Below are 268,945 nucleotides of genomic sequence, written 5' to 3'. Positions count from 1 at the left end.
GGTTTAGGTTTACATGGACAAAGAACAACAGCATGGGCAAGAGGTTTGAGTGACTCAACATCCTGGTCAGGGTATAGTCTGGCCTGGTTCCGCTAGGGACCGTGATGAGCAGTGCATCACATGAGGAGATCCACCGGGTTTCAGAAGAGGATGGTTTCTGCTCCAGGTGCAGCCATGCCCTCACGTGGTGTTGGAGAGGGGCTTGTTTCTCAAGGTTCTGCTGTCCCAGGAATCCAAGGGGACTGGCTCTGCGCCCACAGCCTCCAAGTAGGGATAAGGTAGGTTAGACAGGCACTTCTCGAGCAGCTAACGTGCCTATGTGCAAAGGCGAGCAGGTGGTCCACTGCCCAGGAGACACAGACTGGAACAAGGCAGAGGTAGCAGGATAAAAGCCTGCATTTTGTTACCTTGTTGGTGCAGGCAGGGAGAGAATGCTCCTAATACAGTGGTTCTCAACCTTCCTAACACTGAGATCCTTTAATACAGCTCCTCCTGTTGTGGTGACCCCCAACCATGAGATTATTTTTGTTGCTGTCTCGTAACTGTGATTTTGCTGCTGTTAAGAATTGTGATGTAAAAATAAATAAATAAATAAATAATTTTTTTTTTTTTTGGAGACAGAGGTTTGCCAAAGGAGTTGCAATGCACAGGTTGAGAAGGGCTATTCTAATGAACCATAGCATCAGTGGAGCTCAGTGGAGAAAGCTCTTGCCTTACAAACCTGGAGAACTGAGTTCCAATTCCCAGAACACACGTAAGTCTGGAAGGAGAGGACTGATTCTGCAAAGTTGTCCTCTGACCTAAACACACACACACATACACATACACACACACAGAGGCATGGTTACATGCACAGGCACACACACATGCACACACAAATGCACAGGCACACACACACAAACACACACCAGCATGCACATGCACACACATGCACACACACACATACACGCACATGCACGCATGCACACACACACACACACCAGCATGCACAGGCACACACACATACATACACACCAGCATGCACATGCACACACACAAACACACATACACACCAGCATGCACATACACACACACACATACAAACACACACACACACCAGCATGCACAGGCACACACACACATATACACAAACACACACCAGCATGCACAGGCACACACACACACACACACACACACACACACAGCATCTGCCTAGCCTGCTTTTGGATCTGCTCCATCACACCGTCACAATACATCAATCCACTACATCTTAGGGAGACGATGGTAAAAGCCTGAAAGACCAATAAACCTGAGGCCATTTGCAGCGTTCCTTATGGAAGCACAAAGTTTAAGTGAAGCTGAATGCCAGCTTATGGCAGATTCCCCTTTTGCGGTTCATTTGAATGAGACCTGGGACCTAAACTCAGTTTCTTGCTCTAATCTTCTACAGGCTGAGCTCGGGTCGGCCTCCTGAATATTTCTGGCCCGTTTCCAAGTCTACACAAATGTGATTTCTCGTGATCAGTCTTCATAACTCTTAACTGTGATCTGAGATTCTTTATTCCTTGGGCTGTGTGTTGTGTGGGGAGCCTGGCAGGGCTGTGGTTTCTCTTTGTGACTACTTCTTCACTTTCATAAATAAGAAATCAACTATGCAGTCCTCTTAGGCAGCGGGTAATGAAAGCCATCTATCTTTCCTTTAATCAGAGGCTGGATGGATGCCTGCAATGAAGCAGGCACTGGGCTTGATCCCAGACACTGAATAATGACTATCAGAGCTACAGGACAGCTGATGACAGCTGGCCCCAGGAGCCTCACTGCCCAGCAGATGTCTCATAAAGAGTGCTAACTAGCCAGGCACGGTGACACCTAGAATCCCAAGACTTGGGAGGCAGAGGCAGGAAAATGAGACTTTTGAGATCAACCACAGCTATGTAGTAAGATCCTGTCTCAAAAAACAAAACAAAACAAAACAACAGTGCTGACTGTAGAGAGAGGTGGTTGACGTCATTGTTACCTTAGCAGGATTTAGAGGGACCATGGAGACAAATCACCAGACATGTCTGGAAGAGAGCTTCTAGCTTAAACATAATTGGGAAGAAAGATCCATCATGAGTGAAGGCAATACCATTCACTGGTTGGGGTCCGGATTGAATAAAAGAGTGAGAAGGAAGCTTTGATGGTTTCCATAGTTATGGCGCCCATAGACTCACGTGTGTGAATGCTTGGCCCATCGGGAGTGGCACTATTGGGAAGTGTGGCCTTGTTGGAGGAAGTGTGCCACGGTTGGGGCAGGGCTTTGGGGTCTCAGATGCTCAAGCTACACCCAGTGTGGCACACAGGCTCCTTCTGCTGCCTGTGGATCCAGATGTAGAACTCTCAGCTCCTTCTCTAGCACCATGTCTGCCTGAACTGTAAGCTAGTTGTTTTCCTTTGTAAGAGTAGCTGTGGTCATGGTGCCTCTTCACAGCAGTGAAACCTTTAGGCAGAAGCTCAGCCCTAACCTTCCTCTTTCTCCCTCTCTCTCCCCCTCTCTCTCCCCCTCTCTTTCTCCCTCTCTCTCTCCCTCTCTCTCCCTCTCCTTGCCCCCACCTCCACACTTCCTCCCACCCCCCCACCCCCTCCACCGCAACACTCCCCCCCCCCATACAGATACAATGTGACCACAATCCTTTGCTGTGGTAACTCCCCCCACCCCCATGACTGACAGCACCCTTGAACTCTGAGCCAAAACAAAACCTTCCTTCTTTTCTTCCTTCCTTCTTTCCTTCAAGTTGCTTTGTCAAGTATTTCGTCTGAGCAACAGGACCCATAACTAAGACGTGAGTCCAGCTGGACACAATCTTCAAGAAAAGGTTTGCATTATCCTCAGACTCATGTAAAAAAAATGTCTTAATACATCTTCCCAGAGGTCACCCTTGACATTCTTGTTAAATACAAAAACGTTTCCTCTCATTCTCAGCAATGAAGAAGTCCTTTTGCTTAGCATCTTCCTAACGAGAACACTAAAAGTATCTCAGTGGACCAAGAGCCAGTTGACCTAGCCTATTTTTCCATTAAGCCATTTATGGTATATCCTGAAGGGTTTATGCTTCCAGAGCCCTGGTGCATCTCCTGTGTACCCTCCTGTGCATCTCCAGGAGACATCATTACTCTTGAGAGAATGGAGCGTCAGAATATACGCGAAATACAAATGGAAAGGACCTGAAAGGGGGGAGGGGTTCCATTTTCAATATTCCAGTGTGGAATAAAAATTATACTCTGTACGCATGACATTTACATATTTTGGGGAAACATATTAAAACCTCTGGATTAGGGCTAGAGAGATGGCTTAGAGGATAAGAGCACTGGCTGCTCTTGCAGAGGTCCTGAGTTCAATTCCCAGCAACCGCATGGTGGCTCACAACCATCTATAATGAGATCTAGTGCCCTCTTCTGGCCTGCAGGTGTACATGCAGGCTGAAAACTGTACAAGGTAAATAAATAAATTAAAAAAAAACAAAACTCTGGATTAAAGAGGGTAATAGGTCTTTTGCCTCAGTAATTTCTAGAGCAGCCTAAACTGGGCTCAGCCTTGAGTAGCTTCAAAATCAGGCCAGTATGTGAGCTTATACAAGTGAAGGGTGTCATTGCTTGGGTCCTGCTGCTGTTACAGGTCTGTGCTGGTGCTTACTCATTGCCGAGGCTCAACTCTGCTCACTGGGACCCCCTCCACATTGCGCTTTAGCCTCCAAGGCCTGTGAATACCCATCTCCCACGCTTCTTGGGGAAGTCTATCAATATGGGCAATGACTCTAATGCTTTTACCTTGTCATGGCCTTCGGGTCTTTGGAAACAGCTGCTCCACCATTTGTAGATCAAAACCCAGGTTCTGAGGAGAAGGTAGATGGGAAAGGGTAGTGTGGAAAGAGAATGTATAAGAACAAACTATAACAACATGTGTGAGATGCCATAGGTAAGCCCATCACTCAAAAGTTAACTTAAAAATGATAAAGCATTGGAAAAAATCAGGAATTCCTTACATACTTCTTGGGTGCCTGCTTCTCCATCCAAGTGAGCAAATGTTCTTCCATTTTTTTCCTTTGCTATGTCTCATACATTGATCTCTTCTTTCAATGGTATATGCAAATCTACGAAAAGCCCTTCTCCATAGATTCAGTTAAGTAGTCAAAGCCTTGAAAGACAAAATACCAAACTAATCCTGTGATATCTCTCAGAGGTTGTGGGCTCAGCGCTGAGAGTACTCACTGCCAGCCATTCTGGGACAGGATTCAAGAACGACCCAATCTTTGCATGTCACCTGCCGTTTAGACAGGAAAGCAATGCCCTTCCTCCCATCACAAGAGAGGCAGCTGGTGTCGGCTACTGAAAAGCTTATATATCTCACAGAACGTCTGCCCTCTTCAAAAGACCACCAGCGGCTCCCCGTTGTAGACAGTATAAACGGAGCCGCGGGGCTGCCTTTCCGGTGTGCACACACATGACAGAAAACCACGCTATTTCCTCGCGGTCCTCAGAGTTGAGCTCTTTGCTTCCTGTCTCTCTTCTATGGTTGTAGCTGTTTCTCCTTCCGAAATGCCTTTCTTCTCTCTGCCTAGTGCTATCATTAAAAACAAACATATGATATGGAGAGATTTATTTGGGGGAAGGAAAGAGAAGTTTAGGGCCTGAGTGGGCCAAGAGAGGAGAGAGAAACAGACAGAGAGACAGTGGGAGAGAGAGTGAGGGGAAGGTGGACTTAGGAGGACAGACAAAGGGCGGGGGAAGCGGAGGAAGTGAGAATGCAAGAGAGACAAGGTGGCAGGTTGGCCCTTTTGTATCTGCTGAGCAGCTGAAAGTCATCTGACACACACCAGGAGGGGTCAGTCCTTAATATCATAGGTTGCTAAGCAACCTAGAGGCAGGCTAGCAGAGCTGCTTACTTATATGCTGACACCTAGCCCAGACCAGAATGTCTAATCATATAACTCAACTCAGTCACCCATGATATCTTAAAAAAAGAGAACGATGAGAAGGTGACAAAATGCCCAGTAACTACTCCCCATCCTAGGCTAGGGAGCCTGCCTCTAGGGATATAGGGATACGCTACCAGCAAAGGTGAGCTGCACGAGGGGCAGAGCCAACTTTAAAGGTATATGTCTTCCCAACTAGACATGCTTAAAGAGTCTTGTCTCCTAGGTGATTGATTCTACATCCTGTCAAGGTGACGATATTGTGACAAATACAAAGGACTTGAAAAAGATTTTTAGTTTTCAGGGGTGTGGGGGAAGATCATATTCCATAAATTATATATATATATATATATATATATATATATATATATATATATGGAAACATACTCACTAGGGCCAGTAGTTTGAAAATGATGATGGTTCCTTTTCATCAGCAACTCCTGGAGCCCAAACTGTATTCAGTCTTGAATGACATCCAAAGCAAGTTAATGCCTGGCCTTATGCAGATGAAAAGGTTTTGGTATTTAAGCATTATAGTTTTGTGTCGTTGGTAGCCTATTACTGAGAGTAGTGGCCAACTCAACTCTACTTGCTCACACACTTACTAGGACCACAACTCCCAAATCCACTGCAAGAGTTTTGATGGGATGACTTTGACCAGAAAAAGAGGCTGCCTTTGGTCCAGGAAGTAAGTCTAGTCTCCAGGGACCAAGAATACTCCAGGAGCGTCTCCAGACATAGACAGTTTGGCCAGAAGAGGCAAAAAATAAAGGGGTGCTGTTCAAGATGAAGCTGAATGGCGGGTTGGAAGAATGGAGGGGAAGGCAGGCTGGCCTGCCTCACAGATGGGTGAACTTCTGGAATGATTTTTTAAATCATTCATGCGTTGAGTATTGGACTTGCATATTAATTAATTCCCTTTATTCCTATACTGAACTCCCAGGGTCACTGGACACTTTGCAAGGGCCAAGCTCCTCTGCGAGGAAAAGGTCAAGAGTAGGGCTGACTGCCAGGGGCCTCATCTGTCCTCCCAAGTTAAGTCCTGCACTCTCAGGGTTGACCTAGGGCTGGCCGGCCAGGCAGGAACTGCTAAAGAAAACCCTGTAAAGCAGCCTTATGTTTGGGAACCACCTGGGGTGCCTGTTCCATCAGCAATTCTCAGGTTTCGGTGACTCAAGTGATAGATATTTTGCAAACAGAGGAACCAGATCTCCCTGATACAACATCCACCGAACCCGTTCCCACCCTACACGCAGCAGGAAGAGCCCTCCAGGCAGAACAGTTGATTAGAAACAAATGAAAATAGTGAACATTCTAACAGCCTGCCGGGTGGTGTGGTCCTTTTCTCCCTGATGGGTCTGGGTATGCTAGGTATGTCCTGGAAGCCACTCTACTCAGTGGATCCCTACAGTTGGTTCTCCTTGCTTCCCCTGAAGGCCCTCAGGCTTCTCCAACTAGGTTACTCTGTGAGGCCAAGCTAGAGGGCTGAGGCCGGGCAGTGGTGGCACACGCCTTTAGTCCCAGCACTCGGGAGGCAGAGACAGGCAGATCGCTGTGAGTTCGAGGCCAGCCTGGTCTACAAAGCGAGTCTGGGACAGCTAAGGCTACACAGAGAAACTGTGTCTTGGAAAACCAAAAAGAAAAACAAAACAAAACAAATAAAAACAAACAAACAAACAAGTTAGAGGGCTGTAAGAGAACTCTAAGTGGCAACACCTATGTGCTGTTAGTGTTACAGCGCTAATGTTACTGCGCTCAGAACCCACTCAAAAGCAATCCTTGCTGGGCAAGGTGACATGTGCCTGTCATTCCAGCCCTTGGGAAGCTGAAGCAGGAGGATTACAAGTTTGAGCGATATGAATCCTGGAGCAGACAGGCTTTTGCTAACATGAAGAGCTGTGTCAGGGGTAAGTGGATAGACCCGTATTGCTATCTGTCTGCACACGAGCCCACTGGTAGAAAAAAGACACAGATGCAGAAAAGGTGAAAGAAATTGTAGGCTTTAAAAAGAGCTTTTGATTTTTTTTTTAACATTATCATGTGTGTGTGTGTGTGTGTGTGTGTGTGTGTGTGTGTGTGTTGATGTACTTCACGTGTGCATGTTTGTGCCTCTGCATGTGGAGGCCCAAGGACAACCTTGGGTGTCTCAGTAGCTATCTGCCTTCGTTTCTTTGGCTTCTGTTATTTTGAGACTCTCTCATTGGCTTGGAGCCCACTGATTACAGCAGACCAGTGGGTCTCAACCTGTAGGTCGTGACTCGTTCGGAGGTCAAATGGCCCTTCTATAGGGGTCCCCTAAGACCATCGGAAAACACAGATATTTACATTACAATTCATAATGGAAGCAAAATTACAGTTATGAAGTAGCAACAAAAATAATTTTATGGTTGGGGTTCACCACAGCATGAGGAGCTGTATTGAAGGGTCGCAGCACTGGGAAGGTTGAGAACCACTGCTCTAGACTGGCTTGTCAATAGCCCCTGCCCCAAGCATCTACCTGTCTGTGCCTCCCCAGCATTGGGATTGCAAGTGTGGGTACTCTGCCTAACTTTTTTCTGAGGGTTTTTTTCTGGGCATTGAACTTGGGTCTTACTGCTCGGGAGGCAAGTGACCTACTGCCTGAGCCATCTCGTAAATGGCTCCTCCAGTCAGGCAACAGCAAAGAGAAATCTTTTGCAGTGTTTACAGTGTTTTCCCAATTTAGCCTAGTTCATAGTTTGGTTTTGTTGTTTTGAGGCAGTCTTCAGCACAGGCTGCTTAAAAATCACTTTGTAGCACAAGATGAGCTTGAACTTTCAATCTTCCTGCATCTACCTCCTAAATACAGGTTTGTGCCACCATTCCTAATTTACAGGGTACTGGGGGAGCAAACCAAGGCCTCATGTTAAGAAAACACTTTTCATCCTCAGCCACCAAAGACATTAAAAAAAAAAATCTCCCATGCCTGGAACTCAGTGACATTAGTGTCCTAGAATTGTCTTCAGAAGTCTGTATTCTGCTGGTGGCAGGCTGTGAAGTCTTCTCTGTACCGCTGGCATGGTCCTAGAAAAGCCATAGCCCTGTCTTCACCTGGCCAAATTGCATCCTGTGTGAGGAAACTTACTGTTTGTGAACTAAAGTGATCTCTGTAGCAGGGTGTGGTGGCACACGCCTTTAATCCCAGCACCCGGGAGGCAGAGCCATGTGGATCAATGTGAGTTCAAGGCTAGCCTGGTCTACAAAGCAAGTCTATGACAGCCAAGGCTACACAGAGAAATCTGGTCTTGGGGGAAAAAAAAAAGGAATCTCTGTGATACTGCTTAAGCAGAACAATTCTATTGCTGCCTATGTACCAATGCTAGTGATACCTAGCTTTTCCCACATTTTCACGTTTTGTGCATAGCATTGTGCGTTATGTGCACACAAAAAGCTTTGTTGCCTTTCAGTCTTGCTCTGTCACAATTGACTTCTGATCCCACGCTGCAACCAACCTCTAAAAATGACCACTTACAGTGTCTATGATTATCCAGAGAGGATATTAAGTGTATGCCTCTCTCCAAGCACAAAGCTGCGTGCAACAGATCTTTATCATGTACATCAAGGAGACAACACTCTAACAGCAAATATTACACAGCGCTCGTCTAAGTCATACATAAAGGTGATTTGCAAAATTATATGGCAAACCAGGCATGGTGGTACCTAGTCTTGGCATTCAGGAGGCTGAGACGAGTGAAAAGCCAAATACGGGTACATAGTTCCTGATTCACACACACACACACACACACACACACACACACACACAAACACATATGTATGCATGTATGTATGTATGTATGTATGTATGTATGTATATCACACATATACACACCCATATATATGCATATGGGTGTGTGTATGTGTATGTATGTGTGTATATGTATGTTTTATATGTGTGTAATATATATACATATAACTTTTAGAGTTTTATATATACTCTTCTCATTATTTTTTAATCTTTATAATTTTATAACTTTTATTTTTTCAGATTATTATATATTTATAACATTCCTCACTTTTCTTTTCTCCCTCTAAACCTTCCCATATGCCCCCTCCTTGCTCTCTTTTAAATTCCTGACCTCTTTTCTCATGAATGGTTGTTACATGTACATATGTATATTTGTACACATATATATTCCTAAATACATACAAACAACCTGTTCAGCCTGTATAGTGTTACTTGTATGTAGGTTTTCAGGGCTGGCCATTTGGTGTCAGATATCCAGTTGGTGTGCTCCTCCCTGGAGAAGACTTTCTTTTTTTCCCCATGCTCTCAGCCCTCCTTAGTTGCCAGCAGTTCCTTGTGCAGGGTTGAGGCCTTGTGGGACTTCCTCCTCCCACGTTAGCGTGTCCACTGGTGTCTTCCTCAGGCAGCTCGTGTTTGAGGATACGGGTGCAGCTTCTGCCCTTACTAGAAGACACAATCTCACAGCACACTCCCCGGTCCTCTGGCCCTCACAGTCTTTCTGCCCGCTCTCCGCCAGTGGCTCTCCGCCAGTGTTCCCCAAGCCTTAGGTGTGGAGGGTGTATTGTAGGCATATCCGTTGCGACTGGGCTCCACCACTCTGCGTTTCGGTTCGTTGTGGCTTCCTGTAATGGCCTCCATCTGTTGCAAAGAGGAGTTTCCTTGATGAGGGGGGAGGACTACACGTGTCTGTGGGTATGATGGACAAATATTTAGCATGTAGTTGGGAATTGTGTTGGTTTAGTAAAGTAGTGGCTGGAGGCTCTCTTCCAAGATCTGTGACTTCAGGAGCCCTGGGTAGCTGGCTAGGCTCCACTGCCACACACGATCTCCCTCTTGTTCAGGGGTCATAAATGCAATTAGAGAGCTGTTGGTTACTGCTAAGATATGCATGCCACTACTGCACCCTTAGGGCTATCGTGCCCTCCTGCTCATTGTATTGGGTTCATAGGCGTCATAGCTGGGCTGGATTGCTCACTGCTTCCCTCATTTGGAAGCTAGCACGGCACCTTGTAGTACCATGAAGGCTAGTCCTCAGGGAGGAGCTAGTCAGGTCAGTTCTAGCTCAGGGGGCCTCTAAGGCCTGAGTCTGAAGTACGTGGTGTCTTAAACCATAGGGGCTTGCTTTCTACTTCTTGGGGGGACAGCCAAGGTCAATAGCAATAGTCTATGGTGTTGTGGAAGTCTCGTGGACAACTTTAACCAGAAAACTCTAAGAGAACTCTTCATACCTGGTGTTGAAGTTTATGTTAGATAGTCTCTGGCTCTTGGAGGGACATTTGTTAGCCTAGATGAGAAATGCTGATGTGTGTGTGTGTGTGTGTCTGTGTGTGTGTGTGTGTGTGTAATGTGTTTACACACAGACTTATGTATATTGTAGTTCTTTTCGGTAGGTAGTTAATAATGACTTTTTCAGAATCCTTCCTGCTATTTTTTTTTTTTTTTTTGGTTTTTTGAGACAGGGTTTCTCTGTGTAGCCTTGGCTGTCCTAGACTCACTTTGTAGACCAGGCTGGCTTTGAACTCACAGTGATCCACCTGCCTCTATCTCCCGAGTGCTGGGATTAAAGGCATGCACCACCACGCCCGGCCCTTCCTGCTATTTTGCCCCCCTCTCTTCTTCTATATTTACCTTCCTTCCCCTCCCTAACTAGAGCCCTCCTTCCTTATTTCCCATCAGATCATTTGTACCTTGCGAACCCTGTCTCTATTGCCTTCTCATCCCTGTATCCCAGCAACGGTTCCCTTTTACTTTCCTCGTTTCTGCAGTAACCCCAAAATAGGTACTCACATCAGAAGATTTTGAACTCGGAACCTCTGATAAGAGAGAGGTGTGGCATTTGTCCTTCTGGGTCTGAGTTACCTTATTCAATAAACCCCTTTCCAGTTCTGATTGCCTGCAACATTCATGATTCTGTTTTCTTTACATCTGAATATCCCACAGTGTATATGTACTACATTTTTGTTATCCACTCATTGGTTGAAGGTCGTTTAGGTTGTCTCTATGTCCTGGCTACAGAGCAACAGAGAACATGGATGAGCAAGAGTGGTGGAGTAGGATGTTGCGTCCTTTAAGAATATGTACGTTAAGGACTGGTATAGCTGGGTCAGGTGGTAGATTTACTTTAAGCTTTTTGAAAATTCTCTACACTGACTTCTATATTGGCTGCACCATTTGCTAGCCCACCAACAGTGGATAAGGGTCCCTTTTTCCCAACACCTGATCCAGTATTTGTTCTTAGTCATTTGTTTGTCTTCTTTTGAGAATTCTCAAAGATTGGTCCTGGGCTCATTTTCTTTCTTTGCTCATTTTTTAAAAAGTGGATTATTTGCTTGCTTGCATGTGTGACTATGTGAGTGCATTTGTGTATGTGGGCTTGTGTATGTGCACATATGTGTGGGTTGGGTACATGTGTGCATGTACGTGTGTGTGTGTGTGTGTGTGTGTGTGTGTGTGTGTGTGTGTATGTGCATTTGTGCATGTGTGTGTTTATCCTTTAGTTTTTTCAGTTCTTTATATATTCTGGCCATTCGTCCTCTGTCAGATATTGTCTTAGTTAGGGTTTTTACTGCTGGGACAGAATACATGAGCAAAGCAAGTTGGGGAGTAAATGGTTCATTTCACACCTCCATATAACAGTTCATCATCAAAAGCAGTTAAGGCAGGACCCTGGAGGCAAGAGCTGATGCAGAGCCCATGAAGGAGTGCTGCTTACGAGTTTGCTCCTCATGGCTGCCTGGCTTGCTTTTCTTGTAGAACTCAAGACCACAAGCTCATGGGTGTCCTCACTCACAACGGGCTAGACCTTTTCCCAAAAATCACTAAGAAAATGACCCCCAGAAGCCTGCTTTCCTACAGTGTGATCATATGGAGACATTTTCTCAATCCTTCCTGTCAGATGACTCTAGCTTGTGTCAAGTTGATATAAAGCTAGCTGGGACCAATGCTTAGCTATCAAAGATTATCTCTCATTCTCTAGGCTTTCTTTTTGCCTGGGTAATTTTTCATTCAGCTGTGTAGAAGCATTTTAGTTTTATGAAGTCCCCAGTCCCGTGACACCATGTCTGGCTTGCTAAGTAGGTGATGGGAGTAGATGAAGAAGTGGATCAGCAGTTTGTCAGTTGTTGGCCTTAACTCTTAGGTAAATAAGGTCCTATTCAAAAAGTCCCTTTCTATATCTTTCCTATAGGGTAGTGCTTATGTTTTCTTCTAGCAGTTTTGATGTCTCAAGTTTCACGTTTGGGTCTATGATTCATTTTGAAATACTTTTTGTGCAAGGGTCTAATTTCATTCTTCTGCGCGTGGGCATCCAGTGTTCCCAGGACCATTTATTGAAGATGCTGCCATTCCTAGCTTATGTTTTTGGCATCCTTGTCAAATACAAAGTGGATGAAATTATGTGTATTCACACTCAGGTCTTTGATGTTCTATTGGTCTACTATTGCAGGATATTTGATCCCACTGTGATCCCTGAGATTGTGAACTGTAAAAACCTGTCTTTCGTTTGGTGTGGTTGAGCCCTAGCACACACCTTTAACCTAAGAGCTATCTGTACACAGGATTTAATAAAGTTAATGCTAGGTCAAGCAGTGGAACAAGAAAGCAGCTGACAGGGATTGAAGAGTAGGAGAGACTTTGAGTGGAGGGTATTTAAGACATCGTGGAGAGGTAGAACGGGTCTTTAGACTTGGTCTTTTGGCTTTAAGTCTTTAGCTCTTAGCTTTTGGCATTTTAGCTTTAAGCTCTTTAGCTTTTAGTTCTTTAGCTCTTTAGCTTTTAGCTCTTTAGCTCTTTAGCTTTTAGCTCTCCAGCTCATGGCTCTCTAGCTCTCTAGCTCCCCAGCTCCTTGGCCTTTGGCTTTCTGAGCTTTGAGCTTGCTAGCCTGTAGTCTTCGGTGTTTTGGCCTTTTCCTCCTGGGCTGTCAGCTGAGCTAGTGAGCCTTTTGGATCTTCTCCATTGGGATGTGAGCTGAGTAGGAAGCTCAGCTGGGTGCTTTCTCGGCCTCTCTGAGCTAGCAGGGTTTTTACCCCAACATCTGGCTCCGGAGTCTTTATTGGCAAAATAGTGTGATCTGGGATTTTTCAATTAAAGCAACAGTCTACATATTTCTTTTTCCAAGACAGGCTTTGTCTGTGTAGTCCTGGCTGTCCTGGAATTCACTCTGTAGGACTTGACTAGCCTCAAACTCAGAGATCCTGCCTGCCTTTGTCCCCCAGAGACGTGCACTGCCATGCCAGGCTTTGTTTTCTTATTTGTTGTTGTTGTTTACATATTTTTGAAAGGCTATCATTCTTTATCAGGCTATAAAGGCTTGAGTAGTGATTCAGTGATTATGCGCTTACTGTATAAGAATAAGGACCTGGCTTTTGATCCTGCCACCTACTTATCAATCCAGGCATAATGACAGGGGAATGGGGGAGGGAAAAGATATGGGCAGATCCTAAGAGCTTGCTAGCTAACCAGCCTAGCCAAAACAGTCAACTCCATGCTTAATGAGAGAGACTCTGTTTCAAATAGTAAGATGGAGAGCAATAGAGGAAGACACCTACATTGACCTCTGACCTCTACACATGCACACATGGTTCAGCTCACCTGCGTACATACACACAGGAGGGGGGGACGTGTGGGGGTAGGGTATGTCAGGACAGAGATATAATTTGTGGTAAGCTATTATGTATGAGGTCCTAGTTTCGATCCCTAGTACAGCCAAAACAGAATTCAGGTATGTGTGTGTGTGTGTGTGTGTGTGTGTGTGTGTGTGTGTGTAAGACAGAGTGGCCTGGAATTTACTATATAATTAACGCCCCTGACTCGGCTTTCAGAGTGTCAACGTCAAAGCCTGTACAACTATGACTGATAAATGTTTTTTCTTGCTATTGAAATTCATCCATGTTAGGGCAAGTTCTGCATTATAACTACATTCCTAACTTCTTACATATATTTGTTTGTTTATTTTGCTTTTCCATTGGAGACACAAGCTCTTACTAACTCTCCCAGGCTAACCGTGCACCCACTCTGTAGTTTGGGCTTTAAATTTGCAAGCCTCCTGCCTCAGCCTCTCAAATAGCCTGAACTATAGGCCTGCACCCCAGATTCTGGCGCAGCCATATTTTAGTTTATAGTTCTGTGGCATCTGGCACATTCGAGGGGCTATGTCATCATCACCGCTATCTAAGTTCAGACTATTTTAACATCCAAATAAAAACCTCATACTCATTCATCCTTGACCCTGACAACCAATAATTTGCTCTCTGTATCTATGGATCTGCTCATGCTAGGCACACCATGTAAAACTGACACAGGCCATGGATGGGAATGTATACTTGAAATCCCAGCACATGGTTGTGCAGACCAAGGCAGGAGAAGTATCACAAATTCAAGCCAGCCTGGGTTATATCACAAGTTCCATGCTAGCCAGAGCTATATAGCAAGACCCTGTCTCAAAATACAAAACAAAACTGTTCTCATACAGTTGTAGCTACGTGTAACTGGCTTTTTTGTTACTTTTCTGTTACCATGAGAAGACCCCATGATCAAGGCGACTTGTAATAGAGAGAGCTTATTGGAGCTCATGATGCCAGGGGGCTAGAGTCCATGATCATGTGGCAAGGATCATGGTGTCAGTAGGCTGGCAGGCGTGGTGTTGGCAGTGTAGCTGAGCGCTTACATCCTCATCTACAGGCATGAGACAGAGACAAAGACAGAGACAGACAGACAGATAGACAGACACACACACACACACACACACACACACACACACACACACACAGAGAGAGAGGCAGAGAGAGAGAGAGAGAGGGAGGAGAAAGAGAGAGAGAAGTGAGAGACAGAGAGGAGAAAGAGAGGGAGAGGAGAGAGAGAGAGAGAGAGAGAGAGAGAGAGAGAGAGAGAGAGAGCGCCAATGGGGAATGGAGTGGGCTTTAAAACCTCAAAGCCTACCCTCAGACCACACCCCCCAATCCTTCCCAAACAGTTCCACCAACTAGGGACCCAAGTGTTGAGATATGTAAGCCTACAGTGGCCATTCTCACACACCCGAAGTTTTGCAACGTTGTCTAGAACGGCCTCGAACTCACAGAGACCCACGTGCTTCTGCCTCCAGAGTGTAGGTGTGCACCACCTCGCCGGGCTTTGGTTCACTTTTTACGTGGTAGGACGCAGAGAGCCAACTTATTCTTCATCTTTAGAGACTTTTTAAAGTTTAATCATGAGCTATTGGCTATCGATATCAATATTGATATTGAACAATATTTGGTTCAGATCCCTTGGTCTCTGCTGGAACTTTTTACTCGACAAATCTATTTCATAACCATGTTTCTTCAAGATATAAATAAACTTATAAATAAAGAAAAACAAGGGGCTGGAGAGATGGCTCAGTGGTTAAGAGCACCGCCTGCTCTTCCAGAGGTCCTGAGTTCAATTCCCAGCAACCACATGGTGGCTCACAACCATCTATAATGTGAATGAATAAGTCTTTAAAAAAAAAAAAAGAAAATGAAAATGAATCTCTCTCTCTCTCTCTCTCTCTCTCTCTCTCTCTCTCTCTCTCTCTGTGTGTGTGTGTGTGTGTGTGTGTGTGTGTGTGTGTGTGTGCGCGCGCACGCGCGTGTGTTCAAACATGTAGTGGCCAGAGATCAATCCTGGGCATTGTTCCTCAGGAGCCATCCACTTGGTTTCCTGAGAAAAGGTCTTTCGTTGGTGTGGTACTTGGCTTGAATGGCTGGCCAGCAAGTCCTGGGGCTCCACTTGTGTCTGCCTCCCCAGCACCAGGATTATAAGGAAGTGTCCTCACAACCTGGATTTTTTTAATAGTTTCTGAGGTTCAAGCTCAGGTCTTCCTGCTTGCAAGGCAGGACATTATCAACTGAACTATTTTCTTTTTTTGTTTGTTTTTGTTTTTGTTTTTCTACACAGGGTTTCTCTGTGTAGCCTTGGCTGTCCTGGACTCGCTTTGTTGACCAAGCTGGCCTCGAACTCACAGCGATCCGCCTACCTCTGCCTCCCGAGTGCTGGTTGAGCTATTTTCTTACTGTCTCAAAACAAATCTTATAAAAACACTTTCTTGACACCCACTTGGTACATGGAATCTTTGAGGTTACTTTCTTAGAACAATGGCCTATCATTAATTCACGGGCCTGTGCAGAGCAGGAACAAAAGTCTATGAGGTAAGAAGTCTGTGCTTTTCCCTCATAGCTCAAGGTAATAACAGAACCGCTGCTTGTACTTTCCCAAGTGCTATAAACCACTGCTAGTTTTGCAAAGATTGTGAGATATAATAAAGCTAAATTCATTAAACTCATATACATAAAATGAATATGCATAACACTGAATTTATTAGCATTTACAAGCATTATTAAATGGCTTCATTTTATTGTATTAGGGAAGTGAAGGAAATGAATACATTCTCTATAAGTCACTTCATGAGCTTGTTCCTTGAAAAATACAGCATGGTTTACCTACCATCTCTTCCTTCCAGTGTTGGCCAGATGTTGCCATTGCTACCACAAAACACAGGAAAGCTTCCTTGCTTGACAGTACTGGGAGCCTGGGAGTTTGGAAAGTGCTGTGGCCTGAGAGAAAGAAGTGTCACTTCTGAGTCACTGCCACCATCAAACAAAGAGTAAAAAAGACCAAACAGAGTGTTTTCCGAGTTTGCAGTATTTCCCCTGAATTGCTCTCGTGTCATCAGTAAACACCAAGTTGTTTTTTCTTGTGAGGTCTCTGGGGTAGAAAGGCACTTTCATCACTTGCTTATTTTTGAACAGGCATCTCATATTGTTTTTCATCCCAGGCTGAAGTGCCTGCTTTCTATCAGGTCAAAGAAAGTTCAAGTTTCTAAAGGAACTCTGAGCACACACAGAATCCTGCATTAAAAGTCAGAGATGCTTTCTGATGACTTTATTTTTAAGGCATGTTTATTGATTGTTTTCATGTTAATTTTTATCTCATCAGCAATCCATAAATGCATTAAAACTTTAGGTTGGCATGGGAATCAATACTTCTATTAGGGTTTGATGGCGTCTTCTCATTTATAAAGCTACAAAGGTTTCTAAAGTACCTTGGGGCCAGGAAGAGAGGATCATCAGGTAAAGGTACTTGTGGACAAGCCTGACGACCTGATTTCCACTCCCCAGACACAGGTGGTGGAAGAGGAAAGCCAACATCCTGAAGTTGTCTTCCAACACACACACACACACACACACACACACACACACACACACGCATGAGGTGGTGGGCACGAGGTGGTGAGCACGAGGTGGTGGGCATGAGGTGGTGGGCACGAGGTGGTGAGCACGAGGTGGTGGGCATGAGGTGGTGGGCACGAGGTGGTGAGCACGAGGTGGTGGGCATGAGGTGGTGGGCACGAGGTGGTGAGCACGAAGTGGTGGGCACGAGGTGGTGAGCACGAAGTGGTGTGCACAAGGTGGTGAGCACGAGGTGGTGGGCATGAGGTGGTGAGCACGAGGTGGTGGGCACGAGGTGGTGAGCACGAGGTGGTGAGCACGAGGTGGTGGGCACGAGGCGGTGGGCATGAAGGGGTGGGCATGAGGTGGTGGGCATGAAGGGGTGGGCACGAGGTGGTGGGCACGAGGTGGTGGGCACGAGGTGGTGGGCACGAGGTGGTGGGCACGAGGTGGTGGGCACGAGGTGGTGTGCACGAGGTGGTGAGCACGAGGTGGTGAGCACGAGGTGGTGGGCACGAGGTGGTGAGCACGAGGTGGTGGGCACGAGGTGGTGAGCACGAGGTGGTGGGCACGAGGTGGTGAGCACGAGGTGGTGGGCACGAGGTGGTGAGCACGAGGTGGTGTGCACGAGGTGGTGAGCACGAGGTGGTGAGCACGAGGTGGTGGGCACGAGGTGGTGGGCATGAGGTGGTGGGCACGAGGCGGTGGGCACGAGGCGGTGGGCATGAGGTGGTGGGCATGAGGTGGTGGGCATGAGGTGGTGGGCATGAGGTGGTGGGCACGAGGTGGTGAGCACGAGGTGGTGGGCACGAGGTGGTGGGCATGAGGTGGTGGGCATGAGGTGGTGGGCACGAGGTGGTGGGCACGAGGTGGTGTGCATGAGGTGGCGAGCATGAGGTGGGCAGATCTAGACTCTACCAGTGCTTCCATGTCTCCATGACACTGGGCTGTAAGGCTTGACCTCTGACCTCTCCTAGCTTCTGTCAGAGCCTGGATTTTATGTGCCCTGGGAGAATCTTTCCCTTCTTGTAATTAGCCAACACACTTCATTTGACTATAAAGCGCCAGTGTCATGTGACGTCACTGCAGTCTGGAGTTTTGAGGCATCTGTTGGTTTCCTCCAGTGCTGAAGGCTTGTCCTTGGCGTGGATAGCAAGGAGAGGAGAGCTGGGCCCGATTCTCCAATCTGACAGCAAAGAGGAGTGCCTGACACCTGAACTCCCCGAGGGAAGTTCTGCATGTCCCAGGGCCTATAACCTGTTCTGCTGGTGTTCAGTTAGGGGACAGCTAGGTCCCAGTCACCAAGACCCTGCAAGAACTGAGTCACTCTCTGTGTTTGTTGTCCCCATAGCTGGCACAGCCTGCCATACATGCATTGCTTGGCTGAAAACCTGATGCTATCACCCTGGACATCTTTTCCCCTCACACCGTCCATCCAGGCACTACTGTCATTACTGATCACTTTGGCGTCACCTCATGCATCAGAAAGAAAGGCCTCCATTCCTGGGCTTGTTCCCTGTCATCTGCCTCTCTCATAGCAGCTGGGGCAGTCTTTCTAAACAAGCTCCGATTCTTCCTGCAATTTAACACTTATTTTTTTAAAAAAGAATATTTATTATTTATACAGTATTCTGTCTCCATGTACACCTGCACGCCAGAAGAGGGCATCAGATCACATTACAGATGGTTCTGAGCCACCATATGGTTGCTGGGAATTGAACTCAGGACCTCTGGAAGAGCAGTGCTCTTAACCTCTGAGCCATCTCTTCAGCACATCCCCTGCCCCCCCCCTCCTTTAAAAAATTTTTTTTTTAATTTAACACTTTCAAAAGCTCCCTAGGACTCTCTTTTCAAATCTCTTCTTGAAGCAATGCTTGGGAGCTCATGCCTGGAAATCTGCAGAAGACTTGCTGTGAGTTTGAGGCCAGCGTGAGCTTCAAAGTGAAATCTGGGTCAGCCTGGGCTATGAAGTAAAACCCGTCTCAAAAAGCAAAATCAAGAAAATCAGCAACAACCCCTACCCCTATACACATACACACAAAGAAAAAAACCTCATGTTACTCACAGGGTTTTAGTTTATCTACATCGTCACCAACACTTGTCATTATTCACCCTTCTTTATTTGAGCCATTCTAACTCTGTTAGTGTGTTGTTTCTTTGTAGATCTGGTTACGTTTCCCTGATAGTTAGAGAAACGCCTTTTCCAATGTTCTTATTGGCCATTTTCATATCTTCTTGTGGAAATATCTATTCCTATCCTTAGTTAACTGACTTGTCTTTTTTATTTGTTTGCTTGTTTGTTTGTCTGAGACAGGGTCTCACTCTGTAGACCTTGCTGTTCTAGACTCACTTTGTAGACCAGGCTGGTCTTGAACTCACAGAGATCAGCCTGCCTCTGCCACCAGAGTGCTGGCATTAAAGACATGCCCCACCACACCCAGCCTGACTTGTCTTTTTTATTATTGATTTGTGAGAGTTCTTTCTCTGTTCTGCATTCAAGTCCTTTGCCAGAGAGACAGGTAAAATATTGATGTCCATCCTGCGGGTTCTTTTCAGTCTCTTGATGATGTCACTTTGTTTTACAAACATCAGTTTTGGGTAAGTTTGGATAGGCTGCACAGTATCTTTTTTCCTTTGGTCATTTATTTTTCTGGCCATCTCTAAGAAATTAAAGCTTTATCCAAGTCATAAATGTGTGCTTTTGTATGTTCTTCTGTGAGTTTTGCAATAGTTTGAGCCTCCGCATCTCAGGGTTGAGATACATTTTGAGCTACCTGGGGGTGGAGTAAGAGGCAGGGGTCTCTATTCTTTCTTTGGCCTGTGTCTTCCAAGTCATCAGTTCCACTTGTTGGATAGGCTGTCCCTTCCTCACCAAAATGCCCTAATGCCCTTGGAACCGTTGACCTGAATCCAAGTGTCTACTTCTGGTCGCTCACTTCTCTCTCGCTGACTTGCGCGTCTGTTCGTATTATCTGTGGCACAGAGTCAGTGCCTTCACAGTCATTGCCTTTGCAAGACCGGAAGGATGAACTGCTTGAACTCTGAGAAGGGAGAGAGCTGGAATGTCGAAGGGAGAGCACAACCCAGCTGCCCTAAGGTACTATCCTCCAAACAAAACTGCCCCCTCCTCATGATTGGATGTGTCTCCTAGTGAGTCACCATTGGCCTTGGGGACTATTGATATCCCCTCATAGAGGGATAGTCCTAGGACCCTCACCAGACTATCCATCCATTTCTCCCAGCCCTTTGTTTTTGTTTGTTTGTTTGTTTTTGAGACAGGCTCTCTCTGTATAGCCTTGGCTGTCCTGGACTCGCTTTGTAGGCCAGGCTGGCCTCGAACTCACAGCGATCCGCCTGCCTCTGCCTCCTAAGCGCTGGGATTAAAGGCATGTGCCACCACACCCAGCTCTCCCAGCCTTTTGTATGATTGGGCAGGGGTGGGGGCTGTCCCTGGAAGGGCTGTCACCTATGCTGGACACAGACTTTCCAGTGAGTTGGCCTTAGGTCACCCACACCCCTATCCAGACCCCCTCACTAATTTGCTGTAAGTAAGCCTACCAAACTCATTAATTCGCTGTAAATAAGCGTAATCATTGGTTCCTCAGGGTGAACTTTATAAGGTGGACTCTATAAGGAGGACGGTCATTCATTAAATCTCCCAGGGAAGAAAAAATCTTTGTAATAGGCACATCCATACACCTTGTAGTAATAACATGAGAATAATCCCATGCAGAAAGTAATATTATCCTTATTTTAAAGTGAGGGAACTGCCAGGTATGGTGGCGCACGCCTTTAGTCTCAGTGCTCAGGCAGAGACAGGCAGGTCTACATAGTGAGACCCTATCTCAAAACAAAACAAAATTGCCAGGTATGGTGGCACACGCCTTTAATCCCAGCACTCAGGGAGGCAAAGGCAGGTGACTCACTGTGAGTTCAAGGCCAGCCTGGTCTACAAAGTGAGTTCAAGACAGCCAAGACTTCACAGAGAAACCTTGTCTCGAAAAAACAAAAACAAAAACAAACACACAACAAAAATATCAAAACAAAATTAAGAAAACTAAGGTTTGGAACGGTTAACAAATGAACTTAAAATCATTTGGTAAGTGGTACAGGAAGTGACATGGGTTTATAGTCATTCCCAAGACTCCAAAGTCCAGGATTTTTTCTTATCAACGACATTTTCTTTTCTTTTCTTTTTTTCTTTTTTTGGTTTTTTTTCTGGGTTTTTTTTGTTTTTTGTTTTTGAGACAGGGTCTCTCTGTGTTTGCCTTGGCTATCCTGGTCTCGCTTTATAGACCAGGGTGGCCTTGAACTCACAGCGATCCACCTGCCTCTGTCTCCTGAGTGCTGGGACTAAAGGCATGTGCCACCACGCCGGGCTCAAGGACATTTTCTTCCTGTCCATCTATAAAGCACCTGTGACTTGAATTCATGACACTCTAGAAAACAGAAGAGGGACTTTAATTTGAGGGGGGGGTAAGGGGTGGGGATTGGCCAAATAGACTTCACATGACATTTGAAAGAGACCCTCCAACAACAACAACAAAATTTGCTTTCTTTCTGTTACTCCACGGTCACTGGTTTTCTAGATCCTAATTTTGTGGCTTCCATGGTCTCATTTATAGGACCTCAGAAGACATTGAGCGTTATCTGGTGTAATGATTTATCTCCTCCTTAGCTCTTTCTCTGACTGCCACCTCCCCAAGGTTGTTTAGAAGTGGACCTAAGCTGTGCTTGATGACTGAGATCCTGGCGTCACTGTGGCCTTAAGCGTGAAAGTCGTCTGTGAAATGAATGAATAATAGCACCGTCTTGTATAATTGCTGCAAGACTCACTGGTCTTTGCAGCGTTCTCTCCTCTGAGGATGCCAGAGTCTGGGTGGAAGTTAAGTGCAGACGACGCAACTTCAGCCTTCTCAGCTGGGTCAGAGAGGCAGTCTAGACCATCTGTCATCCCTGCTAATTCCTGCTTTCCCTTCTAGGAGGAAGGGCAGCCTGTTGCTTCCCCTGAGGAAAGGTTCTGCACCTATGGTGCTTAGATTGCCCATTTCGCTAAAGATGTGAGGATTTGCATGATTCAGCGACTTTTACAAAGTCCCGCTTGAAAATATTTGTCTGGCCTGAGGAACAGCCGGCGTTCTTCGCTGGACCCCAGAACTACACTGTTGCTTGTATAGTGTACTCATGTTAACGCTGGGAAATGTTTGGCTGTGGTAAACTAGGACAGTGACAACAGGGTCCCTTATGTTCTTCTGTCACTTCAAGTAAGAAGGAAATCACCTGGGTCCATTTGGAAACATACAAAGTGCATGCAGCGATCTGTGTTATTCAGTATTTTTCTCATTAGCAGAAGCTGATGTATTTTCTAACTCCAGCACTAGCTAAAATAAAATGTTTGAGCTAGTAATTACTACAAATGTATCAGTCGATTTTATAGATATGTCAGTCTGCTTTTTGTTGCAAGGTAGAATAGCGTTAGTTTTCTCACTGTCTCATCTTCAGCCTTGCTGCTGAATCATGTGGAGTATGCTTCCAAATTTCACTGTAGGTACCAGTGAGGGTAAGAGCAAAGCCTTCCCTCGTAGAAGTTTTGAAAGCAGCACACGCTTCATTATAGTTGGGATAAAGTGCTGCTGGGAAGCATAAGTCACAGACCAGGCGATCACAATGCTGTCAGAAAGGTGACAACCTGCTTCCCTGGGTGGTTTCGTGCCCTGCCATAAGCACAGCTGGACAGCTAACCGCCACCCTACCCCACCCCATTGCTGCTTATATTTTTGTACTCTTCTGAGAAAGATTTTACAATCCAGAGAAATGTCTAAAGGTGACGATTAGGAGTGACTAAGGAGTTGGTTATTTGACCTTGCTGGTGACATGCGATTGAGCAGTTAAGAATTCTATGGGTTTTGGGTTGGGCGTGGTGGCACACACCTTTAATCCCAGCACTTGGGAGGCAGAGGCAAGCAGATTGCTGTGAGTTTGAGGCCAGCCTGGTCTACAAAGCGAGTCCAGGACAGCCAAGGCTACACAGGGAAACTCTGTCTCGGAAGAAAAAAAAGCTATGGGTTTTTATGTAAGTTATAATGTAATACTGCATAGGGGGTGGGAGTAGGAGAAGGAAAGTTCACAGGCTGTGGAAATTTCCACCTCATTTCCAGGGTAAGGTCAGCGGAGTTGGGACCAGATGGGTCTGTTCATGCAGCGGTGCTTTAATGGGAGGAGATTAATAGAGCCCCTTCCAGGCTTGAGTTTTGTCAGTCACGTGTCATCTCGCTTGGGAACTGGAGTCAGAAGTGAAGACTCTTACTAGGAAGAGTGAAGGAACAAATAAAAGCGGTTTTGTGTTCAGGAAAGAGTAGTAGAGACTGGCTGGATGGTGAGCGTGCCCACCAGCCTTTATTTCTTCAGGAGGAGTGCAAATGTCCAAAGTCTGGGTTTTTCTTTGGCTGGAGTGTGGCCTATGTCCTTAAGATGTCTATGAGGAATACAGGAGTTTGTCACAGAGACTTCAGTCTACATGGAGAGTTTTTTTTTTGGTTTTTTGTTTTTGTTTTTTTCTAAGGATCTGTTGTTCTTCCTGTCTGATGTGCTGCTATTTCCTGGACTTCCATGTGTCTGTCCAAACTTGTGGTGTTTGTGCCCACTGCAGACATTTTTGTCAGCTTTTTTTTTAAAAAGAGGATTTATTTATTTATTAAGTATACAGCGTTTTGCCTGAATGTAGGTCTGCATGCCAGAAGAGGGCACCAGATCTCATTATAGATGGTTGTGAGCCACCATGTGGTTGCTGGGAATTGAACTCAGGACCTTTGGAAGAGCAGCCAGTGCTCTTAACCTCTGAGCCATCTCTCTAGGCCCCTTGTCAGCTTTCTTTAACTGACAGCTACACACCTTGACGGTGGAACTTCTGGAAAAATAGAAAAAGCTCCTTTTGTATGTATAGACTTAATTTTTTATCATTGTCTTAAAACCTGCAACACCAGAAAGGAAATTCAGGGGAGGTATTTCCATGTCTTTCGATGCCTTTGAGTGTGCCGTTTCCATGGTCACAAAGGAGACCTCTGTGTCTGGGAGTGCTGATTCTGTTCCAAAGTAGAAGAGCCCTTTAGGTCTTGGTGTTTAAACTTGCCTTTTCTCAATGCTTATTTGTAGAAGAAAATGATAGATGTGTAAAGTTTCAGATAGCTTATTCATATAATTATATCCATGAGACGAAAGAGCAGCACGGTCAGCTTTTCAGCCAGTGACTTCCAGCAGAGCCCGCAGCAGACCTCTAACTCTGCCTGACCCTCTGAAGGGATTTGCAGCTTAAATCCACTAAGTTCTTCCACTTAAGATCTTCAAAAGGAATCGATTTCAAACTTACGCCTCTGTAATTACATACTTTTAGGAACTATCAGTCTTTCTCAGTTGTGTGTGTTTGGGGTCAATGTAAGAAGTCGATTTTTCTTTTTTAACAATGATCGGGAAAATTAAAGTTAATCGATATCCAATATGCTGGCGATCAGGGAAATAGATTGCCCTTTCTGAGATAAATGTGTGCTTTCTTTAAATCCCATACCGACTCACACCCTGAAAGATAATGGTGCAAAGAGTTCACACATGAAAAACTTCCTTAGCCTTGCTGATGGGGTGTCGTCCTGTCCAGATGTTCAGGGAGCAGTCACATCTGCTCAGGCAAGTCAGTTTGCAGCCGTGCTCTTAGCTAGGCTCCGCTGTAATTTTACCTTATGACCTATCCAAGTGGCTCATAATCATTTTCTTCCAAGGCCTCCTTGTCATTTGACTTGACTTTGTAGATGCTCTTTAATTTCCTCCTCCCTCATGCCTTCCAGTGTTGTTTTTTTGTTTTTCCAGTTTGACCTGGGCTTATGGTAGGAACAGCACTGACGACATCCCAGGGTTCTTCCCCTTGGGTGTCTTTCTATGGAGTTTCCTTTCCACAGGCCTTAGCAGGTACTTTGTGTTGTCTTGCACTGTGTTGTCACTCCCTTAAGGTCCCATTAAGTGTAATTTTATCTGACCTTCAGACCCATATCACCCTATCTGAAAATACTGGCTTTGAGGTTAGCCCAAGTGGCTACATACACATGGTTGTGAGAAGAAAAACAAAGTTAATGTTTTATTTCCCGGGTGGTTTTTCTGTGAATTCAACACAGAGTATCAACTGGGTATAAACACCCTAATTGATATGTCCCAGTAGGTATTTACTGTGCCAGCGTTGTACGACATGCAAAGGTCTGTAGGCTACAGGCTGTGCCCTTCAAAGAGACTGAAACAGAGGTGAGGCACCAATTCAAGCTAAATACAGATGAAACATATAAAACCACCAGAGGACAGAGACAATCAGTGATGTGTTGGTCAAGTACCTACGATTCACAAGGAAAACTGTTTTAATTTGTTTTTGTTTTTGTTTTGCATTTCTTCTTGTTTACTGATTCATGCCCAGTGTCTGACATAAGCCACGGAAAAAAGGATGTGTGAGCTGGGCGGTGGTGGCGCACGCATTTAATCCTAGCACTCAGGAGGCAGAGGCAGGCGGATCGCTGTGAGTTTGAGGACAGCCTGCTCTACAAAGTGAGTCCATGACAGCCAGGGCTACACAGAGAAACCTTGTCTCGAAAAACAAAAAATAAACAATATGTGGAGCACAGTGTAGTCTACTCGGTAAGCAAAGGGCAACTGTCGACTCTTACAAGGATGTCTCTGCAATGCATAACTAGTGGCCTCACTCATGACTGCTTCTGCGTAGGGAGAGCTACTAATAACGTGGAGGTATTGATGCTACTTCACATTCAAACGTTCCTGGCACATATGGTACCACAACAGACAGCAGCTGCCTGGGAGGGGGTGGAGGTGAAGTCTTAGTGTGAATACATGGCACAGTGATGTTTCTAGTCTGTTCTCTTTGATTTAGTCATGAGCTAGAGGGTTTATAGAAAGATGGCACAAGGCAAAAGGTTTCTCTTTAAAATTTGTCTTGTGTTTCTTCTCAACTCATCAACCTCAAACAACTCTCCCACGACTACCTCCATCTTTTCATAAACAGAAAGCCTTATACTTACTGCAGTATTTATTAGGAATTTAACACCGTTCATAAACTCCGTTAGTCTGTTCTTTCGAATGGCCACAGTTTTGTTTTGTTTTGTTTTGTTTTGTTTTTTGCTAGTTCTCTGACTGCAGTGCTACGCAGATTTTTGAAGGCTTTATTCCTAACCCATCAAGTCCTCTTGTTATTTCTAGCACCTGATTGTGCAAAATAGAGACAACACTTAACACTCTTCTGTAGTAGGACGTCTTCCTGAAAGCTGCTTTTTCAGTGGAGGTACATGGGACTCATCCCTGGGAGAAGTCCTGGGAACAGCATCAGCAACTTCATCAGGGTTACAGGACCCCACCTGAACTGAGGACCAGCATCAAGAAGCAGTCATGCTTGGCAGCTGTTGTTAATTGGTGATGATCTTTGTACCATCACAACTACCTCCGTTTTATTTGTATGCTCCCCTGCCCCCTAACTCAGCAGTTACAGATGACTTAACTTAATGCTATCTACAATACAGTGTGTGGGCCAGCTATGAGGTATGTTTTCAACAGTTGAATTTAAAAAAAAAAACCTCAGGATTTAAAATTTATTATTATTATTATTATTATTATTATTATTATTATTATTATTATTATTATTATTCCTGGCAAAATGCCTCAGGTACCTTCGCACACAGGAAGTAGCCTGCAGAGAGGTGTTCTAAAGCCATTAGCCTGAGCCATTAGCCTGTAAGGTTGTGTTCAGATTAGGTGCAAGTACGCACAGCCAGAGACTGATAGCAAGGTGGGGGGTGGGGGGGTGGCAGGGGAGGAGACACCGAAATGGACAAACCCAAGTGGATTTGGAAAGAGCCAGCCAAGTGCAAAGACTTCAAGAGCAAAAGAGCCCATGCAAGCTGCTCCTGGTGGGGAGAAGAGGAACCCAGATTGACAACTGTCTGAGAGTTTGCCCCCCCCCCCCAAGCAAATTTGACCGGAGAGGGGAGACAAAGGAAGGTGGTGTTCTTGGCTAAGCCCTGTCCTTACACAATGAAAGCAGACTCCTGGCAGTTTGACTCTGGCCTTTGCTCCTATCCTTGGGAACAGTGGTGAGAGGAGTTGGTGGGTCTCCTTTCTGGATCTCCTTTCACGCTGGCTAAAACGCCGCTGATGTGCATTGGAAACTGCATCTTGAGTGCGGGGAGGATGTGTCTGACCCTAGCATCCACGCTGTGAAAACTCTGCAGTTTCCCTGGACCTGGAAACTTGTGCCTTTAGCCTTTAGCGGAGAAGGCACGGCTGCCCATTCTCCAGCTTGCCGTTCTTCAGGGCTGCAGACCGACGTTCTGTTCGCTTCGCGGAGCGGACCCTGCAGGGCTTCAGGACCCCTTCGTGGGGCTGTTGCCTACACCCTCCCGGCCCCTGCAGCACCCTCCCCCTCCGGAGGCCGGGCCTCGCCGACCCCTCCCCGCGCGGCGGCCGGAGGCGGGGATGCTGAGTAGCAGCGGCCGGCCTGGGCTGCGAGGTTCGGCCGCCTCCTCCCGCTGCGCCCGCCCCTCGGCCTCCGCCCCGGCGCCGCCGACCCTCGTCTGCTCCCGCCCTCGCCCCTGCAGGTCCTCCCGGACAGACCGAGGCTGCAGCGAGGAGGCGGCGCGGAGAGCCCGGCGGGAGAAGGCTGCACGCGCCCGGCCCAGAGCGGGACTTTAGGAGCCGGCTGCCCGGGCCAGGTAGGCGCCGTGCGGAGAGCTCTGGACAGGACCGGTCCCCGACAGCGCACGGGGTGGGTGGGTGGGGGGCGCGGTGGGACGGGCGGTGGGTCCGGGACGGGAAGAATCCGTTGAGTTGAGCCTGGAACCGCTTTTTTTTCCCTCGGGGTAGCCGCAGCGGTCCCCGCCTGCCCTGGCTCGTGCCGCGTGGGTCTCATCGGCTACAGCTGCATCTCAGACCTGGGCTACATTTTTTTTTTCTTTTTTGTGCCCAGCGCAAAGATTGGGGGGAGAGGGCTGGAGAGGAGGTGGGCGGGGAGTGGGAGAACACCACATCTGGGGTGAGTGAAGGACTTGGGGGAGACGGGTTTTTATGCAGTCCCTACCCCCCCCCCGGCCCGCTCTTCCCTCCCGGTCTCTTCGCGGTCTCGTGCTCTCTGAACGGAGAAAAGCGACAAGATTTTCTCCAAGCAAGCCGGCTCAACTTTTCTGTTACTTCGGGAGTTTCTATGGAAGTCCGTGGGGAGTGAGTGAATGGCGAAGGCTAACTCCCATCCTCGCTCCCTACCTCACTCCCGCCCAGGCAGTTTCCTGTATTTCTGTGATTGTGTTTGAGCTTGTAGATTACAACGGGTGACCCATATGGAAAAGTGGAACCACTGCGGGGAGAGTGTGTTGGAGCCAGAGGGCGGCAAGGTGTGGGAGACTAACCCAGAGTTCCTTCCAAGGGACTTTTATTCTCTGTGCGCCCCGCCCAGGTTGAAGAGAGAATGGGATAACTTAGTTTACTCTTTCCAATGCTCTCCTAAGCATCTTTTTAAAACTTTTTTTTTTTTTTTTTTTTTGCTTTTTGCCTTTTCAAGACAGGGTTTCCCTGCGTAGCCCTGGCTGTCCTGGACTCGCTTTGTAGACCAAGCTGGCCTCATCAAACTCCTTTTCAAGTCAAGAGATAGAGATCACGCATGCGACGATTAAATATTTCAAAGATAGGGATGAAATCTCTCTCGCTGCAGACTGATAGGGTTAGCCTATGTTGGAAATACGGTTCTGATAAAAACGTATTTGAAAGGCTTAAAGCAATACAAAACAATATCTTATCTTATAATAGAGTTACCCTCAAATGGTCGCACAGAGCAATGTGGCCCGTGGTCTGTGGCAGGGCAGCATTTTATGGCGGGAGGTGGTGCGGTGTGAGTTTTGGGAGAGGAGGATGGAGAGGGGGCTGCTCGTTTGTCTTGGAACTAGTCTACTTAGGAAGAGAGATTACACTGCAAATGAGCATTTGTGAATATAATTTGAGTCATGATACACGAACCAGTCATTTGTCTGATTGGAAAAAAAAAAGGATCTTTGTAGATGAGAGCAAAGCAGTGCCTTATGGGAAAACAATAATGCATACTGTTTATCCATGTGCATGGCTCAGAAGTGACTGAACCTGCTAACAATAGAAGACTTGAATTTAGGGGTTTTGTTGCGTTCAGGGGTTGAATAAGGCAGAGAGGAAAATCTGTAGCAGGAGATGATCATAAAGCAATGGATTGAAAACTTCAAGAGACAGACAGAGAGAGACAGAGGGAAAGAGAATGTGACGCACACAAAAGTGTCCGTTTTCTGTATAGCTTTACTTCAAAGATTTGCTAAAATAGGATTAAAATTTCGGAGACTCATGGGGCTGGAGAGCTGGCGCAGTGGTTAAGAGCACTTGCTGCTCTTCCAGAGGACCTGAGTTCACTTCCCAGCACCCAAGTCAGATAGCCCACAACTGTCTGCAGCATTAGCTCCTGGGGGGATCCAGTGCCTCTGGCTTCCACAGGTACGTACACTCATGTGCACACACCCAGACTCAGACACACACCTAGACATGGTGAAACATAAATCTTAAAAGAAAAAAAAAAAAAGAAAAAGACGGTTTTAAGAGACTTGGATTCAGTCTGTTGAGTCTCCACTGTGTAAAGTCCTATGTGACCTGCTGGTTTTTTGGGATTCCCCCCCCCCCCCAGCCTTGGTCTCTGTGTGTATATAGTGGGGGGCGAGGCTGGAACAATGATTCTGGTGTTAAGAACCCTTATTGCTCTGTCATGAGGACTCTCGTCCTGATCCCAGCACTGGCATCAGGTGGCTCACAAATGCCTGTAACTCCAGCTCCATGGGATTCCATGTCCTCATCCGGCCTCCAAAGGCACCTGCACACACGTGTGTGTACACTGAGATGCACATACAAATGACAATAATAAATATAAATCTCAGAGATGGCTCTGCATACTGCTTTTCTAGGGGACTGGAGTTTGGTTCCCACCACCAGTGTCAGGTAGCTCATAATTGCCAGCTCTTAGGGATCAGATGCCCTCTTCTGGCCTCTGCGGGAACTGCATTCATATGCGCACACCCACGCACTGACATAATATATAAAAAAAATGATGGTGGCAAGATTCAAGCCAGAGGCCCTTGCAGACTAGCTGGTGTCTTTGTACCAGTTTGGGATGGTTCCCATGTACAAGAAATTCTCAGAAAATGCTAACTATTGTCAGCAGTCTAAACCCCCAAGGTAAAAGGGAATGCAAGGGTACCTGATTTTCAGATAAGTGACTGAGTTGAGCCTTGCCCCTGAGAGTCCGTATCTAGAAACATCCACTCTGAGTAGAGCTTTCAGGCTGTATCCTATTGGCCTCTTCCGGTGAGCCTTTTCTGGGCCATCTCTTCTAGGGAGTTTGTAGTGTATGTAAGTGAGTGTCAGTGTGTCTCTGAGTGCCGGGCTGCAGAGGTGGCTGGCTCATCATTCTGACCTGTGCTCCTACAGACCTTCAGGCCCCATGTCCCATCAATCCGTCAATAGCCCCATTCTATTTGGAAAGTAAAAAGCCCGTGGACATGCCAAACACTGTCCAAGAATGCTAAAATCAATGTTACATCCAATGCTTTCTGGCTTTAGAAAGATACAAGTGATCTGTAAATGCTTAATTTCCAGAATTCACTCAAAAACAAACAAGAAAACAGCCTAAATTATGCCGTGAGGTGATAGCCCCTGAGAGCCGAGTGAACAAAGGCACCCTCAACTAAACAGTATTTCTTGAGCCAGAGGAGCTGCGTTGTGGGTTCTCCTAATTTAGGGATGGGGGTGATGGGCCTAATGTCAGTTTGCTCATTTGTCCACTCATTCATCCTGTCATTCAGCAGATGTCTGTAAAGCTTCTTCCACGGGGGCAGGCTCTGAGGTGACACTGTGCTTTCCAAGAGCTCCATGGCCCCAGCCCTGGCGGGAGGGGTGTTGGCGGGGAAAGGGGGTACGGGAGGGGAGTGGGGGTGCAGGGACAAGGCAGCCAGTGCCATAGTGCAGGAACCCTGGCAGCAAGGGAGTGGGGTGGAGAGAACCTTGGAGCCGTTGATCCCATTAGTTCATCTCCTGGGACGGGCTTTCCCTAGCTAGAGTCCTTGCGGGTTGGGTACCTTCTGGGCGGGAACACTTGTGAAAGACCCCATTTGGAAGCAGATGGCAAAAGGTAGTTGAGTTCGGCTGAAATAAAAACTGAACTTGAGCCTTCCAGAGAGATGTACTACGTAGTCCTGGCTGCAAAGACAGGAAGAGAAATTGGATTTCTAGATAGTGGATGAAAGAGGGCTCTTGACACGGTAGTGCCACACAGCTATAGGGCTGCTGCCTGGTCAATTGGGAGCAAAGTGAATAAAGGCATTCATAACAAAACAGTCTTCCTTGGTCAGGTGACTGTGTCGCTTCTTCTAATTTTGGGGGTGTGCGTCAGTTTGTTCATTCGTCCATCGTTTATCCCGTCATTCAGCAAATACCTTTTTCGTGCTGCAGGTGAGAGTCATTTGTGTCCTTGTGACTGAAGCTTTGGAAATTTTGCTTAAAAACAAACAAACAAACAAACAGACCCAAGTGGGAATAATTAAGCTCCTGACCCTTGGCCTCAGTGGCCAAGCACGTCCTGATGCCAGCCTGCAGATTTGATGGGCTCTGACACTCTGACCCGGGATCCCTGAGATACACATAGAGTGATTCGGAGCACGTTTGGTAGGGGTTGTGTAACTGATGACGTGGATTCTGTGCCTGCATGCGCCTGCAGATGTCTGCATTTCCCTATACTCAGATGCTGAAGCCAGACACCCTAGAAGGAGGGCCTTCGAGACGGGTTTAGGTTTTCAAGTGAGGTACTGAGAGTGGGGTTTCCCATTCTGAGAGCTCGGGCTCTTCTTTCATTCTGAGGACACAATGAAGAAACAGTGTTTCTCTTTAGATACTTAGTATATGGTATTTGCTAATAGCAGCCTGAACGGCCTTTCACACCACTCGCGCGTGCAAGTGTACACACATACACATACACTGACCTTCATTGGCTAAGAACATGAGTCAGTTTTGTGCACATCTGCATTACCCTGAACATAACTTAGAGGGCATGTTATCTATATGTTTTCTTAGTTTATCCTTAAACCATGAGCTAGGTCAAGGGAAACAGCCAGCTTTGACTTTGAGGCCTGGCTGGCCAGAAAGGAGAATGTTGGTGCGCTTTTACTATTCACGTGGGTTTATTCTGACTTTGATTTAATACCACATCGTATTGACTAGGTAGTTCTTAGGGACACTGAGAAAATACTACTTCAGAGCTGCTTACTTGGGGCTTGAACTTGTGGCGCTTAGCCACATTTTAAAACCTTCACATGGTTTATAAAGCAATAGGCGTATACTGGGTTATGGGTATAACACTTAAACAAAGAGCATCGGGTATTTTATATCATACCCAAGGAATATTAAGGTAATAGTAGCAGTTACAGACAGTTCTTATACTAAGGAGAACTTCAGCTAGGCATGAGCAGGCTGTGGCTTCGTAGCCCTGGCTAATACATGGAAGACACGTGTCAAGGTGCTTTGACTCCCTGTCAGTGGGATGGCTAAGGCTTGCCGGCAGGCACCTGCTAGAGATGTGCCTTTCCATACCCCAGCGCCACCTGCTCTGCACACCTATTCTCCTCAACGTTTTCTCCCTTTCCTTATGGGCAGTGTTGGGGTTCTTCATGTGTCATAAAGGGGAGGGGAACCAGCTTGGCAACTGTTTCTGTTTATTTGTTTTTTGGTGGGGGTTGCTTCTTGGCCTGGGAGGGTTGTCGCTGTTCATTTAAATCTCATCCATTTCTGGGCTCATTCAAGGTGTGCCAAGTTGACCCACGAGTGCTTGCAGGATCGCAAGCAATGCTGGAGGACTTGTGCACGGCCATGACTCCTGACAGCTGTGGAGTTAGGGTACGTTCTGTGGGCCTGATGAATCATCGCCTGTGTAACCAGTTTGGCACCTGCCCTCTCTCGCTCCATGGGGTTGGAAGGATATAGGCTAGAGATTTAACTGGTTACCTTGGTATTTCTGTCTAATTGATTTTTAAAAATCCCTGACTTAAGGACTTTTGGGGCAAGTTAGGGGTTGTGAGGGGTTTGCAATTGTTACAGTTTTCAGTAGAACCCGAAGCAGCAGAGGGGGTCTGAAATACTTCTGTAACAACCTTCCCGCGTGCCTGGAAAGTTTAGAGGGGTTCCTTTTCCTCTGCTGGTGCTATTGTTCCGTGTTTTCTCTCTTTCCTGCAGAGCTGTGTTGTCAGGGGCGCCCGGAGTTCAGGCTTCCTTTCTTCTGGGCAGGCAGCATCGGGCCGAATGTGCGTGTTGTTTTCCAGCGTTGGGGCAGCGAGCCAGGTGTTTAAGGAAGGCCCTGAGTGCATGGACGGTAGCCCCTCCTATCTGCAGATAAGGGGCACCTGGTACACACTTACTAAGACCAAAAACCAACTTCTTTTTCTTTCTTTCTTTTTTTTTTTTCAAAAATCAACTTAAAAAGTTGACCCATAGTGATCAAATTTTAGGAACTGAAGAAGCATGCATTGGCACTGGCAGCAGTGTTTTGTATTTATAAAGGTATTAAGCACACGCTTTGGAAAAAACAGTGGCAGAAAGCTTTGGAAATCCGTCCTCCAAGATGATTCCACACAGTGAGGCCCATCAGTGGATGTGCCTGACGTCACATTTTCTCAGTCATCCTAATGTGCTGACTATGTGAATCCACACTGTGTTGGGGCACGGCACACCACTTCACTGGGATCTGTAATTCAGTTTTCATCCAAAACCTCATTGGTAGGCGGATATGCTTAGGGTGTGTCTGGTCATGTGGTTTTTTCCCAGCTTATGCATAGGTCCGTAGCTCTCCTTTTAATTAGTGGAGGAAGGGCATTACCAACAGAAACAAAATGGGTGTGTGGAATACGTAATCTGTGATACAAAGGCACACTATAGGTGGGGACAGTGTGGGCAAAGAGGCCACACTCAGTAATAATGCAGGTGATGATTTTTATGTTTAATATAAGAATATGATACAAGATAATTAGGTACCAGATGTTAGATGTTAGACTATAGAGGAGTTTATTAAATGAGCACGGGCGGAGAAGGAGAGGCGGAGGAGTACCCCAGAGAGAGACAAAGACAGAGAGAGATTGAGAAGAAGAGACAGTAGAGAAAGAGAGGGAGGAGAGAGAGAGAGAGAGAGAGAGAGAGAGAGAGAGAGAGAGAGAGAGAGAGAGAGAGAAGAAAGAAAATAGAGGGGGCCACGGGGAGGGTCTGTCCTTTTATATAGCCCTGGGCAGGGCCACACCCCCGTGGCAGATAGGCAGTGACATCACAGGTAGGCAGACTGGAGCAGAGTCCTAACAGTGGTGGTGGTGGTGGGTTCCATGCATGCCTTGTGTGACTGGCTGGCCTGGGCTGTTCAGGGCGGCTGATCGTCTGAGCCACACTGCTGTGGCAGGACAGCTTTGGCAAGGAGACTCACACCGGCTCTAAGAAAATGCTGACCTTGTCGCCAGCTACCTCCTATGATTTGAAACATCAAGAAGAAAACAATTCAGTTGCCACCAGGTTAGCTTTCTTTAAGTTTAGATACATATATTTTATCTTTTAAAAACAAATCCTGCCAGTGGATTATAGCCTAAATACGTTGTACTCATGGTATGAAGTTACTAAAAGATAAAATCAAGTTTAAAAAACCTTGGCCACCAGACTTCCTGTTTCTTCTGGTAAATTTTCAGCTTTCTTAGTTCTGGTGTGTCCAGCCTCTGCTGATAATTGGTCTGACCGGGTCAACTTTCAAGTCATTCTTCCCTCAGGGCTGTGTGTGTTTCCTCAGTGAGTTTTGCTCATTGGTAGTTGAGGTCTTTTGAGGCCTTCATTGGTGCTGCCCTGCCTAGCCTCTGCTTGTCATTCCTTTAGTCCTCTTAGTCACCCAGGAGCCATCAGCCTCGGCAAGGCAGCCTGAGGGCAGAGGCCTGAAGTCGGTGCCAAGATCCCGAGGAAGCTAATCATACCCCTGACCTCGACCTCATTAACTTTGTGCTGGGGACCAGGCGACCCAGCATTCCATGGCATTGTTTGACTTTGGATTGTCTCTGCTGATTTACGGTCATTGGGCCTCCTAAGGGAGGCAGATGTAGAGCCAGATGATGCGAGCGTGTGACTTGACAGGCGGTACTTCCTGCCTCCTTTTTACTCCCCAACAATCGGACTCTGGAGGGGTCATCTAGTCATTGGGCCCTGCTGATGGTAATTTGGCCCCCAGACAAAGCTGGACTGACAGGCCCGTAGTGAGAGAGGCATAGAGCTAGGAGAGCTGACGGGGATGATGGAGTGGGAGAGTGAGGGGAATAGATTGACCTCACACCATGGCGCTCCCATCCCTTCAAGCAGGGCTTCTTGGCATCACTGGTATCTGTTGAAATATAGTGTGGGCCAGCAGGGCCAGTAAGCCTGGGGTTCCCTGCATCTCTAGCAAACTTTCTTGGTGCTGCAGCTGTTGCCTACCTGGTGGGGCAAAGCCAAGGCCCGGAAGGCTGAACCTGAACCTGCCAGGAGCCTGTGGAGTGTGGCTGAAAGCTGCCTGCTCTTAAGGCTGGCTTTTGCAGGGATGGGATTGAGCTTTCTTTGGGGCCCTGGAGGCTGTGTGGGAACTGTTCTTAAGGTAGGGCACGAGAGTAACGGAGTCTTTTTGGTATAATATAGCCATTGGGGTAGCTTGGTTCTGGCTAACTCTGCGTTGCATGCTGGTTGGGCCCTAAGTTCAGATAAAGAAGACTCCAGCTTCCTTGCATTAAACCTGCGTTTTCCCCACACACCCTGTAACTTTGAAGTTATGTGCTTACAAAGCATTTACAAAGTTGCCAATTGTTTCTCTGGAGCTTTATTCTAAATCTTGCTGAGCTCTCTGCTGGGTGCTGGCTAGGTATTTGCATTCCCGGGCCTGTCCCCTGGGGCTCTGACCTACAGTTTCGGACTGGGTCCTGAGAATGCCACTGTTTGTAAACAAGGTTTCTAAAGGCTTTTATAATCTGGCAGAAGCTGTGATGTTGGCCAGGCAGAGATTGGGCAAGCCTCACCTGCTCCTCTGCAGGTTGTTGAAGAGGTGCCCTGTGGCAATGGATCTGCTTCTGGTATTTCTTCCGGTGCAATCGTTCTTATGAAGAGAGCCCTTTGTCAGCAGTGTTAGAAGTCACTTCCCCAAAGCCTTTTAGGAACCTTTAGGAATGGATGCTGATTGCTAAGTGCTTCTAGCGCTGGGAGTGGAAGCCATTCCTGATGATAACTGGGTTGTGAGCACAGGGCCTCTGCTGGCTTTAAAGGCTGTCTCATTGCTGAATTCCCCCTTCCTTCCCCTTCGTTGGCTCAGACTCCCAAAATAATGAGCATCTCCATCTGAAACAATGGGTGGACAGAAATGGACATCAAAGGACCCCATCCTCCTTCCGTGGACCAGCTAGGATCCGATCTAAGGGATCTGAGCAATCAAAGTAGCGACTTTGCCTATCCTTATAACAATGCCAGCCTCCATTTCTACAGATGCAAGATCCACTGCACCCTAGGGGGCCACACCAGCCTAGGAAACATCTGAAGTGGGGAGTAGTCGGCGTGGTGGGATCAGGGTGGATGTAGCAGGAAGACTGGGTACCACAGCGCTGGGGCCAGAGCAAGACCTCTGAGCTGCACTATGGTAGGGGATCTGGACTTTAAAGTATCCTCACTGCTCTTACTGTACCTTCGGATCTGTGGCACATAATGAGGTCCTTCAGGGCTGTCACCCAAGTGGCCCACGATGGGAGGGCCATTCCCCAGAAACTGAATAACTGTCTTCATGGTCAGTGTTGATCTAAGTATTGTGTCTGTGTTCTGGATCCTACGTTCCCACTTGTAATGAAGAAGAGCAAGAGCTGTAGAAAATAAATAAGGGTGTGAGAAATTGCATCCATGTTAGAGGGACACGCTTTTGTCGTGGGTGAGAAGTAGTAGAAGTTCATAGAGCTAGATGAGGCTCTTCATGGTCCTGGATTATTTGGTAGCTCTTGGGCTTTGGTGTCTTTGGTAAGTTAATGGGGGAAAAAGAAAAAAAGAAAAGAAAGAAAACATGACTGCTCCTAGGTATGGTGTAGAAGGCTCATTATAGATAAAAGGGAGAGCGAGGCCAGAGCCGACATCATCAGTCCGAGCTGTGCCATGTGTGGAGGGGGAGGGAAAGGGAGAGAAAGGGTGCAGCAGCCAGGGAGCCCAAAGGTAACCAAAAAGGGAAAGGCAGCCCAGCCCCTGAGCTAGAGGGCTCACGGTTTTTGGGATGGGGTATGCTAGCTAGGAGGACCCTGTCCCAGGCAAGGGACTGGGGAATGCTGGGAGAACCTGGCAGCCAGGTCCGCTTTGATATGTTAAATAGGCAACTCAGCTATCTGTCCCACTCTTAAGACCAAGTGTTTCCTTGCCTGGAGTGCTCAGATTCTGGGATGAGGTAAAAGGAGAACCATCACGAGAGAGAAGCCTGTTCACTCGGCTCAAAATGCAAAGTGAAGGCCATGTCGCCTCAGAATATGAGGTCCCTGCAGAATTCCTTCTCCATACTAGGGGTGAACTGGGCTTTTCTGTGCAGTTTTTCCGCAGACCTCCTCAAAATCGGTTCTGTGTGTTTTGGGTTTCAAAGACCGTTAAGAGTGTGACATCTTGCCCGCAATGTCTGTGCTGGGTTATAGACTAGGCCATCTTAATGTCTCTCATTTAAGATACCATGCCACTTTTTATGATTAATAAATAAGATAATAAGATACCAGATGCCAGATATTAGATTATACGAGATTTATTAAATGAGCATGGGGGGGGGAGAGAAGGAAAAGGAGGAGGGGTACCCCAGAGAGACAGAGACAGAGACAGAGACAGAGGAAGAGAGAAATGGGGGTAGAGGTAAGAGACAGCCATGAGGAGGATCTGTCCTTTTATATGGCCCTGGGCAGGGCCATGCACCCCCGCCCCCATGGCAGGTAAGCAGTGACATCACAGGTAGGCAGACTGAAGCAGAATCCTAAAATTCCTGCCTTTTCCTATAATTAAAAAATGAGGGGGGGGGGGCTGGAGAGATGGCTCAGAGGTTAAGAGCACTGGCTGCTCTTCCAAAGGTCCTGAGTTCAATTCCCAGCACCCACATGGTGGCTCACAGCCATCTATAATGGGATCTGGTGCCCTCTTCTGGCATTTAGGTGTACATGCAGACAGGACTCTGTACCCATAATAAATAAATAAATAAATGTTTTTTTAAAAAATGAGGAACTGTGTCGTGTCCCCCCCCCATCAAGCAGGTAGGCAGTGATGACATCACAGGTAGGCAAACTGAAGCAGAATCCTAACACCACCTCTCCTAAAAATAGCTGCAAGGGTGTTTGTTTGTTGTTTGTTTTGCATTTGCAAAATTGCAAGAGTCCCTGCTCCTTCGGTTTGTGCCCCATGATTGTCACTTCCAGGGATCATTTTGCACCTTTTTGCTAGCGTGCTCTTGGCTTGTCCTCTAGTTGCCCAGTTGTTTGCTTGTCACACTGCGCTTGGCTGTCCCATTCTCTGGAGAGGTTCCTGTGGCCTCCGTGCGTCAGGTCTACAAAGAGACCCATGTCAGCTTGTCCTTTCTTCACTTTGGCTTCTGCCCACTGCATCCAGGGCCTCAACTGCTCCCTGTTCACGTCTCAGTCAGTGTGGTCCGTGAGCTCCCTCAGGCCAGGAAAGCTGACATATATGTCTTCAGTCACAATAAAAGTGAAAGTGCAGATCATAGAGGAGGCCTTAATCCCTATTACTTCAGGGGATGAAACCGAGGCACAGCGAGCCTGCATGCTAGACATCAAGCTACCATTAGGACTCTTACCTTGGTCTCTTTGATCCAACCCTTGGCTGAGTCACACCAGCCAGGTTTTCTTCTCAAAGGAGAAGAAGCCATAGCCATGATGTGCAGGTCCCTACTGGGGCTGTTAAATGGGATGCTCCAAGTTAACACGCACAGCCTTTTCCATTGGTACCCAGGGAAATGAGGCGGCTGACTCTTGAGTTTGCAGCTGGCCTGGAATTTCTGCATGCCCTTAAGAGGCACTTCTTATAAGTAAGGGTAAGAGTTGGTCCTTCACTCTTGAGTAGGCAAGTTGCCCCAGAATAGCACGACAGTGTATCTTGATAGCCACCAGAAGTTCTCATTTACTGCAAAGAAATTAAGGAGGGGGTAACATACCATCGAAGAAAGCTGGAAAATGGTCCTCAGCTCCCCCAGCCCCCCCCCCATTGCATTGTAAATTCCCCGGTGATACTTACCTGACTGTTATGACTTGACTGTGAAATCTCCCCCTCAGGCTCCTGTATTGAACAGTTGGTCTTTTAACTGGTGGGTCTTGGTAGGTTCTAGAAACATTAGGAGGCAGGGCTTAGTTGGAGGAAATAGGTCATTGGGGCGTGTCCTCAAGGTGAGATCTTGTCATAGACTCTTGTGTGTTCCTTTCTTTCTGCTCTCTGTCTGGCGTGGGCACACAGCTTCCTCTCCTGCCGCCATGACGTTCTGCCTCATCTTGGGGTCCAGAGCCAGTGGAAGCCAAGGAGTGTGCACTGGCAAATCTGAGAGTGTGCACCCAAGAACGTCTTTCTCTCTCTTCAGTTGTGTCTGCGGCATCAGCCTCACAGCATCAGACATCTCTATTTAACCCACTGACTGTTTCCTCCCTCGGCGTTGCCACCTTCTCATTCCTCTCTCCTCTTTGGTTGACCTAATGCTTTCATTTCTTCACTGAAGACCCCATCAAAATCCTGCCCACTGTTACTCAGACTCTCTCGAGAGAAAAGCTCTTTGGTGAATGGGCTTCCCCTAGCTGCTGAGCAGGGTGAGTCAGTGTTATGCCACATGACTCCATGCCCTTTTTGTGTTGAACTCAATGCCCCTCTTCCCTGTCACCCTCCACCTACTCTGGTTCCTGACATGGAACAGGTGTTCAGTAAATGAATACGTGATAGAAGAAGAAGAAGAAAAAAAAAACATGAAGGTACGGCACCTCACCCTTCCAGCCTCAAAAAAATAATGTGTTTCTAAACTCAATCATTTGTAGAGTGTCTTGTAGATGAGTTACTTGGCTGCTTGTCGACATTTCCCTTAATTGAAAACTTACCATAATCTAGTGAAATCAGGAGTTTTGCTTCTTTATCTTTAGTGGAAAAGATGAGAAGTTAGGACTTTGTGTACTTCTTGAATAGTGTGACATGAGGCCATGGGGTGACATGTGGCCCTAAGCAGCCACCCCTCTTTGTGACTGCCCTTGGAGAATCAATCCCTGTCAATCAAGACCCTTGAAGACCTGTCAAGCCTAGGCATGCAGAGCATCCTTTACTCCTGTATCTGAATGTGTAGGCACGTGGGAACAAACGCTAGGCTTTCCTATTGGCTGGCCAGGAACAAATAAAAGCCCTTCAGTGGCTCAAGCATTTATTTTAAACCATAATTAATACTTTAGTTGTTGTAATAAGAAGCTTTGGGACAGAGCTTGTCAGGTCCCCCCCTCCCTGCCCTCCCCCCCCCTCCCCCGCCACCATGCTTCTCAGTGTGTTGAATGCTCTAACACACGCTGGTTACTTTGGGTTAAGACAGCTTTGTCCTTTGAAATGGGAGCAGAGACTTCCAAAGTGGTTCTCCTGATTGTTGGAATCAGAATGAGTCCAGCATCCCTGCAGGAGCTGGGAGGGGGGGGACTGAATTCACTGAGTCATGGGGGTGGTATTTAGGTCTAACCGAAGACTGTTGCTCTGAAGGGGAGCGTGACTTTGAGGGTTTTGGTTCATGCTTCTGTCTTCTCATCCGCTCCTGCAGTAGCTCAGCTCTTCCCCATGCTTTAGTGGCTGTGTGCTGTGTGGAAGCAAAGCGAAGGGACTTGTGTGCCTGCATCTGTGGGTGCTTCACCCCACCTGCTGAGCTGCCTGGCCAGTGAGTGACTGCTGTGACAGAGCGGCCATGGACCCGTGGCCTCCTCTACTGCCCACACCCCAAAGAGAAGTTAGTGAAAGACCAGACAGCAACAGAACTTTGACTCCCAGCTCTCCTCTTCATGGCTTTAATGTTTTCTAAGCCCTGAAAGGAACGAGGATTTCACCGTTGCCCAGAAATTTCCAGTCTCTGTACAGTATTTGTCTATTACATTTGAAAATATACCCAAAAAATAAACTGAAGGTCCAGGGGTTAAGTGGGACTTGGGCATCTTTGCAGATATTGTTAAATGTCTGTGCTGTCCCTGTGCTGTCCCTAAAGAAGCTCTGTGAAGGGCATTTTGTGGTGCCTGACCCTTCGTGGCACAATTTAGAATGAGTAGTGAACGTCTTTGTGGGGCCTGACTTTCAGGGAATCTTGTTTTGTTTGTTAAGACTCTTAGTAAGAAAAGAAAACCAACCAACCAAGGCTGGAGAGATGGCTCAGGAGTTAAGTGTGTGAATGCGGCTCTTCCAGAGGATTGAAGTTTGGTTCTAGTACCTACCTTGGGCAGCTCACAGCTGCCTGTAACTTTGGCTCCAGGGGATCTGATGCCGTCTTCTGGCCTTCAAAGGCACTGCACTCACATGCACATACACATGGTTAAAAAAATTAACATCTTAAAAACGAGATAGGTCACACCCTCATGTGATTGGGCTTACAGAACTGGTCATATAGTGTACCTTGGGGCATAATTAATAGACATCACTAGTTGAATCTTGACCACCTCATGTTATCCTAATTAGAGAGTTCAAGTAATGTATCTAGTTTCTTAATTTCCTTAGAGTTTCTGAGTTCGTCCTGTGTGGTTTGGACTTGTATGTAAGGTGGTACTGTTCTTTCATTCAGCAAAAGCGTTCTGTAGATGGATCTGCAGGTGCCTAGCCAGTCAAGCACACAGTGTCCCAGTACATTGATTCGATGACACTGTAGTGTGGACCCTTTACTTCCACAAAAAGAGTTTGGAAACATCAAAGCCACAGTAGCCAGTGGCTGCAACAACTAGCCTACTAGTATTGGGCTCCAGTGTTACTAATGTATGGGCTTTGATTGACAGTTTCATTTAATGCTGCAGTGGTGCCTGGGAGATACCAACAGGCACATAGATCCATGCACACAGATGTATATACATACCTAAACTGTGCCCCTTTCCACAATCAGGTGTCATAAATGTTTTTATGTTGTGTGTGCGCATGTGATAAAGAAAGCATGTGTGTATGAGAATATGAGAGAGAGTGTGTGTGTGTGTGTGTGTGTGTGTGTGTGTGTGTGAGTGTGAGTGTGTGTGTGTGAGAGAGAGAGAGGGAGAGAGGGAGGGAGAGAGAGAGAATATGAAAATGAACTTTTAAAAGTCTCCTTCCTGGGTCTTGAGAATCAAACTCAGGTGGTCAGACATGAAAGCAAGTACCTTTACTCGCTGAGTCATCTTGCTGGCCTTCTTTTAGTTTTTGGGTGTTTTTTTGTTTTTGTTTGTTTTTTGTTTTTTAAAGATGTAGTCCCTTACAGAGGAAGCTCCCAAATAGCCTTTCAAGTAGCAGGGTGGACCTGGCTCACTGATTGTTATCTCTGGGAACGTCTGTTAGCCTCCATTTCCAGATAACAATCGATGCATAATTTAGGAGCACTTTTCCTTGGATCAGGCAGCTCGTCAGCTGTAATTTTTGGCTGGTGTCTTACCCACTGTTGGGTTTTGCTGTTGATTGGAAAGATTTGCAGAGCCTTGCTTCCAGGAAAGGTCCAGTGCGCGATGTTGCGCATAGAGGTTGCTCGCATCACTCTGTGGCCTCTTGCGGTTAAGAAATGGTGCTTCCCTCTTCTTTGGGGTCTTTTAAGATTGTGGACCTGAGTTGGAAAGAGGCCCTGTGTCTAAATAGCTTATAGTTTTTCTCATGGAGAGTTTTCTCATGGAGAGTTTAAGGAAACCTGGGTTATATAGCAAAACTCCCCCACTCCTCCCAAAAAAAAAAAAAAACAAACCTTAAAATAATAGCTTCTCCCTGTCTTCTTCAATGATAAGGAGTAAATTCCTTGCATTTTGTATACTTATTTTTCCTTGTAGAGTAGATCTTGGGTGATTCTTCAAAGCGTGGAATCCTCGGGCAGTCCCAGGAGCCTTGCTGGTACTTGCAGCACCTACTCCTGGTTCCCCGATGGGGCGGCTCTGGTGTCCACAGCCACCAACAAGGTCCTTTCGGCTTGCGGCTGCCATCTGACAACGAGAAAGAGACTGGGGAGTTGAAAAGTCCCAGCAGGCTGTGGAAAATATTTCTCTTTGTCCTTGTCTCTAGGTTCAAAGTACACTTGCAGTTTATGGGGGGCGATAGGCTCCCCTGAGGTGCTGGCTCTATGGGGCCTGTGCTGTTCTTGCCTGGTGGACAATTAACCACACTGACCCTCCTCTTGCTTTGGCCTTTCTGGCTGAGTTAACGCCTATGCTCTGAGTTGAGAAGGGGCTGCTGTGCTGGTGGTAGGCAGAACACCAGGCTGGGGTGGGGAAACATTTGATTGTGTTCAAAGAGGCTGTCTCCGAGGCATGAAGGTTGAACTGGCGGTGACCCCACCCGAGGGGGGGTGGGGAAGGAGAGGCTCCCTGTGGAGAGCCACTGAGAGGACAGAGCCGTAGGCTCCTAATCCCATTGGCCTGTGGGTCTTCAGGGTCTCAGACCCGTGTAAAGGATAGAGAATTGGGGTTGAAAGCAATAAAGAAAGCTTAAGAGAGAGAAGCAGGGGTCATTTCATCTAATTTTGTGGCTATTACTGAAGAGTAAAAAGAGAGGTAATTTCATTAGGCCCTTTGAGGTCTCTATCATAGCAAGATGGCATTTGAGGAGGCCGCAGAGCCTCCCAGGGCCGCTGTGTTCCTCTTGTTAATCTAGAGCTGTTGTCCCCTTAGAGCTGTGGAGACCCTGGGCAACTATGGGGCCAGTCAGGGCAGAGCAGGCAGGACTGTCAGTCAGGGACAGGCTTATAGCTGTAATCCTGAAGGGTGAGTGCAGGACCCAGGCAGGTGTTGCCTTTTCCCTCCAGAGCACATTGATCGCCCACCGCAGCAGACCTTTGAACTAAGCATGTTTGAAGTCTTGACCCACACGGGTCGGGGGACCTCAGCTGACTAGCGAGCGCAGAGTATTCTGTCCCATCAGGGCCGCTTTGTTCACAGTGTTATGGTCTTATCTGTTGCTCCTAACGGGCCCTGGTAGGTTGGCAAGGGTGCCTCTCAGCATTTTGGAAGAATCGTGGGTGGGGGGCGGGGCTCACTACAAGTTATTCCTCCCAACCATCAGCAGAAGCAGAAGAGGAACAGAAAGAACGGTGGCCAGCAGACAGTTCTCTGTCCCAGCCACCAGCTGGCACCATTCCCCAAGGCAGCCTCGCTTCCTTCTGAGGAGGTTCACAGTGACCAAGGGGCAAGGAGAAGGCCGAGGAGATGAGCTAGCAGTGGCCAGAGAGGCTTTCTGTATGTCTGACCCAGTCCTGAGCAAAGGATGGGTATTTCCTAGCGGCTGCATCTGTGGTCAGGATAGACGGTTGTCGTCACTGTCCGCCTCACTTCAGCTACATTTTCACTGTCCTGGATCTGATTGTTTTTAGCATTTCAGCATGCCCTCCCGCGCCCGCCCCCGCCCCCCATCTCAGCTATGGCCACTTTTGATTAGTATTGTGGTGTTAGCTCTGAGAAAGTGAGGCATGTGCTACTGGAAGCCATGAGCCACTATGGATGGATTCAATTGGAGCTTTAGGCCTGCTTGGTCCTATCCGCTCCATTGACCCCGTTGATGCGGGAACTCTGTACGTTGGCAATGATGGATGTATACACCTTCCTGTCTGATGGACACAGTGTCCCTGGGAACCCCCAGAAGGGGAGACAATAGCCAGACTGTTTTCCTGATCGGAGGGACTTCTGGGGTGAGGGTAGAGAGGGCAAGTCCTCCGTGCCTTGTGAATTCTGAGTACCTGCCTTGGCTGCTCTGCAGTCCTTGGAGCTGCATGTCCTCTCGCCTTGTCTGTTGGCCTCTCTCTTCATGACTGTGGCTAATCAGAAGTTGGCTGTACTTTGGCGAGGAAGGCTCTTGAAAGCTTTTCTTTCTGAGCCCTGTTCAGAAAGTTGAGGTGGAGTATCAGAAACCATGTGCGTTGATGAAAGAGAAACAAACAGACCCAGGCAGCACTTGAGGAGAGCCTGGCAGCCCTGTTTCTCTTTAGCTGGGACCCGAAGGCCCCAGGCCAGGGTGCTGCTCTGTCTGGTAAACCCCTGGATGAAGACAGGCACTTCCTGGTTGGCAGGATGGAGATAAGTCACATGATGCCAGCCTGAGCTGTATATATGAATGTGGCATTAAAATACCATGTGTTCAAGGAAGCAAAAAAAAAATCCTAGAATGCTGTCATCCTTTGCTGCACTGGGGCTGAGAGTGTGTGTGGAGAGCCGGGAGGGCGTTGGGGGAAGGGGCTTCTTGTCCAAGCCATTAATTTTAGTGCAAGACGCCAGATGACTTGGCAGAAGCCCGTCAGGGGCAGCAGCGCTTGTCTCTCTTGCTTTCTCCCTTCGTTGCCTTTGCCCCTGGCCTATGTTAGGTGCGCACTGTGCTCTTTTAGGCGAGCAGTTGCTGTAAGCAAAGCTTCAGCTGCTGGTTGTCAGTCTGCTTTGTCAATACATTTAAAGTATGTAAGTGGTGCCAAGTGGCTCTTATACAGTGAGATGCTTTCTTGAGAGTATGTACAGATCGTAAAGCAGAGCCGCAATAAGATCAAACTTAGCCAGGCACAGTGGCGCACGCCTGTAATCCCAGCATTTAGAGAGGCAGAGGCAGACGGATCTCTGTGAGTTCGAGGCTAGCCTGGTCTAAAAAAGTGAGTCCAGGACAGAGAAACCCTGTCTCGAAACACACACACACACACACACACACACACACAGATCAAATTTGCTCCTTCAGGCTGGTTGTGATTTTGAGGGAGCTTGGGAGGCAGGAGGGCCACAGGGGTGTGTGCCTGAGTTCCTTTACATTGGTTTCTGTAGGAGTGGTCTCCTTAGGGTAAGGGCAATGGCCTCATGGCTCAGTGCCCGTGGAGGAGTCAGGATGATGTGGGAAAAGCAGGCTTAGAGTTTCCCTTTCTCCTTAAGTACACCTTTTGGGGCCCAGTCAGCTTATTTTCAGAGGGATGGACTACTTAAAGCATCAGACCTAGTCTTTAACAGTGTTGCACACAAAATGCTACAGGGTGATCAGGAGGTCGGTGTGTGCGTGCACAGGTGTGTAAAAACCAGACAGCATTGGATGCTTTCCTCAGTTGTTCTCTCCGCCTTATTTAATTGACACACAAGGCCTCTTACTGAGACGACAAGTTCAAAGGATTCCCCATCACTGCCTCCCTAGTGCTGGGATTGCAAGCAGGTGTTATTGTACCCAGCTTTTCACGTGGGCTCTGAGGATGTGAACTCAGGTCCTCCTGTTTGCATAGCAAGCACTTTACAGACTGACACGACACCTCAGCCTCCCAGGTGTGTTTGATCACTTCAATGACAGAACAGGGCTTGTGTTTTCCATAGGGTGTCCACTGCCGTCCAAACCCAGTTTGAGGACTGTACCATTGCTATTGTGGGTTGCTAACAAGGAAACGGGGTCTTGCAGTGACTATATACTTCAGAAACCACAGTGGTAAGGCTAGTGTGGTCAGAGGGCACACCGCTGCTCCCAGGCTGGCCACTCAAAGCCTGGCTGTGTGTTTCTCTCCATTGGTTAACTTGGTTAACCCACAAACCAGTACAAGGGAGTTGTAGGGTTTAGAATGGTTACGGGCAGTTAATTAAAGATCGAAGGTTGACAAAGAGAGCTTGTAAAGCCAAGAAACTCTCTTTCAGTTCCTGTTGGCGCAAGGGCACAGGTTTGTTTGATGCTCGGTAGGTTTCATCTGCTTGCTCTCATCCATCCTTCCAGCTAGGTTAGGGATGTCTTCCTGTAAGTTAACCTTTACGCTTCACCGCTTGGCTGTGGTGGTTCGGGGCCAGTTCTTCTTTGTAGCCTCTGTACTATGTGTCTAGACTATTTCCTCAATGCTCACCTGTTAAAGGCTTGGCCCTCAATTCATAGTGCTACTAAGACAAGGTGGACAGTTTAGTCCATCACATGGTACTCCCTGCCCCATTTTCATGCCGAGCATACATAGACCTCTGCTGGGTAGAGAGGTGTGCATGGCAGAAGACCTCTCGCTCAGAGAGCTGGTCTGGTCTCCACTTCCCAGTCCTAGACTCTGTGACGTCAGGCAGGAGGGTTTAGCTCCCTAATCTGGAAGGTACAGCTAGTCACGCCCACTCTGTAGACCCCTCAGGAGGGTTTGAGGAAGCAGAAGGCTTAGAGGTAAGAGTTGAAGTCTTGAGCAATGGTGTCCTTCACTGACGTTTCTCTGACTGTTCTGTCTCCTCTGCACAGCCCTCAGGGTGCATGTTAGCTGGTGCTGTTTTCAAGTGTGTACTGTGCATGCCCTGCTGCTCGGAACTGCCGAATGGCGTTCTGCCCTGCCGGGGAGCAGCATCCTGATGCTCCTGTGTTTATTCTTGTTCCAGAGAAGGCAGTGATTCTGGAACCTGGCATTTTCCAGGCCTTCCTTTGCCTTTGGGATCAAGAGACTTCTAGAGTGTGCATGTTACTGTGAATTAAGATTAGTGTGGCCACTTAACAGATTTGCCCTGTGGTCCGATTCATTAGTGAGTATGTGTTTCTTGGGAGAACTGCCTTCTGGGTGAGCACCAGTGTTGTGGGCTTACTTCCTGGGCTAACATGTAAGTTGGACAGGGTAAAACAGAGCCCCAAACCTGGATAAGAAGTGTTTACATTTGTCCTGGGAGACCCAACATACCACATGCCATACAGGCCTGGCCTGCTCACAGTCCTGCATGGCAACATGTACCAGCCTAGTAATGTAATTTATTTCCCTCAGGGAAATGTGGTTTTATGGGCTGTGTATTGGTGTCACTGAAACCTTGTTTTAAGAGGAAAACAGCAATTAATGTTTAGAAATAGGAAATAGCTTTACAAATTTGTGGTGGAAGAGACCCAATAAAAAGGGCTATCCGGCATTCGCCTGAAGGTGAACGTGAGAGTTTATAAATGGTGTTTTCTGTCCGGGAGCCTGACAGGGTCTGCTGTGTAAGCACCAGAGCAGGGTGTGGGAGATAGGGCTAGCGCTCCAAAGACAGTAATCACATAGTCACACAGGCGGGCCTCTGTGCCTTCTTAAGGACTGGTGGCAGAGGTGTGGGAGGGGCTGTGTGGTCAGATGAGGCCACACCTGTGCCTGTGTCATTGCTGCTATTGTTCCCCTGCTAAGAGATGCCACAGAAAGCCCACCCCACCCCGCCCCCCTAGTGCCTCCCCACCCCGTTAATTTGTAACTCTGGGCTTGCTCAGTGCGTGCATAAACATCTCAGTTCATTGTTTTAAGAGACAAAGGGCTGTGGGAACCTCCTTTAAAGATGCTTGCTTGTGTTTGTTTTTAGTATTATCGATGGGTCACCCAAGTAAAGTGTTTATGTGAAAGAATAGCTTCACCCGTGGGAATCTGGGGCTCTGCGCTTTTATAGGAGATCTCGTTCAAATGAAGCATTTCTGTGGACCTGTGTGCAACTAACTCAGGACTTTGGTTCAAAAATAGAGAAATCAAGATGAAACCTGCATGGCTGTCCTTAGCTGCCCTGGTTCAAGTACAGTATGTGCCTTGGAGGGGGAAATTTTTCACTGCTGGCACTATTGACATTTCTCATTGGGTCAGTCTTCGCTGTGGGTGCCCCCCTGTACACCCAGGATGTTTTAGCTGTATCCCTGGCCTCTATTCAGGGTAAGACCTTGTTCCCCCGAGCTGGGACACGTGACGTGTCTGCGGACATTGATGAGTGAGTTTGTCCTTGGGAGGGAAGGATAGCACACTGGCTTTCCAGGTTGAGAACCACAGTGCCAGCTTATGGAAACACAGATTAAGGATTCCTACCATATATGGATCTGCTTTTAGAAAACAATTTTACTTTAGTTGCTGGACCCTGAGGGCTTTGAAAAAAAAGATGGGAGGGGCTGTGTTAGTTACATTGCCCATTTGATCATACAGGATTTGCAGAAAGAAAAGTAAAGGAAGCCAGTATCTCTCCCTTTTCTTTGCCTTGCAACCTGCGATCTCTCCCCCCCCCCCACACCTCCTTCCATACTTTCCTTCCTCACAGAGTCTCCTGTAGTCTCATGAGTGCAAGGCACTCACTATGTGGCTGAGGATGACTTTGAACTTCTGACCTTCTTGCTGCTACTCTCCAAGCACTAGAATTTTAAGGGTGCACCACCATGCCTAGTTTATGCTGGAGATAGGACCCGGGGCTTCCTGTATGTTAGGCAAGCTTTCTCCCAACTGAGCCCTATCCTCAGCCCATAATTACGGATTTATAGCTTTAAATGTCTTGACGTTCCTCTGTTCTCCTTTGCCATTTGCTCTGGTGATTGGGACAGGGCTCTCTCTCCTCTCTGTCTTCCTGACGTCACTGCCCCCCCCCCCCCCAGAGCTTTGGGAAATAGAAGGGAGACTGTTGTGCCCACAGACCTATGGAGACGGGGTTCCAGGAACACCGACTACACACACACACACACACACACACACACACACACACACACACACACAGTCACACAGTGGTCCTGCAGCATTTATGCTGTCCTCACCCACAGCGGAGGGACGTCCAGATACTTCTGCAGCCATCTGGTGGAGAAGGCCTTGATCTTGATTTATAAACTGTGACTGGCTGAGATAAAACAAGTTGGTGGGATCAAGTGGCTAAAAATCCCAGGCTTAGGAGCCAGACTGTTGTAACACTTATCGGCTGGGAGATCTGTGGGAAGTTATGTGATGTCTCCCTGCGTCAGTCCCCTCCCCAGGGACTTACAGGCTTACTGTACCTCCTCGGCTTCTACGAAGATCACACTAGGTCTGCCTGGGGGTGCTTAGTGGTTACCATCTCTTTGGTCAGACACCACCCTAAATGGCATCTGTGCTTTTCTTCTCTCGCAATTCTAAATCTTTTCATCATCTCTCTTCCTCAGCATGAGCTACAGTGATGCCTATATTTGTGGAGTCAGCATGGGCTCCTTCATAAGGTCAGATGTAGCAATGTTACTTTACATCCTAATGACTTATAAGGAAATGGGTAGAGTTTTGGGGTTTTTTTTTTATGTCCATGGAGATGACAGGTTTGTATGCTAGAGACTGCTGGGAACTTCTGTGGATGTCTTAAAAGTTGCTTTTCCAATTCTGGACATGGAGCCTAGAAGTGGATTCCTTTATTTTTTATTTTTTCAAAATGAGCGAGCTTTTCCCAAAGGCTCAGGTGCTTAGGTGTGGGTGACATCTTCCCACTTTCCTGAGACCCACTGGAGGCTGGGGGAGGTAGGCGGAGCTCTTCTCCATTATGTCTAGGGCAGGCTTTGTAGAGACTGCCTGGAAATGACCTTGGTCAGTTTGCAGGTTCTCAGCAGACCAGGCCCAGTCAGGCTTCCCCAGGGCACTCAGATGATGACTGGTATGTTGGTTCAAGGCCAGCACTGTGCAGGTAAATGAAGCCTTTTAAAAACTTAGAGGTAAGCAACTGGGCATGGTGGCGCACGCCTTTAATCTCAGCACTCAGGAGGCTGAGGCAGGTGGATCACTGTGAGTTTGAGGCCAGCCTGGTCCACAAAGTGAGTTTAGGACAGCCAAGGCTCCACAGAGAAACCCTGTCTCGAAAAGCCAAAACAAACATAACAAAACAAATAAGCAAACAAAAAACCGTAGAGGTAAGCTCAGAGAATAAAGCCATGCGACACAAAGGCTGATGTCCCAAGTGTAGTGCTCAGAACCCACATAGTGCTGCAGGTCATTCCCCAATCGTCACATGTGTGCAGTGGGCACATACACACACACATGCATGCATACAAAATAAATTTTTAAAAAGTAATAAAATGTGGAGGTAAACCCCACCATCCACTGACCGCAGTGGCACTCCAATCAAACGTTATTTGTGAGGCCTGTTCCTCAGTACTGTGGGGACTCTCTCCGGAGACCAAAAAAGGAAAGCACCCTGAAGTACTAACTGCTGAGATGTTTTTAAAAAAGATGCTACTTACTGCTTTCCACTGTTCTCCCAGCATCCTTTGATGGAGATATTAGCTAGCCTCCACCCTCACCCTCATTTTTTAACCTTATAAATCTGAGTCACTGGGCTGGATAACTTTCCCAAGATTGGGAACTGCGTGGATCACAGCTCCGCCTGATTCAGAGCCTGTTTAAATCATCGGCCTGGCTGGCCCTTCTCTTAGTATGCCCTTGGATGGATAGTTCCTTTTTGAGCTGGTATAAAAGTTTGTGTCTGAGAATAATGCTTGGGAATGGGAGGGTCTGATGGCAGGAGGAGGCTGATTTCATGCAAACTGAAAAGAGTAACCATTGGCAGCATCTACCTTATGCCGCGCACAGTACATTCATTAACAGATTTCATCTCCCATCCACCCTACGTTAGCGCTAGCAGAGGCTCCATGAGTCTGAGTCGGCTGTGTAAATAGTGTGCCTAGCAGATGGCAGCGTGGGGGAAGGGAGGCCGTGCTGTGGAAAAACTGGGGAGGGCTTCCTTGCCTACACTCTTCCAGTTATCTCTAGGATACATGGGATAATCCTGGATTTACGAACCAGGGGAAAAAAAATGAGCTTAAGACATATTCCAAGTCTGCGAAGGCCTTACCGAACCAGCTTTAGTCATCTCTCATCCGGGATTCTCAGTGGCTTGAGAGAAGGAAGCTCACAAAAGAGTCAGAAGGCTGGGAAAGGAGGCGTGGCCTCCGCCCCTGGGGTATACCTAGGAAAGGCCGTAAGAACTGATGGTAGGCTACCAAGATGAGACTTGATAGCCTGTGACCATATAGTGGGAGAGCAGGTCCCCCTCGCTCATAGACCTAGGGGAGGGGAATAGGGTGAAAGCGGGAGGGAGGGGGAAACGGGAGGATACAAGTGATGGGATAACAATTGAGTTGTAATCTGGATAAATTAATTAAATTAAAAAGAAAAAAGAACTGATGTTATCTTTGGTGTGCAACTCCTGGCCCACAGAGTCCTTGGTCCCCTGTCGCTTCTTGTCTGTTGATGTGCATGCACATATTGGAAACCAGTGGGGAGAGGGGGCGGTGAGTCTCTGTCCACAGGCTTTTTGGTCCTTCTGCCCCAGGGAGCTATGAAGGATGGCCCTTGGTCTAGTCTTCGTTCATTAGACTCTCCCCAGTGCACTGGAGACAGCCTTAGGGCTCCTTAGGACCAAACTATACCACAGTTTGAAGTCCAGTGCACTCCAGACGGCTACAGGCACCAGACCCTGGGCTGTCATTCTTTTCCTGGGGCCAGTTTCTCAGGAGTCATTCTGAGTGTCAGGGCCAGGAGAGGCAGCCTTTGTGTGGAGGGGATGTGTCACAGGTCGGTAGCTGGCTGCCTATTAGTTTATTCTTTCGGTCAAGTTATTTTTGTTGCTGTTAAAAATTAATTTTAATAATTGCCTTTGGATCAGGCTGCCAAATAACTGCGCCAACTTTTCATGCCCAATGGGCTTTTATAGCAAACTCTTACCCTCTTTTTGGGGTTATTATGAGGATGATATTTGTAAAGCACTGTAACTGCTGACAGGAAGGCTCCGGATAAACAGCAGTCATATTTTCAGAGCTCTGCAGGGCTGATTACACAATGGCATTGCACACGTGAAAGATGCCAATCACAATCTCCTGTTGAGATTTGCTTTGGTGCCTAGTTTCCTACTTTGGATTTCTAAAGAGACTTTTTTTTTTTTGCAAGAGCTTGGGTGATTATTCATTTTCATAACATTGCCCAGCTGATTAGAAGAAACTCTTTACTATGTGAATAAGAGTATTCACAGTATTGAAGTTCACATAATAATAAATGGTTGGAAACTCACGACTGTGAATCAAGAGCTAAGTTTGCTTAACTTAGTAATGGGATGCTATTGTCTCCTATTCTAAAGTCAAATACTGCATGATCTCACTTCAAAACTATTTTTTGTTCTGTTCTCTTTTGTCTTTCAAGGGAAAAGACAAACACAGAAAGGTAAAAGAGAGTCACTTTGTCTTAATTTACTCCCCCCCCCCGAAAAGGCCCACCAAAGCATGGGCTGTAGCCTTTAAGCCAGTGAAGCCTGCTGCTTGCCTGTGTGTTCTCTGAAATCCTGCTCTGGTGCATGATGGGAAATGGAGTTCGGAAGACTCCCTTTGTGGCTCTGGCATACCCTGAGTTTCTGCAATGGGTTTTCAGTGATGCTTAGGGTTTGTCCCTTGAATACACAGCAACTGTCACTTTATTAAAAAGATAAGTTAGACCCTGAATTTTTACTCCCTTAACATCTTGAAGCTTCCCCCCCCCCCCAGCCCTTACACTAGGATGAAGTCCAAATTTACTGTCAAGACTCACTCACACAGAGTGACCTGGTTTTGCCAGCTTCTTCCCCAGCCTTAATCCTGACCATTTCTGGTCTCATTTTCTTCCAGCCTTGAGGGATCTTTTGCAGGTCCTCAGCCACCATGCTCTTGCCTCTCAGGGCCTTCACCTGACTCTGTTTTCCTGGTGAGCCTGTCTCTGGTGGGCTGTGAGAAGACTTGAGATCAACAGCTGGCATGCTGGCAAGTTTGGTTTGGCAGAAATTAGCCAGGAATGCTCACAGGCCAGGGTCAGGTGGTGCCTCAACCTCGCCAGAACTCAGAGACGGACGTGGATGGAGTGGAGGTCCAAGTGGAGTTCTGTGTTGGCAGTTCCTTTTCTTCCATCCCTCAACCAGTGTGGATCTTTCCTGCTCTGCTGTGTCCTCACAGCCCTGCCTCACAGCTCTCTGTACAAGCATGCTGCCTTGGGCTAGTGGGCTCTGCTTTTAGAAGGCAGGACAGATACTTGCTGAGAGAGCTCTGGCTTAAGTTTGATTTTAGACTAGTGTCTGAAAAGAATTAGTACTTCTTCCATTTGTTTGTGTGCTCATGGCAATTAGTGGGCTTTGCTTTTTTTTTTTTTTTTTTTTTTTTTTTTTTAAATAATGATTAGATAATGGGATCCTAACTGGATCAGAACTGTACCTCTGTGTTGTGTAACAGTTTCCTCTGCGGATCCAAACACTCCTTTTGCCAGAAGCTTCTTAAGCGGGAAGGTAAACAACTCAAAATAGCTTCCGGAAGTTCCTGAAACTGACTAGATTAACTAGCCCCGCACCCTCCCTGCCAGAGTAAACAATAAAAGCTGAGAGTGCCCCTCAGACAGAAGGAAGCTAAATTGCCAAGGCTGTTCAGTGTGCTTTGGGTTCAGTGTGAGCTGTCATCCCCCTGGGATGGTTCACATTACATTGAAAGTTTAGACTTAGTGTGCTTGAGAGACCCCTCCCCAAAAAATGCCTCTGTGACATAAGCCCCTAGCTTGTACAGGCTGCAGCACCCTAGCAGTCTACTCCCCCCATTCTCCCAGAGTCGAAGACTATTCTTAAATTGACTGATCTCTGTTCTAGCAAGGCAGTAGGTGGTAAGGCTAACTAGGACTTCTGCTTTTAAAAATCACTCTTGCTTTCTCTGCTCAACGCCTGGGAAAACTGCAAGGAGTGTATGTTAAAGCTAGATCCTGCCTACACACACACAGAATACATGTAACTTGTGGGATATGACTCCGTAAGTCATGAGTTACTTTATAAGCTGACATGGCTGGCAGCAGCACCTGGCCAGTGCTCTCAGTTGCAGTCTGGCCGCCATGAAGAACAGGCATCCCTGTTTAATAAAGCCTCTCCTATTAAAATGTATTCATGGTCCTGGAGACTCTCGAGTCTTGAAACAACCCATGCTAGGGTGGGTCTTGGGGACGCAGCTGCTTGGAGTCCCTTCTGCTCCTGTAAGTAACCCTGCCCCCATTTTTCTGGAAGTAACCCCAATAAACCTCATTGGTTCATCAGTCGGACTTTGGTGGTCTGGTGTAGGCTCTGTCTCTGGGGTAAGTAGATATGTGTGAATCATCTACCCTAAGAAATGTTGGGTCACGCAACACTTGGTTTCTGGCATTTGAGATATACTTAGCATTCTGTTAGTGTGCATATGGCGTGCCTGCCGATCTTTTCTTCACCACATATTTGTTAAGATATCTGTGTAATTTCTGTATGTGGCTTAAAACCGCGTTTTCAGCCTTTATAAAGAATTATTCAGAAAGAGCCAGATGTGGTAGCTTAAGCCTACCATCTCAGTACTCAGGAGGCAGAGACAGGTGCATCTCTGTGAGTTCAAGGCCAGCCTGGTCTACAGATCAAGTCCAGACAGCCAGGACTACACAGAGAAAACCCTGTCTTGAAAAAAAACAAAAAAAAGAGGAAGGAAAGAAAGAAAGAAAAGTTCAGGAATGTACAACAGGGCTGGGGAAGGAGGGAGGAGCTGCTGGGGGTGGTGTTTTTCTTTGCTACTTGACTGGAGCCTGGCTTTCCAGACTAGTCCACATCAAAGGATGTGTTGATGGTACATTGTGCCTGCAGTGCGTTTGTGTTCAGATTAACTGTCCCGTTTGCTTGGTGTCTTGTTTGCAGCTGCCCTTGTTCTTGGAACCCGTGGCAGGTAAACTGGAAGACCGTTCCCCACATCCTGTAGTGTAGACCAGCATTCTGGATCCGCACCACCTTGGCCACCATGCGCAGCTGTCCCAGTGTTTGGTGGGCACGTGTGCGGTCTCCAGACAGCCTCCCCTGCCTGCCTGCTGGCTAAGTCTGTAGAAGAGTGGAGCAGGCCAGGGTTTGCTTGGATTACTTGTTCTCTACTTTTCTGTGAGGTTTCATTCAATAACCATTGCCTACTTCAGGGCCATGTGTTGAGAGGGCTTGAGGTTGCCTTGTTGGCCCCCATAGAGTCCCAGTACTCATGCGAGGACATCTTGTGTGAGGTGGGGGAAGCAGGCAGGGGCTGATGTCCAGTGGGTACAGGTAAGGTAGAGATGTATGTTGCTTTGTTTTGATCTGCCTACTACAGCCTGGGTAGGTGACTCTGGTCATGTTAGGGATGGTCAGAGGTGCTTGACACAAGCCTCCTGCTTCCATTGGGAGTCCCCAAAGGACAGTAGTGACTTTTATTTCCTTAAAGAAAGACTGACCTGACCGTTGATGGATCAGCAACATGGCTCAGCAGGTAATGGAACAGGCTACACGGGATTGGGAGCTCATGGAAATCTGGACAGGCAGAACCAATTGTACCGGTTGTCCTCTCGTTTCTGTGGTACGCACCCCCATCATGTAACACGCGCGCACACACACACACACACCATGAATACTTGTGCTGGCACCCCCATCATGTAACAGACCTCCATAATGTCCAGCTATGCTGGCCGTCCCCCACCATGTAAACTTGCCCTAGCATCTCCCACCATCAAGTATATGAAACCTCTTAGGTATTACTTTTATCCTTTTGAAAAAGAGTTCAAGCCCAGGCCAATTTTGAAAGGTTTTATGGCTCCAGTATTTAAAAAACCAAAACTGTCTGTCCAGAATTCATTTTAACGTCGTCCTGGCATGCACTTATCTTTTTTACTTTGATTTTGACTAATTGTTGTATAAAGGTTATATAATTAAAACAGTGCCCCCTTTCAGCCTCTGCTTTGGACAGTCTCTGGAATTCCGTATTTTCACGTTGTTTCTGAACTTTAGAGAACTTTGTGTGGTGAAAGTACCCAATGCAGCCGGGTGTTGCGGCGCACACCTGTAATCTGAGCATTCAGGGAGGCAAAGGCAAGTAGATCTCTGTGAGTTTGAGGCCAGCCTGGTCTACAAAGTGAGTCCAGGACATCCAAGGCTACACAGAGAAACCCTGTCTCAACATCCCCCCCACCAAAGGACCCAATGCTGCCCTGTAATTAGATGGGGGTTGTAAAATAAATGCAGTGCTGAGTTCTTAGGAGAAATTTCTATGTTAGGTGTGTGAGGAAGCACTGTTTGTGGGGCCACCCCTGGCTTCTGCTAGAATGCTTTCTCTAGGCAATCCCAGGCTGCCGGGATCCGTGTGATTAATGACCCGTTGTCTCCCTCTTTGAACTTTATCTCCTTGATCTCATTTGTCCATCCCCTGGTGTCACCTGACACTTTTCACCAGTTCACTGGTTCACTGCTTAACTTTCTTTGACACGTTCATCCAATGATAAGGATATCATGTGTCTCCTTTAAAAGCTTTGTAACTGTGTGCTCTTTTACTGCCCAGAGTGATTTCATATTTAACATTTATTAACGTTCTGCTTTTGTCTGAAAGTTACATAGACGGGCCATGGATGGAGTTTGTCTGTTAAGATCATCCAGACAAGTAAAACTGGGGTGCCTGTAGCTTCGGGAGGAAAACAAAAAACAACAACAACAACAAAAAAACCAAAACAAAACAGTGCTATCTTGTTTTCATTTTAAGCTTATTTGGAATTTGAAGCAACAGAGTTTAAGGTAGTAGTGGATTTTTTTTTTTTTTTGGTTGCTTAGTTTTATCAGATAAAGCCACTTGGGGAAGTGGATTTTTGTTTGGTTGGTTTTTTGGTTTTTTGAAATAGGGTTTCTCTGTGTAGTCACTATGTAGACCAAGATGGCCTCACACTCTCATTGATCTGCCTGCTTCTGCCTTCCAAGGTATGCACCACCACACCTGGCTTGGATTTTTTTTTTTTTAGTGACTTTTGATTGACACCACTGGTCTTAATATCTGGAGGGAAGGGACACACAAGGCTACTGTAGAGGACTTTCTAGCATAGAATGGCAGCAAGGAAGTAGAAAATGATCAGATGGGGAGGAAGACACAAAAAAGACATGGCAATTTTTGTTTATTTCTCCTTTTGTTTATTGAGAACTTTTTTAAAAAAATAATTGATTCAGATGACATCCTGATTGTTATCCCCTCACTTATATCTTCCCGTTCCCACCCTCCCTCCCTCTTCCGCCCTCTTCCCCTCCCCTAGACCAATATGACAAATTTTAATCTCTCTCTCTATCTCTTTGTATGTGTATGTGTGCACGCGCGTGTGTTGCACACCGCAGGAATTCTAGGACTACAGATGTGTTCAGTGCTGTCTATCTTTTAACTAGGTTGTGATTTAGTTTTAAATGCCTTTTGCTCATACGTCAGAGTGTCAGAAACAATCTCAGGAGAGAGGGTACCCTGGAACTTTGGGTGTGATTGATAATCGAGGCAGCCCCGTGACGACCTTTGATGGGGCTGTTGCCTTGTGATACCTTGGAGTCGGGCAGCCCGGTGAGCCAGGACAACAGCGACTTCCAGGGAAGGTTCTTGCAGGAGATGTTTGCTCAGCTGCACAGCCAAAGACTATTCTGGAATGGTCCCCTGCAATGGCCTGATTTCCCCCAGGGTTTGTGTTTGCTCATGGTAGGCCACATGGAAATGCCCCTTTCAGGACACCAAGGTACCACTTAATGAACTGTTCCATTAGTGCTGTTTAATAACTAACAATCCTAGTGCAGTAAGTGGTATTTAATTACTGCCTTTTTGAGCCGCCAGGGAACCATTTAGTAATTACTGCCTCATTGTCATTTAATAAATTTCACTCTTGTACATTAAATAGCACCGGGCAGTAATTCACTGCCTGGTCCCCGGTGGCATAAATAAGTTAATGCGTCTTAAAGAGATGTGCCTGTGAGAGCAGATGGCCACTTACTCACTGATACAGTGAAGGTGCAATTTAATCATTGGGATCAGGGACCCCTAGACTTTCAAATTTCACAGAGCAGTTTAACAAAATGCTCATAGACTGACATAGAGGCATTGACTTACTTTCGTCAAGTTTTATTTCTCTTAAGAAGCCTAACTAGGGAACACTTGTCTGGGGACTTGTGGGCACCCAGTAGGCCTCCCCTGAATGTAACTGATCAGTGTGTGTTAGGGCAGAGTTTTTGCTGTTGACATATTAATTTTGTTATTTCACAAGACCTTGTCGTGGAGATGCTAATTCTGTAAAAAGTGTTTAGTGGGTGTGGCTGGTGAAGATATTTGACGTTGCGCTGGGATTCGGAGGATTAGATTGACAGCGTCTCTCAAACCTGCGGAAGAATTCTGGGCTAGATTGTACGGAGCCATGACTCATCTTTGGGTTATATGAAATTCTGAGGGATTTCAAGAGACAGAGATGATGAACTCAAAGGCAATCTGTCTGCAGGTGGTGGTGTCTTTGCTGCTGAGTTAAACATTGTGATGGGTCAAAGAGAACATGGGTCAGTAAAGAGTGATTAGTTCTAAATTGGCACATTAAAGGCCAAGTTATTGTGATATTGGCAGGTGTGTGTGAAGGGACTTGGAGGAGTCCCCTCCAGTTCAGGCATGTAGTGACTGTGGGTGATTATGACAACATTGATTATGATGACATCAATACCCTACAGCTCCTGGTATATCTTGAAGATCTATGAAGGAAGAGTTGACAGACCACGCTTGTAAGACAGACCCCTGGGCTGCCCGAGGCACCCCCCATGCCGCCTTTTCCAAGACATGGGCATCCAGCTGAGTCTCAGTAGTGCATCTGTGCTTGCCTCGCTCCTCACGCTCAGTAGCTTTTAGGCTGTCTTAGTCCAGGATGGTCCTATAGAATGCTTGCCGTTTAGTGTGCAAGGACAATGGAACATTACAGTTCACTGTAGTGCCTTTTTTCTTTTTCTTTCTTTTTGGTTTTTTTTTTCTTTCTTTCTTTTTTTCTTTTTGGTCTTTTCAAGACAGGGTTTCTCTATGAGCCTTGGCTGTCCTGGACTTGGCTTCATTGTAACACTTTTCATTTAACTGCTTTCTCTTAGGCTAGAAATATAGTTTATACCCTGATGCCTGGCTTCATTGTAACACTTTTCATTTAACTGCATTCTCTTACATTAGAAATATAGTTTATACCCTGATATCATGGTCTGCATGTCTGGACTTAGGAGCTCACATGACATACACCGTCTACAGTAGGACTGGACAGCCTCTTCTTAGGGAAGGGAGGAAATATCTCATTGTCTTCTCTGATGATGCAAAATTTAGTAAATGAAATTTCCAGGCATTCTGTGTGTGTGCGCGCATGCGCGCATGTGCGTGGAAGCCACCATTTGACATCAGGTGTCTTCCTCAGTGTTTCACCACCTTATTCTTTTGAGGAAGGATCTCCCTTTGTACCTGGAGCTCACTGGCCAGCAAGGGGGTCTGTTAGGCGTGTTCCTTGTCCAGGTTAACTTAGCACCGTGCTGAACTGCAAGACTGTAAACACATGGCTCAGACCTGAAGCTACGTTCATCCCCGTAGGAAGTAAAACACAGCTTTAATCCTAGTGGTTTCGTGAGATGGTTTAAGTTGGAGGAGGGATTTAGAGGGTTCCTAAATGCCGGGCATAGGACCAGTGAGTGTGGAGGATGAGGAGAGTGCCTCCTGAGCAGTGCTGACGCAGAGCTGTGCACCGTCTTCTCCCCCAGGAGGAAGCTGCCTTTACTTAAAGCCAGACTTCTCGAAGCTCAGAACAGCAGGTATCATTTCAGTTTTCAGGGTGTGCATGTGAAACTGTCTTAGTTTCCCCCATCTCCTAGAAAACCATGTTTATTTAGTCCATTTTGACTTTGCACCCCAGTTGTTTTCCTCTGGCAACAAAATTACAACTCAAACAACAGTGAACTGTGGCCATTTCCGTCATTGGCTGTGATGCAGTGTCTGCACCTCTGTGGAAATGGATGTTTTATCACTTTAAGCGGTGGGTGAAATACTGCTGTGTTTAAAATGCTTGCCACCGTTGTAGCTTGACATGCCATACATCTGCATTAACCACATTCTGTTCGTTCTGAACAGCTCATTTAGTATTTCCTATTTTATGTGTCATAAAATAGCCCCTCTCCGCCTTTGAACTCCTTCCAGATTGAGGCTGTCCTAGCATCTATAAGCCCCAAAGTCTCTCTTTGGGGACCCCTTCCTGGGAATGTATTTCTCCAAAGAGGAAGCTGATAAAAAGGTGTGGGTTCTTTGTCCCTTTTCTTTCTCCTTGCTGCTTCCGGGAGTCAGTCCTCTAAGGATATACCGTATTTTTCGGACTATAAGACGCACCTGACCATACGACGCACCGCACCCAGTTTTTAGAGCAGCAAAACAAGAAAAACAGTAAAAACAGCAATCAGACCATAAAGCACACCCTAATTCCTCCCCACCCCCAACTTTTTTTGGGAGGGCAATACATCTTATGATCGAAAAATACAGTAGAATGAGGAATCAAAAAACACCCGGAAGAAAAACAAGTTGTCCTTGAGGCTTGCAACCTTTTACTGGAAAGAAAATAGAGGGTGTTAGAGCTCAGAATCAAGGTTGTTTTTTTTTTCCCCTGTGAGCTAATCAATAATTTATGCAGTTCAATGTGGTGGTTAAGTGTCCAGGTTGTAGAGTTCAAATCCATCTTTAAATGCCCCTGAGCCTTGGTTTCCATCTTGCTTAGTGCACGTGCTGCCGCGGTCTGTGGGTGGTGGTGAGGTTTAAGTAAGTAAGATAGTGGGCTCTAAAGGAATCTATTGATTGGCCAGGAGCCGAGCTCATAATCCAAGCTCATAAATTAGAACTGAGAGAGCTGTTCTGGCTGGGGGCCTATGGCATTGGGTCTTAGCGTTTGGCTTCATATAGGAATAGCGGGTCTGTTCCTCAAGGCACCTCCTCATGGCCATGGCCTCTTGGAGTCCTCTTGATGTGTCCTCTGAATTTGGGATCTGAGTTGCTCTGTACAGGACAAATCCTCAGGCGTGCATGTGGATTAATACTGATGGTGGAGGGCCTTTCCAAGCTAGGCAGACTCCCCTACAAAGAAGGACGTTTTCTGTAAGAACAAAGAAATAAGGATAACATCTAGAAAGTGTTAATGAGGTCTGTAGCAAATGTACGCCGTTATCTCCTGACACCAGGTTGTTCTATGTGGGTAAAAAGAAAAGAGTTTGAAAAGAATGTTCCTTTCGACCACTTATTTCATTAGCTTGAACAAAATGTTTCTACAGGGAGCTGAAGAGCTGTCTCAGAGGTTAACAGTCTCTTGCTGATCTTCTAGAGGCATATGCTCACACAGATACACACATAGACACACAAATATGAAATCAAGATACAACTAAAAATGGCCTCCACATGGAAGGCATGAGTCGTCCGTGGCTTGGGCTTTGCAAACTCTGTTCCTTTTGCTTGCCTGTGCATGAGCAGAAAGCTTAGGAGCGGACAATTCTGGAAAGCCAACCAAGCCGTGATTCTTTTCCTTCCCTCACTGCCAACGTTCTCCCGTTTAGCTGTAGGTGTGCTTGTCTACACCAGTGATTGGATTTGTCACTCCTCAGAATGTACGTCAGATGTAGTTTTCTCTCTTCTGGAAACTTCAGTGGACCTTCTTCAATGTAGCATCCCATTTCAGGAGCATTTCCGAGTGAAAAGTCTCAAGTTCCGTCTTGTTTTCTCCCTGCATTCACATATATAGTATTTACTTTGCCTGCATGTGGGAAAGTGCACCACGCATATTTCTTGTATCTGGGAGGGCCCGAAGAGGGCGTCAGGCTCCCTGGATCTGGAGCTGCAGGTGTTTTGCGCCTTCCTGAGGGTGCTAGAAATGGAACCTCAGTCATCTGCAAGTACCAGCCAGTGCTCCTTACAACTCACACCCCGCTCAAGCCTCAATAGTAACGTATTTGAAAAATCAGTTTTTTAAATTAATTAATTAATTAATTTATTTATTTATTTTTGGCTTTCAGGAGCGTTTCTCCATATCCTTTTTACTGTACATGGTGCTAATGATGGTTGAACAGTGTTTAAGGTGACAGCTGAGTTTCCATTGATGGATGATGGGCTTACGATCCGGAGGGAATGGCTTTTCCGTGAGAAGATGGAAGGGCTGGCGTGAGTGTTCCCTCTGAACCTCCACTCCACATTGCCTCCAGTTCCTTGTCCCTCTCAGCCTGTTAGCTATTGGCTTGATGAGGATTCAGCAAACCCAGGGTTTCTTGTCGTCTCGTCCAGCCCTGCTGAATGTGTGTGAAGAGGGGTAAAGCGGGTCTCTCCTCATCCAGTGCCGTTGAATCCAGGGGTTGTGCAACTTTACCACGTGCGCTTGGTGATGTTACTGGATTTGTACCACAAAGCTTATATATCTTTCCTTTGAAAGTTCTGCCCAACTCATAGGAAGCTTCCCAGGGCAGGGGAATGCTGTCAGTACTCGGTGACGCTAAATTCTTGGTCCCAGCTGCCCCGAGCCCTGCCTTCTCATCTGTGGTTTGTGAACATGGTGGAGCCATCTCAGCTCAGTGCGTCCTTGAGGCAAGCCAGGTCACCTCCTGAAGAGCAGATGTTTGTCCTGTCACCTTACCGTCACAGAGAAGTCAGGGGCCCAGGTTTTCATCATTCTCCACGACACTTCACTTCTCCTTTCATCACTAGGCCAAATGGTCAGAGTCGTTTTACTTAATTGTGTTTTCACAGTTTCCCCTCTGAGGGTTCCCCACCTGCTGATCTCTCAGACTCCAGTGCCCTCTTGGCCTGCAGGGTCATTCTGATGCAAGCTTGGGACAGATGGCAATCTTGCTGGTTAAGTATTGGATGGATTTAAATGTGACCTCCTTTTATTTTACTTTCTAGTGTTCTCAGAGCTTCAGTTGACTCTTTTTTTTTTTAAATGGCTAATTTGAGTTCAGACATAGGCCAAAATAAAACCTTGGCCTCGTCATCTGTAATTTTTGTTCCATTGTGGAAAGCGTTTCCTCAGCTAGCACACACGCGCTTTAGTTAGCACCTTTCTATCCTAGTAACCCCTGGCAGGGTGAGTGTGTCAGTAGCGTTGGTTGGTTATGTGCCTCCCTGATAACCCGAGGATTTGAAGCCTGAAAGTCAGAAAGTAGAGGAATTGTCTTTTGACCTAGATTGTTCGCCACCCCTGTCTTCAAGCGGAGAGCTTTGGTTGTCCCCTACTCCGAAGCTTGGCTGTGGCTGTGCACTGGGAAGGGAGCATGACTTGTTTGATCATTTAATAAGAATGTGTTTGTATATGTTGTTGTTGTTGTTGTTTGTATTTAAAAGATCCAAGGTGGAAAATGAGCGGTACCACACTATCAACCTGAGTCTTCAGCAGTAACTTTCCTGAGTGGATGTCCTCCCGACCCGTGCTCCCTGGGGTGGCTTTTTGAAGAGTTTGTCAATTGCACCTTGTTCATCTGTGAGAAAAGATTGTGGTACAGAGACACAGCCCAGGATTGCTGTGGTCACCAGAAGATTTCTTTCCGTGTCTCTCAAGACAGTCGCTTCATCTTGTCTCTTCTGGTCCTCCACAGAGAACTCCTGAAATCACTAATAATTAGTGCAGAGTGTGAAAAGCCTTGGATCTCAGGGGACGGGGAACTTTTGTAGTGGCCGAAGTAGTTACACATGCAGACAACTGTGTCCCACTGTAGCCACGTTTGTCTTCTGTGTCATTTTCTGTGCCAGGCAACAACCAGGTAAAGTCCCGGAGCTAGGCAGGGAGCTTCCATCTTTGCTATTCATTTACTCTTTGAACGTGCAGGCAGGGCCCCTGAGGACGCATGGGAGTCCTTTTGGGATAAAGTTTACATGGCTTTTCTTTTTGAGATGGTATCTCACTATGTTGTAGAGGCTGGTCCCATGCTACTGAGTCTCCAGCAATCCTCCTGCCTCAGCTTCTTGAATAGTTGGGACTCCATATTGTATACTGCTGTAATCTCTGGACACATGGTATAGGGTCCCTGGTCTTTGTCTGTTTGTGTAACTAAGTCAGGGAATCCATGTCTTTGTCTGAATTATTCAAAAGTTGGCTTCCACTGGTGTTTAGTTTGTGGTTGTCAAGTTCTAGTGAGTAACTAACTCATTAGTAAGCCAGGCGTCCTGGAAGTTAGTTGATTCATTGTGTCTGGGATGAGGGGGTGGAACGTAGGTGTCTGTATTTTTTCTTTTTTCACAAGGTTGCCTGGTAACATGAATACACTGAAACCTAGAACCACTAAATTCTTTCACATATCTCTGGAGTTCGGGGCCCATGCCTGCTGTCCCCCGAACCCTTCCATGTGACACACCACAACGCCCATTTGCTACGTTGCCCTTGCTTTCCTGTCCCTCCTTCCCAGCTTCTCCTTTGCTCTGTGCATTTAGGGGAGGAGAAAAGGGGTGGAGGGGAGGGGAAAACTCTTTTCTAGAAGTTTCTTCTTTCCCAGGCTTCTTGCCCCTGCCTCCCCTGACCCACTGCAAACCTTGCATACTCTGGAGTCAATCTACTTGACAACACAATTGGATCCACTGTGTCCACAGAGAGAGAGAGAGACTGAATCTCCAGAGAATGTAACTAGGGATTGAGAGAAAATGAAAAAAAAAAAAAGATAAGATTTAGATTTTTATCCAATATCATCCCCCCCCCACCCCCCGTTATGAAGATCCATGGAAGGAAACAGAGACGTGTCATGGTGTCCTATGCTTGCACTGGCAGTGCAAAGCGCATGGGATTAGGGCTACTCTGTCTGCCTGCTGTCACCTCAGGCCCATCCAGCCTGACCTCCGGGTGACTGCTGAATCATCCTTGGATGATTGCCTTATGGAAACAACGGCTGAGAACCCAGGTTGGCAGTATACTCACACCGTAACGGTTCGTCAAAGATTCCTTTGTGGCTTATTTCACTAATGATTATGAATAAAAATTCTCTTTTGCGTGTTTCAATTCGTTTCATATGAACCGACAGGCTGGGGATCATGGACAGCTTAGGCTCTCCTAACTCTTGTAGTTCTGCAAGAAGACAGCCAACATGAGAGCCGAACTGTCAAGCCTTGTCTTAGGAGGAGGTACCCAGTTGCTGGGCCTCGTGTATTATAAATGGTGCCCAGCACGGGTGTTGCTGGGCACTGCCCCACGTTTACTTTCTAAGCTCTTTCAGCCGCTGAATTGCTATATAGGTTCAGGGATTATGGGAGGGAGGGATGCGGGAGGGACTCTTTGGACAGTTTTAGACTACATGTGACACTTTTACATTAGAGAGGAGTCACAGGACTATCTAAGAAATGTCCGTTAGGTTCCCCCACGTCTCACCTGGTTGTGCGTCCTGAGTATTTGCGAGTGGCTCCCTGCCCTCCTGAGGTGGCCTGGCTTGGATGGGCTCATGTTTCCCGCAAGCCCCCACCTTTCAGAGTCAGAACCTTCTGTGTCTTTCTTGAGAAGCAATCTATAGCTGCACAGATTCCAAATTCAATTTCAAGTGACTCCTGTCTGGCTCTTACTGGAGTCGTAATGATGTTTTGGAAGGAGAGATATACGATCAGATGTCATTGATCATTTATGGTAACTCCCATAATCCATTTCTTCTGTTTGGAGCAGCCACAGATAGCTGTTACATTAGATCTACAAATAAAAGAATTATTTCTCACTGTCCCCATTGCCCCTTTAAAGCCTCTTTCTCCCAGCTTCCTCTTTGCCAGAAGTGCTTGCAGTTTGAGTTTCTCCTCTTGTCAAGTGTCCCCTATTAAAGAAAGAATGGCACAGCTTTCCCTGGTACCATCCTGAACAGTCGGGACCGTCTGTTTATCTTGCTGCCTGTCCACCCACCCTGTTACGGTTGCTTCAAGCACTGACGTGGCGTCAACTGCATTTGACCTGGTACTTCGGATTCAAGCCAATAGGTGACTCACTATTTCAGATGGTCGGGTTTGTGGTGTTGTAGTTGAAGCATTCTGTAAGGAAAATAGGAAAGCCTGTTGTGAAAATATAATTCATCCCCAGGAAGGAGAGTCCTTGTGTCTTGCTGGGGGCTGGATGTCTGTTCATGGCTTTTTTTTTTCCTCCTCCTCTGCCTTAGATCCTGGTTTGAAGTATGTCTGGAAAATGTCCATCAGTTCATGCTTAGATGGCATTTCTGATTATTTGTATGTTTTGAATGTGAATTCAAAAGATACCTGGTAGGAAGTTTGAGAGAAAATGATTGGCTTGGGGGGGGTGGGGGTGGCGGGGGTGGGGGTGGGGTAGGTTAGGAGAGCCTTCCACTCTGCTCCAGGCTGAGGGAAAGAGCCCAGAGCTAGACCACACTCGGCAGGCCGACCTCATCCGCTGGCTGGGCTCTGCAGTTGAGATGTGACGTGCAGTTTCCATCCTTCCTTTGGTGGCTGTCTCTTCTACAGAGGATTTAGTGATTCTGGCATGTTTGGCTTTCTAGAATCAAACCAACTCTTATAAAATGTCAGGTTTTTTTGTTGGTGGTGGTGGTAGGGTTTTTTGTTGTTGTTGTTGGTTTTTTGTTTTGTTTTGTTTTGTCTTTAACTTTTGCGATGTGTTTTTAATTGAAACATTCTGCTAACTTTAAATATGTCCCCTTTGTCTTCCTTGGGGCTTGTTCTTACACATCCCAGAAGAACACTTAAATTATGGAATCTCATTCCCAAACAGTGAAGAGAAAGACCTCAGTATTGGCTGGGCATCTCTGAACTCACACTGTGCAAACCTATCACCATTATTGTGGGGTTAAAGAATTTTGGCTAATTTCTTAGATGGTGGTTGTACACCAGATACCTGGGTGAATAGTAGTGTCTATTTATATTTTTGTGTCAGAAGGAATTTTACTGGTTTGTGCACAGGTGTGTGTGCATGCATGTGTGTATGTGTGCGTGTGTGCGTTGTGTGTGTGTGTGTGTGTGTGTGTGTGTGTGTGTGTGTGTGTGTAATAGCTGTGAGGTGTCTTCCTCAATCTTTTACCTTCTTATTTTTGAGGCAGGGTCTCTCACTGAGCCTGGAGCTTAGTGAGTCAGCTCAACTGGCTGGTGCGTGAATTCCAGTCAGGGTTAGGGTTAGGGTTAGGGTTGGTTGGGCTGGGTCAGGGTTAGGGTTGGTTAGGCTGGGTCAGGGTTAGGGTTGGTTGGGCTGGGTTAGGGTTAGTGTTGGTTGGGTTGGGTTAGGGTTAGGGTTGGTTGGGTTGGGTTAGGGTTAGGGTTAGGGATCTCTTGTTTCTGCTTTCCTAGAGCTGGATCGTAAGTGCTCTCCACTGCACCTGACCTTTATGTAGGTGCGTGGGATCAATTTGAGTCCTTGTGTTTGCACAGTAAGCACTTTACTGAGCCATGCTTCATCCCCCAGTTGTATTTTATTCTCATGAATATAATAAACACAGGATATGCACACAATACACAGATGAACTAATACTTCATCTAATGGCTTTGTCATTAATAAGTGGCCAACTTAACCTGAGTGAAGACTTGAAGGGTATCTCTAAAGAGCTACACTGCCTTTCCTTAGGGGAGCAGAGCTGAACTGCTCATAGACCTCTGAAGGTCCCCATAGCTCTGTGCCATGTCTAGTGATAAATAAATATCCGTTCTCTCTGAGAAGGAGGGTTGCAAAATTGTTAAGAGCAGGACAAGTGTCTAGCTCTCGCACTGACTAGGTGTGAAGTGTTAGGCAACTTTCTTTAACCCTTTTATGTCTGGTCATGTCATCAGTGGGTAAGACTGTGCGTGTGAGGTTCAGGTGAGTTCCTGTGTCCACGGCATTACTAGATGGCTCATGAGAAAGTCTTTGCAAGCATTCGCTGCTTTTGTATACTCTCCTGGAAAGGAGTCGGAATGGGATCCACTCTCTAGCTTTTTGCTTCCTTGGGCCAGATGCCCTAAGTTTGCCTGTGGAAAGGGAAGGACTGAAACACCGCTATGACCAGTATTGGCCGATGAGCCTTTGTGGATCCTGGTCCAGCCTTCTACTCTGGGCTGTACATGGAGCTCCTGATTTCATACACACACATACACACACACACACACACACACACACACACACACACACTTACACTTGTATGTTCATCTCTGGTCCTCTTCTGCAGGTTGTGCGCTCTCTCTCTCTCTCTCTCTCTCTCTCTCTCTCTCTCTCTCTCTCACACACACACACACACACACACACACACACACTTGTATGTTCATCTCTGGTCCTCTTCTGCAGGTTGCGCTCTCTCTCTCTCTCTCTCTCTCTCTCTCTCTCTCTCTCTCTCTCTCTCGCACACACACACACACACACACACACACACACACACACACACACACACACACTGTCTTCACCTCTCCCCCATGTGCCATAATGACACCACTGTTCATTCAATCATTAATTTAATGTCTTAGACAGTTATCCATATGTTTGAACTGGTGTGGCCACCCCAGTGTACTACAAATTGTGGCCTTGTGGAAGCATGAACCAATTCTGAAGACCTCGCAGAGTGTTTTTAAAAAATGCTCTTTTAATCATGAGCAGTAGATTGGGGTGTGTGCCAAGTGTCTGAGGTGCCTTTCATGGCTAAGGTGAAGAAAGTATAGCTAGAGAAACAGCCGCAGGACTCTCGAGGGGCTTGGCTCTAAACCTTCACAATTCCTTTTCCATAGTTCCGGGGCCATGGATGGCTGACCCCTTGCCATACCTAGGGGTGGTGGGGTTTTTTTTTTTTAATTGCCATGAGGAAGACAAGTGAGTTAGTTCATCCTCCTCAACAGTCACCACACTCCCCTCCAAAGGACTTGCTGTGAGGAACAGTAAGGCATTTCCTTCAGTGTCCGTGGGACTGTCAGCCTGGCAGGGACCCGGCATGGCTGTATAACGATGCTTCCCGACTATCAACCCGCAGCAGCTAGACTAACTGTAGGTTAACAAAACCAGGTGTGGAAGCTCCCTGTTCTTCCTCCCTCTTTCCCGCCACTCTTTTTTTTCTCTCTCCCTCCCCCTCTTTCTTCCTCTGTCTCGTTATGTAACTCAGTCTTGCTTTGAATTCAAGATCCTCTCGTCTCAGCCTCCCAAGTGCTGGGACTGTTTTCATTTTCAACAGTGTGTGACATATGATGTGCAATAAATGCAGCACTCCAACATTTGGAGTGTGTGGAACAGAAGTCATTGTAGATGAAAGTAAAAGCGAAGAAAGCAGCCCCTGTCTAAAAAAAAAAAAAAAAAAAAAAGAGTTCCTAAAAAACACAGTTGAAGAACTTTGACAGAGGCAAGAGGCTTAAGAGCTCCGCTTCTCGAACAAAGTGGAGATTGAAGCAGTTTATTCTGATGAGTAGCCATCACGCAGGAGGCCAGCGTGGGTTGGCTTTTGGCCCTCCTGGTGTGCCTTCACTTACGGGAGGAGGGTGGGTGGCTGTGGGGGGCGGTGACTCCCTCAGTGGCTCTTGTGCTTGGATCTGCAGAGCTCTCTCCTTCTGTGGCTCTGAGAGGGGGTGGGGGGTGTCCTGTCTGTTCTACTTGAACTGTAGGGACATAGTGCCATTGCCATCTCTGGGACTTTCTAGACTTCCAGAATCCACCACTGAGATTCTCCGACTACCACACTTTCCTTTGGCCTGTAGCTGCAGGTCGGTGCTGCTTGTTGAAAGAATATTCCGTTCCTGGCTAATTCAGTAGTATGCCTGCTTGACCACTGGGAAAAGATCACCAATTGGCAGCGGCCCAAAGGGAGGCATGTCTTCTCAGATACGGTCCAGATGCTGTGGGGGTGCGCCCTTCACAGGCGCCTTGTGCAGGCTCTCCCTCTTGGGTTCACTTGGGAGTCAGCTCTCAACCCGCCAGCCATACATAGTTCATGGCAGTTGTGTGTGCCCAACAGAGCTGTGAGAAAATGCAATATCGCTCTACCTCTCTACCTTTCTTCTCTCTCTCTACCTCTCTATTTCTCTCTATCTCTCCTCTCAACTTCTCTCTCTCTCTCTCTCTCTCTCTCTCTCTCTCTCTCTCTCTCTCTCTCGTCTTGGGTATCCTTTCCCCCTTTCCTTCTCCCCCCCATGCTCATCTAATAAACTCTGTATAACATAAAGGAAAAAAAAAAGAAAGAAAATGCAATGTCTATGCATGCTGCTTTCTATTCTGTGTTCTGCACATGCCTCGATTTTGCTGCCTCAACTAACAAGTTTCCATTTTCCACTCCAGGTCCCTAGGCCTATCTTGCACAATGCTTGGTTTTAACAAGCCTAATTATTTCCAAGGAACATCTTGTTTAATAATCACCAGAAAGCCACTCCTCTGTAAGAGCGGGCAGGTAGTGGTGAAGATGCTAGGGACTGTGGTGCAAGCAGGGTTGCGAGCACACTTGCTTTGCCCCAGCCTTTGGATTTGTTAGCACTTTGATCTTCTACCCCAACCGCACTGCCTTGCTCTTCCCAGGTGATTTTATTGAAAGGCAATGGCAAATGGCGGCTCGTCTTCTCTACTAGGACTTTAACAGATAGTTTATTTCCCAACTGTAAACATCTTAGTGAGCCTTCTGTTTGGTGACTCATTAGTTTGATGAGGAAAATGTCCTAATAAAGATAAAGAGACTGTAAACAGTTTCAAAAGCTGAGAGGGGGAAAAATGTTGGGGCTCTTGAGGTCAACAGCTCCCTCCTGTCTTTTGGATTTCAGTTGGTGTTTGCTCGTGGGAACAGAGAGATTGGTCTTGGGGTGACCTGCGCCTTCCTCTTTCAAACTAACCCACAGTTCATGGATGCTTCATTTCCTGAGTTTCTCAGTATAGGCAGAGGCCATGTGTGAGCTTTCACAAAAACAGCAGTCAGATTTCCCTCTTCCTGAACAAACGGGCATGTCACGTGTCCCAAGGGTGGCAGTGAGCACAGCTTGATTTTTCTCAGGAGTGTCACAAGCCCTCAGGTGTCCAGGGTCAACAGTAGCTAAACAGACTCAGAGGCTCTTGAGTGGAGGAACTGCGTGGCCTGTGGTTACACAGGCAGAACCTAGATTATCCACTTGTACAAAGTCTCTTAGCACTAGCAGGATTTTTCTGATGCTCTGCCTAATTTTTGCAAAGGCCAAGTGTCCCAGCACAGTTGATGCAACTGCTCCCAGGCTTTGTCAGAGTGCTTGTCACATAGGAAATGCAAGGATCCAAATGTGACGGTCGTTGTAACATATCTTTAAAGTATTGCCCTTTTTTCTTCTTGTTGTTATTGGCTGGGTCTTGCTGGACTAGTGGGAGATAAAAAGGGTGTATAGAGTCATGATGAGCCATTAGCTGAGGTGAAACTGTGTGTGTGTGTGTGTGTGTGTGTGTGTGTGTAAGAGAGAGAGAGAGAGAGAGAGAGAGAGAGAGAGAGAGAGAGAGAGAGAGAGCGCATTTGCAGAGTGATGCAAGAATGTGTCATATTGGACAAGTTATTTCTTAGTGATACAAGTATATTTCAGTTAAGTGGATTTCTAATGACACCTACTAATGAAATGCTTTTTCTAAGATGTGATCTTGCTTATAATATAGATCCTGTTCTGAGCAATGGTCTACAAGGTCCAGATGGAATTCTGGGCCCTGTTAATTTGTAGTAATCAGCAAATGAGCCTGTCTTCAGGGCAGCAGGAAGGGTCTACCAGCAGCTAGCTACCTTGAGGCATCCGCGCATGGATTCAGCTAAAAGTCTCGTGTGTCCTGCCCAGGGCCCAGGAGGTGAGCCAGCACATGGTGTGGCTGCTGGAGATAGGCCAGTGCTGCTCAGGTCTGCACGGATTGGGAACAGAGAGGAGCCTGTCCATTGGTCCATGCCAAGGCAGGGAGATCAAATAGACCCCATCTGAGCTGAGCCATGATTGGGTCCAGTCCATGTCTGCTTTGGAACCATACACCTCTGTGTTGGTTGACTTTCTCACTTTGTAGCGAAGGTTAGTTCCCCCACTTGCTAATTAGGAGCTGCAGGTGAGTCCCTCAGACTGAGTTCTGGCAGCCATCTCCCAGCTACCTGATTTTCCTGAACAGTTACGTAAAAAAGATAATAAGATCTCTCGTATGTGACTGACAGGAATAAGCTAGCTGTAGCCGCATTTATCCAACCCCCACTAAAGGTGAATGGCTTGAAAGCCAAGGAAACACACCTTGAATAATGCTTGCTAAGACAGGAGACAGGGCTAATCGTGAACAGTGAGAAAGCACCATTTGCTAATAGTGCCAGCATTATTTTAAGCGCTCTCTCTGCATGTGATCGCTCACACAAACGGTGTTAGTATTTAATCCTCACCAGATAGTTGAGGACTCTAAGGCTGCAGCAAGGTTGCATAGCTTTTGTTAGTCCTGTCCTGTAATAGTGGATGACGGCAGTGGTACCTCAGCTCTCTACAGGCCCAATAGCCTCCTGGGATAGTGTGGTCCCTGTAGCTGGGAGTGCCTGTGCCTATGATACCCTTGGCAAACAGTCGTCAGGGAAATCAGTGAAATCCTCAAAGGCTGCAGAGGTGCGGATATGGAATTAAATTCCTCCAGTTGCCTGCAGTGGCTCACCTGTGAGCGGGGAACGTTTTGGACTCAGGCCTGAGTCCTTCCATTTTAGCACTGGGGGTATGGAGCACATAGGCAGTGGTAAAGATTAGAGGGGTCAGCTTTTTCAGTGGTTCTTTCTCTATTGTTTCTTTTATTCTTAGCCTACAAGCCCTTTAAGACGACGAAATTCTTTCCTAATGGTTTAGTGGCATCATTTGTCCTACTTCCTAAGAAGGATTTGGTGGGCTTCTCTGCCAACAAGCGTCGCCGGGCCAGCGGAAGAGCAAACGCAAGTCTCCGCGAATAGCTCTAACCGACTACGAAGAAGACAGTTTATTTCAATTTGGTGTGTTGCTCACGAAGTTCAAGATTTTTCAGGCTGGTCTTGTTTTATATGTTCTTCTTAAAATTCGTCTGTCAAGAGCGTGAGATGACGGAAATGCTTTCATTGCTGCTGAGGAAGAAGGTCAGGGTTTAACGGAGTGATTGCGGTCACCTAGAGTTGCTTGTTACTGAAGTGACAGCTGCCAGGTTTCTTTCCATCACAGCTAAAGAAATAAGCTGGGCAGTGGTGGCTCATGCCTTTAATCCTGTCAGTTTGAGGCCAGCCTGGTCTAGAAAGTGAGTCCAGGACAGCCAAAGCTATTATAGAGAAACTCTGTCTTGAAACCGCCCCCCCCCAAAAAAAACCCTGAAATAAACTTATTGAGTTTAAAAGCCATTCATCCTCATTAGGCAGGAAAAAAATAGCATATTCTAAGTGCTGGAATATAGAAAAAGAATGTTTTCCTTCTTGTCGCTATCAACATGCCCTTTTCCAGAGTTTTCTGAATATTTGCTAGGACGTCCGATGCATGCATATGAATGAGCAAGGGCCCCTGAGTGGGATGGTAATGATCACCCCATAAGACCTGGAAGTTCCTGATGCTGTACCTGCTAAATGGCACAATGTAATAGGGCTTCGTTCCGGCCTCTCATGGAACCACCATCAGGACACTTGTGCTATGTTGAGTGGACATACATGTCACCACAGACACGGGTCTCTGAGTTGTTGAGACTCTGTGGTAGTTGCAACAAAGGGCAGAGGAAAGAAGCCTGTGACCTATGAGCCGTGTGTGATGATGTTCTCATCGTCCGGGGCATCTGTTCCTGCCTGTGTGCTTCTGTTCAGATAACACCCCTGTAACATCAGATAGCAGCCATCATCAGCGTGTGTGGACTGCTGTGCCACTAGAGGTCACAGGTTAGAGCTTCCCCGTCCAGTGGCCACAGTGACCATCCCCAAGGGAAGTGAGGGTGACCTACTGTGGGACCTGGGCTTTGAGCTGGGTAGGGTCACGTGATTATACCCACACATCAAAGTGGAGAATTTGGTGCCTAAACCCAAGAATCTGAACTACAGGACCTGCTGCTGTTCTTCCTTCTCAAAGCCTCTTAAACGGTTTTGTATATTATGTATAAGACATGGCTTTCTCTCTCCTTCCACACTAAGCTCTGAGTGTCCTTAGCCTCTTGGACCACCAGGAGGTGTATAAGAACTACTCATATTGCTTCTTGGCTATATGATTTTGGCCAAGTTGCTCTCCAACCCATCCCCAGCCCCCAGTGCATCCTCCTATCAAACAGCACTTTATGATACCTCTGTTCAGGGTCCACAGAAAGAAGGTGCTGAGTAGGGCGCCTGGTACCTGGTAAGGGCTCAACCAGGGCACAGTGATGATGAAGGGGCGGAACCGGAAGGGGCAGGGCAGGAGGGGGCTGCATATGATGGTTAGTGCTGCGATGCTTTTCTGTGGAAGGCTCTGTCTCCCTAAAGTCACGTAGGCTGGATGGTTTCCCAGGTGACCACACCCTCATCAGCTGCCCCTATTACATACATACACACTCTATAGCGTCCTGAGCTATAGTTTCCAGGAAGAGGCAGCTTTTGGGCCTCTGTCACCATCTGTTTCCTATTTACTCCACATACTCCAGTTTACACTTCCAGGACCACTCTATCCGCTTGAACAGTGGAAGCAGCTGGGCCTAGGGCTCATGCTGACTCAATGTCTTCTGAAGGCCAGTGGTACCCAACAGCCTGCCTCTAAGTGAGCCTTTAAAAATCATCATTTAAAGATATATAAACATGCATATCCCCAGCAGAGCAAAGTACTGTCTGTGTGTGTGTGTATGTGTCTGTGTCTGTGTCTGTGTGTCTGTCTGTCTCTCTGTGCATACATGATCATTCCAAGCATGTGGGGATGACAACTTGTAGGAGTTCTCTTTTTCCATCACGTGAGTCCTGGGGACCCAACTCAAGTTGTTAGGCTCGGTGGCAAGTGCTTTTACCCACCAAGCACCTCAAATACATTTTCTTTTTTTATTGTGTGTGAGTGGGGGTGTGAGGGTGTGTGTTGGGGGGGAGGATCTCATATATCCCTGGATGGCCTTAAACTTACTACATAGCAGGAGTGACCTTGAACTTCTGATTATCCTACCGCAACCTCCCAAGTACCAGGCCTGTAGGTATTTGCCATGCCTGTTTATGTGGTCCGGATTGAAACCCGGACAGTGTGCATGCTAAGCGAGCACTCTGCCAACTGAACCGTGGCAGAACTGCGTGCTTTGTGTCCATCTATATCATTTGATACAGATGTGTCTCTCTGCCTAATGGGGAGAGGAAGGCCCACAGAGCACTCAATACTGAAAGCTGGTCCTTCACTTAATCGTGGGTAGGATGCGCACACACACACACACACACACACACACCTTGCCAGGAAATCGTGCCTGTTTCCTTTTTTCTCCCCTGAGGAGTTACTCATTTTAGCTCACTTTCTTCCTCTGGTACCTTGTGTGGGGTCCTGGGGAAAAGTCACAGGAGCCCTTCTGATCTTTCCATTTTCATCGAAAATTTGTGAAAACCACAAATCCTTCTCCCCGACTGACATTTGAAGTTTGAAGTTTAGGAACGCCGTTGAGTGGTCATCGACACCAGATGACTTCGTCCTGTGCTAAAGATCAAAGAGCTTAGAAGTAAAACCCTATTTACATACAAATCATTACCCCTCAGCCTGCAAGTACTTCGTTGCGTGTACCCGACAACCTGAGTTCGGTCTTCGGAGCCCACATGAAGATGGAAGGAGAGAGCCAACTCCATCGAGTTGCCCTCTGACCTCCACATGTGCACTGTGGCATATCTTTTCATCATGTGGGCATGAGCACACAACATTTTAAAAAGTCATTACTTCTTAGCCAATAAAGACTTTGAATGGGGACAAATTAGTTCCCTTATTATAGCCCTGGGCCCTGCTTTTACAAGTAGCTCAGGCTAAGGAAGAATCTAATCTGAAATGAGCTAATGGCTCTTTTGTTGATGTATGAATTTCATATTCCTGCTAATCTCCTGGTTTCCTCTACCAGAGCTGTCTCCCAACAGTTAGCTTCCGATTCCTGAAGCTGAGGAAACCCCAGTGACTTACTTGTTTTTTCTTTCTAAGGATCCCCAGACAGAGACTTATACGTCTTTGTGTTCAAATACTGAGCTAGAATATAAGTGAAAAGTTCTCTTAGTAAATGAGATTTCAAGGCACAGCTTTTCTGGGTTGTGAGGAGCCAGTCAGGCCCTTTGTCGGCTGTACTTAAGGAGCTGGTGGTGGGCAGTGCAGTACGAGAGCCTCTTTCTCATTTGTGCTGGACCTGTGCAGCCGCAGCCTGACGCTGTGCTAAATATAACGTGTAGCACTGAGAAAGGACAATGCTCTAACAAATAGTGAAACTACCAAACTCACTTTAGAGAGAGTGAGGTCATTTTGCTCTAGTTGAGGGCAGTCTTCCTCTTTTCTCTTTGCAGGATCAGATTCCAAACGGTGGAGGAAATTTTGTGAGGTTTGAATTAAGCAACTTTTCTGTTTACATTGAGTATACTTTCTCAGCAGGGTCTTCTCAATGACCATGTGGCCCCTCCGCCTCCTAGCTTCTAGGAGCAACAGTTAGGCTGGGGGTGTGAGTCCCTGAGGCGCTTGCAGGTGTTGGTAAGGCATATGCGACAGGACAGTCATTGGGAGCAAGCCCACTGCTGGGCACCCAGGCTTCCAGATAGAGAGGAATTGAATTGAACACACGTTCAGATTCCAGACAGACACTTCCGGGAGGAATATCCATCCATCTTTCTCCTTCATCTTTTGCCAGAGGAAAGTACATGTCTGTGGGCAGGGCTTTTTTTTTTTTTAGAAAGACTGGAGTGTTTGTCTAACTGTCTTTTTCTTTCTCCCCTTACTTACCCACTTCTCCCCTTCACACCTTGTCTCAAGAAAGTGTAGTTAGCATGACAAAGGTCATATTACACTGAGGGTTGTCACACAGGGTTCACACTCTAAATTCCTAACTATGGTCCTAAGCCTGTCTCTCCAAGGCTGCTCACCTGTGCAATGTATCTTGGCTGAAGGCCAGACCCAGTCTCTACAGAAGTCTCTGATTTTAGGGTCAGAATCCTGGGGTACACTGTCCAGCCACAAGGCAGGTCATGATGGCGTCTCTCCAGATGTACAGAACAGGGCATTGCTCTTGGTCTCTGCTTATAAATTGTCTAGTGGGTGTCATGGGCTTCTAGGGCTGTGTCTGCTTAGCTTGAATGAGTGACGTCACCCAGTTCTGGTTATCAGGTGCAACCCTGAGTGGAGTGGGGTTCCTGACTAAGCTATTTTTACATGCCCAAAAGGGAATTTTTTGCTATGCTCGTTACATTACACACATCCTCCCTCTCTGCCCTTCCTAAACATGGTTAAATTCAACCATTTTATTTTTAGTTTTTCAAGACAGGGTTTTTCTGTGTAGCCTTGACTGTCCTAGACTCACTTTGTAGACCAGGCTGGGCTGGCCTCAAACTCAGAGATCCACCTGCCTCTTCTTCCCGAGTGCTGGGATTAAAAAGCATGCACCACCACTGCCCAGCTAATTCAACCATTTTAAATGAAATTGAAAAACAAAATAAAACTCTCCTCAACAGAATGTTCCCTCTGGCAAGGAAAGGAAATTATGAACTAAACTTCCTCAAAGGTTCCCCTGGCAGGGAAAGCCTAAGCCAGCCTCGCGCAGACTCCTGTTGGCAGAGAACCATCCTCACTCCTCCTGGCTGCTTAGGAATGCCCTCCACCCCCACCCCCTAGTGTATCTGTGCTGTGGTGTTCCTGTGAAGGTCAGAGACATCCTTGGGAGCTTGTCCTTCTCTGAGGCAGAATCTCTCCTGGAACTCTGTAGCCCACAGCTTCTGAGGAGACCCCTCAGTGTCCCATCTCCCCACAGGAGCAGTGGGATTATTGAAATGTGGGCACCGGGGATCTGAACGCCATCCAGGACAAGATTCATTTATTCTTATTCTTCCTGTGATTGACATCTGTGGTTTTGTCTGTCAAGGGGAAAAAAAAAAAACGTGCTGGCATGACCCACCATTAAATTGATTCTTTCTGCAGGTGAGACGCAAGAGCCTTGCCGGAGAAAGGAGCATAATTAATACCTCTGTGATCCTGTCCAAGTTCTGAGAAAACTGTTCAAACTCCGTTACGCCGGTGTTTGCCAGCTGAGGTCCAGCCAAGCCCTGTACTTGTCTTTCATCCCAGAGGGCATGACGAGGAAAGAGGAGGAGAAGAGTTCAAAGAATTAAAAACAGAGATTTCATTAGGGTAGCATGTAGGGGTCAGGTAAACACCACTTTCGAGTTTCATTGAAAAATTCCAGAAAGCCGAGGGCAAAGTCTCCGGAAGACTCGTTCTGGGAGTGTAGCAAGGTGGGAAGTTCTTCTTTTTAAAAAATTTCAGAAAATGCAACATAATACCACATAGGGAGCTGATAAACAAAGCAGGAAAGGGTACGAAACCTCAGATTTTTAAAATTAATTTATTCATATTACATCTCAATTGTTATCCCATCCCTTGTATCCTCCCAAATCCTCCCATTTTTCTCTGACTCCCTTCCCCTATGACTGACTGAGGGGGACTTCCTCCCTGTTTATATGCTCATAGGGTATCAAGTCTCTTCTTGGTAGCCTGCTATCCTTCCTCTGAGTGCCACCAGGCCTCCCCGTCCAGGGGACGTGGTCAAATATGAACCTCATATTTCTTTATTTGAGAAACACGGAAGGCCCAGAGAGGAGCTTCCTTAGTGAGGAGATCACATCTCCTTACTGCTCACTCCACGTTCTCCATAGGAGCTGGGCTGTTGCTCACTGAGTTTGTGAGCCTCCTTAGCGGTTGTGGTGACCTGCCTTGGGGACAGCAGCATGCCTGCTCTTGAGAGGCTAGACCCTTTCCATGGGCCTGCTGCGAAGGCCGCCTCCTGGCTGTTCAGTTTTGTGGAGTTCCTTTCCCCAGCATCACCTGTAGAGAGCCAGGGTTCAAGACGATGTACACTTTCTCCGAGAAACAGTGTCAGAGAACCTTTTTAGGTGCACCGCTTCTGACATCGGTCCACGGCGCCCCATCTGGGACTCTTAATTTCCCATTTCACTTTAAAAGGAAGTTGAGCCAGGCATGGTGGCCCAAGCCTTTTAATCCCAGCACTCCGGAGGCAGAGGCAGGTGGATCGCTGTGAGTTCAAGGCCAGTCTGGTCTACAAAGTGAGTCTAGGACAGCCAAGGCTACACAGAGAAACCCTGTCTCAGGAAAAAAAAAAATTGAAACAGTCCCCATTGACGCCAAGAGAAATAAAACCACAAGTTAAGCCGCTTGTGGAAATTGTGGAATTTCTGTCCTGGGGATATTCAAAGTGGAACATAGCAGTGAGGTCACTGGAGTAAAGTCTGCTTGGAGGGTGAGCAAAATAGGCTCTTGCGGCGTTCCAAATGTATTAACCACTCAGGTTAACGTTAGCACACCACCAGATCAGAGGAAGCCAGGCCTTTGCTATGGTACCTGCTGACTTTAAATGCTGGGCTCTGCAGGTCTCCCGCCTTTTGTGGTCAGTACTGCTTTTGCAGATTGAGGGGTGGTTGGGAGGGAGAATGTAAGGGAAGTTTTGATTTTAGAAAACAGCTCGTGGTCTCTTTAGAGGATGGTGTGAAGAGGACAGTTGGCCGACTAGGTGAAACACAAGGGAGCTATCAACCAAGCATGCTTCAGGGTAGGGGCGCTGTTGTTGTACCCCCAGGATGCTTAGGTCTGCGGGAGGGGGGGGGCCCTATTCTTCAGTCTAAAGAGTTAAGCAGATTATCCCGCACAAGCCTTTGAAATCACCTGGCTCCAGTTTGAGCCTCGAATGCTAAAAACTGCAAAGTCAAAGAAAAGGTTCTTTGAGGGCCGCCAAACCACAGTGAACACAGTTGCTGGTGACTTGCAGGATTCCCACTGTCCCCAGAGCCCTTTCTTCCTTTTTCTGGCAGACTGCATCCACTTCTGCCTCCTACAGCACAGTGGCCAGCCCATCTGCCTCCCTCCCACTGGCCTTAAAGAGACAGACCTCCAGGGCTGGTGAGCACACACACCAAAAAACATGGAGGTTTTCTTAGCAGTGGAAACTGAAAGCGATGGAAGGTGCTGAGCAGAGAAGCATCTGGCAAAAATCCCAGGCCTTATTTTTATGTGTGTAGGTAGTTCTGAGAACTCCTAACTGGTCCAATGTTTTTAGGGTAAAGATTCTCAAATGTTATTAATTTGTTTGTTTTTAAATCTTTTTTTTTTTTAATGTATCTTATGTGCACAAGTGCTTTGCCTGAATGTCCGTATGTCACCATAGGAATGCCTGGTACCCACAAAGGTCAAAAGGGAGTGTTGGCTCCCCTGGAATTGGAGCTATGGATGCTGTGAGCCGCCACGTGGGTGCTGGGAGTGAAACCCAGGCCCTCTGCAGGAACAAGTGCTTTTAACCCCCAACATCTCTCCAGCCCCTTGTTTGTTGTTTCTGAGACTAGATTTCTCTATGTACTCAAGCTGGCCTGGGCCTTTGCATCCTCCTGTCCCAGATCCTGAGACAGGAGATTGCAGGTGTGTACCAGTCCACCCAGAAAGACTTAGCAACTTAAATTAGGGGGTTAAGTGTCAACCGCCATTCTCTTTTGGAAAGGATCCAAAGATGCAGTGTTGGGGGTGCTGGGGGGTGCAGGTGGGGGGTTGGGAGGAGTGGGGGGTTGGGGAGCTGGAGTGGGTGGTGGGGGATGGGGTGGGGGTGGAGTGGGGGGTTCTCTCTCAGGAATCTGCAAGCAATTTTGTGTTTTCTCTCTCTGTTGCCAAAGCTGGTCTTGAACTCCTGGTCGTAGCAAATCCGTCCAGCTTCTGAGTATTGGGGACTGTAGGCCTGTGTCTCTAGGCTCCACTTTGTCTGTCTTTCTTTTTCTTTTTTCCTAGGGCAGGCAAAAGTAAAGGTGAGAATTCTTGAGTACAACATTTGGTTTTAGTGCTGGCTTCTTTCTTTCTGTTTTTTAAAAGAGTTTATTCATTAAAATGAGGTCCTGAGGTGAGTGTTCCTTCTGTGAAGCCTTCCTTTTGTTTGAGGTTAGTTCTGCCATGAGGAGCCTCTCAGGATGTTTGTTGACTTGTGGCAGGCCCTTAATCTCTAAGGAAATGAATTATGCGACACCATTGTCTGCTTTGTTCTCAGGCCCCCCCACCCCCACCCCAGAGTTCCCAAGGCACATCTGAACACATCGGGCCCTCAGGAACCTGCCTGGTAAGATGTTACCAGGAACAGAATTAGGAGGGACGAGGTTACTATCCCAGATGGCGCCGAGCTGGGTTGCAGAGCTCAAGTCTCACTGTGGGGCCCAGGCTGGATTTGAACTCATGATATTTCTGTCTCAGTTGTTCTGGTTTTGGAATAGCAAGATGGTTTTGATCATCATCTTCCTTGGCTGGAGTTTGCTCTCTGAGGGAATGTTGTCCACAGCACCATCTCTCTGAGTATGTCCTTGCTGTGATGGGCAGCCTTGAGTTACGTAAAAAGTGCTGCACTGAGCTGCGTGGTGGCTATGTAGGTGGGGACAGGCTCAGGCTGGAGGAAGAATCATTCCATTTCAGGGTGAATGGCCTTGTTTCAGCTTAGCAAATGCCCTGGGGCAAAAACTGATGTGACCAGAATAGTCTCTAGGAAAGATGCCTCAGAGGCGACGGCAAGGCATCTGCAGCTCTCTGGCATTGGAGAAGCCTGTGGAGAAAGAGGCGTAGACCTTGTAGGTTGTTGTTTATCATTGACCATAGCTGACTTTGCTGTCAGTCGTTAGCTACTAAGTAGTAAAGTATTTTTTTTAATAGAAAAAAAAAAGTCATGGGCTATCACTCTGGCTATTGCTGGTGGCTGTGAAATGCATCTTAGACTTTCAAGGACGCATTTGAGAGTAGAGAGAATCAGGCCACCACGGTCAGGAGTCAGCCACCTGTGGACCAGTCAGCCAGGATGGGCTCTGTGACCAGACTGTCCTCAGAGCCCTGACCAGCTTGCCTGTGCCATGGGTTGGTCACAGAAGGGCTTAGAGCATGGAAAAGTGGTCCAACACAGCTGCTGTTCCTGGGACCACGGAAGGCCTTTGTGCCAGCAGAGGAGGGCATGGAGATTAGGAGGCAGCTGACAGTAAGCGACAACTGGTTCAGTTTTCAATTCACTGTGTTTTGTTGTTCTAGTCTCTCAGTTTGTTGAATGTCATTTCATAATTAAACTTTGAAACATCTGATTTTTATCTGATAGAAGCACACAATATTTTAATTTTGTAAAATTTAATTTTAATTAGATATTAATTTTCTTTTTATTGTTACTATTTTATTATATGTGTAAGGACGTTTTGTCTATGTGCTCCATATATCCCTGGTGTCTGTAGAGGCCAGAAGAGGGTATCTGAGCCCCTGGATCTGCAGTTACAGACAGTTGTGAGCTGCCATGTGTGTGGTGGGAATTGAACTCAGGTCCTCTGAAAAGGCAGCCAGTGCGTGCTTTTAACCACTGATCCCATCTCTCCAGCCCTAGCACAGAGGGATTTTATTAATTTTTTTTTTCCTGAGGGTGACAAAAAGTATGATTACAATGTTCAAACTCCCCTTAAAGAATGGCTCAGTGTGAGTGAGTGGATCTTTATTGCTAACCACAGGGCAATCCCCTGGGTCTGATCAGACCCTTAATTACTGTATGGGGGCCTCTGCAGGGCTCCACCCTTCCCCAGAAGTCATGTGGAGTCAGTTATTTATATTGTATTATATTAGTTTTTTTTTCTGTGAAAAATGAGAAGTGAATGATCTCAGGCACCTTTTAAATGAGAAGAGTGTTGGTTTCCTTTATATGGAATGCAAACCTAACGGAATTCTAAAGCTTGCCCAGCCCTGAGCCTCTCCTCCCCCTCCCCCACCAGGGCTATCTCTTACACAGTCCCCATCTAATATAAACGGAGCGCAGAAATTGGGATTTCATTGCATTAATTAACTCTAGGGGAGTGGCTTCCAAAGTGTTGAACTGTGAATATTTTGTTTAAAATTATAAGTGGAATTCTTATACTGGGAGTGTGTGGGGGGTGGGTAGGGGTGCAGTAAAAATCAAAACTGTCCTGGCTGTCACTTGGAAACAGTTCTGCTTATTCCAGGGCTGTCCACCGGTGACTCTCTGTGCACGGCACCCTCAGTGGTAGAGGGACATTGGGGGTGGCATTGACCAGTGTGGCTACTATTGTAAGTGGGGTTTCTCCTGTGTTCTCAACTCCCCATCGCTGGGGTTGGCTGTTTTGGTGGGTGTTGTTGTTGAGTTATATAGTTAGTTGCAAACTTCAGAGGTGGCACACACCTGTAATCCCAGCACTCAAGGGACACAGAGGCAAGCAGAGTTCAAGGCCAGCTTGGTATACAAAGCGAGTCCAGGATAGCCAACCCCTGGACTCTGTGTAGCCCTGGCTGTCCTGGACTTGCTTTGTAGACCAGGCTGGCCTCGAACTCCCAGAGATCCGCCTGCCTCTGCCACCCTGAGTGCTGGGGTTACAGGTGTGTGCCACCACACCTGCCTGAATTCTGTTTGTTTTCATTTCCCCACTAAGTAATAAAAAATACTGCTGGATTGTTTTATACTGCCAATAATCTTGAAGTATTGCTTAATTTTTGAACAGACTAGAGTAACGCAGAGCTCTACAAAAGAAGAACACCACCTTGGTAGGTGAAATGTCCCCACATATTCATGGTGTGGCACTAAGAGGAATGCTCCTCACTACAGAGAGTTGCTCATGCGTCCTGAAGCAGTTGGTGAATACCGGATAGGTATGAGTTATTTGGCTAAACTTGGAAGAGATGAGAACAGACCCCTCAACCATGCCCACGCCTTCAGCCAACACATCTATTGTGGTGGTGCTGTTTATTTCTGTATGGTAGACATCCCTTCCCTGACTTCTGTCACCCTTACTCAAGTCACCTCCTTTGTGCCGATACATTTTTGAACAAAATTGCCTTCTCTACGCTCTTAGCTAAATTTCAGACCAGCTGCCCTATAAAGGAAGGTCCCTTTGCCAACAACAACCATAAAAAGCTGCTCCTGTCCTGCTCACCTTATTTATTTATTTATTTATTTATTTATTTGATTTCCTGTATCATCTGCCTACACATTACACTTTGTTAGTTGATGTTTCCTGAGGACCTGGCCCTTCTCATATGTGCTGTTTCAGATGTGTTGGAGTCTGTGACTCACAGGCCAAGCACACATGAAAGATTGCATCTGAATGGAGCTGGCCTTCCAGAGGGTGGACAAAGTACCGACTCCTGCGGTGCTATCTGCATCTTGGATCTACCTGTCTAGACAGGTCAGGCGGTGGTGGCAGCAGCATCCAGGGAGGAAAAAGTAGCCTTGGAGGAGAGCAGATGTCAGAGACCCGTCCTCTTTCAGTTAGAGGGGGTTGGAGAAAGGAGGTGCTATTTGACTAAAAAGAGGGGAAATACATATGAATCTGGAATTGGGGGACTCCACTTGGTATATATGACTTTTGAAGGGTCTCCCTCAACCTTGGTTGGTCTTGACTCCTCCTAAGCTGATTTAGGATAGCTTTTATAGTGTTTGTTGGTGCCGCTCGTTAATGCTGGCCAAGAGATGGAAGGTTGGACTTGACAGAGGGAGTCGGGCAAGTGTATGGTGACTTCCTAGTATAGTCGTGACAGTGCCGCGCCCAGAGTGCGTACAAGCTCTTTGCTACTTCACAGGGTGTGTGGGAAGGTATAGGCCACCGGGCTGCATGAGCTCAGAGGAGGCCTAGGTGATTGACATATATGAAGACGGGCTGTGGAGGGGCTGAAAGGAGGCTTGCACGAGAGTGAATCCCAAGCCTGGACCCTCCATACTGAGGTCTGGAGAAGACAGTGCTAGATGCATTGTCAGAGCAGTAAAGAACAGAAGAGCAGTTCAAACAAAGACGGGGAACCTTGAAGAAGAGGGTAGAAAGGGCATGCTATGCTTCCATTAAGTGAAGGGATATGAATTTAGGGTGAGATTGTCACCCCAGTCTGGGTGGACACTGGTGTGGCGCAACAGTTTCCTCCCAGATTGGAACATTCCACCCAGCAGGAAGCTTCTTAAGCAGGAAGGTAAATAACTCAAAATAGCTTCAGGAAGTCCCTGAAACCGACCAGATTCACTAACCCCGTCTCCATCCTGCCAGAGGAAACAGTAAGAGCTGAGAGTCTTTCTCAGACCAAGAACTCTGAGCTTCAAAGAAGACAGAGGGGGAAAAAGCTGCAAAGATGACTCTGAGACCAGAACCACTTCCTGGGAGAAGCAGAAACATCCCTCTCCCCTACCCCCCCCCCAACCCCCCGAACTGCCTGGAAGAGGTTTAGACCAACTGAGGCACCTGGAAAGGGAAAGGACAGTCTCCCACCTGATGAGCTGCCTGCAGGCTGTGCTGTGTGCTCCAAGTTGCGGGCTTTGTGAGCTGTCATCTGTGCTAGGCAGGCTTTGGTGATGCAGTTGTCTTAGAGTCATTTCTGACCCTATAAGTAACTTCTCACCCATATTCCTGTAAATAACCCCCAAAGCATTCATTGGTTCCCCAAGTTGGTGGTATCTGGTATCTGTACTTTGGTCTGTCATGAGCTCCCTGTCTGGGGTGGGTAGACGTCTGCGTTGCATCTCCCTGGGACAAGTTTTGTCACACAACAGTTGGGGATGGAGAAAGTGTGCTAAGGGACGGACTCTCCAGGAAGTTCTGACACCTTCCATGTACCCGTTGGGTACAACTTTGATTTTAGTTTGCTTGCCTACTTTTTAATTTTTCTAATTTAACCCAGCATCATCCTCCCAACTTTTCCGTGGAAGACTGTAAATGCGGTGGTTCACTGGTGACAAATCTGTTATGTGTTATTATTTTGGGTTTTAAATAACAAACCCTTCTTTATGGCATGGTATTCCTGGTTGGGCTGGCAGAGTTGTTCCAGGGGATTTTCCGAGTAAGTCCTCTGTTGCATTGCGTCTTTTTTTTTTTGTTGTTTTGTTTTTTTGTTTTTTTTTTTTGGTTTTTCGAGACAGGGTTTCTCTGTGTAGCCTTGGCTGTCCTGGACTCCCTTTGTAGACCAGGCTGGCCTCGAACTCACAGTGATCCGCCTGCCTCTGCCTCCCGAGTGCTGGGATTAAAGGCGTGCGCCACCACCGCCCGGCCAGCATTGCGTCTTTTTAAAGGGTGACAGATGTGCTTTGTTTTCCGCTGTGGTGCGCCTGTTGCATGAAGTTACCTACTGTAAGAGATACATGGCTGAGATTGGTTTTTAGGATTTACTAATAAAGTATACTGAATGTTATTGATAAAAGCACTGCAATAGGCGTTTATAAACTGTTTAAAGGTTCAGAGGCCTCTCGTTCTGTTATGATGTAGGGTTTTGTACTTTGTTGGGGACAATGGTTTATGTATCACAGGGTGGCCTTTCCTTCACTGTGAGGCAGGGATGACCTTGAACTTCTGATGCTTCGTGCTTAACTCCCAAGGGTGTGATTACAGTTGCGTGTTGCCTTGCCCTGTTTGTGTGGTGCTCTGTGTATGCTAGGCAAGCCCTCTGCCGCTGAGCCATACCCCAAGCCCCCACCTTACGTATTTCCTGAGCCATGCGCTTCCCAAAGTGGCAGAAGCATAGTCAGAATGCTCTAGAACAAGCAATGTGCGAAGGGACTTTTATCCTTCCCGAGTGTCACGAGAGGTTGCTCCCCTCAATGTGTGCAGTCACTCCACTGTGTGATTTCACATCCCACACCTGTTTGTCGATGTCAGCTTTTCAGAAAAGCCTGCACTTGTTGATTGGGTAGGATGCTTATCAGTATAATTACACCCAGAAGAGACAACATGGACCTCTGTGCGTTGTCCTGCAGTAGCGACCCCCACATCTCTGTGCCCACAAGGTCCTCAGAGGGCGCCAGTGCAGAAGGCCCCAGAGTACAGAGGGATGATAGGGCTGAGCATCAAGAAGGAGAAGCCATTTCGTAGGCAGAACAAAATGTCTTGATGTCTTTGTGCCTGGCAGGGAATATGCCCTCTATTGATATTGTTAGGCTGAAAATGAATGAGCATAACGGGCAGATGAATGTGCCTGTGCGTATGGGTGACAGGCAATGCAAAATTAAAGTAGGTAACGGTTAGTGATCCGTGCACATCATCCTTGCCAGACACACCCACCCTCCTCACCATCACAGTCCGTCTTGCACAGATGCAGCGACCCCTTCCCCAGCCACCAGCCTAGGGTTCTTTCCGTTGGTTTCTTTTTTCTTTCTTTCTTTCTTTTTTCTTTTTTTGTTTTGTTTTTGTTTTTTGTTTTTGTATTGGTGGGTGGGTAGATGTCCAGTGTCTTCCTCAATTACCTTCTTTATTTTTGAGACAGGGTCTCTCTCGCTGACCCCTGGAGCTCAGCAGTTGGTTTCAACTGGCCGGCTAGCAAGCCCTAGATAGTTCTGGAATTACAGGCACATGGCACCCACTCCTGGCCTTTCTGTGGGGGTCCTGGGGACCAGACTCAGGTCCCCATGCTTGTATAGCAAGTCCTTACACAAACTGACCCATCTCTCCATCTGTGTTTGCTTTCTTTCCCGTATTTTCAGAAGACAGTCAAAGGATAAGGCATTTCCCAAGTGGAGTCTGGTGCGTCTGTCTCAATGGTGACACCCTTGAGTGAACTTTCCCAGGGGAAGAGCTTAGACATTGGGGGGGGGGAGCCCAAGAGGGGGAGCCCAAGAGGGAGCACACACTATTAGCAGCGTTAGAAACCCTTGGAGATGTACAAGGATCTCTGGACATCAGTTCTTAGATTAAATAGGTTATTTCCTGGACTCCAAGCGATTTAAACATGGTAGCCATCCTGGAAGTACCATCTCTCCTTGGGGAATCTATGCCTTGGCCTATGTGTGTGTCTGTAAGTACCTTGCTTGGAAATCTTTGTAATGAACAAATATTCTTTATTTCACTTTTAATCTCGGCATCTATTTTCGGAAATATTTGGTCGGTTATTGCGTAAGGTTTATGCCTAGGTTTGGAATGCAGTCTGCTGGAGTATAGAGGGCCCGTCATCACTTAGAGTCTGCGTTACTCACCACGGCCATGTCTGCCTTGGTGTGCGGCTGTCACCTGTCTGCCTGTAGCAACTTGTTGAAATCACCCACTTTGAACAAGGAGTTGGGGTGTTGGGTGAGGGGTACATTACTGCTGGTGCTGGACAATACACCAGGCTGCATTGTGAAAGGGTTATAATTTATAGTCGAGGCTACAAAAAAAGGCAGGGCTATCAAGTAAGTCATTGTCTCTGGAGGAATGAGCTCCGAATCGCTATGCAGGCTGGCCTCTGTCACTCTGTCACCGTCCTGACCCAAACTAAAACACTGTTGCAGGAGAGAAGGTGTCTGCGGAGGCTGGTGCAGACGGACACTGGCATTGGAGAGGCACACCACGTTAAGTATCTCCTTGTATTACGCAATGTATCCTTACCCCACTCCGACCCATTTGCCGCCTGCTGGCTCATGCCCTCCGGCTGTACTTTCTCTGTTTTACGATTCTTGCGGTCATCTTTGCTTCATTGGGTTTTCCCCACTCAGAGTCCAGTGTTTCTCTCTACCTCATGTCGGCTCTCTCTGCAGAGTCTGTAGGAGTTATCTGTTTTTTTTAAAAATTTCGTGTTTCTCATTCACAAATTTAAATATTTAAGACTTTTCTGCTGTGTCCCACCCGCTGTATCGTATGCAAGAGACAGAGAAAAGTAGATTAGAATTATCATGGTCACGTGTATGAACGTGATGCCACCTATATGCAAATAGCAACTGTAGTGTGACCCCCCCCAAACTTGAAGTGTTAAACCAGAGTGTCACTTGCTGCTGGCACATGGGCAGGCTGCCCTACCTACGGTACCCAGATACTGAGCGGTGGACACAGTCTAGCAGCTCCGTTGCTGACTTTACTGTGTTCGATCCGAGGAGTTTTCCAGTCCTTAAGAATAAAAGGAAGCGTGCACGATTTTCAGTTTCGACCTGGCGTCCACAAGGTCTGGAAATTGAAGTCATACAGCTCTGCGGCTGAGTGGCAGGGCAGCGCTGTGGAGGTTCAACTCCCCAGCATTTCGCAGGTGTGAGCGCAGCCAGCCCTTGGCAGCCTGCCAGCGGCTGTGTTTGGTAGACAGACAGGTTCCTGAAACTTGACACTTTCAGGTCTTTCCTTGAAAAATCCTGCAAGTTTCTTTTCTTTTCTTTTCTTTTTGAGCACCCCTTGTCAAACACAAGTGTGAGGTTGTTGTAGACTAGGCAGAAATCGGACTTCAGGCGACTTCCCCCACCTCCTCTCTTTTCTTTAATAACTACCAGGCTGATCTTTGAGCCACAGTTTATGCTTTGGACACAGAACTGGGGCACTGTTCTCTGTGTTTGTTATGCTGAGCTGCCCTTAAAACGTGGAGAAACTTCTCCAAGCATTTATTTTACCAACAAAGCCCAGTAAAGTAGACTTGGATAATTACCCCTTGAGTTGACTTGTGTAAACAGAATCTTAAAGAGCGGTCCCGCTGGGAATGTCATGGGCCTTTTTTAAGGAAGAACAGATCAGGTTGTCTGTGAGGATGGAGGAGCTGTTAGCCACTCTCCTTTACTGTTCACCTCCATGCTTTTAGCCTTCCAAGTACATTTGAATATGTATGTGGCTCAGAATATCGCATCCTGACTGTTGACAAATACAGCTCACTGAAAATTGACTAGGCTTGGAGTCAGAGAGTTCTGGATTGAGGGCTGGAGACATGGGTCAGTGGGCAAAGCTGATGCCATGCCTGTGAGAGAACCAGACTTCACACCCCTAGAGCCCATGGGAAGCCAGGCATGGCGCTGCACATCTGTATGTTCCTTTAGTGACATGGGAAGTGGAAGTTTGCAGGCTAGCCAATGGACAAGAGAGCCTGTGTCAAGACTTCCACATATGTGTTGTGGCGCACACACACACACACACACACACACACACACCCCGGGGCGGGGGGTGGGGGGAGATTGAGAAAGAGATTTGAGAGATTTTAATGTAAAGAGAATATTTTATTTTGAGGCACAGATAGATTATTGTGTGTGGTAATTTTGTGACTCGGTTTAAACCTCTCAACTTCCAATTCAGAAAAGCGGGAATGGTAAATGCCGTCCAGTCCCCTTTTACACATAGCCTGGCTCAGATGAGAAAGTGCACCGGACAGGGCTCTGAAGATCGGCTGTGGAGCGCCTGCCCTTGCCAGGGGTGGATGGAGGGAACTAGCTCAGGTTTCAGGAAAAGGCTCCCTGCTCAAGGACAGTTACTCAGACTCTCCTTCTCTGTGGCTTCTGTGATCACGAACAGCTGCGTCTTAACCGCCCCTGAGACAAACTGGACCGCTGTGGGCAGCTCTGTTTCTTGCCGAGTTCCTTTTTCATTTGGCTGAAATGTCTCCTTGTAACTTCCCCGGGCGGTTGAAAACCTCTTGTGGTTCTAGTTTTACAGAGTCACATGAAGCCGTTCAGATTTGGGAGCATTTCAAGTCCTAGCAATCTGCAACTGAGGAGAAGGGGGTCTTACAGCTCGGCTTCCTGTTTCTCACAATGGACTAGGGCCAGTGAGTGCCGGTGCCTGTCACGTGACTGCTGTGCAGGGTCACAAAGCACAGCTATTGTCTTCTCCCCCCCCCCCCCATGCCTGGAAGAGAAGCAGGGCACCATGCCACCCAGATGAAGATGAACGGAAGTACCAACTTTTTTTTTTTAACTCTAAACAAATAACCGCAATGGTTTTCATGTTACCTATGATGCATCTGAAATAAACACTGCCTATATCTGTTGGGCTGTAAATAGTTTAAATTGTCAACGAGACCAATCACATGTATACAATATAGGTGAGGCAGTCGTAACTAGTGAAGACAGATTTTTTTTTTTTTTTTGCTTTTTTTAATAGGAGCTTATATGTTTGTGGTTTCGTTGTTGTTGTTTTGATTTGTTTTGTTAGGAGCCTTTGTGTTTTAACATCCATTAAGTTCAAAGACATAGTTGCAAGTGGGATAATGAAAAAAGTGGTGACATGGCCTGGCGTCGATACCTGGGTGTGGCTGTAAGCTATGAGAGGGTTTCAGAGTGCCTTCCCAGGGAGCCAGGTGTCAAGCACTCACCACATGCGGGGGAGGCATTTTGATTCACAGAATCTATACCAAAGGCCAGCTGCTGGAGCGGCAGCACTGGCCACAGAGAGTCCAGTGGCCTGCTGTCTGCCCTTAATCTTGTTGCGGATCAGCACTGTGCCTTGGAGGACCGGACTGCACTACCCAGAACTGCATTTTTCCTCCACTCTAAAGCGAAGCTGAACTTTTCTCCTCTTGCCTGTGAGAGTTTTTAGGATTAAATGAGAAAGTTGGTTTGGACCTGACTCTTAACCCTGCTGCTTTGGAGTCGTGTGTAGCTTTTGGAAGGTTCTGTAAGCATCGCCATTGCGTTCCTCGTCTTGAAGAGGAGGGATGTTGTACCAGTGCCTCTCTCAGGGCTTTTGTGAAGAGTAAATGACTTAATTCCTATGTAGGGCATAGAACAGAGCCTGCCATGTAATGTCTAAGTAATCACTATCTTTTGTGGATTTTTGAAGGCAACACGACACTGTGTTTTTAGTGTCTCGTGTGTGTGTGTGTGTGTGTGTGTGTGTGTGTGTGTGTGTGTGTGTCTGTGTGTATGTTTGGTTTTTCAAGACATGGTTTCTCTGTGTATGGCCCTGGCTGTCCTTGAATTCGCTTTATGGACCAGGCTGGCCTCGAACTCAGAGATCCACCTGCCTCTGCCTCCCAAGTGCCCAGTTAAAAATACCGCCCCCCCCCCAGGCCCATAGGGGCCTACTAGGAATGGCACTACTAGGTGTGGTCTTTTTTGTTTTACATGTCTAAGTGTTGTATCTGCAGGTATGCCTGCAGGCTAGAAGAGGGCATGAGATCCCAGTATAGGTGGTTGTGAGTCACCAGTGTGGTTGCTAAGAATTGAACTCAGGACCTCTGGAAGAGCAGACAGTGCTCTTAACCACTGAGCCATCTCTCCAGCAAAAATTGCACCTTAAAAGGAGATGAAGCAATGGCTTGTCAGGTAAGAGAATGTGCATTCCTGCAGAGGAACTGATTTTAGGTCCCACACCCACAGCAGGCTCATAGCCTCCTTAATTCCAACTCCAGGACATCTGATATTCTCTTCTGGCCTCAAGAGGCACTGCATTCAGCGCACAGAAACTGCACACAGAAGTATACATGAACACACAAAACTTAAAATATGTTTAAAATGAGGGAGATACACTTACAAATGTGGCCATTAAATAGTCACACACGGCATACACTCACACTCTTTCTCTCTCTCTCTCTCACACACACACACACACACTTACACTAACACTTTAAATAATACCAGCATCTTATTTACCAAGTAAACCTAGAGATTTACTTGGCTTGACTGATATTTCTGAGCCTCTTGATTGTTTAAAAAAAAAAATATATATATATATATATATATATATATATATATAAAAGGAAGTTTAGTCATGACACTGAAGACTTGCTCCTAATTGCCAGTTTGCCTTCAAAGCTTTTGGGTTAAATGGACTTCTCTAGGAATGTGTCTTACCAGCCTTGTGGGTTCGGGAAGCTGTGAGTGGGGAGCAGTGTCCCACCTTCTCTAGCACTGTTGTAGTCTGAAAACTGTGTCCAGCGCTTGGCTGGTAGCACGTATAGAAAGAGGAAATTTTAAAAATGTATTTAACTTTCAGTGGCACTAAGATTGTAGTACTTTTGTGCCTCATTTAGATCTTAAGGAGTATAAAATGCTGGTGAAGGCTTCTATTTATCAAAGGCCCATTCATGAGAACCCCAGTGGTTTGTTTCACAGAAAGCCTATCCTGATAAACATGCTGGTGATGACTTACCATGACTTCCCCTAATAAAGTGCCGGGGAATGCTTAGAATGTGGCTTGCAATTAGCTTACAAAGAGCCATTGAGTAAAGAAAAAAAAAGTTAAGCCTATTATAGCTAAGGACTTTATAGATGTAAAATCCTTTTATGTATTTATTGTTTTAGTGTATGAAACCCAGGTTATTGTACAGCATTTTCAAATTCATTTCTTAGCTAAAATTAGTTGTTCCCTTTAAAAAGATTTGTATTTTTATGCACGTGGGTGTTGTGCTTACATGGGTGTATGTGCAGTACGTACCTGTAGATGCCTCTTTGGAGGGCACTGCGCCCACTGGATCTGGAGCTACAGGCATTTGTGAGCTGCCTTATGGGTGCTGGAAATCAATTCCTGATCCTCTAGAAGAGCGGCTTGTGCCCTTAACTATTGAATCATTGTTCTGGCCAACTAAAGTGATTTTTTTTTTCTTTTTAAGAGAAAGATGCCTTTGAGCCATTGCTGGCTCTTCAGTCTCAGGAACAGTTTGGATTACCATGCATCCTGCTGGTATTCATTTATATAAGAATATAAGCGTGGGTGTTTATATCTCACTATTACTGATTTTCATTGTCAATCCCATTTAAAAGTTTAGTTATAGACTATGGACATGTGGACTTACTGTCTCCCTGTTTAGTGGTACAACTGAGACTGTTGAATATTTTGTTTAATCAGTCTTACATGAAAGTTAGTATATTTTCTTCACTAGTGGTTATATATTAAATACTAATTGAACTCTTTGATTTCTAAATATTTACTTTTATACAATATTATAGTCCTTCATAACCTTTTTGTTTTCAGTGAAGAAATAACTTTTAGATATGCAAAGAGAAAAGATTAGTGTTACATTTGCTTTTTCAGAATTTTCCATTAAGGACTGCCACATTTCTATCTAGGAATGAAAATCTGTATTTTCTTTGCAGAGTTAGAAAGGAAACCTTCAAGAATAAAACTGCTATTGCCAGGGCATAATTCTTAACCCTGGGTTTGTGTGATCAGGAAGGTTCTATTCTTTAACAACAGATTCCTCATTTGTTAATGGGCATCATTGCCTGGGAAAGTTGTAATAATATGGTAACAGCATAAGAGGTATAATACATTTTCCAAGTACAGGATGTATGATACTTTTATTTTAAAAATTGTTCCATTTATATTTAATGTTTCAAAGCAGTGCTGAGCAGATATTTGGTGGTCTATGTTTTCTGAATGTATTTCTAGGCATACCGTTCTCTACAGGTTACTTAAAAAAAATACTGCAATGACCAGAAGGAGGAGGCCGTGGTGGCACAAGCCTTTAATCCCTGCACTTAGGTGGTAGAGGCAGGCGAATGTCTGAGTTTGAGGCCAGCCTGGTCTACAAAATGAGTTCCAGGACTGCCTTGTAATCCCATATAAATTGGTTTTATTTGCATATGCATTTTGAGGTTGGCCCCTTTATGAGGAGAAAGGAAGGCATGTGCATCAGTGCACGGTGGACTGCACACTCCTTCTCCACTAGCCCCCTCGCCACATGTCAGTTGGACCTTGGGTTAATGGTTTTTACAGTTTCCAGGATGAAGCAGCTGTGCTATTAATTCAGGTTGCACTGCTGATGTGGAGATCAGTGTTTTAAGAAGCATCACATTGCAATGAGATATAAAATCCCATGGTGGGTTTTCTTGGTACTTTAGACAAGTGTCTAATGTTTTATTCAATTTGTCCTGTTTGTCTCTCTAGGTGGTACTTTTCTGAAGTTGTTCATCCAGACTTCTCAGCAGTGCTGCAGAGATAAGTAGGTAAATCAAAGGTCTTCATCATTTGCTTCCCTTTGTTTCGTTTTGTTTTTCAAGACAGTGGTGGTGCGTGCCTGCCTTATAATCCCAGAACTCTGGGAGGCAGAGGCAGGCAGATCTCTTTGAGTTTGAGACTAGCCTGGTTTACAAAGTGAGTCTAAGACAGCCGAGGCTACACAAAGAAATCCTTTCAAAAAGACAGGGTTTAATTATATAGCCCGTGTAGTCTGGGAACTCGCAGCAATCTGGCTGCTAAGCCCTAGGTGTACTAGGATGACAAGTGGGGGCCATGGTGCCTGGCTTGATGCTGTTGTCAGAGGCCTTTTTGAGAAAGGGCTAGCTTTTTACATTTTCCGACTTTGCCTGGTATCTTAGTTACTTTCCTCTTGCTATGATAAAACACCACCGCCGCCGAGGTGACTTATAAAAGAAAGAATGCAATTAGCTTACTGTTTCAGAGGGTTAGAGTCCATGATGGTGCAGCAGACATGACATTGGCAGCAACTGAGAGCTCACATCCCTTATTTGCAAGTAGGAGGCAGAGAGAGACAACTGGGCCGGGTGTGAGCTTTTGAAACCTCAAAAGCGACCCCCCAGTGACATACTTTCTCCAACAAGATCAAACCCCTAATCCTTCCCAAACAGTTTCATCAACTAGGGACCAAGCTTTCAAAGATACGAGCCTTTGGGGATCAATTCTCATTCAAGCCACCACATTAGTGCTGAGCGCTAGTTTTCTAGGCTGGATGCACCACTTGGGTAGCATCAGTTATTACCATGAAGAACTCATCCTGACATTGAATAAATGCATTTAATACTCAGATTTCTTTTTATTCAGTTCTCATCTGCTTTGTTCTGCAGCCGCTCAGGAACAGGTTTCAGAGATCTGCATCGTAGGAATAGTCTTTTTTCCTTTTTAGCCTCTCTGTAGACCATTTCAACTCCTGTGTCATTTCTCTTAGAAAAAGGGAAGTAGACATGGCCAATTTAAATAACTGAGATTCATTGCTTGATGATCACTTCATATAGAGGGATTGCCAGAAAGAAAGCTGGAAATGATTCAGTCACAGGTGATTAATGGTTGAGTAGGTTTTAATTTACCGAGGTTACCTTTGGAAAGTGTTAGCAGTAGAGGTGTTGCATAGCCCTCTGCAGCATGCGTTCAGAAAAGTCAAGGCAGCGGGCAGTTGACCAATTGTCTCTAAAAACTGATTCAGTTGTGTTTCTCAGAAGAGAGAGGCCTGTTTACCTATGTTCTCTTTGGGTCCTATTAGTGCTATAACCTTGGCAGTGAGCTTCGATCAAAGGAGCCAGGGCCCGGTGTAGATGCCAGTCCGACTGATGACTGTGGAGTAGGGCCTGCCTCATGCAGAGGGTTAATACAGGGCATTGCTACAAGTCTCATCCCCTGTGTAGAAAAGCCATTACTTTGGTCTACAGGTTTTGAGAAAGGAAGTATTTCCCAGGTTCCATCTTGTACTACTGACTTTCTCAGGTGTTACTAGGTTCTAGTAACAGTGCCACTGGGAGACCCGGACTCCTTTTAATGAGAATGGCAAACACTTAGGAGTAATGAAGTGATTTGAGCACCAGACTTCTCATGGGAAAGCAAGGACGGCCTCGAGATAGGTGGTGTGTCCAGGTAGGGTAAATGTTTGCACCTTATCACACTGCTAGTCTTTACACATCTGTTTCATTTTTATTTAGTGGAGAGGGGATAAACTGATTTTTCCATTAGTGAAAAATTATTAAACCAGATGTGGTAGTATATATACTTGTAATCCTAAGAGGTGGAAGCAGGGAAGATGAGAAGTTCAAGGTCATCCTTGGCTACAATGAGAGGCTAGCCTAGGCTACTTGAGATTCTGTCTCAAAAATATGTATGTATGTATGTGTGTGTATATGTGCTTAAGTGGGTGTATATACATATATATATATGACACACACACACATATATATAACACCCATGCACACAATTTTTTGAACCAGATGTTCATAGCCCTTTCTTAGGATTTGACTAGTGACATCAGTCGGCCATGCCTCTTAGATCCAGAATGTCAGGTGCCTGTCAGCCAGTGATGGGGCGGGGCAGGGCGGGGCTGGGGTTGGCAGTGAAGTCTATGTTTGCTCATATCATCATTCTAGGGGGGTGGAGGGCTGGGGTAGGGGAATATGCTCAACAGGAGGGGGCCTTCTGCTGTGAGGAACCAGCGTATTTTCACCCTCTTCAGAGGGGCCGTCTGCTTGAGTTCCCAGGAATGAAAGCCAGACCCGTGCTGCCCACTACGCAAGGAGTCCTGTGACAACCCTGGCTAAGTGCCCCACATTTTCCATGTGTTCTGCTGGTGGCTTACTTACCCCCATTGTGGGATGTCACCCTGGATCGCTGCCGGCCTGTTTATTCCTGTTCTGGGGAAAAGCCAGTTCCATTTTGAAGTGCCTTGAGGAGCCAAGTCATGTTTGTCCTTGAGTTCCCCCCATAAAACCAGCCCCCCTCTGTGTCCATCATGGTAGTTTTAGTTGTGAATTCATCTGAGACCGATGGCGCAAACTGAATCAGGTCAGACGAGAAGAGCCATTCGGAACTTAGGACGTCTGAGTTGAAGTGTGGCCCTGTGTCCTATTACAGTCTGTACATGGTAGCAGGCTTCTCTTGAGCAGAAAGAAACAATTGCAGTTTGGGGAGACGCTGCGCTTCAGCTGTGCTCAGCATACATCCCCCGAACTGGACACATGTGGGCTGGGGTCCCAGTAGAGGGGCCATGTGGCTCTGTGCCAAAGGCAGGTTTCAGAACCCCCTGTATTCCACCTCTGACCTTGAGAAGGACTTCTCTCTTCTCACTGCTTTGGGAGGTTGATGGGCGGAGAGGGAGGCCTGTTTCTCAGTGTCCAGGCGTCCCTACCTGGCTGCTCCCTGACGCCAGGTACTGTGGACGTGGAGGCTGAGAAGCCATTCTCTCCGGCCCCTCACTGAGACTCTTTGGGCAAACATCTCACCTTCCACACCTCCTTGGTAGAGAGGCCAGGTGCCCCAGCTCTGCTCTGCTCTCTTATCCTATGGGAATTGTGGGGAAGTCTTTAAAGAGGGCAAGTTCAAGTATGTGGTTAACATCAGAGGACTTACATTGGCAGCCCTTTAAAAAAAAATTTCTGGGCTTGGCTCCCTGATTATAATTAGGTGTGTAACCTTGGCTGAGCTCTTGACATCTTGTCTGGCTCTCCCTGTGTCTCCAGCTGCTAGGAAGGCAGTTAGGAGGTATATGCGTGCCTAGCGGGGTATAGGGAACTAACACCTAGTCGGTCTTTAGAGCTGTGCTCTTAACTATGTCACAGGAAGAAGGAGTCAGCATTACTGAGACGTGCCCATGGCTTCAAGTCCCTTGAGTTTGAATCTGGCTTCCTGGGCTGCCTGTGGTACCAGGTTAGGCTTGTTTGATCCAAGGAAGATTATCTGAATAGGCAGAGGGGAAATCACACAGGGGCCACTATCTCTGGAGACGGCACAGTGAGAGGTGGTCTTTCTGGGTTTTCTTCCAGCTGGGTAAAAGTGCTCAGCCTGGTGCTGGTCCAAGTAAGTGGGGGTGAGTGGTAGCCACACCTTTTTCATAGACAGAAGGTGGCTGAGCCCTTGAAAATGGGCCTGTGCCACAGAGACACTGCATTTTTTTTTCAAGACAGGGTTTCTCTGTGTAGCCATGGCTGTCCTGCAACTTATTCTGTAGACCAGGCTGGCCTGGAACTCACCGAGATCCGCCTGCCTCTGCCTCCCGAGTGCTGGGATTAAAGCCACACCTGGCCTAGCATTGCATTTCTAACTAATCATTTCCCGTCATTTGAAAAGTTAGCACAGAGAATTCACTTACTGAGAAACCTTTCTTCGCCTTTAGCAGCTTGGGTAAGGGGACCTGGCTTCTCAGCTGTAAGTTGCATGACAAATATTTCCTTAGCTGGAAAGGTGCTTTTTCCTCGTGTACTTTAGCAGTTACACTACTGATGTTCTAAACTTGCAGTTGCACAGTGTAGAGGTCATTTGCATAATTGATCTGGAAATAGTTAAAGAGGGTAGAGGAGTGTTTCTTCGGTAAGTGAGACTGTGACAGACAGCTTCCTTCCTTTACCAAGTGTGAGCTGACCCAAACACATCCTTCCCACGATAATAATAACCATATTCACGGTATGAAGAAGAATATCAAAATCATGAAGCACAGAGACGTTTTAGAGTTCTCATTTCTCTTTTATTTCTTTTAATTATTTCATATGTTTGGGTGTTTGTTTTGTTTTTGACTGCATGTAGGTCTGTGAACCATGTGTGTGCTTGGTACCCAAGGAGGCTAGAAGTGGGCCCCAGAACTGGAATTACGACATTTTGAGCTACTGTGTGGGTGCTGAGAAGCAGACCTGTGTGCTCTGGAAGAGCAGCAGCCAGTGCTTTCAACTGCAAAGCCCTCTCCCCACTCCCCACCCCCCACCACTTTTTAAACTTTGAGGTAACAACTTGGTTTTTCTTTGATAAGGACCTCTGGCTACAAAAGCCTCCTGGGGACTCTCCCCTTAGGTCTATGAAAAGTAGCTTTTCTCAAGAAACTCTAACTTTTTCTTTTCTTTTTTTTGGTTTTTCAAGACAGGGTTTTTCTCTGTGTAGCTTTAGATGTCCTGGACTCACTTTGTAGACCAGGCTGGCCTCAAACTCAGAGATCCGCCTGCCTCTGCCTCCCGAGTGTTGGGATTAAAGGCCTGGCACCACCACGCCCAGCCTAATAAACTGTAACTTTTAAAAGAGGAAGGTTTAAACCTTTTAGGATGTGCTCAGTGTCAAGGTGCTTGGTGACTGGGGACTATCAACTGGATGGAGAGGTAGTGATTCTTATTCTTATTTTTGTGGCCTTGCACTGTAAAGATACAGTGTAGGGTGGTGTATCTATATACACTTAATTCCTTTTTCTTTAAAGAGATCCCTGCTCACCACTACAGAGGGCAAGCGCAAGCCTCTGAAGTTCCTAGACCCCTCCCAGCCCCCCACCCCCCCACCTCCCCCACCACCCCCCCACCTCCCCCACCCCCCCCACCCCCCCACCTCCCCCACCACCCCCCCACCTCCCCCACCCCCCCACCCCCCCCACCTCCCCCACCCCCCCCCACCCCCACCCCACAGATCTCCTCTCTGCTCTGAGAACTTGTCATGATTTCCTAAGTGAAACTGACTTCATCTGAATTAAGTATTGATCTCACCCACATCTCCATTTGAGCCAGTTCCATCACCTCGGAAATATTTTTATACTCTTTCCCTCTCTAGGGCTCCCTGCCGGGTTAACCACTCAGGTCGTTCAGTGGTACTGTCTGTCCAGATTTGCCCAACAAGCCACAGGCCAGCCACTCACCATATGCCACAAGCAAAGATGTCAGACCCTCTAGGAAAAGCTCCTCAGGTCGAGTGGCAATCTTGGTGCAATCATGGATGCGCTGTTAGCTTTACCTGATTTTGGTGCAGGTTGTTCTGGACGTAGCCATGTCGGGTCAGGTATCCGACACTTGTAGTTTTAACATGAACCCCAGCTCAGGTTGTCTCAGCTCCCCATGTTAGGAACCCAGTGTGATTCCTCTTGAGCGAGATGGTCCTCTTGTTGCTTGTGGAACACAGAGATAGTGTCTGTGCCCAGACTGTGTCAGTGACTCTAGAGAGTGAAGTCCAGTCCATTTTTCCCTTACTAGTAATGGAGCGCCTGTAGATTAGGAAGATTGTAGTGTAGCCGTTACATGGTTCCATAGGCTCCTCATTATTCAGTCACAGTCACCAGTTTGGGGGCATTCACAACCAGCATCAGGTATTTTGAAGGCTCTGGCTGGACGTTAGTAAGCATTGGGGTGAGGGGGCTTTGCCGAGAAAACTCTCACTGTGAACCCCCGCACAGATCCACTGTTCTCTAGCTCCTGTGATTTTCAGTGTCGTGTGTTTGTGTATTTATACAATTTCTACATCTCAAGGTAAAAGACAGATTTAGCCTGCCCAAGGGTCACACTTCAGCCTCCTTTGGAGCCACAGAACACTGAGGTACCTCCTAAAGGCAAGCAGCAACCTTGATGGTATTTCCTTTGTGGTTGGACTACAACTGGCAGGAAGTGTCTGTGTGTGTGTGTGTGTGTGTGTGTGTGTGTGTGTGTGTGTGTGTGTGTCCATCCCCAATTCTCCAGATAAGCCATGTTCATGCAGTAAAGCAGAAATAGGCCTCCTGAGGGCTGGTATTAAAGTTGTGTGCCACCACGCCCAGCTTGAATATCCTTTTTAAAACAGCATTGTTCAGTTATAAAAATGTTTCCAGGAAATGTAGGCCTTAGTTGGTAGTATGAAGGAAGATTTGTTGCCAGGTGGTGGTGGCACACGCCTATAATCCCCACGCTCGGGAGGCAGAGGCAGGCGGATCTCTGATTTCTGAGTTTGAGGCCAGCCTGGTCCACAGAGTGAGTTTCAGGACAGCTAAGGTTACCCAGAGAACCCCTGTCTTGAAAAACCAAAAAAAAAAAAAAGGGGGGGTGGTCTGTTTTATAAAGAAGACGTTGGATATAAGGGGAGTGTGCTATCTTATCTTAATTTTGGCATGTATGCGTTTTCAGTAAAATTATGTTCAAAATAGGCAGCAGCTCAGTCTGTCCCGTAAACTGTAATTGGCAAACTCCCATTGGGTGACAGGCGGAAGGGTGGGGAAGAATAGAGATGGTGGCCGTGGCCGCCATTAATAAGTCTTTTGTTTCTTCTCCTGGCTTAGTGGATTCTGACCTCCACCTTGTTTTCTTAATGAAGTTGAATGCGTTGTTTGTTTTTCATCGACTGAATAGCAACTTGTAACTTCTCTTTTGGAAGTGGCTCGTGTCCTTTCAACCACACGCAGTTGTCATTTGTGACAGTGGTAACTGTGACACTCATAACCTCATCACGTTTTCCTAGAATGTACAGCTTCATTTGTATCGTCTGCTCGGTAATTGCTAATTTCACACAAAACTGCCCTGTACTGGGGAGAACGCCAGTGTGGACAGGATAAAGAGACCAGAGAAGAACTTGTTGTTCTGTGAGCACCGGAAACCAGATTGGACTCAGGTCTTCACGCTAAGGGGAAAGTACTTCATAGACTGAGTCACCCTGCCCTGGGCCCTATTTGCAAAATCTTTATATGAAGTAAAAATTTTAACTACTAATTTACCATTTATAGAAACATTTTAAAAAGCAACTTGCTTAGTTTGAAACAGAAAACACTCTTGAGTTATATCTGGTGCACATTAGTGAGGTAAGAGCCCCTCACAGCACTCTCTGCTTAGGAGGCTTTTGCCTTGAGGCCTTAACATTTTTTTCTTTGAGTCTTAATTATTTCCATATTCCAGTATGTATTGTTTTGGTCATATTGGAATTATCCATTATTAGCTAGAGGTTTTTTTTTTTTTTTTTCAGTTTACCTCCCAGGGATCTCAAGCAAGAAATACAAATATTTTCCTAAGATTCTTTGAGGGAATAAAATTAATAGTTTTGAGAATGAAAATACGGCGACTTGTCTCCTAAGAATTGGAAGACTTTATTAAGATAGCAAAATATCCTTCCCCCAGGGTTTTTGTATTTTCTTTAAAGGGCTTATTGGAAATGTGGTGCTGGAAAGAATAAGGGGAAATTGAATACCATGAAGTTGGAAACAGCCCCTGAAATCCAATCTGCTTTAGAACACACATAACAAGTTAATTCGTAGAGATTCAAGACATCTCAGTTCTCTTCCCAAGGCTGTCAGGATCTTTGTAACGGTGACACAGAAAGGTCCCTCCATGGGGCCACAGCATGGCAGTTTTCACGAATGAGACTATTTTCTATGCCTCAAGGAAGCGTCCTGCAGGCTGCCTGCTTCGCTGTATCAAGTGGCTTGAGTTCCTTAATGCAAAGTCACTCGTCCTGAAGTGGTGAAGGATGCTTCAAGGAGACTCTCTGCGAGGTGTCCAAAGGATGCTCCGAAATGACAGACTGTACCCTGGTAGCACATGGAGGCACAGTCCGAGGCTAACACATATAACCGCTGGTCTGACAAGGCTGATCGGGGGCTGGCATTTCCTCAGCCCTAACTAGCCTTCAGAGACATAATGAGACCCACAAGGAAATTCCAACATTTCCCCCAAAGCACTCAGATCTGGAAGAAAACAAAAATCTGTCGGAAATGTGTGGCCAGCCAAATCTGAAAACAGCCTTGATGACTTGGGGAAATTCCTAGGGAAGCGGAGAAGGTAGGGTCCAGCGCGGCCGGTGGACCTTCAAAGGGATCCTCGGCGCCATATTTTTCTACTCCCTGCTGTTACACTAAAGTACAGGCCTTTCAGATCCATCTTAACATAGAAAGTGTCTCCCAGTAACCTGTTGGCTGATTTCCTTTCTGGCATGTAGAGGAAAAGGGTAAGACAGAGGGTATAGATATCTAGGTGGTGTAGCTTGTTGTGTAATGCTGGGGCAGCCAAAGAATGGGTCAGTATCCCTTAAAGATCAGGATCTCTTTAAGGACCAGGGCAGGTAAGCAGAGGTGTCACTGTGGTAAACCAATTACCTAAGGGATGGAGGCCAGAAGGACGAACTGTTAACCAGCTGAGGAAGGCATCCCAGACCTGTGGGATACAATTTGGGCCTTGAAGATTTTGCCAGAGGATGGCAAATAGAGGTGAGTGTGGGTGGAAGTTCAGAGTGTGTCCAGGAAGCGGTGGTTTGGAGGGACTTTGACGGGAGGTGTAGGGAGGCAGGTGAAGTCAGTTGTGTCCTCTGTGATTGTCCCCAGCACTGCACCCCCCGCTTCCACCCTCTGTCCTGTGCGGATGATCACATAAATAGGCATATTGCCTACGGCTGAACTGTTTGGGCTGCCTGATACCCACGTCTCTGACAAACATCCTGCCGTTGTGACAATGTGGGTACATGGTGAAGGCAGAGCCTTTGGTAGTGACACTCATATTTTGTACCTGGTGCCTGGTGAGCAATCTGTATGGCAGTGGGTACTTTCCTGAAGGCATATTCATGAGGGTGGTCAGTATTACTGTCACAGTCATATTGTTTATTAATTTACACTGTCACAGTGTACATTTTCCATCTGATTGTTGTCCCTCCAGAAAGGCTCAGCAGTTTGGTGTTTTGTTAGTATTCAGCTATATTTAAGAGATCTACATTTAAGAAAAAAACATGTGTATGTATATTAGCTTGCATGAATTTCCAAGTCCCACGTACATGAAGGCACCTGAAGAGACTGTTAGGTCCCCTGAAACTGGAATTCCAGGCTGCTGTAAGGCACGGGTGCTGAGCACTGAACAGGAGTCCTCCACAAGAGCAGTGTACTGTGCCCTTTTAATGGCTGAGCCATCTCTCCAGCCCCATGTTCAGCTGTATTTAGTGTTAATAGCACAGAGGATTAATTCCCGATTTTTCTTACCTCCTCAGCTGTAGTTGCCTCTCACTTACTCTTGATATTGGTGCTTTTGGTCACGCTTGTGTGGCACGCATGCTCTTAGAATCCCATAAGACACAGAAAGAGGAAAGGAACAAAATTCACTGCTGCCAGTGTCGCCTCCCTCGTATCCCGCTAACCAGCTCAGTCCATTTCCCTGAGCGTCACACCTTCGCATACCTGACAGGCTACCTAGCTGCCTTAGGGTTAGAGACTGAGTGTGTGCTATCTAGGATATGGGGCTTTGGCGCAGAGTGAATGGGGTGAGCAAAGAGTTGGGCCTCCAGATCCCTTTTCAGGACCCCTGAGGATAGCATGTCAAGTCTCATCACTCCCAACACTTGGGAAGACAGAACTCTCTTGGCTACTTAGATTAAAGAATTACCCAGAGGTCTGGGGATATAGCCCAGCAGCAGAGGACTTGCTTGGCATACCCTGGCCCCTGGGCTCCGCCCAAGAATGACAACAAACAAAACACTGCGCGGAAGATTTTCTGTTCATCCAGTCTCACAGAGGCTCCCAAGTGAATTCTGTGGAACAAGCCACCACTTTGTTTATTTCCTAGCCCGACGGTACACTCACAGGGCTTTTCCTCTTAGGACTCCGTACTTCCTCTTTTATCGTTTGTGGAGTGCTCCCCCCATGGAATTCCCCATTCCTCTTTAGATTCTCTTTTATTCCAGCTTTTGAAATTCCAGTTAGGCTTTCAGGATATGCCTCCATGGTGACTTCATAACACAGAAAGACTTAAAAATACTTCACCAAAAATAGATAAGTAAATAAGTAAGTAAATAAATAAACTTGAAAATGCCTTGAGTAATGTGACCACTGACGGCTGCGTCTTTGCGTGCGTCACTGTGGATGGGAGAATAGTTCGTTCTTCTGATCAGTTGCCCCGACAGCCAGATGAGGGGAGGACCTCCTCTGTGCCGTCCCCAGTCACTCTTGCCAGTGTAAGATTGAGTGCCAGAGTAAACTGGGGACTTCCTCACCCTTGGATTTGGCACCCAGTAAGTCAGTGTGCGCTTTGGCTGTGTACAGACAGCCTCCTCCGTGCACAGGGACATGGCCCTTGAATTTGAGGTGACTGCCCTTCGCTGTTCAGGTCTTATGTGTTCTTGGTGATAACAACCCAAATCATGATTTGGTTTAGCGTCGTCTACCATGGTCTCATGCCCCGAACAGTAATCATTCTTCCAACAGCATGGTGGCTGGTGAAGGGGACCAATCGAGAAACCTGCTTCTGAGGATGGACAAGAAGTTTTTTTTTTTTCAGTTGGGGGCAAAGTGTATGGGAGATACAGGCTGGCAAGCCAAGAGCCTGGTGAGAAATACAGTGGTCCTCTAATGGCTGATTAGCCCCTTTGGAAAATGTCACTGGGCTCCTGCTCAGCTGTGGGTTGTATGGTTGTCATTGGAGTTTTAAACTTAGGAAATTTAAACAGTGAATTTTGCTACTCATCCTATAAGAATCAATACTTTTAAAACATATTTATTTTGCATATGAGCACTGTATCTGCATGTACACCTACATGTCAGAAAAGGGCATAGATGGCTGTGAGCCACCATGTGGGTTATTGGGAATTGAACTCGGGACCTCTGGAAGAGCAGACAGTGTTCTTAACCTCTGAGCCATCTCTCCAGCCCAAGAATTAATCCTTCTTTTGGTATTCAGACATACTATAACCTTAAAAAAAAAAAAAAAGGCCTTGAATCTTTGTGAATACAAATCTGGGAACATTTTTCTTCATTTTTGAGTACCCGAGAGAGCTGTGGTGTGGCGATCTGTGTCGAGGATTTCAGTTGAGGACTTGCCAGGTTCTGGGGCCTCCTCCCTGAGGTGGAAGGTACCTGAGACACATGTGCTCATAAGAGAGCAAGACCACATCAGCTAACATAGACAGCTCTAAAAGGCTAGACTTCCTGACCAGGCTCTCCAAAAAAGTGTTCCAGGATAGTGACTCCCCTGTTTCTGTAAATGTGTCTGTTAATGGCTGAACGAAGCGGACAGGATTTTTATTTCAGCATGTGTGCATGGATCTTCCAAGATCAGATACGGGACTCAGTTTTGTCCTGAGATCCCTTTGCTCTCAGAGGGACAGACAGTGGCTACATCCCACAACTCATGTCATTGGGGCACAGTAGGGGAAGACTGACAAGGCTTTCATTTGTAAATGGTCACAGGTTCTTTTTTGGCTCTTCCCATCTCTGTGTGCCTGTCACATGAGTCTGGGCCTTGGCAACCTCTGCTCCTACCATCTTGAATGGCAGCTGAGACCTCAGTCTAACCAAGGAGCTGGGCTAGCCTTGGGATGGGGAGGACCAGCTAACAGGTATAGGATCGAGGCTTCCTTGGGCATTCTAGCACAGTCGGCCTTCCTGATGGTAAGGCCGACGCAAGTCTAGAGAAGAGCAGTAGCCAGTGCAGAGAGATGGTAAATCACTGCTGTCTGCATGCTGGAGGTACCTTGTTACACAAAAACAGTTAATAGATACCCTGACATAAGTGATAGCACCTGCCAAGAATTCTAAAGTCAGACAGGGGGAAAAATAAGTTTCAAAAATCTAATCTGATACTTTTCTAGACTTCTCTGACATTATAGTAAATTTCTAGACAGGGGTTTTCCAGAAACCCAAGTTTAGTGAATAGTTAACAAAAACATAATATGTTTGGCATGTAATGAACAGTGGGGGAAAAAAAGATGCTTATACCCAGAATGAGTGACCCAGCAAAGTTGAGCTCCTTCTGATTGGGAAAGGCGAGAGGGGACTTCCCAGGGGCAGCTACCTGACAGGGTGACTCGTGTCCTTGATAGCTCATTCACACAGCTTGATAAGCAGTTTTCATCGGACATCCGACCCATTGAAACCCACGCCGTCCGCTGTCCAGCTGTAGGATGTGAGACTTTCCCAGCGTTCCCTTCAAAGGCAGGCTTCATCATTTATGTCTCCAAAGGAGCTAAGCTGATTAGCAGATGCCTCCCGGAGGGCTGCTTTCAGTAGGCGCCTGATGAAACGGAGAGATAAGCAGGGGGCATGATGGGTAGCCAGGCCTGGCTAATGACAGTCTGGGCCAGCAGCACCAGGTCCTGGGACATGACCTCTGCTGGTTTTCTTGGTGCCTGAGGCCAGGTGGCCCTGGCTAACATGCAAGTCAGGCTATGGCTGAGTCTCCTCAGCCAGAGGAGGTCCACACGGTTATATCCAGGCCCTAACGCGGTCAGTCTAGAGGACCCCGGTGGCGGTTGGACTCAGACCAAGCTTGTCTGGGGTGAGCAAGAAAGATCCGGGAATCATGGGAGTTGGAACTGGAAAAGACCCACTTGGTCTTGAATCTTCGTCTTCTGTCATGGCCAGGCCAACCCCCCACCCCCACCCCCCACCCCTGGGATCCCTCCTGTTGCGCTTTGTAAAATCTGTTCTCCAAACGACTCTGGCTGGGAGTCTTCCAGCTGTCCCTGGGGAGGTAGAGCAGCCTTTTTTCAGAGAAGGAAATATTTTTCCTCACGATTGGTTGGGATTCTTTGTCAGTTTGGCTCCAGCCCCACCACTCCTGGCTGGTCTCCTTCAGACCACCCTGAACAAGTCTGCCTTCTGCCTCTTAGATTCCCACACTTAAACCCCTGTCATGCTTCCGCTGGGCTGCAATTAGGCCGAGGAGGAGGGGCCTGCTTCCTGGCCTTGTGTTTTCTGGAGTAATAATGACTTTCCCCAGCTGCTTCAGCTTTCTGCCCCCTATGCTGAACTGCTGTCTAGTTTTCTGTCCCTGTTACAGTTCACACACGTGGCTACTTCACATCATAAGGAATGGTTGTCCCACCAAGAAATGCATCTTTATTAAATATTGCTTGGATTTCTTTTGAAAGATTGGGTCGACCCTGGTCTATATGCCATTACCTAGTGGTGACAAGGAACTGTCATTGGAATATGGCTCCTTGAGAAGCCAGTAGTCATGACGTCGTAAGTCATACGCTGTGTGTAGGACTTTAATGGCATGGCCGTTAAACACTGATTCTAGGGTGCTTGGTGTGGGGGTTGACATGGCTCAGTTTGTAGTCAATGGAAGAAAAGAAGGGTTGTTGGTGTATGTGCCCCAAACACAGCCATATCAGGGATGTTAGGGAATACAATGGTGTGGTTTGGGGGGGACTCTAGCTTTGTGTCACTGACAAAGCAAGGACTCTTCCCAGTGCAGGCTGGGTGGAGTTTATAGGCCATGGGATTCAAGCTAGATTATAGATTTAAGTCAGTGGGGTTTTTTGAGCATGTTCTTTAGAATATTCCAGGTCCTAGAGGCATGTTTAGTTGTTGCAGGATACTTGACCACACTGAACCCCAAGATTGTGTACTGGAAGAACCTGGTTTTAGTTGTGGTGCAGCTCGGCCTTAGCACACACCTTTAATCCAAGAGCTTTCTGTAAACAGGATTAAATAAAGTCAACATAGGTCAAGAGGCAGGGCAAGCAATCAAGTGACAGGGAGTCAACATAGGAAAAAAAAAAACCATAGAGAGTGAGAGGAAGTCCAGAGGACAGATAGAGAGACACACAGGAAGTAGAAAGGAGGGACATTGTGTTGAAGGGTTTTAAAGACTTCATGGAGAAGGAGAAGGGCTTTTTCCTTCTGGGACGTGAGCTGAGCAGAGAAGTGAACTGGGTGCTTTCTTTGCCTCTCTGAGCTAACAAGCTCTCACCCCAGCATGGGCTCCTGAGTCTTTATTGGTGAAATCTAATGTTTGGGATTTGGTTTTTTAAAAAAAGACATTTAGGGGGTACATGGAAAGAAGGCTCTTTGCAGCCCCCTGCTTTTGAATTGGAGCAGCTCTGCTTTCATCCCTTCCACGTACAGAACTGGGCTTGCTCGTCAGATTCTGTTTGATGAATAGTCTTCCGTGCTTAGAAGGGAAGTTAGCAAACCACAGGTTCAGAGGCCTGACTTCTAGTAAAAACAAACAGAGAGAGAGAGAGACCTCTTCCGTCCGGCAGCTAACGATTACATTTCTGAGACCCACATAGATCAATCCACAGACATTTGGGAGCTGCAAATGCAAAGAACTAAACAAATACACGTTCCTGTGTCACCGCTCTGTCACCAGGAAACTTGCAGCCAGTGTAAACAGGACATGCAGACTGCCACCTTTCAGTGCCAAGAGAAACGGCTGCTCTGGTCATAAGGGTAGGTGACCCTTCTTGTCCTGCCTTACACAGGCACCAGCAGACACCGGTGTTGAGGTTTGTGATAATCTTGTGATAGACAGTGCCATTTACTGAGCACTTTCTGTCTTCTGGGCACCGTGCCTAGGATGCTTTGGGTATCCAAGGAAACAACGGTGCTGTTACAGGCAAGAAAACGGAGGCGCAGAGACTCCGAGGTTGAGTCATGTGCCCGAGGTCATACAGGCCATAGAGTGATGGGGGTGAGGGTGAGTTTGTTTGGCGTGATTTTATTCCCTTAAACAGTCTCCTGTATTGCAACTGTTAGTTTTCATGCTAAGAAGAACATTTCCATTAATTCTTTGATCATCTCGTGTCTGTACAGTGTGGTTTGGTCATATTCACCCTCTTAACTCTCTCTCCAAATCCTCTTTGACCCATGCCCTTCTTCCCTGTCCACTCCCAAGTCCGTGTCCTCTTTTTTTTTTTTTTTTTTTTTTTAAATAACTCGATAAGTCTGATTTGTACTGGCTCTATCCCCATGTGTGTGGGGCCACCCACTGGAACATGTTAACCTAAGGGCCACACCCGTAAAGAAAACTGACTCTCCTTACCTTATCCCAGAAGCCAATAGCTGTCAGTTTCTCCTCATCTAGGGTGTGGGCAAGGCCTCTTGAGTGCTACCCGCTCCATCATGCAGTGTTGACGGGCAGCCTTGCTCAGGCCTTGTGCAGGCAGCCACCGCTGCTCTGACTTCACGAGTGCAGCGGTCCTGTCGTGTCGTCCAGAAGGCACTGTTTCACCCACTGCAGGCCTCCCCAACCTTAGGCTCTTAAAATTTTCCCACTCCTTCTTCCTCCACGGTCCCTGAGCCTTGTGGGGAGGGGTGTGTTAGAAGCATCGCCTTTGTGGTAGCCAACTGCTCTACGAGGCCTACCTTGGAGTGGGGTTGATGGACACATGTTCCTCCGTGGAGAAGACTGAGTTCCCTTCCCACCAGACACCAGTTACCAGCAGCTTCCTGACTTGTTGTGTTTGGAAGACACTGTTTCCTTGGAGTTACTTTTCTTTCTTTCTTTTTCTTTTTTTCTTTTTTCCAAGACAGGGTTTCTCTGTGTTATCTTGGCTGTCCTGGACTCACTTTGTAGACCAGGCTGGCCTCCAACTCACAGCGATCCGCCTGCTTCTGCCTCCTGAGTGCTGGGATTAAAGGCGTGTGCCACTATGCCTGGCTTGGAGTTACTCTCCACAGTTGGTCCTTACAGTATTTCCAGCTCCTCCTCTGCGTAGATCTGAGCCTTGAGGAGAGAGTCTGAAGACTCCGAGTGCTCCAGGGTCTCTCACACTGTCAGGCTGTGGAACTCTGTTAAATACCATCTGCTGCAAGAGGCTCCTCTGAGGGGGGTCGAGTGATCCGGATGATACGCTTGACCTCAGTAGCGTAGGAGAAGACTTTAAGAACAGGACACTGGTAGCACCGGCATTCAGATCAACAATTAATTAAAAGGACTTCATGAACCTGGAAAGCTTCGTACAGCAAAGGACACCATCATTCATGCAAAGCAACACAAAATAAGAAGAAATCGTCACCAAGTATATATCGGACCGAGGGTCACTGGCTGCAGCGGCGGTTCCCAGCCTGTGCGTCTCAACCCTTTTGGTGATAGCATATCAGATGTTTACACTATGATTTGTAACAGTACAGTTATGAAGTAGCAACAAAATAATGTTATGGTCGTGAGTCACACTGTGTGAGGAACTGTATTAAAGGGTCTCAGCATTAGGGAAGTTGAAGACCACTGATGTAGAATATATAAAGAATTAAAAAAAAAACCCCTGAACATCAAGAAAACAACCCAAGAGCCAGGTGTAGAGGCACACGCCTGTAATCCCAGCACTCAGAGAGGTAGAGGCAAGCGGATCTCTGTGCATTGGAGGCCAGCCTGGTCTATAAAGTGAGTCCAGGACAGCCAAGGCTACACAGAGAAACCCTGTCTCCAAAACCAAAAACCAAAACCAAAACAAACAAAAAAGCCTGAGAAACATTTTTGTTCAACCTTCTTCGCCATCAGGGAAATGCAAATTTAAACTGCTTTGAGAGTTCATCTTACCTTTGTCAAAATGGCCGAGATTAATAAATGACAGTACTCAGGAAGCACTCCAGGAACACCCAGGGAGCACACAGGCATTGCTGGAATCAATGTAGAGTTTCTTCAGAAGCCTAAAGATCCATCTTTACCACTCTTGGACATGTACCCAAAAGGACTACATCGTACTACAGAGATGTAGCTCATCCATGTGGATTGCTGTACTAACCTCTACATTCCATATGCCACACACAAACACACACGCGTGTGAGCTCCTCTTTCTCTTATGAGCCCCTAAGGGTATCAAGTCTGAAACAGTGTCCTTCAAGCCATATCCCATACAGGCAAAGATGGCCTGTGCATAGCCGAGAGAGCTCATGCCGCATGCATGTGGTCTTCACCACTAGATAAGCCATGAGCATGAGAGGCAGTGGCGTAGCCTTGCAGTGTGTGCTAATGGCCTGTGTGTGTCTGTGAGGTGACATCAGTGGCCCTCAGCCACTCCGGAGCTTTTCCTGACGGAAGTTAGGACTTTTGATGCCTCAGTACCAGGTGATATTGTGGTTGAGGTAGATTAACAAAACCCATGTGTTAGGTTTTAGGAGTCCGCTCTTGATGGACTTCATGCCCTTCCGCTCTGCTGTGGCATTTTATGGGTCAGTTGTCTCTACTGAAGCGAAGTAGGTCTCTCAAGAAGTGAATTCAACAAGTGTCAGGGTCGTTTTTAATAGGTGTGTTTGGAAAAGTTGGGGTTGATTGAGAGTCTGTTTGACAGGATGCCCAGGTGGCTTGAGTGATCAGCCAGCACACACACCAGGCCACCATTTCCAACAAGGCGTAAGTGTGCAAGCATTTCTCTCAGGGAGTGAGAAGGCCCCGGGGAAATGTGAACTGATGTGGGCCCTCGGGAAGTGGCTGAGAAATAAATCGCTCCTTAAGCCACAAGGTCCTTTATTTGCCAGTCGGAAATGTCATGAATGGGAGCCTTGGTGACTTGAAAGTGTCCTTGTTCCTTCCGAAATGCCTGTCTCACTTCCTGCATGTGACATTTTCATTGAGAGGTTGACAAAATGGATTCTTTTTTTTTTCTTTAAGACTTATTTATTTATTATGTATACACTGTTCTGCCTGCATAGACACCTGCAGGCCAGAAGATGGCATCATATCACATTATAGATGGTGATGAGTCACCATGTGGCTGCTGGGAATTGAGCTCAGGGCCTCTGGAAGAACAGCCAGTGCTCATAACCTCTGAGCCATCTCTCCAGCCACAGAATGAATTCTTACAGAGAAACCCATGTGCAGGAGCACCCCTTCTGTTTCTGTAGTGGCCGATGGCATCTGCTGAGCTGGGACCTCTGGTGCTGCCTCTTTGTACGGTTTGGTGCTTGTTAAGGAGTCACTGGGAAGAGTTGCTAAGCAAGAACTAACTGCCTAAGGGCTTAAGTGAGATTCACAGACGGGAATTCACGCATGCACAGGGATGCAAACTCATGGATGGTGTGTGCACACACATGCATTGCACGGATATGGATGTGCCCACATGAATGAGTGCCCGCCCGCCCGCCCTCCCTCTCCCCCCCCCCCCCAGGCACAGTCACAACCAGGAGGTTGGTAAGGAGGAGAGCGTGTGTTATCCTAGGACAAGCAGCCTGTCATGCTTTCTCCTGGAGACTGTTGGAATTCCTGCCGGGGAGTGTTTTCACTCATCGTCCCCGAGAAGCGAGAGTGAGTGGGAGTAAGCAGCCATACAGAGGGAGGAAATGAGTCCACTCACCACTAGGGATTGCATACAGATGAATTCCATATTTTCGTAAGGTTTTTTTTTTTTCTTCAAGAGCAAAGAGAGGCTAAGTGACTGACCTAGTTTCTGGAAAGGAGACTGACACACAGCTACAGCCTTTTGGTTTTGGTTTTGGTTGCACATGCATGCAAGCATACGTGTGTGTGTGTGTGTGTGTGTGTGTGAGAGAGAGAGAGAGAGAGAGAGAGAGAGAGAGAGAGAGAGAGAGTGTGTGTGTACACATGTGCACGTGCGTAAGAAAATGGCCTAGAACTTACTGGAGTGTCTCTTTGTCTCTGGCTTGATGTTCTTTGTTTTGTTTTGTTTTGTTTTGTTTTGTTTGAGACAGAGTCTCTCTGTGTAGCCTTGGCTGTCCTCAACTCGCTTTGTAGGCCAGGCTTGCCTTGAACTCACAGTGATTCACCTGCCTCTGCCTCCCAAGTGCTGGGATTAAAGGTGTACACCACCATGCCCAGATGGCTTGATGTTCTTGTGTCCCAGAAGTAGCTGGAGTGCCCCTTTGTCTCTGGCTCGGCGCTCTTGTTAAGGTGGTCAGACCTGCTGATGGGCTGCTTCAGAAACTGCTGTGGTCAGCAGAGCTGTGGACCTCAGCTGCATCTGTGAGGATCCCTCACTTAAGCCTCCCCAGCTAGCCAGTCATTGCAACAGATGACGGATGCGTGGGGCTGCATTTTGCTGTTAAAATGGCCGTCCACTTTATATACCCTCCCCGTTCCCTTCTGTGTAAGCCCAGGAATGCTAAGGCCGATGGCATCGTATGCAAGACAGACTGCTTGTGATGGTCCAAGATAAAGACTCTGAACCCTTTTCCCTCTGACGGGCGATTCAACCACACCCATGGCTGTACAAGGTCATGTGTATAAGACAGGACCACACAGCCTCTGCCCTCATGAGCTTATCATCCGTAACTGCCTGAGCAATTGGGGGCTCCATCAGCTAGGAACCCCAAATAAGGGAATCCATTCCCCCAATGGGAGAGTGAGCTGAGTCAGGCCTCTCCGTCCTGTGTAGGCACCAAAGAGCAGTTGGCTTTGTCCTCTGCCTTTCTCAGTGTTCTTCCAGAGAAGCCGGGAAGAGAGGGCCTGCCTGCCCATGTCTCCCACCTGGTCCACTAGCATGGGATCTGCCCCCAGCATTCTGAGCCGCTTCTATCTCAACTCCAGCTCCCCCTGTTCCCTTCCCAAGGTGCCAGCTACCTTCAGTTGTAATGTGACAGTGTCTGTTTGACTTGGCATTTTTGTCCTTGTCACCATGCCCACATCTCACCGTGGCCCTGGGTCTTCCAGGTGTATGTACCTGAAGGTGACCTAACTAGATTTAAAAAAAAAATCCTTTTCTATGTTTCTGCCTGGGTGTTGCTGTTGCCTGGAACTCCAGGCCCCACTGTAGCTGCCTTGGGCTTTCCTAGGAGGCTGTGGTCTTGAGTCTGAGAACTGGTTCTCTGGGCAGGGCTGAGGGCAGGACTCTCCCATCAGACTTTGCCCCCAAAGAGGACACCCCCCCTCCCCAAGGAGTTCTGTGGGTGCATGCTTCTCCTCTGCAGACAGCAGAGCTCAAGGGGGTCTTTAAGGAGGTGTTACTTACTGAGTGTTTGGAGGCCTCGTGGAAGTACGAAAATGAATCCGAAAAGGGCCCTTGACGGGTCTGTGTGCTGTGACGTGAGAGATAAGAGGCCTGCTCTTAAGTCCTCTAGACTGTGGAAAGGAGTCATGGTGTTGAAGTGGATTAGATAAAGACCAGATCCTCTTCAGAAGAGCAGGAGAACAGAGGGGGAAAGTTCCATGGCTGCGAGCTACTTCTCAAATGGTTAAGGAGTTAGACAAGGAGAAATGAATGGGGAAGAGGTGGCCGTCTGAGCTAAGCAAAGGACGGGCCCAGCAGGACCTCGAGCTTTGCTGGAGGGCAGTGAGTAGGATCTGGTATGATGGGGGATGCACACAGGATATAGCCACAGCCAAGAGGAGCCGCTTAGGGGTGCCTGCAAGTCCCAGGAATCAACTCGCACATGCTCTTTACTGGTTGATAGGACGGAGCATCGGGGGTACCTGTGAGTGGCAGTGGATGCGTCCGGCCCAGTTCCTTATGACCACAGCACAGTCCCCATTTAGAAACTTGGGCCACCCAAGGAAGCCTGGGGCAGTGGGAGGCCTGTTGGAGATCGCTGCTGCCTTCTCTCCTAATGCTGCATCAGAGCCATCACAGTGGAGCAGGGTTTATTTCAGAAGAGTGTGGAAGTAATTGGACACAAGCTTAGTGACACAAGTAGTTTAAAACAATCTACAAGTGGCAGAATTATTAACTTTCCGTAACTTAGGGATTTTGGGATTACAGGGTGGCTCCCCTCTTTTTCCAACATTGACTCCAATATTTTTAAAAGGAAAGGTGCTCTGAAGGACAACCATAGTAGCCTGGTTTCTTCCACATGCATGCTAGGCAGGTAAGACATGGGAGGTAATATGGCTGTGGGACCTGATATTTGTTCCCTTTTCTTAGTTGTGGGCAGGGGTGCTAGGATCAAACCCAGGGCCCCATGCGTGGGAGACAAGCGTTGCACTACTGAGCCATGTCCCCAGCCAGTGAAAGAGGTTACTTTTTGAAATGTTTTTAGCACAGTCATTTCCTATTTTTCCCTGTCCTTGTGTGTCACTGAACCCCTGACTCATGGAGGGCTTGGGACCAGTTTTAGTAAGTCATGTATCAGCAGGGACCAGGTGTTGCAGAACTCACTGCAAGAGTATGATGTTAAAGGGACCCACCCTCCTTCCCAGAGCCGTCACTAGAGTGGCAAGGAGCCCCACACAGAGTGGACAGGCCATGGCAGAGGACACATGGCATGGCTTCTCAAGTGGGACTTTCAGTGGAAACGGGAGCTCCCTGGCCTCCCGGGATCACCAGAATAAGTCAGGAGTCAAGGAGAAACTTGAGGCATTGATCATCAGGCCCTGGCCCCTGTTGCTTAATCAAGGACTACTTGGGAAATGCTACCCTCTCTCCCCCCCCTTGTCCAGGCTATCTTCCTTGGGGGACCCACCCCTCCCCACCCAGAGACAGGTCCTGCGAACCGGCATGCATAGGACTGAGGTGACACCAGGATGCAGGCGTGACTGGGAAGCAGGACTGTAGACTCAGGGGTGTTCTGTCAAGCAGTTCATTAAGGCTTCCAGCTTCCTCTAAGTGGGAGGCAAGAGCCTCTGTGCCTTTGTTCCTCGTGCCAATATCAGTCCTGTTTTCCTTCATGGAGACCTCCAGCTCTGCCCAGACACTTCCATAACTCTGTTTGCCACTGCTAGAGGTCAGTGTCGTTCTTTGGCTAAGGCTGCAGGAACAACATCACAGGCATTGGAGTTTTCTTGTTGCCAAAGGCTAAGAATGCCAAATAAAAGGCCGGAGCCTTCCTGGCAGGACCACCGAGCGTCATTTGAGTCAGCCTTTGCAAACCCCTTTAATAAGGCTGTATCCAACTCATTGGGGGGTGGGGGGGGCAGCGGTTATTCGGAGTATGTCTTGGTTACTTTTTAAATGCTGTGATTAGACACCATGATCAAGGTAATGTACAAAATAAAGCAGTTTAACTGGATGAGTCCATCCATGACCATCCTGGCGGGGAGCATGGCAACAGACAAACATGACACGAGCCAGTGCGCTAACTAGGAATGGTACGGGCCCCTTGAAACCTTCAAGTGACCACTATAGTGAATGAATGCATAAAGAGATGCCAAAAAAAAAAAAAAAAAAAAAGCAAACCAAAAACCTCCCCAAACACATCCCAGCCTAGAGATGCAGAATGAGGATGTGCTTCTGTTGTTGACCACAAGGTCCTCTGCATTTTGAAAGCCAAAGACAAAGCTGCCGCCTGTTGAAATCAGAGACTGATATTTTGGGACTGAGAGGAGGAACTTGCACGGAAACTGTCGCGTTGGGGAAGACGCGTCATGTTTCTTCTGTCTTGTCTTGCAGTGTTGGCAGATAAAATTCTGCAGCCTCAGGGACACTAGTTAGTTCCTTTTTAAGGAAACAAACAAGACAGTGACCCAGTTCGGTCCCTCTTCATTTATAATACCGCACATAGATCAGACGTTACACCAAGGATGTTCGGATGCTTTCCGCGGCATGGTTTAGTTAACATACAGCATGCCTCTTAGCACACAGGGGATGGGCACTGAGGTGTCGGATTATTGGTTGCCCTATTGCTTAGCATTTGCTGGTATAAAATGCAAAAATGGGAAGTTCTGTTTCCCTAAAAAGGAAGGTGCGTGTGTGTTGGTGTGTGTGTGTATGTGTGTGTGTGTGTGTGTGTGTGTGTGTGTGTGTGTGTGTGTATTTTCGTCTGTGCATTTTAAAGGCTGCCTGTGCCACTCACCTGTGGGCCACTCAGTTTTTCTGGAAAGCCTGTGTGAAATACTGAAAAGATCGTTCCCTGATGAGCTGTGTGGTCCTGACCAAGGGCTGTGAGAGACTGGAGAAGGGAGAGGTTTGTGTGGCCTGAGCCAGAATGAAAAAGAGACAGATGAAATCTCTAACTAAAACAAAACAAAAAACAACAACAGTGAAGTGTCTTGACAGGTTCTTACAGCGGCTCAGTGGGGTGGGCCGTGGGAGAACACTAAGTGTGCGTGTAACGGTTGTGTGGTTTTATGACTTCAGCCTACATCCTCAGGGACTGATGTGGACAGCCCAGCCAGAGCCCACCGCAGGCTAAAGGACCTTATTTTCTGCCCCTGGAAATGAGCAGATCTTTTTCATAGGGGTTAAGGATAGTAGCCTCAGTTGACAGAAAAGTGGGTCAGACGATGAATATGTTTTGAGTACCAACTGCATTGATGAATTCAACCTTCGCTGCACACATCCCACGCACTCCCGTGACACTAGGCGCTTTTCTTTTCTTTAATACGGTAACTCAGCGAAAGAATATGGTAACTGCCTCTCAGGTTTATCTCTCTTGTTGTGTTGTTACTGTAAGTATATATCATAGGGAGTTGATGAGCTAGAGTGGGTGGGAAAGGGGGGGCTCCCCTTTTCTGAGGAGTAGGGGAGGGGAGATGGGAGGGGGGGAGGGAGGGCAGGACTGGGAGGTGAGGACGGATGATGGGGCTACCACAAGGATGTAAAATGAACAAATAAAAAAGAAAGGAAGGAAGGAAAAAATATACCTTAGGACTGGTGATGTGTGTAGCTCTGTGGCCAAGTACTTCCCTAGCATGCTTAAGGCTCTGGATTTAATCCCTAGCATTGGAAAAACCAATCAACCAATCAATCAATCAAATGAACAGATAAACAAAACCCATAGTCTATATAACATCAAGAACAGAAAACTATTTCCACAGCTCTGAACACTGGCAGGTTCACACTCCGATACCTCTTGTGACTATCCTCTTTAAAGATGGGACCTTACTGCTACATCCTCCCTTGGTGGAAGGTGGGAGTCAAGAGAGCTGTCCACCTGGAGCCCTGTCATGAGAGAACTACTTCTGTGTGATGGTAGAGTCCTGGGTCATCATCACCCACCACGGGGTCCCAGCTCTGTTTTTCTTTCTATTGTGGAATACTTCATAGACCTGTCACCCTTGTGTAAGCCATGCTAATTTTCTCTATATTGGTACAGCCTTAGTAGTGTGATGCAGGCACCTACTTCTTGCTTCTGTTAGCTTGGGGATTGTTGCAAGGGGCTGGCATCATTCAGACCACAGCAGGCGTCCGACAACATCACACTGTCACCGAGTGGCAGGGCTAGAAGCCTGAAGCAGGTTGGGGGTGAGGACAGCTCCTGCTCTGAAGGATTGTGCTTGGCTGGGGCTGGGGCGTGCTTGGGAAGAAAACCTGGTCAGGTTGGGACTGTATGGAGGATGGCTGGCTTCTCCTGCATGGGAGCCTCTGCCTGTTGCAGGTGTGGCTACTAAGAGAGGAGGTGATGGTGGCGTGAACTGTAGGTGTCGGTGGTTTGGGGAGCAGCTACAGTCTGCTGTTAGGCAGTCCTACCTGGTTGGGCAAACCACGTAGGACAGGCCATGTAAGGTAGGCAAGATGGTAGCAGCTACGATAAACTGGAGAGCCTGTGCCCTGTCCATGTGGGCATGCACTGCTTAGCTCTCCCAACGTCCTGTGCAAAGGTGGGTTTGGTGTTGGAAGTGGGAGGCTGGTTGTTCAGCCTGAAATCGTGGTTTTTTTTTGTTGTTGTTGTTGTTTTTTTTTTTTTTTGCATTCTGTTTTTCAATGTCCACTAATGGTTTCAGCTGTTTCAATGGGTCAGTGGTGTAAGACCCTCCAACTTGAAACCTCTGGAGAGGGTAGAGGAGAAACTAGTGTGTGAAGGTTAGGTAGCTCCAGGCAGTAGCCCAGGATAGCAGGTGCATGTTGCTTTGTGGGTCCACACCCGTGACAGCAGCCCACTTCTTGCCAGGTGTGTGTGTGTATATGGCCTCGCATACATATGCCTGTAGAGGGCAAAGGATAGCAATTCCAATTATCATTCATCCACAGGTCCACTGTGAGTGCTAGAGATAGGTTCTTGGCTTGGAGTTCACAGCCTGGGTTAGGGCTGTTAGCCAGTGCACCCCAGGGATCCCCCCCTGTAGCCTCCCGTGATGGATTGATTACACCCTGTCCCTGCCTCTCCAGTGCTAAGAACCACACTTGGATTTTTTTTCTAACCTGGGTTCTAACCTGGGGATCAAGCCTGATCCTCATGCTTGGACAGAGAGTACTTTACAGACCGCACTGCGTCTCCGCTCCATCAGCCCACTTCTTGGCGTGCAAGTGAATTGCCTCGGGAGCTTAAAACTGTGGGCCCTGACAGTTTTGGGGTGGGTTTGGTATACTGCAGGACTAGGCCTTGATTGAGGATTCTTAGAGCAGCTTGGAGGCGCAGCGAGCAAAGTACCATGATGGGTTAGTAAGAAGACCTCCTGTCAAGCTGCCATCCCTGTAGTGTGACGATAAGGTAAGATCCCCTTAATAGGCAGACTCCAAGAACGCAGCAGGTGAGGAGCTTTTAAACTTTATATCCACTGTATTCACGCCCCTCCACACTAAAATAAAATAAAAATAAAAACAGGATGCAAAGTGTTCCCATCATTTGGGAAACTGTTAAGCCTTCAACTTGGGTGGGATAAAGGGACAGTTAACGGATCGGCTGTCTCTCTTTCTGCTTGCTGTATTGTGGGGGTGAAAATATGTGTTGCATATGTCGGTGTTCTGTTGCTTGCACGTGGCCCTGGCGTCCCTTCAGCATGGGGGTCTGTGGTGGGAGGAAAGGGTGGGTGCTGAGGAAATGACTTTGAGCAGAAATCATCTTGTTTCCATTCTCTCAGAGCTGTTTTGGAGCTCTTCTCCTGGTCCCCTGCTTGTGTTCAAAAGCCCTTGGAATTGTATGCCAGGAAACAATACGATCTTTCTAATTGGGCAAGTGGGAGGAGAAAGGACGCTGTGAGCCAGGATGGGCTGGCAAGTGATGCCTAAAAATAGGTCGTTTCCTTATGAATAAACATTTTGGGTGGAGGAAAAAAAATGCCCATTTTAACCCCTCCTGAACCAACATGGTCTTGAAAGTCAAAGAAGGAGGCTGAGTGGTCCAGGCACAGCCCAGGTGGGTGTGATGCCAGGCAGATTGAGAGTACCATAGTCACTGGACTCTGGAGAAAGCTGCGTGGCTTCCGAGAGAGGGTGATTTCAAGTCTGACCAAGGTCTATGCATAGGAGACTTATGGAACAAGGACAGCCTGGGAGCTGAGCTCCTTAAATGTGACGGTGCCAGTGAGCGTGAAGTGCAGATCCCTGTTCAGTAGCCCTGAGCTGGGGTCTAGCCCTGGGGTTGGTTGGGGTTATGCTTTAGGGTTACCACGGCTTGGGGTGCATCTATGAGTTAGTCCTCTCTGTTTCTGTGAAACATTCTGAGGGTGTTTTCGTTGTGTGGCGGTAATGACTTTTTTTTTTTTTGGGTATAATGACAAGATTGCAAGTGTTGTATATTATTGGCAAAAAATGCTTGGACAGTATGTGGACATTGTAAATATGATGACTGATTGAAGAAAACACCGCTCACTGATGCATAGCTGGAAGTTCTTGTAACATCATGGAGTAGACACTACCAAATTGTAAAGACAAAAGACTAGCCTAGACCAGACATTGAAACCATGAGATTAAAGTTCCCTTTGATCATATTTAAAGCTCTCTTGAGGATATAGATAGTTTGCAACTTGAGGAATTGACGAAGCATCTTGCTGGGGGGTCAGGGTTTTTGTTGGGCTCTGTGGTCTCACAGTTGACAGAGAAGCTGAATTTTGTACTGTTTGCAAGTTATTCCAGGGCAAGGGTTAAAGGTCACCTCTCTTTGAAAGATGCTTCTCTGATGGGGAACAGAGAGGATATTTTCTTTACTCTTCCAGTGACAGACTTATGTATGAGTGGTAATGACATCAGCTGTTTACAGGGTCCTGGCAGAGTGCCACTTGTGTGTCATGGCACCCTCCCCCTACTCACTCCCTAAGTGACTTCTTCCCCCTCACCACACCCCCATGTAGGTTTTGATTCTTTGCACCCCCACTGTGGTCAGCCTCAGTCCCTGGGCTGTTTTCAAAGCCTGAGATGGTTTCTGACAGACTTGAGGTTGAGTAGACACCATGACTAGGTGCTTTCATAGGGGAAGCCCGGCCAGCTACATTTTCCCAGATCTCTGACATCTGGGAAGGACTCTCGCAGTCTCTGAGGAGGAACGCTTTAAGGCCCCATGACACCAGGAGGTTCTGAGTGTGATTCTCATTATACGAGAGATATTTTATCATGCTGCGTGTCCAAGTCGAGTGCTAACTGTCGTGTGCACGTGTAGTGTCAGAAATTCGGAAGAATCTGCAGGCGACCTGCTCCTGAGGTGTGGGGTACTGCAGTAATGTATCCCTGGCATCAATGCAATAACAACAGTATGTATAGTTGGTGCTCAAGAGTTCCAGAGGCAACCAGTGCCCCAGGCTTGGTCCAGGAGCAAAGCTACCATCTCCTCAACTTCAGAGGTGGTCTGGGGCCTGGGAGGCGTCAGCAGAGTAGGGAGGCCATGGGTTAGAAGCCTGTGAACAGGTCTGAAGAGGTGAGAGCTGGGAGCGCAGTGACGGACTTGCCATCCGGCCTGATGCCTCTCCTCAGCCTTGGCTGAGCTATTTTGGCGAGGTTCTGGATGGCAAAGGGCTTATAGAATTACTCTGGCTTTTCTCTCTCTGTCCCCTTCCTTTGACCACTGGGGCCAGTGCCCTCCTTCCTCTGGGAAGCCCTGTGAAGAAGATGCAGGGAGTAGGGCTGGAAGAGAGGTTGAGATGGAGTGTCGCTTTCTCCCACAGTTATTGGTCCTGGGTGTGGGGGGAGGGGGTGGGGCTGAGGTAAGTGGAAGGGCGGGGCTCAACTGAATGTGATGTGTCAGTGTAGGACTGGCTCTATGGGATTTTGGGAGGCTACCATTCCCTGCCGTGTCACCCCTGTGTCTGAACCCTGCCGTGTGTTCTTGGAGTTCAGGGAACGCCTCAGTTCCTTTTGTGAGACCCGAACACTAGAAATAGAAAGGTCACTGTGCTGGGACATGACAAGATGGACTGTCCTCCTCCTCCTCCCCCCAAGGAGTTGATAGTTTTTCTCCCAAAGCAGACTTGTTCAATTTGCAGTGAGATGCCAGAGAAGATTTGTAAAGCTTTTGTCGTGGTCTTAGAGTAGAGAGTATAGCCTCCTTTGGAGGACTGGAGAGCGACAGTGGTGGCAGCTGTGGTTTTGACAGTGTTTCTCCTTGAGCCTTACCCCACCCTCTCTCTCCCTCCTGCGCTGCTGTGGCAGGAATAGAGAGAATTATCACAGCGGCCTCGTGGCCCCGTTCACTGCTCATGAAGTCTCCTGACAGAACACAACCTAGCCAAAGGAAGCCCTCGGCCCTGGATGGTCCCCTGGAAGCTAAAGCTTAGGCCATGATTGCCCTGAATCCATTTTAGTGACATGAAAAATGGGGAAGATGGGGTCCCGTCTGGAGTTCCGTCTTGCCATTCCTGGTTTGCTTTGAATCAAAAGGACGGTCCGGAAAAGAAAGCTCAAGCAGTCATTAAGTGGTGGGGGTGAGTCAGTGCCCCCAAGGGATGAGGTTCCGAAGTCATAGAGTCAAGTCCGTTAGAGCTGTTGGTCCCCTCAGCTACGCCCTTTCTGATGGATGGCTTCATCGTTTGTGGTGGAACTCTCTGAGCTCCCAAAGAAGGAAAGCAGCCTGACCAGGGACCTACAGCCAGAATCTGGGTTTCTAGTCTGGTCCTCTCTCCTCTATGTATGGCTAGTCTCAGGGATGCTTCCTGCATCCTGTAACCAGGGAGTTCCTGCTGAACCCAGGCCAGGGGAAACTAGCCCTTCTCAACCTTTGACCTGACAGCCCTGGGTGACAGTGATGGATCCCAGACTGTTTTTAACCAAGCATCTGGTCCCCCCCCAGATTGTCCACTCACCGCATTTTAGGGCAGGGACCCGTATGCATGGGTCCCAGTCTCTCATTCCCAGAAGGATCCCTGCTCCCCTGGTTTCCCAGAAGGCCACGGAGGTCCCCCAGCTAGAGCGTTTCTTGTATGGATTCAGTCACCTTCGTTTGTTCTTCCTTAAATCAGTGATTTCAAATTGGAGGTCTGCGGAGGACTGATGGACCTGAGGCTTGAAGTTTTCAATGAGGCTGCTCCCGATCTGGGAGCGAAAAGAAACATTTTGGAATGTTGACGAGGGCTTAGCAGAAGTCTTTCCCTCTTTGCAGAGCGGATCCTACAGATGAGGGCTTTGGCACAGCGTTATCATGTAGCCTACGTAAGTGAGGGGAAAGGTAGGCACTGCTTGCTTTCACCATGTTGAAAAGGGGCTCCATCCTTGGGTCAGGAGCCTTCTAGGTCAAACATTCACATTGTCATGGTCCTAGAGGCATCCTCTCCCTCTGTGTAAAGCTGTCACACTCTGTGCCCCACCCCCTGCCCCCTGGGTCAACAGCACAGAGCTAACCATGCTGCCTGTTGCTTATAATTCTTCTCTCACGTGTGTCTGTCACAGGTGTTCTCAGGAAGTGTACTATGTGGCACCTTGCTCATAGGGTTTGAGTTACCCTTGTAGGGACCAGATCGAAGCCTCGTTTGTTCAAGCATCACCCACAAGGAAGATGAGTGTTCACTCCCGAGAATATCTATCTAGAGCCATTCTCCTGGTACTGGAAAGTATCAGGGATAGGAAAGATGGCTCCTAGACTCTTTGTTTTGGTCTAGATATAAGTGCTTCCTCTAGTCAAGTCGTGGGCCCTAATGCACTGAGGAGGCAGAAGGGTTCAGTCAGCTCAGCTCATGGGTACAGCTGTGAGGGGGCTTGAAGAATATAAAACAGATGTAAGCCCCTGTGGTCAGCTGACACACCACCCAGTCTGCACCAGATGGTTGGATGGTACCTTAGCATGAAGTGATGTGCCCACCTGTCTGTACACAGCAGACGTTAGTGCTCCTTGTTGCAGGCCAGGGGACATTTCTAATCACAGACCTTCCTTGAGTTTTGTCCCTGTCCCTGTTTGGTGGTAGTACATTGACTTGGTTAGGAAGAGAAACACTGACCATGGCCCCGCCTCTAAAACAGCCCCACTTAACTAAAGCAGTGACTTTATCATTCTGTTTGCCCTTTTGATAATTGTATATCCATTAAGAACTGTGTTTATCAATTATTAACTAAAACCCGGCTGCGGTGCTTTAGGTAGTTTAAGATTGTATTGTTTTTAGTTAACAAGAAATTCTGAAGTATCTGGACCAAGGTCTTAGCTGTGATATAATCGGGGTCCCAGAATCCTTGTATCTCTAAAATATCCACCATAGTTAGCACAGGGATTTTGTTTTTCTAAATCCTCTTGTTGTCATGAGGTAGGAACTGGGGGCCATTACGGTCCCTGGAGAACAAAGGGCAGTGCCAACGCCGACCCATGCTCTAACAAGAGCCTTCCCAGAGCCTCCTTCTCAACTCTTCCACTGAAATCTCATTGACCTGCAGAAAAGCTCCAGAGAGCTCAGCCAGGCCCGTTGCCACTTCTCCCCAAGGCCATGGCTAAGACCAAGGAAGCGAGGTGTCAAGTTCAAAGGGCACCGGAAGTCCTCAGTGTTTCAGTGTTTTTCAGGCAGCCTAGCAGTGCCATGTTGGAGACAGAAATAAAAACAAACCTCGATCGTGAGAATCCTGCCTTCATTTGAAACGTTGACACTCTGTTCGTTGTTGGGATTGAAAATCTGGTTTCTAGGAATACTTGTGTCTTGAGATTTTTATCAGGATTGATCCGGTTTTTGAGGGGGGTACTCCCTGATATTTGTGCCTCAGCCAAGTTAGCTCAGTCACCATTATTAGCCATAGGTTTTTTCTTTTAATATATTTTATTAAAGCCATAGGGTTTTTTAGCAAAGAAGGGGAGAATAATCAGATAGGAATCTAAGAGTCTGTGCCAAGGAACTGTCACCTTGAGTCACCAAGTCCTTACTTGTGGTTGGTGGTAAACTGAGTGACCATAGGCTGAGGGAATATCCCTGGCAGGCCGGCAACTATAGGGCATTGCTTTTAAGAACTGGTCAGAGATGATCACAGCCCTTCAAGAATAGACTCATTTTTATTCACCCCCACCCCCAAAAAAGCTATGAGGAATACATCCCAAGATTCTAGTGGATGTCTGAAATCTTAGAACCAAAACATACACAGAACTCTTGTTTGCCCTTCTGTGTATGGACATACGATATATTTAATTTGCAAATTAGCACAGGGAAAGGTTAATAATAATGAATACTCAAATAGAACAATTGAAAGGACATCGGAATGAAAAGTCATGTGGTTCCTGTCTCTCTCTCTCTTTCTCTCAATATTACATTGTGTACACTGTCAGCAAGGCAGCATATACAGTGTGTATACACCAAACAAAGGGGAGACCAACTTCCTGCAGGGGCAGAGTAGGGTGGTATGGCATTCCCCTCATGTCACTCAGAGTGGCACACAGATGAGAACCTGGGAATTACTTCTGGAACTTCCCGTTTTAATATTTTCAGCACACGGTCGACCACAGCTAATGGAAACCACTGAACGCAGAGGCAAGGCTAAGAAAAACAACTGTGTCTGCCCAAGGGATTCGAGGCGTAGCGCTGTCAGAGACCAAGGATGAGTTTATGTGGTCTGTCTTGGGGTCAGTTTGAGGTTCATGCTACGAAAGTCACAATAAAGTCTGACCCAGTGGGTTCTGAGTCAGAACACCTGCTTAGTTGCTGGAGGATGGAAGGCAAATAGTCTTACGACACGATAGCGCCATATCAGGAGGTGAGCAAACAAATGCAGTACGGCAGGGAGATACTCTCCCAGCTCCCTGGGCCACAGCCAGATGTGCTCTCTGTGGACCATATGCCCGTTGGCTCAACACATCAGAGAACCAGAATAGCTGCCATAGATATCAAAAATAGCTACTGATAAGATTATTAGAAACTGGGTATGGATTTTGTGTCATAATTTTGTAATTTTTGTTTATTTTATTTTATCTCTGGTACTTTTTACATCTTGAGATGGAGTGCACTGTGTGGCCCTGGTTGTTCTGGAACTCACTGAAACTTGCCTGCCTCTGCCTCTGCCTCTGCCTCTGCTGGAGTGCTGGGATTAAAGGTGTGCTCCACCACATCTGGCTTAGATTTTGTAACGTCTTAAATTGTTCAGCGAGCGAGTCTTGAAATGAATGATTAGAGCTTTTGGAAGAGCCACTACGTTCACAAGGTCGGGTTTTGCAAAGATGTCCAAGGATCAACATTTTGTGGCTATGACTCACTCCACGATGCTCTTATAAACACTTGCATTTTGCAAACTCATGATTCAGCCTGTCAGATGATTGCCCTTCCTGGGACTGCAGCATTGCCAAAAAAGAAAAAGAAAGAGAGAAAGAGAGAGAGAGAGAGAGAGAGAGAGAGAGAGAGAGAGAGAGAGAGAGAGAGAAAGAAAGAAAAGTTCAGCGACTTATTTCACAAGCCCTTTCACCTGCATCTTCACATTAGGACCTTCTGTTTCCAAAGCCGTGAGCTTTCCTTCCCTACCCAGCTCCACACCAGTCTCACTGCCCTGGCTTCATGCTACACTAACCTCCATTGCCTTCGAGTTGGCGGGACCCTCCAGAGGCAGCCTGTGGCTTTCTGCTTCAGGGAGCAGGGCTGCACTCCATCACGTTTATTTCAGCCTGTCACAGGCTGTGCCATTAAGATGAGGTCACCAGTGAAAACCTCTTTCAGTTTTTATGAAGACACCTGCTCCGGAATTCCAGGTGTTGGTTCTGGTAAACACTTAAGGCGCAGAGGCACCTGCCTCCGGGCAGGCCTCTCTCGGCCAGATCGTGTGAGGGTGCATGCTTCTAGTCAGAGGATGAGCTTTTGAAAAGCACGTCATCATTGGTTATCATTGAACCAGCTGAAATGAAAGCGTCTTGGTTGTTGGTGTTTATCAGCGTTGGGAGGGGCTGGTGGGTATTAGGTGATAGATACACTTATATGGCCAGCATTTTAAGTCTCCCCATTTTTGACCCATGGTAACCGCAGTTGCCCAGAAGCTGTGAGGGATTTAGCGTTTGGGACAGTCTGAGAGAGTGAAACAGTGTGGGAAACTGGGCCGAGCTAGGACCATCATGGAGGGGAAAGGCCTCATCAGGGTCAGTTTGGTAGCTAATTGTTCATAGGGAACGTGTTGGTTTAGACATTTCAGTCCTGGTCTCTGTGTGTCTAAGAGCCCAGTGGCCCCAAGGAGCCGCTCACTTTTGGGTGCCCATCTTTGTGGTTCAAAGATGGAAACTTCCTGACGGCTTCAGGTTCAAGAAACGAGCTGATTGTCAGAACCCTGAAAGGAGGGAAGTGGAAAGCAGAGGTGGATGGATGTAGATGCCATACTCCACCGGTCCAGAGTCCATCCCTTGTGCTCAACAGTCCAACCAAGTCCTCGAGGCCACTTCAGTGAGCAGTGTGCCAAAGTCCCAAGGAGGGGACCAAAGTGGGGGTGTGGTCTCCCTTTTGATAGGCTAGAGGCTTATAATGTTAACATTTGAAAATTGACAATCTTTTGTCATTGCTTTGGTATGAATGAATAATAGCTAAAAAGCGAACCTTCCCGGCTGGGACTCTGTAGAAGAGCAATAACCTGACCTATTACATTTGTTTCCGGGCAGAGGGCCCGGCCTCCAAAAAAAACGTTCAAACACAGAAAGAGCCAGGCCCAAGCCAGATTGAGGGCCCTCCGCATTTCTGACCCTATTGAGTTAAATAACTATCCCAAGCAGCAGGGGTAGATCAGACTATCCAAAGTCATGTTGGCATCCTCCTCCTCTGTCTAGGCTTCCTGGGACTTCTCCTCTGAACTTCTGAGGTGAGATGGGGGATGGGTATAACATGAGGAGCTTTCTTCAACACCCTGTCTTCACTCTTGCTTCCTGATTTCCACAGAGAATTGAGTTAAAACCAGAGTAACTGAGTCCATTTGTTTTTTTGTTTTTTAGTTTAGTTTTGGTTTGGTTTGGTTTTTTTGTTTTTGGTCTCTGAGGTTCCTGGCCTCATGGTAATCCTCCCAGCCAGGGCAGGAGAGAAGCCGTTGGTTACTCAGTCTGAGCACTGAAGTGAACTCAGTGGAAACGGTGACTTGGCAAAGGGCTAGGGGAATGCACTATGCGCAAAGCCGCCAGTGTTTCCCAAATTAATTCTGACAAAGTGAGCTTAACATTCAGCCTTCTGGAGTTTCTCAGAATAGCTGAAGAGATTTTTTTTCCCTCCTAGTCAACTACATATATGTTGCCTTGCTTTTCGGTTCTGTAACCTCCTTATCTGTTCTGTTTACATTTGCCCACTTCTTCACATCAAATATTTTACTTTCCTTAAGCTATGTTGATGAGGTTTTCATCTTGTGAAAAGTGCCCTAGAAAGCCATTGTCCCAGCCATGTCCCTGATTAAGGCCGGGGTCCCATTAGAGTACAGGGTTGTCTTATTTTCCTCCTCGGGTTTTCAGAACACATTGGACAACACATGAGTGTGAATCAGGGTCAAAGGTCACTTGCCTCCGTGGGGTTTTGTGCAAGCGCTCCTTGATTCAGGAGACAAGAGCTGAGTCGGGCACATTGCTGCGTGTTCATACGTGTTCATATATGTACAGCCTCAAGCTGGGCGCTGGCATTCTGGGTTGCTCATTTTACCTTAATGTGGAAAGAGGAAATGTGGTCCATCCGAATAGCCCAACGGATCACTGCGTGTTCTGCGATGTACAGGTGTATAATAGGAGTTTATAAAAAGAACAGTAAAGAGAATATTTCATTAACTGCTTAGAGAGGTGGTGCTCAACTTTCCTAATGCTGCAACCCTTTAATACAGTTCCTCATGTTGTGGTGACCCCCAACCATAACATAATTTTGCTACTGTTAAGAATTGTAATTAATATAACTGTCTGGGGCTGGAGAGATGGCTCAGTGGTTAAGAGCACTGACTGTTGTTCTAGAAGACCCTAGTTCAGTCCCCAGCACCCACATGGCAGCTCACAGCTGTCTATAACTCCAAGATCTTACACCCACAGACATACTTGCAGGCAAGACATCAATGCACATAAATAAGTGAGTAAATAAATAAATTTATATATCTATCTGATATACAGTATTTAAATATCTGATATGCAGGATATCTGATATGCGACACCCAAAGGGGTTGCAACCTACTGGTTAAAAACCATTGATCTAGAGACTGTCTTACAAAGGTTTGGGTATATTTTGGAAAGGTTCATTTGGGAGATAATTTTCCTTGGTATTGAATTAAGTAGAAATTCAATATGGTTTTGTTTTGTTTTGATTTTCAAAGAGTTTTAGACTCTGGCTGAAGTCACTGGGTAAACTCGTGGGATATTTTTCAAGCCCAAGGTTTAGATGTAATACTCACAGCTCCTGTGTTGTGATTCTGCCTGCACCCAGCCTCTAAGTGAAGCAGGCCTGAAGAGAGAGGGCACTTTTGTGGTGTCCTGTGGAGGAGTGGGGTTGGTGAGGGCCTGTGAGGTGGGACTTTTCAGTTCCCAGCTAGGAAATAGGGGACAGCCAGTCGGGGAGAGACCCTGAGATGGCGTCCAGCCTCTTCCTTACCAGGGGATGGACACTGGGTATCTGCCACTTCCACAGACTCTGTTGTGTTGACGAAAGGAAGCTGCCAGAGTCTTCATGGCCCTATCCTTCTCCTCATTGGATGTTTGGTTATTTTGTTTTCCCTCTTGGCTAGGTCAAGAGCATGGCTTTGCAGTAGCCGTCTCTAGCATCGCAGTGGCCCTCTCTGGCCCTCCAGATGCTCACCGCCTTCTGATGTCCTAGCTGCTCTCCCAACTCAGTGTGGTTATTTTAGCTAGTAGCTCTAAGGACTCTCCACAGAGCAGAAAATCGGCCCTTTTCTTTTTTATATCAGGATGTTTTTCTTTGGTCTGTAGCTATTTTTTTTTCCTCCATTTTGTGAGTTTTCTTTTACTCCTGTTTCCCCCTTTAAGGAATTAAAACAGCCTGATTTCTATCAAGTTTAGTATTACAGGTGCTATGTGTAAAGCGTGAGCCTTGGTACAGACTCTAGAGATAGGAACAGTATCTGTGTCTTCCAGGGGCTCAGGTCTAGGACTCTCTTCTTTAATCCATGTCATTGCTACCACGTACTAAATGCTCACCATGTGCCATCCTGTCTACAGAGCATTTGCCTGTACCCTGTACCCTTTGTTTATCTTCACATCACCCTGTGAGGTTAGCAGTATCACCCCCATTTCACAACCGGGGAGATGCCGGGCATGGAAAAGTTAGCTGCTTGCCTTGCTGTGTTTGTGTTCATGGGAAGCATTGCTGAGTCTTGACTCTCCACTCACCCCAGCATCTGCGTCTTTCTTAACCTCAAGTGGAACCTTCTGGTAGCAGATCTGTTTTCCAAGGGGCTTTGTGCAATGTCTCAAGACTTTTACTTTTTTTTTTTCCCCTTCTTCGTTTTTACACAGCTGGGAGGGCGCTAGTGGCATAAAACAGGAGCTGGAGGTTACCCTGCTAACACTGCATGTTGAAGACAAGTCCCACAGCTGTATGTGGTAAAGAAAGCGGTGTTGGGAAGAGGGTTCTATTGAGTGGGGCAGGGCGTTTGTGTCCACAGCATCCTGAAAGTTTAAGTACTTCAAGAAATACTCCATGCTTGCATAGTCATAAAATATTTTTAAATTTTAACCTATTGGGAGGTGGGGGTGCCGGGGAGGACATGTAAATATAAAATTAGGAAACATTTTATGCAGCCCTTAATTTTTGAAATCCATAACAGCCCACACAGTCCTGCTGCCTCCATGATACAGTTACTGGGAAAGGGTATGTCATCTGGGTAATTACGCCAGCTGGGCTTTCTTTACTTCCCCACTGAGAGGCTGCGTACGCACTACTCCTTGTTAGGTGTCGGGGGAAATTTTAGAATTGTGAAATTTGATGTCTTGGCCTTGTTTGAGTCCCATGAGTTGATGTCGCTCTTGTGGTCCCACAGACCATGTGTTCTGCTCTCCCCCCAACCCCCAGGAACAGTCTGGGTGAGGCCTCAAGGCTGAGGAAGGAACTTAATGAGGAGCAGGAGCGGGCCCCTGGGGAGCCAGGCTTACGGGTTTTCTGCAGAGGAGGCTGGATGTGGGTCTTGTGTGGAGCCCTGCTTGCAGCTTTAATCACAACCTTGTGTTTCTGAGCTCCAGTCATGTGCTCGGCCTCTCTGCTTGTCGGGCAAAACGGAGCTTTCCCAGTTGGAGAAGTTGAAGGTCTTCCTGTTTGTCTGAACTCCTGGCTGCAGAAGCGTAGACATCTGTGCATTGTCCCGCCGCTGGCTTCCTTCCCTGCAGCCCCCTGAGCCCCCGGCAGTATCTGCACCATTGCACCGTTCCCATTCTTCCTCCTTTTGACCTTGTGATGCCTGTTTACTGGAATGGCGCCTCCGATAAAGCACTCCTTGGGACTTTTTTTTTTTTTTTTTTTTTTTTTTTGCTAAATACTTGGGAGGTGAAAAACTGAGGGTCAAGCTAAAATGCTGCACAAGACGTTTTGAAGACAGTCCAGGGCCCCTGTGAGGCTGGCTTTGATTCTTACTGATCATTTACATTGGCGCTTCTTAAGGTGAAGTGTTTTGTTTTATGGGACACAAATGTTGGGGTGGCCTCCGGTCTCTGCTACCCATTGCTGCACACACACCCCTCACTCCCCCCCCACTCTGCCTTCTCCTTCCAGAATACACCACACTCTCCTCGTTCTTCCCTCTGCATAAAATGTTTTCTCATTTTATAGTTACGTCTTTCCCCATAGGTAATTTTAAAATATTTTGATGACTATGCAAATAGAGAGTATTTCTTGAAGTAAACTTTCAGGATGTTGTGTAGACACAGATGCTCCACCCCTCTCTATGGGCTGCTCTTCCCAACATTGCTTCTTTTACCACACCTCTCTAGCAAGTCCCGTGCCTGTCCTGAGCCGGCGCTACCCCAGGGTCCATCCCTGGCTCCCTGTCTTCTTGCTGCATGTCACCACTGTGGCTTGGCTCCCTTGTCCCCTTGGCTTTCCTTATTCCTTCAGTTCCCATCTCTCCTGAGGGTCTGACTCAGGTCTATAAGACTCTCAGGTTCCTGCTGACACAGACCATGTCCTGTCCAACATGTTGCTAGGAAACAGTCATAGAGAAATCAGGGCAGCAGCCTTGACTCCGTTCCCAGCAGCTTCTGTGGCAATCAGTCCTCAAGTCTGACTGCCGGTCCCAAACATCGCTGGCGCCTCACTCTCAGCTGTAGTGAACAAAGCAACTTAGCTTTCTTCCCCTGGACCACAGTAGGAGCTTCTGGGACCAACCTCCAGGCTGCCCCTCGTTGTGAGGAGTTGTCCTGAGTATGGGAGCCCAGCCCTGAACAACCCTTGGATCAGACCTGGTACTTGTGTGAATATAGCTGAACATATGTGGACACACTCAAAAGTACACACACAGACACACTCGCCACAGGTAGGTTTTTATTCCTCTTGTCACTTGACTAACTCAAATACCCTGGAGGTGATTTTTTTTTTAAATGATGAAACCGGATCTTTTTACTTTAAAAAAGTTACTGATTTATTTTTAGATTGACATCTTTTATTCTGCATGTTTGAGCGGCTGCAAGAATTATATGCATGTGAGTCTGGCAGCACAACCCTAGCAGTCTCTTTGTTCATTGCTCTCTCTGGCATCTGGATGTCCCTTGTCCTTCGGAGGTCAGAAGGTGTCGGGGACGCTGGGACTGGAATTACAGATGTTTTTCAACCACCATGTATTTCTAGGAACCCAGCCTGGGCCCTCTGCAGGATCAACACATGTGAGCCATCTCTTTGGTCTGGATTTGTCACTTTTATATAGAAACGTGTTATAGTCCCTCCTATCATAATATAAAACAATGGCAACAACTCTAAACACACATCCAGCCCCCTATGTTGTAGCTTCTCCTCTTCCTCCTCCTCCTCCTCCTTCCTCCTCCCACCTCTTCCTCCTTCTCCTCCTCCTCTGAACACAGTGTATGCTCAACATTTGCTATCTGCGGTCTGCTTTTTCCCCACCCCAGGTAAAACAGAGCATGGGTAGCTCTGGGCTATAACACGCACACACACACACACACACACACACACACACACACACACACACTACTTATCTGTGGCCCCACTGTGTCTTTTGAGGACGGAGAGCTGTCATTTTGCCATCTAGGCCATGCCTCAGAACCAGGCATGTAACCAGACTTTAGAAGCTCCTGTGTGCATGTGCCTGTGGTCTGCCAAACACTGTCGCCCGTTGGCAGAACTGAGAACCAAGTCTGCTGCTTCACTCACAGAGCTGGTCACATGGCTTCTGGGGAAGATCGGAGGCCCCTTCAACTTTCCTTTAATTATGGTGGAGGAGTAAGGTGCCTGTGGCGAGAGCTGGAAGGTCCATAGGAAGGGGCTGCCTGCAGAAGGACTTGACAATCACCGATTCATCCCCCGGTGAGGCCGTTTGCCCGAGCCATGTATAATGAGTATTTGTTCTGTCAGGTGCAAACCTTTAGGGATGGTTACAAGTCCAGTCTGTACCAGTTTCTAGGCACTGAGGGCTCTATGCCATGTGACATGTGTCACCCCACCCTCCTAATCCACCCACATTCAGGTCCCATGGCCATCAGGATGTGTTTTCTCTTCAAACTGCCTGACTTCCTCCCCAGCCCCAGCCCCCAATGTTTCCTGGAAGTTTCTTTCTTGTCAGGATTTGGATTGGAAAGATAGGCTCATGTAAAAGGCCACCTTGGTTCCTTGAAAATCAGCTCAAGAGTTCACAGATGAGTCTGTGGCTTAAAAAGTAGATGTGAGAGCCAGGCATGGTGGCGCACGCCTTTAATCCCAGCACTCAGGAGGCAGAGGCAGGTGGATCTCTGTGAGTTTGAGGCCAGCCTGGTCTACAGAGGGAGTCCAGGACAGCCAAGGCTACACAGAGAAACCCTGTCTCAAACCCCCCCCCAAATGGATGTGGATGGGTAAGAGGAACTTTGGGGGCACACAATCGTGATTTCCTTTAAAATTCATCATGCTAAATAGATGGTAAATATATCCTGATTATGCATTTTAGCTACTATATTTACACACACACACACACACACACACACACACACACACACACACGCACGCTTATTCTGCCCTAGAATGTAAGCCACATGGGCAGAGGCCACCCCTTCTAAGAGGGTTCACACAGATCTCCAGGGTCACCCCGTAGGAGCTGGAAAGTACCCTCCATTCTCCTGACTGTAACTTCCTCCTGCAGTTAGCCATCTCTTGACTTCTCATAAAATCTGTTCCCAGCCAAGCATCGTCACGCTTTCCTTGGGCGTCTCAGCCCATATCACCCAGAGTCCCCAGTGGCCTGTTCTGGCCTCGGTGCCTGCCTGATTACAATCCTCATGACAGCTCCCCGGCTCCTCCAGGGCTGTAGGAGGATGGGTCTGTCTCCCGGCTCCCTCACCCACCCATCTGCTCCATTGCCCACACTTCTTTGGACTTTGACCGATCCCAGTGTATACAGGAATTCAGGTTGTCAGCTTCCTGCCAGGCCTTGCCTCTGTAGAAGCCCGGGGTGTGGTTTAATAAGCTGTGGCTACTCACAGTGCAAAGCTCAACACAGGCTCCGTGATATAACAAGAGCCTCCCTTTGGGGGAGCAGCACCAAGAGTCTCCCTGTAAAAGGGTCTTGTTTTAGGGGATGCTCAGTGGACACATTCTCCACAGGGGTAGGATCTAGTGAGGAGAGGAAGTGATCCAATATGGTGGACGCTGTGTGTTCTTTTGCAATGTGAATGTGGTTTCTCCTTGCCTCACATCCATTGCCTGTACTGCCTGGAGACGTCTTAGCACCTTGAAGTAGGATCAGTTACCACATCCTACACAAAGCAGCCCCAAAATGGCCTCCTTTTTCCCCTCCCCCATCCCATGACATCATAAAACCTAAAAGAGGTCAGCTCTTGCTACTATCAGTGCCACCTGCAAAGGGTAGGTTGGATCAAAGGCCAGGAAAATCGTTCACGTGAAACTCAACAGGATGGGGACATGTGGCCCTCCTAATGATAGACATAGCTGACCACAAATCATCTATTCCTTGGCCTTTGCTGACCATGACCATCATGTTAACGGAATCAATTTTTACTAAAGCTTGTAGAATACTGCCTTTGACCAAAACTTTAAAGAACAAAGTTTTAAGGTCTCCCGAGTTGGGCGTGGTGGTGCACGCCTTTAATCCTGGCGTGGACTCACTTTGTAGACCAGGCTGTTCTCGAACTCAGAGTGATCAGCCTGCCTCTGCCTCCCGAGTGCTGGGATTAAAGGTATGCGCCACCACTACCCGGCTAAACATTAATTTTAAAGGACAGTTTCATAGAGCTAATGCTATGTGTTAAGAAAGATACAAGCCGGGCATAGTGATGCATGCCTGTAATCCCAGCACTCAGGAGGCAGAGGCACCTGGATCTCTGTGTGCTTGAGGCCAGCCTGATCTATAAACTGAGACCAGGACAGCCAAGGCTACACAGAGAAACCCTGTCTCAGGGAAAAGAATAAATAAATAAATAATTTAAAAATTAAAACAAAAAAAATAAGGAAGAAAGAAAGGATCAACCTTTGACTCCTGCTGGAAACTAAAATACTTAGGAGTCTTCTTTTATTGTTGGATTCTCATCTGGAGAGTCTTATTAATATTTATTTATTTATTTATCTGTCTGTATCTTTTGTGACATAAGAGCGAATACACTTTTTTTTTTTAAATGTAGAATGTTTATATTCTGCCCTGTGGCATTTAGCTTTCTCATAATTCCACACATGTCATTTTCTGGACTAGTAATCGGCATCAAGAAAGAGGAGTTCCTTTTAGGACCATGGCTTTTCAGATCAGAGAAACTGCAGCATCTATCTTTGAGGCTAAGTGCAAAGGGAGCCTTGTCGTTAGCTGTTAGCCCTAAGGCCTGTTATACTATATTCTAGAGTGAGAGCTAGAATTGGGTCTCACACCCCCAAAAAAGACCAGAAATGGGGCCTGGTCTTCCCTTTGTCCTTTGACTGGAGCCCTTGGGCAGTTTCTATATAGTACCCTGCACCTTGTCTCTCAGGTCCGTGCTGGATGTGTGGCCTTTGCTGCTCCTCTGTCAAGTGCCTGCTCTTAACATTTCTTATTACCCGCCTGACCCCTCCCCACCTGACTCCTCCCCCGCCTGATCCCTCCCCCGCCTGACCCCTCCCCTGCCTGACTCCTCCCCACCTGACTCCTCCCCCGCCTGATCCCTCCCCCACCTGACCCCTCCCCTGCCTGATCCCTCCCCTGACTGACTCCTCCCCCGTCTGACTCCTCCCTTGCCTGACTCCTCCCCTGCCTGATCCCTCCCCCACCTGACCCCTCCCCTGCCTGACTCCTCCCCACCTGACTCCTCCTCCACCTGACCCCTCCCCTGCCTGACTCCTCCCCACCTGACTCCTCCTCCACCTGGCCCCTTCCCTGCCTGACTTCTCCCCACCTGACCCCTCCCCTGCCTGGCCCCTCCCACACCTGACAACTGTCTTCAGAGCAGTGGGTCTTTATGAGCCCTTCGTTCCTGGAGAACCAGTGTCCCTAAAAGAAGGTGATCAGAGACAGTCTTGCGCTTGACGTAAGTTGAAAGTGAGTGGGGTGAGTCCAGATTGATCACCTTTGCTTCGTACCTGCGGAAACTGAAGCCAGAGTCATTGAAGGCGTGGTACAAGGTCACATGCCAGTTACTCAGGAGCCTTGGACTAAACTCTTGTTTAACCTAGATAGCCTTCTGCACCAATTACTTTGCCAGGAGACAAACTTCTGTCAGTTGCCTATAAGAGAAGATAATTTTTGCCTCATGGAGACAGATGACTGGAAAATAAACACTGGCCAATATGTAATGATGCCTCCTGCTGTGGAGTTCTCTACCCACCGTTATCTCCAGCTCTGCCTGTCCAGTGTTTGTCATCCTGTGAGCTGGTTACTTCCTTCACCCTCATTTCCTGGAGATGAGGAAATAATCCTTACCAAGGAGAAGGCCATTGCCGGGAAACACAAAACTAGTTAATGATAGGGCCTGGGTTATAGAGTTGAAATAGAGCTGGCTTCGTGCCATACCATTTCAGTCATATGATTCTATTTACATGGGAAGTTGGTTATTTTAATTTGAAGCTTGGTACCTACAGATGAATGGGCCTACAGAAGGATGCCTTGGCACGACTCAGAAGTGGCCTTCTAGACACTGAGTGGAGGCATGGTGTGGCTGGATCTTATTCTAAAAAGTAGGGTTCCCACCAAGGAAGACTGGCTGTGGGTGGGTCTTGTCGTAAGCCTGTTCCTTATTTCATAAGTTGGTCCTCACAGCATCCCTGTGTGAAGGGTTCTGTTGTTGTCACATTTTAACAACACAGGAAGTGTAGGAGAAAGGACACAATTACGCCAGGGGCACCACTGAGACATGGGAGGACTTGCATTTAAGTTCCCAGTTTGTTTGGTTCCTGACTGTCACTCTGATGCTGTGCTGATGGGCGGGCTCCTCCAGGCCTGTGTTTCTCTTCATGACCTGATGAACACAGTCCTAGCTTCCTTGTCAACGCCCCAGGCTCTCTTCCTTGTAGCTTTCTCTCATTAGGGAGCGTCTTAGTTTGGTTTCTATTGCTGTGATAAATACCGTAACCAAAATGATACTTAGGTGACAGAAAGGAATTCTCTTGGCTTACAACTCTTAGGCCATACTCTCATCACCAAGGGAGGTAGGGTCAGGGACTACAGGCAGGAGCTGCAGCAAACTCTAGGATGGGGCTTGCTCCCCGTGACTGCCTTAGTCTGTCTATTTATACATAACCCAGGACCACCTGCCGAGGGGCGGCACTGCCCACAGTTGGCTGGGTTCCCCCCACATGGGTCATTAGTCAAATAAATACCTGCACAGACTTGCCTAGTGTGCAATCTGATAGAGACATTTCCCAATTGATTTTCCTTCTTCCCAGGGGACCCTGGATTGTCTCAAGACAACACACACACACACACTCACACACACACACACTTGTTCTTTATTGCACCTGTGTTCAGCACATAAAACTTGGGCCATTTTCAAAAGCTTTGCTGAGCTTGCTGGCTCTTGGGAGTGGAGCCATAGGAGGCAGACCTCTTGGATCTGAGGCGGGAGTTTGTGTCTTAGGAGGTAAAAACGCCAGCACCGTGTGAATGAGAGGTAAAAAAAACAGACACTGTTTCAACAACACGCTCGGAAGTGGGAGCTGAGCTGAGACTAGATTTCAGCCCTTTGCCTTGCACCATGCCTTCCCCACACATTCTGCCTCTGCCCTGTCTTACTAATAAGGAGAAATGACCTCGGACAGAGAGTCAAAGATTTTAAAAGAAAAAAAGTAAATAGCCATTAACATTGTCTGGGCCCCTGGGAAAGTCTATTAGGCTCTGGGCCCTAAGGTGGTCTTACATCATTAGGTCCAGCTTGCTAATACTGTCTGAGCTGACTAGATATATGCTACGCCCCAGGGAGTTTGCAAGTGAACCTCAGAAGGCTGGTGGCATTGGGAATACGCTTGGAGTGGTCATTTTGATGGGGTCCAGGTTAAGGATTCTGTTGTGTTGTAGGCTGTACCTGCCTCTGCCTCCCAAGTGTTGGGATTAAAAGCATCTGCCGCCATATATATCTGTGGAAACTGCTGGGGTGAGCTGGTGTTTCTTCGAGAAGGTGTAGGTCCTCTCTATGGGTCATGTGATAGTCTGTCCCCTTAACCACTCCCCCTGTCACTTCGGTTCTTTTGAGACAGGTTTTCTCTATGTAACAGCCCTGGCTGTCTTGGAACTCACTGTAGACCAGGCCAACCTCCAACTCAGAGATCCGCCTGCCTCTGCCTCCCAAGTGCTGGGATTAAAGGTGTGCATCATCACTGCTGGACTTGAGAAAGTGAACTTTGCCTACTTTTTTCATTCCTGCCACCTCTTTCGTGGCCTAGGCCCTAATGCCAGGCTACGCATTAACCACTTCAGCTTGCTTCTGTCCAGTATCAGGCAGCGAAGATGGAGGGAAAGAATTTTCAGTTTTGTTACTTTTTTTAAAAACTATCTGTGCACGTTTCCAAATTAACTTTTTTTTTTTCTGTTATCAATCTTGATCTGATAAAGTGATTATCAAATGGCTGCCTTAAGCCAACAGAGGACTCTATGAGGAGGCAGTGGCCAGATTAAAATTGTTCGCAGCATAGTAACCCTGTGAGTTGATGCGAGTCGGCTGGTGGAGACCACCAACTCCTGTGTGTTCGCACATTCCTCCCCAGGCCTCTGAGATGACTGTACTTTCATAGGGAGTATCAGCATTTTATGATGGAAGTGGAGAAGTGGGGAGTGTGGCCATAGTTTAATCTCTCCCTGGGGCTCAGCTTGTCACTCTCCCAAATGCTGCCCTATGGTTGTCTACCAATCCTGTAGTCTGTGTTATCTTTGCTGCTCCCCTTGGTGGTTGCTTACCTCCCTAGGAAAGTTGTTGTCCCCAATCCTTAGAAAGACTTGGCCTGCTGCACTCTGGAGGCTGGCCTCGGAGACACCCTGCAGTTTTGTTCTGCGGTGACACCTGGTACCAAGTGGTCCCTGAGTTGTCTTTGGAGCTGCTCTTGGAGGAGGTGGGGGGGGGGGGAGTTGGGGGCAGCAGGTCCTTGCCCTGACTGTAGGGGTAGGAGGTGACCAGAGCTCTCAGGAGAATGGTGAGTGGAAAGAGAGGCAGGCAGGCAAGGTTGTGCTGTAACTCTTAACCCTCAGCACAGGTAAGAGCCAAGGTTGGTTTTGTGACCACTGCATGTTCGTTGAAAGTGGCTGTTCACTTGACTTGGGCTGTTAGGAACACAGCCCATGGAGGGGTCTCTGATGTCATAGCCAAGGGACAGGAGAGCTGGTAAGCTAGAATTGGGAGTGATACATGCCTCAAGTTAGAGAAGGGCCACCGTACTGGACACGGTGGCTCACACCTGTAATCCCAGCGCTCAGAGAGGCAGAGGCAGGTGGATCTCTGTAAGTTCTAGGCCAGCCTGGTCTACAAAGCAAGTCCAAGACAGCAAAGGATACACAGAGAAACCCTGTCTCAAACCCCCCCCCCCCAAAAAAAGCCAAAGCAAGCCTTTTGATCAGTCAATGGGGCAAAAACCTTACAGTCTATAGAAGAGACAGCAGCTACATGAAGCAACAATGTCATCATCTTCTACAGGAGCTGTTTAAGAAGCTTCTAGTCAGGGAGTGTCTCTTGTTTGAGTTGATCCTTAGATTTTTCTGGTGTTTGCTGGAGTTGCATGAGAGTCTCAGAAACAACAGATGGCATAATATCCTCCCTGTTTATCTTGTTTGGGGCTTGTGAAGTGGCCGGGAGGGACCTGGCTGATGGCAGCATTTTTGAACAAGTGCTATTTCTCTCTGCCAGTACACAGAAGTGGTCAGAAAGCCTGCAGTTGCTTCGCAAATGATATCACTGTCCCCCGGGCACAGAGCTGCCCAGCTGTTCCCTTAGCATAGCCACTAGCCTGGTCTTTTGAACAGAGGTGCCTAGAGCACCCCCTTGACTGTGCCCAGAGTTGATTCCTGAGTTCTTGCTTTCTCTGCCCTTGTGACCTTTTTGCTCTTACTTCCCTATTGATCCTGGAATGACACGTGAGCCCACGTTAAGACTTTGGCCTCACACAGAAGGCATTATGAATTAGAAAAATGCCTGTGGTTTAAACTTATCTAAAACAATGGCATAGAAAGGAGTTAACTTTCGGGGCTAGAGAGATGGCTGAGCTGTCGAGAACACTTGACTGCTTTTCCAAAGGACCCAGGACCCAAAGGCCATGTGGGTCCCAGCACCCACATGGCAGCTCACAGCTGTCTATAACGTTAAGATCTGACACCCTCATATAGACATACATGCAGGCAAAACACCAATGCACATAAAATTAAAAATTAAAAAAAAAAAGGAGTTAATTTTTCTACTCCATTCACAAACCAAAAGTAGCTTTGGATCCTCAGAGGCAGGCACAGGGGTGGATGTGGCACCTCTAGCTCAGTCATACCTGATTATCTGCATGGAAGTCTGGTTGGCTCAGCCGTGCCCTCTGTCACACACAGCAGCCAACCCACAGGTAAAACCACCTTCTTAAGAGCTTAAATGAGCCTTCGTAGGAGGGCAACATTTAAAATATGCAAGTGATTTACCGGGGTCTTAGAGAAAAGATCAGTTAGAAAATGGGGTAGGTGATCGGACCTGCTTTCTGGGGTCACTTTGTCCTTAAGTGGCAATGTGCTGTCCTGAAAGAGCAGTGTTAGGGAATTTGCACGTGAGAGGGCTTGGTGTGGGCTTCTAGAAGGGGTTGGGGCTATCTAGAGCTAGTGAGTTAAGAGAAAAAAGTGGATGGTGAACAGGAGGTCAAGAGGGGCCACCCGTGGCGCGCTGTACCCAAGAGAGAGCATCTGTTCAGAGAGGGACTTCCAGGCAGCTGCAACCACCTGCAAGTGTAGCAGGTAACAAAAGCCTCTTGCATAGAAGAGAGCTGAGCTGGGCTCATTGAGGCCAGAATGCGGGAAAACCACGAAGCAATTTCTACTTGATCCTTCCAACACCCGGAGTTTTCCATGCTTGTGGCCCACCCCAGGTCTAGAGGAGAGTTTAAGAAAGATAAAGGTGCTGGGCGTGGGGATGCATGCCTTTAATCCCAGCACTTGGGAGGCAGAGGCAGGCGGATCACTGCGAGTTCGAAGCCAGCCTGGTCTACAAAGTGAGTCCAGGACAGCCAGGGCTACACAGAGAAACCCTGTCTTGAAAAACCAAAAAAAAAAAAAAAGAAGAAGAAGAAGAAGAAGAAGAAGAAGAAGAAGAAGAAGAAGAAGAAGAAGAAGAAGAAAATTAAAGGCCTATGGCCACACTTGCAGGGCTCAGAGGCAAAGTCTAGGGAGTGAGTGAGTGTGTGTGTGTGTGTGTATATGTGTGTGTGCGCCACGCATGAGTGTGTGCACGCATGAGCTGTACTCTCAGATTCTGCATCCGCCTTCTGAGTAGCGATATCATAGGAGTGTGAACCATGCTTGGCCTGGGGATGCTCTGTTTTTCCATTTGCAGAATAATGATTATTGAAGTCACACGCTGACCTTAGCGTGTGACCCAGGAAAGGCAGAGGCAGGGAGCGCAGCCCTGTCCCTGGACAGTCTTTTCTGGCGCGGCAGTTTCTCCCCTCCTGTCATCCTGTTTCTCAAACATGCAGACTAGCATGGACCTTTCAGAAATTCAGAAACCCAAGTAAAAATCCATTGACTGTGGTCTGTTTATTCAGATTGTAGAACAGGAAACACTCCTGAAACTTGGTGTGTCGATAGTAGAAATCTATTTTAAGTTGAACCTGCACATTTCAAACTCTGGGAAGCCATCAGAGCAAGGCTCCGCTGACATCTGCACATGACAGAGTTTTTGTTGTTGGTTTGTTTGTTTGTTTTTGTCCTTGCTGTTCTTGTAAGATACCTAATAGCATCTTTGGTTCTTGAGAAACAAGTCACGTACACACCCCTCTCCTCAAAGATGTGCCTCTAGGCATTGGCACACATACCTGTGTGGGTGAGGCACAATCTCCCCAGGTAAGACGAGAACCTCAGCTTCAGTGTCTTCCCAGAAGGTCAGAGATGGGAGGAGGAGGAGGAGGAAGAGGAGGGGGGGAGAGGAGGGCAGGGGGAGATGCTTGGCGGAGTGACTGAAGAAATGTATTGGCTAGAGCAGGTGGGTCCTGAGCACATTCAGCTTAGAGAGTAATGCAGTTGCTCGTGCATTTGGCCCTTCAACAGGCACGATGCCCGTTTTTCTGTAACCAGTGTGTTTTGTGGGGTCATCAGAACAAAATCTTGAGAAGCCTCCTCTGATTGGATATTTTAAAATCTGAGGACAAAGGCAACTCCCACCCCAGGTGCTTTGCATCTCATACCAGCATTGGCCTTGGATCTGAAGGCCATGTTTGTGCTCTGAGGAAAGGCTCCCAAGCCAACATGGAGCCCTTTTGCTTGCTGCCCCAGGATTTGCTGGAGAACAGCTGCTCTGCTGACGGAATCCTTTAGCTCGGGAGCCATCCTGAGCTGGCTCAGAGAACAGGTGGCTGGCCAATGGCGGAGTCCTGATCGCACTGGGTCACACCCTTTTGTCTTCCTCCTGACTGCCTTCATAAACTGTGACTGACAGGATCTGGTGGAAGCAGGTCCCCCCAATACCTCTTGGAAGCTACTTTCTCAGGAGCTTAGGCTTTTATCCCCTTCTAGGAGAGGGAGGGGACTGAGCCAGGGATTGTCCTTCAGGAAGCAGTGGCCTGAAGGGTCCTTCCTCACTTTCAGAATCCAACTGTCTCATGCTTGCAGAAGACCTGGGCATGGAGGCCAATTGGCTGATCCCTTTCTGGGGTTCCTGTGTTGGAGTGGGCAGATGGCAACAATGCAGGGATGGGCCAAGAAACAAATAGTTTTCTCAGAGACAGATGATTAGATGTGCCCCCCCCCCCCAGATCAGGGTAGTAAATTTATTAGTAATTGAAGCCTGTATTTTTTTTAAATATTTATTTATTATGTATACAGTATTCTGCCTGCATGTACACCTGCAGGCCAGAAGAGGGCACCAGATCTCATTGTGGATGGTTGTGAGCCACCGTGTGGTTGCTGGAAATTGAACTCAGGACCTCTGGAAGAGCAGTCAGTGCTCTTAACCGCTGAGCCATCTCTCCAGCCCGGAGCCTGTATTTTTAACTTAATATTTTACTCCTCCATACTTACAGCTCACCAGCAGGAAAGCATCCCCATCTTTGGTATTTTCAGTGTAAATCACTTAAGCTTTGTGTTTTGAAACCTACACAGTATGTCTTTTTTTTTTTTTTTATGAAGCGCCCAAAGGGCCACCCTAGCCGGGGACCATACATGTTCAGTCCCCCAGACACCAAAACTGGAGTTGGGCGCATCCACACAGTATCTGTGTTAAGTAGGTTCATCGGCCAAGACACAGTCATTCATCTTGCCAGACCTCTCTCTGACTTAGGGCCGCTTCTTTGTGGACCGTTGATTGGTCGGCTCTGGCCTTTGCCACATTTCTCTCGTTCTTTTTCTTTTCATCATCCTTGGGGTCATGTCATAAAACTGGAGCCCGAGGGACCCTGTAGTCTGAGTAGGATGTGGAACAAAAGGGAACACTTAAGAATAGGCCCAGGATTCCCCCAACCACCCCCCTCACAACACAAGCTAATATTTGTGAGTAGTCCCTGTGCCCTCCCAGCATTGAGCTCATCCCGTGGGATTAGTGAGTCGTACCTGGCACTGCGGATCGGATGGTGTGCTGGTCACCATTTGGATGCCTGCATCTTAGTCCTCACTGCAGCCCTGGGCAGCGGGCTACTCTTCTGTTCTGGGAATGAGGAAGCCAGACTTGCAGAGGCTAAATACAAACAGCCTGTCTGAGACCACAGCTTTTGATTGACCGAGCTGAGCCAGTCTCAGGTCTGTTTAAGAAGCCTTGGAAAACACTGTAGCAGTTGCACACACAGTATGGTGTTGCTTGCTGAGGGACAGGAGTGGTCGGCAAAAAAAAAAACCAGTGTCAGAGGTCACCACGTTTGTCCTTTTCCTGAAGTTTCTGCAGGGTCTGGGACGTCTAGGCTACTGTTAAATTGATGACCTTCCTGGTTGCACAAAAACTTTTCTCTGTACAACTGTGTCTTTTCAATTTAAATAAATTCCCCAGGGAGGGGCCATTCGGGGTTTATCTCCCTTCTTAGGTCTGCAGGTCTTTGGATTTTTTATAGGTTTTTATATAAAACGTGATTGCGTTACAAGGAGGGACAGAGCTCATCGCCGAGAGGCCACATTCCTTCCTCGCTTCAGAGTGGCATCGTCTCTTAGAATAGAGCTCCCCAACTGTAGGACACCCTCAAACCCGAGGGGCCAGTTTCCCACCATTTTCTACAGGTTTGGGGGTCCACATCAGCCTAGAGAGGACCCAGGGCGCAGTGTGCAAGTGCATGTCTGAGTGTGTGGGGCACCTGGCTATGTATAACGTCGTTCTGGTCCTGAGGTCTAAGCACTTTCCTCCCAGACCAGCAGTGGAGGACTAAACCCATCACCTCTAGAGAATCCTCAGGGAAAATGACTGAAGTTGGATCCCTTGGGGTGAATATTTGTCTCTGTGAAGTAGACAGGGAAACAAGCTTAAGTGGGCAAGGAGAAAGGGGCAGCCCCATGTGGTTAAGTATCCAGTAAGATAGCTGTCCTAGCTTCTTCAGGGGAAAGTGCGAGTGGATGGGTAGTCAGGAGGAAAGACAGTTCTTGTCTAGAAACTAACCAAATGGCAATTCATGAGCCTTGATTGAGCTATGACTTTAAGGGGGAGGGAGAGACAAAATGGATCAGGTGTGGCAAAGTACAGACAAGGCATTGGAGATAAGGCTGTCTCCTTGAATTGATTGATTGCCTTAGAGCTATGTGGGGAAATGTCCTTATTTTAGGAAACTCGTGCTAAAGTATTGAGGGACGAAGAATTAGGATGACTCGTCTTGTTTGCAAATGGCTCAAAAAACTTGTGTATGCATCAGCTTGGTGGGGGGGGGGTGCATGAGAGGAAATGTTAACAGCAGATACTGAACCATGGTGTTGCGTGTGCAGATGCCCCTTGCTTGCCTATTGCTTATTCTTGTCAATGTATGTTCTGTGTTCAACATCATTATAATAAAACTGAAAAGCAGGTGCCAAGTGAGTAGGCGTCCTGCCCTCACCTCATCGTCCTGTCTGCCTCTTCTGCCAAGCTGGGTGTGTGTGTGGGATGTGAGGCAGCAACGATTGACACCTGCAGTGTCCCTGCACCTTCTGGGTGAAGATGAACTTTGTTCTTGGGTATCGGGTTCTGCTAATGTTAAGAAATCTGGCCAGCGGGCACCGCCTTGTTCTGGCGGTGTGTGTGTGTGTGTGTGTGTGTGTGTGTGTGTGTGTGTGTGTGTGTGTGTGTGTGTGTGTGTGTGTGTACTTTGTTCCCTTGGAACTTGGAAGAATGGAGACCCTCCTAATCTAAGGTGCACACCCCAGCTCTACACATCTCCCTTGTACAGTTAGCGCTTGTGGAGAATATGCACAGGGCATCAACGCCTGCCACTAAACTCCTCCTTGCTCTCTATTTCCAGTGTCATTCTCCTCTTTGGTCCAGCTCCCTTGCCCCCCTCCCCTACCAGAGGCTTTTCTTGAAGGCCTTTGTGACATTTTTGTCCCATTATTTTCTGCAAGAGGCTGTCCAGGTGAATCACAGTCCTTCTGCCTGTAAGGTCAGGTGTCCTAGACTGGAGATGAATTGAGTGGCTTTTTTCCAGGTGGCTCCTGAGAGAGCATGGGGACAGAAATGGCAGTTACCACAGAGAGGGCCCCTGCTGAGGAGTACTGAGCCAGGGGGCCCCTGTGGTTAGCAGAGATCAATAATGAAGATCTATTTTCCCTTTTGACAGGGAGGTTTTCTCAGCAGGTGCCTGCCTTTGACTGCGTTTAGCCAAATGGGGCCCACTACACAGAGCACAGCCTACTCAAGCCCCCTGCTGCCTTCCCAGATTTCCCTGGTGCTTGAGGCAGGGGAAGCTGCCTTGTTAAGTCAGCATAGAGTACCACTGCAGTCCTCTGAGGATAGCTGTTAGGAAACTCGGAAACTCGCTGGGAGCGAGTTTTTTTTTTTGTTTGGTTTTTTTTTTTTTTTTTTTTTTTTTTTTTTTTTTTGGTTTTTCGAGAGAGGGTTTCTCTGTGTAGCTTTGGCTGTCCTGGGCTCACTTTGTAGACCAGGCTGGCCTCGAACTCACAGCGATCCACCTGCCTCTGCCTCCCGAGTGCTGGGATTAGAGGTGTGCGCCACCACACCCGGCTGGGAGCGCGTCTTAATCTCATGGTTCAGACAGAAGGATGGCAGCCTCATGTCAGCCTTTGTGTTATGAACATGGGACCTTGCTTTGGGGAGGGAAGTGTACTTTGGGTACATGAGCAAAGTGCTGCATGTGAGCCCCTAAATAATCCTGCCTTTCCCAGCCTTTCTCTTCCGAGGTTACAGTTGCATCACATGCCTGACTCAGAACTTGCAGGGGGTGCAGCACAGCTGCCACTCCACTTTGCCACTGAGAGTGTTACAGGGCCCTGCATTTCAGCAAGGGGACAGATAGATATATTCTGAAAAGCCACTTTAAATAGAAGAGGGACAAGGGAGGCGGGATGGGCTGGAAGTAATAGCAAGTTGGCTGTCTAATCAGCTGGGGAAGGGCGGCTCTCCACAGGCTTCTCTACTTCTAACAGTCTAGGCAGGTGCAGCTGCCCAAGGCCTCTGAGGAGTCCTCCTGGCCCCCCTGATCGGTTTCATTATAAACACTCCCCCCCCTCCACTCCACTCCCCGTGAATCTCTTTTGTCTCTCAGAAGGCCTTTTCTGTTTCACAGTAGTTGGTAAAGCTTGCCTGGGAGTGACATGTGTGTTTGTGTTCAACGCTAACCCTTTCTCTCCAGTTGGATTTAGAAGTCTAGCTTAGCGCAGAAGCACAGAGGGAGAGCCACAGAGTTCCCTTGAAGTCCGCCAGGCAGGCTTAGACCCGAGTGACAGCCCCCGTCATTTCTAAATAGCCTGTGTTCAGTCTCTTCGCCTCTCACAGCTTCTGGCCTACCGGGTGGCTCAGCTCTCATTGGATCAGTGGTGTGGAGAAAAGCTGCTGGGGGAGAAGCTGGGTGCGATTTGGGGTGCTTGAGCAGGCTCCTCTTTATCTCTTAGAGCTGTCTGGTGAGGGAGAGGCAGCCTTGCGGTCTCCATGTAGGTTTGTAGATGAACATATACTGAGCAATTACTTACCCTAGTGGCTGGGCAGTGGCCGACCTGGCTCCAGAACCCGGATCTGAGGGGCTCCAAAAGGTTTTTAGGGGGACACAGGACATCCCTCTCCGTTAACGAAGTGCAGCACAGCATGGTAGTTTACTCACATATGTCGTTAGTATCATACAAACTATGTCTTAAGAACAGCAGTCCATGTGACTACTGTAATAAGAGTTAATTTAAATACATCATGTTTCATGAGTCACCGCTCACTTAGAGTGTCAGCCAGCAAGCAGAGAGCTGCTGTCTGGTATACCAACCGCCATTTTAAGCTTTGACATTGGACTTGTTATTTCCTCACTGCCCGCCCCCCATCCTTTATTTCCCCGCCCCCCTTCTTCCGCCATTGCCTGCCTCACCCAAGCCTAGCAGTTCAAGGGACTCTTTGTAGTTCTCCTGGCGTTGACGTGACCCCGGTTAATGAGATGGCATCATTCAGAGCAGGGCCATATGCCCAGATGTCAGATATGAGCTGCCGCATGATCCTGCCTGACCTTGGAGAGGGGACAGAGAGCTTGGGGCTGCAGACCAGCAGTGCCAACCTCTGATGGAGGGTAGGGTTCAGGCTCTGAAGGACGGCTGAGGCATTGGGCAAAGTCCTCTCTCTCTTTCTCTCTCTCTGCTAATGAAGTCACGTGTCCTGGGCAGCAGAATGCACCCTCTGTGAAATCAGAAACAATGAGCATGTTGAGTCCCAGACCTGGGGTGACTGGAAGCTCAAGCCATGGGGACACGGGATGAATTGGGACAATTCAAGAGATACACTCTTCGAGGACAACTTTATATTGTCAACAAGTGGCCCCATCTGTGATGGTACGCTGGTTAATGGTCATCAGAGCACCATTTTGAATAACTTTCCTCAGGTCATGACCTCCTTAAGGCTTTTTTAAAAAAAGTTTTAACTTGCATAAGTTAACGTCCCTAAAGTAATGTGAAGAATGGACGGAAAATAAGTTTGAGCAGCACTGTCTTATTTATTCTTTCTCCTGGGATCATTTCTCTTTTCATTGTGACTGAGCTAGGAAACAAATACTTTGTCGGTAATCTGATTCCCAGGCAGGCAGCTGAAGGTTGTTACTCCCTGCTGTTAAATAGCAAAAAAAAAAAAGGTTTGTGTTTTAGAGAATGTGGCTGTTAGTTAGCACAGCAGTGACCACTGCCTCACAAACTCTCCAAGAAGCACTCGGGTCCCTGCCAGCCTTGCCTCCATCCTATCTGCAATGCTTGGCTACCGAGGGCAGTGTCCCAGGTAGCAAGTGCCCCGGCTGAGGGTTGGTGTGAGCCAGATAAGGTTCCCCCACCGCCAGCCACTCAGTGTTGCCACAAACCACGGGGAAAGTGCCCCAGGCTGCAGGGCTGGGAGCTGGGAGCTAGGAGCTGAGCGCGGGAAGGTGGGCGGGAAGGTGGCGGGCGTCCCGGGTTGGGGCGGCGCCGGGTGGGTGGGGCGGGGCCTGGGCAGCCCTCTCACCCTCCTCCTCTCCGGACATATAGGTGAGGCTGCTGGCCACTGGGACTCTGCACTCTGTATGAATGACCAGCCCGGAATCGGGACCTCATTGCTTCTGCCGGCCTCGGACTGCGGGACTGAGCAACCCTTGCCGCGACTTCCTTCCTGGGCCTCCCGGTATCTCACAGCTGTCTTTTCTGGATTGACCCCACCCCCGTGGACGACTCCTGCCTCGCTTTCCCGCCGTGAACATCAATATGTGTCATGTCATTGTCACCTGCCGCTCGATGCTCTGGACCCTCCTGAGTATCGTGGTGGCTTTTGCTGAACTCGTTGCCTTCTTGAGCGCAGACTGGCTGATTGGGAAAGCCAAGACCCGCGGGGGCGCCGAGCCGGCGGTCACGGACTCGGAGCCCTACTACCTGGGCATCCTGTGCATCCGCACTCCGGCCATGCAGCAAGTCCCTCGGGACACACTGTGCGGGACCTACGCCAAGAGCTTCGGGGAGATCGCCAGCGGCTTCTGGCAGGCTACCGCTATTTTCCTGGCGATGGGGATCTTCATCCTCAGCGTAGTGGCCTTGGTGTCCGTCTTCACTATGTGCGTGCAAAGCATCATGAAGAAAAGCATTTTCAACGTCTGCGGGCTCCTGCAGGGAATCGCAGGTGAGTGCTGAGGTGAACAGAGGCGCCTGCTTACTGCCTGCCTCTGCTGCTGAAGGCAGCTGGCCAAGGGTCCCTTTCCCCTGGGGTCACTCTCTCAACAGTACGACCCAGGCTTGCAATCTCCTTGATCGGTTCCTCTGGGTCTGAGTTGTTGGGTTTTGTTTGAGTAATTTTTCCTACTTTTTGCTTTTCTCATTAAGCGCGGGGGAGGGGGAGGGCGCATATCTGAGGGGTTTGGTCAGAGCCGGTCCCAGATGCGGCAGGAACTCTCTGCTAACACGGAAAGACTTCGCCTTGGCGCCCTGGTTTAGTTAGAGGCGGAGAGGCTGCCTTCCTACCCTGGTGAGTTCAGCATTGGGCTAGGAGGACTCCCGCGGCCAGGGAAGGGATCAGCATCAGCTGCTGTGTTTAATGCCGGTCCACTTAAGTTGTCTCTTGGAACCTGGCAGACTACTCCGTGCAGTCGGAATAGAAGGTGCAAGCTAACTTCCACTTCCTGGGCATTTCTCACACATGAGCTTGTTGTAAATGGGTGGAAGGTCGGAGTTCTTAATAGAGGTCCAGGAAGGAAGGCTACAAGAAAAGGTCTGTGGACCCGGGCACTACCTAGGTTCACTCAAAGGGTTGAAAGCTGGCCCCTGACCCCAGACAGCAGTATTTAGCCCATGATGAAGGGACTGCCTCTGTGCCGTTGAGTTAGGAAACGTTCCCCAGACGTAGAGAGACGTAAAACAGGAGGAGCATTCCTGTTTTAATAAAGCAGGGTACTGTAACTTTGAGCTACAGTAGGAGCAGGAGCCTACCTCAGCCCGTTACGGAGTGAGCCCCTCCCAGCACTGTATAAGCAGCGCCTGGGCCCTTCCCCGATGGAGACCCTCTGAGCCTGCCTCCAGCTGGGCAGTGAAGCAGCCACCACCGACACAGTGTGAGCTAATACCGCTCAACCTCATAGCAAACCTGTGAGCTCAGTGGGTATGTGGGGCTGCGTCCAAATAAACAGATCAAATGACAGGGCTTTTCCCAAACAGCTGATAAGATAAGGGTTTTTTTTTCCCTTCCTTCTGTTCCTCAAATCTGAGGGGCCACTGTCAGCAGTGATGGAGGATGGGGTTAATGGGCTGAGAGGTGACACAGCCTTCCCTGCCGCCTCAGATGCCACCATGCAGTTGTTTTCCATGTGACAGTCTTCAGGCACTTAGTTCTCTGACAGGCTGTGCTGGGCCAGGCTTCCATCTAGCAGGTCTACTTTGGGGTGAAGCGAGGAGGCTGGAATGTGACATCACCTTCTGTAATGCTCTTTGGCCTATAGATTCACTTCTGAAATCTCAAGTCCAACCTTGGTGTTTCATCTCCCAGAAACGGTGAAGGCAGAGGAGAGGGTTTGGGTTTTTTTTCTTGTCCGCTTTCCTCCTCAGGCATAGTGCCCCTCGGGTGTCTGTCCATCTTAAAACAACTGTGAAGTGTTACCAAGGGGTTTTAAGAAGTCAAACTTAAAACACATAGCCTTAATCCTTGTGAAGACCCTTGGTTAACCAGAGAAGGGGGCGGAGCTAGCTTTTCCACAAGGCCAAACTGACCCTCCATGCTTTCATGCCCTGTCTGTGGGATTTTTTAGTAAGCTGGCCTGCAAGAGAGACTCCTGGTGTGTCCTTCTAGAACGCCCGCCTTCTTCCCCGGAGAAGCTCACAGAAACATCTACATTTTAGACACACACACACACACACACACACACACACACACACACACACACACACCTATGCCCATTTACATCATGGGGTGAGCCATCTGGCCTCCAACCTGTGTCTTTTGTAATCTTTGGATACAAAGTGGAGGCATCCTGTATCTTCTGGTCTTGAAGGCTACTCCCATGCAGCCTGTTGTGTTCTTATGTTTCTTTTTTTCACTCCCTGGAACACATGGGACTCCTCCTGCTTCAGCTTCTAGGTGCTGGCATCGCAGGCGTGGACCATCGCGTCCCGGTTCATGTGTGTTTATTAATAGGGGTCATTCCAGTAAACTCCATCCCTGAGGAGTTGTTAGCCCAACACATCTTACCATGTTTGCTGCTTCTCTTAACTGGCAAGCAAACATATTTTTTTTGTAGAGTTCAGTGTGTATCCACACTATGAATTTTTGTGTCAACGCCCCCCTTCACCCCCCCATTCCACCCCCCCACCCCCCACCCCACCCCCCACCCCCCACCCCCGGCATAAAGGGTCTGAGAAGATGAGGGAGGAGGAAATGCACCTCATGCCCAGCCTGCTAGGGAGGACAGTTCCAAAAGTCTAATCTTTATGAAGAACTCTGAATTTGCTGTCCGCCCCTGTCACTTGGGCACATCCCAGAAACCCTGAGATTACTCAGTTTTGAACTGGCAAGAGCCAGAGGGACCTCCTGTCCACACTCTGCTTTCTAGGTTCCCTGGGCTTAAGGCGAAGCTCTGAGCTATAATAAGCTAGTCTTCCTGTGTCCCCACGTCTGCTAGGAGGGCTCAGCAGGTTCCTTCTCCTAGGATGGGGGTCCACACCAGGCATTTCAACCCCCTGTGGCAGCAGGCCTGGTCATGCAACATTCAGCTACAAAAGCAGCCACACCAGTGTGGGAGACATTGACTTCTCTTTGCCAGGGGCTATAAGAGCACCAGAGCATCAGGCTCTTGAGGCAGAATGGCTGTCCTGAGGCGTTCCTCTCCTACGCCCCCTTGTGGTCTGCTTACAGCGAAGCAAATGGGCGCAAGGATGCGCTTGCTAGAGCTCTGGGATAGTTAGTATTTCTTTTCTCTCAATGCCCCCTCCTCCACCCCTCCTGCGAGGGCGGGGGGGGGGGCGTGGCAAAATGACACTTTAAAAAGTGACTGGATATAAAACTTGAGATGACATAAGCATATTCTCTAGGCATACCTCACTTTAAAAAGTAAATATTCTGGGCTGGAGAGATGGCTCAGTGATTTAAGAGCACTGACTGCTCTTTCAGAGGACCTGGGTTCAATTCCCAGCACCCACATGGCAGCTCCCAACTGTCTGTAATGCTAAGATCTGACACCCTCATGCAGGCACCAATGAACATAAACTAAAAATAAATAAAACTTAACCATAAATATCACACAAGCTTCTATAGAAATATAAACCGTGAACTGAATGTGGTAGCATATACCTGTAATCTGAGCACTTGAAAGAGGGAGGTAGAAGGTCCAGCCTGGGCTACATATCAAGACCCTCCCACAAAACAAAATATATGCATTTAAAATATTGGTGTTTCAGCATTAGAGTTAACATGGGAGAGACTCTGTTGCCTCAGTAGAAATTTCTTACCTGTTACTTTAAGAGCAAACAACTACAGTTAATTGAAATAGCAGGATTTGTTTCAGGGCCTGAGATAATGACAGCCAGGCAGCTGGTCCTTCCTACCTTCCTGTAGAAGCCTTGGTGTTCAGCAGTCATCTCTGGCCATCACTGGAGTTAGGCCTGACCTCAGGAGGACTGAGAAACACTGGCCAACTCAGCTGGCTTCTCTAAGCTCCAAGTTTGCTCACTTGCAAACGGGTCTTGTCATAGTTGGTAACTGAAGGCTGTTTGAGGGCTAAGTTAGACAGTATGTCAGCAAGACAGGGGTGGTGTTTGGCATTTAGGAAATGGTGGGAGCCCCGTGGTGATTTTGAACACGTTTCTGCTTTCTTGCCAAGTTTTAGGGTGTTCCTATGCCTCTAAGAATGGCTGTGTTTTGAGGATCAGGATACATTCATAAGCCCTTGGAACTGGCTGCATTATCTTCATGTCCTGTACTTTCTTCAAGCTGCAGCCCTCTGGCTGCTCCATTGCCTGCCTGGGACGAGGCTGCAGGGCGCTGGTGCAGAGCCCTCCTGAGGCCCTGGACGCTTAGCCCTTTGATCAGTGTTCTAAGAGGCAGAAGACAGCAGATGAGTGTGCTCTTCCTTTCTCCCACGCTACCCTGTGCTCTCTCTTCTTGGAGGCAGCTCCCACACCTGAGTCTGGCTACAGGTGGCCACCCAGGACCCCCCACCCCCTACCCTCCACCAGCACCCCCCGACCACAGAAACTGCAGACTGGTCTGTACTAGAGGAGAGCGTGTCTGGGACTTGGCAGAGCCGGCAACACACATGGGTTCGGATTCCTCTGGGATTCATTACAAAAGCTTGGGTAAGCAGCCAGCAGGGCTGGCTTTTGCCAGCTGTCTTCCTTAGGTTGTGACCTGGATGTAATCCATAGTGAAACTGTAGAATGCAAAGATCCTGGTTTTCCATGACAGCATGAAGCAGTTTGTTTTTGGAAACGCATTGTGGGGGGCGGGGAGGTTGAACGGGATCCCCAGTGACTCGGGGTTTGGGACAGAGCCATTCAAGTGAGCTCAGGACTTGGCTCCAGTTGCATTGGCATGGATTGTTCTGCTGGGATTTGCCATGAGGCCTGCTGGGCCTGGCTGCCTGCTGTTCTTCACTCCTTCCTCACAGGCTTCTTCCTGTCTGTAGGCTCTCGTAGTCTAGTCCCGCCAGCCCTGGCTGTGTGATCTCAGCCTCGAAGGGCATCGTCAGTGGGCTGGCCTCTGCCTCTGCAGGTCTGCAGTGGAGGGGACAGCCATGCCCATGGAGGGCCTGGTATGGATGGTTCTGCCTCCTTAAAGGTGAACAGAATGGTAGAGCGTGAGGGGAGACTGTGCAAAAAGAAAAAAATGAGTAAGAGACTGTCAGAGGACATGGAGGGCTTGGCTTTGATGACTGCATGTGTCATGAGTCAGAGTGTGAGTGGGTGTGCAACACCAACTGCCATCATGGCTTTGCATTCATGAATCAGAGCATGAGTGGGTGTGCAACACCAACTGCCATCTGGGCTTTATATTCATGAATCTGAGCGTGAATGGGTGTGCAACACCAACTGCCATCCGGGATTTGCATTCATGAATCTGAGTGAGTGGGTGTGCAACACCAACTGCCCTCCGGGCTTTGTATTCATGAATCTGAGTGTGTGTAGAGAGAGGAGTGCAAGCCTTTGGGCATGTGAAACACCACCTTTGCAAGCCAGGCTTGGCCTTCCTTCATGAACCCGAATGTGAGTGGATGTGTAGAGGGAAGGCATGTCAGACTCCACAGACTCCATCCAGGATTGGCCTCCCTGAAGCAGTGTCTGTGAGGCGTAAGTGGGTGTGAGCTACACCATGACCGCCACTTGGGATTGGTTTCATAACTTTTCTTCTATAGTGTGAACTAAAACAGCAGCATCAGACGGTACCCACAGCCCAGCGTGGGCCTGGCCTCCAGGCACACCGGTTTCTTCGCTCAAGGTCAGAAAGACAAGATCACTAGGGAAGAGGAGAGAAATGAAACCAGGGTCTGGGGAAGCAGAAGAGCCTGGCCATAATTTTAGCCCTAAGAAAGTCACTTGCCTTATCCTGAGAAGGCAGTGTGGCCTTGGCGAGCAGCTCCAAATCTACCCAGAGAAGAAGGCTCTAAGGGAAGTTGTGGGTAGCTGCCTGCTTTCCTTTTGGGTGAAAGCCAGGCGCGGGGACTTCTGGCCACCGATGGGGGCGCTCTTGGTTTCTCTGAGTAGATAGCACCTCTGTTAGCAGTTTTATGTTTTAAGCTATTTCAGAATGTCACAGATTGGGTCTGCAGAGCCTGTGCTACTCTTTCAGAGGGTACAGGGTCTATTACCAGCTCGACAGTGGCCTGTGACTCCAGCACCAAGGGACATCCGATGCCCCTGGCCTCTTCAAAGACAGAGGTACTCATGTACATGTACACACACACACACACACACACACACACACACACACACACACACACGAGAGGGGGGGAGGGAGAGAGAGACAGGCAGGCAGGCAGAGACAGAGACAGAGACAGAGTTTTTAAAGTTAAAAATAAGTTTTAACTAAGGATGCCACTGATGGATACATTTACAAATTCACCAGCCTTTAGTAATCCCTTGGTAGAAGTAGAGACGCGTGTGTTATAAGGCAGGCCAGAATTAAACGACAGTCCTAGGAGGCATTACTGGGTGCCCACTAAGTGCAAAGATTTGAACACTGGGGTCTGTAGGTTTCCTGAATTCCTGCTCCCAACATGTATTAGAGAGTTGTCATTTCATAAACCGCTCGCTAAAGAAGCACAAAAATGTATAAATATATGTCATGTGTAAAGGGGACCAAGAGCCCAGCCATGCCATGAAGTGAGGAATAGTGCCTATACATTCACCAAGCAGTCATTAACGTGAGGAAATCAGAGACTGGGATGTAATTTTTTTAATGATTTAATTATTTCATATGCATTAATGTTCTGCTTGCATGTGTGTCTGTGTAAGGGTGTCAGGTCCTCTGAAGCTGGAATTATAGTCAGTGATAACCTGCCATGTGGGTGCTGGGAATTGAACCCCAGTCCTCTGGAAGAGCAGTCAGTGCTCTTAACTGCTGAGCCATCTCTCTAGCCCCTGGGATTTTTGTTTTGTTTTTTGTTTTTTGTTTTTTTATTTGTTTGTTTTTTAAAGGATCGGTTACAAGGGCCTGAAGAAAACTGCAGACTCTCTTAAAATTCAGATTCAGTGCTTGATCTGCAAATAAAGTGTGAAAACGGTTTGCCATTGCACCCACTTCATTGTAGACACAAATTATCGTGGCTCCACTGATGGTCTGTGTTTAACCTACATTAACAAATAATGGGCTAAGCATGGCTGGCAATATTTGTGAGCAGTTTGGGCATTCTGTTTTAAGAGTTCAAGGCAATGTTAGTATTCTCCAAAAATGTAAAACCACTTTAAAAAACAATCTACATCTAGGTACAATAGCATAAATACGAGTTTATTTAGTATTTAATAATGAGTAGCTTTAGTAAACAGCCAACACAGATACACACACCCTCAGCCTCCCTCCCTAAAAATACACAGCCTGAGAATTTAAAGCCAGTATTAAAATACTTCACATATTTGTAATCCTAGAACTCAGACAGGAGATTGGCAGGTTCCCGGCCAATATAGGTGACATGGTCATATCGTGTCTAAGGAAACCAAGGGCAGGGCCTAGAATTCAGTGGTAGGACGTGTGTAGCGTATGCTCAAGGCCCCACGGTTTGTCCTCCAACACTGTTTTTGTTTGTTAGTTGGTTTGTTATAGAAACAAGCAGAAAGAGAAAAAAAACCAAACCAACAGTGCATGCCCATGCCCACAGCTATAGTTTCAAATCAGTGCAGAGTGGCTGCGTTTAGTCAGAGGCCAATCCCAGAGGCTCAGTGTTGAGAGGTGACATCTGGGGTGCGGTAGGAATTATTTAGCATCTGCACCTGGAGACCTTAGCTGGCAAAAGTTCACCTACTTAAGTTTTCACTCTCGATCACTTAAGGGGTTTTAGGTTTTGGTTTTTTTGTTTTGTTTTGGTTTTGTTTTTTGTTTTTTGTTTTTGTAGTGTCCTTTCCTTACTGGGGGTGTACACTGGGAGCTTAGCGTTCCATCTCCCACCACTAAAAAGAAAAAAAGTATCTTTAAGCATAACATACTGTTTTTTTTTTAATGTGCACGTAGGTGTCCCTGGGTGCACATATGTGTATCATATGCATGCAGAGGTGAGAAGAGGGCATCGGATGCCCTGGGATTGGAGTTACAGGCAGTTATGGGCCGCCTGATGTGGCTACTGGGAAAGCAAAGTCTTGAGTGCTCTAACCACTGACCCATCCTCTCTCCAGCCCCATGCAAGCTTACCTTGAATTGTCACACAGGAGCTGCCTTTCAGGATGCATGAATAATTTATTGATTAAGTACATCATAAAAGTTCTCCTAATTGCCCATCCGCAGTTAGTAGGCAGGTTCTCACTCTGAGTGGGAAATAATTCCCATCACTGGGAAGGAGTCAGCGGAACCATTTATAGGATGCACAGAGAGGAAGCCGCCGCCGCCGCTGCTGCTGCTGCTGCTGCTGCTGCTGCTAGTGTCCTGGGAGAGATCTAGGGAGGCACGGACAGTGGAGAGACCCATTTCCTTACAGATCAGATCTCCACATACTCTAAGGGCATCAGATAACTTTGAATTGGTAGCCATTACAATGGCGACTTCTCTGATGGCCTTGGCTATAAGGTCCTGCCTGTGTCCTGAGTGTCCTCCACCGAATTCCGCTGCGGTTGCTGAGTCCTCCCATCCCCACGCCTGACACCAGGGAGTATTTTCCTTGCCAGTAGAAAGAGCTAGCCTACTGGACACCTCTGGGGAGATGGTATAAGCATTATTTATAAGCCCTTTTATTACTGTTTTTAATTATTAACATCTGAAGTATCACCCAGTTTCCTTCTTCCTCTTTTACTATTACTATTAATCATATACCAAGCTGACAGGTAGACAGTGCTGTTCTACAAAGATATGCCAGCCGTCAGCTGACAGCCCTTTTCCTCAGGTCACCTCTGACTCATAGCCCCTGGTTTAGTCTGCGGAACAGAGTGACTGACCGTCAAAGCCAGACCCTGGCCATGTCTGTCCATAAACCCTCCAACGTTTTCAATAGCATTACCACTATACGAAGTTTGCTGCTAGACAGCAAGACAGAAAACTCAAAAGCAGCCTTCTTCTCTCTCATCTTACAAATGTGCGGGCTCCTCAGGTGTCCCCTACCTTGCACCAGTTCCTCAGCACATCCTCCTAAGGACTCCCCTACAGAACTCTCAACCCATAGCTACTGCCTAGGAACAAGTGCGAGTGTCCTGTCCTCTGCAAAGACCCTGGCCCCACCCCCCACCTGCATGTCCACAGCCAAACCAGAGAGCTGAGGGCCAGTGCAGTGAGATTTCACAGAACCAGATACATTCATTTTAAAGAATAATCCTTTATTTTCAGATTACCTCCTTCATACACACCCTTTTTAAAACAGATTTATTTATTATGTATACCGTGCTCTCCTTGCAATTACACCTACAGACCAGAAGAGAGCATCATATCACATTATAGATGGTTGTGAGCCACAATGTGGTTGCTGGGAATTGAACTCAGGACCTCTGGAAGAGCAGCCAGTGCTCTTAACCTCTGAGCCATCTCTCCAGCCCTCCCTTCACCCTTTGTGTGTGTATGTGTGTGTGTGTGTGTGTGTGTGTGTATGTTATTTTTAGTGTCCTCATTTTAGCAAAATAAATACACTGGCCTCCCACTAATTGACTAACTATTTGCTCATAACTTTTTAAAAAACATATTTATTTATTTATTTATACAGTATTCTGACTGCATGTGAACCAGTAGGCCAGAAGAGGGCGCCACATCTTATTACAGATGGTTGTGAGCCACCATGTGGTTGCTGGGAATTGAACACAGGACATCCGGAAGAATAGCCATTTTTCTTAACCTCTGAGCTATCTCTCAAGCCCCCTTGCTCATAACTTTTATTTGAAGCTTTTGCCTCTGAATTTCTTTTAAAATTCTGTCATGTCTGTCTCATCTTTCCAAGGCAGAATAGAGGCAGCCTACTTGGGGCCTTGTCTTCCATCTTCACTGAAAAGTGTTCCAAAGTCACTGCCCATTACTGGCGTACAGGTCACTCCCATGACAGTGGGAGGAAAAATCTCCGTGGCCTATTCAGTGGTTTGGGAGCCAGCTGTGGTCAGTTATAGCATATCCTTATCCATCGCTGTGATGTCAGCGCTGGAACTGATGCAGGAACATGGCCCCACCTAGCAACAGATGTCGACCCAAAGATGGCTTCCGGGGACTGCTGAATGACTTGTGGCTATAGGCATGCAGGATGAACTTGAGCAAAAGAAAATTAAAGAGAGGGAAGCATATAGGTGAATGTTAACCAGCACAGACAGGGATGCTCTCAACACCAACATTAGCGAAATAAGCGCTCCCTAGTGTTTAGTGACTAAGAGTTCAGTCTCGAAACATGATCTTCCTCTCCTGTACGTGTGTACACACACACACACCTGTGATTGTACTGGCCTCAGGCTATTGAGGACTAGTGATTAGGCGCCCTTGCCTGGCTCCTCTGGGGGGGTCCTTCTGACCCGAAGCTCATGCTATTCCTAGGAACCACCTGCTCTTTTTTTTTTTTTTAATCCCACCATCTTTCTTCCCTGTCGCTTTTCCCCAACAGCTTTCTCCTTACACTGCTCCCCTCTCAGAGTGCCCTAGTCCTCCTGCAGACGGCCATGCCTTCTCTGTAGCTGGCTCTCCCTGCAGGCGGTCAGGCATAGCTGGAAAGTTTCTGAGTTTTGTGGTTGAGGTGAGCCTGGCCTCTAGATAACCGAAAATCCATTACATTTAATTAACTGCCTTTTTCTGCGTGCCTCTCAACAAAGAGCCTTTTCCTGTAGTCAGGAAAAAGGGTTTCGGTACACAAGAAAGAGGCCAGCCAGTGGTTTGGCCCTGATACAGGCTTCCTGTTGGCGCAGACTGCCAACCGCTGGGGTTTGTGTTATCAGCTGAAGGTCTTCCTCCAGCTATTTCAAGAACTTGGCAAGAACTGTCCACTTGGGCGCCACGTAACATTGCTGTGAAATCTTACTGCTCTAGTTTTCATTCATCCATTCGGGCACATACTACACGTCCGACATTGCTCTAGGCAACTGGGACACAAAACAAAGTGCAGTCAGTCCTCTCAGCCATGTAGGGTTGGTACTCAGGTGGATAGAGATGGGAGGAAATTGTGTAGAATGCTAAAGGTGATGGCTGTAGTGGGTAAAATGAAGTAGATTAAGGTCCAGGGCATCCTGGAGTGGGAAGGAGGCTGGGGCCGTAAGGAACTGCACGGGTCATATTAGGTCATCAGGTGGAAGTCCCTGAGGAGAGACTAGCTGATGCCTTGAAGGAGAAAGGACAAATTGGTCAGGAGGTAATTCAGAAAAAAAAAGACCACAAAGGTCAGCAGGTGTTCCTGATAGAAGTAAAGTATGAGGGACCAAGCGATGAGTCAAAAAGCGACACCAGCGTCTTTGAGCTGAGCAGGGGTAAGAATTGAGTTTGCGCAGATGAGCTGGTCAGCTGAGGACCAAGAGTTCGGGTTCAGACACTATTAGTTCCGTGTTCCTGGTCAGACGTCCATCCACACCTGCAACTGGACGTGCGGATCCGTAGCCCAAACCTGGAAGGCGGAGCACGGGGCTGTACTTAGAGCCACAGGACCGCAAACAGTCAGGAAGAAGACTGGGCGCTGTCGTTCAGCATGTGCATTGTGGGAAGGCCTGGAAGAAAGCACAGGGCCCCGAAAAGCACTGGCCTGGAGAAAACACCAGCACGTGGCTCAACCTCCCATGTGGGAATTCCAGCCGTGCCCTGGTTTGCTCTTTAGTTAGCACCTGTTGAGTTTGATGGTTGATGCGGACACCTCTCCCAGGCTTAGGGCGGCTTCTGAGTGTGTCCCAGAATGGAACAAGTTCCTGGAGGTCAGTCGCTCCTTTGGTTGACTTGGTTCGTGTTAGGTGGTCACGTGGAGTGAGGAACCGGATCAACACAGACCACACTCTAGGTCTCAAGTCCAGCTCTCAGGAGTCCCGGACGAGCTAGATAGGAAAACACCATATGGAGCAGATCTCCACCACACGCCTGGGAAGGCAGTGTTTATTGGATGGCCCGGCTGGGTGACTAAATGAGTGGATGGCTGGTTTAGTCACGAGTATCGTGAAGTCTTGATCGTGGTTATTCATGTTAGCCATGGCATACCCCACAGGGTTATTTATGACCGAAACCAAATTATGGTATCTCCTTAGGACGCTGAGTCAGTCAACAGTGTTTAAGAGCATGTGTCACGTGGGCAAGATATGGAAGGTTCTACAAGGAATAAAGCTTGTAAACATTCAAGCAGCTCAGAGGTGCACACAAGAGATTACGCCAGGGCTGAGGGAAATGAGCTATAGTTGGTAACTCTTTATATAGCAGTTGAATAAACAAACAGTGTCACAAAGGGCTGGACAGGAAGGTCCACAGGGCAATGGAGAACAGAGAGGTAATCCCAACAGGAAGTGATAACAGGACTAGGGTGATGGGGACGTTTCTAGGCAGTGTGAGTCCAGCGTCGGCAGGAGAGTTCCTTGTTTAGAAAATGGCAGCCTGCATGGTGTGACCCAGTTCTTGAATGTCTCTGGCCTGGAGGTGCTGAAAGCCCATGAGACTCAGTGTTATCTCCTACAAATGCGCGCGCACACACACACACACACACACACACGCGCTCCTCAATTAAGTACCATCGGGAGGACCAGTCCACAGTGTGCTCAGCAGCATCCCTCTGTGCATCCTTCTCTGGCAACGTTAGGGTATAAGTCTTACGCCTCCAGATTATGACTTAGTAGAAGCTCCACAGATAGCCGCCTTTCATTCCTGTTCTTAGAAAATTTACTCCGCAGACTGAGGCCTCTCTAGTCAGTCTGCAGTGTGCAGTCCGGAGGCCATCTGAGGAGCAGGGAATGCCACGTGGACATCCAGCTTGCTTGGACACTCCACAGGGCAGGGCTGCGGTGTTCACTGTTCAGGCAGGGGGAAATTATCTATCACCTTGCAAGTAGTGGGCAATCCACCAAGAGAAGGCTAGATCTGGCCACTTGACGTGCTAGTGGTGAGGTAGTGTGGCAGTTATGTCACTAGTTGGAAGGGAGGTATCAAAAAAGGCGAAGGAGAGGCTGTAAGACCGCCACCGGGCCTTCCCCCTTCCCCACTGTGCTCCACGGTGGTTCCTTGCGCCTTGCCAGCTACACACAGAAAGCCTGGGTAGCTGGCTTCACTCACGGCAACAGAGCTTCTCGTAGTCTGTGGTCTTTCAACAGTTGAGTATGGGAAAGGCTGAGACCAGTTTCCTTCTCACCCACAGGGCTTTGATATTTACATGGGACAGCCCATGTTCAGTCCTAAGGAGACAAGGAAATCTGTAAGCCACGCCTCTGCCACTGGGCTTTGCCTGGCCAGTGGGTGCTGACTGCTGATGTGGAAGCCGGGCCATGACCTTACACTCCTGCTGTGTTTCGTTTTGATTTTAGCGTCTCCTATACCTTGGGCAGTGATAAGGCACAGTTGATACTCTGATGGGCTCTTGTGTTAAACCCAGTAAAACTGCCAAGAAGATAATGTGGCTACAGTAGCTGAGGGTCACACTGGGGTAGCTAGTGGCCCCTAAGGGCAGCCAACGGTGAAGGGGTTAAGCCTCTGTCTCTAGCCTCAGGTGTCATCTGAGTAGTCATCCAAAGAATTAGCCATCGGTTTCTTTTCAGATTTCCCCCCTCCCGCCAGTAAGTCTGAGCTGTGCACTATGGTGACCAATGGTCATCAGATGGTGACAGCTTCTAACTCTTGGTCAGTAGACTGCGAAGCTCTGAAAGGATTTGAGTGTTTGTAAGACTATTTATTTTATGTACGAGCACTCTTACCTGCATGCGCACCTACATGCCAGAAGATGGCATCAGATTCCAGTATAGATACATGGTTGTGAGCCACCATGTGGATGCTGGAAACTGAACTCAGGACCTCTGGAAGAGCAGTGCACTTATCTGCTGAGCCCCTGGAAGGATTTCTTTAGCTAACAATGAAAATGGAACCTTCCAGAACCCAGTCCTGTCATGTCTAGCCACAGCACAAGTCCCTGTCAGTTACAATCTTTACAGGTTAGGTCCATGTCGTCAGCTATTGGCCACAGTATTCTCTCTATTTTTTCTTCCTGGCCTTGCCACAACCCAACCAGGTATGACATTAAAGATCTAGGCAGAAGAAAACAAGTGCGCATTCCCCACTGCCCTCTACAACAGCCACAAACATACTGTGACTAAGAGACACTTGCTAGGGCCCAGGGACCCCCTGCCAGGGCCACTGGGAACTGCTCTCATCCTGATGACAGTGGAGACCCAGGGCTAGGGTCACCACACTGGCTCATATTGGGAACAGCCAAGCGGCATTCACATGAAGGGGCTACCAGAAGAACCGAACTCTCTGGAATTTCTTGGTATAACCTTACCTAACCCAGAGAAGTGAGGCTTGGGATTTTAAAAGTGTGTGAGGAGAGAGAGGAAGAGGAGGGGAGAGGAGAGAAGAGAGGGAGAGAGAGAGAGAGAGAGTGTGTGTGTGTGTGTGTGTGTGTGTAAAGAGTTATCTGAAGGACCGTGGTCCCTCAAGCAGACCAAATACTTGCATTTTCATGGCACCGGCCATGCTAGTGGTGGCTCTGCTGAGTGGTGTGCTGGGAATCCCGATTGGTCTTGTCACAACCCAGTCGGGCACCAGGCTTCTCAGCTGGCCTCCAGGCTTGGAGAGGCAGGCCCTAGCTGTTGCTGCTGCACACTTTGCATCCTTCGGCCCACTGTTCCCACTCTCCCATGTAGACTTTGCTCTGACCCTTTAGCCTAGCTGAGGCTTTGGGAGATGGCAAGCCTTGGCCCCCTTCTGTGATAGGGCTGTCTGCCGTCTTTATCCATAAATTAGGTCAGTAGCAAACCACAATGCTTTCAAGTGGTCTGCAGCTCAAGGAACGGACAGGCGTATTTCCTAGCCGGAGCTTTCTTGGATGCTATTAAAGGAAAGATCTCTTTTAAAACTTTCCCCCCAGGATTCCCTCAGCCACACTAAGATCGTGTGCATCCTTTCCAGTGAGTCTGAGCCTAGAACAGGATGCCAAGTGAAATGCGCATTGATGCTCAATGTTAACACTTCAGTCTTCTAAGAGGAAGAGCAGCGCCCTTGTGTAGGGCTTGCCCAAGAGCCTCAGACAGAGGATGCCCACAAGAAGAGGCACTGTGAGCCAAAAAGCAGACATCAAGGGTCAGCAGTGGGGTGTGACCCCTGGGGGCAGCCACTTAGGACCTGGATGGAAGAAAAAAGCATCAAGATCTCCTAGGTGCCTTGTGGGAGGTTCCATGAAGAACACGGACTGGGCGGGGCTTCTTCAGGATTAGCTGGGTTTTTAAGGGCCCTAGGTATTGAAGAACTAGTTGAGTCATTTTAGCTCTCCTTGCCAAGCAAAGCTCTACTCAGATGGGGCATGTCCTGGTCTAGCCTCTCAGCCAGTGTCTTTCTTCTCCCCGAATTACTTTGGAGGTGCTCCTTTATGAGAGGCATTGGTCCCCCTGCCACCTGTGTTTGTATTTGGAGGGCTGCGCTGTGGCTTTACTTTAGCATTGGCTGTTGGTCTGAAAATCTGGTATTTGTATTTCTGAATCTAGCTTTATTTCTTTATATGATCTTCAGCTCAAGCCATTTTTCTGCAAGTGACACATTTCCTTCTTCTTCATCTGCAGGTCACTTTTCTTAGTCACTCCACTGATACAGCACCTATCCTGGGTACAGTGAATAGTGTCACTGTAAACATGGTAGACACATGTAAACACATTTCTGTCATATGCTGATCAGAATGGTGTAACTGAATCATATGTAGCTGTTTTCAGTTTTTAAGAAACTTGTATACTGGTTTGACATCTGCAATACTTTACATTCCCACCAAGATCTCCCCCAAGTCCTAACCAGCATTTGCTGTTCTCTTAAGGGTAGTCATGTGACTGAGCGGAGATATTGAATCTCAAAGCAGCTTCGAATGGCACTTCTCTGGTACCTGGAAGGCTAAGCCTTGCGTCATGTCTGCTTTGTGTGCAGGTGCACGCGAAGGTCTGAGGAGGACTTTGCATCCTGCTCTGTCACTCCCTGGCGAAGATGTCTTACTGAACCTGGAGCTAGGCTGGCAGCCAGCAAACCCCAGGGACCCTTCTGTCTCCATCCCCCAGGTTCTGGGTCTCAAAGGCACAGCAACAACCCTGGCATTTTACATTGACTCGCTGAGCTGTCTCTCATGGCCCCGTTTTTGAGATCTTATTTGCTCTTTTTTTTTTTTGGTTTTTCGAGACAGGGTTTCTCTGTGTAGCCTTAACTGCCCTAGACTCACTTTGTAGACCAGGCTGGCCTCAAACTCAAAGTGATCTACCTGCCTCTGCCTCCCAGGTGCTGGGATTAAAGGCGTGCACCAGCCACCACGCCCAGCTATTTGCTCATTTTTTTGAGTACATTATTTGGTATGTAAGCTTTTGAGTTCCTTACCTTACGGTCTGGGATTAGTCCTCCGTCCAGTGAGTAACAGGCAGAAATTTTCTCCCTTCTGCAGGTTTTCCTTCGCTGTGCAAAAGCTTTTTAGTTGCAAAACAGTCCTATTCAGCGCTTGCTCTCTGGGCGTTCTCAGAAGCCCTGTGCTTTTGTTGTGTATCGGGAAGTGTTTTCCCCTTCCAGTTCCAGGTCTTATGCTGAAGTCTCTGTAATTTTTGAATAGGCTAAGATGAAAGAGATTCTCTCACACGTGGGAGTCCAGTTCCTATACTACCATTTGTTGAAGAGAACGTCTTTTCTCCTGTGCGTTGACACCCTGTTGGGAAGGATGTGGGCTTGTCTCTGCATCTCCTGCTCTGGTCTTCGTTAGTCCAGCTCTGTGATGTAACCGGAAACGGGGGTGCTGTGATGCCTTCTGGTATCACTCCTGCTTCACTTCGTGTGTTTTGACTCGGTGGGGTCATCTGTGCAGTCATTTGAAGTTTAGGATTTTTTTTTCCCTCTGACTATGGAGTCTGGATGGATTGAAGCCTTTGACAGTTCTGAGAGTTTTCTGGTAGAGGGCTTAGGGCTTTAGTACAGCATCAAGTCTTATGCAATAGGGACAACTATTAATTCTTCCTTTCCTGTTTGTACCCTTTGTTTCTGTTGCCTTCTTGCTCTAAGATGTCAAGCACAATGTTGAATAAAATTGTAGATGACCTTTCTCTCTCTCCCTTACTTAGTACACTTGCTACAGGTTTGTCATATATAGCATTATTAGAATGTGTTCTTTGAGGAAGCTAGCGTGAAGGATGTTAAGGTTGGTCCAAGGCCTTTTCCGTCTCAGCTGCGGTGGTGTAGGCTTCTGTCCCTGTTTCTTGCTTAGGTCTTGTAGTTCACATTTGTTGAGTTTCCTTGCAGCCCTAAGCCGAGATGGCCATGGTGTTGATGCGTATCATTAACATGCATGTTTCTCATATCTGCTTTTGGGATCAGGGTGATCCTGGCTTTTAAAAAGGAGTTGGTAGCAGTTCCTTCTTTGTAGTTGATGGAATAGTTTGAAGAGCATGGTGCTAGTTCATCTATAAACACCTCATAGTTCAGAGCTGGCCTATTAGTCTCATTGCTCATTGGAGATCTATTTAATTCCCCTAGATTTTCCAGTCTCCTAGTGACACTTCGATTTCACTAGCAACTTTTTTTTCCCCTTTCGGTTTGACTTAAGAGTTTGTCAGTCTTGATTAATTAAGAAAGTACTGTTTTGCACACTTTGAAAACCATGCCCACCCTCTGGCTTTTGGATTGGTGTACTGTGGTGATGAAGAATCAGACAGCCCTTGGGTCAAACCTTACATTGCTCCAAAGTCAGGGCTCCTAACAAGGGAGCTGGTCTGCAGGTTTGTGTTGTCACCTCATGCTGTCATAGGCCCGGGCTACACAACAGAAGCTTTTTTTCATCCACTTGTGAGCTTTGGACTTGAATCCAGACCCTACAGGAAACTGCTGGTCCTCGGCCTTCCATGCATGGTGGGCCAGTGCCATATCTTCCCTTCACTTCAAAGGCCTCCCACCCCACCCCCACCCCCGGTGCGGGCTACACGTCCTTACCTATGACACTAGAGCTCAGTCCCGGGCACAGAATGAAGCCCACCTTCCCTTGAACACAGGGCTGTCGGCTGAAATGAAAGTCACTAGGAGACTTCCTACAGGGAGTTCAGTTAGGTGAAATCTGGGGCACTGCTGTCCTCCCCTTCATGAGCAGCTTGCTCAGGCCTTGGGGGGAGGCCATTGCACACCATCCAGGCTCCCACAGCACACAGATGGGCACCTACAAGTGAAAATCTTGTACCTTAACTTGTCTCTCTAGTTCTAGCCTAGGTCAGACCAGGCAGGAAGCCACCTGTCAGTTGCTGAGGCACAGTGGCTTTTGAGCATGCAGCGGTGAAGGACAGAAAGGTGCTGGCCACGTGGGGCCCAGGCATGTTGGTCTCTATGCAAGGCAGAGTTCACTAAGAATCCTTCACACAGAGGTGTGGGCATATACCTCTCCGTGGTGTGCAGTTCAAACAATACTCACATGGGTACAGGTTAAGACATATAGTCTCCTTCAAGGCTCCTGGCTTTTGTCTATAACTAGGCTGAGGCTGCAAGGTTCTGAGTGAATTACTTTATAGCAGTGATTGGCAAACTGTCAGAAGCCACATAGTAGATATTTTGTGTTTGCAGGACACATGTTCGGAAGCAACCACTCAACGAAACAGTCATAGGAAGTCTTTTTTTAAAAATGGGCATGGGTTTGTCCTAATAAAACTTTATTTTTATCAGAGGTAGGCAGATCAATGTGAGTTCGAGGCCAGCCTGGTCTACAAAATGAGTCCAGGACAGCCGAGATAACACAGAGAAGCCCTGTCTCAAAACTAAACAAACACCCTTCATTTTTATGTAGTTATGACGGTGTTTTGCATGTAGGTATGTTTTGTACTAGATGCATGCCTGCTACCTGTGGAGGTCAGGAGAGGTGTCAGGGCCTCTGGAATTGGTGTTCAGGACAGTGGTGAGCCATCATAGGGGAGCTGAGAGCCAAACCCAGGTCCTCTTCAAGAGCAGCAAGTTCTCTTACCTGCTGAGCCATCTCTACAGACCCTAAAACTTCATTTATAAAGCTATGTTTGGCCTTGGTAAGTAGCCCCTTATGCAGAGACACAGTATCAAATTCGCTTGCAATTCTAGAAATCATTGGTGGAGTCACATTCTGACACTTTCTGTTGCAGAGTGGATGGCACTGCCCAAAGCTAGCGTGAAGGGCACAGAGATGCAGGGTGTCAAGGCACCAAGGGCTTCACCTGTTTTTTCTTCCGTCCCTCAGGTCTCTTCCTCATCCTCGGCCTGATACTCTACCCTGCAGGTTGGGGCTGCCAGAAAGCCATAGACTGTGGACGGTATGCATCTCCCTACAAGCCTGGAGACTGCTCTTTGGGCTGGGCCTTTTACACCGCCACCGGGGGCACAGTCCTCACCTTCATCTGCGCCGTCTTCTCCGCCCAGGCAGAAATTGCAACGTCCAGTGACAAGGTCCAGGAAGAAATCGAAGAGGGGAAAAACCTCGTCTGCCTCCTTTAGTCTGGAAGACACTGATGCCACTGTTACCTTTCTTTATGACCTTGTGACACAGTCTTCCTCATTTGAATCGATGTGAAGAACCAGTCTTGACCTACCAGAGCCACATTCCACAGCCCCGGCAGGCAACAGTGAGGGCATCACCCTCCAAGCAAGAGTTCTCGGACATGTGGGCTGCAGTGCAAATAACAGGACCAGACAAGGACACGAACAGCCCCTGACTGTGGAGTCCTGTCAGATTCCTTCTCCTCAGGGCTCAGTAAAGGACAGCGATCTCACTTGGCAAGACAGCCAGCCATCTCCCTGGCAGCAGAGGGAGAGAGGTCAGCCAGCCTCGGGGTGGTTTTGAGGCAGGTTTTCGGCTCATAGCTGTGGTTATGAACATCTCAGGATGTGGGCTGGACGTGGTGTCTTGGTTTTCTTCTAGCCCTTTCATGTTGTCTCGCTTGGAGAGTCTGAAAGGAACACTATGGACTTACTGATGACAGGTTGTATGCTGAAGGCCACAGCAAGATACCAGGTTTTGTTTAGCTGCCCAAAGGGGTTAACAGGGACAGTGCAGAATCCCACTGAGGAACTATGCTAGTCTGAGTTCCGGGGTAAAGCATCAATGGAAAGATAGCCTCAGGATTTGAGTGTTTTTTTTTTAAAAAAAGACAATCACATTAAGAACAAGAGTACAAACCTGGCAGTCAGCTAGAGGCCTTCCTGCTCTCTGCAGCCAGCCTCTGTTAGCCCCGTCTCCCCCCCCTCACTGTAGTTAGTTTTCTCCTAGGTTTGGGGCTGTGCTTGGCTGCCCAAGAAAACCTCAGAGTCCCTCTTTGCAAGGAGAGCAGCCTCCAGACCAGCTGTGGCCCATGCAGGTGATCATAGGAAGGGGGTTGCCTGAACCTCAGCGTTGGCAGAGTGAACTGTTTTTTCTGTTTGGTCACTGGGCTGTACAAGTCCATCGGCAACCTTTGCAGAGCGAGCAGGAGCCAGCAGCGGAAGCTGCTCTGGTCTCCGGTGTTGATCCTTAGAGCAGACCGAAGGACACTGAACCACTGCCACTGAAGACTGGCATCAAAAATCCCACCCCCACCCTGGGGCTGGACCAAGCTCACTGCACCTGTGTGACCAGAGCAGCCAGAAACACCAGAGTCTGGCATTCTAGGAAACTTGCAGATGCAGAGACCCTGCACTGTGGTGTAAGTGGAGTGGACCTATTTGGTTTTAGAGAGATGTTCAACTGAGGGCTTTGTCTTAAAAGTTACATAGTTAAGCACCTCCTAGTGGCAGATGTTTGCTAACCCAGGCGCACAACCCTGACTCAGATTTTACAGCCCTGTCCCAGGAAATCCCTCAAAGCTATGTCAGTTTAGAACCAAGCGTTGGTTTAGAACTCCCGTATATAGATGGGTTAGGCCCACTAGGGTTTAATCATAATTAATTTGCCCTTTGTTTGGCCTATTCCAGAAACCTCCTTATCCCTGGCACAGATAAAGGTTAAGGAAGAAGGATCAGATCCTAAGTTCAGTTTTGAACCAGTGTTCAAAATAAGCAAGGTGGAGAGAGGGAGGCCCCTAAGCAACCTCCGAGGCTCAGGAAACAGGAACAGATCACTAAGTGCATGGCCCATAGAGCACATGGAGGCGGCTCTCGTCCTCCACTGTGGATTCCTGCTGTTCTAACCAAGTCCTGGGCAGCACAGCGACTGTGTTTCCAACCTGGGCATAGTTTTGTTCATCAGGAAAACTGACCAAACAACTTTTGTTTTTCTTGACTTCACCAGATTAACGTTTCCGGCTTTACCATCTTAGCCCCTTCTTTACACACGCTCGCCCATCCTGTTCCTTGGGTAATACGGGATGAGCTCCTGTCAGCCTGGTGCTTTCACGAATGAAACCATGATCTGTCAGATTGTTGCTTAGCAGTGTTTCTCCTTCATTTAAACATAAAGAAGACAGCGCTGCCCCACCCCCACCCCGCCCCAGGAAGGGCACAGATGAAATGCCACGCCATGGAAAACTGCCTGAGTGCTGCTGACTTACTGGAACCAGGCTGCACTTTCTAGCAGAGAGGAGGGTTTGTAACATTTGAGACCTTCAAGCTGATACACATACATTTTCAGGGAATGGAAGGACCGTCTGCCACTGTGCTGGTGTAGAGTGAAACTGTTTTCATGGCTCTTTAAAAACCACTTGCTGGCCTATACCCGTTTCTTTTCTTTCTTTCTCTTTTGAGACTGGGTTTCTCCGTGTAGCCTTGGCTGTCCTGGACTTGCATCGTAGACCACGCTGACCTCTAACTCACAGCAAGCCACCTGCCTCTGCCCTGAGTGTCACCACGCCCAGCTAGCCTATAACCATTTCTCAGTAACAGGACTATTGCTACTATGGGAAAAGTCTTTGTTTTGCCTGCATTTGTTCTCACCTTCTTATTGAACTCTAAAGCAAAAATAGAGTCTGTGGATTCTTTAACCCTGTGTGGTAACTCAGCATTACAGCAACTGTGGAAGGGTTCCTGTGTAGTTCTGAGGCACCTGTGGTGTAATGAATGGTCTTTGTTAAGCATGTATTCTGTAAAGTGCCATATAGTCTTTTATGTGTAGCATATTTAAATATATATTTTACACATATGCAGGTTGTCTGAAAGATGTGCAATAACAAAGGTGTATGTGCGTTTTGTTTGGGGAAACTGGACAAGATTCCAAACAGGAATGTTTCTGTTTTGGCAAGAGAGAGTCAGACATTTTTGCCTTCACAGCTAGCCGTCAGACCGTAACAATTTTAATGCTACACAGACCTTATGTGAAGAAAAGACTGGCGTGAAGGAAGTTTCTCCTGGGTCTAAGCTGAAACAATCACTGTATTTATGGGAGAGCCAACCCAGCAAGCCAGGCCCGGCCATGCTAGTCTTGTGTAAAATGCGAAGCTGGGTGTCGCCTTTTCTGTCAGTCTGAAAACTAGGAGCTGGTGCAGAGGAAGGCGCCATTTCCTAATGTGCTTTTAATAGACCGCGTTAATGCTATACCGCTGTGTGTAAGGGCTAGTCTCTCACCTTCTTAGCCATAAGAGTCTGGCTTAGGACAGACCATTCTGTGCAATAACACGGGGCTGCTGCCCAGGCCTGTGTTTTAGGGGAGCAAAGACCCTCAAGGCCAAAATAATTCAAGGGATGAGTGGGGACTTCTGAGACTGTGGGGAAACGTCACCCACAGCTGAGAGGGCCCTTAAGGTGCTGTGAAGGAACGTGGCACCATTTGATGTTCAAAAGCCACTTGAGCCAAATACCAAATTGTTCTCGCAGCTGATGGACTCAGTTGGAACCTTCAAATGTGTCGCTATCCTATTGTATTGTAAACTAATACATTGTTTGTCTATCGTTGATTAGGAGTCTGTACATAAAGATTCTCACTATGTGTCCCTTCCCCTCGAGACCTGAAATAAAAAATCAGATTTTGCAAATCTTTCAAGTTGGACTATGTTGGCTTCAATACAGTGCACATAATTTGATCAAAAATACAACATTTAAAAATTAACTTACCGTAACATTGACAGTAGAAGAAATATCCAGGCCTCTGCTACTGCCGATTCTTACCCGTATTAGAGGTTGTCTTTCATTTGCAGATGAGGTGTTTTTCCCATGGATGAGCATCCGCATGGTTATAAGCATCTTGATTTTAAAGCAAAACTGCGAGACATGGAAGTGCTTTTAACCAAAAGGTATGCACGCACTCCTTTCCTCTCAAAAAAATATTCAAAAGCCGGCCGAATGGCGCTTTCTGCAGCTGCGGTCCCCGGAGGATACCCTGACCTTCTGGACACGTAGGCTTTGAGTTAGACTCTCAAAGATGATGCTAATACCATCCCCCTAAACTCATTCAACTCCGCACAGTCCCAGGAGCACTGTCCTGTCGGCATAAACAAGCATGGCTGCTACCCTGACCTGCCTACTGATGGACGGAAGGCTTTCTCAGCAGGAAGTGACCAGGTTTCTAACTGAAATCAAGGTTGAAGTAGCAGCCAATTACTGAAGGTAATGGTGTTGAAACAGTTCGTCTGGATAACTCAGGGGAAACTGGGCCTTTCTGAGGCCTTTGCAGGCATTCCTACACTGTTCTCAGAAAGGAATCCAGAGAGAGCACCAGGTCTTCAGTTTGAGCAGAGGCTGGGATGTGGTCCTCGGTCCATGTGTGGGGTGGGGGCAGGGGGGCTAATACAGTCACATGCAGAAACCAGAGGAAGACACCAGCTGCCTTCATTTAGCACTATCTCTCTTGTTGCAGGTGTGCTGGCTGGAGCTCCCGGGACCCACCTGTCTCCATCCCGACACCAGCCCATGCAGCCAAGGCCAGTTTTTTCTTTTTTTGTAGGGATTCAAATGTAGGTCCTCCTTGCTTACACAAGCCATCTCACCAGCCCCAATCTTTAGTTTTTACCGGCAAATTTTGCCCCTAGATCTCCTGGAAAAAATAGTGGGCAGAACCTATCAGGTCTTTCTTGCTCTGGGCATTCCTTGTATGTGGACATTCCTTCAAATAACTTAGCTCCTTTGGGACACTCAGCACGAACAGGCAGGGCAGCAAACACGACCCGCCAGAAAACGAGGACTAGAGTCCTGGCTCAGCAGTGTCACCATTTGGTGTGGCCATCCCCTGCTGCCCCTATCTTACCCTGAAGGCCTCTGCAGACGCCCTTCAAGACAGGAACTGCTACTTCTACTCAGCTATACGGGACACAGATAAAAAGCATGAACAGGAGGGAAAGAAGCATCAGACGAGTAACATGCAGCCAGTAGCAACTTTTGGCCTTTTATAGCCCAATGGTCTAAAAGATCCAACATCTCTGACAGGCAGGCAATCCCTGAAGTGCCAAAACCCTCCAGTTTTCTTGTTTCTTAGAGAAAATCCCAAATTACGGCAGTGAGAGGAAAGACAATGGGATGAATTCAGGATATAAAAAGAAAGAGTAGGCCAGGGTGCTGGTGTGGTGGTGGCGCACGCATTTAATCCCAGCACTCGGGAGACAGAGGCAGGTGGACCCCCGTGAGTTCGAGGCCAGCCTGGTGTAGAAGTGAGTCCAGGACAGCCAAGGCTACACAGAGAAACCCTGTCTTGAAACACATACACACACCAAAACTGAGGAATTTCCATTATCGTCTTTTCCTTGTAGTGTCTATAACTTACACTGAAATGTGTAATAAACTTTAAATGTTAACTTTTATAACTATTGGGGCAGTATGTTGTAATACTAAATGAGGAGTTAATGCGTGTGCATCACAGTGTTTAACTCCACAAAATACACACACAGAGGAAAAATGGAAGCAAGCAAGCACAATTAAGTGTTAACAGTGGTGCCCCTAGGTGATGGAGGTAAGGACTTACTTTGTTTCCACGTGGACCACTTTACTCATTTTCCAAATGCTATATGGCCAGGATACATGCGTGGCTCCTCAACTAGGGAAGCAATTTTTCCAAAGCTTTGTTTATAGATGGTCATGAGCCACCATGTGGGTGCTGGGAATTGAACTGAGGACCTCCGGAACAGCAGTCAGTGCTCTCAACAGCTGAGCCATCCCCACAGCCCCTCGGGGAGCAGCTTTAAGGACATGTGTGCCCACAGGTTTCTGTCTTTACATAGGAGACTGGGATGCTGACCAAAGTCTGTGACCACATAAGAGGCAGTGGTTTTAATTGCTTTTCTCCTAGACCCAAACACCTGGCTCCTACACACACCAACAGTAACAATGGTTTCAACCAGCATTTATTTTGAGAATCATTGCCCACAAAAAATAAACAAAAATTAAGGAGGAATTCAAGTATTGAAATAATTAGAACTCAAAAATAAAATCTTCATGATAGGATGGGGGGGGCGTTTAATGTGGAGAAGGTAATGCTATAACGGTGACCTTACAGAATCATGTGACACTAGCACTGTAAGAAAAGGAGCTCTTTGCTAACTCTCCCGGGTGGGGAGATGACAGGTTTTAGCGTGAGGAATGTATCACTACCCAATGAAGTCATGTTAAGGCCAGAAATACCAATTTAAAAAGGAAAGCAGAACTGGGAGAAACACAAAATACAACACTCCCTACATCGCCCCCTGGCGGTTCCCACGTTCCCACCTGAAAACAACAACCACTTTAGGGAAAATTCTGCAGGGTGGAGGCTTTGTCCTACCCAAAGTGCAGTGGCAAAAACAAAATCCACAGGGACAGGGGAAAGCTAAAAAAGCCATTTCCTATTTCCCAGGAATCTTTGAGTCAGTGAAGTGTGCCTGTGCTTGCAGTGGGCAGTTGGTGGTGATGCGAGGCACAGGGTGCTGTCACAGAAGAGTCCGTCTCCCTAGAGCCTGTGAAAGAGTCTGAAACATGGTTTTAAAAACCCACCAATGCAACATGCATATTGTTTTGTAAAATGTGCCCAGAACTTCTTACAGAACGATTTCATTTTCCTAATCATGGAAATACAACTTACAAGTTTCTAGCAAAGACTATTTGTAAAGAATAAAACACCTATATGCTAACCTAAGAATTAATTTTAAAGCTTTTAAAAACAGCTCCAATATTTTAAGATATCATGCTATAAATGTTTATATGAAACTTGAAAAATCTACCAGAGTAGCATATAGACTAACTTTGCCATCCTCAGTTACTTTTAATTAACCCCTCCCCCTCCCTTATCTCCAGAGGGCTTGGTCACATGGAATCACAGGTCCTTTAAGGAGGTTTTCCTTAAAGGAACATGGAACGGAACCCAGCAAAAGTGTGTCCCAAATGTGAGAAAGTGTGTAACAGAAGCACGAATGTGCCCAAAAAAATAGAGAATCAGACAAGACAGGGAAGGACGCAGCACAGTGGGTGTAGAGCAGGGCCCCGACTCACCTGCAGGAGCCACTGGCCTTAGAGCAGGGCCCCGGCCCACCTGCAGGAGCCACTGGCCTTAGAGCAGGGCCACGGCCCACCTGCAGGAGCCACTGGCCTTAGAGCAGGGCCACGGCCCACCTGCAGGAGCCAATGGCCGAACAGCTCAAATCCCCTGAATGCAGCAAACCAGCTCCATACAGATTACAGAATACTTCCAAGTGTGAAAGTCCAAACTCAGTTTTTAAAATGAAAGATAGAAAATTCTGTTTCTTATTTTAATTCAACACGTATTTCTCAAAATAAGATCTGCTGTGAACATGACTTTAGATTAAACTTTACATCTTTAGTTACCAGGTGAGAAATCCAATACACAAAATAGGGTGTTCACGGGTGTAGAAAACAGAGTGAGCACGGGCAGGAGACACAACACAGGCTGTGCTAGATCAGGACAGTCGTGATACAGAGGTGCCCACTGGACCTCACGGAGAAAATCCTAGGCCAAAGATCTTATGAACGTCTAGGTAACCTTACCTACTTCACGACAGTCATCGTATTTAATGTGGTAAAGCTCATGTTCAAGCACCTATCACAGTCTCATGCAACAGGAAACTGTCAGACTGAGCTGCTGAAGGTTTAAACTCAATCTTTTACATGTGATAAAATGACACAAAGACTGGTTTTAAAAATCAAATATGGAATATCTATATTAAAGCTACAAGTATAATTTCTGCCTCCCAGTTGCTAATACAGTGTTTAAAATTATACAAACAAACATCCAGTAAACATTATTTTATTTTATGACACTCTGCATTAATACAATAAATATACAAAACTTCCAAACCACTGAGAACATGCACTATGAGAGGGACGCGTGGAGGGCATTTACACAACCATGACAGCTGCTATGAGGGCAGCGCAGTGTTAGACACACCAACAAAATATACAAACATCCCTAGAGAAATAAACCAAGCCCCAAATCACAAATCACCAAGCAATGATTTTCCAGTGATCAGACCCTAGTTTGAAGTAAATCAGCCACCACTTAATATCAAAACTAGAGAGTGGCACGGATGCCCGTTCTACACGAAGCTCATTTCATGACCAGGTAAACACTGGTATTAAATAGAAAACACTGCCCATCTCTCACCAAATGAAAACGCACTGCTGACCGACTGCTGCGGAGAGAATGGCACATGAGGAATTTCAAGCTGCTCCCACACCTGGCGCAGCTGCAGACACTACTGCCATTTAATGCTCCTTTGTGTTTGCAAATGACATAATCTCTTTCAAACCTGTATGAATCCAAACACCTGGACTGCAAACAGCATTTCCCTTGTTCATATACAAAAAGCATCATGTGAGTTCTAACTTTTCTTTGCCACTTAATAATGCTACCTTTGGGGACCTCTCAGTCACGGGAAGGACACATTCCCACTTCTGAAGGAGAGCATATTAGTGTTTCTTAGATCTCTGATGTGTCTCGTATTGCACTTCAGATGAAAACAAATGTGAGGTTGAATATAAGCGCGTGGTGCTGTGTGTCCTTTCGTCGTCTTGCTGACTTCAGTGTCTGTAAATGCACATTCAGTAAAGCACACACTCCCACAGTTCCACTGAGACCTCAGGCTCTCAGCAACAACTGAGCAGGTGACAACAGGGGGCAGACATCACTAATCAGAAGTATTCAATACCTGCAAACTCACATTCTCAATTCTACTTTCTACTGAACAAAAGAAGCATCTTTGAACTACTGTACTCAGTAAATTCCCAAGCAACCCTAACATGGCCCCGAGAGGGTGAGTGTGTGATCCGGTGGTACCCACAGGCCTCCATGAGGCCCAAGAACTCCACTGCATCCTGCGTGAAACTCCCTCTGACTCTAGCCTTGGGGAAGAGAACAAAGAGGCTCAACAGTGTAAGCTCATTCTTAAAGCTCCCCTGTCTTGAGGTCATCCTTACTCAAAGCCAACTTGGGTAGGTTGAAGACGGTCATTCTACAGTGAAAACTAGCAAGGCCTCCAAACTACAGCAGCCTGACGTATCCGAGATGTCTAATCACTATTCAAGATGATTAAAGTCTGAACCCACATCGGTTTGTGCTGCATCGTAACAATGTCAATTCAATTATATTAATAATTACACATTTAACTGTATTTTTACTTTCCTGCTTGGTGTGACGTTTCACATGTATTTAGTCTGTCTCAAAAAGTAAAAGACAGGTACATTAAGAAATCAAGTACACTGGAAGTGCTAGGGTGTTTTATTTTTAATGCAACTAAAGGTGAGAGGCTAAAAGAGAAATCCCTAAAATACTGTATGTTCTTTTTATTCAAGGGCTAGGCTAGTCTTTAATACCTGTGTCAAAATCATTCTCTTCTCTTCTCTCTCTCTCTCTCTCCCTCTCTCTCTCTCTCTCTCTCTCTCTCTCACACACACACACACACACACACACACGCACACACAGCTGCCAAACACAATCCCAGTTCAATTAAAAAGATTAGCCAGAAGAATATTACAAAGTTTCCATACAGTAAAATTTTACGATCTGAATACTGAAAATTAAGAGGGGAAAAAGGAATCATCACTATATTCTACGGTATCAATTCACTACCCTCTCCTTCGGATAATGCACATTATATTACAGTCTTTATACTCCAGTAAAGTTTACTTAAAAGAAACACAGAAAATCATTTGATTCTATAAAGAGCCCCAGCTCCTACATCAATAAGCAGTATACAACCCAAAATACTAATTAATTCATGTCACTTAAGAGACATGGTGCCAATAGTGGGATACTAGGTTAATTATCATGTTTACCTTTGTGCTTAATTTTTAATGAGTCATTGTCTCTATGTACGACTATTTGGGGATAGTACTGATTAACAAATAAAGGAGGTTTTTATTTAAAAAAAAAAAAAGAGAGGGAGAGAGGGAGAGAGAGAGACATGGGGCCCATGCAAGATCAGAGATTGTTATCAAAATATCGACTAATCTAAAAATAAAATAAAAGACGGTAAAATATACATTATCTACCACAAAGCACACAGGCTCCTCACCGGTGACTGAACCTCATATAAAGCAGCCAATTTAAAAACATCCAGGCTTGGGTTGGCCTTGCTCCTTCAATACAAATCAGAAAAAAAGAAGCTCTCCAATGTGTACTCCTTCTTGTCACTGACCCTTGGAAAAACTGCTGTGGTTAGTAACAAGTGCTTTTTAAACCTTAAGTCACATACTCATTTCAGTGTGTCACCACTGAAATAATCTGAGGAACACCATCCCCCAAAAATATGGAGAATATTTATTTAGCAGATGATAGTTTTCTTCTGTGAGGGGCGTGGAAATGTTAAGAAACTATTAGGCAAAGTAATAAGACGAGGAAGTTCTCTGGTTTTTAGACCATGCACATGTGAATAGGAAATACCCATGCTTTGTGGACTGTGCGTCTCCAACATAAAAATATCTGTAGAATACAGTAACTGGAGAAAAAATACAGTCAAAAGGTAACAGTGTGCTTCTGCGAGGGCCTCTATATCTGGTTACCCTTGAAGGCATTCTGCGCCGCACTGGTTGCTGCAGTTGAAGCTGCGTTTGCAGCTGCTGTCTGAACAGTTTTATTGGACATCACTCCCGTCGCAAACTCTTGCTGGGCCTTCTCAAAGCTAGCACCTGTTGTGCGATACAGTCCATGCACCTGCAGAGGCAGAAAGCAATGCGAGAGGGTAAGGCTGGGATCCACTGCCAGCTGGCTGCACTCGTCTCACCATCCTGCAGAGTGTAAAGACCACACGGAGGTCGGAGAGGAGACAGGGTGAAAGTGAGGGCAAGATAGAAAAACCATGAAATCAGCTTTCTAGCCTGGGTCCAGTCTAAACAAGGAGATGAACAGAAAGGGATTAACAGCAGCATGGTGCTTTCAAGAGAAGTAACTACCAGCTCTAGTCTAAGCAGACCACCTTTATATAAGACAGGGTATCTTCACAGAGCACTTGCCGTTGAACGCCAGTTTAACTAGCTAGCAGGACTTACCCATCACTATTCTGAACCATGTGCTTCCAACTTCACACTCCCCACAAATGAAAACAACCCGGAAGATAAAAATTTTCAATATTTTTTAAAAAATTAAAACGCCTAGACAAACTTGGTTTTAAAAGTGAAGTAACTTGGAGCTGAAGAGATGGCTCAGCAGTTAAGAGCACTGGCTGCTCTTCTGGAGGACCTGGGTTCAGTTCCCGGCAACCACATGACAGCTCACAGCTTTCTGTAACTCCTAGATCTGACACCCTCACACAGACATGCATGCAGGCAAAACACCAATGCACCTAAAATAAAAATATTTTTAAAGGGAAATACAGTCAAAAATCCTTCTAAAATACAAAAAGTCGTTAATAGCTACTGTATTAATGTAGACATAGACATTTATGAACAAGTACCCAAAATACATAGAAAAGATAGTGGTAGCCAGGTTCCTGAAAGAACTCGAAGTGGTTCTGTCTGTCTCTTCAATATTAAGTCGTCCCATCTCTTTTAGCGAGTAAGGGAAATGGCTGGAGTTCCTGACAGTGTTCTGTGGCTCCTTTGTGTCTTGCTTAACTGGCTCCTTTAAAATATCTACCAATTTAGCCCTGAGACATTATCCAGTGCTTTCTGATAGCTCACTGCAGAAACAGAACATTTAAGACAATGAGAAACAACAGAGAGGAAAGCAAGCCTCCGTGTGAAAGCTAAGGATGTCTACCTCTGAGGTAAGAAGTAACACCATGGCAAAACCCACGGCACAGTGAGCACCCCAAACCAATGATAACGGCTCTAATTGTCTAAGAGCTCAGAGTGATAATGAAGTCCCAGCAGGGCATTCATTTTCATCCAGACAAACCAAGACTATGCAGCATCTTCAGCAGGGGTGAAGGGCGGAACAGCCTGGCAAAGCCTCCAGGGCAACCACACACAGACCTTCCTGAGGGCATGAACCGCCCAGGAAGAGCCTGACCCCTAGTGGTGACAAACTAGAGCTGCATGCTCCTAACAAGGCTTTTGTGTGCTTATTTTTGCTAACTTGGTGTTACTTTTTAAGTCAGTATTGAAGAATCAGTTGTTCTCAGGTCTCAGTTTACATCAGAGTTAGAGAAGATAAGAGGATTGATGATTGCTTCAAGTTATAATTTAGTTGATAGTATCACACAGAAAGCCATCTCACCTGAGCTCCTCACTTCATAGGTAAGATGAGGCCGAGCAACTGACAGTGGACACAGAAAAGAGTCATCTAGTAACTTTTAAACTATGGGTTTAAAAGTTAAGTAAAATACCACAGTGTGCACTAAAGTAGAGTACACCCATAACACTGATAAGTACTTTTATCTTATTTGGGAAATGATCCTATTTAGTTTGAATGCCAGCATGTGAACACAAGCTCAGGTATACAGCTATCCTTCTGTGGAGAACAGGAAGACCAGAGGCGACAGGAATCCCTGCTCGGGTTCAGGCCCGGCCCTGCCCTGCCCTGCCCTGCCCTGCCCTGCCCTGCCCTGCCCTGCCCTGCCCTGCTCCCTTCCCATGTTGGGCTGTTCAGGAGTGTTCTGTCCTTGGCCCTCCTCTGGCTCTATGCTTCTCGGTTCTCTTTCAGGCTTCACTCGCCTCAGGAAGGCAAAACTCCCCAGTGTGAAAAGCCAGCCTGCACTTCTTTGCTTGCTTCTGCTTGTCCGTCTAGAAGTCGGCCCTGCTTACTCACCCACATCCTCTACTAGCAACCTCAACCTCCCCACAAAGCACGGCCTCAGCTGGACTCCACGCCTGCCCTGTCTCTGTGTGGGTGGGGGAGGGGGTCATGGGGTGGGGGGGACACACCATCGAGCACTTGTGGAGGTCAGAGGATAGCTTGCAGGAATCGGTTGGTCCTGGGTCAGACACAGGCGGTTGCTTGGCAGAAAGCGCTTTTATCCACTGAGCCGTCTCACCAGCCCCAAACCTGTTCTCCCTAAATGGCCCAACCAGAATGAACCCTGAGCTCATCGCAGGGCAGGAGCTAACTCAGGCCACCATCTCTAGTGGCGTCCAAGTCCTACAGCCTGGCCCACAAGCCCCTTTATCTACTTCAGCATAACTCCTCTGAAGTTTGACACTTCAATCCAATTACTCTGCTCCCTAAAATTCTTCTTTGGTGAACCACACATTTTGGAGATTAGAACTTTTTAACAAAGCCCTGCAGGACAAGCTCACCCTGACCCTCCACCACAGATGCCTAAGCTACCAAGTCCTCAGCGATCCACCAACCTGCTCCATGGTCTGTGCTAGACCTTTTTAACCCTTAAATGCCATGCTGTATCCCCACAACTGCTTAGCCTCTATGCTTCTCCCCTGTTCCATCTTGGCACGTTGGCACCTGCCTGTATCCCCAGCTACCTTCAGACTGAGGATGACTTGAACCCAGGGGTTGTGGCTAGCGTAGCTTATACAGCAAGAACACAAAAAGAAAAAGAAACAAAGCCAGAGTCTCCACACTTCGCCACGCACTCCCTGTACTTCTGTGACAGCTGTGAAATGACTGGACTGTGATACACATCCTCTTGTTTTTCTCTCACACCATGCTGTGCGTCAATGGGCACATGTGCGGCATGGTGCCTGGCACTGGGACACACCTGAAGGGCACAGAATACTACCAAGTTTCTATAAGACTCTAAGCTTGGGCTGGAGAGATGGCTCAAAGGTCATGAGTTCAATTCCTAGCAACCACATGGTAGCTCACAACCATCTATAATGAGATCTGGTATCCTTTTCTGGCATGCAGGCATTACATGCAGACAGAACACTGTGTGCATAATAAATAAATATATGATTTTTTTAAAAAAGACTCTAAGCTTGGGGCTGGAGAGATGGCTCAGCAGTTAAGAGCACTGGATACTTCCAGAGGACCTGGATTCAATTCCCAGCACCCACATGGCAGCTCACATTGTCTGTAACTCCAGTTCCAGGGGCTCTGACACCCTCACACATAACGTACATTATAGGTAAGAACACTGATACACATTAAAATAAAATAAAAATAATTTAAAAAATAGCCTCTAAGCTCCCCGTATTTCTAGTTTTAGACAACATGCCCAGCAGTGTCTGCCTAGAAAGCAGGAGGCCCTGGGTGAGAACCGAGTGTGGCCACGCACACCATGCACAGCCCCAGCACCTGAAACAATAAAAGGATCCTCCCTAAGGAGAGGAATTAATGATGGCTAGCCCATAGTTCCCAATTATGAAACCAGATGAAGGTATTTCGTGGGTGAGAACGCACTACTAGCTAATGTAAGTACAGAACTAGCCCAACGAAAGGTGGTAAGGAGGGTGCAGAGACGGTGGTTAGAGTGCTTGCTGCTCTGCAGAGAACCAGAGTTTGGATCTGACAGCTCCAGGGCATCTGACGCCCTCCACTGGATTGTACAATCAGCAACCCCCCCACATACACAAACACATACACACTTTCTTTAAAAGTAGGCTCTAAGAGATGGCCCAGAGGTTAAGAGCACTGGCTGTTCTTCCAAAGGTCCTGAGTTCAATTCCCAGCACCCACATGGTGGCTCACAACCATCTATACTGAGATCCTGTGCCTTCTTCTGGTGTGCTGGTATACATGTACACAGAGCACTGTATACATAATAAAAATAAATAAAATCTAAAAAAAAAAAACCAAAAAACAAATAAAAGTGGGCTCTGGATTGTATAAGAAAGCTGGCTAATGAACAGAGAACAGCATTCCTCTAGAGCAGTGTTCGCAGCCTTCCTGGTGCTGTGCCCCTTTAATACAGCTCTTCATAGAAATATTTTGTTGCTGCTTCATAAACCTAATTTTTCTACTGTTGTGAATCACAGTGTAAATATCTGATATGCAACCCCTAGAGGGGTCATGACCCACAGATTGAGAACCAATGCTCGATGGTTCCTGCTTAAGTCCCTGCCCAAAGTTCCCTCAATGGTGGACTGTGACCTTCAAGTATAGGCTGAAATAAGCTCTTTCGTTCCCCTAGTTGCTTCTGATCATACGTTTATCACGGCAATTGAGAAGTGTAGAACGAATCTCTTGTGTCCGTATGGAAGCATCATCATCAATAAAAGGCTAATGGCCGATACAGCAGAGGCAGGAAATAGGAGGTGGGACATCCAGTAGGCAGAAAAGGATCTGGCAAAGAGTCAGGTGTGGGAGATTCCCCGCAAGATACGAGGACAGATACACGGAACCTGAGCAGAGGTAACCAGACACGTGGCAGAATAGGCTAGAATAAATGGGTTGTTTTAAGTTATGAGCTAGTCAGAGAAAATCACGGCCACAGAAAACTAAACTCAAACACCCTTCTAAAAGTTTGCCCTACACACTGTGAACTCACTTCTCTCGCTCTCAGAACGAAGGAAGCCAATTTCTTACCACCAACCTCCTCACTCTGTTGTCTGCTTCTCTTGTGGTCTAAACAAAAAAGTCAACCCTAAATCAGACCCTCAGGATTAAAGGGGTCAAGATTAAAAAGTAAAACCCATGCTAATTGTGGAGGTCTTTTGAAATTTACATTTGTTTATCTTCATGCTGTGAAAATAACCAACGGGAAAGTGGTTACTCCCATTTCTTCTTTCACTCAAGAACTATTTATGTGCCTATCACACACTAATCATGCCTTTACTGTTCAGTGTGAAAAGGCAAACGAAAGCACCCAGAACCCTTGGGGCATAAGCAAAGCCGCTGAGGCAGGCAGAGAGCCCCTTCCGAGGCACAGCAGTAAGCGAAGGAGCTCATTTCAGTGTGTGCATGATAATGCTAAATGACAGCTTTACACTGAGGATGCTGATACCATGGGAACCATGAGGCCTGGACACCGGCACATACTTCAGGCCCATGAAATCCTATTATAGAGAGCAATAAAATCCCTGAGCTCCACCAAACAGAGGACTCCCCCAGACATATGGGGGTAGTGAGAAAAGCCCAGTGAAATGGTCAGGAGGGTCTAAACAGCAGCTTGAAAAAGCACTAGTGGGTCTTCAAGTGGCAGAAAGGGGATATTTCCTCAGGTGAAAAAAGGGCAGCACAGGAAACGGGCAGCGCAGTCTGAGCGAGTGCAAGGCTCTTCCCACCACAGCTCACAGGCCACAGCAGCATCCTGCACCAGGCAGGGCTGCGGATGCAGATGTGGATGGTAGATCAACACAGAGAACAGTCCAAAAGCACGGAAATAAGGAAGGAGGGAGGCAACTGTAAAAGCTCTTCTGATTGTCAGAGGTTAGGAATGGAAGTGAAAGACAGAAAAACCAACAACAAAAAACACGTCAATATTCTAAAAAGGCAACTGAAGGGGCAATAGAAGAAAAAAAGACACCTTCACACATCACAGAAGAAAAGACACCTTCAGATGTCATGGAAGCAGCAGTTAGAGCAAAAAGGGAACTGCAAGATGTCCTGTTCCGGTCCCGGTCCCACATGTATCTACAGAGTGTCTCTTTAAAAAGAAACAGCTTCATTGATATAAAATGCACACTACACCATGTACCCTATGTAAACTGAAACTTCAATGGCTGCAGATGAATGGGCTTGCAAAAACCATCTTCTTCCTAGTCCAAGACTCTCAGCTGTTCAGGTTTGTCTATAGAAATGATGACAGAAGATAAAGAAGTTCCTAAGATAAACTGCACGTGGCTCAGAACAGGGAGCCAGCTGACTGCATTTACAACCTCCACTGGCTGGTCAGAAAAAACAGAGGGAGGGTGCAGCCTCGGCTGAACTTGATCAGGGTGGCCTGGGAGTCTTCTTGTGTGACGGAGACCACAGTGGTACAGGGTGGAAATAAAAGGGGCTGGAGGACTTGGAACTTCCCAGGGCCAAGCTGCAGCAGCCCCTGTGCATGGTGCAGAAAGCTCTGAGCTTCTAAGAGAAGCAGCAGCAGCAAAATCAAAAACTCGGGCAGAAGGAGGGCAGCCAAGCCACACAGGCCAAGGAGGGTGGGACACAAGTGGGCAAGCAACAGATTTCAAGGCGAAGTCACTTCTATAGATGTCCCTTGTATGTGTTCTGAAACTACCAGGCAGTATACAGAAAAACAGGAAAGAAAGCTAATGCTTAAATAATTTAGTGTCTTTAAATTTTAAATATGGGCAACAATGTGTAATTTATTACCTGATGCAATAAATTTACTTGTATTTTTTCATCAAGCTAGTTAAGCCTCATATTAAAAAAGTGGTACACCTCAGGACCCAAAGATGCTTCTGAGTTCTAGATATCTGCATATGTAGCATGAGATCTCTAGATGGAGTACAAGTCTGAACATGGAATTCACTCATCTTTTATATAGAGAGCACACATACATACTTGTGTGTAGTTTCTACAGTGTTTTAAGGGGTTTGCCTTAGATGGCCATAATCTATAATCTCCCCTTCGAGGTCAGGTGGGATTCCCTCTGACGGCACCAAGTCCAGGTGCAAACCGTTTCTTATTGTTGAGCACTTTGGGTTCTGGATTCTCAGATCACGGATGTTTTCACTTCTTATCTCAATCCTAAAATGTGATATAATTTTTACGTGTGTCTATATAGAGCCATAAATCATAATAAGCATGAAAACGCCAGAAAATGAGCCAGGGTCCCAGTGGTGTGGCAGCAGCAGGGCTGCTGGGCCCCGTGCCCCAGGGTCACTGTCACGGGTCACATGTCCAGAGAGCAGGCGCCACTTACTTTTTTAAACATGACGAGTGAGATGACGGCGGAGGCTGTGAAAAGGGCTGCGATGATGATCATCATGATTCCAACCGGAATGTTCTTGTTGAGACCAGTAAGGGATGAGATCCAGCCACTGAGGGACAGCAGAAACGTCATTAGGCAGGCAAGTCAGTGCAGCCCCCAAACAACAACAGGGACGCACGGTCAGCACTTCGCAGCAGGCAGGGCAATGTCAGCATCCCTCGTGTGTGCTAAGTCCACAGCCATCCCACAGTATCTGTGATAAGTCCACAGCCATCCCATAATATACACGGTAATTCCACAGCCTCCCATAAGACGCTGCTTATTTCACAGATAAGGCACTATTCTCAGACCTTCAGTGCTGGGGTCACACAGCTAAGAAGCATCAGGCTGACTCTCTAGGCAAAGCGCACTCCTGAACCCCAGGAGTTCACTAGATGGATGTGTTTTTAAATACACTCTATGTCCTAAATGGGCCGGTTCTTTACTGGATTTTTAAGTGCTCATTTTCAATTAGGGAAGAAAATATATGCAGACCACATAGCCAACAAATGATTCACTTTAAAATATAGACTGTACTTTTACAGCTCAGCCCTAACACTTGAATGTGAGGCATCCCCAAAGCACTCGCATGTTTGAGCACAGAGGCCCAGCAGGTGACACTGTTTTGAAGGTTATGCACATTTTAGGAGGTGGAATCCAGCAGGAAGGTCACACAGGCCACAGGCCCAGTAGGGTCATTATCCCTGGCTGCCACTGTCCCATTCTTGCCTTCCTATTAGCCTCCCGTGGAACTGTGCTTTATGCTCTGTGACTGACTGAAATGCCCTGAAATCGTGACCTATGACCCCAAATAAGTACTTCCTCCCTTAAAGTACTTTTGGGCATTTTTCTCACAATAGTGAAAAAGTTAATACATTCAGTCACATCAAACACAAACGAAAAACAAAGCAACAAAAATACAACCCAACAACTCATTTAGAAAACAAGCAGCAGGGCAAGGTGGTGCACACCACCTCAGAGCAGCAGCAGAGGCAGGGGATTGCTGTGAGTTCGAGGCCAAGCCTGGTCTACAAAGTGAGTCCAGGACAGCCACACAGAGAAACCCTGTCTCAAAAAAAATGAACCAACTGACAAACAAAAACAAAATAAAGAAAGGAAAAAAGAAAAAAAGAAAGAAAATAGGCAAACCACATGAGATATAATTCTTTAGAAGTTGAAGTAATTTCATCAGCTTTTTAATAGAAATGGTAATAAGAGGTAAGAGAAGTCTGTCCTCCCTTCTAGCCTGACCCCAAACTTCCCAACTTCTCTAAGTGAGCATCCAGCCACGCTGAGAATGATTTTCCTGGACATACACATACACTCTCAAATTTCCAAATACAAGTATGTGTGCGTGCATCGTGCACACACACACACATATACACCTTTGTATGTTTATCTAAGATAATACTTCACACTTTACTTGTGCCCTTTTCCTTCATATTCTTGAAACTCTTCTCTACAGACGCTGCCCTGCCCTCTCTCAGATCACTATTTTGTCTCCTTTACACAACTCCTTCTCGTGCCCAGTGCGTGCACATCTTACTTAAAACAGACACCCAGGGTGCTGGTTTTTTACATAGGAGCATAAGCTTTTAGGAGTATAGTTTTCCCGAAGCTATGTTTTAGAATGTTTTCAGTTGGATTTTTAAAGCACCTCTGTTTTTCTGTGTTAACTCACTAGGACACCAAATTTGTTATACAAATACGAAATTAGCCATTTTAAAATAGCAAATAACTCACCAGTTTCCCCAGTTATGAAATCCTGCAGCCTGGAGCACATGCACAGCAAACTGACAAATATAGACGAAGAAGAACACAAAGAACCTGAAGGAACTGTCACTCCTTTAAAACAAGAGGAGAGAAGTCACTCTTCGCATCCCCTTCATATCCACACCAAACCTTAAGGGGGCAAAGCCCCTGAGGACCCAACTCCACTCAGCGCCACTCTGTGCTTTCCAGCTGCACCAGAACACACCTGACAGAAAGCTCAATTTTCCCCTTTAAGCAAATGTTCTCCTTGGGTTTTGTGTACGGCTGTTTGCCTGCATGTTTGTCTGTGCACCATGTGTGCTCGGTGTGTGCACTACGTGCCCTCGGAAGCTAGAAGAGAGAATCAGACCCCCTGGGACTTGAGTGACAAACGCTTGTGTGCTGGAAATCAAACCTGGGCCTTGTGGAAAGCAGCCAGTGCTCTCAGCCACTGAGCCAACTCTTCAGTCCCTAGTTTTCCTTTTTTAAAAAAAATATTTATGTAAACAGTGCTCTGGCTGCATGTACACCTGCAGGCCAGAAGAGGGCATCAAATCATATTATAGATGGTTGTGAGCCACCATGTGGTTGCTGGGAACTGAACTCAGGACCTTTGGAAGAACACTGCTCTTAACCTCTGAGCCATCTCTCCAGTCCCTAGGTTTTCCTTTTTTAACAAACTACTTTATAACATTAACTTAAACTATGTAATTTGTAAGTATCCACATGTATTTGGACTTTACCCCACTGATACTAAGAACTTAAGCTTGCTCCTGTCTCCTCCCTCCTTTGACCCAGCTTCCTGTCTTACCACTGAGTTTTTATGAATGGATGTTTGCAGTCCCTGCTCTTTCTTGCCCAGCTTCCTCCATTCAGCAGCAGCTCAGTCACCTGTGCTTTGGCAGCTGCAGGACTCCAGCCCCTCCCACTGCTGAGTGCTATTCCTTGGTGCTGGGGGGGGTGGGGTGGGGGGTGGGTGGGGGGGGTGCTGCTTCCAGCTTTTGCTATTACAAATGCTGCTGCCATGAGCATTCATGTGTAAGTCTCCATAAGGACATAGATTTCCCACCTACACATGGGATGGCTAGGACGTGTGGTAAATACACATCTAAGTGTTTAAGAAACTGCTGAATTACTTTATAAAGTTGCTCCATCTTACACTCCTACTGGCAGTGAGTGAGTCTTCTGGATCCTCTGCATCTCATTAACACTTGCTGTGGCCATGTTTACAATTCTAGCCAGTCTAATCAGCATGTCCAGTTGCAATGGTTATCTTGATTGCTAACTGGGTTGGGCTGGCAGACACCTAGGCGAGGAGATGAGGAGAGCAGACCTCAGGCGGGTCTTAGATCAGAAGGGCTCTGATTGATGAATACTTCGAGCCAGGGAGGAGTGAGGCCGTGGGGGGGTGGGGGGGTGGGGGGTGGGGGGCTGGATTCAGAATCTCAATGGGCTGTTGAGGCTGGTTGGGAGTGTGGGCGATGGGGCATGGGCATGTCTTCCCTGTGCCGGCTCCACTCTGCTTCCTGGCAGCCACGATGGGGACTGCTCCCTGGTGCCCACCATCATGAAGCAACGCTGCTGAAGCCACAACAAAACCTACCTCGCTTTCTCTTCAGCCGGTGTTGCTACAGGAACGCTAACACCACCAGTGTCTTTCTTTGTTTTGATTTACATGTTCTTAGTAAATAATGTTGCTCAGCAACTTCTCGTTTTATCTATAGACCTTTGTTAGGCTGTGAAAATCTTTTCCTGGCATTTTAACTAGATTTCTTCCTTATTCTTGATTGTTGATAATTTAAAAAATATATATTCTGGATAATACAAATCCTTAATTAGATACATGCTTGGCAAAGATCTTGTAGTCTGGGGCGTGTCTTCCCAATTTGCGCATCTCTGTGTATGAAAGCACATGTATGTTCAGTGCAGTATAGAGTGTCTTTCCAATCTGTACAGAGTTGTATATGCCAGTGTGTGTGCATTGGGGGCATCCCAAGACTGTCTTCCTGAGGGAAAGTTTTGCATTTTTATGAATTCTAGTTTACCTCTTCATTTAAAAATTTTTAATATTCAATTAAAACAAGAAAAAAAAACCCCACTTCACCAAAGCTGAAGAGACGAAGACCTTCCCAGTCTCCTCTGTAAGGCCTCTGTCCTGCAGCTCTGCAGCTGAGCATGCGCTCTCTGAACTGATTCTCTGAACACACAGTGGAAGGTATGGTTGAGTCTTCACACAGGGAAAGCCAAGTGCCCCAGCAGTGGTTCTTAAACAGTCTTTTCTGAGCTACACTGCATTTGGATCTTTCTCAAACATCAGACTGGGGGACTGGAGAGATGCCCAGTAGCAGCCCTGGTAGAGGTTCAGTTCTCAGGACTCACATGATGGCTCACAACAGTCTACATTCCACTTGCAAGGGAGCTAATGTCTTCTTCTGGCCTCTGCTAACACTGTAGGCACATGGAGCACACACATACACGCACCCATAAATAAAATAACTTGATTTTTTAAAATTAATTTTTACATATGGGGATTCACTTTATTTTTTTAGAGTGTTAATTTGTTTATCATTCAATGGCATCAACACAAAGACATCGCACTGTAAGTACTGGCACATTCTAGCAACTTTTCCAACCAGGGAGTGTGTATTAGTCTGCCAGCTTCATTGCTCTTTTGTAGACTTGCTTTAAATACTTTAAGGCTCTGATATTTCCTTATGTCTTTGAAAGAACAAACCCATATTTGTAGAAACGGCCTGCTAGGATTTTGACTGGGGTTATAGTGCAGACCTGCAGAATCATTTTGAGAAAGTTCACACCTTAGTAATATTGAGCCTACTAATCCATTACAGAGATATTTATTCTCACATTTTCTATAGAGATGATTATAAATCTATAAATATAGTTTTGCTTCTTTTCAGATCTGGATGTCTTCTGTTTCTTTTTCTTACCTAATTATACTGGACAGAACACCTGACACAATTCTGGACAAAAATATTGAGAACAAATGCCTTACCACACTCCTGACCTTAGACAGAAAGCTCTCAGCCTTACACCACAGTACATGGTGCTAGCAGTGAGCTACCGGTTTTAGCTTGTACATTCCTTTTCAGTTTGAAGAAACCCCTCTTCTACTCCAAGTTTCTAACATAAAAACATGTTGGATTTTGTGAAATGTTTTCAGTGTTAGTTAAGACAGTCGTTCTATCGTTAAATATAGACTACAGTGCAGTGGCGACTGCTTGAGGCACATGCCTGGGAACCAGTACTCAGAAGGCCGAAGCAAGAGGACGCCAAGTTCAAGGCCAGCCCAGGCCACATAGTGAGACTCTTGAGAAAAGCCAACCTTGCATTTTTGGAAGAAGTTCCATCCACTTAATTGTGGGGTAGGAGCTTTTCACATCTGGCACTATTTTTAATTGTCTTAAATTTATCACAGTTCTGTTCGATAGTCATTTACTTACTAAAACTCGACCCAGACCATTCAACAGAAAGGAAAACCAGTGTACATCTCTTCAACTCCTTAGAGGACCCTTCCTACTTGACAGCATTGCCAGACTCCCCACCTGCCCATCTGTAAAGAGGCAGCACCTGTCTTCCCAGGCAACCAACTTCAGCGCTTGCTTGTCCTCTGCCCTGCTGAGTGGTCAGTCCTGCAGTGCCACCCCACCGTGTACACATGCACCACATAGTCCTCTACTCCTCAGAGAGAAACACTTCAGATTGATGTTTCCCATCCTGCCGCTTGGAACTGATTCACAGCTGCCAGTGTCAAGACAAGAGACCGAGCAAGGTCTTGCCACTAAAAGAGTGAAATCTCTGTTTTCAGTAGAGTGCCCTGGCTTCTGAATAGCAGCTTGTTCAGGAGGCTGGAAGGATGGGGGGGGGGACTTGGGAGGGGAGGAAGGCCCACATGCTTCAGGAAGGTTTTGACCTCATTTCCCGTTTTTACCCCTGCCCACATTGCCTTACAGCTGCATCTCGTGCCTGTGTTTAGTCTGAGGGTTCTCTAAGGGCCCTCTTGCAGAGTGCCACAAAGTTTGGCCTTTACTTTTTCCATTGCTAACTTGATCAGTTTCCATTAGATCACTGCCACTCAGGTGCCCGTGGCTGGCTTTGTTGTCACCTGTTGTTCTACAAATGGGACCCAGGGCCTAGAGCAAGTAGGCTGATCCTGTGGCTTTAAACCTGGCCTCCAGCAGGAATAAAGTTACGGCCTCTCTCACACAGGCAGGTGAGCATACTAAAGAGCTGATGAGTCACTCAGTCCTTGACACTCTTCAGGCTCTACAATCTTTAAACATCATTTGGACCAGAGCACCCACACATCCCTTCAGATGAGAGGCTCGGGGCATCTGTCTGCCCCCCACCTATTACAGTGTTGTAATTTTACAGTGGATCCAGGGACTGCAGAGACACCCCCCCCACACACACACACACACTGGATTAACTTACATTGGAACACTTACTAGTGTTTATCTCTTGAATAGTTGTTAACTAACATATTTGGTGTTATTACAAGGTTCTGTGCCAGCTGAGGGTGGGCACCAGTGGGTCGTGTTGCTCAGTGCGCTTATTCTGCAAGGCACACACCGGTCAGGAACAAAGAGGGCTGTGTCAGGCCTTCTCATTGGAGGGTATATGAGGGCACAGCAGCAGCAAGATAGCTTACAGTTGAGAGCAGCTGGGGTAGAACGTGGCGCAGTCCTCCAGTCCGCCCTCCGTGGTGGATGAAGGTCACAGAGAGATACGCAGCCATTGCACACTATTGGGACTATAACCTGTTATAGATAACTCTCACATCTTAGAAGATTGGCTGCTGTCCTGTAAAGAAGCTTTACAGCAACAGAGGCGATGGGATATAGGAAATTAAAAAATAGAAAATTGAGAAGCAGCCTAAGCTAGAGGCAGGACAGAAATGATGTGACTAAGGTGACAGCAGCCAAGAGCAGAACATAGTTATAAAAGGATCTTCAATGTCAGAAGTTAAAAAAAAAAAATGAAGGCAGAAATTTGGAGAAGTAGCAGGTAGTGGGGTCGAAGAGGTGGCTCATTTGACTGTCTTTGAAGAGAAGGAGAGAGGCAGAGGTGGCCCTGAGCCTGGAGTGCAGCCGCGGGCTGAACCCTGCTACCCGACTTCCTTAGTGCTGCGCCTGCTCTGCCCGCAAATGTGCTTTTCAGTCTATACTTGAAAGCTAGTTTGATACTTTGCAAAAATATACACACTAGTTGAAAGTCATATAATGTCACATGGGAATCCGGCAAAAACAGTAGTCTCCCAGGCCTCATCACAGCCTGCTGCCCCCATCCCTGCCACAGCAGCAAGTGTGACTTGGTCACTGGTGGCCACACCCTGAACAGCTTACCCTGCTGCTTTCTAACATCACAGGAACTGTGGTGAGCGCTACTATTCCAGTAAACGAAGACCTGGGGTTCCTGTCAAACCCCTCCTGCTTCTGCCCACATCGCAGCAGATAATCACATCCCACGGGTTATCAGTGGTGCTGCTCGCTCACTGAATACTGACAGCTGAGGCACAAAGGATGTGCTGTGACCAGGAGTCCTAGCTTGCATTTGTTTCCCTGGAGTTAGGAATTATCTTTTCTTTTTTAGAAATTCCTTTGTTTGATGGTTTTTATACAAACCTATCAGTATTTGATCACTAATTCTCTCCTTATATGCATAAAATTCTTTTTACGCTATTCAAATTAGTTCTGCCAATTTTATCTCCCACGAACTTCTCTCTTACAACCTGACCAGCTTACATCTGAATTCCCGGAGCCGGGGACCTGCTCACACAGAACACAGGGAACCCGGACACGGCTCACACAGAATGCAGGGAACCTGGACACGGCTCACACAGAACACAGGGAACCTGGACACAGCTCACACAGAACACAGGGAACCTGGACACGGCTCACACAGAACGCAGGGAACCTGGACACGGCTCACACAGAACGCAGGGAACCTGGACACGGCTCACACAGAATGCAGGGAACCTGGGCACGGCTCACACAGAACGCAGGGAACCTGGACGCGGCTCACACAGAACGCAGGGAACCTGGACGCGGCTCACACAGAACGCAGGGAACCTGGACGCGGCTCACGCAGAATGCAGGGAACCCGGACACGGCTCACACAGAACACAGAGAACCTGGACACAGCTCACACAGAGTGCAGGGAACCTGGACACGGCTCACACAGAATGCGCTGTGCCTCTGTCTTGTTGTCCAGTCCTGCTATTCAAAACTAATGTCACCTTGATGGTCTGCAAAAAGTTCAGAAAGTTTCCTACTTTATAGAGGGAAAAACAAAGGGATGGAAAAACTGAGAGGGAAAAGTAGGTTTTCTCTTATATTAGCAAGAGATTTATTTAAGAGATTAGAAACAAAGCAGAAAGAAATAAAGATTGATACAATTACTTCTCTCAGAACCCATGGCCCAAGTCTACACTTGGGCCCTTCAAGTAAGACAAGACTCGTCACAAAGATCAACACCTGGCTACAGCTACTAAAGAAACAAACATGGCCGAAAGGGGTTGGTGGGGGAAATGGAAAGTTGGTTTCACACATAACAGGCAGTTATGACTCACCAGTTTAGAACGAAAGGGAAACGATCAGATGGTCATGTCAACACACACAGAGGAGCGTCTAGAAAGCTCCAGCACCATTCACAATAAAATTCTCCATCAAGCCAAAAATAGAGTCCTCAAACCAACAAAGCATGTCAACAAAAGAAGTCCGCAGCTTCCATCACAGCTGATGCTGATTTCCTCTAATGCCCAGAACAAGACATGGCTACCACCACACCTGCACTCGTACTATTCCAGAAAGTACAGCTGGTTACTAAGGCAACAGGAAGGCAGAATGGCTGAAGATAGCCCATTTGGAGGAAATGAGAGAAACTATATTGCCCTGGGTAAGCAGAACTCTGGGCCTAAGGGATGCTACCTACTCGCCGCCCCCACCCCCGGCCCCCCCCCCAGTGGCTGCTATGAAGGTACGCACCACCTCACCTAGGTCCAGCGTTCTCTTCTCAAAGCCTTAATCACAAGGGGCTCCACAGAAAAGAATGGCTTCATGGTCACATCACAAGTCACACTGGGCACTTGGAGTCTAAGAGATTAGGTGTCACCCCGTGTCTGCTTCTCCTTCGGGGTATCCAGGCTCAGTGTACACCGAGCTGAACTGGAGGGAGTGAAGCTCAGCCAGGGTGGGTGGGTGGGTGCAATGCAGACTCTGTCAGTGGGGAGTGCCTTCTCAGGAGACAGCTTCAGGGAGATCGATCGTTTAATTGAGGAACAAAGGCTACTGAAACCTTTAGGGAGGGGGTAGAGGATACGGGGATGAGTGAACATCATTGGCTGGGGACAAGGTGCTGGGGACGCCTTATTTGCATGAAGAGGAATTCCAGGTGCTTGCTGGACATGACCTTATAAGGAGAGAGGGAGTTTAACCTGTCACCTGGCCGCCAGGCTGTGACCACCTCGAGGGTGACAGAGGTGGGACATGCAGGCCTAGGCAGGGAGGGCAAGGTGCTATGCCTGCCAGTCTCAAAATGAGATTTTTAGGATTTGGATTCACCTGGACCCTACTCTCACCCAGGCCGGCTCCCACAGTCACACAGCTCCTCAGCCCCACAATGAGGAAGTGAAAAGTCTGCCTAATTATAAAAACTGGCCATTCTAAAACCAAACAAGCAAATGAACATTTTTCCCAATACCAATTAACAGCTCACAGAACATTCTTTTAGAAAATGCATCACCCAATATATTTAACTAGTGATTTAATACTCTGTAAAGTAGTATTCATTTTATAGCCTAAGTGGGTTTTTCAATGTCACTGTCTTTGGAAAAACTTAAGATGAAGGTACACAAAAAGTATTTAGTGAGCTGCTGAGTAAACTGTTTCATATGTGCTCATCCTGCCTGGATTTATCTTAAAATAAAGGCTATAATCACCAGTTATGATTCATAATAATTTAGACATGTGGTGCAGAGAGGGGCAAACGACAAAGTTTTTCCTAAAGTCATATGCAGAACTTGGCATATAATGTAACATGTTAAAAAAATCTAAGAATGGGGCTAGAGAGATGGCTCAGAGGTTAAGAGCACTGACTGTTCTTCCAGAGGTCCTGAGTTCAATTCCCAGCAACCACATGGGTAGCTCACAACCATCTACAATCCAGTCTGATGCCCTCTTCTGGCCTGCAGGTGTACATACAGGCAGAGCACTGTATACACAATAAATAAATACATCTCTTTTTTTTAAGCCTCTTAAAAAATCTAAGAATGTTAATTTTCTTTCATTAATTTTCATGTTTGATTTTCAAGTGAAAAAATGAAATTTTATAATCTAATGAATATGTAAGGCAAGCTATATTAGACTTTTGAGAAGGTATATTATAGTAAAATTTTTATTTTATATTATGTTTACATTGATTTTACTGGGGAAGGAGGTATGCTTGCCACAGTGTACACATGGAGGGCAGAGTACAACCTGCAGGAGTCAGTTCCCTCCTTTTACCATGTGAGATCTGGGTATGGAACTCGGGTCACCATGTTTGACAGCAAGCACCTTTATCCAGTGAGCCATCTTCCTGGTGGTAGTAATAATAATAATAATAATAAAACACACTAACTTTCCCTTTAGGGTACAATAAAGATTATTCATTTCATGGGGTACTTGTTTGTAGCAGGGGCTTGCTCTGTAGCCGAGGCTGGCCTTTAGCAATCCTCCTACTTCAGCCTTCCGAGTGGCGAGACTCCAGGAGTGAGCCTCCGCTCACACACTTCACGGTTTTAAAGGACAGATATTAAACACACACTTTACCTGAAAGCTCCGTACAGCGGTCTATACCAACAGACAAATGAACAAGGAGTAAAAAGCAAGAACCACAGGATGCTCAGTCCAAAATCTACGGCTCTCGAAGAATCAACACAAAACCAAGCCAGGCATCCGAAGATGTTCAGAAACAGGGTTACTGCGTGGACTGCGGGATGAGAAACAAAGCGCGAGAGGTTACACGGACACAGAACCACAGCTGAAGAGACCCTTCCTCCCCTCTTTAGCCACACGTCCTCCAAGCACTGCTGCTCTGCCCGGGGTCTATAAGCACAGTGCACGGGGCAGAGCATTTTGGACACAAATCCTGCTGGCTGTGTTCTAGCAGGCAGCCACACAGCTAAGCCCAACCCCTAGGCCTGGCTTCCCTCAGAAGAAAACAGGCCACATGTTTCTTGAGCCAAGGCCCAAGAGGGCAAGCAGTGCCCGTTTAAAGATGAAAGCAAGCACACCCAGGAGCCGGGGGGCTCTGCAGGGTCTTCTCTGTAAGGGGCACACAGCAGAACTGAACTATAGTTAGAATGCTGCTGTCTGTGGTGGTCTGTGAGGTTCCCTTCTGTAAGAGTGAGACATTTTTCAGTGGGGGGAAATACTGTGATAGAGGACTAGGGTTATTCACTTCATCCTGCTATGCAACATGGTGAATCCAGCCTGTGGCAGGACTTCCCTTTACTTACAGGAGTAGCTATGGGCAATGACTCTCCCTAACACACCACAGCCCCCAAATCTGAGTAGCACCCAGCAATGCTGTGACCCTAAAGAGGCACACTTACCATTATAACTATTGTTTAAACTTGTTTTTATTGTATGCATTTGGCTGTTTGCCTGCATGTATATAATATGCACCCTGTGCATGCAGGGCCTGTGGAGGACAGAAGAGAGCACTGCATCCCCTGGAACTGGAGATGCAGATGCTGTGAGCTGCCATGTGTGTGCTGAGAACCAGTCCCAGTGCCTTCTCAAGAGCAGCAAGGGCTCCTAACTACTGGACCAGCCCTCCAGCTCCCTATAGCTATAACTTTTAAAAGTAATTCTGTAAAAATATATTCATAGGTAGAATTTTATTGTGGAAAATAAATTACCATAAAATTAAAATATTATAAAATGCATATTACCAATAAAAATGTCTAGCAACTATGACATAGATTTAAAAATGAAATTAAAATATTATATTATTAAATCCATTATAAACTCAATATACATTAAAAACTATTTTTAAATCTCTTTTTAATCAAATAAAACATTTATGGAGCAGGATAAAACTGCTCATTCTGGGTACCCTGATGCATTCTCATCTCAACACTAAATAACCCAACTAGAGACAGAGAGACAGGGCTCCACAGCCTGGGAGCAAATTTGCTGTAGCCTTTAAAGGCTTTTATTTTAAAGTCCCATTTCCTTCCATTACAGAAGAGAAAAACTGTACTAATTACTCAATTCCTACTGGGAGTTTTAATTCTCAGGAAAGCTGGCTTACTAATGAAATGATTCAAAATCCTTTTTCCTCAAAATAAAGAGTTTTAAGTGCATAGAAACAGAACTTAAATCCCTGTGAAATCAGAAATTGTTGTGTAGTTCTAAAGGACTTCTGGCTGTCTTAAGGTTTTGTTTTTCTTTAATGTTATCCTATCTTTACAAAAATAATTTTTAAGGTTTATTTTCTATTTCACTTGCAGAAAATAAGAACCACATATGTGTGTGTATAAATGTCTTAAAGTCCACAAAAATTCTTCAAAGTACAAAAATTACCCATCTAACTCTTTGTAATGCTAAAGTTTTCTAGATGTTTTTAAAGTAACCGTGGTCAGTAAGTCAGCATCTTGTGCCAATAAAGGCAGTCTGTCTGGGGTGTGTAGTGATGAGGCTGCCCACCTATGCAGCGGGCAGCAAGTGGGCAGGCACCATGTACTCCACATCTGTGCTGCTAATTCCAGTGTGTCAAGGCTGGTGAAGGCTGAGGACAGGCCAAACACTAAACTGAGCATTAGGCCATTTTGTTTACATGATTTATAAGATAAGACACACATTTTTATGTGAGAGCTTTGTTTGCTTTACGAGGCACTCAGCGTCAGCATCAGTGAGCCTGAATTTGCAACCATCAGTGCCATGTGACTCTTGAAATCGGAATCAAAAGATGGTCACAGGTGAGAGTTTCCTCTGCTGCCTGGGGACTGGCTGGTACCCATGCTTTTCTTTTCCATTTTCTTAAATTCAAAGCACATTTAAAAAGATCAGAGATTTACTTCACAGTGATGTTCATTTGCAGATTACATTATCTGCTGCCACTTGGAGACCTTTGAAGACACATGTTCATTGCATTCATTAAAACAGAACCCACGTCTTCATCTTGGTGGTCTGTAGATGTACACCACGGAATCCAACCCTGGGCCTGAGGACAAGCTGCCTGAACAGCCTGCTTCGTAGGGACCTGTTATATAATTTTGGATGAGCTGGACAATGTTGGACAAGTGCACAAATTCTCAAAGCTTTGGCTTCTCTAAGACTACACAATGCAGTGCCTGCTGAAGGATGCGGTCGGGACTTGTAACTGCCTGGCGTGAAACCCATCTCCAGCAATGCTAGCTCTCACTATGAAAGAGGATCAGACCTTTGGTCATCCCTGAAATGCAACCAAGGTTGATACTTTTGAAAGCACCCCACTAACAATCTCTACTCTTCAAGTGTGGGCAAACCCCTGACTACTTCATTCCAAGCAAGGCTTCTCTGAAACTGAGCCCTGACTAGAACCTTGAGTCCTTTTTCAAAATAGATTGGCAAACTAAATGAGATGAGAAAACTACAATTAACCGCATTACTTCTGAGAGACTCTGAAAGCTATGCATCCTTAAAACCAAACAAATCAGTTTTGAAACCATGAGCATTAGTAGTTAGCAGTTAATTACAATTCCTATTCGACTTCCAGTTACTAAATCTGTTATAGAATCTTCCTTCTGCCCCTTTAACGTAAAAAACAAGTTAAATAACATATGCCTAAAGTATTATGTCTATTCTTAAAAGTCACATATAAAAAATAAAAATGCATATATGATAGATGTACCAATTAAAATATATGAATTGGCTAGCAATTACATATAGAATTATACCTCAAGTATCAAACATACACAATACTACTAACACCAAGGAGAAATCTCAACAAAAAAAAAGCCTAAAAGTTTGAAAGTAACAGCCATCTCTGACAAACGCCTTTAATCCCAGGACTCCAGAGGCCGACCTAGGTTGATCTCTGAGTTCAAGGCCAGCCTGGTCTATGTAGCCAGTTCTCAGACAGCTAAGGCTGCTACATTAAGAGACCCTGTCTCAAAAAACAAAAAATTATTTAAGTAATTTCCACTGTAGTTTTTTACTTTGAGAGTAAATGTTCTTTTAAAACTATAACAACAGTGACCCCTATGAACTGCCGGCTTCTCATACGCTGACATACAGAGCTTGAGGAACACTGTTACGTCCACTTAGAGAAGTGGCCCGAAGGCCTCGCAGATGCTGCAGGAGAGCTCACGCACCGTCTTTGGTAGGAATGTACCTACGAATGACTACTGCCCCACCTGCCCAGCAGATGAGAGGACACAACGCTGCCTGTCACTAGGGCTGAGACTGTTTGGAATACAAATCAGAGAACAAGTGGGAAGCCTGTGAATACACAGCGAACCTTCAGCAGTTTGTCATTCATTTAGTATTTCAGTCAGAATCATATTCAAAACGTCACGCGCATCCCAGCTGAAAATGCATTCTAATGTTCTTTAATGAAATAGTCCTATACAGTAAGCAATTTCATGATTAAAAGTATTCACAGTCACTTAAAAAGTAAACTGTGCCCAAAGCAATTTTTAAAGTATTTTTGGACCCTATCTAAAAACAGCCATAGTGCCCACAGTTAAAATCTAAATGGTATCTTCATATAAAAAAAAAGTATGCATAATTTTGCCAAAGCAAGTCATGCCTAGATAACATTCTTCAAAGGAAAAGGATCTTTACAAAATCCTACCCATGTGACAGACACTGACTATGACAGTCAGTGCTTGTATTCAATGTGTGGCTCCCTTCCACCAAGAACTCAGATGCTATCTGCTACACAGCTTCTGTATCTAAATATAACACTCAGCTCTGAAACTATGACTACTAAGATCTATTTAAAAAGACACCGAGCGAAGAATGGGAGGATACAAGGGATGGGATAACCATTGAGATATAACAAGAATAAATTAATAAAAAAAACTAATAAAAAATAAATAAATTTTTAAAAAAAGAACTTTCGGTTAATCCCCCCCCCCAAAAACTAGAAAAGACACCAAATATGCATTTTAATATGTCACTTTTGAAAAGATGTCTATTGATAATGAAACTAGGAACTCCAATGCATTTAAATGTATAAGCACAATTGCTGTATACTCACACATCCATAGGTAGTACATGAGCTTTACTGTCTTTTGGAATTCTACAGGAATGTCTACAGAAAAATCTTGATAGAAACAAGGTCCCACGGGAAAATTGCTAGGAAGAGGTGGCCAATTATTTTTTCTCCCTGTAAGTTTAAAAAAAAAAAAGTTATTCCAACAAATACACTTTCTTCTTGCTTTTGTTTTTAAGCATAGCATCTTGTTTCATTAGATGGCATTTAAACACTAACAATGCTTCTCTCTTACAATTTTGAAAGCCAAGCTCACATTTAAATTTTTTCTCAGAATAACACTTCAGAAACAACAAACGGAAAAAAATTTAATTTTCCCATGTCATATCATACCACGTTAGCATGTTTCCTTACAGGAGAACCCAAAGACAAATGCTAAGAGTTGCCTAAACCAGATTTATTTCAAAGTCGCAGAGCCTGGCTGGCCGTGGGGGGCATCCAGTGCCTACGATTCCACTTTCTCCTCAGTGGCACAGGTCTATCATTACAATTCTGCTAAGTTCCTAACTGATCTGCAGAGGGAAGACCAGGCTCTCAACAATGCCAGACTGGTTAAAGGGACAAATCTGGAAAGCTCAAAGGCTGATGTGTATATGTGTGTGTGTGTGTGTGTGTGTGTGTGTGTGTGTGTGTGTGTGTGTATGTATATATATATGTGTGTGAGAGAGAATACCGTGAGGAAACAGACAGTTGTGTGGATAAATGGGGGGTTCCAGCAAGCTAAAAACTAGAGACAGTAAGTGAGGTGTGAGGAGGGAATATGTGTACCGTAAACAAAGATCGACAGCAAGACTTGGGAAATGAGGGCAGGAAAAAAAAATTAGACATAAAGCACAAATTCAGACAAAATATAAATTAAAAAATAACTAAAAGTCAGTTTTCTTGTTTTGTTTGTTCAGTTTTTTCAGACAAGGTTCCTCGGTGTAGCCTTGCTGTCCTGGAACTCACTTTGTAGACCAGGCTGGCCTTGAACTCACAGAGATCTGCCTGCCTCTGTCTCCTGAGTGCTGGTAAAAGTCACTTTCTAATACTAAATATATCTCATAACTCAAAATTCTATTGTACATATTTTTACCTATCTGAACACTTTTCATATAGAGAGGCAGGCCCTGTTTTGTGCATTGTCCTCAGCTACACTAGTTGTAGTACTAAAACTGGTGACTAGGACGACTCAGTGGCAGAGTGCTTGCCTAGCGGAAGCCCCTCAGCCCACACCATGATTCGCCACACTCTGTAAGAAGTGGCCAAGAACAGCATAAGGAACGGAGCCGCTAGGACCAGAAGTTCCCACAACACTGCTGACTGTGGTCTTAGGAATCACAACCTTAGCCCAGTGTGGTGGGGCACGCCTGTAATCCCAGCACTCGGGGAGGCAGAGGCAGGTGGGTCGCTGTGATTCCAGCCCAGCTGGTCTACAAAGTGAGTCTAGGACAGCCAAGGCTACACAGAGAAACTGTGTCTTGAAAAAAACCAACCAAACAAAAAGAAGTGTAACCTTCATTTCCTCAGAGAGGGAATAAGTGGGTCACACTTCTCAGAATTTAATATGAATTAAAAGGTGCAAAGTACTACAATGTACCAATATACTGCAAAATTTAACTATTACCTCTGTCTCTTTGTTGCTATCTTTACTAAAACATCTTTTCTCTCTCATGGACATAATTAGTATCAGTTAGCACTAATTATTATTAAGGAAATAAGACACATCATCATTACAGATCTCTCCTACAGAGGCTGCAAGCAAGGAGATGCCCCAGGATAAACATCTCCAGAGGCCCAAGACCGAAACGCTGTAAGTGGAGAAGAAATACTCAGTGTTGTTACTGCTGTCCTCGTTTGGGGGTCCTATCACAATTCCAGCCACCCCAAGAGGCCTCCCTGGCTCCCTCTGTCCTTCAGCTGAGGCCGCTCACTTTCCTCACAGGGTCTTTTAGAGTCGCCTTTTGCACTCAGAGCCTGAACAGATGGCACAGCAAGAAATCAATCATACAAAAACACTTTCTTAACATTTCTGACAAGTAAGATGCAGCCGTGAGGATACAGTAGGAGTCCACGGTGGGGCATGCTCAACGTGCTCAAAGGTTCCGTGGGGCTGCTGGGGAGCCATGCCCATGCCCTCGGGCGTGCCTCCTTTCTTCTAAGGGCCTGGTTCTCTTACCCCTCGTGCTCAAGCCTACACTAAGATCTTTCTTTCATGCCTAACTCTTCTTCAAAGAAAGAAAGGAAAGACTGAAGAGAGCCAAGTGCAGAATCAAAGGCTCCCTGGCTCGGAAAGGAGCACACTGATCAGGTGGGTCTCACGTTCTCTGTGCGGCGCCAAGGCGCTTCTAATCTGTCTAAAGACTGCTCCTATCAGGCAAGATCAGAGAGCTGCGGCGATCAAGAAGGCAATCTGCTGTGTCTGACCTCTTTGCGAGACTCAGAAAGCAGGGCAGGGTTTTACCAACAAACCAACTGTCTGAGAGGCACAGACACTCTCTTCAGCTCTTCGGACATTACCATGCTGACTCAAGTTCTGCATCTCCCGTTCCCGACGGTCCAACTCTGCAGCTTTTCTCTCGAGCTCTTCTTGGCGCTTAAGAAGTTCCGCTTGAGCCAAGGCATGCTCCTAAGCAAAATGACCAACAGACACAGGTTATCAGACAGGAAAAATATTCTAACATTTACATGCTCACTTTTATACAACCAGAGAAATCTATGTTAAACGCACTTTCAAAGCACAGGAATACATTGAAGGCTATAGCTTTGGAAAATATAGATATTTTATTCATTTTGTTCCTTTAGCTATGGAAGCAATGCTGAGCCCATAGGATGAGCAAAAAACAAACAACCCAGCTCTCATTAAGAACAGCCTGAGTCTGAGGACAGAGAGATGGTTCATCAACTAAATATGTGTGCTGTTCTTGCAAAGGGCCTATGTTCCGTTCCCTGCACCCACATCAGGCGCGGCTCGCCTGTAACTCCAGCCTCTGCAGGCACCTGTACTCATGTGCACACAGCTACACAGACACACAAGCACACAACACTGAAAACCATGAAAATAAACCTTCTAAAAGTGAGCAACTGGAGTCTGCTAACCCTGGGCCTAAATCAGAGGGAGAGTGGAGGTGGGGAGCAGGTGATGAAAGATTAACGGAATAAAGGACAATGGAATTAACTTGAATAAACAAGGTCAAATGATAAAGTTCCAGAAATGCAAGAATAGTTTAAAATATCTTAAATGTTCCACAATGCTGAGGTGACAGAGATGTGCTTTAGACACTCTGCTCCTAACTCTGTGTTAGAGATGCCAAGCGTTTCATTCACCTGTCTGTCCTGTCACCTCCCACTCCCTCACACTGCCCACTGAGCGCTCATCCAGTCATATTTATTATTCTGTTATTGTTACTGCAGTGGTATTATGCACCGAGAGCAAAGGCAATAAAAAACTCACCATATAAACTGCACACCAAGATGATACATGATCTTGCAGTACCAACCTACATGGTTAGCGTGCACTAACCTTTGTGATCTGTGTGTAAGCTGGATGCTCCTCTGTTGGCTTCATTATTGCTGGCTGGGTGTTGGGAACATTAGGCATTTTCACACTGCCTGGTGGGGGCTAAAAAGGGTAAAGACAAATTAAGTAACACAAAGACGCAGCCTTAACTTCCTTCAAAAGGATCATACTCCTAGAAAGCAAAAGCAAAATCCCAAGAGCCGCCCATCTCCGTGCCCTCTCACGGCCGCGCTGCTAACGCTGCTAACGCTGCTCCCGCTCTGCATCACCACTTCCTAACACACAGAGCAGCGCACCACGTAAGCAACAGCACAGCTGCTTCTCTACAGAAAGCACAGGTGCACCAGCCTGAAGAACTACACAGAACAGCGCGGCATGGGCTATCTGCTGCTACCTGGGAGGCCACGGCAGGAGCCCAACAGCTAGGAAAGAAAGGAAGACAGAGCGAAAGGAGGATGAGGAGAGAGAGAAGGGAGAGATACTGAGGTCTACAGTCAACTCTTTCCCTGAAAGTTATATGAGAAGCTGCTGCAAAGCATCACGGTCAAGTCCACTTTGCCAGCGAACACCAGCCATGCCTGAAGGTGGCTGCAGCACCAAAGAGCAGACAGGTATCTGCACATCCATCTCTAAGGAGTCAGGAAACCAAGACATTTATACAGTGCGCACATTAAAGAGAATGAGCTAACACTGTAGAGGAAATTTTTAAATGCTAAATGAAATAAAGTATGAATTTTCAAAGTGAATACAGATCTATACAGCAAACTGTTATCAAGGGGATTTTATATATTTCTATTGTTTGCCTCCCCCAACAGATACATCATACAGTATATTTTTGTTTTCTGTTTCTGAGACAGGGTCTCCTAAAAACCCCTGGCTGGACTGGAACTGGCTTTAAACTCAAAGATTTGCCTGCCTCTGCCTCTCCCATCCAAGGATTAAAGGCATGCACCCACTTACTCTGCAATGTTACTTTTAAAAGTTAAAAAAAACAAGCTGGGAGCAGATGTCGTGGCACATGCTTGTACTAGTCCTTGAGAGACAGAGGAACCACTGTAAATCCAAGGCCAGCCTAATCTACAAGTGAGGGTTGGGCTACAGTGTCCTAGAAAATGAGACAGTCTCTTGAAAGAGAACAGAACAACAGTATATGAAATCCCAGTGCTCAGGAGGATCACAAGGTTGGGGCGAACCTGGGCTAAACACATAGGAAGATATCCGAGGGAACAAGCCAACATGAACGCAAGTGCAAGCAGATGGCAGCACGGGAAAACACAGAATCGCCCTAAAACTCACCCAGCTGAAACCTTTTCTCAGCACTCTCCTGCCGAGTGTCTTAAGTCAGGGGGCAGGGGAAATGGACAAGACCCACACACACGTCAGGGTTTCTGAACAGCAGGCACTGCTCACACCACCAGGACAGGCTAGCCTCTCACTGCTCACACCACCAGGACAGGCTAGCCTCTCACTGCTCACACCACCAGGACGGGCTAGCCTCTCACTGCTCACACCACCAGGACGGGCTAGCCTCTCACTGCTCACACCACCAGGACGGGCTAGCCTCTCACTGCTCACACCACCGGGACGGGCTGGCCTCTCACTGCTCACACCACCGGGACGGGCTGGCCTCTCACTGCTCACACCACCGGGACGGGCTGGCCTCTCACTGCTCACACCACCGGGACGGGCTGGCCTCTCACTGCTCACACCACCGGGACGGGCTGGCCTCTCACTGCTCACACCACCGGGACGGGCTGGCCTCTCACTGCTCACACCACCGGGACGGGCTGGCCTCTCACTGCTCACACCACCGGGACGGGCTGGCCTCTCACTGCTCACAACACCGGGACGGGCTGGCCTCTCACTGCTCACAACACCGGGACGGGCTGGCCTCTCACTGCTCACAACACCGGGACGGGCTGGCCTCTCACTGCTCACAACACCGGGACGGGCTGGCCTCTCACTGCTCACACCACCAGGACGGGCTGGCCTCTCACTGCTCACAACACCGGGACGGGCTGGCCTCTCACTGCTCACAACACCGGGACGGGCTGGCCTCTCACTGCTCACAACACCGGGACGGGCTAGCCTCTCACTGCTCACAACACCAGGGACCGGCAAGCCTCTCTTGCTTCTTCCCATTTGCAGGTGTTAGCTAGACCTATACTCAGCTTTAGGACTCAGGGTTTCTTCAACTAAGGGACACGTGGTCACCTCAGGCCAGGAGCAAGTCTAGGGAAAGACCTTTTGCCTAACTACTATGGCAGTGGTTCCTAAACCTCCCACATCTTCACCTCTCACCTAAAAGCAGCAGACAAGAAGCCACTCATGCTGTGTGTGTGAGTTATATACACAAGCATGGGAGTGTCCAGGGAGGCCAGAGAGGGCGTTGTGCTCTCAGAACTGCAGCTACAGGCATCTGTGAGCAACAACACAGGTGCTGGGCTCCAAACTCTGGTCCTCACGGTTGAGCAGTGAGTAGTCTTAAGTGCTGAATCCCCACTCCAGACCAAGACTGATACTTTAGCTACATGGCAGACCACACATTTGTAGAGAACCAAGGTATACAGTATCTAAAAGTGCTAGTTCAATACTCATTTAAGTAATGTGCCAAAAAAACGTAACTAGGCTAAGATATCCTGGAAGGGCAGAAGGGAAGAAAAGTCCTCAAAAGAAAAGCTCTGAGGGGCTGCCACTCTCCAGATTGCTGCAGTTTAAAGCAGAGGCCGGCACTGAGGCAGAGCAAGGGAGAACCAGGACTACGTGAAGATGAGTCCCTCAGTGAATGCGGGAGAAGAAACACACACACACACACACACACACACACACACACAGAGAGAGAGAGAGAGAGAGAGAGAGAGAGAGAGAGAGAGAGAGAGAGAGAGAGAAGTGATGGGAATATTTACATGTACCATCCTCCACACAGAGGAGGCAGAAAAGACAACCCCCTGAAAATCCCTCATCATAGACCTACCAAGGTAGAAATTTAGGGCCAGAATTCATACTATTCATTAAAACAAAACATTCTATGGTTACATTTTCACTACAGGGGACCCCATGCTTTCCTGGTCAAAGTATGGGAAAATGCCCTAAAATGAGACTTCAAAGAATTTTCTCAGAGTTCTAAAAAGTAACTGAGTCAGGATTTAATAAGCATCTAAAGAAACAAGCCACCCTCGGCCAAGATAAAAGGTAAAACTGTTCACACATAATCAAATACAAAGTAGAGCTGTTTAATATATGTGAGGTTAACAAGAGCTTAACTAGGGCAGTGATGGTCAAAACTTATCAAACTGGTCTCCAAATGATCTGGGAAGCCAAAAACGCCTAGAGTCAATGTGTGAAGAGCGGGTGAGGTCCTGAGGGAGTGAGTGGTGACAGCATGGGCACGGCCTTCCCTGGATGAGGCTCAGTGGGTGGGAAAGCTTTCCTCTGGCGTTGAGTGTTTCTGAAGACCGAGCAGCATGTGCAAGAACTAGCAACCGCAGCTGCCTCCTCCCGAGACTGAGACGAAGCCCTGAACCCCTGCCGCTGCCCCACTTAGTAAAGTAGCTGAGGTCACGGCTGCTTCACAGTTGGTGCTCAGCCCGTCAGAGGGAGCATGGCGCACGTGACGCCAGCTTTTCATTCCCTCGCTGTCCAGTGAGGTCTCCAGGCCTAAGCTGCGCTGGGCCTGGGAAAGCAATACAAATGGAACCTCTAAAACTCCCTTCAGTGGAAACCGTTGTCTGATAGTTAAACTACAGACAATGTAGGGATGATGAGTTAACTAAGGGAGCGGAAGGGAGTATGAAGACAGAACACAGTGCAGAAACCAAACACACAACATTGGCGCAGTTACTCCTGATGACGACGGGTCCAGGGACCTGACACCTAAGAGAGGAACACAGAGATGAGTCCGTGTCCAAGCCGGATGGGAAGACAGGAATCCTCACACTGGAAATTCCAAAACACAAACCAGCGTTTTAAGAAAGTTAATGGAGACATCATGGGGGAAGGGGGCGGAGAATCTTAGGTGAAAACATGAGGTGACTTCCTGACAGCAGACAGGGAGCTCAGATACAGTGTACCAAAGAGACTCATGTTCATGTGGGATGTGAGTGCAGCCAGGGCCACATGAGAACCGGTCAGGTCAGATGCACTGCATCCCGGAACACGGAGTACCAGTAGGATGGAGAAGCATGGCCTTCTCTCTTCTTTCCCATCTCTCCATCTCCCCAAGCCAAGCTAGAAAGTCCTCTCCTCCTTCCTACCAAGTTTTCACTCCAGAGAACTCCTGCCTCACACCCAAAAGGCCCAGAGGGAAGGAAGCTAGGTACACAGAAAGACCAAGAGACATCTCGTAGGTTTCTAAGACCCTCTGGATCCTTCTATTTCCCCATTCTCCCATGCTTCTCTCACCTAAAGTCCCAATAGGATGTCCTCCCCTCTGACCCACTTTCCTGGTAAGGACAATACGGGCAGTAAACTTCGAACCCCTACCCAGATCTAGCCAATGGACAGGACATTCTCCACCGTTGAGTGGAGAATGGGGACTGACTTTCACACGAACCCTGGTGCCCCATTTTTGACCATGTCCCCTGGATGGGGAGACCTGGTGGCACTCAGAAGAAGGGTAGCAGGCTACCAAGAAGAGACTTGATACCCTATGAGCATATACAGGGGGAAGAGGTCCCCCTCAATCACAGACATAGGGGAGGGGAGTAGGGAGAAAGCGGGAGGGAGGGAGGAATGGGAGGATACAAGGGATGGGCTAACAATTTAGATGTAATATGAATAAATTAATAAAATATTTAAAAAATAAAATAAAATAAAGAGCAGAATAGAACAAAACAAACAGGAAGAAACAAAGAAAAGCCATAAGAAACACAGATGCACACCACACACTCACTCACTCACTCACACACACAATTTGTGCACAAAGGAATCTAAATTCATTCATTTAGAATTGTTAACTTGTAGAATTGTTCATTTGATATGGAGTGCCATTTACGTTTATTTATGTTTTTAAAACACATATAAGATGCTTTTACCCATGCATAATTAAAAGAAGGAAAAAAAAAAAGATCAAGAGATAGCTCCACACCTGGCCGGGTCCCCACTAAGTAATGCCCTCCACACCGCTGCCCATCCTGCATCATGTGTGACCACAAAGGTCTCCCCTGAATCTCTGGGTCTACATTTCTGAAAGCTTTGTATCACGTCAAACTTTAATCAAATAAATTAGTCATGCTTCGCTCTTGTTAATTTTTGTCTCAGGAGTGTCAGTCAAGAGAAAAGGAACCACACCTCACCACCTCCTTTAGAGCCAAGATAAAAATGGAAGAGCCCTGCTATGACTAACTCTCACTGAAGGAATGTCCACCTGAAAAACAAGAGGGAAATCCTGAAGGAGACCAGTCAGCATCTGCCATGGAAGGGGGAGGGGCTCATGGCTCAGGCACTCCCAGCAGCCAAGGGGGAGGGAGAGACATGCAGCGCCACAGCCACTGTAAGGTATGTATGCATGCTCCTGTGTACAGACCTTTACTCATGTTCCTACAGACAACCCTAATCTAACTCACTGGTCACACACACACACAAGTCTAAAAGTAAAAAGAGGACAAATTGGGGAAAAGATGGAGGTTATCAGGGCTGGAAGGAAGACAGGAGAGGAATGGGGTGAGGAAGCGACGTGCATCGTGGACACGCATGAGACCCACGGGCATGAATAATCGACATATGCTAATCAAGTAGTTAAAACTGTCTGTTCTCAGGCCTCCTCCACGTACTTCCAGAGTTTAAACATCTAATCCTCAAACAGCCCCGTGCTTCTCATGCTCTGCGTCTATGGAATGTGCTTTTGTGCAGTCACCATATGCTCTGGGGCTTCAGAAACCTCAGACACATGAAAATGCAGACTCTAGGCCTAACCAGACACAAACCAGGGGTTTAAAGAGGAGGGCTGTGCATTTTACACTGGATAACATGTTAAACAACCTCCTCGGTGACCCTTACACAAGAAACTTGGGGGATGGTAAGATGGCTCAGTGGTTAAGAGCACTCACTGACTGCTCTTCCAGAGGTCCTGAGTTCAATTCCCAGCAACCACAAGGTGGCTCACAACCATCTATAATGTGGTATGGTGCCCTCTTCTGGCCTGAGGGTGTATATGTAGGAAGAGCTCTGTATACATAATAATAAATAAATCTTAAAAAAAGAAAAAAGAAACGGGATTTCCTGAGGTTGCTTCTATTACCACTATGGTGTGCCTCCCAACGGAACTGCCCCCAAGGAATTCTGGGACTTTTTAGCTTTTAGCCTTTCACAGGCAACAGCTGGCTGTGGCTATGCGTACATGGAGCCCTTTGCTATTAAGGACAAGGACAGATATATGCACTTCTTAAAAACCAGGACAAGTAGACAGAATTATTTCAGTCAATAACCATGCTAAACTTATTAAGGGCTCGGTAAGGACTGAGAGGAGCTGCACAGTGAGAAGGGGTGCAGGCCAGGAGGCTGCACACAGTAGGGGTGCAGGCCAGGAGGCTGCACACAGTAGGGGTGCAGAAGCCGGCCCTAAACATCATGCCCCTTCGTCCGCACATTCACCAACAGTCACTGATCACTGCACTGGCCACAAGTATGGAACGGAGCTTGCAGTTTAGTAAATAATTTCATAAATAACAAGCAGCGTCTTAGAACAACAGGGCCATGGAGCGATGGGTCTCCAGTGTGAGGTGAGTGTGGATCCTTCTGTGAAAGTGAAGTCATGAGGAAGGGAGGTCTTCCTGGGGAAAGGCCATTCCAAACAGAAGGGTGGGGCCTGTGTGCTGGCACATGATATGAGACATGCAGAGCAGAAGAAGAGCAGCCAGGTAGCAGGCTGTGCTAAAGGCTCCTGATTTTAATCTGGATTTAAAAACAAACAAAAAGCAAAAGCAGTGGCTGGTAAGGGAGACAGTTTCCGGCCCTACATATGAGTGTGGGCTCCATCACTCCAAGAGGTAAAAGAATGAACAAATTGAAAATTCTGTAGCCCCTGCCCCATGCATACCTTAGGAAATGTGAGGACACAGGGCAGAACGCTGCCCCTAAACTGAACGGTTCACTAGAGCACAAATGACCCATGAGCACAGCAGTAGGAACTGTGAATCGCTCCACAGACCTGGAGACACCGTTCAGTCAGCAAAGCCCTCACCTTGCAAACACAAGGCTCTGGATTTGATGCCAGAACCCGCCTTAAAACGCTGGGTGTAGCGAGGCGCACTTGACATCCCAGTGCTAGAGAGGCAGAGCTGAGACATCTGCGGAGACGTGTAAGGGAAAAGCAAAAGCTTATTTTCCCATCAACTAACTAGCAGAAAATGCTTGGCCTGAACTGCCAGTACAGCACCTCTCACTATCAAGTCATACGCATCCGCCTCGACATGTCAATGTGTTCGTTACACACACAAAGGAGTGAGAAGAAGAGCAGAAATGATATACGGATCAAAGCGGGGACCACTAACCCTGTTACAGTAGGGTACTCACACTGCCCCAAAGGGGATCAGAGTTACTTTGTGTGCATTTATTTGGATTTAAGTGAGTTTGCAAACTCTAGAAAGTAAAAGCAAACAAGACCAATGTGTTAAGAAAGAAGAGAAAAACACATAATTTTTTTGAATGCCAATGGCTTAAATGTACCAAGCAAAGATTTTTCAAAATGGTTCAAAATCTAATAACATCATCCACTGCTTCCTTCCTGTAAGATGAAAACACAGAAGAGCTGGAAAAATGAAAGCCAACGTCAGTTGGTTTACAGGACTGACTCTTGGCTAGAAACCTCAAGAGAAGCAAGCTCCAAATGTAGCTGAAACACAACAGGGAGCCCTTGGCCACTGGACTGTGAACTGAAGAGAAAGGAGGCACTCTGTGCATCCCTGGTAACAAGAATGACAGCAACCAGGTAGCGAGGCTTTGTAAAAACTCTTTGGGGCTAGCCCACTGAAGGGGAGCCTCAAAGCCATTCAGCCACAGCAAGAAAAGGGGCAGGGTAGGGGGACATCCGGACAGTAGGTAAGAGGTCTACAGGGCACATACTCTCAAGATGACAAGCATCCTCACTGGGTACCACAGAGGCAGGAAGGTGGCTCAGGCAGCTGAGCCCAGGCAATAGCCTGGGACAAGCTTTTTCCTCCATGCAGGTCCCTCTGCAGACACACGAGAAACATGTCAGCATAACACACATATGTATTGTTGTTGATATAAACCCTTCCCCCGGCTTCACTGATTCTTAGTTTAGGAAGCAACATCTTCCAAAGCTGCCAAGGACACCAGGAAGGTGAGGATTGAGAATTTCGGATTCTTTTAAAAACACAGAAATACTATGAGATTTTCATTTTAATCTCAGGTGTGGGATATGGGGCTGCTTCTCAGCAGGTGACTGTGATTTGTTTGCCTTGCACTCTAGCAGGAATGTGGTTTTGCCAGTGGCACATAGTTTCTGTGAATGTGTGAATTCTGCAATTCTGGGAACTTTTCAGAAGATATACAAATGCTAGAGCCCATAGGTGGGTTGCTGGTTGGTGGCTGGATGCTATTGGTTGTGGTTTGTCAAGTAGTTGAGCGCAAAGAGACAAGAAGAAGAAATTAGGCATCCTGACGGAGAAGATCCAACTTGCCCCAAGGACCTCAACGCCCTGGTCAGCAGGAAGCAGTCTAAGAGCGATGTGATGACCCCTTCTCTCTCTCTTCTTTTTTCTCTCCTATCTAGGGTTAGGGATTCAAAGGGGTAAGAAGTAAAGGGTGGAGAGGGTGGAAGAGAAAAAGGAACCCACGAAGTAGCAAACACCAGCAGCTACAGACTCCCACACAAAGGTTGGACTGCAGAGTAGCCCAAGGTGGATCAGGATGTTGCATTTACAAACAACTAAGCTCAAATCAACAAGAGGAAGGAAATAGGAAAACCAAAAAAGCAAATAAGTCAGAAAAACTACAGATAGCAATTAATTAAGCTAAGAAAATAAGGCAGGTTGATCATCTTTAAATGGACTAAAAACACCAGAGACTACTCAAAATTTAAAGAATGAAATTACCACAGAATGCCAGAAAAATTAAGAGACTCATAAGGCATTCTTAACAAGAATTCTACTCAAACGACATTGGCAAGCCCAGAGGGAAAGCACAAACTCCTCCCAGAGCAACCGAGCGCACGGACACTGAGTCAGCAAGCAATAGAAAGCGCGACTACGTGGACAATAAAGATGGAGCAATAATCAAGAGCCTTCGGAGCAGCAGGGACCAAGGATCAATCCCACACCTGAGTTCCACAAGCACTCTGAGTTAAAGCCAGTTTTTCCTTCGTGTTTGTTTTGTGTGGAGACATAATCTCTCTGTATTTCCCAGGCTGGCCTTAAACCCCTGACCCTTCTCCACCAGAATGTGCCGCTGGGCCCAGCTCCTGTCAGTATTTCTTAAATTTTTCCCAAAATTGAGCTAAAGGGAATATTTACATGCATATTTTATGAGGCTAATGAATTACTTTGACACCTAAGACACCTTAAAAAAGGAAGACCAGGAACAGGAGAGATGGCTCAGTGGTCAGGAGCCCAGTCCTAGCTATTCTACTGCTGTGATAAAACACATGGCAAAAAGCAACTTGGAGTGGAAAGGGTTTATTTCAACATGCATTTGTAGTCCATCACCCAGGAAGTCAGGGCAGGAACTCAAGGTAGGAACTGATGTAAAAAGCCGTGGAGGGGTGCTGCTTACTGGCTTGCTCCCCATGGCCTGCCCAGGACCACCTGCCCAGGGGTAGCCCCATTCACAGTGGACTGGACCCTCCCACATCAATCACTAAGTAAGAAAACGCTTTGGTAAAGAACCTGCTGAGCAGCTGACAACCACCTGAAACACCAGGGAACAGATACCTTCAAAAAGGTTTTGCATTCACATGTAAAAAACATGCACACTAACACACATAACACATAACACAGAAAATACAACACACAATACAACACATAGTATAGATAACAAAACACACAAACACATACACAACACATAACAGACAATACAACACACAGTACAGACAACAAAACACACACACAACAAACAACACAACACAGAATAGACATACACAAATCTTAAAAAAAAAAAAAAAAAAAAAAAACTAAAGAAAATAGTCAGGCAGTAGTGGCACACACCTTTAATCCCAGCACTCAGGGTGGCAGAAGCAGGCAAATCTCTGTCTGTGAGTTCAAGGACACCCTGATCTACTAAGTGAGTTCAGGACACCCAGGGCTACACACAGAGAAACCCTGTCTCAAAAAGAAAGAAAAGAGGGAAAAGAAAGGGAACAGGCCAACCTCTCTAAGGAGATTTATGCCAAACCCTCAGTGGGACACAGCAGCAGACAACCTTCAGCAACACATTTAACCATCAGACATCACAATCAAGCGGGTTTGTCCCTACGGCAGGCTGCTTTGCTACAGTCAGTCAACACAAACACTGTATCAACAGCACAGAAATGAAAACCAACCTTACGGGATCATCTCTGTTGACAGAGAAAGAAAAACATGTTCACAAAAATCTAACATACTTATGGCAAAAACTCCCATAGCTCATCCTGAATGGAATGCCCTCCGCATACACAAGACTACTTGGGAAATCTCCACATCACCCAATGCGTGAAAGAAAAGAAAAAGAAAGAAAGAAAAAGCTTTTCCTCAAGAGCCAGGGCAAGACAGGAGGCTCACCTAACCCTCTACTCCTGTTTAGCTTAGTACTATAGGTGTAAGGAAAAGCCACTGGACATGAGAGGGAGGGAGGGAAGGAGGAGGGTGTGCTCATCAAAAATGTAAAACTACCTCTTTATACAGAGAGCCAAATTCTGTGTGTTGAAGCCACTGTACAAATATTAGAACCAGGAGATGAACATAGTAAGGTTGTGTGTGCAATACCAACAAAGCCGGTACCATCTGTATAGCCCTAACCGGAAAAGAAACCAGGAAGTGCTTCCATTATGATAGCATTAAGAAAATAAAGTATCTAGGAAAAAGCGGCTTTAAAAGGTGAAGGTATGGCTTTGTGGAACTATTTAGGTTATGGCAATGGTGGTGGTGGTGGTGGTGGTGGTGGTGGTGGTGGTGGTGGTGGCGGCAGAGGGCTGGGGTACTTGAAGGAGATGATGCTGGGCTCCCTCTTCCTGGGGATCATTGGCCACCAGTCTAGGGACAAAGGGATTCAGATGGCCCACAAGCCATAATGACATTTTGGGACCAGCTTTAGCTAGACTTCATTCAGAATGAACAAAGGCTATATGAACAAAGGCTATATATATATATATGGTTCCTGGGGGTTGGTTAGAGGGTTCCCAGGGCAATGTACACTATTGGCTAGGGCTTGAAGGGCCAGGAATGCTTTTTTGCATTGGGAAGTACGCTCCTATCATATTAACGGGAACATAGTACCTAATTATCCCGAAGGTGCAGGGGGAGAGTGCTAGCAGCGAACTGTGTCAAAGCTTATATTTCAGATATGGTCAGAAGCATCTGTGGCTAATGACACTCTCCAGATGAGGGCGGGCAGAGAGTCGGAGGCCCTGCTTGGGGGAGGGAGGGAGGGAGGCCTCCATCCAGCTCCTGTCGTGGTGGACAGAGACTTCAAACAGCAGGGTCCTCCAACACTATGACAGATGCAAACCCTCTTCCTCTCTGTCACTTCCCAGCTATGAGGTGAGTGGTTTTGTTCCACCGCAATGTCACACTGTGATACGCCTTGCCACAGGCCCACAGGGTCAGCCAGTTACAGCTGGACCCTCCCAAACCAAGAGCCAAAAGAAAGCTTTTCTCTATACAGTCATCATCTTCGGTACTTGTTTTAATGAGAAAAACAAAAACAACAACAAAATAACTACAAAACACTAACTAAAAAGAGAAAAAAAAAACGGAGACGGGGGTGGGGAGGGGTGGGTGTGTATACTGGCGCACGCCTTTACTCCCAGTGCTAAGGAGGCAGAGGCAAGTGGATCGTTGTGAGTTCGAAGCCAGCCTGGTCTACAAAGTGAGTCCAGGACAGCCAAGGCTACACAGAGAAGCCCTATCTTGAAAAAACAAACAAACAAACAAACAAAAATGGAACTGGGCATGGTGTCGAATGCTTTTAATCCCAGCACTGGGAGGCAGAGGCAGAGGCAGAGGCAGGCAGAGGCAGGGGGATCTCTGTGAGTTTGAGGCCAGCCTGGTCTACAAAGAGAGCTCCAAGACAGGTAGGGATGTTACAGAGTGAAACCAGGGGGGGGGGTTGTTACACAAATGAAAAAATGGGCCTATGCTTATAGATCATAATACTATTGTTAAAATGTTCATTGTACCCACAGCAGTGCATAGTCCAGTGTAAGCTCCATAAATTTCCACTGACATTCTTCACAGAAGTAGGGAGGAAATCCTAGCATTCGCATACAGCTATACAGAGGCCCCCAGGAGTCACTAAATTATGAAAAATTTAGTACCATCATATTTCCTGACTTGAAGTTAAATTACAAAGCTATAGTGGTCACACAAACCTGCCGCCAGAAACTACAGAACTAGCAGAGCGCAGGGGAAAGCTCTTGGACAGCGAGTGGCCTTGGCTATGACTGTTTCAGGTCACAACAAAACTTAGGCCAAAAAGGCAAAATTAAATACATGGGTCTACATCAAACTAAAAACAACCAACATGACGAAGCGACAGTTGTAAATGAGTACAGACATTTTCATATAGTACTATATGACAAGAGGGTCATGTCTACACTTTGTAACTAGTGGGAAAACAAAGACCCGAGTAAGCATTTCACCAAATAAGACATAACATGGCCACCAGGGGCATGAAGTTTCAACATCATTTGCTATCAGGGAAACGCAGATCAAAACCACATGAAGACAACATCTCCTTCATCACTGCCAGGATGACGAGTACCCAAAATCAGAAAGACGAAGGAGATCCTCTCCGCTGCTGGCGGGACGCAATGACTGGGACACCCATTATAGGAATTGGCAGTGGCTCTGAGGTGATCATTACACAAAGCATACGTAGAACAAAACTCTACACTGCATCCAATAGACACATGCACTTATTTTGTTAAATAAATTATACAACCTGGGAAGACAGCAAGGCTACTGTGCGAGTCAGCAATCCCTCCTCCAGTACAAACTGGAAGAAAACACAATCATCTCACAGTATGCCCTGTTTAACATTACTGACAAGCAGCACACAATGGATAAAGAAATGGCAGTTTGTTAATTATTTGGCTCTCAAAAACATTGACAGACCCTTTTGCCATATTAATGAACCCACCGGAGATTACGCTAAGTGAAATACACCAGACACAGGAAGAAAACTATTGCATGATCTCATTTACATATGAAATCTAAAAAGAAAGTTTACAGAGAGTACAAAATGGTGACTACAAAAGGCGAGGAGGAAGGAGGGCGGGAAAGGAGAAGATGAAGGCCAGAGGACACCAAGAAGGAAATTCACAAGACGAGCAAGTCTACTGCTGTGATGACAGCGTGAGGGTCGGAGGAGGTGGAACCAAGCCACATATGAAATCCATGCTGAGTAGGTTTTAGCTGCTGTGCTAAAAAAAGAGTAATTATATGAACTGATGGTTAATTTACTTTACTATTTCAGTACCTGTATTTCATTAAATCATATTGTAAACATCAAATATATATACACACTAAAAAAATAAATTAAACATACACTTTCTGATCTAGCAATCATGCCCCTTGGTGTTTACCCAAATGAGCTGAAAGCTTATGCTCACAGTAAAAGCTACATAGAGCATTTTTTTCCCTCATAGTAGGGCCTTGGAAGTCACCACATTTCCTTCAGTAGGTGAATGGATCCATAAGCAGCGGGCCCAAGATAGATTATGCAGAGCTAAAAAGGAATGAGCAGCAAGCTACGAGAAGACAGAGTGGAAGCTTAGACGCACGCCAGGCAGAGGCCAGTCTGAAAAAGGCTACATTATGAACTCACGGTCCCAACGGGATGATGGCTGGTGGGGAAGGCAGAGAGTTTAACCAGCAGTGGCTGCTGCTGAGGAGGTGACCAGGAGGGCAAGGGCTGGGTCAGGTTAGGGCAGTAAAGCTACACTGTCACTTACAACAATGGGTCCAGGCCAGGCCAAGTTTATTCAAACCACAGCATGTTCATACCAAGCCAGTGTCAGCCACTGCCCCCCCTCCCCACCCGCCCCGCCCCCAGCCGTCTTTTATGCAGTTTTGCTCTAACTGCATGGAACACTTAAAGTCTTGGGGAGGTGGTCGGGTATACAGGCTGGGGAGACTAGAGGAAGTGGCCTAGGGGGAGCCATTATCCATGCAGAGTGAAAACTTCCCACGCACACTCCTGTCAGTCACCCCTCACCCATGCTCTGTAGTGAAGGCCATTAAACTCACTGGTTCCCCAGCTGAATGGTGATGAAATTATAAACTTGGCTTTGTCATTAGGACCTTAGGAGGGGTAAAGGTTCACATCTCTCCCAAAGCAGTCTAGTTTATAACTTTCTCTCATAAAAGTAAAAGTTCATGCAACCTCTTGCATATATAATTTGTCATTTGGGGCACTTTAATTCATGTTTCTAGGCCACAGTCATTTATGATTTGGCTTAGAATAAACCACTATTTATTTGCCTTTAAAACGATCCTATTATGAGTGGCACACATATTTAATCCCAGAACTCAGGAAGCAGAGGCAGGCAAGCTCTCTGTGAGTTCAATGCCAGGTTGGTCTACAGAGTGAGTTCCAAGACAACCAGAGTTCCTTAGTGAGACCTGTCTGTGGGCGTGTGTGTGTGTGGGCGTGTGTGTGTGTGTGCGCGCGTGCGTGCGTGCGAGACTTTATGGGGCTGGCATACAGCTTAGTGGCAGAATATCTGCCTAACCTGGGCAAGGCCTACATTCAGTTCCTAGGACCAAATAAATGTACACACAATTTTAAACCTTTGTAATTATGAAATAGCTGGTGACTGTAATAAAGAAGTGTGAGGTATGACAATGGAAAGAGTGGCAGAAGTTAATGTAAAAGACCAAGGAAAAGATGTGAGCATTTGGGGAAATTGTCAGTAACAAGGCATAGGAATGGAGTTAGAAACACTGATAGTTCTGGGAAGAGCGATGATGAATTAAGATACAAAAAAGTTAAGAACAGAAATAAGAGCTGGTAAGTTGGGGAGGTCACTAGATGTCAGTCACAATGGCTGCTGGCCCCTAACTAAAATTTAATGTGGATACAAGGACGGGAATTTTCAGAATAGTGGGAAACATGACAGCTACGTCTCGGTCATGCCTGGTTTAGAACTGCGAGAGAAAAGGCAGCTCATTTTCTTTCCTTTTTTTTCTTTTTTTTTTTTTAAGGATGCACAAGAAGCAGAATTCTAATGCCTGAAGGACTTGTCACCCCAAAGTCTTATGTGGGAAGCTAATCCTTACCTCACTCGACGGTTTCAGTTCATAAGGTCCTTAGGAGGAGATGTGGTCATCACGGAGGAGCGCCCATCAGAATACACTTTAAAACAAAGCTGGGCGGGGAGCAGGCTGGGTGGCCTCTTCCTCTACATGAGGGCACAGCAAGAATGGAACACAGGCCCCAGGAAGGAGGCCCTCAACCCCACTGAATATGCCCATGTCTGCACCTTGGGATTCCCAGCCTCCAGAACTGTGGGCCGTCAATTTCTGCTGTCTATAAATTACCCAGTATTAGGCATTCTGCCAAACCTGCGCAGAATATAACGCATCCTCACAGTATGGTGTGTTTCCATAGCACAAAAGAGAAAAAGCACTCACAAGAGAACAAACGGCCTGGAGACAGGCTGGGACTCCTGAAGGACACAACGCAAGTTTGAAGAATTCCAGACAAATACAAAGGAGGCAGAACAAGGGCCACGCAAAGCACTATGGGGAGTAAACACCAGCAGGTGTGAAGTGCCACAGACTGACATAATGACAGCATTCTTGGTGGCTGTTTAAGGGCAGTCAGGGGTAGGTATCCTAGGGTTCCACTTTGACCCTTGTAAAAACTGAGGTGAACAGACAGAGGGACACAACCTTATTCCTAACATACTCTTATTCCCAGTGTGGCACTCGGACTCTTAAGTGAACCCTAAGATCCTCCGCCATTGATGGTCACATCTTTGAAACAGATTCCTCCTTCTGAAAGCATTTCATGGCTTGTAACAAACTGACAAAACACCGAAGCACACAGTGAAGGTGATAGACTGCTGCCCTACTCTGGATTCCACTACATTTTTTTAAAGATGTATTTATTATGTATACAGTATTCTGCCTACATGTCTACCTGCATGTCAGAAAAGGGCTCCAGATCACATTATAGATGGTTGTGAGTCACTATGTGGTCGCCAGGAATTGAACTCAGGACCTCTGGAAGAGCAGACGGTGCTCTTATCCGCTGAGCCATCTCTCCAGCCCTCCACTACATTCTTTAAGAATTCATCTTCCCAGGGTAGACTATGAGGCTCTATGGGACTGACAAAATGGTCATGTTGGAGACACCTATGTATCCCCTGGGAACTGCAGGTGACATATGTGCCCAAGGAAAGAACCAATTAACTGCCTGAAAATTGCTAAGACTCTCAGTTATATATGCTCTGCGTATTATCTTTGTCAGTAACTTCAATGAACTTGGCAGAGATTCTTCCCTAGTCAAATCTCCAGATAAGAATATAGCAAAGGGGGCTGTAGAGATGGCTGAGCAAGTAACAGTACTTGCTGCTCTTCAAGAGGATCCAAATTTGGTTCCCAGCACCACAGAACAGCTCCAGCTCCAACGACTTGATGCCCTCTGCTGGCACCTGTGGGCACTTGCACTCACAGCACATACCCACACACATATATTAATTGACATGGACAATACCTTGACCACAGCTTTAGACTAAGTAAAGGAGTCAGCTCTACGAGCCCAGACTTCTGAGTCACAGAAATTGTGGAATAAGCTTGAATTGGTTCATGCCACTGAGTTTGTGATAGTTTGTCAAACAACAGACAATCTGTGTACACGGCTGTCTTGACCCGCTGAAAGATGAGGATAACCTAGGAAACCCAGGCATTATGATCACACAGTCTCTTGATTCCCTCAACAACAGTGGAAGCCCCAAGTGGTTTGTGGGGAGATGGCTTTGGCTAACACAAACAGCTCATCAGTCTAGGACAAGGCTCTCTAGAGAGGTAACCGGGAGCAAGCCGGGCTTCCTCTCAGTCTTTCCATAAGCCGAAAAATTATATTTAAGACAGGCTAGGTTCAAATCTGCTGCCTCCACATGCCAAACTACTATGTACAGACTATATAAATCACTTTGAAGGAAAGTACACTAGCTAATCTGACCTCTAAGAAAGTAATCTCCTCACAGTATAAATAGTAGTTTGAAGACAGACTGGAGGCCATTTTGCCATTCTGCAAGTTTCTGAACTAGGACAGCTTGGTTTCAGTTGAAAGGACAGACAGGTAAAGCTCTTCAGGGAGTAAGTGACAGGATGCGGCCGCTGATTAGATCTACAAACAGAAGCTATTTGAGCCCAAGAACATTTGTGTTTCTAGCCACTAGGACACCGGGAGAATAGAAGCCCAGTGTCGCTAAGTGAGACGGGAAACAAAGACTGGCCCTAGAAGGGACAGGTAGCGAGCTCCCAGAACACCAAACTAGGGAGATGCAGGGAGAACAGGAAGTGCACAGCAAGAGACAGATCAGTGTTAAAAGGAAAAAATTTTAAAAAAGGCATCCCCAGTACTAGAAGCAAGAACTGCTCTATGCAATCACACAGACAGTCCTGCAGCTAAAAGCTTTATCCTGCACTGACAGGAGAAACTACGTAACTCAATACTTTCCTCCCTGCCCGTGTAAGACATGAATAAAACCCAAAGGAGTTCAGATGCTTGCCTAAAGTTACTTGCTAAAATGACCCCGAGCTGGTCAGAGCTGGGTTAAAATGCAGGTGTTCAGGCCCTCCACCTACTGCACGCCCTGTGTGGTGGACGTGAAAGACAAGCCAGCTCCTTGTGTTCCCCATGGTTAGAGATGACCACCTGGCAATCTCCTTCTTGTGCCTCTCCTTTCTGTTGAAGGTACAGATCTGTGAGAGAAACCGCACAGGGTACAAGGAACAAACCAGAAAAGGAGCCAGACCAACCCTCCACGAGGAATAGAAACCTGACAGCAAGTGAGGCCCTAGAGCGTTTCCAGAGATTTCTATCCAGAGCACTGCATTCCAGTCCCACGTGTCCCCAGCCTTTCACCTTTTATTATCTATCAGGAGAAAACTTGTCAGAAGCCACGAACTCCAATCACCAATGGCTACAATGAGTGAGAACCATAACATAAAATATAATAGAAACCATCATCTAGTTAAGGAAACACATTCCTGGTGCACACATCAGTTCTCAAGGATCAAATCATTGCTCTAGCAAAGCAGGCCAGCGAGCCTACCTGCCATATGCAACATAATCTCCACTAGAAAACCTTCTACTCAAACAGCATAGGTCATTCTCCTGACTCAAGGTGACTGCAGTCACAGCACATCTCAGTTCAGACTAGGCCCAGCTCAAGCGCTCAGTAGTCTTCCACGGCAGCAGATGCTTTGTATACGCTATATGGCATCTTGTGAAAACTCTTGAATGTACAATTCTATGAATCCATGTGTAAATTATAAAAGTATTCAGCTCTTTGTTCTATAGACTTTAACTACCATAAAGTTTTAACAACAACAACAACAACTCACATATAAGAAGTCTTCTTTTAGCTTGGCATGGTGGCGCACACCTATAATCCCAGGACTCAAGGAGGCAGAGGCAGGTGGATCTCTGTTTTGAGGCTAGCCTGGTCTACACACAGAGTCCAGGACACCACTCCCTCTCCCCCTCCAAAGCCTCCCATACATTCCTCCTTGATCTCTTTCAAACTCATGGCCAAAGTGCTGGCTTGTGACAACTTAACACCAAGTCATCAGAGAGGAGAAGGCCTCAATCAAAAAAAAAAATGACTCCAAGCCAGGCGTGGTGGCACACGCCTTTAAATCCCAGTACTCAAGAGGCAGAGGCAGGTGGATCTGTGTGAGTTCAAGGCTAGCCTGGTCTATAGAAGGAGTTCCAGACAGCCAGAACTACAAAGGGAAACCCTGTCTCGAAAAACAAACAAAAATCAAACCAAAAGGAAACTTAGAATACCTATCTGGAATGCTGCTGTGGGACTCTGATACAGTAAAGCAGGGAACAGGCTCATCACACAAAGCAGACACTTGAAAAAGAATCATCTAGGGCTGGCAAACGGCCCAGTGGGTGGGTAAAGGTGCCTACTGCTCAGCCGGAAGCCCGGGTTGAGCCTCAGGATCTGAGTCCTCAGGACACTTGTTCCTCTGACTGCTACAAACATTCTGTACCAAGCACACACCAACACGAACACAGAAGGAGAAACTTAATAAAAATGAATAAAGACTAATCCAAAGCTACTTCTGTGAAAAGGGCACAGAGTGAGCTGTCAGCAGAGCTGGTACTACCCGTTCCTTATCAGCAATCGTGAAGGAGCTCTGAGCTCACAAGTCACTCAGACTCCACAGTGGATGGAGCACAGCAGTTTGCTCTCGTTCTTGCTCTTTTTTTTTTTTTAAATTACATTAAGCATAGTGTTTTGAAAACATGTACACTTGCACGCCAGAAGAGGGCACCAGATGTCATTAAGATGATTGTGAGCCACCATGTGTTTGCTGGGAATTGAACTCAGGACCACTCAGGACCACTGAGCCATCTCTCTAGCCTTTCGTTCTCGCTCTTTAAGCAGCTGCTACCAAGCTGGACCCCTGCATACCCACAGCACTGTTTGTGATGGGTGAATCACAACATCATGTGAGACCACTGGCCTTTCCCAGGATGCCATATCAGTGGTCCTGGGATACAGGTGCTATACTTGAACAGAGGCTGGTAAGTGAAGGCTTTGAAATTAAGATGAAAAGTTTTCTTTTCTTTCTTTTTTTTTGGGGGGGGGTTACTGAAAATGGAACCCAGGGTCTCCCACATTGTGAGGCCCACTGCCACTGGCTGGACACCAACCCCAAAAGTTCATCTTTATTTGCACCCTTTACTGATCAAGTATGTGAGGGTGAGGCATCCCCCCAACATCTACCAAACAGTTCTCCAACTGTCTGGTTACCATTGAGTGCTCTGAACAATTCAGTTCAATTCTGATTCTACCTCCGCCCAGGGATAGACATGGATTTCAGGGGCTACATGTTCAATACATGTCTGTCCGCACTTCAGATGCTCCTCCTAAGTTCCAAGCTGCAGGGTGTACTTTTGACCAGCTGGTTATAAAGAGGGGGAGGGGGACTGGGGTAGGAGCTTCCAATGCCTCTTCCTTGCATTTCAGAATCCTCTGGGAAAAAAATCGTAGAACTAGAAAAATATATATTACTTTACTATTACTAGTTTGTTATACAGCGTACAATTCAGGACCAACCAATGGAAAAGATACATGGGCAGAACATGGAGGAGATGTGGACCAGACTCCCATGGGCTTTCTATACCTCCCACCCCTCCGACGCCTTGAGGAGAGGACCCACTGCACAGACATAACAAGGTAAATCAGTGGCCGCTGCAGTGATTAAACTCAGTCTAGCTCCCCTCCATCTAGTGTGCTTCTCTGTTGCTTAACTTACTCCTGGTGCATCATCCCAGGAAGCTGCGACAGGAACCTGGAGCAGAAACCGAAGCACTGGTCTCGGAGGAAGGCTGCTTACCGGGCTGCTTCCAAAGTCACAGTTCGTTTGGTTGGGTTTGAGATAGGTCTCTTGAGGTAACCCTGGCTGGCCTTGAAGTCACAAAGCTCTGCCTGCTTCTGGCTTTCCAGCACTGAAGGTGTGCACCACCGCACTAGGCTCAGCTACTTTTTGTTGTTGTTTTGTTTTTTTGAGACAGGGTTTCTTTGTGTAGTCTTGGCTGTCCTAGACTCGCTTTGTAGACCAGGCTGGCCTTGAACTCATAGCGATCCACCTGCCTCTGCCTCCCGAGTGCTGGGATTAAAGGTGTGCACCAACACGCCCGGCCTCAGCTACTCTTTTTTAGACAGTCCAGATCCACCTGACTAGAAATGGCAGCGCCCACAGTGGGCCATCCTCCTACATTAATCAACAATTAGGGAGATGCCCCATAGACGCACCCCAGGCCAATCTGACTGGAGGACTTACTCGACAGGGTCTCCCTCCTCCCAAGTGACCCCTGAGGCTAACTATGACACAAGCTTAGATCCTGCCATCTAATCAAGCTTGGACTCTGGTGACCATGACCCACCCTGAAGCGTCTAGGGATGCGAAGCCACCAATCACCTCATTGTCGTACATCAAATCCACAAGTTTTAGGTTCTATATACCCAAAACTGGGGACAAGAACCAATACATTTTTCTTCTTAATCACAACATTGTACAAAGCTCTTTTGGAACTACAGAGTCAACAAAATACACAGTGAAGAAATCCCTGAGCAAAACCCACATGTCTTTCACAGTAATCTACACTATGAAAAATATCCACCAAGAAGAGATGACCACCAACTAAGGATCATGAGAGAATGGTAAAATCCACATATATAACTAAAGTGTTGATGGGGCGACTAATGTCTCTAGAGTCACAAACGTCCACCGTAGGGACCTGGTGAGGGCAATGTCTAAGATAGCAGCACAAATCAGAGGACAACATTACTTGCTGGAGAAAGCTACTTCAGTAGTTCTAAAACCTGGGTCAAATAAAACTATCAGAAAAGCTTTAATAAGAAGCCCTAACCGTAACTGGTTACAACCTTAACGAGTGGCAGGAGACAGTCCCTTGTACCCTCCTCATGTGCACACAGAGACACAGAGCACCAGCGAGAGCTTGTCTTATTCTGCTAAGCTAAATCTTGAGAGGAAGAGCATTCCTTCCTAGAGCGAGCAGATTTCCAGAAGGAAGCTGTGACAGCGGAAGGTGACTAAATGACAAGCGCAGAGTGTCACAAGTTCCAGACACAGTCCCCATCGTAAGAAAGCATTGCCCACAGTCCCGCTAAGACAGCACGGACATCAAGAGGCATACTCCTGCTCCCCAATGTTCCAGGTGCTGCAAGGAGGTCTGCAGAGCACGGGGGTTAGCACTTCAACTTACAGCATGGGACTTCTGAGGGACTTCTCTAGAACCATCCTGGTAATTTTCACCTACCACCAATATCCTTCCCATAAAAGAAAAATAATCCTAACTTTCAGATTCTAAAGAGCACATCACGCAGCTTGTTTTACATTCACTTAGCCCATCAGCTGAAAAGAAACATAAGTAAAATATCCCCCATTTAACTTCCATTTAAACGTTTAAAAGAAGCACAAGGAAAAGCAATCTTACCGTTCTGGAGTCTGAGAATGGATTATACTCATCAAGTCCTGGGGGCACATTTCTTGTCACCTGGGTAACAGATGGGTCCTGGGATAAAATTCGAAAGAGAAAAAATATGTGAGTCATCTATTAAGACACAATTTTAATAGTTACATAATATTTACTTTATCTGAACCTTTGGACACTGAGCAAAGCAGAGCAAACTGTCAGATGCATTCAATATTCCAACAAAGGTAACTTTTAAACCCACGGTCCTCACACCCTCAAAGGAAAACAAAACTTGGGCTGGACGCAAGTGAGGTGCTAGTCTGCCTACAAAGATTGAAGTAGGTCCCGCTTACCAGCTGTGTGCTGCTAGCTGTCTAGGATGCTCCGATTAAACCGCCATCTGTAAGACAGCTCTCGCCCTCACCTTGTTATGACACAGGGTCTCACACTAGAGCCCAGGCTGGTTTTGAACTCTGGTGGTCTGACTGCCTCGCCTCGCAGAAGGTGGCCACTACATTCATAAGTCTCCTTTGTATTTCTGCAATGCTTTATTATTTTGAGAACTTCATACATGAGCAAGTATCTATATTACTCCAGCCCCTTCCTCTACATCCTCCCATGTTCTACCCCCAAATACAAGATCTCTAACTATCATTATTACACAGTATCTGTGGGTGTATGTATACATATAATATACCTAAACCCACAGCCCTCAAAGAAAAACAAATCAAACTTAGGTTAAATGCAAGTCAGCTGCTAGTCTGTCTATAAAGACTGAAATACAGAGATACACACACACATTCCCCCCCTCTCATTCATACACACACACACACACACACACACACACACATACATAATGTACTAAGTCCATGTGTTTATGTCTCTAAGGCTGACCACCTGAGTTCACATAACGCCTGTGAGAGCCCATCCCTGGAGGAAGCCAATTCCCCCTCTCTCAGCAGCCACTGGCCCCCTATAGCTCTTCTCTAGGAGTGCAATGGGTCCCTTTTTAAAATAGCACCTTCAAAAGTTTTCCCGATTTCAATCAATGCCATATACAGCCAACATCTAGGGTAGTCAAGATCACGTCCTTCTTACTTTACTCTATCCCAGCATGGCTGCTTGTCTGTAGTTATTCGTCTACGTGGCCCTAGGCTCCCTCCCCCTTTCCAAATACATTAGCTCACTATCTTAGCCTTTCAAACCTTTGAATAAGGTTTCCTAACAATTGCTAAATCACAAAATGCTATTTTGCTTCCTTCGGTTATGAGTATCAAGCACAAATGTAATGAACATGCCAAATAAAATCAACTCCATACTTCATATGAAGTGCAGTTCACAACCTGGAACCTGCTGCCCCTTTCCACCATCAGTGAATATAACAATCAATGAAACAGACTTCGCCAGCCCAGCCCACACTGAGTCAGCAGTTCTGGAGTAGGGCCTGAAAAACCTGCGTTACTTTTTGTTTGGTTGGTATGGTTTGGTTTTTGGTTTAGTTGGTTTGCTTTTTTGAGACAGAGTTTCTCTGTGTAGTCTTGGCTGTTCTAGAACTCACTTTGTAGACCAGGCTGGCCTCGAACTCAGAGACACACTGGCCTCTGCTTCCCCAGTGCTGGATTAAAGACATGCACTCTGAGGCTCAGAGCACTGGCTACTCTCCCAGAGAACCCGGGTTTAGTTCCAGGCACCCAGATTATAGCTCACAACTGCCAGAAACACCAGTTCCAGGGTCTGCTACCCTCATACAGACATACACAAAGGCAAAACACTAATGCACATAAAATAAACTAAATCCTTTAAAAAAGAAAAAGAAAATCTCTGTTCTCATGTGACACAGTTCCTACCAGGACTTACTGCCCTGTGAAGTACAAGCCCAGTCCATTTTCCTCAACACAAAGTCATGGTGGAAATGGATTTTGTGGTTTCCTTCCTCCACCCCTCACACATTTCAGATTTTTTGAAGGCTCCCTGGCAACTTTAAGACTAAATCCAAATTCCTCAGAAAAATAATATAAGGCTTCTGACCATGGTAGTAGCCCATTTCTCCAGCCTGGCCAAGTCTCATAGTCATCTCCCCTTGACATATCCGCTCCCTCAGAGAAGGCCCTGCTACTGCAGGGGCCACACAGGGGCAGAGAAGCCCACAAGTGCCTGTTCACCCTGAGCCTGACTCGCTCACTCTAGCAAACTCTAGAAAAACAGGCACACAAGTAGCAAGAATGAATGAAAGCCTGTGAAGGTTTTAGACCTGCTCAACAGCCTGGGCAGGAGAGAGCCCCCCAACAGCCTGGGCAGGAGAGAGCCCCCCAACAGCCTGGGCAGGAGAGAGCAGCATCATGTATTTTCTCCCCTTTCATGTTTACCTAAAAGAGTGAAGAGCAGGAAAAAATTTCAAGAGGGATGCTGCCAGAGAATAAGCAAATAAAAACCTGAGCATCTTAATCAAGATTTTCAACTTGCATTGCTGAGCTTAACGTACCTCAGAAGAGGGTTTAAAGAAGAGAAGAGACCGTCACCAAACCTGGAGATCCCAGCTACAGTCTCCATACCCACCACACCCCCACCCACACCCAGCACCCTCTAAGCCCTAGGGCAGTGCTCATATTTGCATGCTTCCTCCAGTGGAATCCTTCTCCCACAAGGGTCAGCCTAGAGCCATCTCTTCATTAACGAGTCCATCCAAGTGTTATGCACAGAACAGTCTTCCATCTGCCCAGCACTCCCTCCCAAGCCTAGCGCTCCCAAAGCCCTTGCTATTTATCATTATCAGCACCGATGCTACTGAATCATGATGATTTTCATGCAGGTCTTTCCCCACAACATTATGAAAATGGCCTATTTTAATTAAGAATTGGGTTTTGGCCAGACGCAGTGGCACCTGCCTGTAATCCCAACAGAGGTAGGTGGATCTGGATCTCTCTGAATTCAAGGCCAGCCTAGAGTCAAGGACAGCCACACTACAGAGAGAAACCCTGTCTTGAAAAACAAAAACAAAAAGAGAAAAAAAGAACTGGGTTTTGTCAGGTATGGTGGACCTACCTTTGATCCCAGAACTGAGGAGCCAGAGATAGGCAGATCTCTATGAGTTCAAGACCAGCCTGGTCTACATAGTGAATTCCAGGCCAATGAAGGCTATAGAGTGACATGCTGTCTAAAACAACAACAACAACAACAAGGAATTGGGTCTTTTGGCCAGCCAGGTGTTGTGGAACTTGCCTTTAATTCAAAACTCAGGAAGCTGAGACAAGAAAATCCAGAGTTCATGGCTAGCCTAGGCTACATGGGGAGACTGTAAGATAAAGAAGAGGAAAAGAAAGCAGAAGTAGGGAGGAAGAAGGGGAAGGAAGGGGAAGGAAGAAAGGCCTAGGAAAGGAAAAATGGAGGAGGGGAAAGGAAAAAGATGAGGAAGAAAGGGAGGGAAGGGTGAGGGGAAGAAGGGAAAAGAAGGAGGCAAGAAGGGATGAGATGGAAAAGAGAAAGGACTAGGGAAGGAAGAACAAAGGGAAAGGAAGAGAGAGGGGAAGGTAAGGGAGGGGAAGGAAAGGAGAAGAGGAAAGAGAGGAGGAGGAAGATGGAGAGACAGGTAGAGCAGAGAGAAGTGGGGCACAGGCGTCTCAAACAGACTCTCAAGGAGCACCTTCTGCGACTGACCTGAGGACACCGCCCCACCATGTAGGGGACAGAAAAAAGAAAGGGGGCAGCACCTGGCAGCAAGTTCTCCAGTGTCTTAGTCTGTGAGGCCCACACTCACTGCATCTCCACACCATGGTTTGCTATCAAACTGCTACTGTTACTGCAGCAGGCTTCACTCCAAACAGAAGCAGGGAATACAGAGCCAGGGAGGACACTGCGCACCAGAAAGGACTCACATAAAACAAGCAAAAATGGGGAAAAAGAAAAACTAGAGGACATAGCACTCCCCAAAATACAAAAAGACCAACAAATATACATCATTAATATAATAAATAACAACGATACAAACCAAGCTACTATAACACCTCCAATGCTCACAATTTGATACTGAAAACAAAGACACCGAGACAGTTAAAATGCCAGAAAGAGTTCTGGGTGAGGCTAGAGAGACTTCTCAGCAGTTAAGAGCCCTTCCAAAGGGCCTGAGCTCTGATCTCAGTGTAGATGCCTGTTGTAGAAAATGCTTATTAATATTTAGGATTAATAGATATAATTATTTTGGCAGTTATTATTTAACCTGCTGTCATATCAATATAAGACACAGACACCTGTTAGATTTTTAATATACCTATACACTGGAGCTGGGCAGAAACTAACCTCCCAGGCCCTCATCCCATGCCACTTGCCTTAATTATTCCTATCTAGGCTACTTCCCATCCATAATTCCCATAAACACTTGCACATGTTTCCATCTGGGCTGCTACTCTCCATTACTGATCCTCAGAGCAAGCGCCTCCCAGCCATGTGGTTCTTCTTTACGCTAACCCATGTCTCCTCTCTTCTTCTCCTCTCCTATGCCTCCTCCTTCCCCCTGTAATCCCCATCCTCCAAGCACAAGAACCTTAGCTCCACCTACATCGTGTCTGCCCAACCCAGGTAGACAGGCAACTTTGTATTGGCCAACCAGGGATAACTTGGAGGCAAGGTTACAAACTTCATTTGTGTCTGAACATTTGCTCGCAGTAAGAATGGGGGTGGGGGGATTAACATCACAGATGTCATGTGGCTCACACCTGCCTGTGCTCCAGCTCCAGGAGGAACTGATGCTTCTGGCCTCCATGGGCATGCACCTACATACATGTGCATATGTCTCCTTACAGGCACATATACATACATGTAATTTAAATAATTTTAAGTTAAAAAAGAGTTCAGGGTGCTATTTTAAAAACGAAGCAATGACTACATAAGGGACTCAATGAGAAAATGAAGAAAATCAATTCAGGGTTTGGGTAAAAGAGATTGTTTTTTTAAGGTCATTAATTGAAAAACAGAGAGGAAAAAAATCATCAAGGAAACATTCTGAAGAAGAGCCAAGTTAGAAATGGAAAGAAAAGTCCACCAGCCAAATAACAGCACGGGAGCGTCACCAACATACAAACACAAGAGAAGAAACGTTATCTGTGCAGGCGACAAGCTTACAGCAGTGAGACATTCAGACGCATACAAAGAAAAAATATGTAAGTATGGACAAAACCTCCACGAACGCTGGGAACATTCAAAAAGCCACACTCAAGAACCAAGGACTAAGATAAAATCTAAAAGCATAAACAATCTATTCCATGAAATCATTCCAAAAACCTTACCAGAGTTAGAGGAGGAAACGGCCCCCAACACAAAGAGCATTTAGGCGCCAAACAACTATCACAGAGAAGAATGCCAAGCAAAGAAACATAGCAAAGATGAAAGGGGTCTAGGGTGCAGCTCAGTGGGAGGGCACATGGCCACCATGCACAACACTGGTTCAGTCCCCAACATCTGAAAATAAAATAAAATAATCAGCTTTAAGGGGAAAACACCAACACATCTACAAAGGCAAACACATCAGATCTCCAACCAGAAACCAAAGTAACCACAGAAGCACAGAACATGCACTCCAAAAGCAAACAAACACCAATCAAGATTGATTTAGATAGCAAAGGCCACCTTTTTAAAACTGATGGAGAAGCTGAGAGGTGGTGGTTCACGACTTTAATCCCAGCACTCGGAGGCAGAGGCAGGAGGATCGCTGTGAGTTTGAATCCAGTTGGTCTACAGAGCGAGTCCAGGACAGCCAAGGCTACACAGAGAAACCCTGTCTCAAAAAAGTAAAACAAACAAAAACTGATGGAGAGACAAAGACATTCGAGAAAGTACAAGCTGAAGCCATTTGTGACAACCAAGCTACCACCGTGTATGAAAATGCTATACGCAGAAAACAAAGGCAATTCTCACGAGAGCAGAAGGAAGCATCCATTTCTAACAAAGGGACTGGAAGAATGTAAAGCAGCGTGACACTCTCACCCACCTACAAAGGAAAGAAAAGGTGGAGCAGTGACCCAGAAGAGCCATCAACAGAGCCACAGGGAGCAGCTAGCCCCTCTCAAAGACAACCTCAGATGGAAACCTAATTTATGCAGAGGAAGCCTGACTTAGTCAAAAACACATCCTGACTCAGTGGAGAAAGGCGACTGATTGGCAGCCTGTGTTGTTTGATCTCTGGAAACCACACAAAGGCACAGGAGAAAGAACTTCACAAAAGCTAACCCTTGACCTCCACATGCACAGCATGGCACGTGCACCCAAGTGCACACACACAAATAATAAAAATTTATAAAAACAGGGTCCAATTATCTTTGTCTTAGCTAGAAGAATAAGGCAAGATGAATAAAAGAACCCAAAGTATTGATATCCATAGGTGATACTCTGGGCTGCACTACAAAGTCTTAGACCTCATAAACACTTCCAGCAATGCAACAAAGATAGAATTTGTAGCTGTTCTATGACCAGAAACAAATCTGCTAGGTAAATCATCCTGAAACAAACAAAAACTTATTAAAAATGGCTTCAAAAACATAAAACACCTAGGAATAAACCTCACCAAAGAGGTAAAAGGTCTCTGTGATGAAAACTTGGAAACACGGAAGATGAAATTGAAGAGGACCAGGCAATCAGAACTCCCATGCTCATGGACTGGCAGAATAAACTGTAAGTGTATTATTAGAAGTGATGTATATATTCAATGCAATCCCCATCAAAATCCCAGGGACAATCACATAACTAAAGAACAATCTTTAAATTCATAAGGAAGCACAAAAAGCCCCAACAGCCACAGGAGTCCTGAGCAGCAAAAGCAATGCTGGAATATCACAGTCCTGATTCCAAACTGCTCTACAGCAAGAGAAACTACAGACTCCACCAGCGGGTACAACGGAGGTCCCGGAGGAAGTCCACACCACTGCGCTCACCTAATCTTTGACAAAGGCACCTTTCAGAAGCAGCACTGGGAAAAGACGGCAGGCAGTTCAACACTGCTGTTTTGAGAAACCGAATGGCCTCCGCACCTTGCCGTCTTATCCAGAGGGCAGTTCAACTCAAAATGGATCAAAGACATTATCATGAGACCTGAAACTTTGAAACTGGAGGGAAACACATGTAAAACACTTTAAGACCCAGGCATAGGCAAGGTATCTCTAAAAAAGCTATTATGATGGAAAATAGCACCAAGAATTGACAAGGGTTTGCATGAAATAAAAGAGCTTTGTAATCCAAGGAAACCACCACCAGAGTGAGGGGAGAGTTTTCTCCATAGGAAACCTTTGCTTCCTACATCAGACAGGGGATTAAAACAAAATTAAAAACAGCATCTCTCAAAATCATCCATTTGATCAATAAATGGGGCCCCAAATGAAGTGACTACAGTGCTTTACAGAAGGAATACAAATGGCCAAAGTATTTTAGCCAGTCTCCAGCGCCTTTCACCACCAGGGAAATGAAAGTCCCTTGGCTCCCCAGTCACCATGGCCACCATTGGAAAAACCAAGTGATAAATGCTGACAATGACGAGGGTAAAGGGGAACCGTCATGAACTGCTGATAAGAACTCAAGCTGGCACAGACACTACAGAAACCTGTATGCAGTCCCTCAAAAGATTCAAAATAGCCAGCCATGGTGGCTCATGCCTTTAATCCCAGCACTCAGGAGGCAGAGGCAGCTAGATCTCTGTGAGTTCGAGGCCAGCCTAGTCTACAAAAGGGAGTCCAGGACTACACAGAGAAACCCTGTCTCAAAACAAAACAAAAAAGAACAAAGATCTGAAAATAGAACTTCAGAAGAGGCAGCCCCACACCTAGATATATACGAGGACTCTGAGTCAACGTGCCACAGATATATTTGCATGTTCTCTTTTACTGCTCAACTAGGCACGGTGACAAGCCAGAAAATCTACACACCCAGCAACAGATGAAGGATAAAGAAAGAGTCATAGAGTTATATTCAGCCATAAAGAAAAATTAAATCACAAAATTTACAAGTAAATCGAATTGGGCATCACCAGGTTAGTAAGATAAGCAAGACACCGAGAAATGCCTGTGTTTCTCTCATATACCAAATCTAGATTTATATTTATAGGCATGTGTATGTATATTCACATGTACAGTTCATGAAACTAGAGAGGGATCAGGAGATGGGGAAGAAGACTTACAGGAAGGGGCAAGCGAGAACGAGGGAACAGAGTACATGTGGCATAGGTGCCAGTGACATTTGGGACATGGAGAAGAGCCAGCGGGGGCAGGGGAAGACAAGAGGACGACACAGCAAAACAGGGTGTGTATGAAAAGGCCGTAATAGCTCATTGTTGTGTATAACTTAAAAAGTAATAAGTACTTTTCAAAAATGAAGAGGAAAAAGCCAGCAAGTCCTCTGGTTTGTTGTGTTTAATCAGATGTAACCTTCTTCCATTAAGTACTGTAACTCTTAAACAGACACACTCAGAGGGATCCTCCAAACCCACTTCCTTAGAAGAGGAAAACTACAAGGATCACTCAGAATGGAGATGAAAAGCTGTTTAATCCCATTCACAAGAGAAAACTAATTAAAAGTTTACTAATGTAATAGCACTTCATCTCTCAGCCAGAAACACTCACTCCGTAAGTCTGCACTCTCAGACACTACAGAGGAACCGGGGAGTCACGACCTGGTTAACAGGGAACAGAAACTGCAACCGCTGCAGTATGAGGCCAAATCACATCTACATTTATCCTGTGAGCCGGTGTCCCTCCTAGGAAGCCAGTCCAAGGTCATACTGGCTACGTATTAATCACAATAGAGAAGACTAGATGGAGACGTCTGTCTGTCTGTCAATAGGCGATGGCCCATGTACATATGCCCATAACATACGCCAGCTGAGTCACATGCAGCTTTAAAGTTGTATAAAGGGACATGTAAACTGCTGTGATGTGAAAAAAGGAAAAGTATGAGCAAAACGTTGGCTCTGAGAAAGAAAGTAAAGTAAGTGTGCATTTTTTAAAAACAACCAACAAAAAACCCAATAACTAGCCTCAGTGATTCCTATTGGAGGAGGAAGGGACCCTGAGTCCCAGGTTTAGCAGCCAGACTGCACTGCACAGACCTCCATTAGAGCTTTGACTTGGAGCCATGAAATACTTATTATCTGACAACAAAATTTGTTGAAAAAAAAAAATGACAAAGGCAGAATGTGCCTCAGAAAGATAAATATTCTGCTTGGAGTCAGGCTCACTGGGTTGCCTTGGCTAGCCTACAAATGCATTAGCTGGGCTCCACCTGCTTAGAGCTGAGATAAAGGCGCACACCACCACACTTGGCTTGGGATATAGTCATTATATATTATATATTCATAAATCAAGTTTGGGTTTTGTTTGTTTGTTTGTTTTGGCTCGAGACAGGGTTTCTCTGTGTAGTCCTGGCTGTCCTAGACTCACTTTGTAGACCAGGCTGGCCTCGAACTCACAGCGATCCCCCTACCTCTGCCTCCGGAGTGCTGGGATTAAAGGCTTGCGCCACCACGCCCGGTTTTATAAATCAATTTTAAAGTAATTCTCTGAAATTCTAACTTCTCTGTGTTTCTCAAATTTATTTTTTTAATTAAGTTATTTATTTACTTTACATCCTGATCACAGCCCCCCCCCCCGCCTCTTCTCAATCCCCCTCCCCACACACACCCCTCTGCCCCTTTTTTCTCTCTCCTTCTCCTCAGAAAAGGAGGAGGTCCCCAATGGGTACCAACCCACGCTGGCAATTTAAGTCTTTTCCAGACTAGGTGCATCCTCTCCCCACTGAGACCGGCCCAGCCCAGTTAGGGGAATGGGACCCAAAGGCAGGCATCAGAGTCAGAGAGGACCCCCTCCAGTTGCTGGGGGGCCCACACAAAGACCAAGCTGTGCATCTGCTACGTATGTAGAGGGGGCCTAGGACCAGTAAGGAGGGCCCAAGGCAGGATGCTTGAATCCCACTCACTTGAGGGAGAAAGAAAATAGGCATTGGAGGTGGGTTGAGAAAGGGAACTGGGTGGGAGAGGTGATGGGGGGGACCAGAGGGGTTAGGAGCAGGGAAAGCAGGACAGAGGGCCAGGTGAGAGAACGGAAATCAGAGGTGGGGGGCATCTCTGGGACATGCCAGAGACTTGGCATAGGGGAGGCCTCAGGAAGTCTATGGGGGAGCCACCCTAGGTGAGACTCCCAGCGGTGGGGGATCTGCCTTCAGGGGCCTGCTGCATTCTGGGATTGATTACTAGTATGTGCTAGCATGTTCAACTTCAAACTCATCTGAGTAACTACAGGTAGTGTGGAGATGCTGATAAAGCTGAAGCTTTACTTACCAGTGTCTTTTCATGTGTAGCGGCACCTGCTCAGGTGACTCCCAATGCCCACACAGCCTTCTCAGAGGACAGATGCTGGATGCAGCAGAGCATGCCTGTAATCCCAGCACTCCAAGGCAAGTGTCTGAGTCCAAGGCCCAGCTAGTTTACACAGCTAGATCAGGTCAGCCACGGCTACCCAGAGAAGACTATATTTAAATCAACTTTAAGAGTACAGGCTGGAATGCTGATGATTAGGAGCCCTGATACTTAGGGAAATAAAATGCTTTCTATTCAACATAATGAAAATAAAACTCTTTCCTTTGACACCACAGCTCATCTGTGTCACTGGATCTCAAGCTCTAGCATACAGAGGAACCACCTAGAAAGGTTTTATTAACAAAACCTAAACTAGTGAGCCCCACTCCGAGTGTCACAGTTTCTGATTCAGTCTAATAGAGACTGGGAAGCGGAACCCTAAAGAGGAACTCTGGGAAATGTGTTCTCTCATTGACTCAAAGGAATACATCAGCTCCTATACTTAACTTTAGTTACTATCTCACTTACAAACCAAGATGCAATATGAAAATGGAGTTCCTGCCAGTCTAATTCCATTAGCTCCGGGGATGCCTTTAATCTGTGTCTTTACTTTCAGGGAAGTGTACCTTCACTGCATTTTCAATGCTCTCCTGGGTGCTCAGTCCTCCACTGGAATCCCTCCCACTCTCCCACACCAGGCATTTCTTAGTGTCCCGTATCCTCTGGTAGTCTAGGGTCTAGCAGAGTACTTCCCCTTTGGTTGCTGGGGTGGAGCCTGACCCCACAAACTATCCACCTGGCTGACAGAGCCAGGCACTGTCTCGTCTTTGTAGGTCACCGCTGTTGAGTCACAAGGGTGTAGCATAAAAGCTGACACTGATGCCATGTATTGCGTGCCCCTAACACAGAACATGTTAACACTTCAAAACTTGGGTACTGGCTGGGCATGGTGGTGAATGCCTTTAATCCCAGGACTTGGGGGGCAGAGGCCGATGGATCCCTGTGAGTTCGAGGCCAGCCTGGTGTATAAAAGCAAGTCTAGACCAGCAAAGACTACACAGAGAAACCCTGTCTCAAAAAAACAAACCTTGGGTACTGCTCTCTAGCAGCCAAGAGCACTAGTGAAGGACTCCAGACGTGTCCGTGACAGTGAGTAGCTCTGAGGCCCTAACTCACGTCACCTGAGGAAATGTGACCAGCACTTTGCCCCACTGTAGACCTGGCATGACATGCCATGGGCTGCGTCTCCATCACTTGGAAAGCTAGCTGGCCATTCAGATCCCACTCAGAGGACAGGAACCTGGGACCTGGAGCTTCATACTTCAACTGCACCTCAAGCTGCTCATATGTTGCCACATGGGAACACAGTTTCTTGCACATGAAAAGCACTCAGTGGTATCCGTGGCTGCTGTCATTCTCATCAACAGGATAACAAAATAAATCTCCCTTAGTTCCTGACAATTTAATAAAAGACAGCATGTCCCAGGTGAATTGGCCAAATCACCCACAACTACTGCAGGTAGGGAAACTACCAGCAGTAGTGCTTCCTCAGCCTTGGTGCCGTGTGATCCTACCGCCTTGGGACATGAGAAAAGATGAGGCCACCTCCTCCCTGCCAAACGGAACCATCTTCAGAACCAGAAGCGAAGGCACTTGGGAGCCCAACAGAAGAAGAGTCTAGACTGGATGGCTGCTCACCAATCCAGCCACATCCTAGTCCTTAAGGAGACAGAAGAGGAGCCATGAACTTTGCCACAAGGTAAAAAACAGCAAAGCCGATGCCAATCACAGGAAGAGATGCTGTCATTAGAAAGTGGCCACGGGGACTAGGGACTCGGTGGCTAACAGAACTGGCTGCTCTTGCAGAGACCCAGGTTTGACTCACAGTACTTACATGGCAGCTCACAACCACGACCAGTTCCGGAGGATCCGATGCCCTCTTCCGCCCTCCCTCGGCACCACTCAGACATAAAGATAAATCTTCTATGCAGCCAAATACAGCCATCTTTAGAGCTGGCTGTGAAGGGAATTTTGTGTTAATATTCTTACAGGGCTGAAGAAATGGTTCCATGTGTAAGAGCACACACTGCTTGTCTAGAGAGCTGGAGTTTAGCTCACAACCACTTGCAGCTCCAGCTCCAGGGAATCCAAACCCTAGGCCTCCACAGGCACCAGCCCACACACAGGCACACACATACACAGGTCATTAAAAAGTAATACAAAGCCAGGCGAGGTGGCACACTCCTTTAATCCCAGCATTCAGAGGTAGAGACAGGTGGATCTCTGTGAGTTCAAGCCCAGCCTAGTCTACAAATCACAGCCAGGGCTTGTTACACACACATTAAAAAAAAAAAAACCTGTCTCATAAAACATCCTGAGTGGCCTGGAAGGGAGCAGTGCGCTGTAGACAGGACCTCGGAGGGGAAGTTACCAATCACTCACCAGAGCAAAGGAAGGGAAAGTGGGCAATAGCCCAGTGTTGTAACATGAGCAACGGCACCTTTCTCACAAAGTCCTGCAGTGAGTTCCTCAGAAAAGCCTCAGAGTAGAGGGGCAAGTGGGAAGCAGTGTGAGAGAAGAGAGGCAGCCATCAATCTTCCTTTGAATTAGGGCAGCTCTACTTTCACACTTTATAAACACTGAGTTCAGTAAACATGGCTCACACTGCCTCAGGGAAGGGCATGGAGTGTGAAGGAGGGAGGGACTGGGGCAGCACCTTATAACCCCCTCCTCCAGAGGCTGCTGCTGCTGCTGCTGCTGCTGTTGCTGCTGCTATAGGGTGCATTTGCCTGTGTGCCTGGTGCCTACAGAGGCCTGACGAGGGCATCAGGTCCCATGGAACTGGAGTTACAGACTGCCGTGGGCCACCAAGTGAGTGTTGGGAACCAAACCCAGGTCCTCTGCAAGAGCTGTGAGTGCTCTTAACTGCTAAGCTGGCTCTCCAGTGGAGACTGTCTTTAAATTACAGAGGACTGCGGCGAGCTTCCTCCCTCTCCTAGGAATCTTTATAATAAACTCTCATCATCTGAAGGAGCGTCTCTAGTCATGAAACCCAAAGCAGATGAAACACAGTGTTTCCACCATTTTGCGTCTCATTTTAACTCTATGTAAAAGTTAGCTTCCATGAGGATATTATATAAAATCTGCCGGGCTAGACTTTAAGAAGCATGAATGTGCCAGGCGTAGTGGCACATCCTTCAATCCCAGCACTCGGGAGGCAGAGGCAGACAGATTGCTATGAGTTTGAGGCCAGCTTGGTCTATAAGCGAGTCTAGGACAGCCAAGGCTACACAGATACCAGAGAAACCCTCTCTTGAAAAACCAGAAGAAAAAGGGAGAGGAGGAGCAGGAGAATGAATATTTATTAGCTCTGAGAGATTGAGAGAGAAAGAGAGAGAGAGAGAGAGTGTGTGTGTGTGTGTGTGTGTACTGATCCTCCAACATAATTACTGATCCACAATTGCTGCTAATAACTGTTAGTTTTATCTTTCCCTCCTAAAAGTGGAAGAGAAAACAAATATAATTTTAGCCTTTTGTATTCTCCTATGTTGATATGCCCTAAAGTTCAAATTTTTGTAACAATTTGACAAAACGTGTAAGAGAAAAAAAAAATCCATCCTCTTCCTGCCTAAGCTCCTTTTTCCCTTCCTTCCTTTTCTCAGAAGCATGCCACAGCTGTCCTGTAGCTCGCGCATTTACTGCTTCCTGCAGGGGCAACTCACATCTAACCCTCCTTAGAAGAGACACACGCTAAGAAAACAAAACCTGCCTCCACCATGCTGGCCCCATGTTTTAGTCCACACGCATGGTATCACCGCAGCCCCAAAGCAAGCCGCCATCTCTCTCACTGTTAGCTACAAGAGCCTCCTCACTCTTTGATCTCCTCCTCTCAGACCTGTTCTTCAGAACGAGCCCACACGAGCTTTGCGGTGTGCAAGCTTGTTCACAACATGCCTACAATTTGATTGGTATGGAATTGGAAAAACTTCAGGCATCTAAAATTTTGCAAGTAATTGGGACTCAAATTTTACGTATGGGATAGAAGTGACCAAGATGAGCCATTTGCAACAATGACTGCTGGGAATGGAGACTTTAGGTGCCTGCGTTACTATTCTTTAATCTCACATGCTGTGCCTCACAGTGAGCAAAAGCCATCTGCTTTAACTTGACAGCGTCCTAAGGTATCGCACACTTAGTAATTTAAGGGCTAAGGATGAAGAGAAAAGGCAAGGGAAGTTACTTAGTTAATAATCATGGGCCAAATTAACAAAAACTGTTCCACGTTTCCTTTGTTTGTTTGTTTTGGGGTTTTGTTTTGTTTTTTTCAAGACAGGGTTTCTCTGTGTAGCCTTGGCTCTCCTGGACTTGATTTGTAGTCTAGGCTGGCCTCGAACTCACAAAAGATCCCCCTGCTCTGCCTCCCTGAGTGCTGAGAGTACAGGAGTGCACCACCACTCCCGGCTTCCACTTTTCTTAATGGATACTGAAAGTTTGAATTATATCCCAGACTACCACAAAGCAACCAGTACTTAGGCTTCTCGTTTGCCTAGCTCAAAACTCCCTCTTCGTGTTCCTGTTCTCATTATCTATACCTAAAGTTGACTCAATGTAAACAATCTGGTAGAGTGCTTTCCTGGCGTGCACAGTGCCTTGAGGGGGGTGTCAACGCTGTTCAATTCTCAGCACACACTCTAGACTGACGGACGAACAGATGGATGGATGGATGGATGGATGGATGGATGGATGGATGGATGGATGGATAGGTTGATTGACAGATATTAGATAGCTATAAATAGAGCTTTCTTCTCTGTAACTTTTCACTATAAAAGGCTTTTGGCCTATGTAAGAGTTGTGGATGTAGCCTCACACTGGGTTGCTAGTAGCTGCAGAAACTTGTCCTGGGGCCTGCCCTTCACTAACTAGCATCTTTCACTTCAGACATCTCTGCTCAGGTATTTGAGTATAGCATAGCACTGTCCTCATCCAGACATACTGATGACTATTAGCCACATGCAGCTCCTGAGGTGTCTGTAACTGGTCCTCCTGAGAGACGGGTGAAAGCATAAACACCAGATTCTCCATGGCAGACAGCACTTCCTATAATGGGTCTGGAACAGACCTACTCCAAGCCCTGTCATTCCCGAGTTAACATAGAAAAACAAATGTTTGACTGCATGTCCCTTCTGGACGTGTGAAGAGGTGGAGTATGAGACCAAAAAGGCCATGGGCCCAAAACCTTGCTTTTAATGGCAGACGCTACAGGGTAATCAATTCCTCAGGGTAATAAATTCCTCAAGTCCTCATTGTCGTTTAAGTCAGCCTAGGAAACACATCAGACGTACTGCTCCTGCCATGAAACTGTGTTGTTTCTTTCTTGACCATTATGTTTCCCAGGTGAGGAGTGGATGCTCTGATACCCGGCATGGCCATCATCTTTATGTCTAGTGACTATCAGGGTATCCGACCAGACTTCAGCTCAGAACCTCACTCCTGCTCCACCTGAGAGGTAGCAACCTTGAGGAAACACCAAGTATGGCCGCTTTTATCTTTGATGCATCACAATGTCACCCACAGCTCTGCATAACTATGGAAACTGAAGCAGGAGGCTCTCATTTTAGACAGAAATTTTAAAACTGAGCACATACTTTTACTTGCCATTTCCAGGATCTGTCACATATAAGTCATGTTAACCATGTGACCTAAAGGACAACAGAGACTGGCACAGGGACTGAATGATATCACTGAGGCAAAGGAGTTTTGTTATTCCAGAATTTGTGTTTTGTTTTGTTCCCAACACAGGGTTTCCTCATGTAATTCTGGCTGTCCTGGAACTTGCTGTGTAGACCAGGCTGGCCTAGAAACAGATCCACTTGCCTCTGCTTGCTGAATGCTGGCTTTATCAAAGGCATATGTACCACGCCCAGCAACTACCATTCCAAATTTTGCATCCTAGTTTGCAGCACTGGGTGTAAGCTACATGAACTTCCATCAAAACAGACAGCCTATCTAGAGCCAGGTTAGACAAGCACTTAAAGTCCCAGCTATGCTGAGGCAGGAGGATCTCAGCCCTGGAGTTCAAGGCCAACTTGAACAGTACAACTCCTTGATAAAAAGAAAGGGAGGAGGAGGTAGGACAGTAAAAAAGATTTCTAATAGAACAAAACCCACACAGAAGTAAGTAGGCCAAGTAACTGTTTAGACAGCATCCAAATGTCTGGCAGCTGCAGTCAAACCCTCAGAAGTGTTTTAAAGGTGTTTGTTTATTTAGATTAATCGTATGAGTGTTTTGCCTACGTGTAGGTACGTGTACCTTGTGTCAGAAGAAGGTATCAAATCTCCTAGAACTGAGTTACTGATAGTTGTAAGTCACTATGTGGATGCTGAGAATCCAACCCAGGTCCTGTGCAAGAGCCAACAAGTTCTCTAAACCACTGAGCCCCACTGTTGGAGGCAGGTACTTAGCCCCATAGTCCAAGCTAGCTAGCCTGAAACTCACTGTGTAGCCCAGGCTGGCCTGGGACTTTAGTGACCCTCTGTCTCACCCTCCCAAGAACTGAGATTACAGGCATGGTCCACTACACCTGGCTCTTAAATACATTTAAGACAAAATAATTTTAAATAGGAAATGAGTACCTCTACAGTATACAACAGCAAATTCAAAATGAGTCAAAGCCCCAATGTACACATTAACACTAGAAAACAGGAGAATGTAGAATACGCTAAACACCATCAAGACAGGCAAAAATCCACAGAAGTGGGGGCAAATGTTGCAAAGCATTTATCTGATATGTGTCCATGTGTCTAGAATGTATAAGGAACTCACACAGCTCCATAATTTAAAAAAAACACAGGCACAGGATCTTAATATGCATTCTTCAAGAAAGTAAACAAACAGCAATAAATAAGGTCGTGAGATGCCTAGCATCGCTAGGCATCAGGAAAGGCTGTGAAACCACTGTACAACTGCTAGACAGAAGATGACAAGCATTGCCAAGGATACAGAAAAGCGAGAGTCCCCCTTCTTTACTACAGATAACAATGGTGCGACTGTTTCAGAAAATGATCTGGCAGTTGCTCTGTGACCTAGAACGCTTACTCCTAGATACATACCAAACTGCATGAAGGCGTACATCCAATTGGAGAAGACATTCACAGTTCACAGCAGCACTGTTCATAAAAGGGTGTTGCATTTGTGATTGGACAAGCAGGCAAATCACACGATCTGGTTGTCTGGCAGTGAGGGGAAAGGACTCGTGCCTGGGCAGGGGACATAACCCCTGCGGCACATGCACAGGGAGCCCAGTCTGACCCTCAGAACCCAAGTGGAAAGCTCACATGGTGAGCACAACACAACCCCAGTGCTGGGGAGCTGACACCAGAAGCTGTGGGGCTTGCTGGCCAGCCAGCCTAGGCAAACTTGTGAGTTCCAGGATATCAAGACACAATCTCAAAAAAAAAAAAAAAGGTGAATGGCAGCTCCCAAGGTAAAATATCTAAGGTTGTTCTTTGGTGTCCATACACATGTACATGTATACCTGCATACATATGTATGTGTATACATTGCATATATTTGTGTTCTCATACACACCACACACCCACCAAAGAAAGGGAGAAAAGTTTTGAGACATACCATACCATGTATGAACCTTAAATACATTATGTTATGGGAAAAAAACTAGTTACAAAAGACTACATATTCCACGGCCCCATTCCTTTGAAATGCCCAGAGGTGTCCCAGTGGTCACCTATTCACCACAAAGTGACTGTTACAAGACAACAGGTTTCCTTTGGAGGGAGGAGATGTTTTTAAGTGTACAGAAGTGTTAAAGCAGCCAAGTGTGCCTTTTAGATGTCTTAGGAATTGCATTTCAAGGTAAGTTTGATGGACTTTTCTTCTTTGGTTTATTGTTGAGTGTGCAGAGAGACACAGAGACAGAAAGAGATGACAGAGACAGAACAGAATTAATATCAGAGATGGTATTTCTTTTTTCTATTTAATTAATTTGTTTAGATTATATCTCAATTGTTATCCCATCCCTTGTATTCACCCGTTCCTCCCTCCCTCCTGCTTTCACCCTATTCCCCTCCCCTATGTCAATGACCTAGGGGGTCCTCCTCCCCCACTACATGATCATAGGCTATTAAGTCTCATCTTGGTAGCCTGTCTATCCTTTCTCCGAGTGCCACCCGGCCTCCCCACCAAGGGGAAGTGGTCAGATATGGGCACCAGAGTTTGTGTCAGAGTCAGTTCCCACTCTCCACTCAAGTGTGGAGAATGTCTTGTTCATAGGCTAGATCTTTGTAGGGGTTTGCTGTTTACTGCACATATTGCCCATAGTTGGTGCAGTAGTTTGAGTAGAACCCCTAGGCCCAGTTTTGCCCATCCTGATGTTGTTCCTGTAGTTTTCTAGGACCCCCTAGATCCTTCTATTTCTCCATTCTCCCGTACTTTTCTCATCTAGAGTCCCAATAGGATGTACTCGCATCTATCCCAATCTCCTGGTAGGTGAAGACTTTCATAGGACATGCCTCTTGGGCTAGTGTCCAATTATAAGTGAGTATATACTCTGTGAGTCTTTCTGCTTCTGGGTTAACTCACTCAGTATGATCATTTCTAGTTCCATCCATTTGTCCACAAATTTCGGGATTTTTTAAATGGCTGAGTAGTGTTCCATAGTGTAAACGTACCACAGTTTCTTTATCCATTCTTCAACTGAGGGACATTTAGGTTGTTTCCAGGTTCTGGCTATTATGAATAAGGCTGCTATGAACATGGTTGAACTCAAGAAATTAAACACCACCAAACCAAATAACCCAATTGAGAAATGGGGCTCAGAACTAAAGAGAGAATTCTCAACAGAGGAATATCAAATGGCTGAGAAACACTTAAAGAAATGCTCAGTGTCCTTAGTCATCAGGGAAATGCAAATCAAAATGACTCTGAGATTCCATCTTACACCCATCAGAATGCCTAAGATCAAAAACTCAAGCGACACCACATGCTGGTGAGGATGTGGAGAGAGAGGAACACTCCTTCATTGCTGGTGGGAATGCAAACTAGTACAGCCACTTTGGAAATCTATCTGGTGCTTTCTCAGAAAACTGGGAATAGAGCTTCCTCAAGACCCAGCTACTCCACTCCTTGGAATATACCCAGAAGATGCTTCACCACACAACAAGGACATAAGCGATGGTATTTCTTGAAGAAATATAGCCAGCCACCTAGCTACAGTGTAAACCAAGCAGCAGAGCATTAAATAAATAACTGGGGAGACAGCTCAGCGGTCAAGAGCACTGGCTGCTCTTCCAGGGAACTTGGGTTCAAGTCCCAGCACCCACATGGCAGCTCACAACTGTCTATAACTCTAGCTCCAGGGGATCCAACGCTCTCACACAGACATACATGCAGGCAAAACACCAATCAGTGCACATTAAATAAATAAATAAATAGTATATGTGCTCATTAGAAAACTGACGAAGGGAGATAAGGTTGGGAGATTAGCAACAGGGACTACATCACTACCCCAATTTGACTACTTAATTTTTTTGTTTTTTGTTACTTTCTTTGTTTAGAAACAGGGTTTCTCTGTGTGTGGCCCTGGCTGTCCTGGAACTCACTTTGTAGACCAGGCTGGTCTTGAATGTAGAGATCCGCCTGTCTCTGCCTCCCAAGTGCTAGGATTACAGGCATGCGCCCCCCACCTGGCAAACACTTAAGTAGTGAATAGAGTTGGGTGCCTGTAGATTACTGTGCTGAAACCCACAGACAATACAAAGGCTGGTCATAGAACAGGAAAACATTGAGTCATGTGTCTGCTCAGGTGACCCTTTTCACTACTGAAGAATCATCGAATTGCTATGTAGGGTCGGGAGAACAGCAGAGCCTCAAGCATAGCGGCTCCCTGTCATGACTAACGCCGCTGTCTTTTCATCTGTTAAACAGTAAAGTACTATGCTTACTTCCTACCCTCATTATTAAGAACCACTGCAATGCTTTCTGGACTTTTTACATCAAGGAGACCATGTAATATGCAGTCACTTGGCATAATGTGAGGAGGTTTTACACATTTAATAGCTTCCTATTTTCTAGCCAATCAACCTTTTAAGCGTAACATTTCCTCCTGGGAGTAGGTGTATCACTCACATAGCATTTCATATAAGTTAACTTATGGTTAAGCTCAAGTCCAGCACTGAAAGCCCCAGCCCTGCCGTCCCTGACCATCCCTACAATGGTGTATCCATGGGGGGTGGGCAGTGGTCCTTAAGGACCAGGGATTGCTTTCCTGCTGGCCTCTTATGACATCAAAAGTAATCGTGGACTTTAAAAACCAGTTCATGCAAATGTAAAGAGCACAAGATGTTCAGCCGGGTGTGGTGGCGCACGCCTTTAATCCCAGCACTCGGGAGGCAGAGGCAGGTGGATCGCTGTGAGTTCGAGGCCAGCCTGGTCTACAAAGCGAGTCCAGGACAGCCAAGGCTACACAGAGAAATCCTATCTCAAAAAAAAAAAATGTTCTTGTCAAAAATCTGCAACATTACACAGCCATGTCCATGACTCCTGTCAGTGAAACCTGCATCACAAGGGGATTTGTCACAAAGATACAAGGAGAAAAAAAAAAAAAAGATACAAGGAGTTTTCCTTACTTATTCTCAGTTCACATGATAGCTTCTAAAATCCCCAAAGCTTTGAGAGGCAACCAATAATTTACATGTTTCCTTTTCATTACTATTTCTGTTACTATAAAAAATTTTAGAAGTTAGTAAAAAAAAATAGAGTGTGCCTTAGAAAAGACAATTTGAGGGTGAAGTTGCAAAAAAGATAATCTTGCAGTCTTATTTTCCTCATCTAACACCATGATGCTCCCATCCTTGTGCGTGGGTCAAAGTATAAGATAAGTAACATGTATATCCTGAAGGTAGAAAATCAAGGATTTTGTCTAAGGTACCTAGGCAACTTGGTCCTCACCAACTCTCTTCATCCATAAGACAAGTATCTTCAACATTTCATCTATTCGTTCCCTCAGGTTCCCCCTAACACCAGGCCAAAAGCCCAAATGTTTGCTTATGATATGCATAGTTCAAAGAGCATTCTCTTATAAAAGCAAATCTAAATGTTAAACTTCCCTGGGACACAAATCTACACATTCCCATTAAAAAAAAATTTTTTTAATAGAAAAAAGTCATCCATTATACTTGTATTATGCTTAGGGTACTAATTTGCATTTTGTAATTGCTACTTATTTGTAAGCAATTCACTAAAATTCATGGCTATTTGAGATATCAAAGTTGGAGCTGAGAGGTGGCCTTTAATTCCCAGCACCCAATGGCAGTTCACAATTGTCTGTAACTCCAATTCCAGGGGATTGGACACCCTCACACAGGTACACACACAGGCAAAACACTACTGCACGTAACATAAAAATTAAATAAATTATTTTTTTTTAAAAAAAGAAAGAAAGAAAGAAAGAAAGAAACTAAGCCAGGTGCAGTGGCACACGCCTTTAATCCCAGCACTTAAGGAGGCAGAAGCAGGCAGAGCTCTGTGAGTTCGAGGCCAGCCTAGTCTACAAAGCGAATCTAGGAAAGCCAGGACTACAAGAGAATCCCTGTCTCAAAAAACAAACAAAAAGGAAGAAGCTGCATGCATATTTTGTCTTGCTTTTTAAGATACCAAATTTAGGATCATATAACCATAGAGTTAAACAATGTAAAATAAGCAATGAAAATCATTGTCAAACAATGATACAACTGCACTTAGCATACTGTCCCCATGCCACCTGCTGGTGCTTTTCCCTGTCCCCATTTTGTATTTGCTCCAAGTTTCCATGACGATTATCACTATCATTAGAGGGTTCACAGGTAAAATGCTTCCACTCAGAATATTTGCAACTTGCCACTGCTCGGGAACTTCCAGTACTTACTAGTATATAATGTTCCCGGGCTGTGCGTTGTTTTCACTGTGTCTAACATGCACAATGTGTAACAACCATATAGCTCTCAGCACAGCACAGTAGGAGAGTCCTGGCCTAGCCTGTCCACAGGCCTGGCTTTGATTTCCAGCAGCACACACAACAAGCAAAGCTTGTACATGCTAAAATCACTTGCATTAAAATATCTGATTTGAGGGCTGGAGAGATGATTCAGAGGCTAAGAGCACTGCTTGCTCTTCCAAAGGTCCTGAGTTCAATTCCGAACAGTAACCACACGATGGCTCACAAATATCTGATTTGAAGGGGTGAGCTACCCCCCTACCAGTTAGGTCAGGGAGGCACCTGAAGCCCCCAAAGCAGGATACTGCCACTGCTCTTTGTTACCCATCAGAACCCTTGTGCTGAAGAGACCACATACTGTGATCACAGGACACACAGAAACAACCTTGAACTCGGCCAGAACCTGTGCCAAAGATGCTAGGCAGGCTGCTGGGTACAACTGTCATCAACAGTCTTACGCAGCTTTGGACTGAGGGCTACACTACTGGCCAGCTAGACAGGATGCGCCCGCTGGCGACCAATCACTCTCTGACTGGATCTAAGGCCGCCTCCTCAGGAAGGAATACAGAGAGTCAAAGGCCCATAGATGTCATAGGCCCTAATGGGAATGCTACTGCTCTTGTTTTCTAACTGAACACGATGTCTCTGACAAATTACCTCCTAAATAATTTTGTTTAAACCCATAGGTCAGTGCTGACTTTAGTTTTTCAACAGAGAGGCTTTTTTTTTTTTTTTTTTTGCAGTTGGTTACTGCAGAGACTCATAACTAGTCGGTGTGCTGAGAAGAACTGTTGAAAACTAGACCCTTAACTAATCCCTCCAAGGCTTGGGGACACCAAGGGAGAGAGGATGGGAAATGGAGTGCCAGAGGAAAGAGCGCAGTGTGGTAGAGGCAGGGTCACCGCACACTAAACCAACCAAGGCCTGCCCACTCAGCATTCTGCAGCAGACAGGGTAGGGGACTGTGACCCCCGCTGCTCTGAGGATTACTAATGATGCAATTAGTGGTTGCTGCGGTGGGGGAAGACACTGTCTGTAGAGGTTTAGCCACTGCTAAGGCACCATTTGTTCCTATAAAGAGCTCCTCACCCATGCTCTTACAAGCAACACTCATTAAAGTCAGTAGGTCCCAAGAAAGAAAGAAGAGAAGGGGGAAGGCAGAGGAAAGGAGGGAGAGGACAGACGGACGGACGGGGACAGTCAAAGGAGACTCCTTGGGAAGAGAAAGAGCAGTAGGAGCTGGGGAGAACAAGAACGGTCAATATCATCAAAACACAGTAAGACATGTGAAAAGGCCCGGTAAAACCAGTTACTGGGTATAATTAAAATATGCTAGTAAAAAACCTAGCCGGGCAGTGGTGGTGCAGGCCTGCCTTTAATCCCAGCACTCGGGAGGCAGAGGCAAGTGGATCTCTGAGTTCAAGGTTAGCCTGGTCTACGAAGCGAATCCAGAACAGTTAAGGCTACACAGAGAAACCCTGTCTCGAAAACAAAACAAAAACAAAAACAAAATATGCTAGTGAAAAATCTAAAACACAAAGTATTTGATTTTGCCTCCTATTATTAAAGTTAGAATTACCAGTTCATAACCATCACACATGTCCGCTTTACAGCACAAGCCCCCAGCACTCAGTGTTGGACCGCACTGGTGCCCTAAATGCTGACCCTTCATACGACCCGCTTCTTTCTCACTTTCTGAGGGAGCAGGTCCAGTGTTTTAGCTCTAAGTAGCAATGCATTCCTTAATTCACCTATATTCTGTAGCACAAATGCAAGATTTCTTTTAAGGGAGTATTTAAGGAAAAGATTATCAAGTCACTAACACTGATATAATATTCATAACTGCAATGTAGAACCAGGTAAAATCCATTGTGTTGGTTCTTTTTAAGTGTTCACATACGCAGCAAGTTAGAGGCAGGGGCCGCACTAGCGCTGTCAAGTTGAGAAGCAGGACAGGTTAACGCATACTCTGAAGATGCCTGTGATCCAGACATTCTGCATGAAACACGAGGGATTTTGTAGATAAAATACTTCATTCTCCTTTATAAAGAGAGACATTTAAAAAAGGATTCTGTGGTGTTTAGCCAGGTGCCAGAAAAATCACTGGGGAAAGAATAGTCTTTTCAACAAATGGTATTGGAACAACTGAGGACCATATGCCAAAACACAAGTTTAGCCCTTCCCTCACACCATAAGTAAAAATGAACTACAAGTGAATCACAAAACTAATGCAAGAGAGAGATAAAACTGTAGGTTTTTGTTTGTTTGTTGTTTTTGTTTCTCGAGACAGGGTTTCTCTGTGTAGCCTTGGCCATCCTGGACTTACTTTGTAGACCAGGCTGGCCTCGAACTCACAGCGACCCGCCTGCCTCTGCCTCCCGAGTGCTGGGATTAAAGGTGTGCGCCACCACACCCTGCCAAACTCTAGTACTAAGAGAAACACAAGGGTAAAAAACCTCCTCACCTCAAAACTTGGTAAAGAATGTTTATGCATGACACCAAAACACAAGCAACTAAAGATGCCCGGTCTTGTGTGGTGGCACACTCCTGTAACCACAGCACCTGGGAGGTGAAGCAAGAGGGCCATGAGGTGCATGCCAGCCTTAGCTACACAGTAAGACTCTATAAAAATAGAAAATAATAAAAATTTGGACTTTATCAAAATTAAAAGCTACTGTGCACGTGCACACGTGCATGTCTAACAAACTCGGAGCCTCCCACCAACTAAAGCAAGTGATCCAACGGACATGACCCCACTGCAACTTTTATGATCAAAATTCAAAGGACATCAAGAAAATAAAAATGAGAAAAATGTTTCTCAGACAGCTGATAAAGGATTAGTATCTAGACTAACTCTCTTACAGCTAGCTCACTTTTTAAAACAGCTGAATAGCCCAAACTAAAGACGGGCAAAGGTGTGAACAGACATTTCTCCAAAGATACACAATGCTGCTATGTACACAGAACCATGCTCAACTCTGGGGAAATATAAATGAAAACCACAAGGCTCTAGCTGGTCTCAGGGGTGCACAGCTGGAGTTCCCAGCATCCCAGAGGCTGAGACAGAGGGCTGGAGTCAGAGCCAGGCAGCACAAAGCACTGCCAAGACAGAGAAATCTGCATCCCGCAGCAGCCACAGTGGGAAAACGGTCTCTCAGTTCCTCTGAAGAGAGCTGCCATATGACCTGGGTACATACCCAAGTAATGTAAAAACAAGCATTCAAGTGAAAACCTGCACAAGCACAGCAGCAGCATTCAGAACAGCCAAAACAGGAATGAAAGCAGCCCGCGTGTCCAGCAGCTGATGACCTGACATTAGCTGGGAAGCCAGGCGAGGGCCAAGTACAGAGTGAACCAGGCCCTGGCGCATGCTAAGCAGGAGCTCTTCCACTGAGCTCCACAGACTCAAAAACTCCTTTTTTTTTTTTTTTTACCCCCACATTTTTTTTTTAATTTTTTTAATTTTATTAATTTATTCTTATTGCATCTCAGTTGTTAGCCCATCCCTTGTATCCTCCCATTCCTCCTTTCCTCCCACTTCCCCCCTACTCCCCTCCCTTATGTCTGTGTCTGAGGGGGACCTCCTCCCCCTGTATATGCTCATAGGGTGTCAAGTCTCTCCTTGGTGACCTATTGTCCTTCCTCTGAGTGCCACCAGGCATCTCCATCCAAGGGACATGTTCAAATATGGGGCACCAGAGTTTGTGTGAAAGTCAGATCTCCTTCTCCACTCAACAGTGGAGAATGTCCTGACCATCGGCTAGTCTGGGTAGGGGTTTGAGGTTTACTGCCTATATTTTCCTTGGCTGTTGCCATAGTTTGCGGAGGACCCCAGGGCCCAGACTCGCCTGTAGTTTTCCAGGACCCGCTGGATCCTTCTATTTCCTCATTCTCCCAGGCTTCTCACACCTAAAGACTCAATAGGGTGTCCTCCCCTCTTACCCACTTTCCTGATTCTCAACAGAGGAATATCAAATGGCTGAGAAACACTTAAAGAAATGCTCAACCTCCTTAGTCATCAGAGAAATGCAAATCAAAACGACACTGAGATTCCATCTTACACCCATCAGAATGGCTAAGATCAATAACTCAACTGACACCACATGCTGGCGAGGGTGTGGAGAAAGAGGAATTCCCTTCATTGCTGGTGGGAATGCAAACCAGTACAACTACTTTGGAAATCTATCTGGCGCTTTCTCAAAAAAATGGGAATAGGGCTTCCTCAAGACCCAGCTATTCTACTCCTTGGAATATACCCAGAAGATACACTACCACACAACAGGGACATATGCTCAACCATGTTCATAGCTGCCTTATTCATAATAGCCAGAACTTGGAAACAATCTACATGTCCCTCAGTAGAAGAATGGATAAAGAAACTGTGGTACATATACACTATGGAATACTACTCAGCTATTAAAAAAAGCAATTTCCAAAATTTGTGGACAAATGGATTGAACTAGAAATTGTCATAATGAGTGAGTTGACACAGAAGCAAAAAGAGCTAAATGGTATATACTCACTTATATCGAGACACTAGTCCAAGGTGTACGTCCCATGAAAAACTCTTCCTTCTTAAACAGACATAACGCCAAGCGCCGAGGAGACTCCTGGCTTGCTCCCTGTTGCAGTCTGCAGGAGACTCTCATGGCAGCTCTTACACAGGAAAGAGCCATGGGGCTTTGACCGCACAACACATGTGACGTCAGAAGCAACAAGGCGGTAGAGCGCACCTGCCTCCACAGGGACAGATGACGATAAGTGAAAGTGATACAAGCTCAAACCCCTTCGGGCTCTATGTTCATATCCAGTGCTAGAGCTCCCTGGTAACTCAAAAACAGAACTCTGGATCTGCACGAGTCCAGTGTAGTATTTTAAATTATGTATAAATGAAGGTTTACTCATCATAGCTTTGAAAAAAGTTACTTTGCATTTACTGTATATCAATTCTCACTAAAAACAAATGTGCTGTGGGGGGTGTTTGAAACACATACAGAAAGGACACCAGCTTCCACAGACACTGCCTTCTTCCCCTTCCTTACAGTTCAGGAGCAGCTAGCCTGCAGAACAGGAAGTCTAGAAAACAGCCCTCAGAAGCCCCAGAGAGAACAGACGGCTCCGACTTCAGTGCCTCCCTTGGCCAGGCACCCTGAGAAAGTCAGTCATGTGAGGCCCACAGCACTCAGCAGAGGTGATGAGGAGCTGGGCCTCAGAGCACAGCAGTCCTCCAGAGCAGGAAGTCTCCTCTCCCTTAATGTCAGAGTAGACCATCAGAGAACCTGTGCATTCACAAAATGCTATGGCTACAGACGTGCAGCAACTCCAGAGTCTCCAAACAGACACAAAAGCACAAAAATCTCCACTGCGACCTCTATAGATCACACAGCTTCTGCTCGAATAATTCCATCAAGTGTTGGAGGATTTATTTTTACAAAAGCATTGCTGGGCTATTCTAATTGATTAAATAATCTCTATGCTGGGACAAAGTCCTCCCAACGCAGAAAGCCAGTAAGCCTTGGGTTCTTTATCTAAAGCAATAAATAATAGGTTTGTTCACTTAACCTAGCAAGGAGCCGTCAAGTGCGTGATGGCCGCTCCACTTCCCTCTAGCCTTCAGTCCACTCAACGCTCAGTGCATGCGCGCGCGCGCGTGTGTGTGTGTGTGTGTGTGTGTGTGTGTGTGTGTGAGGCTGCCTGCGGCTTGCTTCAGGACCTTTCCGGCTGCTCTCATTGACATGGCTGACTATGCTCAAACCACTCTATGTACTCAGCTAGGAGAACAGTAACTAAGTGATATTCCAGAGCCAACGATTGTAAGATTATTAGTTTTTTGGAACTTGTCACTCCTTATTAATCCAATACATATGGTTTTTAGTAACTATATCAAAGTGGTAGCTCATTGTAATACAAAATAGTGATAAGCTGGGACGGTATGTCAGTGGTACAGCACCTGCCACACGGAGGGAGGACCTGCCTTCAGATGCCCAGAATCCGTGTAAAGCCAGGAGTGCCAGGGCTTCTACAGCTAGAGGGCAGGTGGGCACAGGAGAATCCAGACCTTCGCATGCAGGGCAGTGACCAACACGCAACTCTCTCTCCACAACTAGGTGGAAAGCAAGGGCCCACTGCTGGGGTATGGTATGATGTTATGTTGATGCTAATTAATAAAAAGCCAGCCCACCTGGGCAGGGCAGATGTGATAAATGTGGCTAAGGTTCCTGGGCTTAGAGAGACAGAAAGGATCCTGGGGATCCTAGGATACCTGCCCCACTATGGGAAGTAGTTTAGGGGATTAATGTCTGCCCTGCTCCGGGTTAATTAAGGCTATTTTAAAATATAACAGGTGTCTGTGTCTTGACTGATTGCTAGCCGGGCATACTGAAATAATTCTAGGGCTGATAAATAACAATTATTAGACCATACAGGTAATATAACCACCACCCACGCCAAAGGTTGTCCGCTGGCCTCCATAACAATGTTGCACACCCTGTGCACTATATTCACACAACCACAGACACCATTTGCACACACCCACAAACATAAAAAGAAAAGAATCACTATGCATTCAGTACTACAAAGTATTAACCATGCTTAAACATGTTTAATGATGTGAGCTGAAGAACAGTTTCAGTTTCCTACAATCACCACCGCCAGCATGACTGCCGGTAAAGCTATGAGCCTGTTCTGGTTTGCTTTCCTTGCTGCTGAGATGGAACAGCCTGGCCAGGAACAAAGGGTCCTCGTGTAGCCAGTCATCAAGGGAAACACGTGGGAGCTCAAGCAGGAACCTGAAGGCAGGAACTGAAGCAGAGACCACAGAAAACGCAGCCCACTGACCTGCTTCCTCTGGGTTCCTTCAACAACCCTGGACCACCTGCTCAGGGCTGGGACTGCCCACAGCTGGCTGCACCCCTCCTGCATCAATTAGCAATTAGCAAATATGCCCGGAGGCATGCTCCCAGGCCAATCAGACAGAGGCCATTCCTCAGTGAGGCTTTCTTTGATGGCATGTCAAATTGACAACCGGAGCTAAGTATCTCAGATCCCTAAATGATCTATGTCTGAATACTGGTTTTAAAGGGCACAGCAGCTTTTCTCGTTATACCCGCTCAGAGACGCCACTGGACACAGAAACCTGGACCGAAGCATTTCTAAGCAGGGCTGATCCTGAGCACCCAAGTCAGAAGGCTTGTCTCAAAAGCCAGTTACATATACACTTTTGAGGCATAGTCTGAACTCACATAATATTAATGAAAATTGTTAAGAGACTTGTACCAGCAAGGCTGACAGGAGGAGTTATTTCAAAATGAGAACTGTTTTCTGACTGTCAGGGTTCTGTAGGGAAAAGGATCTTGTGAGAGAGCACGTTGAAAACCAGAAGAAGGGCCAGGTGGTGGCGGCGCACGCCTTTAATCCCAGCGCTTGGGAGGCAAAGGCAGGTGGACTGCTGTGAATTCAAGGCTAGCCTGGTCTACAAAGTGAGTCCAGAACAGCCAAGGCTACGTAGGGAAACCCTGTCTTTAAAAAAAAAAAGAAAGAAAGAAAGAAAGAAAGAAGAAAAAACGAAAAAGAAAGAAAAGAAAGAAAAAACCAGAAGAAGGCAGAGCTGGATCTGAAGCAAGGAACCCATTAACTCTCCTCTGCACGGGGGATGCTACCATGTACCTGGCTGGATGCAGAATATGCCAGGACCAGCACTGCTCAATGCCTCCCACTCCTCCTCTATCTAATTGGAGTCTACTGAGCTCCGCAGTACCTGTCTCACCGTCTTATGCCAGGCACAGCTTTTCAGTTCACAGGTCTTGTCAGGGCAGCAGCCGTTCCTGTCAAGAAATGGAGTCTGATCTCCCGTCACCTCTTCTTTGGATAACATGTGGCTTATTCTGACCAGCAGGAGTGGCATATGACCCCAAAACCTCCTAAAGCTTCTGCCCATCTCCTTTGACCCTGCGGCCTTTGCGTTTGCAAAGCGCAGCTGTGCCCAGCAAAGACACCACACAGGAAAACATCACAACCACTGCCCACACGGGCAGCTCCGGGTAAACTGCTGAAGATACCTTAAAAACCAGTGCATTCAAGCTGTCAGGTGAAAACACACTTAAAGAAAAAAAAGCCAGTAACTCCGGCTCAAATATCAGGACCTTCGACAAGCAACTGACTGTTGTTAGAGCCACTGTGTTTTTTGGACACTGTTCATACAAGCAGGATCACTGAGACAGTGGTAAATAATGCTGCATTTTAATGGGCAATGCCTAACTCAAATATAACCAATAGCTCAGCATATGCTCTTTAAAAGTGCTAACCGGAAAACAACAGAGCCTGGATGCAGGCAGTTGACAAGGATATATCACTGTGTCTGAGTAACACTGAGAGATAGGGTCTCCAAAATCTAACTGTTGCAGAAAAAAAATACTGGGGTCCTTTCCTAATGCTATCTATCCATTCTCAGACTCCAAAATTTAAATGGGTGGAGAGAAAAAAAAAAATCTCTCTGTGAATGTCACTATAAACATGAAACAAGATAGATGACACCGTCCTTATCACAAAATGAAAACAAGTGACCTGGAATCTGAATAGTTGTGTCTCCCCATCCCCAGACATGTTAAAACCTAAGGCGAAGGTGACACTACTACAAGGCGGAGCCCGTTAGAGGCAGCTAAGTCACAAGGGCTGTGGCCTCAGAACCTGACTAAAACCCTTTATAAGAGGGGACCCAGGGAGGTGCCATCTCACGTGAGGCTCGCCTGAATGTACCACATTCAGGATTACCGATTCAGATACGACACTGAATCTGTCGGTGCCTCCATCTTGGACTTCTCGGCTTCCAGAACTGTGGGCGGTAACCCCATTTATAAGCAGCCCAGTGTGCTGCACTTAATCATGGCTGCCTGAATGCTGGTTAGCAACCTTGAATCATGGGAAACAGTTTAGTGACAAAACTCTTGTCCAGAAGTCTTTCTGAACGGCCCAGGCTGGCCTCAAATCCCTGATCCGCCAGTCTTCTCCAGACAAGTGACAGGAATTCAGGTGCTGGCTACCCCACCAGGCTCAACTAAATTCCTAGGCTGCCACTAAAATTACTCTCAGTAAAAAGTAAGTCAGGAGGGAATACTACTTCGGCAGCTGTTTTTAGAAGATTACAGGGCTGGAGAACAGGATTTGGCTCTGCAGGGAAGCACCCGCTCAGCGGGGCCGAGGCCTCTGGATTACAACAAAAGAAAAGAACCAAAAAAGATTCCAGCGGGAGCTGAGAGAGTCTGCAAGGCATTATAAATCACACTGTATCTAAACTACATATTTTTTCTATACATACATACCCATAATGAAGTTTAATTTATAAATAAGGTAATATATGAGACCAATAACTAATAAAATAGATCATAACAACACGCTATAAAACTTAATGAATTATTCCTAGGACTAGAGAGATGGCCCCATGGATAGCAAGCATGAAAACATGAATTCAGATCCTGACTACTCCCATGAAGAGCCAGGCCTGATGCCAGCCTGCCACGCCCGCACAGGAGGAGCAGAGACAGCAGGATGGGGGCAGGGCTTGTGGCCAGCTAGCCTAGCCAATCATGGAGCTCCAGGTTCAGTGAGAAGCCATGTAGACAAACATCAGGAAGTTAATGGCAGGACAGCGGGCCTGTAAAGGGGCTTACCACACAAGCCTGGCAGCCTGAGTGGGATCCCTGTGACCCACACAAACATAGAAGGAGAAAGCCAAAGTTGTCCTCTGACCTCTACACACCCACTGTCACATGTGCACATACGCATACATACATGGTGATAACAAATAAAGTTGAAATAAAAATAATAGAGAAAGACATATGTAAAAGTGGAAAAAGACTGAAACTCAGATAACCTTGCTCTAGACCTGGAGTCTAGCAGGTGACCAAGGACAAGCACTTGATACTAGTAATAAACTAAATACTAGCACCTCATTAAAGCCATCATGCATTGAGCACTTTCTACATGCTGCCATAATCCCAGGATGGTATAATAGTCCTACAGGGCACAAAGGTCCTAGTTAGGGTTATGAATTCTGGGATGAAATGCCAAGACAAAGAAACTTGGGGAGGAAAGGGTTTATTTCACCTTACACTTCCAGGTCCATCACTGAGGGGAAGTCAGGGCAGGAACTCAAACAGGGCAGGAACCTCAAGGCAGGAACTGAAGCAGAGGCCATGGAGGAGTGGTCCTTACTAGCTTGATCCATGGAGGGGTGCTCCTTACTGGCTTGATCAGCATGCTTTTCTTTTATATAGCACCCAGGATCCCCAGGATCAGGATTAGCAGCACCCACAGTGGGCCAGGCCCGCCCACATCAATCACTAATTCAGAAAATGCTCTACAGCAGTGGTTCTCAACCTTTGTAATGTTGCAACCCCTTTAATACAGTTCCTCCATGACGTCCCCCAAAAATAAAATTTTGTTGCTACTTCATGGCTGTAATTTGCCGTTATGAGTCCTAATGTAATATCTAATATATAGTATACCTGATACACAACCCCCAAAGGGACCTCCACCCGCTGCCTGAGAACCACCACCCTACAGGCTCGCCTACAGCCCTGTCCTATTTTCTCACCTGGGGCTCCTCCTCTCAGGTGAGTCTAGCCTGTGTCATGCTGACATAAAACTAGCCAGCACGGATGCTTTACCCTACTTTAGAAAAGAGTAAGCGGAAGACCCTGAGTGGCTTTTCCCAGGAGTCACAGCTGGCTAGTGATAAAACCAGGATCAAAGCAAGGCCTTCTCGCCTGTAGAGAAAAGAGAAACCGAGCGGGGGCATCTCTGTGGCAAGCTGGAGACCAGACCTAAGACAGGAAACCTAAGACAGGGTAGGCTCCTGGGAGGCTATGAGGGAGGAGACTCTAGCAGAGACTCCTAGTAGCAGGGGCCATGGCGACTGAAGAGGACACCCTCTAACTAGACAAGTCTCCTCGCAGACGGAAGGGATAGCTGGGTCTTGAGGTAGAGCTGTTCCCAGGGAGAGCTATCCTCTGAGCGGTTCCACCCAGCAGCTCTTGGAAACAGATGCTGAGACTCAGTCAAACATTAGGCAATGTGTACGGAGTCTTGTGGAAAACTGGGGGAAAAGAAAAAGGACCTGGAGGTGACAGGAGCTCTAGAAGACGACCAACAGAGCCAACTAACCAGGGCCCAGAGGGGCCTGTGGAGTCTGAAACACCAAGGACCATGTATGGACTGGACCTAGGGCCCCTGCAAAGATGTAGCGGGTGGGCAGCTCAGGCTTCATGCAGGTCCTTTAAAAGGGGAGCAGAGACTGTCCCTGACATGGACTCTGTTGCCTGCTTTTTGTTCTTTTTGTTTGTTTGTTTTTGTTTTTGTTTTTCAAAACAGGGTTTCTCTGTGTACCCTTGGTTGTCCTGGACTCGCTTTGTAGACTAGGCTGGCTTCGAACTCAGCGATCCGGCTGCCTCTGCCTCCTGAGTGCTGGGATTACAGGCGTGCGCCACCACGCCTGGCTGTTGCCTGTTTTTTGATCACCTCCCCCATGTGAGACTGCCTCGCCAGGCCACAGGGGACGAGGACAAGCTCAGTCCCGGTGCGGCTTGATGAGCTGGGGTGGACTGCAAGTGGGGCTCCCCCTTTCCTGAGGAACAGGGGAGGGGCATGGGGGAGAGGGTGAGGCTGGGAGGTGAGGGGGGATGGGGCTATGACTAGGATGTAAAGTGAATAAGCAGTTATTAAAAAAAAAAAAAAAAAAGCAAGGCCTTCTCAAACTCCTGAGCGCACACTTACACCCAACCTGCTGCTACCACTCCACGGAGCCTCAGCCTCCCCGGTAAAACAGGGAGCAGAGCTGAGGAAATGACTCAACCCGTGACGGCTCTTGCTGCACAAACCAGGGGACCTGAGTCTAATCCCCAGGAATCCACATGAAGGGGGAAGGGGGAAACTGCACAAATTCGGCCTCTGACCTCCACGTGCACACTGTGACACTGGCAGCCCACTCCCATACTCAACATAATCTTAACTTTAAAAAAGAAACAAGCACATATAAGAGAACCAACAATGGACTAGCAACCCGGCCACCTTAGAGTCAGCCCCACACCAATTCCACACCGGGCAGCAGTCAACATCTCTTGCTTCGCTTTTTTTTCTTTTTTCTTTTTTCCCATCCATAGATGAGACCTAACTAAATAGACCTGAAAACATAGTTTCAAGCTCTGAACCCTGATTGTCGTTGTGTTTTAAAAATTAATTAATTGCCAGGTGTGGTGGCCCACACCTTTAATGCCAGCACCTGGGAGGCAAAGGCAGGTGGATCACAGTGAGTTCGAGGCCAGCCTGGTCTACAAAGCAAGTGCAGGATAGCCAAGGCTAACACAGAGACCTTATCTTGAAAAACCAAAAATTAATAATAATAATGATGATGATGATGATGATAATGATGTTATTTCCATGATTTATCTAATTCAATTACATTAAGATACAACAACGTATTAGAAGGCCTAAAGCCATCCCGTCCCCTTATTAATATCACCCTATGAACAAATGGCCTCCCTTCCAGCACTTAATTATTTGTTTTTAGGTCAACCGCAGGAGTCTATCTTATTGGCCTCCACTGGCTATTAAACTCCCCTTTTACTCGGCAGACATGCCTGTCCTCTACACTAGACTAATTCCACAAAATTAGAGAGATTGCTTCAATATCATTGGTTAAATGAAAGATGAACAGAATAAGGGACTTGCAGCAACTGTTCAGAAACTACATGTTGAGAATGGAGAAAATGTTTTCATTTTATTTTACTTTGAGGCACAGGGTCTCCTTATGTTAACCCTGGCTGGCTCACAGCTCACTACATCAACCATGCTGGCCTCAAACTTGTAATCCTTCCTTCCGCCTTTGCTTCCTTCCTGCTAGGACTCAAGCACGGATCACTATGCAGAGCCCTTTTCTAGCTCAGTCTAACTCAGTCACAGATTTTGATACATTTCCCAAAATAAATATTTTGTTTTGGATTACCACAGATTTTTTAAAAATTATTTCAACTTTTCTTCCAGACAGGGTTTCTCTGTGTAGCCTTGGCTGTCTTTGACTTGCTTTGTAGCCTCGAACTCAGAGAGATCTGCCTGCCTCTGCCTCCCGAGCGCTGGGATTAAAGGTGTGGGCCAGGGCCAGCTTTACCTCAACTTCCTTATATACAATAAGGGACACTGAAATTTCACAGAGCCATTCGCTAGGCCTACATAGCCGCTGGAATAAAACGGGTGCTGAAAGAACTGAACTCAGCAACTGAATTCCGCAAAGGATTTCACCAGTCAATAAAATCAAGTAAGTCCTTCTGCTTCTATCACCTAGGGAAGAGTCTACTCTGAAATGATTTTCTCGGCCCAGCTCAAATGAAGATGTTTACAAGTCTTTCTAACACAGCAACTCAGGGAAATAAAGTGCGTGAGGAGCGAGCGGTGGCAAAGGCCTGGAAGCGGATGATCAGGAGTTCAGGGCTCCAATAGAGCCTCCAAAGCCAAACGCGCACCGAGTGACATGGAGCAGGAGTGAACTAAGGGAGCGTGGATAACATATGTCAAAAGCAACATTTGAAAAGAAAAGCTGGCCAGGCGGTGGTGGCCCACGCCTTTAATCCCAGCACTCGGGAGGCAGAGGCAGGTGGATCGCTGTGAGTTCGAGGCCAGCCTGGTCTACAAAGTGACTCCAGGACAGCCAAGGCTACACAGAGAAACCCTGTCTCAAAAAAAAAAAAAAAAGAGTTCTGGGAACTTTCTAAATAAGGGTATGAAGAAATTATTATTTCAAAAGCTCCTTCTACATAAAATAATGCAAAAGCAGCAGAAGGAAAACTAATCTCCCGCAGATACAAAGGTTACTTTGAGGAACAGAAGGGTGGCTGGCTACAAATATGAAGATAAAGTCAGGGACACCGAGCGTGTGTGGCAGTCACTACAAGTGGAAAGCCATGGTACAACAGTATTCAGCCAGACCTCCTTAGACATAAACACCCTTTAAAGAATTGTACGAACTGGACTGAATGCACTCACCTACAGAAGACAGAAATGTTAATCATCCTCCGATGTGATTGTGATTGATACCTGAAAACCACTGATGTTTAGAATGACTGCAGCAGCCTTAGGCTGAAGAGGAAGGTCTCACCAGTGGCAACACTGTATCACAGACTCTCAGGCTGTGATAAGCCGCCTGGATCTTGTCCTAACAGGAGACTGACATAAAAAGAACCAAGAACCGGGGACCGCATATAAAACCAACAACTATGTGGTTAGACACGCAACAGCACAGGAGGTACCCGAGTTAGGAGAGGCTAAAAGGTTCTTAATGTCTCGTCTTTAAATAATGTTTAAATGACACTCAGTTGACAAATTATGCAATGTTTCTTTTGGATATCCATAATTTAAGAATAACCCAATTTTCCACTACACGAAAGTGAAGCCAATACTAAATGAAACTGAGCTGGGGGGCATGGAACTTTCTTTAAAATGTTCTTGAGTGAATCGCGTCTGGGAGGCTGGGGTAGGGGGATGGAAAATTTCAAAGCCAGTGAGACTCTGCCTCAAAACAACAACGATAAAAAACAAAAACCGAAGCAAATAAATAAAAGATGGGGGTGGGGGTAGAAAGTTACAGTCAAGTGAAGGATGACAGAGTTTTCTCTGTATTTTTGCAAAATGAGTCCAGCTGTCAAGTAAAAGCAGGATCACTTCATTTTAAAAAAAAAAAAAAAAAAAACCTTCATGAAGTCATGAGGTTAAACCATCAGAAAGGGGTGCTTTTTCCTTCAATACTGTCGGTAAGCCACAAAAGGACTAGAAAGAGGTAAACCCAACAGGCCAGAAGCAGCACTTGGGTGGCCACAAATTAGTTCCTATTTCACCTGTGACTACAAATTGAAGTTTGCACTGCACATGGCAGGGAGATTTAAAAACGACTAACCAAACCAACAGTTGGAAGAAATTGCCTTGTTATGCCCAAGTAGTTTTCAAGACAGAGTTCTCGGTCGCAGCATTGAATTTTAGAGATGACCAACATCCAAACAGCCTGCCTGGCCATTTCTGCGCCAAGCCATTGCGAGGCTGGGGATCCAAGGAGGAAAGCAACTCACGTGAGGAACGGAATCCTCAAACAGCCCGGAGCCCGGGTGACGCACTCCCGGCTTGGAAAATAGCCCAGGATCCACCTCACTAGCAGCAGCTAGGTGGGGAAATGTCCGCGTGCACTATTGTTTCCAGATGTTTATTTATTTTTAACTTCTGTCTGATGCCCGGGTCCCCTAAGCTGGGCCCGGTGTGGAGAGGAGCCTCGGGCAACGCCACTGGTGGCTCTGGGAGCAACCGAGTTTCGATAATAATAATAATAATAAAAACACCCCTTTATCTCTTTATCGCAGCGTACGTGTACCCGCGCCTCTCTTCCGCACACCTCTGCCGTCACCGGCACGCAGCACTGGTGCCAGGTCCCCATGACAACCCCAGCCCTGGGCGCCCCGGCCTCCTGGCCCCCGCCCCGCCGCGCCGCGCCGGCCGGAGTAGTGATGGCCACACCTGCCCGGCTCCGCTCCGGGACCGGGGTCCAGGTCCGGCGGGTCCGCGGCCCGCTGCGACCCGCCTCCAGGCTGGTGGCGAGGCCGGTGACGCTGAGACCCTCTCGGCAGGGCCTCCGCGGCCACACCGCGACGCCGGACGCGAGCCAGGGCCACGGCCCGGCGCTCACCTTGAACGGGTTGTTGAGATCTGGATCCGCAAACGGGTTGCTGTCAAAATCCGACATCGCCCCGGCACTGCGCGTCACCTACCCGAGCCCGGCGCCGACACACAGACGAGGCGAGGCCGCCGCCCCCCTGCGCGCTCACGTCGCCGCCGCCGCCGCCGCCGCCGCCGCGCAATCCGGGTGCAGCTCGCGGGGCCACCTAGCCGGCCGTGCCACTGAGCATGCCCGGTGCGGCGGCGGCCCGCGGCGCCCAGCCATCCGGCCCTCCCTTCCCGCCTGGATCTGCGCTCCGGGCTCTGCCTCCGACCGAAAAGCGTGCGCAGGCGGAGGACAGCTTACGAGCTCCGGGTCCCTAAGACCCACCTAGCACCGCTTGGGGAAGGGGTGATGCTCCTACGTGAGCGAGGACGGTACGCTCGGGTTGCACGTGGCCGGTGGGGGAGGCAACACGTGGCGAGCGAGTAATTGGGGTGGGAAAACAGCTGCCGCAGGTACCGAGGACTCCAGACCCCAGAGAGGGGGAGGATCCCTAAAGCAATTTAAAACACCTTTCCCACCCCCACCCACCCTGGGAAACCCAACCAGTCCCTCCTATCCCAGGTTACTGCTAAGTCACGGAAAGCGGCTCCGTGCTATGGGATCAGGACTTACTCCAAGAAAAGGCACGATTCAGAGCCTAGCCCAGTCTCTGCCTCCATCCTTTCCTCTCCGTTAGTAAACGATGGGGGCGTGAGGAGACGGAGTAGGTGGCAGGAGTCTAGCGACCAAGGCCCTCAAGTTAAATTGTTGGCTTTCATTTCCGGACGTTTGGATGTAAAATACACACCTCTTGATATTTGTCTGTTTTCTTCCCAGTGCCGGCCATGAAAACTGTACATGTAAATGGCATTATTAGCAGTCACTGCATCACCCCAGAACTTCAGAGGGCATGGCTTTCCCAACTCTAACCTTCCTTCCAGTTTTAACAGATGAAGCTATGAAAACCCAGAATTATTTTTATCTGGGGGGGGCGGGCCAAGAACTGGAAGAACCTAGGTTTAATTATCCCTAGCTTTTTGAAGACCTTGCGCTGCGCAAAGTCACCTAGGCAATAACAACTTTCCGCACTGTAAAAGCAAAAGCACGCACACCCACACACAATTTACTGTAGTCTGGGTAGAATCCGTGTTGGGATGACAAAGCAGCTGCTTCTAGGCACCTAGCTAATTAAGAAGTAGGCACCCAACAGTGATCACCACAAGATGGTTAAGACTCTAGATGGGGGGAGGGGGGGGGGGTTGGGGGCGCGGTGTGGAGCCGGAGAAGAAAGCAAGCTGTTCTGATCACAGATCCTCAGCAGCTGCCCCGTACCTGGTTCTGACTCAGTGTTCAACACTTGTTGAAATCCAAGTTCAACTTTGCTAGTCACTTTGTCCTGCTGTGCACCTGAGTGTTAGAGACTAAAGAATAAACATGGAATACCATGTAAAGCGTGCCCTGCCTGTCTTCAGAGCAAAACAAATAACCGGCTGAATATGTGCAAACAGTAAGCCCCCCTGTTGTGTGGTTTGTCCCTCCCTCGCTGTACTTGACCTTACTCCAGCTGATCCCTGTTACTGGGGCCCTTGCTCCTTCCATCTGTCCCCCACAGATGGCTCAAATAGTCAGCATCTATTAAACTTATCTTCTGTATTCCAAGGCAATAAGGATCAGCTGAGCATGCGTTCCAGGGTGGAAATTTCCAACTGGGCTCTCTTTTCAGCTAAAGATGCACTCGACAGAAGTCTAAGATTGCACTGCTCCAGTCCCGTGGAAGCCCTGGGCAGACACCCAAGTCCGCATGGCTCCTACCCCAAGAGTTTACCGTGGG

General features: G+C 46.8%; 2 protein-coding genes and 1 long non-coding RNA gene across 6 annotated transcripts in view; 2 read left to right on the top strand and 1 right to left on the bottom strand.

Annotated features, from left to right (window-relative positions):
- LOC311609017 overlaps positions 1–701 on the top strand; it is a 7,341-nt gene extending 6,640 nt beyond the window's left edge. The window contains exon 4 of the long non-coding RNA XR_014783232.1: positions 622–701. This is a non-coding gene — a long non-coding RNA (uncharacterized lncRNA). The remainder of the gene's footprint in view (positions 1–621) is intronic.
- A 26,915-nt stretch (positions 702–27,616) lies between these two features.
- On the top strand, positions 27,617–171,259 carry LHFPL2 (LHFPL tetraspan subfamily member 2). 3 transcript variants are annotated; one of them, XM_084800681.1, is made up of 4 exons: positions 27,617–27,844; positions 95,447–95,501; positions 150,923–151,544; positions 170,368–171,259. In XM_084800681.1, exons 3-4 carry the CDS (start codon positions 151,136–151,138, stop codon positions 170,619–170,621), a joined length of 663 nt encoding a protein of 220 aa, XP_084656807.1. In that variant the 5' UTR covers positions 27,617–27,844; positions 95,447–95,501; positions 150,923–151,135; the 3' UTR covers positions 170,622–171,259. The 3 variants fall into 3 exon arrangements, with proteins under 3 accessions (XP_084656807.1, XP_084656806.1, XP_084656808.1); XM_084800680.1 differs by having other exon boundaries at positions 95,447–95,505; XM_084800682.1 differs by lacking the exon at positions 95,447–95,501.
- Positions 171,260–178,238: 6,979 nt separating this feature from the next.
- Positions 178,239–267,623, bottom strand: SCAMP1 (secretory carrier membrane protein 1). Of its 2 annotated transcripts, none has more exons than XM_084802578.1 (9): positions 267,460–267,623; positions 229,089–229,166; positions 206,724–206,822; positions 205,721–205,829; positions 203,207–203,335; positions 198,784–198,943; positions 189,947–190,048; positions 188,156–188,273; positions 178,239–181,158 (listed from the first exon to the last, which is right to left on the bottom strand). In XM_084802578.1, the coding sequence occupies exons 3-9, from the start codon at positions 206,799–206,801 to the stop codon at positions 180,994–180,996; spliced, it is 861 nt and encodes a 286-aa protein (XP_084658704.1). In that variant the 5' UTR covers positions 206,802–206,822; positions 229,089–229,166; positions 267,460–267,623; the 3' UTR covers positions 178,239–180,993. The 2 variants fall into 2 exon arrangements, with proteins under 2 accessions (XP_084658704.1, XP_084658703.1); XM_084802577.1 differs by lacking the exon at positions 267,460–267,623 and adding an exon at positions 267,100–267,320.
- Positions 267,624–268,945: the final 1,322 nt, after the last annotated feature.

This window comes from Acomys minous, assembly GCF_964271855.1.
Source record: "Acomys minous genome assembly, chromosome: 11".
Lineage (NCBI taxonomy): Eukaryota > Metazoa > Chordata > Mammalia > Rodentia > Muridae > Acomys > Acomys minous.
Note: the sequence above shows the minus strand (reverse complement) of the source record. Positions and strands in the feature narration are given on the sequence as shown.

Coding starts and splice junctions, on each gene's coding strand:
- LHFPL2 (XM_084800682.1), top strand. CDS start 151,136: ATGTGTCATGTCATTGTCACCTGCCGCTCGATGCTCTGGACCCTCCTG. Junction 151,545..170,367: donor GCTCCTGCAGGGAATCGCAG/GTGAGTGCTGAG, acceptor TCCGTCCCTCAG/GTCTCTTCCTCATCCTCGGC.
- SCAMP1 (XM_084802577.1), bottom strand. CDS start 267,156: ATGTCGGATTTTGACAGCAACCCGTTTGCGGATCCAGATCTCAACAAC. Junction 206,823..229,088: donor CATTCTCAGACTCCAGAACG/GTAAGATTGCTT, acceptor TACCCTTTTTAG/CCCCCACCAGGCAGTGTGAA. Junction 181,159..188,155: donor CACTCGTCATGTTTAAAAAA/GTAAGTGGCGCC, acceptor CTGCCTCTGCAG/GTGCATGGACTGTATCGCAC.